This window comes from Carassius auratus, chromosome 25, assembly GCF_003368295.1.
Source record: "Carassius auratus strain Wakin chromosome 25, ASM336829v1, whole genome shotgun sequence".
Lineage (NCBI taxonomy): Eukaryota > Metazoa > Chordata > Actinopteri > Cypriniformes > Cyprinidae > Carassius > Carassius auratus.
Genome location: NC_039267.1, coordinates 649,926 through 934,111, shown reverse-complemented (window position 1 = coordinate 934,111; position 284,186 = coordinate 649,926). Strand labels below are relative to the sequence as shown.

Sequence of the window (284,186 nt, the reverse complement as noted above, 5' to 3'; positions counted from 1 at the left end):
GTCTGATTGTATATTAGTTTAATAAAATCACTCAGAATGTTCATATAGTGCTTTTGTTTAAAATTTTAATTTTAAATGTTTTCCAGTAAATGGCAGAAATCTACCACTTAAGTACGGCAAATTTTTATATGACCATGTATGAAAGCAAGAAATGTATATATACTTTAAAGTTAACTACATATTTATTTTGTATAAGCATTTCATATAAACATGTAATACTTTTTTTTTCCAAAAATGTAACATTTAAACAAATTCCACATCAACAGTATAGTAAAAACATTAAAGGAAGTGACGATACAATTCATGATTGTCTAGAAGATATTGGTGTTTTTAATTTCACCTCTTAAAGCACTTTCTTTTATCAATGCAAATATCAGTATTCAACATTTTGGGATTAAAACATCAAAACATTATGCATTTGTAATTGCAGGTTAAATGCATTTATATCTTGCATTAAACAGTATGTGTAAACATCTTTCGGGGTCTCTAGAGAGCGACGTGTAGAGGATTAAAACTTGAGCCAGAGGTTCTTCACCGCTATGAGGAGACCTTTGACGTTAACGTTCTTCCATCTGGTCTCATCATCCACCCTGATGCTCCACACCTTGGTGCAGATGGCAAAGTGGTGGACCCAAATGAAGAACATCTCTGTGGCCTGGTAGAGGTTAAGTGCCCTGATGTGAAAGAAATCGGAAAGGCATCCCACGTTGAGTTTATTGGGGACCATGCAAAACTGAGAAAGAAACACACAATTGGCATTCCACGGTCAGCTGATGTTTACTGTCTTAGTTAACCTGGTGTGATCTTGTGACAAGTACAAGAGGTTACTTCCATGTGGAGAGGGTATGGAGAGATGATGAGCTGATCACAGAGATCACAGCTAAAGTTGTTGAATTCTACTTTGGCATATACATATACATTAATTTTTTGCTAGAAAGAAAATGAAAAATTTACCAACAAATGATGTTCCTGTTCTATAGTGAATGTAGTTCTATAGTGTTCTATTACAAGAAAAAACAGTTACCCCAATAAGTCATGCTTCAATTAATTATATTTTATTGTTATTTATGTTATATTGTTACAATATACCTACCCCAAACTGGAAAGATATGTCAGGAGGGGTTGGTGATTTCTGACGTGCTCAGAATCTGAAACGATATTGCAGATCATAATTAAAAGTTAAAGAGTTAGATTTTTATAAAAAATTTCTGACTTAAATTTCCCCCCTAAAATCTAAGCATTAATTTCAGCACAAAAAAAAAAGCACACTGAGAAGTATGTGAAAGATTATATGTATAATGTTGGTTAAAACCCTGGCTGAGAAGGTAACAAAAGCTTAAACTTACTGGAAGATAGCAAAATGTGCTTATCACAAAGCAGACAAGTTACTAGCAGGTGAAGAGAAGCATGGTGTCACTAGCAGGTGAGGAGGAGCATGATGTCACTAGCAAGTGAGTAGATGATGCTGATGTCACTAGTAGGTGTGTAGACGATGCTGATGTCACTCAAATCCATTGTTGTGGATTTTATTGATAACTTTAAATGTCTTTTTTAATTCTGTGTGACTTAAGCCAGAAAGAGAGCAGTATAAAAGGGAGATGGCAAAAATATAAAAACACCGCTTCACTAACCTGCTCGACTGTTAGCATAACTGCTACCATGTGCTACATTAAATGTATAATGTTACATCTAACAATACAAATAAAACATATATTATATATATTATACTATATTTGATTAATGTCTATAGTTGCCGATAAGCTTTTCAATGTTTGTGAACTTGCTCCGAATCCCAGATCTCAAGTTATTTTCCAGTGAAAGCGCGTTCATCGGCAACTATAGACATTAATCAAATATAGTATAATATATATAATATATGTTTTATTTGTATTGTTAGATGTAACATTATACATTTAATGTAGCACATGGTAGCAGTTATGCTAACAGTCGAGCAACTATAGAGTTATTGTTTTAATTAACACATTACACTCACCTGGGACTGGACAGCTGTTGTAATCGTGCTACGGCACCATCTTGACATTTATTGCTCTGCACCACAAACATCCCCCGTTTTGACGCGTGATTTAACGTCTCTGCAACTTTTCCACGCAAACCTGGAAGGCACAGCCCACAGTGCGAGATCGACCGTACTCCGGTTGGACACGGCCCCTCATCCTCCGTGAAGTGCTTAGCACACACTAAGTACCTTTCCTCACAGTAATTGTCGCCTCCTCCTCTCGCCATATAGCCATTTTTTTTCGTCGTTGGGAAAACTATATGAAATTATAAATATGTTTTTTTTTTTATTATTAGAACACAAGGCACACTTTACACATATGAATTATTTTGGTCTCCGCCATTTTTCGGCAAGCGAATGAACGCGCTTTCACTGGAAAATAACTTGAGATCTGGGATTCGGAGCAAGTTCACAAAACATTTGATTCAGATCGGGACTCCGAAGCGCGTTTCGCGAATCATCGGGGCTTCAGAGTTTGCAAAACATTTGATTCAGATCGGGACTCCGAATCGCGTTTCGCGAATCATTTGATCGGGGCTTCGGAGTTTGCAAAGCATTGATTCAGATCGGGAGTCCGAATCGAGAATCATTTGATCGGGGCTTCGGAGCGAGTTCGCTAAACATTTGATTCAGATCGGGAGTCCGAATCGAGAATCATTTGATCGGGGCTTCGGAGCGAGTTCGCTAAACATTTGATTCAGATCGGGACTCCGAAGCGCGTTTCACGAATCATTTGATCGGGGCTTCGGAGTTTGCAAAGCATTGATTCAGATCGGGAGTCCGAATCGAGAATCATTTGATCGGGGCTTCGGAGCGAGTTCGCTAAACATTTGATTCAGGTCGGGACTCCGAAGCGCGTTTCGCGAATCATTTGATCGGGGCTTCGGAGTTTGCAAAACATTTGATTCAGATCGGGAGTCCGAATCGCGAATCATTTGATCGGGGCTTCGAGCGAGTTCGCAAAACATTTGATTCAGATCGGGACTTCGAAGCGCGTTTCGCTAATCATTTGAGATCAGGCCTTTCGAGCGGATTTGCAAAACATTTGTTTCTATCATGTACTTGTCTAGAATCAACTTCTAATAAAGAGAAAAGAGGTTTAGAGACAGATTTTGTTAATAGCCTGTTAGTAATCCCACAGTCCATAGAATCAGTAACTGTATAATTTAGTAAGGGTAAATTTAAACCAATTTTTGTAGCAATGGTCATCTTAACCGCTGTGCAGTGTTCAGGGTATTTCAGGACCCCAAATTAAATTCTAATTCTAATAGTGCATCATACAAGTGTTTATTTGAGTTGAATATTTCGATATTCATGTAAGGAAACGAAGCCATAATTTGATAAGTTTACATTTACATTTACATATCCAAAGCGACTTACAAATGAGGATAAAAAACAACAAAAAGAGCAACAAAAAGTTTATAAGCGAGAATAAACAAGATGCATGCAAAATGAAGGCAGATATTGTCTGATATGTTAAGAAATAATATAAAATAAAAATTTAAAAATATTTTTGCCAAAATATTTGACTCAAAAAGTCCAGATGATTCAAGCTGTTCGTGACTGTGAGTGTAACAGCAGCAGCAGAGATTGAAAACATTTAAAACTCTGATTCCTCGATTTAAAAAAATAAATAAAAATGTAGCAAAACACTACATTCAGATGATATGTAGAACTCTCTGTGATTATCAGTGTCAGACTGTGTGTGTTGTTTTGTCCGGGGCTCGTGGGAGAGGCGTACTACTCTGGCTGTGACATCATCATCCTGGGGAGGGACTTTGAGAGGATTCAGATCATCCCAGGAGCCATACACGGGAACATCCAGGTGGACACACACACACACACACACACACACACACACACACACACACACACACACGGTTCTGGCGTCCAAACAACATCAAGGTCTTTATAAACTGTTACAGCACTTACTCAAGAGTGACACATAGCATACACTGTTAGCAATTGATGTAATTTTTACAATAAATTTTACAACAACGCACTGTATTCATGTTTTTGTTGTAAATGCAAGTGCATTATGGGAAATTAACGGACAGTCCTGTAAAATTATTGTAACTACACTGTAGAAGCATTTTTTTACAGCAACCGCATAGCATTGTGGGATCGCTGCTGTTTGAATTTTGAAATTACGCGGCCAACGGACGGTACTTTTTGGAAGAAAGAACATGTCTCAGGTATGTAACATAAAATTTGTTTTATAAGTCTTTATATATTAATACTGGTGATCTGAGTGAGTGCTGATTGTTTCATTTGGTATAATTCAGTGGAATAGGGTGAAGTTAGTTAAAATCGCGTCTTCATACTCGATCCAGATTTACATCGCAAGAACTTTACCCAGAAACTATGGACTTTGAGCTGGAACTCGGTGTGCTTCCACCGCAGCTACCATGATCTAAATAAAGTTCTGGGTAAAAAAAATGCCCCTCAGAAAGTCCCTGCTCGCGAGGTACTTGTTCAAAGGTAACGTTACTGAACTTTCGGGAGTGGCAATGCAGCATTGTAATTTCAACCACCATTTCTTTTGATAATTTTTAAAATATTACTGACATCGTGTCATGAAAGGTATAACGTTAGTGTTTTAACTATTTCAGGCGAGAATGTAGTTGTTTAAAACTCAAATATGCGGTTTATTTATAAAGACTGCGTCTATTAAAAAATGTGTTTCGCTGATGTCGGAGACGGTCAACTCCACGCGATCAGCGGGAGCTCAGGGATCATTAATCCGTCGGGAGCACTCTCAACTCGGGTAGACATCTGACATTTGCCGCTGGCTGTGATGTCTCTTTAGTGGTAAAGCATAAAATATAATTCGTTTTGGGTGAACCGAACAGGTAATCTTTGGTCTTTATTCAGTTAATCTTTTAATATGTTAAAATGAAAATAGGAGACAATAGGCTACTGTTTGGTATAATATTTTGTTTTATATAATGAAGGCCTAACGCTACACATTTCCCTGAACTTTATTTCTGCGTCTATTAATATGTTTAACGAATGAAAATGAGAACGAAAGGAGGCAGTGGTGTTTGATATCATATTTCGTCTTATTGAAATGAGGGGGGGTCGGTGGAAACGCGTCATAACTGTACCACGGTCATGAACGGTCAAGGCAGAAGGAAAAGACTGCGCGGGAACAGATGTAGACACTCCGCAGAATCAGCTGCACACTTGCTGCTAGATGGAACATACGTTTGCTTGCTTTAAGCCCTGTTAATAATTGTCATATGGTTATATGTCAAAGAAGAAAGGAAAGGCTGTAATTCAACATAATCCTATTGCATCCTTAAAATGCCTAGTCTAAATTAGGAAAAACCATACCATAACTTATTCTCCCACCTGATAAAATTGGTACTTTTGCCCATCCTGCCAATACTGCCACTCATGCGTGTGTAGTGAAGGGTTCTAGTGCTCTTTTAGTTATCATATTGTGTATGCATTTCAGGAGAGGCACTAAGTGCAGACAAATGGATGATGTCTTTGGAAGGGACAACTGTGATGGGGCCCCACAACAACCTTCTGAATGGAGTGCAGCGACCTTCGCTGTCTACGTGTCTAACTAACAGTATTCTAAAGAGGCCTCAAACACTAAAGGTATGTTTAAAACTGTTTGCACACTTATAAAGAAAATAGACTCTACGATATACTCTATGCATTGATGTCAAAAGACAGGTTTCCATCCAATTCCTTTGCACCTTTTAAGCGCATTCGTAGAAATTTGGCAAAGAAACCCTATAACTGGAGAGCATTTCCATCAGCTCTGTTATGTAAATTAGAAATGGACAGGAGAGTAGTCATGAAACGCTGTGGGATCAAAACTTAAGGGGCAACTTAAAACAGCCGATAGAGTTGCAACAAATGTGCATTTATGTTGCATTTATTAGCAAGTCAATCCACATAAAAAGTTTTATTCACATTAGAATATTTTGTGAATTTGAACCGTTTCCATTCAGGATTTTTTTGTTTGTTTTCAAAATGTTAAAATGTGCATTAAAAAGCTGGATGGAGACAAAGCTATTGCTATTAAGTGTCTAACATAGAGTTGGTATTGCCCTGCAAGACATTTATGTAAACACAGAGAAGTCTGACAGACAGCAGTTTAACATTACAATTTTCATTAAGTCAATTTTGGGGGTTAAAGTCATTAGATGTGATTTTACTTTTTCCTTTCTCTTTGGAGTGTTACAAGCTCTTGGTGAATGAAGAAGATCTGTATAGGGTGGCCATATGCGCCGTTCATACGGGACACGTCCCCGCCAGGATTTTAATATTGCCTAAAACATCCAGGTCGATCGAGAGCTAAAGAGAGCAGAACAGACAGCTCCTTAAGCTTTTGAAATTGCTCTCATGTGTTTGTTCGTTCGTTTAAATTGAAGCGTCACTCTTAAACGCTGTTTCTTTAAAAAGGGAAACTACTTTGTTTGGCCTTCCAAAAGAGAACACGACTAGAAATCATGTTTATATCACATTTATAATGGGTTTGACATTATAATGAAATAAACATTATAATTAAATGTTTGTCTCGTTGCTTCGGCCGGACAGGGCACAGTATGTTAAGTGGCATAACATTTCAGTCACATGATAGATAGATTGGATAGCTGGTCAATCAGAGCACACTTTGCTTTTCAGAACGATGAACTTTGTAAAAATCAACACGTTTCAGAAGGCGAGGAGAGGAGTACCTGTAGAGGAGAAACAATAATGTGTTTTTTTTAACCTTAAACCGCTTAAACATTTCATTACACCAAATACACAAAATAATGTTCTTTTTAGCAACGTCATATGACCCATTTTGCAGACACTTTTGTCCAAAGCGACATTCAATTTACAGTGCATACAGTGACATTATATATTTAAGAAAAACAATGTAAAAGCCAATGTAATTCTAAATGTTATGTTGTTAAATGTGTTGATGTTAAATAAATACATCAACGTCATTTTTTTTCTACAAGCAAGTTTACTTTTTATGTTTTTTTTTTTACACAGTATTTATCATTACCTGATATGAAAACTTGTTTTTACTCTCTCTGTTTTCAGAGCTTTTTGTGGAATCAATTCCAAGATGTCAGCAAAGCAGAGAAGAGACGGAGGATCAACGCACCTGTCTGCACCCTATTAAGAAGACTCCTGGGTTTTGAGTTGATGGGCTAGTATTGATGCCCACCCAAACCCCACAGCTTCCCCAGTTCAAGACTGGTTGGGACCTTTTGTTATTTATTACCATGTTCCCCCTGATGATAGACTGTCTGGAAGTGAGCTAGATTCTTCAGTGAAACTGTAATTTTGTTTGTATGAAAAAAAAAGATAAAATACATTTGTAATATGTGATGTTGCATAGTGTGTTAATAATAAAAATAATAAAAAGTTGCCATTGTTTTGGTTTTAATTTTGGAAGATGAAAAATTGCAGTATTTTATTATATTTAGAAATTACAATATTGTAATTGTCTCCTGTAAAATTACAGGAAATTCCTGGCAACTGAGTTGCAGTAAATATACAGTAAATTTAAATAAATTACAGCATTTTACTGTAATAATGCTACTTTAATCACAGTAGCACTGCTGTAAAAATACAGGACTCTATTGTATTAAAAAAACAATATATTACCTGTATATTACTTGCTGTAAATTCACGGCAATTAGTTGCCAGGAATTTCCTGTAAAATTACAATAAATTTTTAACAGTGTAGCTTTTAGCCTCATCATTGCAGTTTGAGGTTTAGGAATGAGTTTTTTTATGTTTATGTCAGTTTTAATAATTTTAGCATTTCAACTTTTTTGTAAAAATTTACTACTTTAATTTTAGTACTGTTTTCATTTAATTTATAGTGCTTTTTACTTTACAAATAATTGGAAAACAACTTTACAGAAAATTAAGTTTCTACAATATTTAGTCTTAGCTTACACGATTTATCTATATCATTTTACTTTAGCTTTATTTCAATTACAGAAAACAGTTTTTAGTAGTTTCAGTCTTAGTTAACAACAATGACACATAGTTGGTTGCTTTGGGAATTAGTAGTTAGGAATAAAAGTTTAACTGTGTGTGGTTATTTTACAGATTTATTTTTAAAAATAAAATGTCAAAATTATATATTTTTTTGTACGAGTTTCTGTCTTCTGCTGGATGCTAAAAAGATGATGCTTTAAACACCAAACAGTTGATGGTACCCATTCACTTCCATAGTTTTTCTTCCTGTAGCATAGAAGTCATTGGGTGCCATCAACTGTTCGCTCTCAAAAAAACATCTTCTTTAGTGTTCAGCAGAAAAAAAACAACACTTTTTTAGGCTGAGGAAGAGAATACGATCGCAGGATTTGATTGTTTGATTCCTCTCACACAGACAATACAGTTATATGAGTGTAAATCTAAACTGTGTTTGAATATGAAGCAGTTTGTGTGTGAAGACATTTGTGAATAAACCAATAAGCTGTCACTCGATTTCAGAGCCGCTAACTAGAATAAGATCACAGCTACTTTTATTTTCAGTATAAATATGGAGTTGAAAACACAAGGCTTGATGAAATTATGCTGTGATAAATATAGAGCATATTTATGATCATCGAGGCTCCTGCAGACATATGTTTTAGGAAGATTGTCCAGGGTTTATTTTTTACTCTTTTCTTTTACCTGTCACCGTTTGCCTCAGACACAAACATGAGAGATTTTAATTTAATGAAGGTCATGGTGTTCTTCTTTACCACAGAGAATTATGCTCTTCCTCTTGTTTTCCAGCTCAAATATCTGAACATCCTTAAATCAAGAAGCATTTACTGAAATATAAATGAGTTCAAACCTCTCAAATCTGAATATATACACCAATGAATCTAATTTTATATCGAGTATGAAGAGATCTGTAATATACTTGACTGTATTTAATGAGAAAATAAATTACTTAATGAAACATCCATTATTTCTTTGCTGGGTTAAAAAAAATTTTTTATGAATGATTATGTCATCTTTTATTATAAACATGAGTGCAGTATTAGCATTTGTATCAACATTATTAGAAATGTCTGAATGAATCAGAATCAAACGATTAAGTGATTAATGCAGAGGTTTTCTTCCTTAGTATTTCTGTCTTGTTTTCTGGTATAAATTAATGCTTTCATAAGATTAATTGCTTTAGAATATGAGCTGGGTCATTCTGTCGATTCATTCAGGGCTGCTCTGGGTTTAGTACAAACACAACACTAGTCTAGGGAGGTATAGTCTTGTCTCTGAGAACAGCTTTCCTCAGCTTTCCTCAAGGTTGTCCTTGTCTTGTTTGCAAATGACTAAAAGGGAAGAAAAAAGAATACATAGAATAAGTTCACAGTTTTATGAAAAGCAATGAAATCCTTATAATCAAGTGATGATGAACTTAATCGGTAACACTTTTGAATAACGGTCCATTAGTTAATATTAATAAACTACTTTAGTTAAAATGATCTAAGCAAGAACAATCCCTCAGCATTTATTAATCTTAGTTGATGTTCAATTCAACATTTACTAATGCATTATTTAAATCAAAAGTTGTGCTAACAATGAAAACCTGTATTTTAATTAACTAACTTGAACAAAGATTAATAAAAACAGTAATAAATGTATTGTTCATTGTTTGTTCATGTTCGTTAATGAATCAACTAACATTAACTAAAGTGTACTTCATCTTTGTAAATAAGTAACGTTAGTGAAATTAAAGAGAGAAGATTTAGCTCTATCAGTAATCTACTGCGGGCTCACTCTGTATATTGTGCTCATAACACCATTTAGTTTATTGTATAAACGGCAATATAAGTTAAAAACGTAATAAGAATTCATTTAAACTTTGAATTCTTATGAAGTCTCAGCTTTCACTGCTAACTACGTTAGCGATATCGCTAGCTATTTATTAATAGTCTGACACTGGCTGTCAACATAATGTTAAAAATGACCAGAAAACATCTGAAGAACAGCTGAGTCTTACATGTGAAAGATAACACCCAGAGATCTGTTTTTATTATCGTGTGACGGTTTGTAGATGTCCAATCTGTCGATGAGTCTGGTATGTTTTCTTCTTTCCTGATGTGAGAGTTATGAGGGTTGCCCGCTCCAATATGGCGGCGACGTTGGTGTGCGGTCGAGCGGCCAATGAGGCGTCTAGGTATTTATATGTCTATGATGTTAACTATAAAACAACACAAAGAACTTCAAAAATAAAGGTAAAACACCTGAAAAATAAATTACATTAAATTAACACAGTACACACTGTGCCATATTCTTATGACTCTTTAATACAGTATACATGATTAGACTAGTTTAAGCACTACTGCTGATGATATTATAGATCAGTGTTACTAAGCAATTTATCACTCTAGTCACAGGTACAATGTTACATCTTGTGGCTATACTTCATAAATAATGTGTACTTTACTCTTTATTCCAGCGTTAAGCCTTGAACTTTTTTTTTTACGTCAACAAAACGAAGAAAGGCTTCAAAGGTTTAGGGTAGCGAGTTTTAAATTTTATTTATAATATGATACAAGAATAATGTGCAAGAATTGGAAATGGATGGGAACGTGGACCTGTACAATATTAACAAAATGTATCTGTAATGTAATCCAATGGCAAACACACAAAGCACAACACTCAGTTGTTCAGTTTGGCCATGATTGTGTCAAAGGATACATCTTATCAAGATATATATATATGTTTTTACACAACATTTCAGCTTGTATACATTTATTGGTTTGTAAGGTTTTATATATATTTATATATATATATATATATATGAATATAAAGTGCAAAAACAAGAACACTTAACAGTGAAGGCATGGCCCTGAAGTGCTGTATGTGACAACATGCGTGTCCTTGTACTAGTGTGCTTGTGTGTGGGACTCTATCTATGTACAATATGGCAATATGGATAGACTATCATATACACACACACATGTACGCAGACACACACTGAATATGGCCTAGGCTGGACTGACGTCATATGAAATTCAACCCCTCCAGCACATCGATGAATAAGAGTTCAAGGAATATCAGTTGAACATCATTCGTCTATTTGCAATACATTTGAGTCTGTGCAATAAGTTGAGTTATACAAATACAATTAATGTATAGATGAACAGATGAAAAAACGAGCTAACTTCTAAATTTCCCCTTTACATTTAAAAATAGACATTATTTGTATAATATCACTCCTTCGGCCTTAGTAAAATAGCACCACAGGGTTGCACCTTTCAAGCCTAGAAATACAAAATTACCTGATAGAAGAACTGAGCGTTGTCTTGCTTTGGAAGAGTAAGGCATTTTCGTTGTTTTTGAAAGGATAAGTAAAATACATAAGCACTGTTAGTTGACTAGATTACATTTTATATTGCATATAATTATATGATTCACCTTTCGTTCATATATTTTTAAAATGTAATTTCTCTTTCACAATTCTTCTCGTGAAAATGTTTCGTTGTAATGATGAATAGTTTTTCTTCTAAAGCAAGTGCATGTAGCATCACAGTTGCAGTTTGTCATTCTTTCGAGAGAATGTGTGTCGGTGTCCGTCGTCTGTTGTCCAGTTCATGTTTTTCTTTGACAATCCTTAGCCTAGTTTTGCTGAGAGCCCTAGCGAAATGGAAAGGAATTATTTTTAATAATCATTTTCAAACTTAAATAAAATTCTAAATTGTGAGATAAAAAAGTTACAATTAATTATATGGGGAAAAAAGAACTAAACTCAGAATTCCAAGAAAAAAAAAGAAAAAATTGTGAAATTTATAGTCAAAATTCTAAGAAAAACGTCAAAATTGTGAGATCTAAACTCAATGTTCAAAGAAAAGAAACGTAAAAATTGCATGATCTAAACTCAACAGTCAGAGAGAAAAAATCAAAATTGCGCAATCTAAACTCAACATTCAGAGAAAAAACTTCAATTGCGAGATCTAAAATCAACATTCAGAAAAACAAAACGTCAAAATAGCAAGATCTAAACTCAACATTCAGTAAAACAAAACATCAAAATTGCATGATCTATGCTCAACAGTCAGGGAAAAAACTTCAAAATAGCGAGATCTAAACTCAACATTCAGTAAAACAAAATATCAAAAATGGGCGATCTAAACTCAACGTTCAGGGAAAAAACTTCAAAATAGCGAGATCTAAACTCAACATTCAGAAAAACAAAATGTCAAAATTGCGCGATCTTAACTCAACGTTCTGAGGAAAAACATCAATTGGGTGATCTAAACTCAACATTCAGAAAAACAAAACATCAAAATAGCGAGAGCTAAACTCAACATTCAGTAAAACAAAACATCAAAATTGCATGATCTATGCTCAACAGTCAGGGAAAAAACTTCAAAATAGCGAGATCTAAACTCAACATTCAGAAAAACAAAATGTCAAAATTGCGCGATCTAAACTCAACATTCTGAGGAAAAACATCAATTGCGTGATCTAAACTCAACATTAAGAGAAAAAACTTCAATTGCACGATCTAAACTCAACATTCAGAAAAACGTCAAAATAGCGAGAGCTAAACTCAACATTCAGTAAAACAAAACATCAAAATTGCATGAGCTATGCTCAACAGTCAGGGAAAAAACTTCAAAATAGCGAGATCTAAACTCAACATTCAGAAAAACAAAATGTCAAAATTGCGCGATCTAAACTCAACGTTCTGAGGAAAAACATCAATTGGGTGATCTAAACTCAAAATTCAGAGGAAAAACTTCAATTGCGAGATCTAAACTCAACATTCAGAAAAACAAAACGTCAAGATAGCGAGAGCTAAACTCAACATTCAGAAAAACAAAATGTCAAAATTGCGCGATCTAAACTCAACATTCTGAGGAAAAACATCAATTGCGTGATCTAAACTCAACATTCAGAGGAAAAACATCAATTGCGTGATCTAAACTCAACATTCAGAGGAAAAACATCAATTGCGAGATCTAAACTCAACATTCAGAGGAAAAACATCAATTGCGAGATCTAAACTCAACATTCAGAAAAACAAAACGTCAAGCTAGCGAGAGCTAAACTCAACATTCAGTAAAACAAAACGTCAAAATTGCACGATCTAAACTCAACATTCTGAGGAAAAACATCAATTGCGAGATCTAAACTCAACATTCAGAAAAAAAAAGTCAAAATTGCGCCATCTAAACTCAACATTCTGAGGAAAAACATCAATTGCGAGATCTAAACTCAACATTCAGAAAAACAAAATGTCAAAAATAGATTCACAAAATAACAATAATCATGTTAATAAAAAAATGCTAACCGAGTTTGTTCTCTTGCGTTTCCAGCAGTCAGGATTGAGACGTTTCTGCTCCTCGGCCAGAGCTTTGGCCTCCATGGTGTACATCCTCCTTTCCTCATTCTTCATCTTCTTCCATTTATCGCCCAGAATCACGCTGATGGCTCTGAGTAAATTAGACATTGAAACCTCTCTTAAGACCGAAACAACCAGACAAATTTCAGTTCCGATGTTTAAAGTACATATTACCCTACTGTGAGGCAGCTGAAATGGTTTCTAAAGGTAAACACCATGTTCATGTTACAGTAGATTTGTTTTGGCCAAATGTTTTTTCCTGGCCCATTTAAAAAAATAGGACTATTTCCCCCCCACTCTGTTTTAGTTAGAATGCTGCCTATGTATGAAATTGACAAAGAGTAATTTTGGTTGATTTTATGTACTTTTGTCAATTATCATTTTTACATATTTCAATTCTAATACTTGAACTTAGACTTTTATTTAAATAAGCTACTTGGGCAACATTTCTAATATTTTTCCATGTAATATTTTATTGTACTCGATTTTAGCTTTATTTCAATTAACAAAAAAAAAATGGTTTTGTAACGTAGCTAATGCAAACATTCATCTGTCTGCTCGCAGGACATCCACACACCTGTTGTCTTTGCCGGGGTACATCTGTGTATATTCCACCCTGTACTTCTTGGCAAAAAGCATGAAGGCGTTCATTGGCCGCTTGCACTTTGTGGGTGTGGCTCCAGAGCTTCCTGAGGCATGGCTGCGCTGTGATTTGCTGCTGGGGGAGTGATGGGAGGAGCTGAGGGCCTCCAGTTTGTCGCAGTCTGGACTCACTGCGCCCCCGCTGGACTGGGATGCCCGACGCTGGCGTGCCATACTGCTCAGAACATACACGGCGGAAGAGTCGAGAGGGGTGAAGTCATAACTGTGTGGAGTGAGAAAACAGTCAGCATCTTAAACACAGTAAGTTGAAGCCAATTCAGTCTGATGATCTCTGATGATATTGCTCTATATTTTTATTATTATTATTAATTTAGACAAATAATATGTCCTATAATAGTATACTAAAGGATCATCTATAAAAACTAAACCAAAACTAAAATTAAATAAGAGATTCTAAGTCGCTAACAAATAGCAAATTAGACAATGACAAAAACACAAAAAATTAATTTTGCTTAAAAAAACAATTAACCATGCACTTTCTCATTACCATTATCTCAACATTAATAATAAAAAAGATAAATTATGTGAAGTATTTTTCACATTATAATCTTGTTTGTTCTGTTGTGTTTAATTAGTTCTGATTTCCTTTTTTTTTTCTTTTTTTTTTTAGAAATTTTAATATTTTATGTAATAAGAATTAGAGAAAATAATAATAATAACAAAAAATAAATCAGATAAATTCCATTAATTTGAACATGAAAATACTGCTATAATCGAGAGGGGAGAAAATCCTTAACTATTTGAAAAATACAGGCTTTGATTTATTTTTTTATTTATTTTTATTGTTAAATGTGACCTAGGCATGTTTTTAAAAGATTCACCAAATACTTATTTGTTTTCACCTCCCAGTGTTAATTTTACTATTATTTACATTTTAGTGTGATATTAATTTTCTGAATGTATTTTTTGTTATAAATTAGCTTCCATTTTAATTTGAGTAATTTTATGTACTATTGTGAACTTTATTAGTTATTTTGTAACTTTTTATATATATTTCTATTTAGCTTTAATTTGTCTTTCAATTTTAGTTTTAGCAATTTAAGTACTTCAACTTATTATTTAATATATTTTATATATATTTCAGCTAATTAAAAAGAAAGTGGTTTGTGTTTTTATAATTTTATTGTATTCTATTTCAGCATAACTAAAACTTTTATTAATAGTGTTATTTATGGTTAACAATACCAACACTGGTACCTCTTAAAAGTGTCAAAAACGACTGAGTCGTCACAGTTGATGGCGTCACGGTGTCCTGGTGGCAGACACAAATCTCCAACCTCCATGTCATAGCAGGGAATGCCATGCTGTACAACAGTAAGGCTTGGATAGAAAGAAGACCACCCTAACATGTGCACAGATTAGATTACAATTCCCAAATCACATTTATATTTTAATGATACTGCATAAAAACAGACTCCTGCATTTACCTTTATTTTTCACAAAAAACGGATGGCCCAAACTGCACTCAGCAGTCAGAAGCCCTGCTTCAGAGGAACCAGGGTCAAAGGTTAATTTCAGGACAGACTGGCCGAAAGACACACTCTCCTCAAAGACCACCAGCTTTAGCCCATCAGAGCCGTAACTCTGCGAGACAAACAAACTAAAATTACTTTGGCAATAAGATTTTTCAATGCATTTTTAAAAGTTACAACTTGATGAATTCATTCATGGAACAGTTTGATCAAAAATGTACATTTGCTGAAAATTTACTTATCCTCAGGACATCCAAGTTGTAGATGAGTTTGTTTCTTCATCAGATTTGGAGAAACTCAGCATCACATCACTTGCTTACTAATTGATCCTCTGCAGTGAATGGGTGCCCTCAGAATAAGAATCCAAAAAATCATCTCATCTAAATCAGGTGGATTATTTTTGGATTATTGTGATGTTTTTATCAGATGTTTGGACTCGCATTCTGACGGCACCCATTCACTGCAGAGGATCCACTTGTGAGCAACTGATATAATGCTTCATTTCTCCAAATCTGATGAAGAAACAAATGTATCTACATCTTGGATGACCTGAGGATGAGTACGTTTTCAGTAAATTACAATTTAAGTGAACTATTCCTTTAAAAGGTGAAAGAATAACATCTGGTGTGTACATCATTACCTTCAGTGGGTTGGACTGTGTTCCTCCCTCATCATCTGAATCTTCATCCGACTCCATCACGTCCTCTGCATCCTGCCACTCCACATTCAGACCTTTGTGGAAGCGTAGACGTGTTCCTGGAGAAAAAAAAGACAGAGACAAGTGTTTGAAAAGAGATCTCCAAATAAAGCTTCAGTACAGTTATGTAAGAAACAAACATGTTCCAGGCCAAGGGTGTGAGCTTTTACTCCTGCTGCTCTGCATTTGTAACAGCAGAAGGTGCTGTTCACCACATTTCCTAAACTTACTGATCAACAAAACAGCCATCACAATTATCAGATGTTATTTTGTTCCCAGGTTCTTGGGAACAATTTATTTGTGTGTGTCTTTACCTTTCAGGAAGCAATGCCAGGCAGTGGAGGGCCAGGAATGGGACCATCCCAGGTCATCATCATCGGACAGAGATGACATGCAGAAAATGCCTGACTCCGACTCACTGCTGGCCTGGAAAATGCACATAAAACAGCCTCAAAATTATGGACTATATGCTATTTATTATATATGCTAAATGTTTTCTAAATTATAAAAGCACTATTTTTACATAAAAACTAATAAAAATTTAAAAGCACACAAAATTTCTAAACATATAAATTCAAAAATGAAAACTGAAAATATAAAAATAATAGCTATTTAAAAATATCAATGAAAATTATAGTATATAAATAATTCTAAAATAAATCCTAAATATAAATAAATACTAAAATAGTATATAAATAATTATATTTATATTTTAAATTTACACTGATGAACCATAAATGACAACATATCTGACACACACACACACACACACATATATTAATATATTTATATCTCATCATTTACTCAAGCCTGAATGACTTACTTTCTTTTGTGGAACATAAAAGAAGGATTTTGAAGAAAAAAGAAAAATGTTTGATGTTTCACAAGTTATCTTCTTTTATGTTCCATTCATGTTAGGCTGTTGTAGCCTGTTGAATCAAATAAAATATTTGTTTCTAAAGCTACTATTTGTAAATGTCTACTAAATACTTTATTTAACCAAAAAATAGCTTTAAATAATCTTTTGTGGGTATTATCAAAGCCACATGTAACCAAACGTAATTTGCAAATAATTTGATAAATCGACACATCATGTAATTAAATTAGATTTATATGTGTGTGTGTGTGTTTCCTGGGTGACAAACTTTCTCAGTTCACTCACCATTGGCAAGTGTGGCAATAAGTTTATTCTGGATCTTGATAACAGCAGCACATAACATTCTCAAAAACCCCTGAGCCATTCAAAAAATCCCATTATAAGTGTTTGCATTTGTAAAGGCCTTATGCGGTACCCTGGTGCGGCGGCGTTCTCTCATGAGGCTGCGGGCGGGACTGGGGGCGCTGCTGGAAGACAGAGGGGGTCTAGCGTAGGAATGTAAACTGCTACTGTTGGAGAAGATGTGGACAGGAGAAGACCTGCAATGAAAATGCATCATCAGTACAGTCCAAGCTGTGCCATTTACATTCATGTGCAGCTGTATAAATGCCAGGATTTCCTGACCGGTTGTGTGGGGCGTTCTGGAGCAGGGGGCTTTGAGGGCTGGTGGCAATGTTGGCCAGCTCGGTGAGCCAGTTTGTGTGTGAAACATTGGCCTCAGGCCTGGAGCTCCGCCCCTCGATGGGCCCCTCCTCATGATGCGACACACCCGGGGTCACCTGGAACACACCCGGGGTCGACTGGTCATCTTGCACCTCCTGCAGCTCAGGCAGGTCATCTGCAGACACAGAAACTGTCATTGCAAACAGTATTTGGAATCGTAAATGTGTTTTTTACCCTTTCAGAAGAAAGCATGAGTGGCAAATTTAATTACCGTACTCCATGTGACTCATGTTAGAAGGGCAGCCAGGTGAGGAGGGCAGGCGTTCATTGCATTTAAGCAAATCGAAGCCCTCGTCCATACCTGAGCTCTGTGTCTGGACTTCCTGGACACTCTGAGGGACAGACTGAGTTTTCACTTCCCACACCATATTATAATATATCAGCTGGGCAGGCTGTGAAAGCAAGAGATGTGTTGCAGTGAAAGCAAAACGGGTAGGTAATTTCCAAACCAGCTTACTCGCACAGGTTTTACTTTGTAGGCATTTGTATTGAATGAATGAATGAATGCGGGACAACAGAAGTAAACACTGGAACAACAACTGTTGTGTTGGGTAGCCTATTGTGCAATGTTCTTGGCCACTGTTCGATCGCGTTAACATTCGTTTCACAATTAAACGAGTCGTCAAGGATTGAATCCTTAACAAAGCAAATCTCGTCGTGTTAAATAACGCGTTTTGTTTGTGGCCCGTTTCTGTGAAGCGTGGTCACGTGACCCGCATTGCACGCAAGGCTTGTTTATAAACTTTCTGGGACTTGGCGCATGCGCAGCGCAGCTCATTCATTCATAACTGCGTAACAACGGGGGATCAATAACAGCGATAGATTGCGCTAGAATATTCTCCCTAACTTTAGAGAAACGCAGATGGAAGTCCCCTCGTTCGATCCCACCGAGGATACATCCGTGTTTATGATCGGAAAGCTTTATTTGTATCCATTTTTGCTCGCTCGACGGTTTCGATTTTTCCACACGGGAAGACAATCAGATTTTTCTGCACTCGCGAACAGACAAAAACAAAAAAGACGAAATCGCATAGATGTTTTGGTTTAAAACTGCTGTTCTAACACTAATATTGTCGTTGTTAAAGCTGAACACGAGAACAATAACTACAATACGACTGTCGCAACAATACGAATATCTTTGTTTGCAACAAAAAAATAAAAATCGGTAAAAACTCATTAACAACTGCGGTATTTAACCAAACCACATCGTATACAGACCCCACAGCTATTAGACGTTTGATCAATGTAGAATAATGTTTACAAATGAACACAAATGTCAACAGTGGGAGCTGTAAACAAAAGAATGTCAACAAGTTGAGACATGGTACATCATGTCCTTCCTTTTACCTCACTGTAATGAATGGACACCATGTTTTCTTCTGGGTTTTGAGGAAAAACACGACTGTCTGTGTTTAATTATTGTCGCTACGGTGATGTAGAGAATCACAAAACCACAAACAAAACAACAAACGTCACAGAGAAAAAAACCCTTCGAGTAAAAAGTTGTCATTTGCGATCGAAACAATGAATGACAGTCTTTTGGCTCGCCGCAGCCTCAACCGTCACCGTCTTAGACAGCCACGCAAAATAAAGTTCATTGACATTACTGTTTCGTTTCGTGGTAATATTTCAACAACTTTTTTCACTTACCAAACCTGTCGCCATTACCGAGTATCTATGGCATTCTCCGCGAAGGCAGGACTGATTACTTTTAGACCTGGCTTCCCATTGGTGGAGACGCACGTCAGTTTAGTGAGCTCGAAGCGCGATTGGCTAATCGCTTGCACCCTGGGTTAGACATGGATGGTTTGTTATTGTGTTTGTGATTGGCCAGTACTGTATGTCCGTTACATCAGCCGTGAATCTCATTGGTTGAGACGGATTTTTTTTTTTTTTTTTGTCGAAAGACCCTCCCGCTTTGTTAAACGGAGGGTTTAAGGTATGTATTGTATTAAGGCGTTATAAACAAACATAAAACAACATTGGTCCTTGCATGATTTGGGTAATATTATAATATAACTGCTCATTAAACGTGATATAGCTGATGGTTAACCGCAAGTACAGGTTATGCACCCAAAAAATTCTATATATATATAATATATCACATCTGAGCAAGTTTCACTTTTGAAGGCATTTCTATTTTTAATGTTACTCATTGAGGTAACATGCATCATAACATATAATACACGCATATTATGAATGAAAACGAATCATTTGTAGCATAGGACTTATAATCACAACATGATTTTTTTAAATACAAAATTGTTCTTTATTTGAATGGAAAGTCAAATATAACTGACGGTATAGTACTGGGCTCTCTTGCACCAAGAGAGTGTAGACCTTTGATCCATTTTCAGGACATAAAAAGCATTAGCGACTTCTCAATTAGGCGGCAGAAATTCACACAGAAATGGTACAGAAATGAGCACTGATTGGCAATTAAAAGTCTTTCCCTCCCCGGGTGAACAGGGTAGAAATGATGTAAAGTTACACTGACACACAGATATGGTTTAGGGATTCACTACAGGTTAGTTTACCAACAGACAAACCTGTGGGGATCTACATGGGAAGAGGTGATGATGGCTAAGCTGTTCATTTTAGAGGTAGACAGTAATGAATTCAGTAATGTTTTAGGAAGAAATGGATAATACTAGTAATGCACATGACTTGCTGTGAAGCAAAAGATCCAATCAACAAGGACAAACTTCTCATACATCAAGAGATAGAGAAAAAACGGTGTCCAAATACTGCAGAAATGAAGAATAAAGCAAGTGTTTTGAAGAACATTATCAAAATGCCAAAAGCTTCCAGAAACAAAGTAAACGTAACTCAAAAATATACACAGGAAAAGAGAGGAATCATTCAGACTTTTTCAGAGAGCGCAAATGTCATTGAGCATCTAGAAATGAAGGTGAATGTACAATTTGTGCATGTTGAATACATCTCAATTCATTGTGAAATGATATAGTTATTTTAAAAAAAGAACAATTAATAAAAATGTGCTACACCATTTTAAAACTGAAGATACACAATGCCTATATTAACTATTCTTATGTGACTGTGAGGAGTTTCTTTAAAAGATTGTGCAAAAACAAGGAATTAAAAACATGTAGTGTTGTTCAACCTCAAGTTCACCCAGAAATGATAATTTGATGAAAATGTATACGCTCCCTCAGGGCATCAAAGATGTAGATGAGTTTGTTTCTTCATCAGACTTGGAGAAACTTAACAGTTCATTACTTGCTCAACAATGGATGTGAATGGGTGCCGTCAGAGTGAGAGTCCAAAAAGCTGATCAAAACCTCACAGTAATCCACCTGATTTAGATCAAATCATTTTTGGACTCTCATTCTGACGGCATCCATTCACTGCAGAGGATCCGTTGTTGAGAAAGTGATGTAATACTACATTTCTCCAAATCTGATGAAGAAACAAACTCATCTGCATCTTGGATGGCCTGGGGGTGAGTACATTTTAATTTCTGGTTGAGCTGTTCCATTAAATTAGGTATTTTTATTACACTGGCAACAAAGTGCAATAATATTCAGACTGCATTTTCATTTTTTATACGTTATTGAGTCTGTCTCCTTTCATATCGTATTCCCAAGCAATTTGAAAGTTTACTAACTCATGGAAATGTAATGAAAGTTGAGTATAAAAGTCAACGTGAAACAAATGTTATTTTATAGCCATTGCAATTTTTAATACAAACTTTTATTCATTATTAATGTGCTCTAAGTAAATATGCTCAATTTAGTTTTCATGTTGACTTCCAACTCATGGCATTTAGTCCATAATTCATTATAAGTTACTGTTCACATTTCATGTTTAGTCAAAAATAATGGCTCGCAGTAAAAATTATTTGCTTAATACTGAAAACACTGACAAATGCTCAACGGCAGATTTGAAAATTCAGAAGTATAGCTTTAAAAGAATATGTTAACATATTACAGTGCTGTATATGGCATAACAACACACTCTTTGTGTGGAAAAGATGCAGCATGTGAAAGAAACACAAACCAAGTTAAAAAAAAATTAGAAAGATTCAGATAAACACACTGGTACCAAATCCCAAAACCAAATAACCATGAGGAATCTCCCATAAACCTTGAGTACCCTGGAGGAAAGTGCTCGCATTTGGCTTTTCACATCTAAAAAAAAACCCCAAGATCATAGACACACACCGGAGTTTCACATCTGTGAATGCAAAACAATAACTTCAAGCTTATGACCTATGTTAACACGATTTCTCCACCATGATGACGGGCCTCTACTTACCATCTTCTCATCGTTCACATTGCATTATAAGTTTGCGATGTTTATTGATTAACTGATTTCATGCATTCGGCTCCTCTATTGCGATGTGACTCCCGAAGAGCGTGATCAGCTGCTCCTCGTAATTGGCTATGTTTCGTTTCATGATGTCCATGCAGGGGCCTAATAATCTCTCAAAGGCCTGCACGTCCATTACTGTGAAACACAAGGTGAATGATCACATGACCCGCCGTGCAGCTGAGATGCATTGCTATTTAATGTATAATGCATTACCTAAGCATTTGACGTTGTCCATGGCGTATGCAGAAGCCGCCCGTGGCTTGTTAGTGACGAGTGCCAGCTCTCCGAAATACTGACCTCTTGAGCATGTGGCGATCTCCACCTCCTCGTCTTCAGTGTCGTTTTTCGACTAAAAAAAACATTGTCATGTAAATGCACGTGAATCTTTTTTAAGCTGAAGGATTTATGGGTTTATTAAGATGCATAATGAACCGAATTGTGCCGATTCTTCTGATGTTTGACTCACTTTGCTCCTCTTCATAGTGATCCTAACGTGTCCGGACTCTACGATGTAGAAACAATCTGCCAAATCACCCTGTGAACACAAGGTAGCAGTTTTTAGAAAGTGGTCTTTTCTGCTCATTTATGTGATCAAAAATACAGTAAAAACAGTGTAATTGTGAAATATTATTCTAATTTAAAATGACTGTTTTCTATTTGAATATATTTAAAAATGAAATTTATTTCTGTGATGCAAAGCTGTATTTTCAGCATTATTCCTACAGTCTTCAGTGTCAAATGATCCTTCAGAAATCAATCTAATATATTGATTTGCTGCTCAGGAAACATTTTATTATAAGTAGAAATAAAATACAACACAGAAAACAGCATTTATGTGAAATAGACAAATAAATCAAGTAAATTTAAGTATTTATTTCTAAAGAATGAACCCTTGCTTAATAAAATAATGAATTTCTTATAAAAAAATCGAACTATATATTATATAATATAATATTATATTAGATTATATTTTAGTGCTGTCAAATGATTAATTGTGATTAATCACATCCAAAATAAAAGTTTTTGTTTGCATAATATTTATTATGTGTATATAAATACACACACATATATAGTAAACATTATGAAAATATTTACATGTCTATTTTTATATTCGCATAATTTATTAAAAAAATATATTTAATAAATACATTTAAAAAAATCTGAAATATATACATGCATGTGTGTGTATTTATATACACATAATAAATAAACACAGTACACATACATATATTATGTACACAAAAACATTTATTTCGGATGCGATTAATCGCAATTAATCGTTTGTCAGCACTACTTATATTATTATAACATTATTATTCATATTATAACAGGTACCCAAATTACTAAAATTGGATGAACAATTAATTTCAACTAGTTTTACATTATTTTGTAATAAAAAAAAAAAACAACTGTTTTCATTTCTGTAATCACAAATTGTACTCAATCTGATTATTTATAACTGTGCTCAACATGAATACAGAAATAAAACCATAAAAGAAATGTCTAGGCCTTTACATTAGCAGGTTTTTCATGACTGTAGGAACCCATAATAATTACTTTAAAAACATTTCTTAGTGTCTGACCTGAGCAATGATCTGTTCCCCACTGTTGTACACTTTGGTCGACAAGACATCAACAACCTTCATTCTCTCTGAAACCTGAAAACAAGACACATTTATTTCTAAGATCAACAGGAGAACGGCACATGCATTAAATCACTTTCCACCAAACGGTCAAATGCAGTTAGCACACAGCATGTTGGTAGAAGTTGCAGGGATGTGTTCAAACCTCCAGTGACGTGAGCAGAGGAAGAGTCCCGATGAAAGCCTCGTACATTTTTCTCTTCTTTGCATTGTTTTTTAAGATGATCCTTCTGAATGTCAACCGATCCTTGAGACATTTAAGCAAAAAAATAAAAATAATAATAATAAAATAAATTAATAATAATTAAATAAAAATATTTTACACTCAAGGATTGAATCTGGATAATCCTGTAATTTCAGTATTTTCTATGAAAAGCAGAGGGCGCTCTAACACAAACAATACATAAGAAGCACTTGGAGAAAGAAACTAGATATATTTAGCATTTAATTTTACTGTAAACTTGCCGAAACCAGTTGTGTATAAAATGATGTAATGCAACTGCATTGAATTCATGCAACTGCAAAATCATTAAAAGAAAATAATTATTTATACATTTTTTCAGATGAAGAAAGAGTCGTACAACTTTGGACTGTTTTGGGTGAGTTAATGATTGTGATATTTTAGATTTATTTCCGTTATTATGAGTATAGTTTGTTAATATTTTGTATTACATTTAGTTTTTATTATTTATGTTTTCATTTGAATTTTTGTTAAAATAGTTTTTGTGTTTTTGTCTTTTATTAGTTTCAAATTTTACTTTTAATTATGTTAGTAATTAGACTTTAAACGTTAATGAGAAATGTCACCTTGGCAAGTAGGTGAAATAAAATGCATTTAAGGCTTATATTTTTTTTTCTTTTTTAATTAATTATTATCATTATTAATATTTATTTTTTACATACAAAAAATGTTTTGTTTTTCAGTTTAATGTTTTTTTTTTCACAGAAATATTTTTTACATTTTTAAGATAATTGCGACATTTATCGCACATTATAATGAGATAAAGTTATATTTTTTATATTCAGTTTTCTTCAGAACTACAAGCTATAAGTGTAGAATTGCGAGATATATGTGAATTCAGAATTGTGAGAAAGTTATTTACATCATTAGATTCTAACTTTATCTCAATTCTGACTTTTCAGGATCATGAGATATAAAGTCACAACTACCTTTTTGAAAAAAAAATAATCCGAGGAGGAAACTGGCTTCCGAAGGTAATAATCATGGTAAATAAAGAGAGAACTGACTCACGAGGCACCACAGAGCTCCAGGTGAGGTAGCGATGATGGTGGCGGCCCTCGGCGTGTTGTACATGAGGGCCAGCTCTCCAAAACTCCCACGGTTGTCATAAGAGCCCACGGTCCGCGTGGTGCCGTCCACTTTCAACATGATGTCAAACGTTCCTCTGCGCAAGAAACACAGTGAGATCTCGACGTCTGAGAGGTTTAAACTCCAGCATTGAGATCCAAAGATGATCATTTATACCTCTCAATGACGTAGAAGTTGTCTCCATCGTCGTCTTGATCGATGATGTGCTCTCCGGTCACCACTACCTTCTCAAATATGGCATCCAAGACTTGTGACATCTGCTCCTGTTGGTTTGGAGGACAAAAAAATGAGCCTTTCTTGTCTTAAAGGGACAGTTCAGCTAATTAGATTTTTTTCTTCTGTCAAATATAAAAGGAGATACAGTATTTAACAGATTTCAGGTGAATAAATGCACACATTTGGGTTTGTTCCAAGTGTTATTATAGTTAACTAAAACTAAAACCATAAAAGGAAGTATTACTTAAATAGAATACTAGAAATAAAAAATGATAAATTAAATAATTCATTAATTTTATATTTCAATGAATTAAAAAATGACAAACAGAAACAACAAAAAACGTTTAACAAATTAAAATGAAAAGAAAATATAAATAAAAATAATAAAAAAATAGTTTTAATTTAAACTATTAATTAAAAACTCTTATAGTATCTCAAATTATAGATAATTATAACTAACTAAATTATAACCAAAACTTATTATTTATTTTTTTGAGTTGGAATAAAATAAAATATAAATATTATTTAAAAAAATCTAAATTTAAATACTGCCTTTTAAATAAAAACTAAACTAAAACTTATATAACACTGACATAAAAATAAATAAACGTAAACTATAATATTAAATAGAAAAGGAAGAAAAAAATGAATAAAAATGACGAAAGGACATAATAAAACTACTTAAAATTAAAACTAGAACTGAAAAAACTAAAATGAAAATAGAACCTGAAAATATAAAAATAAAAGCTAATTCAAAAATATTATTGAAAACTTAAAAAAATAATATTCTCACTGGTTTGGAAGAACACGAAAAATATATAAATATAAAATCTCGAACAATACTGAAGTTCAAATGCAAATTGTAACTTTTGTTTAATATAATTTTTCCAAAATGTTTTGCATTTTTTTTTTTTTTTTTTTTTTTGTAGCTTGAAAAAAAAATCTTATTGGTTGTCTGAAAACAAATGAGCTAAAACTTGCATTTTATTCTCTCACAAACGGTTGATAATCGTACCTGGTCCAGGTTTTTGAACAGTAGGATGTCTTTGCAGGCTTCCTGTAGTCTCTGTCTCTGCTCGTCTGTTTTGGGGTGAGTGACCTGAAGGCACAGCAAAGCATGATGGGATACTGTGCAGCAGATGCCACAGAAATGCATAAAAGAGGAGGATCTCTCTCTCTCTCTCTCTCTCTCTCTCTCTCTCTCTCTCTCAATAGCAGGTTTCAAGAGGCCACTCACCCTGGGTTCTCTCTCCTCTTCATCCTCATCAGGGTTGTACGCCTCCGCACAAACTGTCCAGAGACCAATGAATTCAGTAAATCGGAAGCAGGATTAGAGTCGGAAACAAATAAAACCAACCTGTCTAGACAAAGCATTACTGCGCAATTAAAATACAGCCTTTGTGTGTAAAATACAGCCTGTTCATATAAAAACACACCATTTTATCAGCGTCTGAATCTTAATGTCTACTTTCAAACACTGTTTCAATGGACGGTTAGAAACGCATCAAATTCTCATCCTCGTGTTATTTCAGACACTAATGATTTTTGATTTTTTAGTTAAACATAAAAGGAGATGTTTAGCAAATTGTCCAAGATACTCTATTACAAACCTGAAAATATAGTGTCACTCTAAGAGCTATGGAAGAAGGTTTTTCAGTGAATAAGAGCTTAAATTTGGTCAAATCAAATCAAATCTAATCTAAAATTAGCTCACTAAAATAAGTAAAAAATTATAAATCAAAATAAAATAACCTAAACATTATTATAAAAAAGACAAAAGCAAAATATTAAGACTAAAATTGAAAAGAATAAACTGAACCTAATAATTAAGATTAAAACTGCACATACAATACAAAAAATTGAAGCTGAAATAAAAATAAATTAAACATTAATATTTCGAATGAAATAATAAAATGAAATAAAAAATGTATACTAAAATTGAAATAATAATTAAAGCTGCATTTATTTATTTAAAAAAATATGCTAGTAACAAAAGCACAAAACATAATTATGAATAAAGAAAACTAAAACCGACATAAATAAATTACACCTAAATTGTAATATTAACCAGAAAACAACTGACAAAAATGACAAAGCACTTCAAATTCCTTAATTGAACCTAAATAGTCGTATATAAAAAAAAATAATAAAATTACAAAAGCACGTAAAAAAAAAAAAAAAAAAAAAAAAAGGAAAATATGAATTGAAAGCTAAGCTAATTATAGATACACATCATGAGTTGTAAATGCTACTTTTATCTTACTTCACAGTGTTATTTCATTGTGATGAAATGAAGAAGCTCAGATGTTCTGCTGAACATCTCCTTTTCTGTTCTACAGGAGAAAGAGCATCATACGGGTTTCAAAACAACATGCTCTCCTCTCCCACACGCCTCCACTATTCCTGCTATTAATACCAGCGCAGAGAAGAGAAGACAAGACCAGGACCTCCACCGTCTAGATCCAGCCTGAGGTTTAGGGCCTAGCGTCTAGACTGATCTACTCTCAGCTCCAGACTGTTTACAACACTTGCTCCTAAATTTCAAGTGTTTAGCTCATCTGATCTGCTACAAAAATCACAGAAATTGTGTTTTGTCTACATTTCTCTATCCAATACTACATTCACTATCATTAAAAAAAATAGATTTTTAAAAAATGTTTTAAAAGAAAACTTATGTTCACCAGGGTTCATTTATTTGACCAAATATACAGTAAAAAAGTAATATTGGGATATATATATATATATTATTTTTTAATATCTTTATTATATGAATATATATATTAAAATGTATTTTATTTCTGTGATTTAAATCTGTATTTTCAGCATCATTTACTTCAAAAAAAATTCAAATTTTTGTGGAAATCATTATGCATTTTTTCCAGGATTCTTTAAAGAAATGAAAGTTCAGATGAACAGCATTTATTTGAAATCTAAATATTTTTTAACATTGCTTCTTCGCTATCACTTTTTATCAATTTAATGCATACTTTCCAAATGAAAGTATTATTTTCTTTTTTAAAAAATACCTTGCTGACCCTGAACTTTTAGTGCAAGTCTACATTTCATGTCATTCTTGATCACATCTGGTCTGATCTCAGTCTCAGAGTTCAAACCTGACATGAAATAAACCAGATGGGGAACAACGTTTAACACTGAGTTTATACGAGCCTTTTTCCATTACAATAAAGTGCCTGACAGATATATGTTAAAAACGATTTATCTACAGTATCGCATCAATTTAAAGATCGAATACATTTCTGTTCCTGGCACTGTAAACTCATTTCTTTTTAACTGACCACCAGACTTCTAGTTTTCTCCATTACAATCAGACTTTATTTCCTATTATTTCAGTGCGGTCTGTCAGCACAGCACATTAAAATCCCTCCATCCGTCCTCACTTGTGGGTCATAGCCATCCACCAGAGACAGAACTTCACAGCTTCTAAAACACTTTATTTCTGCAAACAACGCTGATCTTCCATTAGCCAGTTAAACCATCAGCTCTCTCGTTCACTCAGTGACAGCGGTAAACGAGTAAGTGATATGTTAACAAAACAAAAAGGCAATATACGACCACAAATGCAAGGTCATTAACCAGAACTAGATGTTCTGTGGGAAGATGGCAATTTTAAGTAACTGCCCTTAACCAAAAATGAAAGATTTGCTGAGAATGCACTCATCCTTAGGCCTTTCACGATTAGGATGATTTTGTTTCTTCATCAGATTTGGAGAAATGTAGCATTACATCACTTGCACACCAATGGATGTGAATGGGTGCCGTCAGAATGAGAGTCTAAACAACTAATAAAAACATCACAATAATCCACAAGTAATCAGTAATACAGTCCATCAGTTAACATCCTGAGAAGACAAAAGCTGTGTTTGTAAGAAACACATCCTTTATTAAGACATTTTAACTTTAAACCATCACTTTTGGTCAAAATACAAGTCCATAATCCATAGTAACGCTTCCTCCAGTGAAACTTACCCAACATATTTGTGTAAAACAGTTTTGGCCTGTTTCTGCTTGTAAACGGTGCTTGATCTGTGCATATTTCGCTCCTGATTCAGACTAAACAACTTTTTCACTGGAGAAAGGAATATTATGGATTATGGACTTGTATTTTGACCAAAAGTGGTTTTAAGTTTTAAAATCTTAATTAAGGATCTGTTTCTTACTAACACACAGATTTTCTCTTCTCAAGAAATTAACTGATGGACTGGATTGGTGTGGATTATTGTGGTGTTTTTATCAGCTGTTTGGACTCTCATTCTGACGGCACCCATTCACATCCATTGGTGAGCAAGTGATGCAATGCTACATTTCTCCAAATCTGATGAAGAAACAAACTCATCCTAATCTTGGATGACCTCAGGGTGAGAACATTTTCAGCAATTTTATGTTTTGGTTGTACTTTTCTTTTTGTTCTCTTTGGCCACAAAATCAGGTTCAGCAATAAATGACTAAAGTATATAAGAAACAATATAAATCTTCATAGAAGGCTCTTATGCAGATGTGATTTCTGTGATGAATGTACTGGATTGAATTACTAAATTTTGTTCAGTTTTTCTTCCTAGGAACCCGATAATGAATTCAGATGCACCTAAAATAGGAGTTGGTAATCATATTACTGAAACTGACTCCTTTACTACTCGTGAGCTGCATTGGCAGAAAATGACAAACTCACCAGAAGCTCTCCGGACAAATCTGTTGATAACCGGAGCTGAAAGGAAAGGAAGAAAAATTACTCAGTGCACTACAATAAAATGGAATATTAATGCCTATAAAATATTCAATTCAAGATGCCACAGTTAATGGCCTAGATGGATAGTTTCCTTCCAGGAATCATGTTTCTTCCTTACCAAATCAAAACGTTTGCATCATAATTGATACTCCCTCTGAACGCCACACATCTTCATGGAAACCCAACGCATTTGCATGCAAAAAGAATAATACAGCAAAAGGCCTAGTGCCAATATTTTGTCCTAATGCACACACGGCCTAGTTTCATTTTTATGAATAAAGACCAGATCTTCCATAAGAAATGCAATTCAATTAGAACATTTAGAGGATAAAAACGGGAAGTGCAATAACAAAAATATAATTTAACGCCAGTTAAGCTTGGTCTTTTGTTCCAAGCCCCCTCTGCAGTGAGCTGACCACTCATTTTCTGACGGAAAAAATAGATGTGTGATCATGCATTAGCAGTGAACAAAATATCAGCATTATTGTGCATCCATTATGAGGGATGTCTGTATAAAGGGTCATCTAGCTGATGTGATGGACGCATCGCAATGAATGAAGAAAGAACGCACGCGCGCACGCACGAATGCATTAGCCTACCTACGAATTCTTCATCGTCGTCCTCGTCCTCTCCGTTTTCGGAGTCGATCTGCATGGCCTCCTCGATGAAGTTGACGGCTTTCCCCGCTCGCGCGGCTGAATTGTGCTCATTGCCGAACGCGCCGCCGCGCGTCTCGTTCTCCTTGAGACGCGTGAAGTACTGCAGCGCGAACTCCAGCAGATCTGCCGGCTGGTTCCTCAGGACCTCCACGGTAAAGCTCTGCAGAAGCTCCGTCAAGCCCTCGGGGATTTCTATACTCATTTCCTGACGGTGAAATGTGCGCAAAATTCGGCCCGATCTTGCGCGCAACGTTACAGCAGTCGGTCCCGTTTCGCCGCGTCAGCTGAGAAGAGTGATCCGCAGAGGCAAAGCGACGGATTTCTCACTATTCCACCATCTGCGTCTGTTTCCTCTCGTGTCCGAGCGCGTCCTCTAATTCGCAGGCGTAAAAATGGCAGGGAATTCAAGAGCTGGCATCTTTTTTTGTAAGGAAAGCCGCGCATGTGATGCGGGAAACCATGGGAACCGGCAACCTGGGGTTTGCGCAGGAGGAACGCGCACGCGACGCGATGAGCTAGAACGCAACGCGAGCTCTTAAATAACCACTGCGATTGCACAATAGCATTGTGACGTTTTCGGACACGTTCTATAGTATTAGTCCTATTTCAAATCGCTACACTGAAGTGTAGTCCTATGTAAATATCGCAAAGGACTATATGACTATGGAAATCATTCAGGACAATGGAAGGGAAGACCGGGGCTAGTTGTCACACCTTTTTTCTCATTTAAATATACTTCTCAAGATTTATTTAAAGTCACCTTAAGTAGCCCACAACAAATTGACTACTAAAATAAATAAATATTAATAAATTCAACACATCCTAAATAATGTACAGATGTAGAAGTGTAGAAAAAGTTTTAATTGTTTAAATGAAGATATGTTATTTACAACTGTGCAGTTTACAGTGTATACATTTTTAATTTTTTGTATATGTCAGTTATGACAGAGAATAAATTATGAAATTGCAAAATAGAAAAAAGGAAAAAAAAAAACAGTCAAACCCTCATTTTGTCCAATTGAATCTTTAATAATATAATTGAATATAAAATAAGTTTTTTATCAATATTATATGAACTAAAATTACAATAAACAGTATGTATGTGTATATAAACATTATATAAAATTATAATACAATATGAAATTACCCCAGCCTGACTGTTCAATTAAATTGCAGTTAAATTCAGACTCTGACAAGCTTTCCTTTGTGACAACTAGCCCCGGTCTCCTCTAAAATATACTGTTACCATCTCTATACATAAAACTGCATCATGTAATACAGATTCAATGCAGAAGATGGTATGAGGCAAAGTGTTGTATATTCATTTGTGCCTCTTCAGAGTGACGCTTTCAAAAATAATTAAGTTAATGGATAAACAGACACCTCAGGCAGAATTAGACTAAGTGGGCTGCTGGTTAATCCCGTTTTGACGACAAATATGAGCTGATTATGTTGAGATTATTAAGCATGGATACATTTTAAAATTGGAAAGTATCAGAGTTTGACCTTCTGGGAGCAATTTGATCGTTGTTATATAAAGGTGCAAGGCCTGCTCCCTAATAGGATCATTTTCAAAGACGATCATTTCACATTGAAATGATTTTATTCATAAAATAGGAGACGCTATTATATTTAGGGAACTGTTTACATAAATGTCTTAACTCCTTCTTTCCTGGAGATTTTAAGTAAATTAAGTAAATAAACAGATCATCCAATATTATATGAATCTTCTTTTTTTAATTATTGATCAGTTATTATTGAGGATGTATTCTATTAAATTTGTAAACAATAATGCCAATAATCTTTCACTGATCATGGCTTTTGGAAGCCATGTTATACTGCAAAGAAAACAGGCAACATAAAAGATCAAAGGGAAATATACAGAAGTAAAGATGCTTCAATTAGCAAAAATATAAGATCACAGTCCTTCAGAAATGTGTTGTTCTTATTATTATTTATGAGTTCGTATAATCTCAGCAAGAAAGAATTTAACGAAAAGTATTCTTGTGAATGTCTGTCTGAAATAAACTAAACTTAAACTAAACTAATAATAAAAAAAGAGCTGAAAGCTACTTGGATAAATATTATGCAGTTTTGTTAGAAATCATATTTACGTCTTTGATGTGTTTTTTTATTATTAAATATTATTATTATTAGTTATTTATTTGTTTTTTGTCTTAATTTATTTTTTTCACTATATGTTAACCTGTTGTTATTCTGAATACATCGATCATGATAAAAAGAATAAAGCAATAAACGCGTGCTTTCTACGTGTTTTATGACGCGGACACCTCGTAGCTAGGAAACAGGCTTCCGTTATCAGCGTACACGGTTACAGCGGCGCAACCAATCGTTTTCCACGATTGGCATGATTGACGTGTTGAGTGGGCGGGTTCAGGAGGAAAGAGGCGGAGCTAGACGGAGGAAGCCGCTCGGAACAATCAAGCAAAACAAAAGCGATTCAACGGAATATTGTGCGATTAAACTGATTAAATGGTGAGTTAGTTAAACGGACGATACACTTATATCTAATTTAGCAGTTTAAACTCATTTAAAGTGTTGAAATGTGCAGCTGTATTTTAAAAACAGGCTGTAGGTGAGTTAACACAATATACGTTCAGTTCTCTTGAAACCTGTTTACAAACTCTGCTTCAAAATTAGCATAGTTTAGTTGCTATATCATTAAAAAAAAACTTTTTAAAATATGTCCAGTAACTTAGGTTAAACCATACATGTCTGCAGTCCAAATCGATACATCTACCCTGCTTTTGGACATGGCACCTTGTTATTATTGTCTATTCTATTTATTATTGGTGTTTTTATTACCTTAATTATATGTATTTCTGCACTATGTTTGTTCTTTCTTTGCTGGTAGCTCCTAACACCAAGACGAATTCCTTGTGTGTGTAAACATTTAGCAATAATTCTGATTAATAGTGTGTTTAAGTACCAATGTAATTGCAATGGTACACATATAGAAGTACTATAGTATTGCAGTCATTGTACCATGGTAACACAAAAGTACTTTCTCATGGGGATCTGGTTTTATTTAACATGTTTTTGTGTCCTTAGGTTTGCTGATGATGTCGACATTTCCATCTTCTTCCTCCAAGAGCTTGACCTCCACCCCGCTCAAGTCCAGACCCAGCGTCCCGAGCAGTGTCCTGCAGCGCAGCAGGAGCCTTGAGTCCACCGGAGACTCGACGTCCTCGCTGCTGTCACCCATCTATCATGACAGCTTTGAGCTTTCAGAGGACGAACCGGAGTCAGATCAGCCACGGCCTGTTCACAACATCACCACCACGTTAAGTGAAGACGTCGCACCAGGCTCTCCATACAGGTGAGCGGTGCTGAGTAACAGAAATAGAGACTCACACTATGATCAAACCAGCACACCAGTCAAATCTAACTTATTTGCAGGGATGAGGTGGACACGACAGGCCTGGAAGACAGAGCGTCAAATGTGCAGTTCAAACTGAGTGCTTGGGAGCAGTGGATTGTGGATAAAGCCAAAGAAGAACGTATCAGAAAGCAACAAAAAGCCATGGAGGTAAATGGCACCACTGCATTAGTAATTACAGTATAAGGATATTTTATGTTAATATCATTATTTCCAGCACTTTTTTAGATTCATTTATATATATATATATATATATATATATATATGTATGTATGTATGTATATATATATATATATATATATATATATATATATATATATATATATATATATATATATATATATATACATAAGATTAATATTTCAAAAAAATTCTGTTATTTTATTTGTATTTTTATCTTGAATTTTTGTTTATCAAAGAATCCAGAAAAAATATAATCATGACAAAAATATAAAGCTGCACAACTGTTTTCAGCATTGATAATAATTAGAAATGTTTCTTCAGCATATTAGAGTGATTTCTGAAGAATCATGTGACACTGAAGACTGGAGGAATGGTGCTGAAAATACAGCTTTGATCAAAGGAATAAATTACATTTTAAAATATATAAAAAATAAATACAAGTTATATCAAATTGTTATAATGTTTCACAATTATTCAATTATTTTTACTCTATTTTTTGATCAAATAAATGTCAGCATAATAGACTTTTTTCAAAAACATAATGTATTTTAAACAGTGTTGTCTATGTATTTCATAAAAAATAAATATTATGTTTTTACTAATTTTTAAGTTATAAAAGTAAATAATTTCTTTTTTATTTTGCTTTAATTTTTCAGTTTGTGGAAACGTATTTAAATCAATAGTTTTTGTCATATTTATCACAGTATATGGTAAAACCTTGGTAAAATATAAGGTCTGTATTTCAGGAGCTCACGCTGATGGAAAAACAGAAAGAGGTGGAAAAAGAACAACAGAAGAAGAAAGTTGTCAACGACTGCAAAATTCAAGAGTGGCTGGAAATAAAACGAGAACAGGTAATGATCTCTGTAAAACTCCCAGAATAAAGACTCATTGTCAAATTATTATTATTATATATTATTATTAGTACTATTTTTAGAACGGGGTCTGATCTCCTGAAGCCCCTTCTCATGATTTTACTATGGCTTTGTACTTAGGAAAAGAAAGAGAGGATGTCCAAAGAGTTTCAGAAGAGCAAAGAACAGCTTCAAGAGGAGAAAAAACGTGCTGAGATTGAAAGGAAAGCTCAGGAGAAATATAAGGAGTGGCTGCGGAAGAAGAAGCAACAAGAAACGGAGAGAAAGCTAAAAGAGAAGGTGAGTCTGTCTGGCGAAAATGTTAGATTTTTTTCAAAACTTTGTTCTCATTAGGTGTGTAAATGATCATAGCATTTACAATTTTAGCTGAACTGTTTCTTTAAAAGGAAGAGGCAGCCAGAAGAGAAGCAGAAGAGAGGGAGCGCAAAGAAAAAGCAGAGGAAAGCTTTAAAGAGTGGCTTGAAAGTTTAAAAACAAAAGGAAAACTGAGCCGACAGTCATCAGCATCCTCAGCCGGTGAGTGAGCAACAAATTCCCATACCGTTTAATAACTTAAGGTTTATTCTAGAAACGGTAAAATAATCATAAGAATAAGCAGGTGCATCCAGACTTTTAACTAGTAGCAGATTTGTGCATCACAAACACTGAACAATGTGTGAAGGGCGACCATAGGCCCCGGCCCCGGCCACTGGTAAATTATGAGAATTGTAAAAAAAAAATATATATATTTTGTGGCGGAAGCAAGCTTAACTTTCTTGCTATTGTGAGTTTATATCTCACAACTCTGTGTTTATATCTTGCAATTCAATGCAAGAGTCTATGTAACACAATTCGGACTTTTTTCCTTGCAGTTTGGACTTTCCCCAGAATTGTGAGGAAAAAAACTCAGAATTGTGAGATAGAAAAAGATGCATTTACCTTTACATTTCTTTCTTCTGTGGTGGAAACTAACTTGACTTTTTTTTTTAACTAACTTGACTTTGCTGTTGTGAGTTTATCTCACAATTCTGAGTTTACGTCTCACATTTATTTTCTCTCAGAGCAGAGAGAAAAGAATCTTTAGAATTGTGAGATAAAAAAAAAGTTTTATTTAAATTCTGTGGCGGACATAAACTTCCATAATATCAAACACAAATATCCACACTGTAAATTCTGGCAAGTATGCAACATTGAGATTCAAAGCCAAACTTAATTTGATCACTTTCAGGCAATTATAACAATGTGAACTATCCAGCTCCGAGTTTCGTCAACCCTATTCCATGGAAACCCATTCATGTTCCTCAGCAAGAGCAAACACCGAGGAAAAGCTCTACCCGTAAAAGAACCCCAGGACCACCAAAGAGCCAGTCGACCCCCTGTCTCACATACAGACCTAAAGACATGATCAGCTTCGCGTGTAAGAGACGGTGACACTGACCTCTGCTGGTCTGAGACTGCTATAACCTCGTCTAAAGACTTGAAGCCTCTTTGTCAAGCAGGTATTTCAGATTCAGAAGACTGATATCATTCGACATAAGAGAAGATACACCAGGAGGCTGGTTTGTGTGTCTGCAGGCCTGATTTCATCTGTGAGATGGATTTATCAGTAGATGGCAGATTCCTCATCTGTCGGTTATGATTTTGACTTTGAATGTTTGCTAACTAGGGAATATAGATTATTTTTTTTGTGTCCAAATAAAAGATCTTTGGAAATGCAATAATTGCCTAGCATTATTTGAGTTAAATGGTTCCATTCAAACATTTCAACATATCCATCTGTTTAAAGAGATCTTTGTTAGCTTTTAGTTAGATTTGTAAAATATTTTTGACAGTCTTTTCTGCTCACCAAGGATGAATTGTTTTAATCAAAAATACAAAACAAACAGTAATATTTTGAAATAATATTATAATGTAAAATAATAATTTATTTTATTTCAGTTTATTTTAATATAATTAATTCATGTGATGAAAAGATCAATTATGAGCTTCATAACTTCAGTCTTTGGTGTCACCTGTTCCTTCAGAACTCCTTTTAATATTCTGATTTGCTGTTCAAGAAATGTTAAAATGATAAAATGATTGAGGTATTACACCATGGGAAGTGCATCAGATTTGACCAATCCTGGAAGCACCAATTACACCACATCTGTCAGCTGACCAATCACGACAATGATGCAGGGAATTCAGCCTTCCCTTCTGTATGTATACCTGCTGCTAATGAATATGTGCAAACAAAAACTACCACCCTAAGGTTTTTTGTTTATAATATATATATATATATATATATATATATATATATATGTATATATATATGTGTATATATGTATATATATGTGTATATATGTATACATATGTGTATATATGTATATATATATATATATGAGACCAAAAGTTTGGACACACCTTCTCATTCAAAGAGTTTTCTTTATCTTCATGACTATGATTCGGGTTCGCGAATCATTTGAGTCAGTTTGGGAGTTGAAAGCGGGTTTGCGAATCATTTGAGTCATTTCGGGGATCGCGAATCATTTGAATCAGTTCGGGAGTTCGGAGCAGGTTCGCGAATTATTTGAGTCAATTCGGGAGTTCAAAGAGGGTTCGCGAATCATTTGAGTCATTTCGGGGATAGCGAATCATTCGATCAGTTCGGGAGTTCGGAGCGGGTTTCGCGAATCATTTGAGTCAGTTCGGGAGTTCAAAGCGGGTTCGCGAATCATTTGAGTCAGTTCGGAGCGGAATCGCGAATCATTTGAGTCAGTTCGGGAGTTCGGAGCGGGTTCGCGAATCATTTGAATCATTTCGGAGATCGAATCATTTGTATCAGTTCGGGAGTTCAAAGCGGGTTCGCGAATCATTTGAGTCAGTTCGGGAGTTCGGAGCGGGAAAACATAAAAATGTAATAAATTTCACGCATTATACAGTGGATAACAATTAACAACAAACAATTTAGTTTACTTGGGTCCACACATTATGTTCACCTGTTGGAGCTTCACTTTTTAAGCTTTTTCAATTTTATTTCAACTGTAATTAGCATAAAATTCTTAAATATGGTATTCTTTATTCATGCAATAGTCAAGTGTTTGTGTGCCTAAATATTATCTGCATGCACAATAATAATAATAATTAAAAAAAAACACAATATACTATAATGCAAGGGTTTTCGATCTGGGGTTCAGGACCAAAGCAAATGGGTCCACAAAATAATTTACACCATATTTTCCAGACTAAAATCATATTTTTGAATCTTCTGAGATGTGCTGAATTATTCCAAAGTAACTTATATAATGCATGTAAAGTCAAAAAGCCTAAGCACAACGTAAACATAAAAGTGGGCACTTAAAAGTTTCTATATATATATTTCTCACTCTCTCAAGTCTGTCTGTACACAGTAGCATTGTCTGTACCTCTGTGTTTTCTACATTTCAGGATGAGGTTCACAGAAACTGAGATGGCACTGAGATTTTTTTGGTTTCTTTATTTGACAAAAGATATATTGCTTGTAACTAATGGCACTATACTTAGTTTTTTTCTTACAAAATCTTACATTATTGTTAATGACTGACAGAATGTATTTGTAATTGCCAGTAACGTTACTAATACTCACCACTAGGTGTCAGTAGTGTTAACGTTACCAGTAGAGTGTGCAGATTATGAATCAGAAGTTAAACTTCGGAGCGGGATCCCGAATCATTTGAATCAGTTCGACAGTTTGGAGCGAGATCGCGAATCATTTGATTTAAAAAATGGGGATAATTTAAAAAAACTAAATGAATAAATAAAACAATCATGTGTTCATTATACTCCAACCCACAATAATTTTAAGCCTTAAAATCTTGTAATTCTGAGGGTGTCCTTGAAAAATCTTCTCTGCTAGGGGTCCCTGGCACCAAAATGTTGTAAATGTCCAGGCATCCATATACAGCAGTCTGGTGTGGAAGGAGGAACTGTCGTCTTCACCAACTGCCCTGAAACACAAATATATTCACAATGCTCATTTTTACCTCTGTGGTGAAGATATGATCAGAAAATTCTGCCTCTCTTCGGAGCGGGTTAGCGAATCATTTGAGTCAGTTCGGGAGTTCAAAGCGGGTTCGCGAATCATTTGAATCAGTCCGAGAGTTTCGGAGCGGGATCACGAATCATTTGAATCAGTTCGAGAGTTTGGAGCGGGATCGCGAATCATTTGAGTCAGTTTGGAGATCGTGAATCATTTGAATCAGTTCGGGAGTTCGGAGCGGGTTCGCGAATCATAACACTCAATTTTACCTCTCATGAGCCACTATGTCTATGGGCTCGATGAAAGATCTACCCACTTTTTTGTGAGAGGCGGTCTCTGCGCAGCAGGAGAGGCCAGGGCTGGTCGCACATGTGTCACATTATCTCTATCAGCCACAGTTTCCCTGGTCAGTTCAGGGTGATCAGTATAACTGCATTCCCATACTCTTTTTAATGTAGGTAAGATTAGACTCAGCAGAGGAAATACATAAAGCTGTGCATTTGGCCACGGGTGCACTAGCACATCCACAGCCATAGGCGCACCTTCTCTCGCCAGCGAGAAGAATAATGGGCAATGCATGTCTTCCTGCGAGGCGAAGAGATCTACAGCCGAACCGCTCCCACAGCTGGCTCACTACCTGAGGGTGGAGAGTCTATTTTCCGTAAAGGGGATTCCCCCTGGACAGGAGACCCACCCCAACATTCATTATGCCCGGGACATGCTTTGCCTGTAGTGACTGGAAATGTTTTGTGCCCCACACAATCAATTTTCCTTCCAGATTGTGAAGCTGAGGGGAGTGTGTGCCCCCTTGTTAATTCATGTATGCCATCGCCATTGTGTTTCTGATCTGATCAAAACGTGGCGGTTTCTTAGGAACTATATAAAATGTTTTTATACCAGAAACACTGGCAGCAGTTCCAGGAAGTTAATACCTGCATTCTGTAGCGGGACAGGCAATTTCCCTTCACTATTCTGCTCTCACACACTGCGCCCCCTCCTGTGAACAAGCATCCGTCCTCTGCCACACATGCTGGAACGGCTGGAATCAGCTGCTTGGCAGGGGAAGTGCACGATGGCAGTCTCTTTCCATTATATAAATCTCTCTCTGGGCCCTGGACCTCCTGCTGTGAAGGCCAGTCGAAGAGAGTTTGGCAGCTGCCCTCCTGCACACTTCAGTGAGGTCCAGGTCTCCACCTTATGGAAAGTGTGATGAATTTGTTCAGGATTTTTTGATGAATTGAAAGATCAAAAGAGAAGTCAAAATCTTTGTAACAGTATAAATGTCTCTACTGTCAATGTTAATAAATTGAATGCATCCTTGATAAATTAAAGGATTTATTTATCTACATCAATTTTAAATAATATATACATAGCATTTTTATTAACTCAATTGTTTTAAGTATCTTTATAGAATATTTATGTTAAAATATATATATATATATTATATATAAATATAATATATATATAAATATATATATACTATTTAAAATCTATTAAGTTTTTACGACAAAAATATAACTAAATATTTAACATTTGTGGAAATAATAAAAAATAATTATTTCAAATGCACAATTTGCTAAAATGTTGGTTTTTAGTTACAAAAAATACCCAAAACCCATTTGCATGCATATAGCAACATTTTTAATTTTTTTAATGGTCAAATATTCACATTTCCTTTAAAAAGAAAAATAAATTGTCCAGTTACACATTTACATTTTGATGTAATTGAGCATAATTTTCAGATCAACCAGTGTTTGTACTCAAGGTAAACTGTCATGGTGTAGTTTAACAAAATACTTTTTCTGAGTCAACCAGGAGGAGTCATTAACTGGTTTATCTGCATTTCCCCGAGTCAACCTGTGACCAGACACAAAGACCTCTGACCTCTGAACCAGGCCTAGAGCCAAGCACACAGATGTGTGTATTGTCCGGCGAGCAGCAGTGCCTCGTGTTCGCTTCAGCTAATGATGTGTGTGTGGGTGTGCATTCACCGTTTACACACATTACTGTAGATTCCAGCCCTCCACGTTCACATAAACACACTTTACTGGAGCAGACACACTGTAAGTGCCACTGCCTGTTCTTTCTGTGGTTTATAAGACTGAGTGACAGATGGATCTGGAGTTTGTCTCATTTGTTACGAATGTGACCCGTGATTGTGTGCAATAGAGCAAGACGGTGTACGTGAGTTATGTGTTTATATCCTGTTCTGCTGAGCAAAGGTCACCTTTCAAGACAGCAGCGCTGCTTTGTGTTTGATTTGTAGTCTAGTGCTTTCTTAGAAGCATATGTTCATATCTTTTCTTTTTTACTTGAGAATCATGCTTAGATGGCTAAAAGGCTTTCTCATACGTAAAACGTTAAATATGCACATTTTCTTTTCCAATAGATTGCAATATCTACAAACAAACTGCAACGGGCAGTGGTGCAGGTGGGCAGGCGACTGGACGTCTCACCTCCAGACGCAGGTAGACAGGGGTGTGTCTGTTTGCATTTGACTCAGTGTTTCACAGAAAACAAGGGACATGGCAGAAAAAATGAGTCAATGTTGAGTTAATGCTGTGTGACGAGGTCAACGCGCTTTGTTTGGGCAGTATAGTGACTTCTTAATATGCGATTTTCGTGCTAGCTTCCAGAAAAGGCCTGTCTTCAGAGAACTGATTGCTGATATGGTGGAAATAGCACTGGAGCTGTGACTTTGGTGCCCTGAATGAATCATTTCAGGGTCTGTGGGTCACGATCTGTGAGTATTTAATGCAGAAATGCAGTCCACAGGGCAGGAGGAAGAAGACCGCTGTAACTTTCTGTTCAAGATCATCCTGATTGGTGACAGTAATGTGGGAAAGACCTGCGTGATCCACAGCTTCAAGTCTGGGCTCTTCAGTGACAGCCAGCACAACACTATTGGAGTGGACTTCACCGTTCGCACGATAGACATCGATGGCAAGAGGGTGAAGGTGAGCTTGAAGTCAGCAAAGATCTCTTCTTATAAAGGCTGTTTAGGATTGAATGCATATACATCATTCCTCCAGTCTTCAGTGTCGCATGATCCTTCAGAAATCACTCGAATATACTGATTTAACTATATGAGTCTCTACTGTCTATTTTTAGTAATTTACCACATTTTTCCTGAATAAAATTATCCATTAATAAAAAAAAATTAAACATTTGAACGGTAGTGTATATTGTAACACAAGATGTCCATTTTAAACAAATGCTGTTTTTTTTTTATGTGTATATATATATATATATATATATATATATATATATATATATATATATATATATATATAAAAGAATCCTGAAAAAAGTAAGGACTGGAGTAATTATGCTAAAAATTCAGATTTGATCACAGGAATAATTTTTATTTTAAAGTATATTCAAATAGAAGCTGTTATTTTAAATTGCAATAATATTTAACTAAATAAGTTATTTTCATTATTTTATATTAAATAAATACAGTTCAGACATTTATTATTATGAAATAATAGGAAATTAACTTAAATGAATACATAAAATTACATAATGTATGACCGGTAATTATATGTATGTATTAATTTCATGTATTAAAAAGTTTATTTCATTTTTATAGGCATTTCATTTAAATTTTTCTACAATAAATATTTGTAAAAAAATTATAAATAGTTCAAATGAATTTAAATGAATATATATAATGCATTATTATTATATTTAAATATGGTAAATATATCAAATATATCAATACAATTATATATATTGTGTGAGTGTGCATAATTCAATCAATACACAAAATACAAAAATAACCCAGATATTTTTCTATCAAAATAGAATAATACAAATATATTGTGTGTAATTTAAATCAATACATAAAATGCATTTTATCTATTGATAATAATAGTATTAATATGTATATATTGATTTTAAACATTTTTCTGTGAAAATAGAATCATGCATACAGAAGAATTAAAGAAATAAAATAAGAATTAGACTTAATGTAGAGCTATATATATGCATTCTTCATGTTTAATTTCAGACGTTGACTGCAGATCTTTTGGCTGTTTCTTGGTAAATGTGAGCACAGTTTGAGACCGTGATCTCTTCAGTAGACGTGAGATTACTGGAGTGTTTTTCTAAAGAGCCTCCACTGAGTCTCACTGCTGTCTAGAAGAGACACCTGAGATTTTCAAGAGATGTATTTGTGATGGTGTCTGTGGATCTGTGTGATGTTCTTGAGATCAGATGCAAGTCTGGGACACGGCAGGACAGGAGCGTTTCCGCACCATCACACAGAGTTACTACCGAAGCGCTCACGGCGCCATGATCGTGTACGATCTGACCCGACGGCCCACCTTCGAGTCTCTGCCGCACTGGATCCAGGGTGTGGAGCAGTATGGAGCCGCCAACGTGGTCTTCGTTCTGATAGGTCAGAGCTGCGAGTCACTAACCTTTTTGTCAGCCAGCTGAACCCCTTTGACATAAAATATTTACTTGAGCTCCCCCTAAGGTTTTAAAAGACAATTCAATCATTTAAGACATTCACATGGGCACTTAATGGTCACATGATATGCAGGTAAAATTATTATGCTAAAAATAAATACATATGTATATTATATAAATAAATACTTTTTATAAAAATATATTTTTAATACATATATTTTTGCATAATAATAATAATAATATATATATATAAATACAATAAAACGTTTATTGCATTAATCACATCCAAAATAAGTTTTTTGTTTACATAATATATGTGCGTGTACTGTGTATATATAAATACATTTTTATATAAATATCATTTTTCTTACTGTGTATTTATATATACATAATAAATAAACACTTTACACATACATATATTATGTGAACAAAAACTTTTTGGGATTTGATTTAATCATTTGACAGCACTAATACATACATATACACATACACATACATTATTTTACAGCAGAATTTTAAAATAAAACCATTTTAGTATTTTACAGCAGAAATATATATATATATATATATTGTATGTGCATGTGACCTTTTTTATGATTTAATTTATTAAATTGACAATGATTCATTTGTTAGTTTTTTTTACTTAGTTCTTGTCCCATTTCTCTTTGCAGTCTCTTTTTTTAAAATCTCTATCATTGGCTATTTGAATCAAATCTTTGAAAACTATTCAGGATATATGCTTGAGGCATTTAGCAGCAAACAAACTCGATATTCATAATATATTTTCTGTGCTGCAGGTAATAAGTGTGACCTGGAGGCTCAGCGGCAGGTGCTGTTTGAGGACGCATGCACGCTAGCGGAGCAGACAGGTGCACTGGCGGCGCTCGAGACCTCGGCCAAACAGCATCACAACATCGAGGAAGCGTTCGAACTGATGGCACGGGAACTCATAGAGCGACATGGAGGAATAGTCCATCAGGACAGCCAATCAGATTCACCGACTGTTTTCCTGCACTCAGACTCTCATCCAGTAGATGAAGGAGAACATCTGGAGAAGAGGTCATGTGACTGCTGACTGGCAAGCGACAGATTTCAAAATTTTGGAATCTTCCATTTTGGAAGGCTTCCGATGTAATTCACTTCAAGTTATTTTAAGTTATGCTGGTTGAAGTGCTATTTGGTTATCATATTATTTTAATTTATAATCATAAACATACTGTTTTGTTGCTCAAACAGCTTTACCGTTTACCACACTTTGTTATTCCTGTAGTTATTTATCCATAGCGGCTAATAAATAGGAAATTCTGCATATTGCACACTATAATTACTATAAAGCTGTCATATATTTCAGTTTATCTCAATCTTACAAATGTCCGTTACAATTAAGAAATCTTTAATATACACTGTGTCTACACTTTGTTTATATGATGAGAGGATTCCTTGAGAGCAACTACGACCTTAGCAACTTCAAAACTCCGGTGTTTTAAGCGTTGAGAGGATTCCATCGCCTGATTGGCCACTGCGTTCCAGAAATCAACATTTATCTCTGTGATTGGCTAAACTGCTCAATGCTGAAAAAACAAAGTGCCATTAGAAACCTTTGACGCTTTGCTGAGTGCGCGCACAAATATGGTGCGCTTAAAGCTGCGGTAGGTAACTTTTGACGCTCTAGCGGTTAATAAACAGAACTGCTTGCGTCTTGCGGAAGAACATCGTAGCCGGAACTACTTCTCTCTGTTTATGTCTATGAAGAATCACAAAGGTACTGGGTTACTCCGCCGCGGTATCCCCGAAGCAATCTAAAATAGTCCGAATATAAACACCTATTATAGGTGCACCCTAGTGATTCAGGACAAGCTAAAAACACGGTTTGGAAAATGGATTCATGGTGTACTCGCTTATTATATACATTTTTCTACATTTTGAACACAAACAAAGTTACGGACCACAGCTCTGATTGGTTGTTTCTTAACAGGAGCGGATGGAGTTTCTGCAAATGGCAATAGGGCCACTGGGAGGAGCTAGAGGAGCTTGATTTTTACACAGATTATCTGTCTCATATTCTACTATCAGGACATAATGACAGGTTTAACAAATATGTAAAAAATATATTTTTACAAAAGTTACCTACTGCAGCTTTAATATTGTGCATATGGTGTAAAAACAAATTAGACATCTCTGAAAATGTAGATCCATTTAATTAATTATTATAATGAACATGTATACAAGTACAATATTACAGATGACCTCTTGTGGGACATTTATTCTGCAGTCGGTTGTGTACAGTACAATTAAATGCATAAAACGTTACAAACAGTACGTCATAAATCCCTTCTTTGTTTTTTCGTAACACTTAATATATTTAAAGTACTAGATATGAATTGAGGATTTTGTGCGTTCAAATATTAAACAAATCAAGAATAATCACGCGGCTTGTTGTTGCTCACTGACAGCGTTGTCAGTTCACGCACGATTGCGTTTTGATTGTAAAAGTTGGAACTCATTTTAACTTGAATTACACCTGAAAATACAGTACGACATGATGCCCAAAACACCCGACTTGTGTACATAAGACAATTACAAAACAGCACTAACAAAACGCAAGTATACGAACTGTGTGAACGATGCTTAAGAGGTACTGTGTTAAACAGCAAACCAAAGTGTTCACATTTACAAAAACTGAGGCGTATGTGAACTTTAATGGCAAATATATCAGACAACAGACACACTTCCACCTATTGGAGGTAGTATGGCATCATGGATGAATGTGTTTCCTTGCTGCAAACGTTTAACCTTGTGTTTGTAAAAATATCTTTTTCAATGCTCTGTCCGAGCTCATTACAATTTACCCATAAGCCACTTGAGATCCCAAATGGTGCACTTGATTTCGGCTTGTATAGAATGTAAACGTCTTCCTGCGAAACTCATTCAAACGTGAAGTGCTACATTTCACAATAGTTTTTGAAGAAGAAGAAGAAGGGTCACTGCTTAGAAAAGATTGAGCATGAAGACATGCTTTGGGACAAGGTGTGACACTATTAACCCACGGGGCAAAGCACATCAACACAACAAACACGAACCAGTTCAACAGCAGACTGCAGTAACAGTAAAGTGGATGAAAAACACTGTATCTGTATGTATTTTAATAAAACTCTATTATGATAAAAAATTGACAATGTAACTGCATAAAAATATAATTAATTAAAGCCTGTTTTGCTTTAGTGTAAAAAACTTTTTTTTTTTTTTTTTTTACAATTGATGTTACTTGTGCAACTTAACATTGCATCTTTATTTCTTAAACTTTTTCTTAAGGTGTTCTGCAAATTTTTGTAGGGGAGATCTAGTCATTTTGTGTGAATATACCTGATAAGGATTTTCACATGAGGTCTAAAAAGCTCCTCGTACCGATTTTACAACCAGGTCACATAGATTTGCTGCACTGACCAACAGAAAGCTGTTTGGTTTATTATATTTCCAACAGCACAAGAAAAAAAAAAAAATATTTTTTTTTTAAATATATTTATGTAAAGATTTTTTACCAATATATTTTTGGCCATTTTGTCTATTTTTTTTTTTAAATATATTCTAAATGTAAAAATTCAATTAAAAATTTTTTTTTGACCTCTATATATTTCAGTCTAAGAAAATGCATTCACATATGCTGCATTTAAAACAAAACTTGATTTGTTATTTATAACACCTGCAAACATATAACACATTAGCAAGGGACAATTTAAAATGCTCCAAAAAATACAATATTGCAATATATAAAAATATTAAACATTATTAAATCATTATAAACCTACCATTTGATCTCTTATAGGATATCCACAATTATATTTAACTTAAATGTAGGCTACTGTAAGATTGGAAATTTATTTTCTTGCCCCTGAAATACATTTATAAATATATTTGGGTATATATTTATTTTAAGAATCTATTTAATTGAAAGTTTGCAACATATATTTAGCATGTATTTTAGCCACAGAAACATATATATATTATATTTTCCCAGTGTGATATCACCTTAAGAAAAAGTGTAAGAAATAAGAAATGTTGTATTGTATGATATAAAGTCAGGTGAATTGGAAGATATGAAGCTGCCTTTGTTTTACTCCAAGCAGAAATGGGCCTCAGTCAATTGTATGCTTGTGCAGTTACGTATAAGTCTATTTTTAGCTGCGCTTTATAGATTGCTACACTTTTGACAAATTTCGCAAATATATACACACCTTTACAATTACGTTACATATATTTTACTCTGGAAACAGGTTTTCTAATGCAAAACATGATTTAAAATAGAGGGCAAGTGACAAAGAAATATGAGTATTTAACTTAACAAAATTCAATGCAGTTAATTAACATTTATGATATTTAAAATTAAAATCATTTCAGATGAACAGGAAAAATAAAATGGCTCGAAAATCGCCAAAAAGAGGACATGGACAGGAATTATAATGAGGATTGATTTCGTTTCGACAACTGCAAAACAATTAATTGCGGTTAATCGTTAAAAAAAATATTTTTTTGTCACGTACATACTATGTGTGTATTAATTTTTTTGCAGCCCTATTCGTGACTCATGGCAGGTAGATGTGGAGTAATTAACGATGGTTTAATGCAGTGACCAACCCTCCTGCTGGAAGACCAACTCCACCCCGTCCCGAACGTCATGAACGATGAAGGAGGGCTGCGTCAGACTGGGGTCGAAGCGGAAGTCCCGGTGACCGTGGAAGATCCGCTGCTCTGTGACCGTCTGCTCGGGGTCCGAGGGCAGGTCCTGGTGATCGCGGTTGTAGACACCCGTGCAGACCAGGATGGAGCTGCAGCCTTCGGGCAGACAGTGATCGAACGAGCCTCCCACCATCACCCGTCCTGAACCTTTGGCATCGTCGGACGCTTCACTCTGCAGGTCTCCGGTCACCTGACTGCTCGAGCCGCCCTGCGCCTGCGCACGGGTTCGATGCATCGCTTTGAGGTAGCGGTTGTACAGGTTTGCACCATAAATATCAGCCATCGGGTTGTCACTACGAGAAAGATACACATGCATCAGACATTTTTACCGGTTTAAAAGTTTCAATAATTAGATTTTTAATGTTTCTAAAAAAAAAAAAAGAAGTATTTTCTGTTCACCAAGGCTGCATTTATTTAATGAAAAATACAGTAAAACAGTAATATTGCATAAACTGTGATGTTTTTGTTTGAATATATTGCTAAATGTAATTTATTCTTGTGATGCAAAGCTGAATTTTCAGCATCATTTTTCCAGTCTTCAATGTCACATGATCCTTAATCCTCTAATATACTGATTTGCTGCTCAAGAAATGTTTTTTTATTATTTATATTGAGCACAGTTTTTGCCGCTTAGTGTTCCTGTGGAAATGTCACACACTACCATTCAAAAGTTTGGGGTTAGCAGGAGTTTTTATTTTATTTTAATTTTTTTTGAAAGAAAATAATATTTCCTTTCAGCAAGGATGTGTTAAATTAATTAAAAGTGACAGTAAAGTCTTTTTTTTTAATTATGTCACAAAAGATTTCTATTTAAAAAGAATTCTGTTCTTTTTTAACTTTCTATTCAACAAAAATTCTAAAAAAAAAATCATCATCTTAGACTGATTTCTGAATGATCATGTGACACTGAAGACTGGAGTAATGATCCTGAAAATTCATTTATTTTAAATTGTTATAATATTTCACAATATTATAATTTTCACCAAAGAAATGCAGCCTTGGTGAGCAGAAAATACTCTAAATATTCTAAACTTCTGACCAGTGGTATATGCTATGGATTGAACTCAAGGTCAATTAAATTTGACCATTCAGTCTTCAAAACATCAAATCATTTACTCACCCAATGGCGTAAAGTCTCTCGACCGGTCGGGTCCAGCCCAGTTTCTCGGCCTGTTTTCTGATGAGCAGTTCAGCGTAGTTGTACGTCACAACACTGGGCTTCCCGATCAGAGCCTCGTACTTCAGCTCACAGCCTGTTATCTTCTTATAGATGCTCTCCAGACACACGAGGAACATGCCGTGTCCAAATCTAATGACAAACAAACATCATTCCTTTCTAGATTTAACCACCATTTAGCCATTGAATTGAAAAAAATATCTTCCTGACACTGACCGAGGGTTTTTGGCTTCGGCCATCCACAGTAGATCCATGTTACAGGCCAGAACGGGGATATGTGGGTAATGCAATGATGTCACAGGGTTTCCTGGCCTCCCATTGGTAAAGAGCACATCAGTGATCAGTTGTAAGTTGGTCTCCCACCTGATAGGCTCGCCAAACAGGATGACAGCTGTAAAGTGACGGTAATCACAGATAAGAATGGACACAGATTTCCAGAACAAAGAGTGAAAGCAGTTGAGTGAAAATGACCATCTATTGGGGGCAAATCCATAGATGGGCGAACCTGGGGAAGTACATTATATGGTCAGTCCTAAATGGTTAAGATTAGGAATCTGTTCAAATAGTGGGCTAATACTGACACATATTCAAATATCATTTTCTCTACTCACCATGTCTTTAGGTCTGCGATTGTGATCCACTACATCCAGGAGAGGATTCGCTTCCCTTAACATGTCAATGGTCACAACGTTCTTGAAACCTACACTGGAGGTTATTAAAAACAAAAACAAACAGAAACTATACATATTATATTATAAAATATATGTCAAAAAAGTGTGTGTGTGTGTGTGTTATAATAAATTATTAACATTTATAACATTTATAATATATATATATATATATATATATATATATATATATATATAAAATATTTATTTGTAATAATGTTTATTACAATAATTATATTTATAGCTATATATATATATGATACTATTAATTATAATTATAGTAATTATATAGAATTTAAATATAAAAATAATTATAGTAATAATTATTACAATATTTAAATAATAATAAATAACTATAATTAAAATATACATTTATTTTTTTAGAATTATAATTATTTATAACTATTATGTAATTATATTCCTCAAAATTAAGGTAAAGAAGCATACTTGTGTGCAACTTCCACGATGGGTCCCTGTCCGGACACCAGCACACACAGGTCATGGAACTGAGTGAAAACCCGCAGAGGACTGTGGGACAGCACCACCTGGTCTGGTGACACCTGTGTGGAGAAATGTAAACAAATCACATGTTATGTGTGGGAGGATGTGACTAATTGTGGTTTCACCTGTCGTCAGGTGTCTCACCTCAACCTCCAGAAGGTGAGACAGCTGCTCGGCCTTGGTCTCTCGCAGAGAGTTTCCCGCATTTGTCACAAACACCACAGGAACCCTGTACTTTCCATCGCCGTCCACCAGGTTCCTAAAACACTGTTTGGCTGCAGGGATGGGTGTCCGTCCACGTACCAGCACCCCGTCAATGTCAAACAGAAGCCCAAACAAGCTGCACTCCTGTTCACACACATCCTCATCCATATCAACTGCAAGTTTTAATTATTTTGTTAGCACTTATTGTGACCCTGGAGCACAAAACCAATCTTAAGTCGCTTGGGGAGGATTTATAGAATCATCATAGCTATCAATACACTGTATGGGACAAAAATTATAGATTTTTCTTTCATTCCAAAAATCATTAGGATATTAAGTAAAGATCATGTTCCATGAAGATATTCTGTAATCTGTAACCTTGGTTTTCCTAGAGGTTAAATGTCTTGATCAAGATCACAATGGTGATAGTTTGAGCAGGGATTTGAACCTATGACCTTCAAGTTACAGACCAATTTCAGGCCCAAACAAAACCATGATGCCACAACATCTTTAATGACAAGGAGCTTTATTCCTGCTTTAAAACTGATTTCAATATCCTGCAAAAGGAAAGCGAAACCTTAAGAAAGTCCACTCACATTCGCTGTACTATTTAGGGGGAAACATCCCACAAATCCAGGTGAAAATTCATGTAGATCAATTGCAAAAGTTTCATTCTCTTGCCAAATTTCAAAGGCTGTGTGTCAACACCATAGACTGCTTACCTGGCCATCGTTTCTGACTGTCAGATGCTTTTAGACACTTTTTGTGCATTATTGCCATATTTGAGAATCAGATTTTGTTGCTTTTCTTTTCATTAAAATGTAATTAAAAGTATATATGTGTAAAATTGTATATGCAATTTTATTTATATTATTAAAATATTACATATAATATATATATATATTAGATATGTCTATTTATATAGTACTGTATACTGTATTTTTTATATAAAAATGTCTATAAATATCCATATATATTCATATAACATTTAAGTATAGAATATTTGTTATTATATTATATAAATATCCATAGAAATGATTTTAATATCATATAATATAATTACACACAACTGTGTACATACACATGATTATAATATAATATGTGCTTTTTTGGACAGAAAATTCTTTCTAGATGGCTCAAAACAACACAAGCCTAAGGGCACATGACATTTCTCGTCTTGCTGTGGTTTGAGGTATTTGTTGGCTCATTATTATTATTGAGGATTAAATTATGAACGATAATAATAATAATGAGCGTGTACTCACTGTGCTATAGCGGCGTCGCGTCTGCGCAGAAACAGCTGCATTAGTGACTTTCCTGCTCAGTTTCACGCCTCTCCACCCGATTCTAAACATATTCAAGCGGGGAAAAATCTCTGCCATGTTTTTCTTCGAAATAAACGAGGAAGCAAGACAGTGCTAAAACTTTGACCTGTGCACGACTCCTCCTGCGTGGCAAAGCATTAGCTCACATGCTATCAGCAGCTGTCAAACATGTTTTTCTAGATTTGAAGGGTACATAGGGGATCCGTGTCCACGTGCAGTGTGTGCGTGTGTGTCCGCAGGAAACAGTGGGTAGAACTCACGTCAGGCTGCGTCGCTGTTGCGCAGACTCTGCGTCGCAGGGTACGCAGTCAGAACGCGCTCGATTAAACACCGACACTTCCGGTTTGTAACTGGCGTGTTTTAAAAGCGAGCGTCGAACACACACACGCCTGCAGAAGGTAACTATTCGTGATAAACACGAGGATATTATTATAAAAATGATTTAATTGGGTGAGCGTGTGTTAAGTATTGAAAATGCTGGCAGATGTAGCTGGTTAGTTAAATTATTAACTACCGTTATTTATGCTATTCTGGTTTTATTCGGCAACATTATCATTGCACATCCGACAGGGTGATGAACACATAAAGTGACTGAAGTTATAATCTAAGCAGTTGCAGTGATAATCAGATAAGCAATAAACGCGTTGTTCGTTCAAATTTCCCACCGCGAAGCGTCACTGTTTCCATGACAACTGACTGAACACACCCGTATGTAAACAAAAGAGCTTCACTTTAGGCTGTTTTTATGAATATTAATATATTGCTGGTTGTCTTTAAAGTACTCTAATTTTAGATTAAAGTTTGATCGGCTACAGATTATTATATTAGAAAAAAATCACCTTAAAAATCGATATGTGAAACAATGTAATTTAAAATAATTAATTTGTATTATTATTGTACTTTTTTCACGTTTTTTTTTTGAGTGCATCACATTAAAGTCTTTTTATATATATATTAATTTAGGCCATACTCTGTGAGGATGGATTCTCCTACAAAACAACGTAAAAGGTAAATATATGTATATGATAAGATTAGGGATTATAACAAGGTTGGGGGTTCGATTCCCCGGGAACACATGATAAGTAAAAATTGATAGCCTGAATGTACTGTAAGTCACTTTGGATAAAAGCGTCTGCTAAATGCATAAATTAAATTATTAAACTTAATGATAATAACATGTTCTAATATATAAATTCTTATAACATTATCTGAAATCCCAAATGCCCCTCTTTCTCTGTTTGGGTCAGTGGTGAGTCTCCGCTGCCCTCGGTCTCTGAGCGTCTGGCGTATCTGCGGCCGTCCCGTGAGCTGCTGGAGTTCTACAGGCAGAAGGTGGCACAGTTTGATGGAGAGCATGAGGACCTGCTGCAGATGCTGGAGAAGTACAGGAGCACCGCGGAGGAGCAGGTGATCTCCTGTCTCCTGGATGATGCTCCTGCTCTGGTGTATCCTCTGTCCCTGGTTGTGTTATTGTTATGTGTGTGTGTTTGTGCAGCACAAGTTGCAGTGGGAGGTGCGTCAGCGAGAGGAGGAGATCGCAGAGCTCCAGAACGCTCTCAGTGATATGCAGGTGTATCTGTTCCAGGAGCGAGAGCAGGCTCTGCGACTGTACGCCGAGAACGACCGCCTCAAAATCAGGTCCGATGTCTCCTCATCACAGAGAGCTGAGCACAGACATGATATCTGACACTGAAGTGATTATTTTATCATCACAGGGAGCTGGAGGACCGGAAAAAGATCCAACATCTTCTAGCGCTGGTGGGTCCAGATCCAGGCGAGATCACGTATTTCCATCACGAGCCGCCGCACAAGGTTCAAAACAACACACATCAACCTTATTATAGCCATTTGTGAAGTATTATGCTTGATTTTTTTTTGTTTGTTTTGGTTGTAGGTCACAGTCCCTCAGAAGAAGGTCCAGCTGAGGTCACATGAGGAATCAAAGGTGCTGAAACCGAGGCCTGTATCTGTGAAAGGTCCGCCTTCAGCTTTATTATATTTTGTATATGGTTACTAATGACTAATTTGTAGTGGTTTTATGGTGCATTGATGCATTCATCATCGTTTGAGATGAGCATGTGGCGTTTCAAACTACAGGAAGCAAGAAATCGTCCAGAGAAGGAGAAGATGCCACAAGTTCAGAGCAGTACAAGAGAGACAACCAGACGTTACTGCTGCAGGTGTGTGTGTGTCTTATGCTCAACAAGGTTGCATTCATTCATTTACTGCTTGTTTCTATCTGTTTTCTTTTTATATATTATGTAATTAACAAAAGCAAAAAGGCGTCTAACATTAGCTTGCTCTGTTCTTTTTTTATTCTATCTGCTAAATGACTAAATGTAAATAAATAGATGAACATCATGTGGTGGTGGTATACATATAGCTTTATTTTATTTTTTCGTGCATTTAATAAGCACTAGCTTATCTTTTTTGTTTAGTTTTTTGATAGCTTGCTATGTGTTGAGCGGCTGCTGTTGTATGAGTCAGGTGGAGGCGCTGCAGGCGCAGCTGGAGGAGCAGACGCGGCTGGCTAAAGAGCAGGTGGAGGCGCTGCAGGAGGACAGACGCATTCACCGGGAGGAGAGACAGGTACAGCATCAGCGCGACCAGGACACAATCACAGCCCTCACCGACAAGTAAGTCTATCCTTCCTCCTGTCTCGACAAACCCCGAGCAGCAGGCCTGAGCTGGACTCTGTCTCGTGTGCAGACTGCAGCGCACGCAGAACCTGCTGTATGAGAGCACCAGGGACTTCCTGCAGCTGAAGTTTGAGGGTCGAGCTCACGAGAAGAGCTGGATGCTGGAGAAGGACCGTCTGCTGCGAGAGCTGGACTCCTGTCAGGAGCGGCTGCGAGAGGAGCACAGTTTCCCCGAGCAGCCTCCGCCTCTGTCTGCAGACGCCCCGCTCCTCTCACAGCCCCAACACGAGAGCAGCCACACACACCGGGACGAGATCCGGGTCAGACAGCTCCCATCTCCTGCTTCATTTAACTAACTTAGGTTTCTGGAATGGCACAAATGCTTAGAAAAAGTTGAAGGGAGAACTTTACAAAATTTTTATGCCAAAGACACCCAAATATGATGAGGTTATTATTAAATAATGAAGTCAGCTAGATATTTAAAACTCATTAATAATACTTAGTGAGAAAAGTAATGTGATGTTTTCAAAGGAAATAACTATTTTCCATTTACAGTACATTGTTAACGTTCTAAACATTGTTTTATATATATAGTGTATATATATAAATTCTTTAAGAATATAAAAATATTTATATATATATATATATATATTTTTTTATATATATTCTTAAAGAATTAAAAAATAAATCTAAATTGTATGTTATTTTTAATTATAATTTCTCTGCTATTAAAGTTTTTTTGTTAAGATTTCAAATTTTTTACTTTCATTTCAAAGTTTTAGTCATTTTGTTTTATTTTTATAAATGTTTTTTCACCTATTAATAAACTTTAAGGAAATGTTTTTATGCTTAACAGGAAAAAAAACATTATAAATATCTATTTTTTATTGTTTCATATATAATATTTATACATTTTATGTGTGATGTTTATATATTTATATCATCTATTATATTAATATAATCTAACGGTATGCATATTAATTGTACAAGTAAATTACATAATTTTAAAATGTGTAATATTTTTGTGCAGGATAAGCATGCTTTAGTTGAAAACTCTTTTATGGGCAGGAATCACATTATCCTTCATCTTTTGAAACAAGATTTAATCCAGGTCTTTTTTTTTCTTTTTCTTTTTTTTGTCCCAGCAGGCTTTGCGTGAGGAACTGAAACAGGCTCATAAACTGGCTGACATGTACCGAGAGCAGTGTGTGAACCTGGAGACGGACCTGTCCCAGATCAGAGAGGAGGGCGACGTGGGCCGAGAGATCTTCAAAGTACACAAACAAACTCGCCACCCTCATGAATGCTTGTACTGTTAACTTCTGTGGCTCACAAAATAGAGCAGCCTAAACATCATGCTAAAGCTCTCCTCTGTTTATAAAAAAAAAAAAAAAAGTACTTTTTTCGAAGCACATGAGGGTGAGATGCTTTTGACATGAAAATCTTTTATTGAAATGTGGAGGTTTCTTAAGTGTCAAACTAAGCTTTGTTGTTTTTAGGAGCGCTCTGATAAGATGGCCAATCGTCTGCAGCTGATGACTAAACGTTATGAAGCTCTGGAGAAGAGACGTGCCATGGAGGTGGAGGGGTTCAAGACCGACATCAAACTCCTCCGGCAGAAAGTCAAAGACGTGGAGAAATATCTCTTTAAAGTCAGTCATTTCTCTCATATATCACTGCTATTTTAGAATAAATGTCTCCGACCTTAGCTTGAGGTTTTCAGATACACACAATCAGCTAAACTGTCTGATATCAGTATATATATATATATATGAGACATTGGCAACTATTTGTTAGCCATTGATATTAGCATTAATTGATTAGCATTAACTGTTAATTAATTAACAGATTTTAATGGCTGTCTTTCACTAGCTGACACTCAACGTGGGCCCTGATCAAGACCTGGCGATTCTCCATGAGGTTCGGCAGACCAACAGCCGCACGGTAAAGGTCCAGAGTGAGCTGAAGAACCTGAGGGCCAAAATCTACAAACTGGAAAACGAGCTGAGATTCTGCTGAAGACCCGTGAGGAGGTTAGAGAAGATGAACGATAACCGCTCCACCTCACAACTGTGATCTTTAGTCCAGTATCCATCCTCTGAGACACATCACTGACCGAAGGATTCAGAAGAAAGCTGGACATCATAGAGCTCAGTGTTTATTTGTGCTGTTGCATTTTGTATATTAGATAAATAAAGGCTGCTTTTTGTATTCATTATGAAACTGGTCTGAGACCATCACAAACACAACAGTAGGGCCCATGTTCATTTTATAGCTTTTAAACATCTGAATCCTCTCGAGACAAAAACAATACTGAAAGAGACTGATTTCAGTTGAGAAAAACTAAAACATACAGATGAATCTGATAAAAATGATTAAAAACACGCAACTGTCATATTTCACCACAACAAAACACACACACAATATATATATAAAACGTGTTTGCATAGTAGCGTCTGTTCAACTGAATTTAATTTGTATTTTAATTAATAAAAAATGCCAGCAACGAGAATTTGGTTATAAAAACAGTTGTTTTATTGACATTTAGCAAATTAAGAGTAAGCATTTTTTGTACAATTTATAATAAAGCAAATTTTGTTATTTATATATTTGTTTCTATATATATTTTTATAAACAAGTATGCGTGTGTGTGTGTATATATATATATATATATATATATATATATATATATATATATATATATATATATATATATATATATATATATATATATATATATATATATATATATATCTATATATATATATATATATATATATATATCTATATAATAGATATATATATATATATATATATATATATATAGATATATACACACACACACACTTTAATTACAGTAATGTGAATTTGGGGGGCGAAATGTGCTCAACAGTTAAGAACATATCATGCAAAAAATGTTAAATATAATTTAAGCAACATCTTAAATATGACGTGGTGAGATCCAATCATACACACAAAAATACTGATCCTGAGCACAGCGAAGCGGTGACACTGTCACATACTCTTATCTAGTTTTGTCTCATTCAAGTATCGCATTAATTTAAAAAAAAATTACATCTCCAAATGAATGTTATTTGAAATTAAAATAAGTTGTGTATATATTGCACGATAACAGAATGTAACATTGTCATTACTTGGAAATAATATTAACGGTGCAAATGTCACACTTTTTTAATATGCCTCAACCACAAAAACAGTCAAAATATATATACATAATCAACTAAAATCCCACCTATGATAGAAACAAAAGACAACACTGAAAGCTTCAGTTCACGTGTACCTTCAAACCTCAGTGACGCTCGTATGGCTTAGACAACAACAGAAGGACATAAACACACAGTTCCCTTGCTCCTGAGGCACAAAAGAGCATTGTCACACTCGATTAAAGATCACAAACTGATTGTAGTGTTGAAACTTTGGCCCTTTTGGTGGTCTGGACTAATAACACAAGCCAGACAGGCAGCATCACTTCAGTCTCTACAGAGTTTTTTTCACTCATTTTGACAAAAAAAATAAAATTAAAATAAAATGGCGACGTTGGTTCCTGACCAGCAGGAATCAGTCAGGTGCGCAGGATTTTATAAGTAAGAATATATTATTCTTCGTTAAATGAGCCCTAACTCTAAAGAACATGTTCAGATAGACTTAGAATAGTTCATCCAAAATGAAAATTTAATTTTCAAATTAAAATATACTCCATTTAAATCATGAAAGATTTATTTAGCATTCCATCACTTGCTCACTAATGGATCCTCTGTAGTGAATGGGTGCCGTCAGAACGAGAGTCCCAACAGCTGATAAAAACATATAATCCAGAAGACGTTAACTGATGGACTGGAGTGGTGTGGGTTACTGTGATGTTTTTATCAGCTGTTTGGACTCTCATTCTCATGGCACCCATTCACTGTAGAGGATCCATTGGTGAGCAAGTAATGTAATGCTACATTTCTCCAAATATGTTCCCATGAAGAAATAAACTCATTTTTAGTTGGCCAGCAATTTTTTTTATTTTTGGGTGAACTATTTCTTCAGTGTCCATAATAAGGCACCATAACTGCTTTAGCTTTAGTAAACACTCTAGTTTTCTCAATCTGTAGGTTTTTTGTGTGGCTGAGTGTGTCTGTGGGTCAGTGATGAGGTGCTGGAGTTGATTGTGTTTACAGTGTTTGGACTGACCGTGGGTCAGATCATGTAGTTCTTCTTCAGCACCTCCAGGTACTGCTGAGTTGCTCTGCTCACGGGGTCCGGCGACTCCAGACTCACGTTCACTTCCTGAGAGCCAGAGGCCGATCCTACAGGAGACATACGGGCAGTTCCTCCTTCCAGCTCTCCTGTCCCTGAGAGAATGACATGAGAAAGTCACTTTTGAGGCCATTCACATTAATACAGAATTAATTTTCGCTTCGACTTGAGTGGAGATCCAAGCAGTCTTAATGTAATTCTAACTTAAAGGGATAGTTCACCTAAATATCTAAATTATGTCATTAATTACTCCGGGATATTGGTTTGTTTGAACTCAGAGGGAGTGTCAGCCACATTAAAAAAGTGAACAGCTTAAATCATTTGTGGATTAATACTTATTGGAGACGCGAACCGTTTAAAACGATTCAGTTCAATTTGGTGAACTGAATGATTCGTTCATGAACCGGAAATCCAGCTGCTTTGATTTGAACTCTCTCTCACACAGACACGGAAGAGAAGACAATGCTGAATAAAATAATAGTTTTTGCTATTTTTGGACCAAAATGTATTTTCGATGCTTCAAAAAATTCTAACGGACCCTCTGATGTCACATGGACTACTTTGATGATGTTTTTCTTACCTTTCTGGACATGGACAGTAGACCGTACACACAGCTTCAATGGAGGGACTGAGAGCTCTCGGACTGAATCTAAAATATCTTAAACTGTGTTCCGAAGATAAAAGGAGGCTTTACATGTTTGTGAGTTATTAATGACATAATTCTCATTTTTGGGCGAACTAACCCTTTAAGGGTGCTGCTGAAGGGAGTGGAGCTCATCTGAGGTGGGTGGGGCAAAGAGGCAGGTGGGGTTGCTACAGGGGGTTGTGGGAGGGAGGTGCTGCTGGAGGGGATTGGTCTAGAAAGATGGTGGGCGGATTGCACACTTATCCTCACTGTCCAGTTCAGACTCTGATCCGCTCCAGGATTTGTCTGCATTCTGATCTGCTTTGACTACAGACAGCATATCACAATGCTCAATGGACCCTTTTAAATTTTGTAAATTGTTGATTTAAAATGTTAATGTAACAGGCTTATTCAAACATTTTAAACACTTCAGTCTTTCCCCATACAAGTGGACAATAGCAGTTTTTTTTTGCTTATTATCCTTTTCAAGATGGCCACCTAATGGGACTTTGTTGCCTTAAAAGGACTTTGATACAGGGTAGGGATTTCAAATTAAAACAACACAACCACAAATCTTACAGACATCTCAAAAACATTTAAATGTAAAACTTACCTCCTACATTTTCTGTTTTTGAGGTGCTTATGAGTTTCTTCAAGTTTACCTTCTGTTTCTGTAAAAAAAAAAAAGCGTTATATGACCGTACCTAGTATTACAATATTTGTAATCAATTACACATGTGCAATTCAGAACTGCTTAAAAATACCTTTTGGCTCAAATCTAACTCGTAGTCATCATCTGATGAAGGCCAGGAATCAGCGTCACCACTTTTTGATGCCCTGCAAATGAACAATTTCATGCTAGATAAAATGATAATTTGTAGCTGCTATCACCCATTTCTTTTTTGATCATATCAATGCCATCTCACCTGCTAATGGAGTCTGTGTGAGTATTTTCTTCTGTGTCTGAGGAGAGTAATATAAAGGATTATCTGCGCTTAAGACAAGCATGAAAAAAAAAAAATCCATTGCGAATACAAACATTTTCTTGCCACATAGTTAAAGCTGCAGTTCATAACTTTTTGTGTTCAAAATTTACATAGAAATAAACACTGAGAAGTAGCTCCGGCAACAATGTTGTCTGCAAGACACACGCAGTTCTGTTTATAAACTGGTAGAACACAAAAAGCTATTTAATTCTCGGTGTGATTCTGTCTTTAATCTAGCATGTAAGCATACGACACACAAAAAAGAACAGCTCCTATGACAAGACACACCATGATTTACCAATTTAAGCTACACCAAATGATGTCACACTAATCTTAATATTGTGTCTTAAAGGAATAGGTCACCCAAAAATAAAAATTTGCTTAAAGTTTACTCCCCCTCAGGCCATCCATGATGTAGATGAGTTTGTTTCCTCATCAGAACAGATTTAGAGAAATTAATGTGGTGTTTTTATCAGCTGTTTGAACTCTCATTCTGACGGCACCCATGCACTGCAGAGGATTCATTGCTGAGCAAGTGATGTAATCTTAAATTTCTCCAGATCTGTTCTGATAAAGAACAAACTCGTCTAGGCCTACATCTTGGATGGCCTGAGAATGAGTAAATTTTCAGCAAATTCTTATTTTTGAGAATAATGTGTCTGATCTAAAGAACATTGGTTGGCACACATTGGCAATACCTTTCCCTGCTCCTGCGAAGCTGCTTCCTGATAAGTGTGGAATAACAGTGGGGGAACAGAACCGTATCAAAACACTGCAGCAATACTTGACTCACAAATACAAATAACACTGAAATCCTTCAAATTAAGTTAAACACAATTAGACTACCGAGAACAGACGTCTGTTTCTTTTTGCTGCCAGTGAAATAGGAGGATGACTGTAGGGATCTTCTCTTCGTCCCATGCTCGATGATCAGATGTGAACATCTGGAACAGAAAAATTCTTTATTTGAGCTCCTACAATCAAACGCTTTCTGTTTTCACCGCACACAAAACATCTGAAGTTCCTTTCCATTAATGAAACATTGCCAATGTGAACATGTCGCTATAATCAGCATTTCAATTGTTCCTAACTTTCAATGCTTTAAAACAGGTAGCAACACAAATTGCCAACATTAATTGTGAAACCAAAATACTCAGTAAGGACTATTTAAAATCAAATGGTGAGTTTGAAATATAAGCAGGCAAAAGAAGAAAATCCTTATGCTTGGTGTCCATTCATGACCGCATAATCATCAGAAGACCATCCCTTATCATCTTTCACTGTGATGTCAGCATCGTACTGCAGAAGCAAACGCACCATACTGATCTGTCCCTTGCACGCAGCGATCATCAACGCAGACCTAACAATCACAGACAGAATGTGAATTCATGTTGTTATCATTAACAAAAAAGATACTAGAAGACATTTATGTTACCTGAAATACATTTATTCTTAAAATATTAATATAATGTTTTTACTTCAGTTAGTTGCGAAGACAAAATTTTTCACTTTCATTTTGTACTTAAATTGAACTGAAACTTAAACTTTACAAAAGCCAACATAATAATGTTCTATAAAAATAAAGCAAACAAAAACAATATAATAACAATATAATAACTAACAAAAAATTACTAAAAATGAACCTGAAATAAAAATATATATATATAAAAAAAAAAACATACGACACTACGACAAAGACAACAAAATAAACTAATAAAATAACTAACATGCACAATAAATTATTTAAAAGAACTAAATTAAATCTAATTTAAAATGTTAATGATAAAATAATACTTATGTTAATCATGTCTTAATTTATTTAATATAATTATTAAATAATATAATTATTGTTTATTTATCAATTTGTTTATAAGTCCTATAATTCCTGTTTATTTATTAAGTTTGTTCAGTTTAAATAAAATAAATAGAGCACAGTTTCAAAACATTTCTACATTATATCTTCCTAAATGCACACTAGAACAATTCCTAACAATACCAAGATGACTACAGCACTTTCACTTTTGGATGAACTAATCCATTAAATTAAATTAAATTAAATTAAAATTAAATTTAACTAATCCATTAAAGAGCGTCATTCTAACCGTAGCTCCTGGTTCTTGACATTAACATCCGCTCCCTCTTTCAGTAAAAGCTCAGTCATGTTTGCATGGTTTTCCATTACAGCCAGCATCAGTGGAGTGTTGCCATCCTATCAATCAAACCACAACAAAACAAGATTGGACTGCATTAACTATCTTACATTTCAATGTGCAAGAAGATCGCTTTTGTATCTATAAGTGCATCTGGCTCAACCAATGGTATGAGTAAGCTTTTTAGTGTATATTATGCAGTACGCACTAAGTAGAAAGTTAGTACCGTAGTAGTGTTTAATAATGTGAAAATCTGAAGTGGGCCAGAATAGTTTCACCTTGTTCGGTGTGTTGATGTTGGCGGAGTGTTCCAGGAGCTGCAGCACCACAGAAAGGGAGGGGATTCGGGTGGCCAGGTGCAGTGCTGTGTTTCCACTGATGTCCACCAGGCTGGGGTCAGCCTCATGTTCCAAGAGCAAAGAGACGGAGCGGTCTTGTTCACACTGAACCGCCTACCAGACATGAATAACAAAAAAAAAAGACATACCAGTCAGCAACTATTTCTATGTATATGATTTTACAAGAACAAAATGAATGTACCTTCATTAAGGCGGAGCAGTTCTGATTGTCGCATAAGTTCAGCTTCACTTTGTTCTCCACTAAGAAGTGAAGTGCTACCATTAAATGATTCTTCATGCATCATAATGTGAACGAGAAATCAAAATAGACCCTATTCACTCTTTTAATAAACATTTTTAATATCATAAAGGTTATTCCAAAGAAACATGCTGTTAACCAATAACCAAACACCTATTTAGACATAGATTTAGCAAACTGGTGTTAGGTCAAGCTGCATTCAAGTATAAAAACAACCTTTTTTTTTTAACAATCCCATCAATTCTCTAATTTTCATGTTGAACATGGAAACAGTTACTTTATAGATGTAATAATTCCGACTTGTTGAACATTTTGATTTTTATAAAGAAAACATATTTTAATGAAAAATAACTTTTACTTAAAATGGCTAAAGAAATTGACTATTTTTTTGTACTTAATGAACGTTAAGTTACATTTCATGAAAAATACCAATATGTCTAACAAATATAAAAAAGTATTTGCTTAAAAAATAATATGGGTCATTCTTTTGTAGTTGGGAAATGAAAATGTTAGGAAGGTAAAAAAAAGAAAAGAAAAGTAATACAACTACTGGCCAAATCACTATTGCTGAGCCCTGAAGTAGATGTCTGCCTTACACACACTTTCTATAAGATTAAAATCTAACAGAGTTCAAGTGGCAAGTTCAATCTTCCATGTGAAAATCTCTGTCAGTCGTAAGATTTCGTATTTTCATTTTGCTTTGTCCACTACAAAAACAAAACAGTTTCAGTTCATCAACCATTACCTGTTTTCCTTATCCAACTGGTTTAAATCATTCTTTTTGGCCAGCTGTCTGAGTTTGACCACATCTCCGTTGAGTGCAGCCTTATGGACTTTCCCGAGGTCTTTCTCCTTCACATCGTAGCTGGCCGACAGCACGCTCCCCGTCTCGGAGGGGCTTGGGGAGCCCTTCTTCTTCTTGAGGTTGAATATCTTCTTCATGGTCTGTGACGGCACATCTCCATCAGCAGACTGTCATTTACCTGAGCTTCAGGTTCTGATCACCTTGCGTGTCTCGTCCATCCTTTAAAAATAAATCCTGCAAAGAGGATTAGAGTTATTTGATAATGACAGAGGCACAGGTCAAACTGTCCAGTGAACGTTTAGTTTGTGAAACTTCTGTTTGATCATGATTTATTCAAACAGAGTCACAGACTGAACAAAGTGTACTATAAACCCCATATAAAAAGATACTGTGGGCAAAAACCATGCTATGGTTGCAGTATTAGATGGTAATATCATGGTATTTTATTCATATAGCATGTTGTTTACAAGGTGCGCCAAGATACTGTTAAAAACACCATGGTATTTTTTTAAAACCATGGTAAATCATTGGTTTCATGTTGAATAAGCTATAAAATATAGAACAATATATTGTATTATAATGAAATGCGTCAAACAAAGCACATATAAACAGTTTGATTAAAGAAAAATGTGATATATTTATATTGTTTACAAAGAAAATCTTATAATCTCAGAGTGATCAGATTAACAATTAACAATTATAGTCAACGTGGCGAGTTTATAAACTCACCTACATTGTCGTTTCAGTATGGGTCGTCTATTTTTGGATATCAAACGAAAAATAAAACACGAAAGGATTATAAATGATGCTCGTTATCGAGTAAGACACATAGAGAAGCCGTGTTTACAACGCTAGCAAGCTAGCTGCATCTGTTACCATGGTAACAGTGTGAAGCTCCAATTTAATCCTAACAATTATTTTTTTGTACTACATACAAAACGGTTGAGAAATTTCAACAACTATTCTATATACATTTTAAATGTGTCGTCATTTAGTTTTATGTTTAATAAAATTAACGACACCGATATCAAAGCGCGGAACTCATTACGTTTTGCTCTGTTTTCACACGGAATGTCAAACACGCCGACGTCACGATGGAGGCGGGGACTTCACCGCTCTCTTCCTGCATTGGACGGTTTGAATCAATGACAGGCATGCGTATCATCCAATGAGAGCACAGCTAGAATTCCTCTTGATTGTGATTGGATAAGTTTGCATTGACAGACAGCAGTACTGTCTAATTGCATGCACTGATTATAAGGTCCCGCCCAGAATCGGCGGTTCGTAGTCATTATTTGTCAGAGGAGAATTTTAAACCGTTTGAGCGGGTGGCAGGAAAACAAGAGTGAGTGGAGCCGAAGTATTTTGTCATGTTAAATTAGCATCTAATGTTTAGTAACATAATAGAAGCCAGGATTATAACTTTGGATCATCAAATCTTTGTTTTTGCAGCGCTATCGTGCATCCAGGCTAAAGAGGTAACTTAACGTTGGATGCCGTTATTGTGCTGCTGGTTAGATTAACGGTAGCTAGGTTGGTTAAGGATTCGTAAAAAGGTCAGAAATAAACTCACATTTTAGTTATTTCTATGTCATTTTGTGTAAATGTAATATACTTACGCCAAAAAGGTAACAACTGAAACTTAATATATAACGTTATTAGTTTATCTTATTCAAGCATTTGCGGCTGTGACTGGACTGCGATCGGAATAAGGATTTCATTTATAAAAGCAGAATTAGATTAAATGTTTTTATTCGTGACTGTAAAAATGTTAGTCATAACGTTAAAGGTTTAGTAACGTTACGCAGTAATCTATCGTTTCCTGGATCATAAATCAGTAAAATAGTTTTCCATTGTCTGGAGAAAAGCCGTTTAAATTCTCGATTTCTTTATAAGATAATCGATGTCAAATAAAGCGGTTTCAATGCTAGATCTGGAAGCAAATGAGATGCATGTAATTATAAACGAGTGTGGGCCTTTTCCTCTTTGTTGTCAAGTTTGCCACAACAAAGCAAATGCATGACAACTTGGGAATAATGCCCAGTGGTCATAGCGTAAAGTTATTTTGTGACCATTTGCATGCAAATCGATTTTAGCCCCTGAAATGCCACTGTTTACAGATTCTTTTTATTCGTCAGAGCTTTCCTTGTGTGTTTCCAGGGACGCCACCATGAGTTCCTTGCCGGAGACCACGCGCTCCCTCATGGAGGTTTTTAATGGAAAACTGCAAAGTTTTACTAATGAAATCGACAGTGTCCACATGGTGTGGCTGGAGGAGATCCAGCAGGAAGCGTATCGCATGTTTTCGAGGTGAGAGACTGTAAATGTGAGGTGGAGTATGTTACACTTCATACTGTTGATCTATTGTTACTAGTGGCTTGTCACTTTTTGTGTAAAAGCCTTTGTCCATGAGAAATGTTTCATTAGACTGTGCTGGGTTTAACACTGTGAGATAACTTCTTTTTTTATTATTATTATTATTATTCAGTTCAATCTTTTGAAGAGAGTTTTAACAAAGTTAATTCAAATTCAGCTTGAGTTTTCAGCAAAAATTAATTGTAAATGCCTGAATTCTGCAATTTTTCTTGTCATGAATATAACCACAGAAGCTGGCATTGCTTTGAAATCAAAGAAGCAAACTATTCAGGTTATTAGACCTGCTCATAAAGAACACGTTTTGTTGTGCTGCAGTGACTTCAGCACCGAGCCAGAACTCATGCCAAAGACTCCGTCACAGAAAAAGACAAACCGCAGGAAGAGAGTGTCGATGGAGCTCAACGAGTCTCGCAGCAAAAGACGGTAAAGGATTTACAGTCTTTGTTAATTTCCTTGGTACAGAAACATTTTACAGGTCTACGGCAACATCTGTTTATATTCATATTTCATTAGAGTTATTTGTTTTGTTTTTGGATTTCTACAATTTAGATGGTTTAATAAAGTAATCCTGCGGTCCTGTAGGGCTACAATATTTATTTTTTTAAGTAATTTTAAATAAGTTTCTGGATAAATTGTAATTTTATACCACTGTAGGTTTCCTGTGTCTGTTTGACTATAGAATAAAAAACTTTGTGCGTGTGTACAGTACAGACCAAAAGATTGGAGACACCTTCTCATTCAAAGAGTTTTCTTTATTTTCATGACTATGAAAATTGTAGATTCACACTGAAGGCATCAAAACTATGAATCAACACATGTGGAATTATATATGGAATTATATACATATCAAAAAAGTGTGAAACAACTGAATATGTCATATTGTAGGTTCTTCAAAGTAGCCATCTTTTGCTTTGATTACTGCTTTGCACACTCTTGGCATTCTCTTGATGAGCTTCAAGAGGTAGTCACCTGAAATGGTCTTCAAACAGTCTTGAAGGAGTTCCCCGAGAGATGCTTAGCACTTGTTGGCCCTTTTGCCTTCTGTCTGCGGTCCAGCTCACCCCTAAACCATCTGGATTGGGTTCAGGTCCGGTGACTGTGGAGGCCAGGTCATCTGGCGCAGCACCCCATCACTCTCCTTCTTGCTCAAATAGCCCTTGATGCCTTCAGTGTGACTCTACAATTTTCATAGTCATGAAAATAAAGAAAACTCTTTGTATGAGAAGGTGTGTCCAAACTTTTGGTCTGTACTGTTTATGCAGAACTATGTTCTCGTAGCTCAACAGTGAAACATGGTGCCAACAATGTGAAGGTCATGGGTTTGGTTCCCCGAAATGCAAACTCAAATTAGCAGTTTTTTTCCCTCGTACAATGTAGTATGATGTCATTGTCTCTGTAGTTTCTCCAAGGGGAAACGCAGCAACCTGCGTCGCTCCTCAGTCCAGATGACCCTGACCACCCTCTCAGAACTCGTCACGCCACACGTGCCGACCGACAGCTCTGAGAGCCTGATGGAGGAACCTTCTCGCCGCACACGTCGCAACAAAACCACTGCCCCGGCTGAAACCGAACCTGTCAAGCGAAGCACTCGTAACAAAGGTGGCGCCAAAGCTAAGGAGGTGGAAGAAGTGTCAGAGAGCGTTCCAGATGTGAATGAAGCCATTGAGGTGCAGGATTCTGGCTCCGATCAGATCCTGGTGTCTGAAGCCGTGGTGAAGATTCCCTCCTCGGAGCGTCTGAGTGCAGATTTGCTGCTGAATGCTGGTGTGTCTCCGGGCCGATCCGCTAATAAAATCCCCATCGCTGCATTTGGGTTGCAGACGACACCTCAGGGATCATCTCGGACGTCAGCTCGGCGCTCGCTGGTGGTACGCCGTTCTCTGGTGGGCCTCAGGCAGAGCATGACCCAGGAAGCTGTTCGCAGGGCATCTCGGCGCTCTTTCCTGAAGAAGAAAGCCAGACTGGGAACCTCGACTTGCAGCAGCTCTGTCAGCGGTGAGACACTTACATTTACAGTCACCGCTACAAAACTAAACTCATATAATTTAGAGTCGCCAACTACAGTTGCAATGGTTCGAGGTCGGTTTGAATGCCTTTAATAGGATTTAACACTTTATAATTTGTGCTGTTTAATGTGATTGTTTCTTTGTTAGCTTAGTCGTTTATATCTCCATTGCTCTTTCCAGAAGATATCTGTATGGATGTTGAGACTGAGGAAATGGAGAACAAAGAAGAACAGTGAGTGCTTTTACTTTCTGTTTCAGTTGTTGAATTGTTTCTTCTGGGATTCAAAACCATAACCTTTCAGTTAACAGTCAAAGATCTTTTAAACACTGTTTCACTGTCCTGTTTTAGGGTTGATGCACCCCAAATTGTCACTGAACCAGCTACTGAAACTAAACCTGAACCAGCTACTGAAACTAAACCTGAAGCAGAAATAGTCCAAACTGAGGTGAGAAGAACTTTCTGCTGTGGTTTTTATTTACCTTTGATAAAAAAAAAGACACAAGAGCCAGATATAAGGCCTATTCACAGCAAGGGCAATAACCAGAAGGATAAAGATTGATACATTTTTCTAAATTTAAGAAAATCGCACCAGAGCTGTTGCGATGACTTTACGGAGGAACAATATAATAGATCACTTTTCGAATAAGTTTTTGCCGCTGATGAATTACACAAACCTTGACAGCAATCCGATGGACAGGATGAACATTAGATCAGATCTCTGTGTATCAGTGGCCGATTTCAGAGTGCTTGTGTATACAAAAATCTCACTGGATTATTACGATTAATGGAAAATGAGTTTTGTAAAATGATACTTCCTACTAACACATTAAAGCAAATGTTGAAATAACTGGTGAAAATAGTAATAGCCTTGAACTCTTGCAAAGTGCTCTTAATTCATAGTTCTGTGTGAACAGGCCATAAGCAAACACAGTATGATGTTAGAAACTATTTTATTGCAATTTGTAAATAACTGATGGCTGGGTGCTTTCGTAGGAACTTGATCCCGAGAAGACTGAAGTAATGGAATCTAAGGTAAAAGACACACTTCCAGAAGAGATTGCTGAATCTAGCACCACTGAGAACTGTCGCTTCACACGATCCATGGCCCGCCCTTCAGAAACTGGTACATGTCTAACAGATCTGCTGATATAAAAAATGGAGCGTGTAATTGGGTTGACATATAAGATTTGATATTCATTTACTTATTTTCCTGTAACAACAGATGGAGCAGAATCCAAAGAAGGTGACCGGTGAGCTCACTGCTAATTTGTTTTCCTCATTATAGTTGGTGGATTTATGCCGAGTGTTTTCTAATAGTCTTTGTGCTTTTCCATCAGGCCTACGCGTTCAGGATCAAAGCGTCACGCAGCTCAGGAAAGCACCACACCCAAGAAGAAACAATCCCCTCCGAAGAAGTGCCTCACGGTATGTATATCTGACCCACCGTATTGCTGATCATCCACCAAAACTAATCCATTAAGAAGCCACAACCATCTTTTGAGTCTTGTAGAGAGGAAAAGCGTATTTGTGGTTATCTGTGGGGTTTTTTGCATTCTGTAAAAAGGATTTTTAATGATTTCTTGACAATGATTAGCGAGTCTTGGATTGGACCAGACAATCCATTATGTGTCCATTTGTTGTGTCCCTGTAGAGTACTGCTCCACACATGAGATCATTCTTGCAAACGGTGCAGAAGAACCAGATGCTTATGATGACGCCTGGGTCTCTGGGCCGCAGCACCATCATAAAATCCTTCATCAAACAATCTGCCACCAAAACTGACACCAAGGTGAGCAGGGATATTTCTGTATTTCAGAGTAGTCTAATATGTTTGGTTGCATTGACTATAAATATTTGCTAATGTGCTTCTCCAAGTAGAAGTTATTTAGTTGGTAATTGTACTTCCTGTCTCTCCCCCTCAGTTGGGCTCTGGCTCTGTGGTGAGTATAAACAGTGAATCAAGACTGAGGTCATTTCCATTTCAGTCACAACTATTTCTGTTTGACTATTCCCATGTTATGAGTGGCCATTTGGTTGTACTGTTCAAAAGTTTGGGGTTGGTAAGATGCTTTTATTCAGCAATTTTCCTTTAAATTTATCAAAAATGAAAGTGAAGACATTTATAAATAATTCAAACATTTTTTTTTTTAATGAATGCTGTTCTTTTGAACTTTATTAATCTTAAGAGTCCTGAAAAAATGGGAAAATATATATAAAAATAAGAAACGTAAAACGTTTATTAGCAAAATGAGTAAGAAAGCTTGGAGGCACGGCATACACCTAGATGTCAAATAAAGTTACACAAAGTTTAAATAAAATAAAAATCAGCAGTCACTGTGGAACCAATTCAATAAGAAACAAATGTTTTAAAAAACTTCCAATATCACCTTAGATAGACGGCAAAAGTCAACAGGCTTTTAAAAATCCAAAATATTGTCAAACAGATGCTTTTTCATTTCGTAACTAAATCATCCACCATGGTCTTGTCTGTCTCACCTCACCTTTCTTGTCAGTGAGCTCGACTCAATCTCCTCACTGGATAAATGAAATCTGATCTGTGATGCAACTGTTGTTTAGCTTAATTGTAGTGTCTGTTCTTTTACTGAAATTATTTTTATTACTGTAAAAAATCTTGCCTTGCCTAACTGGTGTTGCAGCTTAAATGTCAGCACAGTCTATCGCGGGAAGCCTATCTTATGGTATTGCAGTTTTTACTTTTTGATCAAATAAATGCAGCCTTTGACTTTGTGTGAATATAAGTGGGGAAAAAAAATATATATACTGATCCCAAGCATTTGAACAAGAGTGAAACTCATACTTAAATTCATTTGATAGGCACTTTGTCACTAAACTGAAATGACACCGTACCATTCAGAATTTGTCAGATTAACCTCGTCATTCAGGTGGTGTGTGTCTTTGTGGTTGGGGAAGTTCACATTCACCCATTTTTGTGTTTGAGCCCTAAGCAAGAAATCTGTCTGTTTTTAATCCATGTTTCTCATGTAAAGCAAAAATCCATGTCCTTATGTTGTTTAGCTCTAGCTTCCATCATCCTTGTTTGAATTTTTTTTTTTTTTTTTTAAACAAATACTCTAAAATTACCACTTTTCCTCCAGGAGCGAGAACGGCAGAAATGGGACGCCTTGAACAAGAAAATAGAACAAGAGAATGAACGAAAGAAAAAGATTGAGGAGGAGAGACGAAAGAAACAGGAAGAAATGAAAAGGTGGGAGAAGGTGCTTTTTCTGTGTGTGTTTGCCGTTGATCGATTTTGTACTTTAGAATGAATTATAATTATTAATCTAGATTAAGTGTGAATGCAAATCAGGACACAAAAGTGAATTCTGTCTGCTTTAGGAAGCGGGACGAACGTTTGAAGCGGGTTGTTGAGGCTCGAGTGAAAGGTGAAAAGGAGAAGGAGCAGGAAAAGAAAAAGAAGATTGAGGAAAAGATGGCACAGCTGGAGAAGAAAACTGATATGGTACTTAAGCAACCCTCCGAGTAAATCACTCACATATACAGCTAAATCATCACTCTTGGAGACCAAATGATGTCTGATATTAGCAAAGGCTGTGTGTGATTTGGAGGCTAAGTATAAGTTTTTGCATATTTTTCCTGACTTAGCGCTTAAGAGTTTCACTCTCCGTCAAGCATTCCTTGCTTTTTTTTTTTTTCAGTTCAACTGAATGTTTGCGCAGTGCACCTGTATTAGACGTACTGTAAACTCTAGCGTAAAGGTGCACGACTCGCCATTGCTTGTGTGAGAGCAGAAAGCGAGAGAGTCTTGCATGCATTCAGAAGTGGCATGATACTGGTGAATGGTATTCTTTGCTGTATGTCCGTGTCAAAATAGCAGCGTTCCTTTTGGAATTCTTCAGCTTTTAAGAACTGCCGGGTTCTCTGGTAGTAGGCGGAACTAATGCAATGCCAACGAGTCTAATTAGCTGGTGCTCACCTATTATCATCTGTTTTGATTTCAGCAAATCAATTCTATGGAATGCAGACAACGTGATTAGTATTCATCTAAATCTATTGTGTCTGTTTCTCTCTCTCTCTCTCTCTCTCTCAGCTGCGTGTTGAGCGGTTGGCTGAGGAGAAAGCCAAGAAGAAGGTGGCCACTAAAAGACAGGAAGAGCTGGATCTCCGCAAGAAACAGGAGGAGGCAGCCAGACAAAAGAAACTTCAGCAAGTTGTAAGTCAACCTCGGCCATCAAAGTGGAGAGTCAATGTTGAAAGACATTCAAGTGTAGGTGATGGATGACCTCAAATAATGGAAGTGTACTTTACAAACAAATTGTGTATTTATTGTTCTGCAACAACTTTCCTTTTCGATCCAATAGCAAATAATATCAAGCTTAATATGGTAGAGAAGATATTATGAGAAGATATATATATATATATTTACATTTCTTATGCTCATCAATGCTGCATTTATTTTATCTACTGTATAGTGTACAGTTATATTCTGAATCTATTTTCTGTTTGTATATATTTTTCGTTTGATGGACAGCTGATTTTTCAGTGTCATTATTCCAGTCTTTAATGTCACATAATCCGTTAGAAATCATCATATGATGTTGATTTGATGCTCAAGAAACCTTTATTACCGTATTATAAAAGTTGAAAACAGTTGTGCTGTGTCACATTAATTTAAGTTTCTGTGTTTTTCAGTCTTTGAATAGAAAGTTGAAAAGAAAATTTTTTGAAATGGAAATGTTACTATGATTATATAAATGTTTTACGGTCACATTGGATAAATTTTGTGCATGCATATATGTATGTGTATATGTGTGTATAATATATAGATATATATATATATAACACCGTAATTCCTCAAATGAAAACAGGTAGTCAAATAAACACCGGGCCTTGTAGTGGCTGGGGGCATGGTCAACACGGACAAATAAAGGCCGGGGGGAAATTTGTGCAGCAGAGCCAGATAACGAACGTACACACCCACTGCCGGAGTGTTTCTCGTTCTCAAGTCAAGAACCGGTTGCATCGGTTTTCGGATCACCAGTACACTGAACCGAGAACCGTTTCTGTCTGATTATTTTTTTTTTATTATTATTTGTACTGATCCCAAACTTAACCAAAAGCTAATTGTAGTTAACCATTTATATACTTGTCTTTTTCTTCAGGAGGAAGAGGAGCGGCGGCACCAGGAGATGCTGGCCAAACGCAAGGCTGAAGAGGAGCGAGAGAAGGCCCGCAAACTGGCAGAGGCCACACGTGCTCTGGAGCTGAAGAGGGAACAAGAGCGGGAGAAAGAGAGGGAGCGCGAACGAGAGCGGGAAAGAGAGCGCGAGCGGGAAAGAGAAAGACAGGCGGCAGCTGAAAAGTTGGTGGTCATTTTTCGTGCACTTGTTTGAAATGAAAGCATGGCACTCAGAGTTACTAAATACACGTTTGTGTCTTTGTAGAGAAAGACTAGAGAGAGAGAAGGCTATTGCTCTTCAGAAGGAACTGGAGAGAGCAGCCAGAGAGAAAGAGAGGATGGAGATGGAGGAGAAGAGGAAAATGGTAAGGATTTTGTTTGTTGTTCTAATGACTTTTGTTATTTTTGTCATTTTAAAATTTGCAACAAGATGTGTAGATGGTTAGTTTTTCTATTTCTATCATGTGGAACGCCACTGGTCCCACCCCCCTGCTTAGGACACTTGTTAACATTCCCATAATCTTATCAAATTAGTTTGTTCCATTAACAGGAAGAGCAGCGGAAGGCTGAAGAGGAGAGGGAAGCCCAACAGAAACGTGCAGCTGCAGCCTCTGCCCCGGCGCCCCCTACAGTTACAGCACAGGTAACTACCAACACCTAAAGTCAATTGCCCTTGTTTTTTTAGGATTCATCATATCCTCAGATCCACCTTTTTCCTCAACGCGGAACTTAGCCTATGGGTGAGGCTTCTGGATCATTAACCGCTATACGTAAATGACAAAAATAACACCTGTATCTGTTTGCACCAAAAACCAGTGTGTTCATAATTAAGATAATACACTAAAATAATATGACAAGACACCAATTTTCAATATCAAGCAGCAAAACAAACTGTTTTGTACAGTTAAAAATAGCTGGACGTGGATGAGACCGGGGGCTAGACCCATAGAAAGGTGGATAGTATTTAGTCATTTTGAGTTGGCTTTTACATGTATTTACATGATTGTACAATTGTATAAATTTTTTTTACTTTTTTCCATTTAATTTAGTAACTTATTTGAATGTATTAATTTTACCACTTTAACTAACTTCATTCAGTTAGTGGCTAATTCACAATTTAATTTTACTTAAGTTATTCGTGTAATTTATGTTTTGTTTAGATTTTTACCTAACAATATCCAAATAAAACTCAATTTAATTTGTGTGTAAACTGGGGAAATTATTCCAACCAGCAAGAATTCTGGCTCCCACTTATTGGTTCTGTGCCCATGTGGAACACAGAACAGTCACTTTAAGAAGTTACTCCTTACTGCCTCGTGGGGTAAGGATGATCATGAGAAAGGTGAGGGATCAGACCAGAACTACACTGGAGGAGCTTGTTAATGATCTTAAGGCAGTTGAGACCATAGTCACCAAGCAAAACATTGGTAACACACTACACTACAATGGACTGGAATCCTGCAGCTTACGCAAGGTCCCCCTGCTCAAAAAGTCACATGTACAAGCCTGTTTAAAGTTTGCAAAGAACATACAAATGATTTATGGAAAGTTTGGGAGAAAGTGCTGCAGTCAGATGAGACCAAAATTGAGCTCTTTGGCATTAACTTGACTCGCTGTGTTTAGAGGGAGAGAAATACTGATAGTAACCCCAAGAACACCAAGTCCAGCATGGAGGTGGACACATTATGTTTTGAAGCTTTCTGCTAAGTGTACAAGACGACTTCACCGCATTGAGGTGCAAATGGACATGTACTGTCAAATCTTGGAGAACCACCACCACATCTCAGCCAGAACACAGAAGATGGGTCATGGATGGGTCTGTCAGCATGACTGTGACCCAAAACATACCACCAGGGCAACAAAGGAGTGGCTCAAGAAGAAGCACATTAAGGGCATGGAGTGGCCTAGCCAGTCTCCAGACCTCAATCCTATAGAAAATCTGTGGCAGGAGCTGAACCTTTGAGTAGCCAACAACAGCCAAAAAACCTTAAGGATTTAGAGAGGATTCGTAAAGAGCAGTGGATCAAAAATGCCTCCAGAGATGTAGACAAACCTGCTTTACCAACTACAAGAAACAATTTGCCTCTGTGCTTGCCAACAAGGGTTTCTGCAAGTATTAAGACTTGTTTTCAGATACTATATTTTACTCACTGAAATGCAAATCAATCTCTAACCTTTTTGTACTATGGTTTTGGTTGATATTCTCTCGCTGTACATTTAAAATAAACCTATCATACAAATTACATACACATAAGTGGGCAAACTTATAAATCAGCAGGGGATCAAATAAATATTTTCCCCACTGTATGTATGTATGTGTTTGTTTTTGTATAAACAAACACATACACACACCATCAATAAGCATGTCAAATATGCTTGTGTAGATTTTTTTTTTGTGTGTGTGTGTATATTATAATTTTTCATTTTTTATTATTATTATTCATACATGCCTGCATTTTATTTATAATTTACATTTTGGTACTTTACAAATCCATTTGAAATTATTATAATTTTTTTATTAACAGGTCTCTGCCACAAAAACACAAGCAGCTAACATGCTCAACACAACTATAACTAAAAGTTCAGCTTTAAAACAGACCGTAGATATTGAGGTAAATACCTGTGCTTTTTTATTTTATTTTTTTGTACTAAATTCCAAGCATTTAATATATGCATCTAGTAAATATTTACTAAAACTCTTATTCCATCCACAGAACTCTGTTCTGAGTACTCCAGTTGGGAAAGGAGCTGCTCACAATAAGACCGTAGATCTCGGACCTGGACTCAACGTGACTGTGGACATTGAGGTGAGGTCACGGCAACTATTGTGTCTTTTTCCACCGCTGAAGGAGGGAATGTGTCAGAGAACATTTCTAAGCACAGAAAAGTTCCCAGAGAAGCAAAGCGATGAAGAGAAGCCCTTGTAATACAAGCAGAGTTCTTCTAACTTGAAGGAAAAAAACAACTTGATGTCTGGAACAGGGGATTTCTCACCCCATCTCTTGTTTTATACTTTGCAGCAATCGCCACAATCATACCAGATCACCCCAAAGGGCCAGAAAGTGAATGTTTTAGTGAATCCTGAAGATTATGGCATGGACCAGAACAGCGATGACTCAACAGATGATGAATCTGCACCCAGAAAACCCATCCCGTCCTGGGCTGAGGGTATGTTTATATGTAGTTACATTTTACGTTATGTTCCATCTGGACCGTCAGAACTCTGTTCATATGTTTATTTGAAAGTATTTACTGTATTCCCCTAATGTGACGTGTTTTTTTTGCAGGTATGCAATTGCAGCAAGCCGTCATGAAGCAATATTACAATCCACTAGATCTCCATTCATATTTTGGAGAACCTGAACCTCCCAAACTGGAGGCGATCTTCAGGCGGACTAAACCTCGCTTCTTTAAACGCACTAGCTCTGCTGTCTGGCATTCTCCACCACGTTTGGGAAATCTGAGCAATTGATAAGCAGATGTATTATTATTTTTTTCCTACTTTTTTTTCCGTCATTTTTATGTTTTCTTTTTTACTTTGAGCTCACTTTAATAAAGCTTTTAAAAGTCTGTATGTAGGTTAGACTGAGAAGGAAAAGAGCAGAATGTGTTATTTAGATTTCACAAAAGATGATGCCCATTCTCAGTTTCCTGCTGCTGAGGGCTCATGTTTATTTTCCTGCTTTTAAAAAAAAAAAAAGAATGGGACTGCCTTGTCACAAATGTATTTAAATATAGTGTTAAATGTTATAAATTTGGAAGTGTACACGGGAGCTGCTACAAATGGGATGGAAAGATAGAAAATCTGGGGATGTTGTCCGTCTACAAAATTCACTTCACAGAGTGTCAGATTTACTCTGGACTGTTAATAAAAGGTATCATTTCGAAGTGTGTGTTTGTGCGTGTGATTTGAAAAGTCAGAAAACATGTTTGACAAAAAAAAAAAAACTTGAGGAAAAATTATGAATTGAAATGCTATCATTTTCTAATGTCTTTGTTCATTTGTGTCTTTCAGAGAGAGATCATACCAATTCCTTACATAATACCTAATTGGAATAGCATTGTGGAGAATATACCTTGGGAGAAAGTATGGACCTTGCCTCATAGATATCTGCTTACCAACAAAGTAAAATAAATAAAATTTAAGTTAATTCACAAATGTTACCCAACTAAAATTAGACATTGACGTGAGTTGCTGTTTTTGTCATTCTTCTGAAGAAGTCTTCATTCATTTATTTTGGCAATGCTCCTACACTGAATAATTTTGGTCAGACTTTTTGGCATTCATTCAGTGCTATTTTGTAAGTGACTTCTCTTTTTGTTTTCATTTGGATTGTTTGACCATTCAAAACAGAATACTGGAACATATTACATAATTAATTTATGTTTCCTGTTAGCTAAATTTCACATTTATAAACAAAAGTTTACTGGCTATAAACCTCTTTTTTCTTTATTCAAATTGGACTTAGACAAATATGTGGAAACTATACCACATCCAGACTTAAGAGAGGGTTCGCGAATCATTTGAGTCATCTGAATCATTTGCGGGATCGGACTTCAGAGCGGGTTCGCGAATCATTTGAGTCATCTGAATCATTTGCGTCATTTGAGTCAAATGGCGACTTCAGAGCGGGTTCGCGAATCATTTGAGTCAGAACGCGACTTCAGAGCGGGTTCGCGAATCATTTGCGTCATCTGAATCATTTGCGAGTCAGATCGCGACTTCAGAGCGGGTTCGCGAATCATTTGAGTCAGAACGCGACTTCAGAGCGGGTTCGCGAATCATTTGAGTCAGAACGCGACTTCAGAGGGGGTTCGCGAATCATTTGAGTCAGAACGCGACTTCAGAGGGGGTTCGCGAATCATTTGAGTCAGATCGCTACTTCAGAGCGGGTTCGCGAATCATTTGAGTCATATCGCGACTTCATAGCGGGTTAGCGAATCATTTGAGTAATATCGCGACTTCATAGCGGGTTCGCGAATCATTTGAGTCAGATCGCGACTTCATAGCGGGTTCGTGAATAATTTGAGTCAGAGCGGGTTCGCGAATCATCTGAGTCATCTGAATCATTTGCGTCATTTGCGGGATCGGGACTTCAGAGCGGGTTCGCGAATCATTTGAGTCAGATCGGGACTTCAGAGCGGGTTCGCGAATCATTTGGGTCATCTGAATCATTTGCGTCATTTGAGTCAAATGGCGACTTCAGAGCGGGTTCGCGAATCATTTGAGTCAGATCGCGACTTCAGAACGGGTTCGCGAATCATAACGCGATCTAACAGGCACAAGCGAGTCTTTTAAAAACAGCAACAAACTTAAAATACAAATACACAAAATAAAAGTCATTTTATGCAAATCCACAGCTTTTTTAATCTACAGATCAAGCATTATAATGTGAGTATATAATATTGGAGAGAGTTTCACCATGCATCCTGCTGTATGGACGAGGTGCGCTCTATTTGAATACTAAATGGAGAATGATTGACAGCCGCAGAGGAGGGAAAACAAGGTTTCTGTAAATATATTAAAATATATAAATATATATTATATTAAATATATTAAATTTCTAAGCCAATTAAAAGCTAGAAATTAGAGAAAAAATTAAGTTGCCTACACTACCAGTCAAAAGTTATTGAACGGTAAGTTTTTTTAAAATGTTTTTTAAAGAAGTCTCTTCCTGCATTTATTTGATCCAGTACAAATACATCTACTGATGCTAATGGACACATCTTCAGTGATGTTCCTGGACTCTTTGAGTGTTTCGGGTCTTTCAACATCATACACCCTCATCCAGGCGACCCAGCAGTGGTTGATCAGACCACAGCCTGTGTCCAGTTGGCAAATCTAGCTACCCTTCCTCCATGGGTCTCCTCTCTTTAGCCCTATCCATCTTGAGGCTTTCTCTGCTGCTTCACTGGTGTTGCGGATGTCTCTTCTCCTCCTCACCCCATCTATACCTAACAAGCTGAAGGCTCTGGCCAGGGATCAGGCTATAAAGCCCCTGCATCCTACCTCTATTGGGAGACACCTAGCTCTCCATCCGGCTTGTCTGTGCTCACTGACCAGTCCCTCGTACTTGGCGAGCTTCCTCTCAAAGGCCTCTTCCAAGCGATCTTCCCAGGGGACTGTAAGCTCCAACAGAACTACTTGTTTAGTGGACTCCGACAAGAGTACGATGTCGGGTCTTAAGGTGGTGATCACAACATGGTTGGGGAACTTGAGTTGCTCCAAGTCCACCAACAGTTGCCAGTCCCTTGCAGTGGCCAAGATACCAGCAGATGTTTTTGCGGCAGGTTTTGGCAGCTCTCCAGCTCTGACAAAAGCAATGGCTTGCTTGGAGGGTCGGGAGCGCTTGGCCCACTCGACTCCTGTAGCAATGGCTTCCACAATGGCCTTCAGTACCTGGTCATGCCTCCACCTGTACTTTCCATCTCCCAGTGCCTTTGAGCAGCAACTCAAAATGTGCTCTAGGGTTCCACGCTTAGAGCACAGTGAACCTGCTGGAGACTCCACTTTGCCCCATATGTGAAGGTTTGATGGACTGGGAAACACATCATATACCATAAATAAAAAATAAAAAAAATAAAAAAATAACATTGTGAAATATTTTTACTAGCATATTTAAAATAACTGTTTTCTATTTGAATACATTTCAAAATATGATTTATTGAAATTGCAAAACTGAATTTTTAGCAACATTATTCCAGTCAAATTATTCTTCAGAAATAATTCTGATATGCTGCTCACAAACAAACAAAAAACACTTATTATGATAATGTTGAAAAGAGCTGTGTAGTATTTTTTTTTCAGGTTTCTTTGATGTATAGAAAGTTCAGAAGAACAGCATTAAACTGAAATAGAAATATTTTTGTAAAATGGTGTCTTTATCATCACTTTTGGTCATTTAAAAAATCCGTGCTAAATAAGAGTATTAATTTCTATAGCCTAATTTATTTTCCAAAAAAATTAAATTAAAATTATACTGACTCTAAGCTTTTGAATGATATATTGTATAATGTTGCAAAAGGAAATACTCATCTGTTTTAAATATTGCTAATCAGCAGATCATCATATTAGAATGATTTATGAAGGTCATGTGACACTGAAGACTCGAGTAATGATGTTTTATGTTATATTGTAATGTCTCACACACACACACACACACACACACATATATAATATAATATAATATAATATAATATAATATAATATAGTGAGTGTGTGTGCGTGAGAAAATGACTACGCCCCTGGCTTAACGGATAATTATATTAGGATCTGCCCAGAATCCCAACGACAGTTCTGGTAAATTGTGTCAAAGGAAGGTCCAATACGCATGTGCAGGTTATCCCGGTTACAATCCTCGTGAGCGCGCACGCCTTTGGAGTGTTCAGTCGTCACTGACGGCGTCGTGCAGCCAAGGGACAACAATCACCAGGAGAACGCTGAAATCACGAAGGTACGCTAGCGATTAAAAAACGCGTATTATTAGAGTAAACAGAGCTGTTTGAGTGATGATTGATCACTGGTTTATTGTAGCTACTCGTTTTGCTCGTTTTTAACAGGTGCAGTTGACGGTCACACGCCCAGTATAACTTAGTCCCGCTATTTAAAGCATTTGTGAATTTACGCGCGACTAGCGGCCTGGTATTGATTAGCTCGACACACATTTACATATTACATACATTACTCCTTCATGTTTTGAATATTGTAGTTATATGTTGTATAAAAGGAAAATAAAATAAAAATGTTAATGGCGCGCGCGCGCGCGAGAGAGAGAGAGAGAGAGAGAGAGAGAGAGAGAGAGAATTTAGTTTGATGTTGTCCAATTTATTGAATAATATTGCTTAGGTTTAATTTTGTAAAGCGCATCTTGATAGCAATGAACACGTGTCGGAAATGGGCTCTGAACAATGACAGACAGTAACGTTAAACACACTGTCAGCACGTTACTAAGATACTCATTTTAACGTGATAAATGGTCTGTCTGAACTTATTAAACTAAATAATTATTGTGAAATAATACAGGAAGACGCCACACCTTTTGTTAGCATAAATCTGAGCACTGTAGGTGTGGCCGTGGCTAGTTATCACGTTTTACTCCAGTAAAATGTTTAAATAATCATTTAAATCGTTATTGCCATGGGATACAAATCAAAGCGGTTCAAAATTAATTGACACCATAGTAGGGAATGTTGTCACAAATGAAGGAGAAAATTGTCTCAATGGGCAAAAATATTAAAAGTAACAAACCTCCAACCATAGTCTAGACAAACAGTCTAATTAATAAATTATATAATATTTTTTTTCTTATAAACAAGTGACAACTTGCCCCACCCTAACACTTAGGGAAAATGCTCTGTACTGAGATTGCACTTAAGTTAAAAGCTTTAATTACCATTTTACTCTTTCATTATGTTTGAATGTGTGTCAGTGCAGTATAAATGTGTTCATTTGCTACCCTAACCATTATAAAGACATGACAGTGCTGGAATTTTAGTTTGGAAAGTGGGACCAATTGAAAACTGAAATCATGCTAAAGAAAACAAGATTTATGTAATTGGAAGCTCGACTCAAAACCTTTTAGTTACTGAGATATAGTCGCTGTGACAAATGCCCCCTGTCTCTTTTATATGTATTTATATGCACTGGCACACTTTTAAAGAATATTACATTTTTCTAAATCCAATTAGTATAGCTATTTAACATATGCCATGTTAATCAGGAAAAGTTAATGTAGCTCAATGTGGAGAGTATAATTTTGTGCTTTGAGTAATTCCTTCATTTGTCTTCAAGAGGTTAACAGTGAAACATTTTGTTGATTTGGACTGCCCAGCTTTAATTTACCTACTGCACATTCTAAAGCTTTAAATAGTGTCTTGCATGCATATATTTACACAATTTAGAGAATGTGTTTATACGTTCTACAAGAAGTTGATAACTGGAGTCATATGAGTCATATGTCCTCATTAAAAGTATGATGAAGTTTGAAATGGCTAGCTGTCACAGATACATTAATTTGAGATGCCTTTTAAGGTCCGATTAGACAAAACATATTTTTTTTGCAGTGAGAAGCACCTTTTTTAAATTGTTTGCTATGGCAGTGAGTCTGCCATATGGCTGCAATGATGGAGGAGAAACTTGTGGTGGCTGTCGCGGGCTATCCGGAGCTGGCTTCTATTAATATGACAGTTTAGTTAACAACACACTAGAGATGTAGAGAGCACGCTATAAGCTAATCCTTGATTAGACTGACAGGACAGCTGATTTAGTGGTTTCCTAGAAACATAATCCACAGAGCACTGCTCTTTTGCAAGTAAAAAAAAATCAACTACAAAAAGGGGCAAGTTTTCCAAACTTGAAAAACACGTGCTGATTGGGGCCTAAGAGCAAAAATATTTTGATCAGAAAATACGTTTCTGTTTCTGCTGGTCACAGCCTCTCTCCTGACTTTCTGTCTGTGGTAATGTGTGTAAATGAAATGTGAATCCAATGCTGGGTTCACACTGCATGATTTTCAAAGTAATTGGATTACTGCTCTTTTCACACCGCATGACTGTCTGGGGTATCATATAGAATAGTTGCTGTTGTATGCACACTACATGATGGATCAGTGACAGGTCGTCACGCAGTACACAACTTTTTATTAGGAAGACTACAAATTTTGTTTCACTACCAAACACAAACCAGAATGGAGACAGGAAATAAGGTAAGATCACACAGGAGACTAGTACTATCTCACAAGAATGGGTTTATTTCTGTCAAAGGTAACACTTTAGAATAATGGTCCATTTGTTAATGTTAGTTAATGCATTAACATGAACAAACAATGAACAATACATGCATTACTGTATTTATTAATCTTTGTTAACGTTAGTTCATGAAAATATAGTTATTCATTGTTAGTTCATGCTTATTCACAGTGCATTAACTAATGTTAATAAGCACAGCTTTTGATTTGAATAATGCATTAGTAAATGTTGAAATTAACATCATCTAAGATTAATAAATGGTGTAGAAGGATTGTTCTTGCTTAGATTGCCTAAAATAGTTTACTAACGATAATTATGGATCATTATTCTAAAGTTTTACCCTGTCAAAAACTGTGAAGGAGAGAGTGGTTGCTTGTGATGTTCTTTTGGTGGTTTATCATGACTTCTCCCCCTGAACTTTCCCTTGCCCTGTATCATCTTCTCTCATTTGTTGTAGGTCATTACCAATGTCATTTCCAATTAAAACCTTTTTCATTTTGCCAGACTGTGTGTTGCCGACAGGTCCAGATATTTAGCATGCCAAATATCTGCGACACATTGGCGCTTCTGTTAGATTGTGTCATTGATAATACACAATATGCGATTGTCACTCATGTGCAACAAGCACCAATTTGCCTCCATTTCAAGCATTTGTCTGTGATTTCTGAAAACTGTCAGTGAGTGAAATTCAGGGCTAAAATAGTGGAGTGTATGCCTGGCATAAGTGAAACACTATTTCGAAAATTATTGCTTTTCATTGAACCTTTCTCTCTATTTTTCAACAGAAATGGGTCGCCTAACAGTGCTATTAATCTGTTTGGCTCTTGTGGTATCAGTTGTGGCCAGACGAGGGGGTGGAAGTAAAGGTGGATTCAGTTGGGGGAAAAGTGGGGGAAGCTCATACAAAGGTGGAAGCAGCAGTAGTAATAAAGGTACGTCATCACGTGGGACACACTCGTCCCCTGGAAACTATCCTCGCCAACCTCAAGTACCAAACCAGAATCCACCCCCCTACCCTGGTACTGGAGGTGGGTATCCAGGGCAGGGCAGATATCCACCAGCAGGCTCTAACCCAGGTCAAGGATACCCTAACCAAGGCAGCTACCCAGGGCGTGGTGGTTACCCGCCCCAAGGTGGTTATCCAGCCCAAGGTGGTTATCCACAAGGTAACTACCCGGGGCGTAGTGGTTACCCAGGACAAGGAGGTTACCCAGCACAAGGTGGTTACCCAGGAGCAGGTTCATACCCCAACAGGAACCCTGGACAAGCCGGAGGATATGGAAATCCTTACCCAGCTGGAGGCTCTTATCCAGGTTATCCAGTCCGGGGAGGTTCCAGCCCTAATCAGTTTGGTGGAGGTGTTGCAGGAGCAGGTGCAGGTGGATATCCTGCAGCGGCACAATATCCTTACTGGAATCCCAACAACAAAATCATGAGCCCAGGCTACGGTGGCAACTACGGTAGTTATGGGTATGGCGGCAGATCACCTTTTGCCCAGTCAGTGCATAACATGGGTATGGCCCCTTCATATAAATCACAGGGGTTTGGCAAGCAGGCGATTATGGCTGCTGGGGCTGGAGCTGTGGCTGGTATGGCTCTGGGATATGGCCTCGGAAGTTTCCCTCGCCCCCGTTTCCAATTCCACAGCCCACAGGAGGAATACTATTACAATCACTACATGTACAGACGTTACGGCCAACCTCCCCCTGACGGTAACGTGAACTCTAACTCTCGAGGTGGAAAACCAGGCAATGCAGGGTCGACCTCTGCAGGACAAGGAAACATTAACCCTCATGACATCTTCCAGAATCCTCCACCACAGTCCTATGATAGCTTCATGGACAAGTGTGTGAAGAGGACAGACTTGCTCCGAGGGAAACCGGAAGGAGGATCGAGGAGATCCACTGACTTTAAGGCTCAAGAAGCAGAAGTAGCCAATGATCCTACTGGTGCTCAAGAAAATGCCACAAGCAACAACAGCACTGCAGAAAGAAACACATCCAGAAGCTCTTTATTTGTAACCTCAAAGCCACCCGAAACACCCAGTCAGCCTCTAATGCATACCCAGGAAAAAAAAGCAGAAGCTGACGGTGATGATGATGACACTGTTAGCATTATGGAGATTGGCTATCCTATGCTAATTGAGCAAATGAAAGCACGACGTTGTGTCGAGCTGTACATGGTCTATGCGGAACAGCATGCAGAAAAACAGGTGCAGGTTCGCAGTAACCTAGATGACAAAACTGGCACTGGTGGCAGTGACTTACCTGGACCATTTGGCCATGGAGTCATGCTACTCTTTACTAGCATTCTGTCGCTCATCTTCATTTCCCTTCTACACTGAAATTCTGGAAAGGGTTACACATGAAGCCATTGAGTCAGAAAGAAAAATGGATTGTTCGCACCCATCAAATGTTATCTGAGGAATTTGTCTTGGATGCTTACAGACTCTGGACAAGGTACTCTCGAAAGACTAATTGAAGATTCAACAAAGAATTTCTCAGAATGACTCCTGTAAACTTACCCTACTAAATTGCAACATGAGCCACCTAACAATTTGTCATGTGCCCACATTTCATAGCAATTTCCAAAGTAGCAAAAAACATTTGCATACATCTACTTGCATACAACTACTACAATATTCACCTTCTATCACTGCCACCTTCTTGCATGTGTTTTGAAGAATAAAAGTTCATGTTCAATGACAGCATAATGCATGAACCCTTTAATATCTCCAATTTAAACAGAATTGAGCATGCCATTCGCATTTAACTTATTGTTTTCCACTGGCAACAGCAATAACAGCAAACCATGATTATTTTGTTTTTAACATGGAATGGTGACTTCCAGCTCTGTTCACATGATAGCACTCCTACTTGTGGAAAATTTAGTTTTGTAGTGTTTTCTCTGATTGTTTGGAATGATAACTTGGGTATTAACTTTCTACTGCTGTATTTATTTATTTTAAATTTATTATCATAGGCAATTTTAATGTTTTTTTTTTTTTTAGTTTTTTTTTCCTCCAAGAATCCACTACTGTTAGTTTTGTTATTTTTACTTCTTAGGGGCTGTTCACAGTGAACTAGGGATGAGCGTTTTCCGCAAATATCACATTCGAATATTTGAGCTCACAAAAGACGAATATTCGAAAATTTGTTTATTTAAATTAAGTTTAATGAGAGCGACATTATTTTTCAGCAAGATTTATAGTTATACACTATAAACTTGAACTTTACACTACATCGTGTTTTGTAGCTGAAAACCTTTAACAATGTGTGCAAACAAACAAAAAAGTACAGATTAAAAGCAAAACAGAAAAAGGTAACAAAGAAAAAACGTAAAAGCAGCCTGCAGCAATTAGACTATTGTACAGAAGCCTACATTTAACTTTGAAACTTTTAAACTGTCAGCAAATCTTATTATTATTATTTTTTTTTTTTTATTGTTTTACATGTTATTGTTAAGGAACACAGGCATATCAACATGATTGGGGGAAAGTTGGCTCCTTAGTCTGTTAAAAATAAGGCCAGCTGCAGAGAAAACATGCTCTGACGGCACAGACATTGCCGGGACACACTAATAACGTTGTGCTAAGCGACTAAGTTTTGTGAAGCGCTTCATGTTTTCGTTTCACCACTGAATGGGATCCTCATCTGGTGGAATACATGGCTCCAGCAAGAACTGTTCCCACTCATCTCGGCTGTACTCTTTGTAATCATCACAGATGAACTGGCTCTGCCTTTTCCGACGAGTTGCGCGCATCCTCTTCATCGTTGGTGGTGACGGCTGCATCCGTGCTACTCGCATCAAGGAAAATGCTCTGGTAATGTTCAAAAGAGATGCTGCAACAATGTTCTTGAATTTGGTCACTTTCTGTGATTCTCCACTGCTTTTTAACTCTATATGTACAATAACAGCCCTCTTGTCAGTTTTATTCATATTAGATGTACAGGTACTATGGCACTCATGCAGTTGAACTCAAAGGGATTAGATAAACATTTTTATAAAGCTGGATCTTTAACAGTTACTCTTGATGTGCTTTCTCTGAATATTACTGCTGAACATTAAAGTAGATTATCAACATAGCATGGCACTTTGCTAAATCATTTATCTAGGAGGCCTGTGGCTACCACTGGATGATCAGTAGGAGGCAAAACTTAACGCCTTTATTATTGCTCAGCTGCATATCTATTGTTATGCCTTTGAGATGTTGTGAATGTAGAAAATGTGTATAATCTTACCATCACTGTGATTAAAAGGATTAAATGCACCTTAGTTCTGTGTCTGCCTTTTTCCCATTTTAAAATTTCAGAAAAATCTTAAGGATGAAATATTTTTTAACCTTGTTCTTGAAACCTCTAAATTTGGCCTAGTGATTGCTCCAGTTCATGTTAATAGATAATTTACTCCTTTTTTTCAGATGTCACGTAATGTCCAATGTAAAATTTGGTCCCTGAAGCAAAAGCAGTTTTTCCTATTATGGTGCCAGGTAAGCTGAATGTATACCTGTGTTCAGTGTGTTGTGATCATTTCCCTTGGTGGAGTCATTTTGTTGTTTTTGTCTTTTGATAACCGTTCAAGTGTACTTGATATCCTCATGTTGACACATGCAAGATAGTAGCTGACTCATAAGTGACCTAATTATACCCTAAGTGGAAAACAGTGGGCCTGTTGTGGTTATAAGACTATGAGGAGTGACAAAATACAGATACTGGTCTAATTGTGTTAAAACATGCAAAGGTGAAAACTGTCAGAACCATTTATTATAACCAGTGTTTTGAAATCCAAATTAACCCTTGGGAAGAAGACTTCAGCACAACAGTGGATCACTAGAGATGAAAATCCCTTGTTTGGTGCTCATTACTGTGGTTAATCAGGCATATACACACAAAAACAAAGATCACAATATGTTTCTGTTAATGATGCAATTTGAGACATGACACGAGACACATGCCACAAACAGGACACTGGTAGTGATAGAAGACTAAAGATCAGCAAAAGATTGTACAGTGAAAACACATTTTTCCAACTTAATTGAAAACGATAATGTCAAATAAAAGGTTTAATTGACCAGTGTTGGTTCTAATTGGTCAAGGTTGTAAAAATCCAAGACAAAGTCTTGTTGGAGTCTTGAAATCATGGTATTGTGAACTTACAAAACGGCATAAATGGATGACAATGTATAGAGTTTTACCACCAGTCCTGCACTCCTATAATCTTGATGAACCCACATACACCGTAAATGTAACTATCATATCATATGTGGCCCATATGGGGTTCCTAGAGCAATGGTTGCCAACATCTGGAGGGCTACTTTTCTGCAGACTTCAGCTCCAACCGTGTTCCAGCACACCCTTAGTATAATGTTAAGCACTGTGATAACCAACTGTTCTAGAATGCAGCAGCCAGAGTGGTCTTAAACGAGCCGAAGAAAGCTCCTGTCACACCTCTTTTCATCAGCTTGCACTGCCTGCCAATAGTTCCTGATAGCATCAGAATCAAGGTACTGACGCTTGCCTACAACACAACCAGCTGGCGCTGCACCAAAATGGCCTACCTACACTTATAGTTCAGACCTAAGCACCCTCCAGACGTTTTCCTTCTGGAAGTGAATGTGGTGCCATCCCAAAAGGCACAAAATCACTCTCTCTGACCTTTTCCTGGACAGTTCCCAGCCAGTGGAACGATATGCCTATCTTAATCCGAGTAGCTGAGTCTTCGGCCATTTTCAAAAAGCATCTAAAGACACATCTTTTTCACCATCACCTGACTAATTAATAATAGCACTTACCTATTCTGTTCTAATTTATCTATCTCTCTCTCTCTCTCTCTCTCTCTCTATATATATATATATATATATATAGATAGATAGATAGATAGATAGATATATCATATATATATATATATATATATATATATATATATGAAAGAGACCTCTTGCTATGTGTACTGACTAAGTGAGACTTGTCACAGCACTTGTATATTGTTGTTGCTCTCTTGTTGGTCTGATTGCTTCTACTTTGGATAAAAGCATCTGCTAATAGACTAAATGTAAATAACCTGGCTTTGGTGTGTTTAGGGATGTAGCTAAACTATTAAATATTATTTATAAAACATTGGAAGAAAAGTACCCAGATGCATTTTTATTGACACGTGGCTATCACATGAGACTGTAAAGACAAGAAACTAACAAAACAAAATTACAAATGTAGTATACTGAATTTCATTAATATTCACATTAATACTATATAGAACATAACTTTCTAACAATCGTAAAGTAAATTTATATTGAAAAGACTTACATACCCATGCAATTTCATAAGCCCTACACAGTTATTATTAGTCACATAGCATTTAGCTTCAGGCGACCAGCTCAAAAAAAAAAAAAAAAACAAAGGAGCTCACAAAAGACAAAGGAGCAGAACTGAGCAGAGATGGTTCATATATTAGTCTACTTCAAAGTCACAGGAAAGTAGTAAAACTCGCTGGAATTTTTGCTGCTACAATGTTACGGCTAGTGTTGCTTTGTAGCTATTGCATGAATGTGCATATCATATCACACTATTTTTTTGTATAAATATTTGTTTAAATTTTAAAGGAGTAGTACACCCAAAAATGACTATTTGTGCAAGATTTACATTTGAGACATAAAAGATGTAGGCTAGATAAATACGAGTCTTTTCCTACACAGTAATACAACAATTTTTTTTTTTTTTAACAACCGTTGGGCTACACACATTGGGTTAATTGTGCTGGGTTATCTTAAAATTTGTTTGGTATTTTTTTTCGTCGTTTAATTATAAGATTATAACCCAAATATGGTTCCCGCTTCACTCCGGTTCAAATTTTAACGGTTCAGTCAGCGACTCGGCGGACGTCGGCGGCAGCCTGCATGATTATTGCAGGTAAATCGCTGTAAGAAAAAAGTAACTGTTAATATAATTGTATTATGTATATAACTGTTATAATATTAATAATGTGTACCGAGACGTTAATTAAATCCTAAAACTATTTAAAAAATGATGTTTTGATTCCCCTTAGTATTTTCTTCTTCCCCAGAATAACTTATCAGATCGATTGTAAATGAATACGTTATTCCCATTTGCCCACTTGCATTAATAAATTAAAACATTAGCTGAAACATTATCAAAACAGTTTACAGAAGTAATACTTAAGTTAACGTTAATGAAAAAAACGTCTGGTTAAATGTGAAACGTCGCCGAAATCACTGAAATTGAAATAAGCGAAAAAGTCGTACCAGCGCCCGAAATTTACATACAAATACAACAGACGTTTAATGAGTTGAGTGTAAACAAGCCATTCGACTTATTAGAAGTGTACCAGAATTATTTGAGTGTTACTTTTAAAGTAAAAAAAAAACAAAAAAACATTACATACAGTTGTTTAGCCATGCATGTTGTATTAAATCCGTTACAGAAATAATAGAATAGCCTGAATATATATATATATATATATATATATATATATATATATATATATATATATATATATATTTCTTAGAAAGTTATTACAATTTTGCATTAAATGTTAAACATTAAATATGTTAAAAGGACTCTGGTTATACTAAACACGTTAATATGTGTGTATTAGATAAATGGATTCCTTTGTAAAGGACAGATTACAACAGTGGAACCCCTGCAATCTAATAGAAACATTTCAAGGTAAGTAATTATTTAATTTAGTAATGTATAAGAGATTTTTTAAAGACTGTATCCTGGTTTCTCTCAAGACTTTCTCCCTCTACCACCAAAAAGGAGTTCTCTGCCACAGTTCCCTGTGACTTGCTCATCAAAGGTCCTAAGCATTAAAGGGTTCGTTCACCCCAAAATACATTTTCTGTCAATATGTACTCACCCTCATGTTGTCCCAAACCCTTAAAATAGTCAACATGACTACAGTGGTTCAAACTTTATGTTATGAAGCGACGATAATATTTTTGTGTGTGCAAAAATAACCACTTTATTCAACAAATTCTTGTCTCCCGTCATACTGCTATGCTATTTTCATTGCAGAACTCCAGTGTTTACACAGAACTCAGTCTCAGTATTGGCCGATGCATGCGTGTGATGCTGACAGAGGAGCCGGTGTTCAGATGTAAGTACATGGAAGCTCTGAACTGCATTCACGACTACATCAACTGTGTATGTCAACGGTTCAAACAGTTAAATAAAGTTGTTATTTTTGCTTTGTTTTTACACACAAAAACTATTATCTTCTATACATAATAATAAGGTTGAACCGCTGTAATCATGATTACTTTCTTATTGGTCATTAATAGCTTTTTGGACCTTGAAAGGTGCAATGACATTGCTCCCTATGTGTGGTTCAGAAACCTTTTGGATTTAATCAAAAATATCTTTATTTGTATTCCAAAGATGAATGAAGATCTTGCAGGTTTGAGATGACCCTCTGGTCCCACTTTGTCAAAAAAAAAAAAAAAAAAAAATTATAACTATGTGGCCTCAAGACCCTAACTAGTGGCCTAAAGATAGTGAAGCAGCATAGGAGCATTTATTGGCTTATCAGTCATTCACTATTTCTCTATATTTTTAAATTAAAGAATGAAATTAGTATATAAAATATCAAATCTTCAAGAAATCAGATTTTGTCAGAACTGTAAACAAAAATTTTGTTGTAAAAAAGAAAAGTCACAAAGTGCTTTGAAAAAACAAACATCTTTAATTTGCTACTAAATCACTCATAATCAATGAAGTGGGTTAGTTCCATATACTAGATGAATAATGATACATTTAATAAGAAACAAACCTCTATAAACAATAAACAAAAGGAAACTAAACAAGAAATGAACATTTAATATTATTAGTAACTTACTTAAGCACTTATTAATGCCAAACAATAGTAATTTTATGATTAAATGATCAATATTTTAATGCCCCCACACACCACCCCCAGTGCTACCAAAATCTGCTCCTGGCACCACCATCTGCTCTCAAGTGTTAGTCTGGAGCCCTGCTTTGGCATATACTTTGTAACTTTTAAAATAGTTTACATGCACAAACAGCTATAATATTACTACCTAAAGGAAAAGTTAAAAACAAAAAAGAATAATAAAGGCACATTAAGTTTCCTTCAGTGATTCTGCTTGTTATTCATATGTGTCATGACTGATGGTCATTCATCACTTTTATTGTTAACCTGTTTTAATTCACTACAACACTGCTGTTTATTCTGTGATCCATTTGTAAACATATACTGAATCCCTGGAATGTTTGTCTTATATGCCAGCTAAAGTTTATTTATTCTTTTTTTTTTTACTAGGGCTGCTCGATTAAGGCAAAAATCATAATCACATTTATTTTTGTAAATACTGTAATCACGGTTATTTAACAAGATTATGAGGAGGTCATATGACCAAAACTTTATATGAATGATTTATTTAAAGATAGTGATACATATCAAATATGTATTTCCTGTAAATAAGGTTGCTATGACATCTACATTATAGAGACCAGCAATACTAGTATAACAACATAGTCTTCACTGTAAGAATTTAACTTTTTTTGTTTCTTAAAGCTACAAAAAATTCTTCACTCAAGAGCAATGTGTGATTTTGAATTTGTCATTTGTTGTTTGATTAATAAGCACTCTGCGACATTTTGACAAATTTTTGCATGCATTTGACCGTGTTCTGTTCTGTTTCTGAGCACAAATATCTTCCTTTCTTTCATGCTTTTTACTGATTTGCATGTGAAATTGGCCTTTAATGGAGGAACGAAAGCACAGCGCTGCAAAGGGGGGCGGAATGGGGCCCAATAAACGTTTTAACTTGATTATTGTATTTTCATAATCGTTGGAGGCCAAAGTCGAAATCGAAATCTTTTATTTCTTTTATTAATTGCACAGCCCTAGTTGGTACTAATATGGTACACTACCTCAACAATGAGTCAAGTCAGGAACCACATGTCTTGTGCTTGGAGATAAAGAAGATTTTCATAATTTTCAGTGGAGAGGCAATTGAAAGGGAGACCTTACTTCAAGCAGTGGATGTATGCTTCAAAATATTCTACATCTATGACAAAAACTACCCAAAGCCCTCTGCTCCCATTTGGGAGTTCTTGCACCATGCAGTCTATAATATTCCTGGAGGAGTTCCTTCTACACATTGCTGCCTCCTAAAAAACTTTGTATTCAATGTTACTGATCATCAGTATAGTAGCCAAAATACACATTAATGGGTTAGTTGGCCCAAAAATGAAAATCCTGTTATTGATTACCCTCATGTCGTCCCAAAACTGTAAGACAATTTCTTATTCAATCGGACAGCTCTCTGACCCTCCCATAAACAGCAAGGGTCCTCCCACGATCAACGTCCCGAAACGTATAGCAAGGAGATTTGGTGCCTTGCTCAAGACCACCTCAGTCGTGGTATTGCAGGCCCAAGACTCAAACCCACCACATTAGGATAAAGAGTCAAACTCTCTAACCACTAGGCCACAATTTCCCTGACTTTTTACAAAGCTACTAAAATACTTTTTGTGTGCATAAGAAAAAAAAAACACTTTATTCAGTAGTTCGTCTCCTCCGCCTCACCCTAGTGCTATTTTGGAGAGTATCCACTAAAGATGTGCCATGTGGATACATTTTCTACATTGCTTTTGCTTTGCTTTGGTTTGATCTCCTTGCTAAGTTTCTGGAGGTTGATTGTGTAAGAATTTTTAGTGTAGGTTTTTAATTGGTACAGCATGTGCATATTTGTTTTGAATTTGTTGCTGTATGTGCACATTTCATTTGTTATGAATATATGTACTAGTGCATATTTGTGTTTTGAATTTAACATGCAGTATAATTTATGTATATTGTAAGTGTATTTTTTTATTATTTAATGTGTATTTTGAATGTGTACTTGTGTTCTACATGTTCACTTGTGTATTTTGAATTCAATATAGGCAAATAATTGTGCATATTTATATTAAATAATAGGCTCAACAATATTGAGTACATTTGTCTTTTAAAACTTAAAACCTGTTTTTTAAAACAGATTTATTGTTTTTCTACTTAAAAATTGTATTTAAAACAGTGTATTTTGTTCATTAAAATGATGTCATGAATAAAAGTAAATAGTTAACACAACACTTTTAGTGAGTAATAGTGCTTGATCCAGTGATAAAAATAATCTGAATCAGGAGAGAAATATGCAGATCAAGAGCACCATTTACAAGTGAAAACATTCCAAAGCAGTTCTGAACAATTGGATTTTGATGTGAGGAAACATTATTATAAAATATGGACTGGTATTTTAGCCAGAAGAGACTAAGTTAAAACACATATATGTTTGGTTTGTTTCTTAAAACATGGTCCTTTTTCCATCACAAGATATTAATCAGTGATGTGTTGGCAGACCATCAAAATAAAGTGTTACCATGTTTTTATCAGCTGTCTGGACTCTCATTCTGACGGCACCCATTCATTGTTGAGGATCCATTGGTGATCAAGTGATGCAATGCTACATTCTCCAAATCTGTTCTGATGGCGAAACTCACCTACATGGTCTGAGGGTGAGTATATTTTCAACAAACTTTCATTTTTGGGTGAACTATTCCTTTAAGATTTTAGAAACCTATTAGTGAGCAATTGATCATATAAACAAAAAGTTATTATCCTCTAATTCTTATGCTCTATTTCAAGTTTTCATTTAAAATCTGTTTAGCATGTTGTTTTGATCCTGATAATTTCATTTTATTTAATATCTGTCCCGTGAGAGAACTAGTGAGACCACCTTCACCTTCGCGCACATTTATCAAATTCATAAAAGCGTGCACCCATGTACACTCTCGTGCACTCGAGTACGTCAGCTATGGCTCTGTTTTATTCTTTTAACTGTATTTACTGATACTCTCATCACTCATGAATATTTCTGAGAGCAGAGCGGGTCTCGGCACAGTGCTGCCTCTAACTAGTTTAGAGAATGTTCTTTTGTTTCTCTTCAATGTAATTCTCGCCACAGTTATTATTTTTATCAACGTCTCCGTGTTTGTGTCCATCGTGATGAACAGATCACTGCGCAGGGAGAACCGCTTCATGTACATGCTCAGCACGTGTCTCAGTGACATCTGCACTGGCGTCTCGTATTATTATGCTGGAGTTATGGATGTACGCGATAATTTTGATTCCCCGACTCGCACTTTCTTAATCGTTCCCACTTTTCTGGGTCTGTCCTATATGGCGATTCTGGCCGCGCAAGCGGACCGCTACCACGCGGTCTCCGCGCCTTTCAAATACTCGCAGCGCATGACGCGCAACAAAACTCTGCTGGTGATTCTGGCCTACTGGGTTTATGCTTTTCTCATAGTGGCAGTTAATAATTTGGTTACTTTAGGGGTTGCTAAAACAGTTACGAGCTTTGGCACTTTTGTGGCGAACATTTTCACCATCATTATCATGATTGGGTTGAACTTCAGACTCTTCTTCATCGCCAAATTTCAGCTAGAACGCGAACCGCCGAGCGAGGAACGCGACAACAAGCGCGCGTCCATTTATCTCATCATAATAGTAGCCGTGTGTTTTCTGATCGCCTGGTTACCGATTTTTCTTCATATTATTGTGTGTAATTTCGCTGGGTCTACTTGCTATACGTTCAGAAATGAGGGTTCAGACCCCCTACGCATTTTACCAAGAGTGAATGCAGTTCTGACGCCTTTATTGTATATCAGAGGCTGTTCAGCACTAAGGAGCACACTACTCAATAAAGTCTGGAGACCCACGTGCTGCAGGAGGAAAGGGTAATCTCTCTAACACTCTAGGCCTCTTGCACACATGGAGTTATATGAATGATTTTCTTATGAAAGAGTTATGAAAGATGGTTATTTTTAAATTAAACTAAGACAAAAAAGACTGGACATAATTTTAATTTACTAAATTAATAAAATTATTTTATATTGTAGTCGTAAATGTATTGGTGTATGGTATTTATATTACTATACTTTAAATTGTTAACATTATATTAGATATTATTTATTAATATTGTTTATTATATTAATAAATATGTTACCCCTTTTTCTGCCTGTCCATATGCTGACAAAGAAAAAACAGCTACTCGAGTCAGTTATTGGTTGCCGACTATTATTTTTTGATGACACGTGACATTGTAGCAAAAAATATATAAAGAAGTGTAACAAAACAGAATCTGAAAATAAATGTATTAAAAACAGAGTTTCTCTCTGCTCATGATGATGAAGTTGGGATGTGACAACATCTGAAATAACACAACTGAGTTTAGAGTTATAGTTTCTTCAAATTGTTTAAGTGAAAGCATTTTGTTTAAAGGCCAAAAATGACAGTATGGGAACCATTCACTATGTTAAAATTATTATTACATTTTTTTTGGACTGGAGATGTTTATGCATAAACCCAAATAACAATGAAAATGTTCAAACAATATGGATCATTAAAAGAGGATAGAAGAATCATTTTAAGAAAGAAATCTGTATGTTGAAAGTGTTGGATGGTTAAGCTCCAGAAAATGAGGTGACTTTAATGGTTACATATTTGAAAACATGAATAAACATCCTCTAACACAAAAACTATTTCGCCAAAAAAAAAAAAAAAATATATAAAGAAGTACACCTTTACACTCCTTTCTGGAAGAGTCATGACTGGTTAGGCAAACAAACAGCTGTCACTGAAGGACACTGGATATCTGCAAAGCTTTTTCCACTTTTTTCTTTCTCAGTGTGAACCCCCTGTCCATGGAGAAGAATGGAGTTGTCGTTTTCAAGATGTGATTTCACAAGCTAGGGCAGTAAAAGAAAATCATTCAAAAGATCAAGTGCCATTCTTGATTTTTTCTGGATTCTTTAACAACAATACAGTCACATTTATATCACAAGATATTACAGATATTTGAGTGATATTAAAGATATGGCTATATCACAGATTGGCCTGGCAGGGATGTACAGGCCTCCCGGTTTGGGGAAAACTTCAAATTGTCAATATTTTTAGAGAGAGATTTGTATGCCTCTTCCCCATTAGACTTTAATATGCAATATTCTACTTGAAATGGAAATAAAAAATACATTTACATGCATCTTTGAAAGATTTAATTGTTTATTTATAAATTCCACGTGGCATCATGATACTGCATCTTATTATTTTGACTTTGGTGTTATCTTTAAAGAAAAAATACCCAAAATACAATTCAGAAATGCTGTGAAGGTCTTTTTTCAGTGTTCGAATTGTTGCAGGTTTAAATTATCATAAAGGAAAGGTAGACTAGTAACTATATTAATTTAAATAAATATACGGATGGCTAAGTGAAGTGTTTTTGTCATTTGATGAGATCTTTGTTATGATTCCATGTAAATATCAACCACGTCTAAAAAAATCAAATACTAATAAAATGCTACTTCTGCTCTTCTGTGCAAAAGACTGACAGGAACAGCTTTCTGAGGTGATGGATAAAATCAAGACAAATTATATCAAAAAATTTTGAAAATAGCATATTAGTGATAAAACACTAGTGAATGTTAGTGAAAAAACAGTGAAGGTTAATTTAAAAGAAAACTATAAAGAGAGACAGCAGACCCAGTGTTTCTGCTCTTCAGATCCCGTTTCCGAATCAGGACATGTAAGTGGCATAAATTTAGAAACTATAATCAAATTAAAGGTGCTGTCGGGAACTTTTGTAAAAAAATATTTTTTACATATTTATTAAACCTGTCATTATGTCCTGACAGTAGAATATGAGACAGATAATCTGTGAAAAAAATCAAGCTCCTCTGGCTCCTCCCAGTGTCCTATTGCCATTTGCATAAACTCCATCGCTCCCGGTAAAAAATAACCAATCAGAGCTGCGGTCCGTAACTTTGTTTGTGTTCAAAATGTAGAAAAATGTATATAATAAGTGAAGACACCATGAATCCATTTTCCAAACTGTGTTTTTGGCTTGTCCTTAATCACTAGGGTGCACCTATAATAGGTGTTTATATTCAGACTATTTTAGATTGCTTCGGGGGTACCGCGGCGGAGTAACCCAGTACCTTTGTGATTCTTCATAGACATAAACAGAGAGAAGTAGTTCAGGCTACGATGTTCTTCCGCAAGACGCAAGCAGTTCTGTTTATTAACCGCTAGAGCAGTGGTTCCCAAAGTAGGGGTCGCGACCCCACGGTGGGTCGCGGGACCCCGGCGCAGGGGTCGCGAGATGATTTCGATATAGGCTTTATATATTTTTGTTTCAATTAATTTAACTCTTTCGCATCGCACGTACGATCACACCGGTGTGGTCAGTCTAGGCTAGTCCCTGGAGTGTAACTGTTACGACCACACCGGTCAGTGCATGACGTGAAATTCAAATGTGCTCTCGCGAGTTGGCTGGCGCTGAGCCAGAGACAAGTGCGCTCAGAGCTGTCATCACAACTTTTCAGTGTTTTCAACCACATAATGTTTATTTTAGGTTTCAGACATATAAGTACTAGAAAAAACAATACATTTAGAGTTTGTAAAATACACACTGATGTCAAAGGAAGAGGCAATAATAATCTTTTTCATTATAATTAGACACATTTTATTCATATCAGATACACATTGTGTAAGTAACTTTAAAGTTTACTCCATTATTCTCCCAGTTCACCAGCCACTTACTTTTATGTATTTCGGGAGAAGTGGATGAATTCACGTGTTCTAAATCCAACAGATCTGATTCTCTGAACTGCGTCTGCGGCACAAACTAAGATGGCGGCGCCCATCGCGCATACAGCTCAACTAACGCTATCGTTATAAAGGTGTTTAAACAACACAACACTTCCACTTGCATATATTTGACAATCGGAATATCAGCTATTTCATGCCATACATAACAAATTTGTTAATATTTTGAATAAAAAAGGAAAAATGACAAAAGCAGATCATTCATTCAGCTCTGTTGTTGCTGCGGTATGTCACGTGACAAGCTATGACGCGTCACCATGGAAAGCATAAAGCGACACATCTAGCGGATTAGCATGAGTGTGTGTGTGTGTGTGTGTGTGTGTGTGTGTGTGTGTGTGTGTGTGTGTGTGTGTGTGTGTGTGCGCGCACGCGTGTGAGCAGCTCAGACTTACTCGACTGGTTCCTGATGGCAGAATAATGAACGAGTTCAACCCAACATAGCTGCACAGTTACTTTCCGAGAGAGAACAGGTGGATATCGAGCAGCTCATGCAGACTTGTAACACTGATTTTGCACGCAGAACAATAAAATATAACTTCGTGTGCTTTGAGACTGGGCATAAAATCGATTTGCTGTACATTTCACGCGACGAGAGGTGTTTTTTTGGGGGGGGGGGGGGTCGCGGGGCAGCAGCGCATTTATCATGGGGTCGCGGGCTAAAAAGTTTGGGAACCCCTGCGCTAGAGCGTCAAAAGTTCCCTACAGCAGCTTTAAATCTTATATAGATGGTTTTTTTTTTTTTTTTTTACGCATTTTCAATAGCATTTTTTTTAAAGCTGATGTGTTAAAAGTATGTGGTAGGGCCTAATATTCTACATTTTAGAGGATCATTATGCATTTTTTTTTAGCATTAAATTGACCTTCAGTGTATTTAGTGGGCACTTTCATAGGATGAGCGTGTGTAAGGCTGGGCAAGGCTTAGAGTTCCCTTGGCCATGGGTCTGGAATGAATTCTTTCTCTCATCATTTAGAAGACAACGCTTCCCCACCAAAGATGAATTTTTACAGCTTTTTGTGTTTTCAGTGTTATACACTCTGGGGCGCTATTACACATCTCAGGGGTGTGATTCTTCCGGAATAATCCAGAAATCTGACTTTTCTGACCTGAAAATCATGCAAAAAAAATAAAAATGCAATGGGTTGGGTATTGGTAAACATAATGATCGCTCACCGCTGTCAATGTTTTTTGTGCCTCTGATTCATGTCATGTCACGCCACAAGTAGTTAGGGTGACCACCCATCCCGTGTAGCGCGTGCGTGCACAGCGTTTGAAGCCCAATTCATGCGTCCCACAAATTGAGACTGTGTCACGCATAATCAATGCTTGCTCAAAAAAAGTTGGTCACTATATCTGGAGTCACCAACCCGTCGATCGCGGTCGACAAGTCTTGGAAACATTTTAAGTCGATCGCGAAGATTTTTCAAAATCTGAGAAAAAAAAGGTGCGAGCCTCCATGCGAGTAGGGAGGTGCGAGCCTCCGCTCACTGCGCGCGCACCTCCCGAATCAGATGAGACATTTATACTTGACACAACTGTTTTAGACTGAAAACAAACCAGACCATACAACTGATTTAGGCGCGGGTGCCGGTGTGATAAGATGTACTAATATCCATCTGCTCGGGCATGATTGTTTTAGGCCTGTAATTGATTGATTATTGAGGTAATAGGGATTGCACGGTTCGCTGAAAAAAACCAAACCGTTCGGTTCACCACACACGGTTCGGCACGTGCTTCAACTTAACAAACATTCAACTTCAACAAAAACATGAGAAGAAAAAAAACCCTGGACAAATCATTCACTCTTGTTCAACGCGAATGCTGTATATGAGCAGTAATTTATTCCGTCATCGCCTGGGTGCTGATATCTGTGTTTAAACTAAACTCATTTAAGCTTTGTCAGAGGCAGCGAGTTCCCGCGCGCAGTGAGAAGATTTGTGCATGCGCTCATCTGAAGCGCGCAAACCTGCGCCTCGGCACGCGCGCAAATATAAGATCTATATTGAGCAACTACAATTCATTTTAATCCTATAATTATATATTATAATTTATTTAAAGTTAATAATGAAAAATAATCAAAATGAAATAGCTAAAGTAAATTGTAAGTGGAAGTGCATTTGTCAATTCTGTCATGAGCATATAATAATAATAATAATAAGTTTTATTTATATAGCGCCTTTCCAGAGCTCAAGGACACGTTACAATAAACAAACAACAATAAAGGCAATTGACAAAGAGAGCAGACAGAACAACAATAGGCAAATGAGAGTGCAAGTACAGTAAGTGAGAATTGTGTAGATGGGGCAGCAACCAGCAGAGAGAGAGGAAAAAAAAAATAAAGTAAATAAAGTAAAAAAAAAAAAACACACTAAGACCTATAACATTCAGAAAATAGGTGTGTTTTGAGCATGGATTTGAATTCAGAGATAGTGTTAACAAAACGGAGTGATGGGGGGAGAGAGTTCCACATTTTGGGTGCAGCAATGCAGCATATGAGCAATTACACATGTTTAGGGGAATACGGTATTATTAATATATAATTTAAGGTGGTATGTGCTAGAAATGGGTAAACCACTATCAGTGAGTCTGCCCATGGGGTGGGGGCACCACCGCACAAGGCAGTGTCCCACATTGTCCCTCAGATACCCCTTGTCCCCCCTTGGGCTTATTAGCAGGTGGTCACCCTACAAGTAGTCCAATCATTTGTTCATGATTGAAGTTCAAAGTGTACACGCACCCTTATGAATGCGCAAACACCCAACCGTGCCCAACCATCTGTTCACGTGAACAGCTTCAGTTGACTGAAGACAGTGAACACGGATGATTCATGTAAGCAAATCAATAGGTAACTTGCGTAACCCCGGTTCTCTGATAGCATTAAGTGAGGTGTGTCACTATGGAATACGCCCCTTCCGCGTATTCCCTTATGCCAGCCCCAATTGGCTGGCAGACATGACGTTGTGTCAGGGAGTGGCTCCCTCCTCTCGGTATAAAAGGAGCGACGCAACGACATTACGACATTCAAAACAAGCACACCTCTTCCTCGCTTCACACAGCAAGGAGGGTGATCTGGTGAAACACCTCACTTAATGCTATCAGAGAACCAGGGTTACGCAAGTAACCTATTGTTCTCTTTCAAGCATATGTTTCGCTGTCTCACTATGGGATATCCTAACTCCCGTATTGCCAGATAGCCTGTCTCAAAGTCTCCTGCCAACCAAAGAACTATTGCTGGGCTGGTTAACACTTAAGATCCAATGCTCAAAATGGCATGTGCAAACGTTTGAGCAGAAATATCCAGTTTATAGAACTATAGAACTTATAGAACAGTTTATAGATAGCTACTAGTATCATTCTCAGGCCCTCCTCCATCACTCTGTGAAGTGCTGGAGAAATCATCGCAATCGGTGGGAACGCGTACAGGAGAACGCGAGGCCAGAGGCGTGCTCTGATCCTTCAGAGAGAAGAACAGAGGGCATTGAGTATTGTCCTGCGACGCGAACAGATCCACTGTCACTCTTCCAAATATGCTCCAAATTTGACCAATCACTTCTGTGTTCAGCTTCCACTCTCCGTAAAGGGAATTTCCCCTGGTCAGCAGATCTGCACCCTGGTTCATGATGCCTTGTACGTGTGTCGCTCTCGCGGATAAAAGACTGCCAATGCTCCACAAAATCAGTTTGCATGCCAACATGTGTAAAGGGAGTGATCTAAAACCTTCCTGTCTGTTTATGTATGCCACAACTGTAGTGTTGTCAGAAAAGGAAGAAAATGCTTCAACGTTAGAAAGACGGCCAGCATTTCCAAGTAGTTTATGTGACAGTGGCTCAGATGGGGACCCCATCTCCCGTTCACTGCCTTGCCCTTGTGAATGCCCCCCCAGCCGGACAATGATGCGTTCGTCATTATGACCTTCCTGGTCTGGACAACTCCCATCGGCACCCCTTGTACCAGAAAGCATGGTTGCCGCCAGTGACGCAGTGCCAAGACTGCCGCTGACATCACTCTCACTCTCCTCCGGGAATGCTGTAGCGGGTTTAGTCTCAGACGAGCTACCCAGCGTTGAAAATCTCTCATAAATAGTCTGCCAAAAGGAATGACTATTAGAGCTGAGGCCGTCAGACCTAGTAGTCTGAGGCATGTGCGAAAAGAAACATTGTTCCCTTTCTGAAATTCGGCCAGCCATTTCATAAAATGTATTACTCTCTCTTCTGACAGTCGCGCTCTGAATGTCACTGAGTCCAGTAACAACCCCAGATACGTTATTGACGGCCTGGGAACTAAAACACTCTTTCTGGTGTTTAATTTTAATCCCAGTTTTTGTAATGTTCTAGGAGCATGGCTGTGTGATCTCTCGCTTTGTGCTCTGATTGAGCTGTCACCAGCCAGTCGTCTATGTAAGTAGCGAGACGTTTAGAATGAGTGTGCATTCTGAACTTGTACTTCCTTAGGTATTTGTTCAGTGCACAAAGATCCAATATGGGGCAGAGAGCTCGATTACCTTTTTTTGGGACTAGAAAATATCTTGAGTAAAACCCACTGTGACTTTCATCGGGTGGAACCACTCTTTATTGCCTTTCTGTTCAACAGGGAGGTAATTTCGTCCTGAAGAACATGTTATCAATGCTCCCCGCACCTGAGAATAAATTATTCCTTTTAACTTCGGGGGAGAAGTGACAAACTGCTGTCTGTAACCATACTGAACTGTTCTCAGCACCCAACGGGACTGTGTGCACTCTCGCCAATAGTTTAATTGCAGCGTTCCGGCGCCATTGTGTGGCCGAGTCGAAAACGGGTTTGTGGTCTGAACTGCGCATGCGTGAACACTTAGCACTTGGACAGAGTTTACGTGGTTCACCACCTTCAGCAGAGCAATGACTCCACAAGGTGGTGTTACATTGTGTTCTGATAAAGTGTTTTGCAACATTTTTGGGGGCATTATGTTTTACAACATTTGTGGGGTAAACCGTGAAAACTTTATTGAACTCTGGGCATGTAAAGTGCTTGTGACTAGTGGGTGGGTGTACACCATGGATCCTCAAATCTTGTCCTGGAGGGCCAATGCACTGCAGAGTTTAGCTCCAGCGCTGAACAAACTCAACCAACCTATGATTTTCTAATGATCCTGAAGGCATTGATTAGCATGCCCAGCTGTGTTTGATTAGGGTTAGAGCAAAACTCTGCAGGAAAGTGGATCTCGTGGGCCAGATTTGAGGATCCCTGGTGTACACCATTGCACCGTCTATCGTTCTCTTCACTGCTCTGCATCCCCTGGACCAGCTTGGGTCTGGTTTCCCCACAGAATATCTGTAAACATCTGAAACTGTTTTCTGCTGAACGCTGAACAATTGAGGGTCTGGGACTAGCGAACGGGGGCTGTGAGCCCACATCCCTCAGGAGACCCCCTCAAACGGCCTTCTTCTTCCTCATCACCTGGGTAAGGCCAAGGGCCGTCTGAGCAGTTGCGGGCAGATAATTCTTCCCCACTGCCTGAATAGCACATCTCTGAAGACGAAGCGAGATATCTGTGACAACACAGTTTTCTTCCCACTGTGTCTGACTTGTCGTGTCAGACACTTCGTCTTGTAGCTCTGCCTGGTATGCCGTGAGCAGAGAGATCCCATTCAAGGCCCAGACTGAGAGAGTGACTGCTTTGTAAGTGCGCTCCATCATGCTTGAATGGAAGCTGTCAGAAGCGGCCCGCTTTTAATGGCAATGTTTGATTCTCAGCTGCAGTATGCTTTGGATGCAGATGCGCTGCGACTAAAAGCTCCATGGGGGGCATGCAAAGAAGGTCCTCCTTCTCCATACCCTCCACGTCGAGCACAGACCCCCTTGGACGGGCATTTTACTAGTAAAAGGGTTGTCCTTCCAGGTGACAGAAACCTATAATGTTGAGTTTCTCCACAGCATGTTTGCACACATCCTGCAGATCCACACTAAGAAGTGGAGAGGATGGTGCCCCGCCCGCCTCCTCTGTGGATCCCGCCGTAACAAAAGGTTGTGCTAGTTGCGCAGGGAGGAGAAAAGAGGAATCCTCGAAATCCTCCTCCTCTTCACAGAGAAGGAAATCCGATTGCCCCTCTTCCTCAAATTCAAACGACGCCATGTCATGTCTGCCAGCCAATTGGGGCTGGCGTAATGGAATTGGGCTTCTTAGGAATTCGCGGAAGGGGCGTATCTCATAATGGGACACCGAATCGTAGGCTTGAAAGAGAACCAATATATTATCTTTCATTTTTATATGCAGGTCTTGTAGAATTTAACCAATCTATTAATCATTTTTGTCATGATTCCATAATATTAATGTTAAACAATTCTGTAACGCCATTTTAGTTATTGCTTACTTCTAGCTAGAAAGCTTAGCAGCTTCTACAAGGCTCGAAATTGGCAACATTTTTGTCGCATATGCTCCTGAAATTTAATCGGTGCGACCTAAAAATATATTTGGGAGTAACGTTATATGTGCGGAGCATATGAGCATATCTGTCTACTAATGACACGTCCGATATATCTTAGCTCTGAAGAGTGATCTCTACGTGCTCTCTAGGTTACAAACGCTCGCTGCTACTCCACGCGCTTTCCCCCAAAAATTTACTTGACATGAACGCGTTCTACGTGCTACTTAAAGAGCCACACAGATGGGAAATCAAAAATGACCTGTATTACAGTGTATGATGTAGCTGTCCATCTGTGTAAACAATGTGCAAAGTAATTAAACCAAAAAGTACACGATTTATAAAGTTATTGGCTTCTAAAGTAAGGAGTCGACTCTGAATCGGTGAAACGAGTCGTTATAGATTTCAAATCTATTGCCCATCTCTATGTACATCACTAGAACACTGCATAATAATCTCAGCCTACTGTCTTGGGAGAAACAAAACTCTGACCTGCCCCACCCCCCACACAGACGCTCTGGTTGGTGTGATAGCATCATGTCAAGGAGACAGTGTGTTTTTAATTGTAAAGGCAAGTTTGTTTTATTTTCATTTCCAAAGAATGAAGATCAGAAGAACCAATGGCTAAAATTCATTTTTACCACAATACCAGAGCAGTACAACAAATCCCTTTTGTATGTGTGCTGTCTGCAGCCTTTGTCTGCGCTGATCTTCATTAGCAAACACGTCATTAAAATGAAGTGTAACTCCGTAAATACTCAACGAAGAGACATGAGAGAGATATCTATAGAAAGCTTGACATGTCTACTTTAAAATTAAACAAGTGCTGCCGAAAATATCACATATATTCTGTGATAAAGTAATCCATATGAAAACAACACAATGTCTGTTTTTTACATCTCCCTTCATTATATCTAATGTGACCACGTCCCCGCGCTGAACGCGCTATTCAGATTCAAACTGAAGCGCGCGGCTTGAATACACCCACACAAAAGAAAAAGCAGCGAGACTGTTCAAGTTTTTTATTGTCCTGTTTGCTTCGCGATGAGAGGAATAAGACATAATTCACCCCAAAAAGATGCTAACGCATTATTTACTGTTAAGTTGTGTGCGGAGTTGACCAATCAGAACACAGTATGCTACTGAAAGGTGGGGTTTAAGGAAACTGAATCTTTTGAACAGCTTCGCGCGAACCGTTTGGGAATCTCTGAGAATTGAGGTAATTTTAAAATAATATTTTGACAAAATGACAATGTTTTTCAACCTTGGATGGATTTAAACCTGTTGTACAGGACTTATAAACAGTGATAGGAAGCTTAGAATTTTCATCTTACTGGCTCTTTAAGAGTCGCTATCCATTCGCGAAATTCGTGAAATATAACCTATGGAATCGTATTCTGAACGTTCAACCTAATAATCGTCATCTGTTGTGGATTAGCAATCATAGAAGTCTATAATAAAGCACATACCTACAGGCGGAGGCACTGACAAAATGGCTGAACAAATACACAAGAAAAGATACCTTTCAAAAATATAGAGGGAAATAAAGATGTTATTTTTAATAGATGTAGGACACCATAGAAATTAGGAAAAACAAAACATCTGAGAGGATGAGAAATGCCGCTAGTTTTCGTGCACGTCAACAGCAAGTCATTGACAGATTTTTTGTAATTCATCCCTATGAATTTTGCCTAGTCTTTGAAGCATATTTCCCACATTACTCCTTTTAGTATTAGTATTCTAATTTGTTTAGTTTGTGAATTGGTGGATTTTTGTTTAATGTGAGCCAAAATCATCACAATTAAAAGAACCAAAGACTTAAACTACTTCAGTCTGTGTGCACTGAATTTATTTAATACACGAGTTTCACAATTTGAGTTGAATTACTGAAATAAATGAACTTATATTCTAATTTACTGAGATGCACCCGTATGTAAAAAGATGTATATGATAAATAATGTGATCATCAGCAATAGAAAACATATAAATGAAAACTGCATAAATGTAATTGAGTAAAATGATGATCCAGGAAGTTGTATATGTCTGTTCAAGCTTTGGTATTGATGAAAGCGATTTACTGAATTTATGCTTTGATGTGATTAACCAGGCAGAGCAAAAGTGCTTATAGTCAATGATCATAACACTGCCCCATCTGTTAAATTTAGTTATGATCATGGTAATTGTCTCAGATAAACTAGTGACCCAGAACAGTGACACAGATAAAGTGACGAAAACACATGAATTTGAAAGGTGTAATACTTTTGAGTAGATTGATGGATGTGCTTCATGCCAACACACAAACACGCACATTAGGACTTAGGACTTGCAGACAGTAGACTTAATGTGTACAAACAAGTGTGATTTTGAATCATTTCACTTATTATAATATTTCATGTGTTCTTAATCTTTTATTTAAACCTGGTAAACAGGTTTGTTAATTTTTTATGTTGTGCCATTTCTATCTTAAAATTTCTGTGACTTTTTATTTCACATGTTTATATTTCTAAACAAAAAATGGGAAAATAAAAAAATATATATCTAAAATAACATGTTAAATATTTGTCACACTTTAATTTACACAAGTCAACAAAAACAACACATAAAAAAGGACATTGTAAATTCATATTTAAAAAAATCACTTATCAGTCTTATAGCTTGTTTACAGACAAACACAATGTCATCTTGGCACGTTATATAATTCATCAAAAAAATATTCAGTTAAAACACAAGCAATAATACATTTGCCCAAATAAAATGTTATATTGTTTCAAGACGTCAAGTGGGGGAAAAGGACAGGGACATGAAACTGCTCATAGAGATTTAACTTGTGCTTTGTAAATTCACAAATGTTTAGTGAATATCTTAAAAAGTCATGTTTTTTTCACACAACTTCTATATGTATAGTCTTCTCCATATTCTGTGGGTTCACTCTGAGAAAAGAAGAAAAAACATTTGCAATGTGTCAAAAAAAAACATAAAATGTTAAATCAGGAAGAGCAAAATTATGGGAGGAAATATGGCTGAGTGAGATTAGTCAGGAAAGAAGTGGGTGATTAATTGATGCACAAGACTCGTTGGTAGGCTACTAGCAGCTCCCCATTATATCATCAGTCAGAATAATATGCTAAAAGACATCATCGATTTTAAAGTTACCTTAATAAAATTAGCAGACATATACTCACATGGAGGTATGAGGAGCTAAAGCAGACAGCAATACAAAAATATGAATCACAGTCTAATAAGGCAATAGTGTGTTGGTATTAGGATTTTTCAATAAAGATATTGTACTAATTTTGAAATTTAGGCACTTGTGTTTTAAAATGTGTTTTAATATATTTGTATGAAATAGGTTTGCTAAATATATGGTGTTTAGATTATATTAAGATAAATAACATTCTGTGCTAACAAATTGCAATGAGGTGGTTGTTTTGTAACAAGGGGGACACAGTTATGTCCATAACGGTAGACCTGCTGGTGAAGAAGTGGCAGAAAAAAGGGAGAGACAAAGAGATTGGGAAAAATTAAGAAAAGGGAAGTGAAGCTGCAGTTCAAGAGACAACCTTCAATTGTTTTCTATGGCCCCAGACTAAGGATTAGATCTTTTTACGTGATGGCCATACAAATAATAGGTTTATCTGTGGTATTCCAATTTATTGGTGTTTAGGATGGCCTGGATGAGTGTGAGATTTCACGGCCTGAAATTGCGTCCCAGTTCAGCCCTGCCTCACCTCGTGGCAAGAGGCCTTTCTATGGACAGTTTGCATGTCTGTGTGAGCGACCCCACAATCCAAAAACATGCAGAATAGGTGAACTGGAGGTTTTAGTGTGTGTGTGTGTGTGAGTGATCTGTGGCCCTAGACACTGAAAGCAGGTTAGAAAATCTAACAAAGACCTGAGATGACCAAACACCTGAGAAGAGGTGATGACAACCCTCAGACAACATACAAAACTAACACATTTTGCTATAAATCATTACTGTTAATAGTGTTCACCATCTATTTGATTACAAGACATTAACTGACTGCTTGATTTTTACCACACAATTCTTCCATATGGACGTCAACATGAGATCAAGACCACTGATATTACTAAATATATAACGTAAAAACTAACATTTTCTGTAAAGCTGCCTTGCAACTATTTGCATCATGAAAAGTGCTGTACAAATAAACTTTAAAAAAAAATGATAGATGGAAAACCACATCCTTTGACCCAGGACATTTCATGACTTTCCCAGTCAATTATCATTACTGGATAAGGATTTCATGTATTAATATAAATAGACATAGCTGTTTAGAAATACTTTAAAAAGATAACTTGTTTACCGTCAGGCTTATAAATTCCTGTTATTTTCAGTTTTCTGTGTGAAAGTACATATGTGAGTGTGTGATGGATTTACCCTTTACTCTTGCAGCATGGTATTCTCCAGACTTTAATCATTATGATGCTCCTGAGCGGAGTACAGCCTCTGATGTAAAGTAAAGGTGTGGTGACTGCATTGAGACGCGCCAAAATGCGCAGGGGGTCTGTGCCCTCATTTTTGAACACATAGCACGAATACCCTGCAAAATTGCACACAATAACATGAAGAAAAAGGGGCAACCACGCGATCAGAAAACACACGGCCACTAATACGATGAGATAAATGGAAGCGCGCTTGTTGTCGCGTTCTTCGCTCGGCGGTTCGCGTCCTAACTGAAATTTGGCAATGAAGAACAGTCTGAAGTTCAACCCAATCATGATAATGATACTGAAAATGTTCCCCACAAAAGCAGCAAGGAACGTCACTCTTTTAGCAACCCCTATAGGCACCAGATTATTGACAGCAGATATCAGAAAACCATAAACCCAGTAGGCCAGAATCAGCAACAGGGTTCTGTTGCGCGTAATGCGCTGCGAGTATTTGAAGGGCGCGGAGACCGCGTGGAAGCGGTCCGCTTGCGCGGCCAGAATCGCTATATAGGACAGACCCAGAAAACTGTAAGAGAGAAAGAAAGTGCGAGTCGGGGAGTCATAATAATCACGTACATCCATAACTCCAGCATAATAATACGTGACGCCCGTGCACATGTCACTGAGACACGTGCTGAGTATGTACATGAAGCGGTTCTCGTTCCGCAGTGATCGGCTAATCACGATGGCGATAAACACGGACATATTGATAAAAATAATGGCGGTGGCGTGAATTATATTGAAGAGAAACAAAAGCACGTTCTCGAAACTAGTTAGAGGCAGCACTGTGCCGAGACCCGCTATACTCTCAGAAATATTCATGAGTGATGAGAGTATCAATGCATGCACATGAAAGAGAGCGCAACCACTTGATGATAATATGAATGAAAGCTGATGGTGAGAGCGCGCGAGTGAACGCAGACACGCGTGCGGGGCGTTTTTAAGATGAGGAGGACTGTCTGAGATTCACGTGGCAGGTTCCCTAAACTGGTTTAATTTTTTATTATTATTATTATTATTAAATGTGCGCGTATCGAGTTTATCAAACAATAGAAGTACAATTTGGATTATTTTTATTTATTTAATTAAAGCAGTTTTGTGTCTAAACCTAAGCCTAAGTGACATATATACATATATATACACAGCAAAATTGCCAGAGTTAATTCAACTCTATGAGAGTTAATTTTAACTCTTTACTGGTGTATATAATCCACACTGGCCTGAGTTAAATAAACACTCAAAAGTGTTAATAAAGTAACACTGACTCAAGAGTTAAACATATATATACACACACAACTATAGGTAAAAATAAAAACACTTAAATCATATGATCTAGGCCTACATAGAAAAAACAAAAGCTGAAAAATATGTTTGAAAACTTGTGCAGAGGTGCCTTTAAGCTAAGACTATAGAATAAGAATACTCTTAAAAGGACTTTGATAGGCCTACTTTTGACTAACACTGCGTCTACACTGGACGTGACAAAGTGACAGTTTAAATTATAGTAGTTTACATCTGTGAGAGTGTCATAAATAGGCTAGAATGAGGCAACACTTTACTGTCTTTGTGATTTGTCATGTCACATTGCACCGCATTCATAGCAGACTGAGTATAATGGGTTCTTTTGTCATGTCGTGCTGGTTGTGTCTAGTGTAACACACAAAGCAGCACATTAGACATTCATGTAAGTTTGAAGGAATACAGACATATAGCAAATAATAAGTGCAACTTATAAACATCGCAAAAATGTTAAGACTTCATGCATATACAATTTTATTTGTCAGTTATTAATGATGTGAGAAAGCAGTTTATAATCTGAGGTAAATGCAGAGTGTTGGTCAACAGGTTTGTGAGGTTTTGGATGAACAGGAACTTAACATTTTAAATGATTATCAAACTTTAATTTACACAGGGCAGTAAAAACACTAGCGGATAAAAGGGAACTTGTCTTTAAATAGCCTACATATAGATACAAAAAAATAACTCTTCAGTTTTAGCTTGTATTCAGTACGAATTTCAGAATCAAAATGTGATCTTGGCACTTTATTTAATTAATCTGCTTTCAACAAGTTACTTCCTAAGAAGGTAAAATTAAGACGCATAAGCAGTAGTACATTTGCTCTATTAAATGCTATTTCAAGATACAACAGATATATCAAGTGGAAAAAAAGGGACAGGGACATGAAACTGCTCATAGAGTCAGCTTTAAATTGTGATTTACATTCACAGATGTTTACTGAATATTTTAATATACACTGGCCAAAATAAATAAATAAATAAGTTGTTGCATGCTGTAATATTTTGTTGCAGTATTTTGTTATCATGGCACTGTTTCAAAAAATATTATGCAATGTCACAAAATATTTTTCCTTTAAAAGTTGCATTAATTTTTGACAAAGATCTTGAATTGACAATGGGACAATCAAACCACTCCGTAAAGTTGACTCCAGTACATCCAAAGACTTTCAGTGGATCTCTGGACTCTGTGGTGGCCAATTTATGTGTGAAAAGGATTTCTTATGTTACCTGAACCATATTTTACAGTTTGTACCTACTGAATCCTGACATCATCATCATCCTAAAATTTGGCCATGAAATACATCTTTCAACATGGTTGTTTAGGAAATAAAAAGGTGCAAATTATTGTTGTCAACCACATGCTAGAAACATTAATCACTGCAATAATGATCCAGTCATGATCTCATAAGCATTTACTTATTTAAATTCAAATGGAACTTTTTTCCCCTCGTTTTTCTTTTGGCCAGTGTATTCTTAAAGGCTCTATAAAGTTCTATCATTTAAAGATTCTCACATCCTGAAGATCCCACTACATCTTTTCTACAGTCTGCTCCATATTCTGTGGCTTCACCCTGAGAAAAGATAAACAGCTTTTGATATAATATGTCAAACATGTGAGTACAACAGAGAAAATATGAAAGGTTAAATCAGGAAGAGAAAAAATATGGGAGGAAATGCATTTATAACTGAGTTTAACCAGGAAAACAGGGAATAAGCTGGGTCTCAGTGAAAGGCTTTTCTGTGTGTTTACATGTTCACTGTATGTCTGCATTGGTTCCCCCGTAAATCCAGACATGCAGCATAGGTGAATTGGACATTGTACAATTACATGTCTGTGTGTGATCTGTTTGGGGCTCCAGCCCCTCGTGACCCTTAAGAGGATGAAGCAGGTTAGAAAAAGAAGGGTGGAAGGATAAAAAAGAAAAGGCTTTTGGGCCTTTTACAAACAAAGGCCTGCTATTGTTTTTCTCATGTTGGTAGATCTGGATTTTGTAAGAGAAAGCTTGCAATCTTCAGAACAATAAAACATCACTCAAAATGTTGAGATTTTCCGGTAGAAAGATTTAACAAAGATTACATTTTAATCCCTGTTACTTTCCAATGTTCCATTAGAAAGTGCATGTGTGATGGATTTACCCTTTCCTCTTGCAGCATGGTATTCTCCAGACATGAATCATAACGGTGCTCCTGAGTGGAGTACAGCCTCTGATAACTCCAGCATAATAATACGAGACGCCAGTGCAGATGTCACTGAGACACGTGCTGAGCATGTACATGAAGCGGTTCTCGCTGCGCAGTGATCTGTTCATCACGATGGAAACAAACACGGAGACGTTAATAAAAATAATGGCTGTGGCGAGAATTATATTGAAGAGAAACACGAGCACGTTCTCGAAACTAGTTAGAGGCAGAACTGTGCCGATCCCACTGCTCTCAGAAATATTCATGAGTACTGAGTATCAGTAAAAGCACATAGAAGAGAGCACAACCATCGCTGATGATGAGAGCGCGGTAGTGAACGCAGACACGCGTGTGTGGCTTTTTTTTAAAACGAGAAGGAGGACTGTTCAAGTGGCAGGTTCCTGGAAACGTTAGCTTTTTTTCCTCTCCCTTCTCTAACTCAGTGTTTCCATAATATCATGCATAAACCAAGAGTTTATCAAACAGTACAAAGGTCAATTGAGTGATGAGCAGAAAATAAGAAATATTTAATTTTTTTTCGATAAATCTCAAAATATATAAAATAAAATGGAAAACACACGAGAACACGTTTTACATCTTTAAAATGTTTAAATTAAAGCCATTTTGAGGTGGAACAAGCTTATAGGTGATATATAATTTTTAGTGATGAACCAATTGAAATTTTCTTGGACCATTCCGATTTTCAATGTGACCTGCCGTCCGATATACCGATTTTTGTCGATTTTCTTTCAAAGAAGTATAATTGACAGCAGCCTACAAACAAAAATCTATACTTTATTAAATATATTAAATATTAAACACAATTCTGGACTAAATTACAGATGTTATCCGACACTGCAGGTCACATGACCATGACAAAATTGAATCAAACTGATTTTCATTCACACTACTAACATTTTTTCTTCTACTGCGTTAAGGTTAGTGTTGCCGTAATGATCCAGTCACTGAACTTTCGTTAAAGGGTTACTTCATCGAAAAATCATAATTGTGTTATTTTAATAACTCACCCTCATATCGTTCCAAACCCTCCATTAAAACTGTGTGTACGGTATACTGTCAGTGTCCAGAAAGGTAAGAAAAACATCATCAAAGTAGTCCATGTGACATCAAATGGTCAGTTAGAATTTTTTGAAGCATCGAAAAACATTTTGGTCCAAAAATAGCAAAAACTACGACTTTATTCAGCAATGTCTTCTCTTACGTGTCTGTTGTGAAAGAGTTCAAAACAAAGCAGTTTGTGATATCCGGTTCGCGAACGAATCATTCGATGTAACCGGATCTTTTTGAACCAGTTCACCAAATCGAACTGAATCCTTTTAAATGGTTCGCGTCTCCAATACGCATTAATCCACAAATGACTTAAAGCTGCAGTAGGTAACTTTTGTAAAAATATATTTTTTATATATTTGTTAAACCTGTCATTATGTCCTGGCAGTAGAATATGAGACAGATAATCTGTGAAAAAATCAAGCTCCTCTGGCTCCTCCCAGTGGTCCTATTGCCATTTGCAGAAATTCATCCGCTCCCGGTAAGAAACAACCAATCAGAGCTGCGGTCTGTAACTTTGTTTGTGTTCAAAATGTAGAAAAATGTATATAATAAGCGAGTACACCATGAATCCATTTTCCAGACCGTGTTTTTAGCTTGTCCTAAATCACTAGGGTGCACCTATAATAAGTGTTTATATTGGGACTATTTTAGATTGCTTCGGGGGTACCGTGGCGGAGTAACCCAGTACCTTTGTGATTCTTCATAGACATAAACAGAGAGAAGTAGTTCCAGCTACGATGTTCTTCCGCAAGCAGTTCTGTTTATTGACCGCTAGAGCGTCAAAACTTACCTACCACAGCTTTAAGCTGTTAACTTTTTTAATGTCACTGACACTCCCTCTAAATTAAAACAAACCATTATTTCAGAGTAATTCATTTACTCAAACAGCACACTAACTGAACTGCTGAGAAGAGATAACTGAAGATGAACACAGAGCCGAGCCAGATAACATACAAAAGATTGACTCTTCTCGAGTCAAGAACCGTTTCTGTCAGATGCGTCTGAGTCGAGAACCGAGGAGCTGATGATACTGCACATGTGTGGGGGCTGTTTAAAACGATTACGTTCAATTTGGTGAATTGGTTCAAAAAGATCCGGTTACATCGAATGATTCATTCACAAACCGGATATCACAAACTGCTTTGTTTTGAACTCTCTCACAACAGACACGAAAGAGAAGCCAATGATGATTAAAGTCGTAGTTTTTGCTACATTTGGACCAAAATGTATTTTCAATGCTTCAAAAAATTAACTAACTGTGACCCTCTGATGTCACATGGACTACTTTTGATGATGTTTTTCTTACCTTTCTGGACATGGACAGTATACCGTACACACAGTTTCAATGGAGGGACTGAGAGCTCACAGACTATATCTAAAATATCTTAAACAGTGTTCCAAAGATAAACGGAGGTCTCACGGGTTTGGAACGACATGATGGTGAGTTATTTATAACATAATTATGATTTTTCGATGAACTAACCCTTTAATTCACCACCAGAGGTTTTCATCCACAACACACACTCTCACACTACACAGTACATCCTGGACTACATTTGCCATGCTCCATTTCACCAATCACATTCACCTGAGAACAATTTCACACAGCTGCCACCAATTACCCACACACACAGCACAATCATCAGACACACTGTATAAGCATTGGACATCCTTTCACACACTTCCGAGTATTGTTCTGCACATATCCCTCCCCTAGTGATAGCTGCGATTTTTTTCTCTAGGCCCCAGTCTCTGCCATGGTTCCCGGACCCATCTGCTCTGCCCTGGTGGGATCCTGTCCCATCTGAACCACTCTGGTGGGCTCCAGTTTCACCTGCTCCGCCCCGGTGGGCTCCAGTTCCATCTGCTCCACCCTGGTTTGCCTCTGTCCTATCTTCTTAGCTGTGGTGGTCCTCTGCTCTGCCCTGGTGGGCTCCAATTCCACCGGGTCCACCCTGGTGGGCTCCTGTTCTGCATGCTCTGGCCTGGTGGACTCCTGCTATTCTGGCTCTGTCTTGGTCCCCATCCACTCCATTTTCCCCTGGACTTGGCCCTCCATCCCTCCTCATGTTCCGCCTCCACTCCACCACCCTCCTAGATTGTAAAGAGCGTCTGGAAGCCACTCCTTGGGGAGGGGGCTATGTCAGGGTCCAGTCAATGAACTTCCGTTAATTCACCACCAGAGGTCATCATCCACAACACAGACTCTCACACTACACAGTACACCCTGTACTACATTCCCCATGCTCCATTGCACCAATCGCATTCACCTGAAAAAAGTCACACACCACTGCCACCAATTACACACACACAGCACATTCATCAGTCAAGTCAAGTCAAGTCTGCTTTATTGTCAATACTTCCACATGTACAGTACATACATACAGAGAATTGAAATTGCGTTACTCAGACCCCTGGTGCATACAGATAACATTTACAGTAGAGCCTAAAAATCTAGATCAGATATAAAATGTAGATACAACTATACAATAAGGGAATGTAAAAAAGACATATAATAAAATTAAAAATAAAGTTAAATAAAGCAGCGCAAGGCACATGGCAGATAGAGTGCAAATCAATGAAGTGAACAACAGTGCAGATAAAAGATTTTTAGTGCAAACAAACAAACAAAACAAAACCTTATCTAATATGATTAAAGTGACAAAGGGCTCGAGCAGTTATTGTATTTAACTGACGGATGAGGTAGTGGAATGACATCAGTTCCATGCTGAAAGAGGTAGTGAGAAGACCAATGCTGCACAAAGTGACTGGTGCATGTCATCGTATATTAGTGGTGGTGGTGGTGGGGGGGGGACCTGGGGATGTGGGATCTGGGGGGGGGGGGGGGGTAGGTTCATAGTTCAGTGGTGCCTGGAGAAAGTTCAGCTTCCTGACAGCCTGGTGGATGAAGCTGTCCTTCAGTCTGCTGGTCCTGGCCTGAAGAAGCTGTGTGATGGGTGTGTGGGATCACCTGCGGTGCAGAGGGCTTTGCGAGTGAGACGGGTTCCGTAAATGTGCTGGAGGGAGGGGACACAGATGATCTTCTCAGCTGCTCTCACTATGCGTTGCAGAGTCTTTCGGCAGGACACGTTGCAGGCGCTATACCACATAGTGATGCAGCTCGACAGGATGCTCTTTTTTGGTGCCTCTGTAGTAGGTGTACATAATGGGGGTCGGGGCTCTTGCTCTCCTCAGTTTCTGGAGGAAGTAGAGACAGTGTTGTGATTTTTTTGGCCAGTGCTGCTGTGTTTTTAGTCCAGGAGATATCCTCTGTGATGTGCACACCCAGGAATTGGTGCTGTTCACTCTCTCCACAGTCGCACCATTGATGGTCAGAGGAACGTGCTGAGTGTGCGCTCTCCTGAAGTAAACAACAATGTTCTTCATCTTCTCCATGAGAGATTGTTGTCCCTGCACCACCCGGCCAGGCGGCTCACCTCGCTCCTGTAGTTTGTCTCATATTTGTTGCTAATGAGACCCACCACAGTCGTGTCATCCACAAACTTAATGAAGAGGTTGGAGTTGTGTGACGGTGTGCAGTCATGGGTCAGTAGTGTGAAGAGGAGGGGGCTCAGACAAGCTTTATAAGCATTGGACTTCCTTTCAAACACTTCCAAGTATTGTTCTGTACATATCCCTCCCCTTGCGATAGCTGCGATACCAAGCCATTCCGTGTTTGTTTTCTTAGTCTTGTTTAAGTTTCTTGTTTTCATAGTCTTGTCTCTGTTTCTAGTTTTCATTAGTTTTCATAGTCCTTTCACACACTGCTGAGTCTGAATGGCCAGGCCACATGTATCCGACCCGCACGTCATTGATGCGCTACAAACGTCATAATTCTGCATTGAAGTAAATGGGAACGAGAAGATAAACAACAACCATGGCAGACGATGCTGCTGAGACCAGTCAATGGAAGGGAAGCGAGGTCACAGATTTAATTCATATTTGGGGTGACCGCTCTATTCACGCTGAACTCGAGGGCTCTTATCGGAACACGGGGGTTTACGAAAACGTTTCCAGCGAAATGGCCGAGCGTGGTTACAGACGATCCTGGCTCCAATGCCAGCGAAAAATAAAAAGCCTCCGAGCCAAATACAAACATCCATGTTTAACGTTAGCTACTTCCGCAAATGACGAGTGACGTCGTTCACCGTTGAGTACTCTTCTGCGCATGCGGGTCACTTCTGGGTCATTTCACGTTCACACCTGGAGATCACAAAAGGTCTCATTTAATTGGAAATATGAACGGCCTTGCAAAAAAAAAAATCTTTTTTTTTTTTTCAAAAAATTTGAATTGAGCATTAAGCCCTGCAGTCTGAACGTAGCCATAGTCTTGTTTCAGCTTAAGTTTTCATAGTTTAGTCTTTTTCCTGCTTTGCCCTGTTACTTGTGTTTTGACCCTTTGTTCTTGATTCTGGATTTCCCCTCTTGCTTAGCCCTCTGGATATTGTTCGCTGATCAGAGACCCTTGGTAGCCTTTGGATTATTCTTGTGTCTTGCCCATACCATACCTGTTTGCTCCTGTTTCCCCCATGTATAGACCATGTCAAGGAATAAAAGCTTGCATAGGGATGGGCATTCGATTAAATTTTCTTAGTCGATCATCGGGAGAATTAACGATCGACTATCGATTAATCATAAATTTTTTTATAATATAATTAATTATTTAATTTTTAGAATTAAAAAATGCAATGAATACAAAAATACATCGTGTTTTTCCTCGGTGAGACCTTTATTACAAGATCAACTTGTGGCAGACAGTTAAACTACGTTCAAGCAAACCGAACATATATGCGCGTGCATATGCAGTGTTCTAAAGCAGCGGAACCTGCAGCTGCTAGCAGGCGTTCTTAAACAGAGACCTCATTTGTTCCAAAACAATAATAATGATAAAAGAATCATGTTAAACAATAACATAAAAAAAACATTATAATACTTAGATCTGACAGATTTGTACTTAAACACCCCATCGCAATGTTTGCAGTTAACTAGTTCGCTTTTTAAATCAAAATGGTCCCACGCCACACTTAGCCGTGACATCTTCATGATTACTCTTTGAAATCAAAACGGAAGATCACAGATAACCGAGTAGGGTGTCAAATATTGCACCCTGGTGGTAAAATATTTAATTGCTGCCACACAGTGAAATTCATGTAATTGCTTCAAGACTCGCACTACGCAACGCAACCTGCATTAGATAAAAAAAATGCTTTAGATTAATCGATAACAAATTAACATGATCGAGGAAAATCTTAACGATCAATTATCGATCGTCGATTAATCATGCCCATCCCTATGGATCAGCACGTCTCACATCTCTGTTTCTCTGTTACAGTTGCTGTCTAACTATTGTAAAAAAGTTTTTTAATTATTACAGTTTTTAATTTAGTAGAAATATTTGTGTTTAAATTTAAAGGTGTAGTACACCCAAAAATTACCATCTGGGGAACATTTACAGTTGACACATAAAAGATGTAGGCTAGATAAATATCCTAATATTCCTTTTATCCAGTGATAAAATTAGTCTTGTCTGAATCAGGAGAGAAATATGCAGATCAAGAGCACCATTTACAAGTGTAAACATTAAACAATTGGATTTTGATGTGAGGAAACATTATAAATTATGGACTGGTATTTTAGCCAGAAGAGACTATTTAAATAGAAGCACCTTAATGATGGATTTGTTTCTTAAAAACATGCTCCTTTTGCATCACAAGATATTAATCAGTGATGTGTTGGCGGACCATCAAAATAAAGTGTTACCATAATGTTTTGATCAGCTGTCTAGACTCCCATTTTGACGGCACCCATTTATTGCTGAGTATCCATTGGTGATCAAGTGATGCAATGCTACATTTTCCAAATCTGTTCTGATGGCGAAACTCACCTACATGGTCTTGAGGGTGAGTACATTTTCAGCAAACTTTGGGTGAACTATTCCTTTAAGATTTGAGAAAACCATCAGTGAGAAATTTACCATATAAACAAAAAGTTCTTATCGTCTTATGCTCTAATGATCTTGAATCTATGAAGAATCTATGATTCTTGTGCTTTATTTAAAGTTATTATTGAATCTGTTTAGAATGTTTTTTTGATGTTTTTCTTTTGATCCTGATTCTTTCATATTATTTAATATCTGTCCCATGAGAGAACTAGTGAGACCTCCTTCATCTTCGCGCGCATTTTAAAAGCGTGCACCAATGTACGCTCTCCTGCATTCGAGTACATGTCAGCTATGGCTCTGTTTTATTCTTGTAACTGTATTTACTGATACTCTCATCACTCATGAATATTTCTGAGAGCAGAGCGGGTCTCGGCACAGTGATGCCTCTAACTAGTTTAGAGAATGTGCTTTTGTTTCTCTTCAATGTAATTCTCGCCACAGTTATTATTTTTATCAACGTCTCCGTGTTTGTTTCCATCGTGATGAACAGATCACTGCGCAGCGAGAACCGCTTCATGTACATACTCAGCACGTGTCTCAGTGACATCTGCACTGGCGTCTCGTATTATTATGCTGGAGTTATGGATGTACGCGATTTTTATGAATCCCCGACTCGCACTTTCTACATCGTTCCCACTTTTCTGGGTCTGTCCTATATGGCGATTCTGGCCGCGCAAGCGGACCGCTACCACGCGGTCTCCGCGCCTTTCAAATACTCGCAGCGCATGACGCGCAACAAAACCCTGCTGGTGATTCTGGCCTACTGGGTTTATGCTTTTCTCATAGTGGCAGTTAATAATTTGGTTACTTTGGGGGTTGCTAAAAGAGTTACGAGCTTTGGCACTTTTGTAGCGAACATTTTCACCATCATTATCATGATTGGGTTGAACTTCAGACTCTTCTTCATCGCCAAATTTCAGCTAGAACGCGAACCGCCGAGCGAGGAACTCGACAACAAGCGCGCGTCCATTTATCTCATCATAATAGTAGCCGTGTGTTTTCTGATCGCCTGGTTACCGATTTTTCTTCATATTATTGTGTGTAATTTCGCTGGGTCTACTTGCTATACGTTCAGAAATGAGGGTTCAGACCCCCTGCGCATTTTACCAAGAGTGAATGCAGTTTTGACGCCTTTATTGTATATCAGAGGCTGTTCAGCACTAAGGAGCACACTACTCAATAAAGTCTGGAGACCCACGTGCTGCAGGAGGAAAGGGTAATCTCTCCAACACTCTCCCTGTCTCTCTTGCACACATGGATAAAATATTGATCTTAATATGTAATTAATATCTAACTCTGATGCATTATTTGTTCTACCCAGTTATGAAAGATTGTTATTTTTCAATTCAAAATAAGACTAAAATTATGTCCAGTCTTTTTGATTTAACTACGTTACAAAAATGATTTTATATATCTAGCCTACTCAGATTATTGTAAATGTATATTGTAGTCGTAAATGTATTACTGTATGGTAGGCTATTTATATTATTATAATGTAAATTGTTAACATTATTTTATATATTATTTATTAATATTGTTTTACCACTTTTTCTGCCTACCCATATGCTGGAAAAAAAGAAACAACTACTTGAGTCAGTTATTGGTAGCCTACTATTATTTTTTTTTGACACATGATATTGTAGAGAAATGATAAAAAAGTAATACTTTAATAAATGACAGTTGACATTAGACATTAATATATAAAGAAGTGAAACAAAACAGAATCTAAAAATAAATGTAATAAAGACAGAGTTTCTCTCTGCTCATGATGATGAAGTTGGGATGTGACAACATCTGAAATAACACAACTGAGTTTAGAGTTATAATTTCTTCAAATTGTTAAATCATTTTTGTTTAAAAGCCAAAAAGTATTTGAGCCATTCACTATGTGTAAAAAATATTTTATATTTTTTGGACTGGGAATGTTTATGCATTAACTCAAATAATAATGAAAAAATTCAAACAATATGGATCATTAATTCAGTAGAGAAGAGTATAGAAGTATCATAAGTTGTGTAAGAAGAGAAAAATACATGATTTGGAGTAAACTGGTAAACTGAGTAAATTGGGAGTATATATATTATGTATCTCAGTCCAGGTGGTGGTTTGAACAAGATGTCTTAAGTGGGTAAAATAGCTTTAAAAGATTTTTAAAGAATGTTTCAGATATTTTAATTAGTCTAAAAAGCAGTCAGAATATTTATTCACAATATTTATTCATATAATATTTAAAAAGAGGGTTAAAGGAGTACACCTTTACACTCCTTTCTGGAAGAGTCATGACTGGTTAGGCAAACAAACAGCTGTCACTGAAGGACACTGGATATCTGCAAAGCTCTTTCCACTTTTTTCTTTCTCAGTGTGAACCCCCTGTCCATGGAGAAGAATGGAGTTGTCGTTTTCAAGATGTGATTTCACAAGCTAGGGCAGTAAAAGAAAATCACTCAAAAGATCAAGTGCCATTCTTGATGTTTTCTGGATTCTTTCACAACAATACAGTCACATTTATATCACAAGATATTACAGATATTTGTGTGATATTAAAGATAGGCTGTATCACAGATAGGCCTGGGACATGGGTGGCAGGCCTCCCAGTTTTGGGAAAACTTCAAATTGTCAATATTCTTTGAGAGAACTATGTTTAAGCCTCTTTCCCATTAGACATTAAAATGAAATATTCTACATAAAATGGAAATAAATAATACATTTACATGCATCTTTGAAAGATTTAATTGTTTATTTATAAATTCCACATGGCATCGTGATACTACATCTTATTATTTTGACTTTGGTGTCATCTTTAAAGAAAGAAATACCCAAAATACAATTCAGAAATGTTGTGAAGGTCTTTTTCAGTGTAAAAATTGTTGCATGTTTAATTATCAAAAAAGAAAGGTATAATAACCATTATAATTTAAATAAATATACGAATGGCTTAGTCAGTTGTTTTTGTCATTTGATTATATCTTTGTTATGATTCCGTGTAATTATCAACCACTTGTAAAAATATCCACCTGTTTTCCCCTATTCCAGTGTGCTTGATTTCCCTTGGGAGCCTCATTAAAAGCTTTATTGCACTTACAGCGGAGTCCTGTGTGGCCATAAAGCTGTTAGGATTGTCAGTTGGTGATTAATCATGTCCAAACATGCCACAAAAAGTCTGGATCCTGTCAGAAGCATTATTTACACCTGTTTGTTTTGGGCTAATAAATAAACACCTGGGAAGGTGACTCTTTTTTTCCTTATGATTAGTGTGGTTAACCAGGCAGAGTAAATGTGCACACAGTCAATGATCATAACACTGCCCCGTCTGTTAATTTGAGTTATGACTGTCTCTTAGGAACCCTGTTGGGCATTTATTTCTGCTCCGATTATTAGTGTGATGTTGATCATGGTTATTGTCTCAGATAAACTAGTGACCCAGAACAGTGATATAGGTAAAGTGACGAAAACACATGAATTTGAAAGGTGTAATACTTTTGAGTAGGTTGACGGATGTGCTTCTTTCCAACACACAAACACACACATTAGGACTTAAGCTTGTGGACAGTTGACTTAAAATGTGTACAAACAAATGTGATTTTGAATCATTTCACTAATTGTAATATTTAGTGTGTGTCTTTAATCTTTTATTTATCAAAAAGTTAGTTTCTTAAAAAATTTCAAATGTGGGAAAAGGACAGGGACATGAAACTGCTCATAGACATTTAGCTTCTGCATTGTAAATTCACAAATGTTTAGTGAATATCTAAGTCTCTTTAATAAGTCTTGTGTTTGTCACATCACTTCTATATGTATAGTCTTCTCCATATTCTTTGGGTTCACTCTGAGAAAAGAAGAAAAAACATTTGCAATATTATTTAAAAAATATTAGTGCAAAAAATTATGGGAGGAAATATGGCTATGAGATCAGGAAAATCAGGAAAGAAGTGGGTGTCTCAGTGTCTCAGTATGTAGCGATTTTGCCTCCGAAGTGATTTCGAGCAGATTAATCGATGTGTGGGACTCGATGGTAGGCTACCAGCAGCTCCCCATTATATCATCAGTCAGAATAATATGCTAAAGGACATCATCGGTTGTAAAGTTACCTTAAAGGGTTAGTTCACCCAAAAATGAAAATTAGCCTATAAATGACTCACCTTGATTAATTTATAATAATTGAATCGTATATGAGTTTCTTCTTTCATATGAATCCAGTTAGGACTTATTTAAATAATTGGTTTTGAACTTTCAAGCTGTTTAATGCAACTCAGCGGGTATTGTATTCCATCGGTCCATGAGAAGTTTAATAGAAAGCACATCCATTAAAAAAAAAGCATCTCACATGCCTCCGGGGGGTGAACAAAGGCCTTTTGTCATGAATCAATGTTTTTTTTGTAGGAAAAATATTCATATTCAAAAAGTAACAATCACTTTAATCTAGCTGCTCAGTTGTAAATGAAGCAGTTTCGGGGGGAATGATGTATGAGGTCAGCATTGCACATGCGCCAGTGAGACTAGTGAAAACCAATGTTTGTAAACAGGAGCAAAGGAAGCAAAGTTTACTTACTTTAGCAAAGGAAAACCACTCTCCTCTTGGTTTATATCGAAATCCTGCTGCTTTTCCACGTGCGTCACTTCTGAGCGGTGTATGCGCAAAAGGAATAGCTCGCTCTCAAACACTGCTTATACCACCACGAAAACAGCCCACGGAGTGAGGACTCCAACTCCTCGGAAGGGGAGAGAACTCGAGCGCTCGACAGGAAGCACCATGCTCACAATAACCCTCAATGCTGAGAGGAGCAATGCTTCAAAGTGTGTTCACATGTACTCCATCTACAGTGCATATACAGTATGTGTATGAGGTGCAGAAGCAGCAGTGAGAGTGCATTATTGCAACGCGAATGCACATAAAAAAATGCGCGAGCGCGAATCTCTCTGCTCGCATGTGGATTTCCTTCGTCACAAAATCAGCATTAAACCTGTCTCCTCTCACTCAAACTGCATCCTGTGCACTCAAAACTCTCTCTGTGCTCAGGTGCTAGATATTAATTATTTTACTGCGTGCAGTGTGAACGCTCTGATCAGCAATAAGGGCTCTGAAAAATGCCGCATCACAGACAGTGTGTGAACCTGGAGTTACGTAGGCATATGCCCAGTCTGTTCTGTTCTCGCCCTAGGCGTGTTGCATTCTGATTGGTTCAGATAACATACTGCGGGAGGTCGGGGCCGCGGAAAATTGTGCTATAAAGCTATTTAGAAAGCATGCATGCTCAAATCGTGATTTTATTTTAATTTATTTTTTATTTTTTATTTAACCTTTATTTAACCAGGTAAAATCAGTTGAGAACAAGTTTTCATTTACAACTGCGACCTGGCCAAGATATTTCAGAAACAGTGTGACAACACAGAGTTACACATAGAAGTAAATAAAATATCCAGTCAACAAACCAATCCCTATACAACATACAAACGTAATACAAAGAACAATATAATGATGTAGCCTACACATATACACTAATTAAACCTTAAGAACTTAAAGCGGAAAATAAAATATAAAAATTCTATAGTGCACCATAACAGGGCTGCTAACAAGAGCAGGAATCAGTAAATAATTTTGAAATCTGATGCTTAAAGTTACCAAGGGAGATCGGTACTTCTATTTTTAAAGATTTTTGCAATTCATTCCAGTCATTGGCAGCAGAGAACTGGAAAGAAAGGCGGCCAAAAGAGGACTTGACTTTGGGAATTACCAAAGAAATATACCTACTAGCACGCGTATTACGAATTGAAGTTACTATCGTAACCAGAGAGTTGAGATATGGAGGGGAAACGCCTAATAAAGACTTATAGATGACCAGGAGCCAGTGAATTCGGCGACGAGTATGTAGTGAAGGGCCAGCCAATAAGGGAATAAAGATTGAAATGATGAGTAGTGTATGGTGCTTTGGTGACAAAAAGGATAGCACTGTGATAAATTACATCCAGTTTACTTAGTAGAGTTTTAGAGGCTATTTTGTATACAACATCACCAAAATCAAGGATCGGAAAGATGGTAAGCTTTACAAGGGCATATTTGGCGGCATAAGTAAAAGAGGCTTTGTTGCGATATATGAGAAACCGATTCTAGATTTAATTTTCGATTGTAAATAATTAATATGAATCTGAAAATTAAGTTTACTGTCTAACCAGACACCTAAATATTTATAGGAGTCCACTTTTTCTAATTCGGTCCCATCAAGAGTAGTAAGGATAATCGGATGAACAGCTGTGGGCAGTGTACGATTAAAAAGTATGCATTTAGTCTTATTAGCATTTAAAAGCAGTTGAAAGTCAAGAAAGGCATGTTGTATGGCATTAAAACTAGTTTGAAGGTAATAAACACAGAGTCTAAAGAGGGTCCCGATGTATATAAAATGGTATCGTTCTGCATATAAATGGATTAATGAATCACCATCAGCACTAGCAACCTCATTGATATATATAGAAAAAAGGGTTGGCCCCAGAATTGAACCCTGAGGCACCCCCATTGAGACTGCCACAGGACTGGACAACATGTCCTTTGATCTTACACACTGAACTCTGTCTAAAAAATAATCTGAGAACCAAGCAATGCATTCTCTTGAGAAACCAAGGTTATTTAGTCTGTCAATACGAACACAATGACTGACCGAGTCAAAACATTGACAGAAAGGCGCATGACATGCATGCACAATTTTTCCCCCAATCCACTTCAGTGCAAACTCCACCCCACAGCTGATTCTGAAGTTTTTATAGGTTGTGTCAGTTAAAGTGTTTCTTAAAATATGCAACAAAAAATGCTAACCCCTGAACCTACATCTTACCTTAACCAGTGAAATTGGCTGAATGGCACGATTGGTGCTGCTGAAAAGCATAGTAGAGAAAGTTGCAGTTCAGGACATAAACAGTTAACATGATTATGCGATATGAGACTCACTGGACAATGGCACCTATTTAGTTATACCCAGCATCACTACCTCCTAGCCTGCAAATTTCATAGAATTTCATGTGAATTTCAACGGATGGCCCCCTTTGCTTGGAAAAAAGCGATAAAGTAGAATCTTTCCCCTCCGTTGGGACGGCTCCTGAGTGATTGGGATCTGCTCTTATGGAGAGCATTTATTCATATAGCATCTTTTATTTTAGATGAACTAGAAACACTGTTTAATTTATAAAGTTTTATTTTGAAATGTAAGTCAGTAACAATTGGCTGAAGCCACAGCCAATGGTAAAAGTTTTTGCGAAGAGAGACCCCACCCCATTTTGAAAGTTCTGCCCACTTTTAGAGTTCACACCCCATTTTGGAGATCTCCGGTATGCAGTTATACCCACTTAATAGAATTGACTCAGGGGGGCAGGATTTCATATTTTATTGAAGCATACCTGGGCACCACCATTGGCTAGCAGACCCCCATCTGCTGTTAGCATTCCATTGATTCCCATTCATTTTGGCGACACTTTGACAGCAAATAACTTTTCATATGAGGCGTTTAAAGACTCCATTTGTCCATTAATCATTTTTAAGGAAACACGAAAATGTATAAAAGGCCCCATTACCTTGTATCTTACTTTGTGGCCCCGTAGAAGCAGTTTTTGTAAAAATAGGCTAACGATTGCATCATAACCTGTGACTCTATGTCGCACAGTAGAGAAATTACCATATGGACAGGAGGAGAAGCTCGCAGACAATCTTTTACTGTCTATGAGGCTATCGGGGGGACATGGAGGCATAAAGTCAAGGGAGAAGCCCATAGAGAGTCCATAAAAGCAACGGGACAAAGTTATTAAACAACGTCTGCAAGATTCAGTGGTTGAATCAGATTTCTCTTGGCACAGCTATTAGAAGACTTACAATTGTCAGACAGGTTGCTCACATGGCATCTACGTCATCAAGCTCAGTTTGAGTCTGCGCAGCATGCTCGACCCCCACGAAGTGCGTGCTTCTAATTGACTTCACTTGTCTCCGTTGAATCCAATGGGGTCGCTGTGTCCATTTCTTTTAACGTCTATGGATTGATTCCCTTTTGCAGCCAGCCTCTAGTCGACGAATTACAGTTTAAGTCACTTCCTTGTTGGTCTACATTCGAAGCGCGCAGCGCAACAAAACAAACAGCCAAAAGAAAACTACAGCTACGCTCTATTTATGACATAGGACAACTGTTGCATCCAATGTAGACGTGGTGTTGTAGAAAATTTACAGCAGAAAATTTTACAGCAGTAATTTAGCAGGGAAATATTCACTTTATTTCGTTATAATAGATTTAGAGATATATATAGGGCAGACAACAACACAGCCCTTACTAAATTAACCATTTAGGCCTTAAGAAGAAAACTTAAAAACCTCAGTTCAGGGTTAGGAATATTTTTGAATATGTTGGCCTATGAGATTTGGTTTTAATAGGCCTATTATTAAATACACTGCCATTTGTATTCATTCCACAGCGGCAGGCTACTTTTGTATTTCAATGTAAATGCTCTATGGACGTCTTTGAATGCTACGCTCTCGTCTCAGGTCTTTATGAGCTTCAAGTGAATGATAAATCATTCTAAAACACAGTGCTCAAGTTCAGCTTTTGAAAACACATTTCTAGACTTGGTCCTTTTTTAATTCCATTGAGCAGTGTCTCACACTGACCTGTATTTTAAACAGCCAAAGCACTGTGAGACCCAGTATTCTAATAGTTGTAGTATAGCGGGCAGTTTTGTGTTCCGACAAAGAAGTAAATGGGCCACAAAATGTTTTTTTTTTGTCAGGATTCTTTGTGCTACTTTATCGCCACCTTTCATAGCATCAGCACACACTCATTAGTGCTGCTCTGATATGGTCATCTCAAATTAACCATGGTTTTGCCACACTAATCAAGAAAAAAATATAAAGTTATAGTTTTGTTAAATCTCGAAATAAGTTTAAAATAAATATATATTACATGCAATCAAATTACAATGAGGTGGTTGTTTTGCAACAAGGTGTAGACCGTGTGTTCCGCTCATGACGGATTGATATGCCTAAGAAAATTGGTGGAAAAAAAGTCAACACACACAAGTGACAGACAGGGAGATATCAGGGAAAAAATGAGATTGAAAAGGAAAATGAAAGTGCAGTTCAAAAGATAATTTTTAATTTTTTTGCATGGCCCTGGAATTTTTTTAGGGGTGTATTTTGTTCCCAGTCCAGGAGTGGTCAAAATGGACCAGCTCGGAATCGACTGACCATCTTGCGGTGGAGGGTTACAGGTCTGGGCCAGTCATGAGGTAAAATCAGACATTATATAAAACTGTCTGAAAAATATGCATGAAAACTTCTTTGAAAATAAACCTGTGTGGCCACTCAGATGTACTTAAGGTTCAACTAAAGTATTTGGGTTTATATTTTTTATTCACAAAGCAGCACACTATGAAGTGTAAGGTCGAAGGAATACAGACAGACAGTAAATAACATGTGCAACATTGGATTAATTTTCAGATTTCAGAAAGCAGTTTTATAATTTGAGGCAAATGCAGGGTGGTGTTTTAAAAGTTGTTGGACGAACAGAAACATTATGGAAATTGGGAAAGCTGTTATATATTAAATGATAAAAATAAAAAGTGATATGATTATCATTAAACTAATGAAAACAACAGTGGATAAAAAAATACGTTGTTTTTGGACAATCTATAGCCTACAGAAAAAAAGTCACACATCAGTCATAGGGCTACATACAGAGATGTCATATACACAATGTCATCTTGGCACTTAATAATTTCAACAAGTTACTTCTTATAAGAAGGTAGAATTAAGTAATACATTTGCCTTATTAAATGCTATTTCAAGATACAAACATGTCAAGACAAGTCGGAAAAGGACAGACATGAAACTGCACATAGAGTTAATTAATATTTAAATATACACTGCCTGGTCAAAAAAAAATGCTGCCTTATATTTTGCTGCAGTGCCTTTAGCTTTGACCACCATGTGCATTTATTTTGGCATTTTTTTTCTAAATCTTATGCAACATCACAAAATGTATTCCAATTAGAGTTAAATTAATATTTGGCAAAGATCTTGTATAATGGGAGAGTCAATATGCACAGCCACTCCGTAAAGTCGACTCCAGCACATCCCAAAACTTTCAGTGGATCTCAGGACTCTGTGGTGGCCAATTAATTTGTGAAAATGATTCCTCATGTTCCCTGAACCATTCTTTTACAGTTTGGGCCTACTGAATCCTGGCATCATCATCCTAAAATATGGCCATGAAATACATCTTCCAACATGCTTGTTTTATAAATAAAAAGGTGCACATTGCATCAATTAGGGTTAAAATAATTGTTGTCAACCATTTAACATGCTAGAAAAACATAGCTGCAATAATGATACAATTATTCACTCATTTTCTTATTTAAATCCAAATGATAACATTTTTCTTTTGGCCAGTGTATTCTTAAAGTCTCTATAAAGTCCTATCATTTAAAGATTCTCACATCCTGAAGATCCTGCTACATCTTTTCTACAGTCTGCTCCATATTCTGTGGCTTCACCCTGAGAAAAGATAAACAGCTTTTGATATAATATGTCAAACATGTGAGTGCAACAGAGAAATACGAAAGGATAAATCAGGAAATGAAAAAATATGCAAAGAAATGCAACTGAGTTTAACCAGGAAAATAGGGGAAAAAACTGGGTCTCAGTGAAAGTCCTTTCTGTGTGTTTACATGTTCACTGTGTGTCTGCATTGGTTCCCCCACAATACAAAGACATGCAGCATAGGTGAATTGATACTGTAAAACAGGGCCGTGCACAGGGGGGTGGCCCGGTGGCCAGAGCCACTGCCCCTCTGCCCTCATCGACTGAGGTGCCCCTTTTCCCCACCGCTCCGCTCAAAGCATTCCGGTGATTCCGCGAATCCGCTCCAGGTTTTCCCGCTCGCTCCGCAGCATCACTCACAGTATGTGTCTGCGGCGCTTGTGAACACGACAGTTCACGAAAGCTGTCGCATTAACAGGTAGGCTATGCAACACAGTGGTTGAATCTGCGAAATTAGTCGATCAGATCAGATCTAATACAAATAACTACATTTTCTGTTGTTGGCACACTTTGTAGACAAGACAACCATAAAAAAAAAAAAAAAAAAAAAAAAAAAAAAAACAATGCCTTCACAAAAAAGAAGACAGAGACAGAGAGAGAATGAGTGCCCGTGCAATTTTGGAAACATTTAAGGATTTTGATGCTCATGTTGTGTTTCCAACACTTTTCAAGCTGCTGAAAATCTGTGGAACACTACCTGTCTCAACAGCCACTGTTGAACGCTCATTCTCGAAGTTGAAGCTGGTGAAAACAAAACTTCGTAATGCGTGTGGACAGGAACGACTCTCTGATCTTCTGCTTCTGGCCATTGAAAAAGACATCCCAATCATAAAAGATGAGGTTATTAAGATCTTTCAGGACATGGTACCAAATAGATTGGTTTTGCTGTAAAAGGAAAAGGTAAATAGTTTATTATCACCAATGTGTAATTATGAATCATAAAAAAATGTAGTTATCAAGATCTTTCAGGACATAGTACCAAATAAAAAAGTGTTGCTGTAAATGGAACAAGTAAATATAAAAAAGGATCAGTAATGTGTAATTGTGATGTTCTATCAAAACTTCTACAATAAAGTCTGAAATGTATTTGAGCGTGTACTGTCTTCTTTTTGAATTGTACATTTTGTAATAACTGGATAATTTGTGTTAACAAGCAACCACCCCCTTAGTGCCCCTTTTTTTGGTTTAGGCCACTGCCCCTCAAAATGTCTGTGCACGGCCCTGTTAAAATATATATATTTGGCCTACTATATACGCACTTTCATGTGATCGAGTTAGAATACACATATTTTTCAAATTTCTAAATCAAATGCATTTTGTGGGGGCACAACTGTAGGCTATGTGTGACATATTTTTTAGGTATTAAAAAACTCACAAAGAGGCACATTAAAAGGATTTTTTAAAAATGGTTAACGGTAAGTTCCCCTATGGTGAAAAACTCCAGAGTGAGAACTACATTAGGCCTGGTGAGCGATTAAAATTTTTAAACTAATTAATTACATGATGTGGTGATTAATTAATCTAATTGGACATCAAATTTTGAGAAATTACTCTGAAAAGAGTCATTTTAAGCCATTGTTGTGCAAAGCATCAACCACAGATTACAAAAAGTAGGCTCAGCAAGAACTTTTTTTTTTTTTTTTACAAATTTGATTACATATAGCCTACTCTTTTGGAGAATGTGAGTAAATGATGAAAGAATTGTAATTTTTGGTTGGGGGAACTATAATAATATATTTTCTTCATTTTATTATTATTGCCATGAAAATATGAAATTATTTATTTAATGAAATTATACTCTAAATAATAAACTAAAAGTGCCAGTAGGTGGTTGTAAATGTCTTAATGATTAAGTCATCGAGTCATTTATTCATTAATTTGATTCGTTTAAATGGCTGATTCATTCAGGAGTGAAGTAAATGAATCTTTATGAATGGTTCATGAATCATTAAGCTTGTTCGACTTGAAGGGGATCATCACCATCTGACCGATTGGTTTGTGACGTCAAAGAACCGCAAGAGCTTAGAGAGCAAACGACTCCTTGTGCTTTTGAATCGCTCTCGCGGTAGGCTACTTTGATGTCATACAACGATCGGTCTGTGCAGCGCCACTTCAAATATAACGCGACTATGGCCAATGGTTCAACACGTCAAATGGTTCACCAAATTCATTCATCATGGATTAAGATATGAAATGCCGATGTGGGATGCTAGGGGATGAACAGTTCTGGGCTGAGTTTCCCAAAAGCTTCGTAAGCCTAAAAGAAGTTCATAAGAAAGATCGTACGACTGATCTTACGGTCTTTTCCCCAAAAGCATCGTAACTTAAGCACCTGAAAATCATCGTAGATACTGGTGCTCTGCAGTAATGCAGTAATGCCCTAGTGCATCGTAAAACAGATTTATGCAGTCACCTGCAGGACAATCAACAGATTACACCTTTAACTTGATTCAAGTGCAAAAGGATTATAAGGATTAAATTGTGCTTTACTGTACATTTTATGAGTAGTTTTCTTTATTTTTTTATTAATTTATAAATGAAATAATTCAAAAGAGCATAAAAAATAGAAATGCACCCTCAAATTAAATGACTGAATAACGACAACAACAACAAAAAATCCAATAAAATAACATAATATATAAATATATAAAGTATATAATATATTAGCCTATTATGTAAAGTATTATATTGTATAATATAATAAGAAGATATCCAAGTTGTCTGTCTGAAACGCAGCATTAGGTTAACATCAATGAACGATCGTGTAGGCTACTAAAATAAAGAGCCATTATATAAGGCGACATTTCAGCACTTGACAAACGGACAGCGACTCCTAAGTAGCCCTTAAAGCACAACTACGTGCGATTGCTTTACATGCATTGTTGGGAAACGGACGATCGTAAAATTACTCGTAGAAAACGTTCTTAAGCGCTAAGATCAATCGTTATCGGTTTAGTTAGTTATCACATTGCAAAAAATAGATGTAGCCTACAGTGTAGGCCCTAAAGTTTCTGACAACAAGCAAATACAAGTCTCTAGTGCAGACAATTCCCATTTGACTTTAGGCTATGTGAACAATTTGTCAATATCGAATTTCATTCTTATGGGACTGTGCCGCATCTATACTTAAACACTTAACTAGCATCAGTGTCCTCGATCTACTAAAGGCGCCTAACAATGCTCACCTTTAACCTAACCGTTCCACTCTCTGTTGACTTTTCGCGTCCTGAAGATTATTTGATATTTATTTTTCATATTCTGTTCGCTACAGGTTCGGCTCTGCTGGCAGGGTCGGTGGTCATTGGCATCATGAGCACCAGAGCCCTGCGCTCCCAAAACCGCTTCATCTTCATGTTAAACACCAGCATCAGTGACACTTTAACCGGCTGCTCTGTCTTCTACCTCGGCCTGTTTGACGTCCAAGAGGGCTATCCGTCCCGGAACGGCACATTTTACATTTTACCATCATTGCTAGGAGTGAACGTGTTGACGTTTGTGTTTGCACAGTTTGATAGATACCTGGCTGTGTGTCACCCCTTCTTCTACAAGCTGTACATTACGCGCGGGGTTGTGATTGGCGTCTGCGCGCTCTGCTGGATTTACACATATTCAATTCTAACCGTTCAAAGCGTCGTGCCAGTTGAGTTCGCCGCTCAGATGAACGCTTTTGGGGTCATAGTGCTGCAGGTGATCGTGGCCGTCAAAGTTTTAATGACCATCAAACTGTACATGATCACGAGGTATCAGCTCAGCCGAGAAGCGCCCAGCTGCGACAAGGACAGCAAGAATGAATCGCTGCGTATTATCGTTTTTGTGGTCATTTGTTTCCTAATCCTTTGGGCTCCGTCTTTTGTGAACATCTCAGTGAAGTATGTGACTAAGAACGGGCTGAGGTTCAAAAATGAAGCCACGAATCTTTTCGCAATCATGGCCCGATTTAACGCGCTCAGCACGCCTGCGCTTTACATCCGGGGCAGTCCAGCGTTACGCGCGGCGGTCTGGAACTCCGTGTGGAGTAAAGTATTCAGAAGAAGAGAAAAAAGGTTTCTTTGGGTCTTACCGTGCGCAAGGGACAATGTGATGGGGAAAATATGAGGGGAGGAATTTATTTATTTATTTTTCTCAAAGAAGCGTTGAGTTTGCCTTCAATGCAACAGAAAAGCACTGAAACATCAATTTTCCTCCCATCTTATTTTTTTTTTACCATCAACTTGTCCCTTAGGTGTTCTGTAGTATAACTGTATGAATATAAATTATTCAAATGACAACTGTTAATATCGTAATTTCAACTGCAATGTATTTGTCAGTGTTATATTTGTCAATCTAAAATGCTTGATACATTTTCTTAAAAGTTAACAAAGATCACATGTAACAAAAAGTAGACCAGAAGTCAATGTAGACTAAGAGGTTACAAAAATCTACTAATAAACTGACCCCATTTTTTACAATTTAACCCCACCCCAAATCCTAAATATGTTTAGGTTTTTTTTTTTTCCAGTGTAGTTTTTGTGTGAATCAACCACAATTTAAAGCACATAACACATTAACCACTCTGATAAAGATTTATTATGTAATTCTAACCTATTAATAAGTTTTGTACTCACCTCACAATGTGTTTGTGTCTCTCTTTAAAAACAGGGTTGAGTCTGGTCATGTGAAACTCAGGAAGGGAGGAGAGCTCATCCTCAGCATCACGCAGGGCATCAGAGAAACATGAACATCGAAGACTCTGCTGAACTGATCCGAGCCATCACAACAGAGCAGCTAACAAACAATGACCTTGACAGGCTTGTTGATTTATGCCAAATTATTATTATTATTTTTTTTTTTACATTTTCTTATGTTATATGACAAGATCCAGGATTTTTGAAGAATGTCTCAATCAAGTCTATAGTTCTATTTTTTAATGAAGTGACCTATATGGTTGTTCATCGACTTTATATCACACTCATACATACACTTTAAAAAAATAAAAGTTCTTTATTGGCAGCAATGGTTCCACAAAGAACCTTCAACATTCATGGAACCTTTTCATTGCAGGTTCTTTAGATTATATTTTTTTTCTGAAAGGTTCTTTGGTGAACCAAAACTGGTTCTTCTAAGGCATCACTGTGAAAAAAACCATCTTTTGGAACCTTTATTTTTAAATAATTATTGCAAGTGAATAGTGACCAGCATCAAGCCTTTAAAATTATGCAAAAGTGTCACACAATGATCCCATGTCGTATACTCAAAGTGTTCTGAGGGTGAACAAAAAGTTTTGGTGGAAAATGAACCAAAAATATTGGTTTCTGCATGGCTATGCGTTCATGAGAGTTCATCAGTTCACACCAACTTGACTAAAAAAGGTGCGAGAAATAAAGATGAATAAAAAAGGGACAGGAAAAACGATGCCAGACTGGCAGAACTTCTACGGAGTGAACTGCTGAGCTAACAACAGTCTCACGAATGCGCAGCTGTACAGAAAAGGATCACACATGATCTATCATTTATCAGTTCATTTTTTCAAATTCAGAAAAAAAGAAATTAGCAGAATAATTGACCTCTGTGAATATTTACAAATTTAAGATCATCTTTCCTTCATGGCTTTATAAATATATGGTATATATCAAATATATGTCATTACATTCAATTACAACATTCCAATTGAATATTTTTAAACTGTACTAGCAACTATGCAAAATACAAAATTTACAACTTAAGGTCAAAGTGTGTATATTTAACATAGGCTATTTTTTTCCATCTCAGCAAATTGTTGAATGCATTTATCAACTGAATAAAAAAATAATATGAAAGTTACAACTAGAACACAAACTGGAAGTTTTTTTTTTTTTTTTACCCCAGACAAACAGAATCATAAGACATGTACATCCTAAACTTTATTGGACTGTTTTAATAAAACTTTTTTAAAAAATATTCTCAGATATAAAGATGACTAAATACTGTAACTGAAGATGTTAACAGCATCAGATGTGTTTATTCAAAAAAAAAAAAATTGGAGGATTAAAAAATAAAACACAAAATGAATATCACATCCAAATACATGGAAAATGAAATGGGAAGGAACTCAAACTTGAGGAAATTCTGATAACATAGCAGCAAGTTAAAGCCCATTTTCAAACTCAAAATGTCAAAATGGTTTGTAAGGAATCAATGCGAGCTGAGAAAGGCTGCGGACTCTTCCATGAAATCTGGTTGAGCATTAAGCTTTACAACACTGAGATCCTAAAACAGCCAACATGAACTCAAAACCTCCATGTAGAGTAAAATCGAACAAAGTTTTCAAACTGCAGGTTCCTCTCATCACCTTCGGCCCACAAGTTACATCCAAGGATGGGCTGATGGCCTGAGTTGTGTTTTTAAACCGAAAATTGCCTTGAAGTTGGTAATTGAAGTTGGCTCTTGCTGCATTGTTACAGTACAGGGATGAAGTTGTGGCTGACCAGCAAACATCTCCAGTCAGCCGTCAGAGCGCATAGAATGCATGAAACACGTGTAGAGAGTGAAAATGTAGGTAAAACAGAGGAGTTTCACTCTCCCTTTGTGACCAGATCTTCAATGTAGGCATCCAGCTCATCGTCACTGCTGATCTCAATATCCTGTGGAACACATAAACATGAAAAAAATCATCAAAATCATCCATCAAATACATTATTTTTCTGTTGATAACTCTAAAGTCATTTAAACTCATAAAATCTCTTTGACAATGGCCCGCAAAATCAAAACAAATAGCAAAAGTGATTTATACAGGAAGTGAGTGTGTGTGTGTGTGTGTGTTTCAGACCTCCTGAACTTTCTGCAGAAGAGCGACGATGTTGGTTCTGAGTTTGCGGAGTTTCTCCTCAGATTCCCGGAGTTTGGCTTCTGCCCCACTGCTCTTCTCCTCCACGGCTCGTGCACGTGACTCCGCCCGAGTTTGGTAGGAATTGCACAGACTCTGCAGTCCGGCCTCATACTGCTGGAAATACTCTTTCTGCAATTCACAATGAATAATTAATGCAATCCAATTAATATGTGCAAGCACTCAAACAATTTAGAATTGATATATCTTTGAAGGCTTCTGCGTAGCAGCAACGATGCTCTGTACTCACGATTGGAAAGGCCACAAGGTCCTCAGCACTCATAGTGTTCACAGAATCTTTAGGGATTCGGAAATCCGGAGGGAAAAAATACCGTAGCAATGTCCTGTGCCAAACGAACCATGAACGACGGGTTGAAATACACACAAAATGCACCTAGTATTAATGGAAGAAACCACAAACACACCTCATCATGGTCACAAGGCCTTCTGTGGTCTCTCTGCTCGGCCCGCTCTGAGTTGTGTCAGGCTCAGCAGCAGTGGGCGGAGTTACAGACCGTGCTGGACCCTGATTGGTGTCTGGACTTCGGGACTCTGGAGAGGCGGGACGCATAAGACGGACATCATCGCTGCCCTTAAACACCCTGAAAACAATCAAAAACACAAATCAAACATTTGCTGTATACAAATCATTTAGAAGTTGCAATGAAACAGAATAGATCAATTTATTTAATGTTTATTTGTAAGTGCTTGTGCATGTACCAGCGGTCTCTAGGAGTGTTCATGGGAACATAGTCGAACTTGACCTTCCAGCGTATGCTCTCCTTTCCCGTCTCTACTGCGGTTACACGACCTGTGAACCACTCGCCGTTCACCTTCGCCTCCACCTGAATTCCTTTATCTACAACACCGTTATAAGATCTATAAATCATACCCCACAATTGGATACATCCTTTTATAATGCGCAACAATATGCATGTTTTACCTTTCTGTGCATTTTTTATCACATCTTTCTTCAGATCTTCATTAGTGCTATTTGTGATAACCTGACGGAGAAAGTGAAATCAATTAAAACTGCATAAGAGAAATAGTTCACCAAAAAATAAATTGAGCTGAATCTGTACTTAAACTCAAGCCATCCAAGATTAGGGCTGGATGACATGGCCAAAATTTATATCACAATATATTTCTTAATTTCAGGTTGATAAGATATAATTCCGATGTGAATACAGTGATTTAAAAAGAAAAGCCTCAGAAAAGCCTCAAGCATGCTCAAAACAGATGTCTCTACCTATAAACTTCTGAAAAATGAAATGGCCAAGTCTATGAAACCTCCTCCTACAAAACTATAATATTTTAGAAATAAAAATGGAATAAATACAATTTATTTCACCTTTCATTTTTATTTAGCCTTCATACTAACAAGAAATGTAAAATCAGTCAAATAAACAAGGCTCTCAGATTCGCACATGTTGCTGGAGACTTATTGAAAATGCAGATTTATTCTCTGCCAGCAGGAGGCGCTTCTAGTACGGCAGAAACAATGGTTTCCCCCGCAAATGGCTGAACACAAAGCAGCGCTGCGCTCTTGAAAGCTACTTCATCAGATAAAATGAAAATGCCATCAAAACTTTTCAGAAGACAGATTTCTATAGAGATACATGCATATGAAACAGCCGTGTTTTGATTTTGAAGGTGGAGTGTTCATGTTTATTCAATGAAGTCTATCGCCACAAATAGGAAACACTGGTTACGTGTATTGAAATATTGGAAATGTGTTTAAATCTCATATCACTGTTATTGAAAAAAGAAAATATCACAATATATACTGATTTTAAATTATTGTCCAGCCCTATCCAAGATATAGATGTGTTTTATTCTAATGGGAACAGATTTGGAGAAATATAGCATTACTTTCATACAGCTGCTCAACAATGGATCCTCTGCAGTGAATGGGTGCCGTCAGAATGAGAGTCCAAACAGTTGATAAACACATCACAATAATCCATATTTAATAAGAACCATTTTTTGCTTTAACCGGTGCTTGATCTGTGCAGCCGTTTCTCCTGATTCAGACGAAGTGACTTTTTCACTTGAGAAAGCAATATTATAGATTATGAAGTCGTATTTTAGTTAACAAACTGTTAATGATGGATTTGTTTCTAAGAAACAAAAAGCTTTTTGTTTCACAAGATGTTAACTCATAGACGGGTGTGGATTACGGGGATGTTTTTATTAGCTATTTGGACTCTCATTCTGATGGCACCCATTCACTGGTAAACAAGTCATGTAAATGCTACATTTCTCCAAATCAGTTCTGATGGATGGCCTGGGGGCAATTACAAATTCAGCACATTTTTGGGTGAACTATTGTTTTAAGTGAGTTCACCACCGTTTCCCTCTGGTAACGTTGTGTGAATGTTACCTCAGCGTTGGTCTGTTTAATAGCTGCTTCGGCTGCTGGTGGTTTTTTTTCCACGACAGCTTTCCCTCGAGCCTGAACAGACGCTGCCATCTTTGATTTTTTGGGTTGAGGTTCATCCTCTTCTGATGCACTGTCTTCTTCGTCATCCTCCTCCTCCTCCTCTTCTTCTTCCTCCTCCTCCTCTTCACTTTCTTCTTCATCTGCATCCTCCTTTTCCTGGACTCTACTTTTCTTTTGGTTTCCTTTTTTGTTAGTTGGAGTTTGTTTGCCAGCAGTCTTGGCAGATGATGGCTAGCAAGGAAAAAACATGTATCAGTTTTTGGGGATTTTTTTTTTTTATGCACTGAAACACGAAAGTTTCTACCCTCCTGTAAAGTTCAGCTCCAAACTTGACCAGACACAACTGCACCAACTTATTAGAATCTGAAGGAGCGCTTGATTAATTATAGACAGGTGTGTTTGCTCAGCGCTGGAACTGAACTCTGCAGCTAGGAAGATCTCCAGGACCAGTTCGGGCACCCCTGGTTTATAAGAGTATATAAAAGTATATAAGATTACTTACTGTAGTGGCGCGGCTCTGTGTGACACTTCTGCGAGCCGGTGTCTTTGTGGGTGGTGGGGGGGCTACAGGTTTGGCGGCGGGTTTTGTTGCCTTTGTTGCAGGAGCTGGTGATGACTTTGCTTTGGATGGAGGGGGAGGAGCTGGTGGGGTCCGGGTGGGTCGTGAAGGAGGCGTCGCTTTAGGGGGAGGAGTTTTTGCTATCTGTGGTTGACTGACAGCTTTTCTGACCACAGCGGGGAGAGGTGGGGAGCGTGGGCGGGGCACTGCTCGCTGAGATGAGCGGGTCGGCTATTAGGGAGGATAAATAGGTAAAAGAAAATATACATTTATTTTGATATAATAGAATAAAACAATGCATAGCATTAAACCTGTCAAAAAGATGTCTAAGTCACATTAAAACGCTACATAAATAATCAGGGTGAGTAAATTACAAAAGATTTATTCAACTCTCCTTGTGAAAAAAATAATTCAGATTTTTTTTCATATTTTGTGTCTTGATGGTATGGTAAAATGTAACTTAAATATATTTTTGTGAGAATTGTCCACACACATCCGGACACAGATACTGTACCTGAGGCGTGCGTTCTTCTGCAGGTTTTGTACTGACATCTAGAGGCAGCCGTTTTATATCTGCTGCTGATTTTACTGTCGTGGTTTTCTGTACGAGGAAAAATAAAGCTTTAATTTACACAAAATGAACACAAAAAGGCTCAGAAGCGAGCTGAGATCATGGACAGACCTGCATGGCCTCCAGTTTTTCTTGCTGCTGACGGATTTTCTCTGATAGATCTTTCTGTTTGTCATCTGATGACTTGACATCCTTTTTCAAAACGCCAATGGGCAAATTCTGCTTCTGCTCAGGAGCATCACACCTAACAGAACAGAACAAACGGAAGATTGAGGAAGAAATAAAAAATAGTCTTGAACCATTAGAATGCTTCTGGGATCTAATTTCCCGACCTGTCCTGGTTTCCGTCCGGGTTCATGAGACACACCCAGCTGTCTGGGTACCGTTTGTCCACAGCATCCATCTGAAACGGCAGCGTCCGCCACTTCAAACACTTATCTACAGAAAGAAAGATTGAAAACGCTAAGAAATTATATTTATCTTCTGAATGAATGTGAGTGGTGTTTGCCTACAGCAATGATGCAAGGGTGGGCTGCCTGTTCTGTGTGTTTCTATGTGGTTACTAGAATGTTCTGGTTGTTTCTTAGGGCATCTAGTGTTCTGGTTATCTTTTAGGGTATTGCTATGCATTGCTAAGATGTTCAGTTTTTTTTCCCATATGTGTTTGCTAGTGTGATTTTAGGTGGTTTCTTGCTGGCCCAAGTCAAAAGATTCCACCTACATGACTTTAGTCACTAATTCAATTCAAGTCTACAATATTTTCAAATTTTGGCATTAACCAGGTAGGAATTTTAACATCAGATCACTTTGCATATAATAATTAGCGAAAATACACCAGCCCATAACAACTGCCAATATTTGAAGCAAGATTCATGTCTGTAGCACAAAAGTTCATTACATTAGATTAGAAGTTAGGATCAAATCAGTAATCTTGATTTTGGCCAAATACATTTTTGCCACATTTATGCAAATAAATATTTGGCATGTTAAAGGAACTTTTTGAAGGGCTGAATGGATGTTTATGTTCATACCACACTGGATGGTGATCGGGATCTCCATGGCCCTCCGTCTGCGAAACCGGAGTTCATTTGAGGGGACGGAGTTCCAGTTAGCCGACAAATAACCAAATTCATCCCAGAATTTCACTATGCCCTTCTGAGCTGTTGAGGGAAACATTTCATTCCATGTTACATTTATGAATTAATCATTCATAATTCAATGAATATTCCATAAACGTGTGTACATATTACACAAAAAGACTGACCTATACCGATGTCTTTCCAGTACTGGGCGAGATATTCTCCCATGGCTCTCAGTAAGTGTCTGTATTCTTTAGCGTCTGCAAAGTCCTGTTTGTTGTGCGTTGGTTCGAGCACTAGATAGGGAACATCCACTACTCCTACAACACCCCCACAGGCCCTGACACACCCACAGACAGTAGTTATCCATGAAGCCATTGTTACACATCAGCTTACGTAATGAGGTGTGTGCGTTTTTCACTCACATTCCTCCCTCCAGCTGTGGTCCTGTCTTCTCGTACATCTTTATTAGACGGCTGCAGTTATACACAAACATTCCGTCCTGATCTCGTCTCTCAATGTTCACACCGAATATAAAGTTCAGCTCCTTGGGCTCTTTCAAAGCTCTGAAATAGAAAGGATAACAGATCTCAAGGTATTCTTTAAGAGGTCATAGCGTGTTTGTAGGTGCATTACATGTTGTAGGCGTGTATTACTTTTGTTTGGATGCGTGGATGGCTTGTTTTCTAGTAGCTTCGGCACGTAACGCCACAGCCGAATCTTGTGCCTTTCTCAGAGCGGCCTGAAACCAGCAACAGGAAATAAAACGCATATATTATAAACCTGTAGATCCAACAAGCACTTATAAATTGACATTTAATAAATTATTTGATAAATAAAACTAAAGAAGAAAATGTGAGTGCCATATTTTTCGGATTATAAGTCGCATCTGAGTATGAGTCGCATCAGTCCAAAAATACGTCATGATGAGGAAAAGAACATAAGTCACATTGAAGTAGAAGTCGCATTTATTTAGAACCAAAAGAAAACATTACCGTCTACAGCCACGAGAGGGCGCTCTATGTTTTCAGTGTAGACTACAGGAGCACTGAGCAGCATAGAGCGCCTTCTTGCTGCTGTAGACGGTAATGTTTCCTCTTTGTTCATTTCTCTTGGTTCATGTCAAATTAATTTTGATAAGTCGCACACGACTATAAGTCGCAGGACCAGCCAAACTATGAAAAAAAGTGTGACTTATAGTCCAGAAAATACGGTAGTGCTGTTCCGCGCAAAACTCAACATCGTTATGCAAAGATGTTGTGGGCGGTGCTATATATACACTGCATACCCTTCTGTGTGTAATTTAAATATACATTTCTTCTTATTAAATGTTACAAAAGGGATTTAGTCAAGAGCAGTGAGAGATTTTCTATTTGGTTGTTTTGATTAACATCAGACAGCAGGAATATTAGACTGCTGTCACTTTAAGAGCTGCGTGGATCCAATATACTGTTACAAAATGTGTTTCCTTTCTCAGCTTTTTGCTTTCACTTAAGACCTGAATTACTGTTTAAGAGGATACTTGCAAAAACTGGCATTTTGACACAAGTGTGTGTATTTGACTGTTTAAGGCCTATAAAGCAGCAGAAATAACTCTATGAGCACCGTTTTCATGTGCGCTTGCTTCTGTGACAGAGCTCAGAAACAGACAGTACGTGCACACAGTGAAATTAGTTCTCTTTCACTTGCTTCTCAAACACTTGTTTTTAAATTGCAGTGCTTAAAAACTATTATTATATGTTTTCATGACCATAGCACAGCAAATTCACATGAAAATGTAACCACATTCAAGATGACAGTCGAAAATCTCTACCGGTTAAAGTCACAGTCACACTGCACTTTTCACACTGACTTCCATTCATATGCATGCGATGCGTCAGACCTAAAATACAAGCCGTGCAAGTTTTTGCATTTCGCTTTGTTCCAAAGTACAAACTTTGTGAACTCTGGCTTCCAAATTAGCATCACGTGATACCGTGTGACTCGCAGCAGATTGATATGTCACAGCATGACCTCATATCTGTATTAAAAGAACTTAATTTTAAAGCTGCAGCTGTAATAATGTTTGTGGTTGGAGCTTTTCATATCTTTCCATTTAGGGTGTGTTTGCAGCAGCGTTGAGCAATATAGCGAATCACAGACATATCTGTTGATTTCATGAACACAATCCACTCACCCCACCCCAAAATGCCGGTGCACTGTTAACTGATGCTGCGTTCTACACATTCACAAATTCTCTCATTAAAACAAAGAAAGAGTAGACATGATGTAAATAGGAGATTAATTGTGCAGTGTAAAGCTTCTTTGATTATTTATAATTAACTTTGTAAAATCACGATGATCTACCATAAGATGTTTTATTTTTATATTTATTAATTATTTTTACGTTTATTATTTATTATTATTAAAAAAATATATAATCTTATACTTAACTAAAACAACGGAAAATAGGGGAGAATCTCATTACGACAAATGTTTCCCTCAAATACACCTTGGACAATTAGTGGTACCCCTTGAGATTACAAGTAAAATCTCTGAACTATATTCCAATTCATATTTACAATTTTAAGCATACCAGGGTGAATTACAGACATTAAATTATCTAGCCATGGCTTATATATGTGCCCTTTGAAAGATATTATCAGGAAGAACAATGTTTCTTTTGTTTCAGAGTTTCGGGGTCAGATCCTTGATCTTCTGGGTCTGAAGTGTGTGTGTTTGCGTGGTTGTGAGGTCTTACTCTGGCTTCTTTGGATAAATCATCCCCAAGCTTTAACTCCAGGGCACGAGCTTTGCTCTCGGCCTCTCGTGCCTTCTCCTCAGCTAGAGAGGAAGTCAAACATATGCATAAGAGAAAAAAGAGAAGGGACATAAGTGATTTGATTTTACAGCACACAGTCTAATTCACTGAGAATCCAGTCAAAATCATTTCTCTTTTTTCCTTTGTTACAATCTTTATCAAGGGAAGAGCAAAAAGATTCCTTTATAAATATACCAACAACGTGTGAACGCAAGCTGCTATATCCTGTCAATACTTGTGGTTCAGTATTTAAAGAGCAGAAATGGTCATTTAGAGGAAATGCTATAAGAAGCCACAAAGCCTGAAGTCAACTTCCCTTAACGCTCAATTCTAGTCAACTCTTGAGATATTTCTGTGTACTGAGGTAAATCTCACCAAGTTTTGAGAGGTGGTCTGCCTTCTTGACCTCCTGCTCTGCACGGGTTTTAAAGCGCGTTGATGTGTATTTGTACATCCTAGAAGTTAAAAGAAAAGAATATGTAACATATATTGAGTCAGAACGTTTGCCACCACCTCTGAGGGTGTTTTCACACTTGATTTAGTTCACAAGAACGACTAGTAAAAATAACTTATTGACTAGCATTTTTTCACAACATTAAGTGTCAAAATCATTTTGAGGTTAAAAACCCCCAGAGACTGTGATATTTTTCGTGTTTACCTAGGGTTATACAAGCAGCAGGACAATCTCTTGGTTCTGACTTTGTGACCCTGAATGAAGATCCTCATTCTGGGATCGATGTACAGGACAGCAGCGTATGCACGGAATGATCTCCTCTCTGGCTTCCTGTTTGCAACACAAACATACGTGTTAGTATCACCCAAAACATCCAACAGTTCATTCACATGATAAAAACACTTGCCGCATGCCAGCTCAAGAGAAACATCAGTCGGTTTATGATAACTCTTCTCTTGGAAGGCCAACTTCCTTTATGGTTTAACTCCAATCTGATCCACCACTTTTGTCTAGAAGTTTCAAGTAATCCTGAAGGCGCTGACTAGCTGATTTAAAAGAATAGTTCACCCCAAAATTAATTTGCTTAAAATGTACTCACCTTCAGTACATCAAAGATGTAGATGAGTTTGTTTCTTCATCAGATTTGGTGAAATGTAGCATTGCATTACTTTCTCATCAAATGGATCCTCTGCAGTGAATGGGTGCCGTCAGAATGAGAGTCCAAACAGCAGATAAAAACATCACAATAATCTACCCGACTATATACAGTCTAGTAATTAACATCTTGTGGAAATGAAAAGCTTGTTTTTAAACTTTAAACAGTTGTTTCTGGTTAAACACAAGTCCATAATATTAGTTTCTCAAATAAAAAAGGCCATCTAGTCTGAATCAGATGAGAAATGGACAACCAGCAGCGTTTACAAGATAGCAGTAACAGTCCAAAACTGATCTAAACAAATATGTCAGTGGGCTTTGATGTCAGAGGACAACAGGGGATGTACTATTTTTATTGTACACTACTATTTTGGCCAGAATAGGCTATTTAAAGTTAAAACAACTTAATAATGGATTTGTTTCTTACAAATATGCAACGTTTCACTTCACAAGACATTAACTGATGGACTGGAGCGGTGTGGATTACTGTGATGTTTTTATCACGGCACCCATTCACAGCAGAGGATCCATTGATGAGCAACTGATGTAATGGTACATTTTTCTTAATCTGAAGAAAGAAACAAACTCATCTACATCATGAATGTAGCCTGAGAACGCAGCACATTTTAATTTGGTGTGAATTACGGCTTTAAGCGTGTTAAACGTGTGGTTTGTGATAATATCTACAGAAAGGTAAAGAACTGGGCCCATATGGTAGCACTTTATTTTACAGTCCTGTTCCTCATGTACATACTATGTACTTATTATAGTAATTACAATAACTATGTAATAACTAGGTGCTAACCCTGAACCTACCCCTAAACCTAACCCTACCCCACTGTAGTTACCTTGTGTTACAAGAACTTTCTTAGATAAATACACTGTAAGTACACTATAAGTACATGTTAGTACACGTACTGTAAAATAAAACGCAACCGCCCATATTTATCAAGCTTCAAGTGCCATTTTAGTCTTAAGTGTTGAGAATTCATGAAATTTATGCTTACTGTCATACTTAAAAAAGCAAGTTTTCAAATTTCTTAAAGCTAAGAATCACTCTTACTCCCCCAGTTATTTGAGACAGCTCGAGAGGTCTCTCAAGTAGTTAGGAGTGTTGTGATTGTGCTGAGTCGTCGAATCTTTCAAACAAATGGTTACATTTCCTCAGTAATTCAAACCGAAAACAAGGAAAGAACATTTACAGTGCATCTAGAAATTATTCACAGCGCTTCACTTGTTCCACATTTATGTCACAATCTTATTCGGAAATGGATTAAATTAATTATTTTCCTAAAAACCCTACAAACAATACCCCATAATGACAACATGAAAGAAGTTTGTTTGAAATCTACTATCAACACTAGTTTTATTGCTCAAAGAAATGCAGGCAAAGCAACTCTTACTCAAGTCTCTCTAAAACAGACACAATGCCCAAAACTGTCCTTGTATATTGTATTTTCTATTGTATACGGTTTTATGCATGCTTATGATAGAACCACTCGTTCATGTAAGCTTATCTATATGTACTCTTACCATGTTATATCTATGAATTTGTCTTCTGATGATCTAAACGAGAGTGTATATTATATGTTGGTACAAAGGCCATATATTAGTGTTCTAAGAATCATTAGTAATTTTTTATCAACACCAAATCAAATTACACAAGCAAAATATCATGCTCTAAGACAAAGTCGTAAACTTTCCCTCCAAAAATAAAAGTCAGCATTGGTTCTGTGACCTCCCGGAGGTGTGAGCTCAATAGTAGATGAATTGTCACATCAGTGACCCGCCTCAGTCAGCCTGCGGTTCGGTTAGATTCTGAGAAGATGATGATGTGAGCTAGAACACTTCTGCAAGCCTTAAGTCTGCACCAGTCTTCAGCCTCGTCTTTACATTCATTAATTATCCTTGGATCTAAGTCTCTCTTAGCTCTTCATCATCTTCATCTGGGAGAAAACTCTCGCGTCCACCACAGAGTCAGAATAACTTCTTTTTGGAGTTAATCACTTTCAAACCCGGAAGGTGATCACGACTCCTAAGCCACCGAACCTCCAAACCATCAAGACTTTCATCCGAGACTACATCCTGATGCTCGTTCCGGGCCAAAGCAATGCAAGTATCGTAGATTTAACTAAACGAAACAGAGGTTTAGTATAAACTATAGACCCCGTTATAAACGGTGCTGATGGTTTTACTCAGGTGGTTAACTGACTCTTTCCATAACTGCATTCTCTGGTTTCTCTAATGGCTTCATTCATCCCCTTTAGATCCCCTTTTGTATGCACATGTGATTGTTTGTTTGTTTTACTAGTTTGTGTTAAGAGTTTAGTTAATACAATTCTTGTGCACAAATTACATGAGTTTCTGATTCTGCCTTGTAAATTAAATGTCCCTTTACGTTTTGATCCTTACCACATGCTTTAATGCATTATTAAGCTACTGTGAGAGGTTTTTTTTTTCTGTGGCCATGAAAATATCCTTTCTTAGAGTCGAGATGAAATTACTCTAAATGTTCACTGGACAAAAAGATTAGTTGATGGCAATTTAATTCTGCTACAGTTACTACTAACAGCTCAAATAAATGTAATTGTAATTAATCATTATTAATTGTAATTATTTATACATTTCCCTTTTGCGCTAGCTTACTACATCACAGAAGCGGCTCTACTGATGAGATGTGCATGAAAATCGCATTCGATTTTTTGCACAGCCCTAGTACATGCATGTAAGGTCCCACAGTTAACAGTGCATGCAAGAGCACAAACCTAGCCATAAAGTCTTAGGAATTGTCTGTAGACCTCCGAAACAGGATTGTATCGAGGCACAGATCTGGGGAAGGGTACAGAAACATTTCTGCTCTATTGAAGGTTCACAGAAGCATGTGGTCTTATGTAGTGTTACCCTTAATGGAAGAGGTCCTAGAGCTGGCCCCCTGGCCAAACTGAGCAATAGATGGAGAAGGGCTTTGATTAGTGTTGTGACCAAGAAGCTGACAGTCACTCTAGTTGAGCTTCATGATTATACATGTAGATGGGAGAAACCTACAAAAGGACAAACATCACTCCAACACTCCTCCGCTCTGGGTTTATGGCAGCGTGGCCAAACTCAATCCTCAAACTCAATCCCAAACAAGATTCTCTTTTCTTTTCCTCAATTGCAAGCATAATGTACGAAAGAAACCAGCTCTGCTCATCGACTGCAGAGTAGCATCCCGAAAACAAAGTGTGCTAACAACCTCATGCTGTGGGGCTGTTTTTCAGCGACGGGGACTGAGGGTCTCGTCATGGTAGAAGAAAAGCTCAATGCACCAAAATATAGAGATAACCTTAACAAAAACTGAGTCCAGAAGATTCAGAAGCTTAGACTGGGCAGAAGGTTCACCTTCCAACAGGACAATGACAACAAGCACACAGAAAGAGTAGCTTATAGACAACTCTGTGAATATCCTTGAGTTGCCCAGCCACAGCATGGGATTGAACCCAATCAAATATTTCTGGAGAAATTGTGCATCTTGCTTGAGATTAGAAGAGATGAGGAGAAGGGCAGATCATTGCCATATGATGATGGTCAAAGATTGTCCCGTCACACCCAAAAACAAATTAAATAAAGCTTCAAGAAGTAAAAACAACAAAAAAACAACAAAAAAAACTTATTTCATGTAATGTTGTCATTATGGGGTCTTGTTTATAGAATGAGGAAAATAATGAATTTAATCCATTTTGGATAAGGCTGAAACATAAAATGTGGATGCGAATACTTTCCAGATGCACTGTACATTACTAAAGAACATCATTACCGACTTCAATCTAGCGTGAGTATTATGCTCTTTAAAAACACCTTTTATAATAAGTGAAGCTTTCTACACTGTATAACGAATAAATATCTTACCACTTACTTACACTGCTCATGTCTGAAGTGCGTTACGACTCTTGACACATCCACCGGAGCTGATCGTGGCCACTCTGGTCAATGCTTGTGTTTATACCAGCCGATCCACGGCACGTTTTTCTGAAGCATCCCATTAGAGGCTCTCTGCACTAAATTACTGAAGATAGGCGCCTAGTCTATTTTTTTACGAACAATACTAATATTAATCGTCTTGCTATCGTCAGCAACAGGGGATATCTCTGATATCATCTATCTTCACAACCCTAAAGCCTAAAGGCAGGTCAGTTTACAGCACACTGGTTTAAATTTGTAATTAAGACATGGTGGAAAACTCTTCAGAATTTCACCATTCAATGTGAATTCATCTGAGAATATTCTTAAATAAGGAAATCTATTAATTGATTGGTCCATGCATATTTCGTCATCAGAAATCCCATTTGTGGCACAGCAAAGTATCGTGGATCAACTCTAAGACTTACACTAAAGATTTAGTCCTACACTTCGCTTAAATTACAACTGAGATGCTTGATGACTAACTTTTAAGTGCAACTTTGAGCCAATAATCTTTTAACACTTCTTAGCAGTGTTCTTGGGAGTAATTCCTTAAGGCTTGGTAAATACAGGCCCAGATGATTTGCGGATTAACTCACACTCCCTCTACAGGCGTCCCAGCCATCAGAATGTCCTGATGGTCCGTCTCCACATCCAACTCCGGCTCTCGGTTATCCATCAACTTCAAGTTATAAACTACAACCAGCGTACCTACAAACACACAGTACTCCGATTTAACAGCCTCATTCAAGACACAATCTAATGGATTTCATTTTTGACAAACTGCTGCAAAAACCAACCACTGGGTCCTTCGATCTTCTTGAACTGGCGGAATAGCTGTTCTTCATTCTTAAAAGGTGAATACTTAAAGATGAGTTCAGTCTCAGTAGCGTACTTCTCTGTGTCTTGAGTCAGAGGCTGCTGGGTCTTTGCGTCCCAACAGGGTAATGGGACAATCACCTACAAGAACATGCCAAAAACTCTCAAGAGCTCTGCTTTCCGTTCAGAATGAGTGGTTGTATATGATGGCCTGAAATCAACATCTTACCTCGTCCAGACCCTCCTCTTCATGAAACGTTCGCGACAAAAACAAACACGTTAATTTGTCATCTTTTTTAGTGAAAAGAATGAAGTCCTTCCCAATACGCATGGATCCCCTAAAAAAGACCAGGATGTTTATGTATAAAAAAAGGCTAATTATCAAGATACAGGCAGCTTATCGGTTTGTGAAAAAAAGTGTCATAATACTTACGACTTTAATCCGTTTCCATACTGGCCAATGTGTGTGGACTCTGGGAATCGTTTGCTTGATTTGCCAAACTGGATGACGTGAGTGGCTTCGCCTATTCAAAACATTTCTACTGTCATCACTATGTCATGTATGAGATGTTGTTGAGTAGAAATGCATGCATTTTGTGGTGTGATGAATATTTTATTTGCTTTACTCACTGGGGTCCATTCCAGTGCCATCATCAAGAAAACACAGCATAAACCCGCCTCTCAGATCTGGTCTCTTCTCTGATTGGCCATAACAAATTAATTTTAACATATATTAGGGGTCAATTTATTATGTTACAATACATATTTTTGCTAGTATTAAAATGTATGACTGTAACATAAAACCTGTATAGATGTCTATCCGTGTGGCATTTGCGTCTCTGTAGACAAGAAATGGAGTGAATGTTCACTTTAATGATGCATTATGATTTAGTATGTCTGTAATACTTAATAATTACTGATGGAAAAAAACAGTGTTAGTACCTTGAGTTGTCCACAAGCTCGGCCAACGCTCCAAAAAGAAACTCGTGGGTTGTCCTGTCGGCCACAAAATAATTTGTCTTAGTCTGATCTTTTTCATAGCCCTGAGTTACTTTGGTAGTTTATGGTTGATAAGCGCAGAAGTATGTAACAAAGTTGAGTTTTTACACAAAAACAATTCAGCTTTAATACAACATTGTACAACATTTAATGTACAACCAAAACAACATCCACATTCAAAACTGCTCTTTGGGGTTCAATTCACAAACACATTTACACTGTCTGCCCTCCCACTGATAGTAAACGCATCACTTTGCTGGAAAAAAAATGAGCTCTGCATCGTCAAATGTCAATCGTGCCACGGCATTTCATCAAAAAAGAATGACTTCTTGTCATGTTATCGCTTCAAACTGCTCTGTAGAAAGAAGAAGCAGGATCTGTTCACCAACCATCAATGGATATGGACAGAAATGTCTGCTTTTGAAAATCAAAAGCTCCAATCTGATTGGCTGACTGCTATGCAAGTTTTAGCAGTTGGAGTGTACCAAGTTCAATCAAAAAAAGGTCAATCTTTAAAATGTATAACAGTCAACACTAATCTAGCCTATGTGGTAAATGCTATGCAATTATATAAGATGAAATTGTCAGATTAAAAATTTACATTTTTACACTAGCCTATGCTCGAGAACATATAATATTCTGTGATCCCATAGCCACATAATTCAGGACGTTTCTGTTACAGGAATGGTTGTACTAAACTCCATTATGAAAAAAACATGAGATAGCTTTATTTAATTTCCCAATAAGTTTTTATACTATGGCAAATTTGCAAAAATATCATCAAAAAATGTACTAAAATGAGTACTTACGAGTTTGTGTGCAGATATTCAAATGTGAGCTGAGCTCGGTTTAATGAGCTGTAATTTGTGTAGGCCATCGTCTCAAAATAAAACTTAATTAAAACAAAAGAGAAAGCCCGCTGACTGTATTCAAGTCTCGTCTCTACATTCTTCTCATATGATGAGAATCGTGTGACTGTTCAATACCTAGAAAACAAGAAACAAACATGTCAGTACAATCCATCCATAGATCTAATGCAAAACTGTAGTATACCACCTGTTAATATACAGCTTAAAGTGATTCATACTTTTTATTAAATAGTAAGTGACAGCAGTACGTAATACGCAACAATACAATCGTTTCAAGCAGAAGTATGCTACGGTAAGACTACGATGTTCACATGTGGCGTCAAGCGACATTTTTTGGAAATTTATTTGGTTTGCATTTTGTATTTAATTCTGTGTAAAAAAAAAAATCTTTACTTCGTAATTATTTCCAATGCATTCAAGTGCAATGCATTGTGGGGATCCATAAAGTGTGCATTTCTATACTTGGCATTTTGGCAAATGTATTTGAATACTGTGCCTAGTATACATATTTAATATGACAGAAACTGTAAAGTAGTATGTTATATTAGAATAGCCTCAAATTGAGCAGAGGAAAAACTCAGTATTCCAAACCTTGTGAAAATACAACATTCTCCATTCTGTGTGCTTTTAACGTTACATCTCTTGTCATGTTAAACATTTAATCACTGTAAATTGTGTGGCTTTTAATATCCTTTCCTATTGTAAGCATGCATGCTGCATTTGTTGAACATTTACAGACATCAGCCTTTAAAAATTATAATGCATGTTTTCTTTTTCTGGGCGAAAATAATGAACTATACAGGTGAGCTCATAAATGGGCTGTCTCTAAGGGACATTACACTGTCCGTTCTTGAAGTGACTTAAAAACACACACCAGGCCAGCCCATGCTGCAAGGCCCTTAAGAGCCATACAACAGCAGAGACTGATGATCTGCTAACACTTTCATTCACTAAACGCTCAAACTAGTATCTAGACTGTCGAATGTAACTCCTGACTCATGCAATAAAGCATGCACATGAGCACTAGTCAAATAACTGCGGCCTGTCCATAAACAACCGTCTACATTTACAAAACCAGCAGCCTTTGTACAGTAACACAAGCAATAATGTGATTTCAATAATGCAAACCATTTAACAATTCCGCGACCTCCGTTTGAGTTTATCCAAAGGTTTCTGCCTGCTGCATGAGGAAAACTACCAAACAAGAATGTTTATTCCTTTTTCGTTCATAGAAAGTAGACGCAAGGCCTCGAATCGCTCCAGCAGCTTTTTCCCTCGAACAACACGCACCAGCAACGAGACAGGATGCCCCGCCCTCCTCGCCGCGCTCAGCCAATCGCGTTGCCCGATTTGTCGTTACGCGCGTCTGATTGGTTGAATTCGCCGTCGTTTAACATAAAGCAGGAAGTAAGTGAGCTGGTCCTTGAAGGAATGTGGCGTGGAAAAACGCGGGGAGACAATCATGCTAAAGCACAAACGACTAATCGATGAGCTGGCTTTTATATAATCATATAAAAGGTAATAATGATACGACAACCTTTATGTAATAGGAAATAATTAGGTGGAGTTTTGATAGATATGTCGATTTACAGGTAACGTTTCATATAGTTGTGTGGTTTAAGCTGTACAGTCTGTAAGCGATTCTGATAAAAGTGACTGTTAACGATGGAAGTTGTATGTAATGGACGAAGGGGACAAAATGTCTGCCGTCTCTTCTGAACCTAAAAGCTGTTGGATAACTTCAAACAGATGCCATTCACTGATTTCGAAGTGTTGTAATTTTTTCATACTACAACTGAAATCGGTGAGAAATCACACCTGTTTGAGTGTAATTATACTCTGAAGGCGTAAAGAAAAAATGTGTTGGGTTGCGGCCCGCACTTTTTAGCCAATAAGAAAACAATGGCTGCTTTTTACATGTTCTGATTGGCTGATGTTTCTCTGGGGGAGGGGTTTGAAGAATGTGTTGTTGATGGAATATTGGGGGGGGGGGGGGGGTATTACTATTCAGTAATATAACTCTATTAAAATTATTTCGTAGAATAAAATGGGTTAACTATAACATTTCAAATGTCATTTTAAACATTTAATAGACTTAATAAAAAATAATTAATCTTTTATTATCTTAGAATTTAACGTAAACCTACAAGACCAATGCCATACATTTCATTCTTAGGTAAATTGTTAGCCTGAAAGGATTCAAGATTATATTTATTCTGTCTTTCTTTGAATTTGCTTTGTTTACTTCAAGATCTATCCACTGATTCCTGGCTGATGATTGGCTGTTGTAATAAAGTGTTTTTTTTTTTTTTTTTTTTGTGAATTCTTGTCAAAAGGTAAGTGTGTTTTTATGGAGTTTTTGTATGTGAATTAAAAGACCAAAAAAAGTGAACACACCAGCACTGAATAATGTCCAGACACATTGCTCTCATTCTCACACTGGAATATTTTAATGCATTTTGTTTTCAGAAAAAGTAACAAACGATGTACAATAAATGTATTTAAATCAGATAATTCATATTCAAGATATTAATTAATGTGACATTAAGATAAGGCTTTCAATCATGTAACTTACCCTTGTAGTATAGTTATATTATAACCACCAATCTCAGGATTTGTTATGATTGTGCACAGTGATGCAACCAAACGTGAAATAGTCATTTAGATCTATTCTGAGTAAATTGCATGCAGCCTGCATAACTGGTTGCAATTTTTTAGATGCACAAGACAAACATGTTAGGATGGAAAATTACTGTTGAATACCCGAAAGCTAATTTCTTTCATTAGCAGATGTCTTCAAGCGTCCTGATGTTATGTAGTGCCAGGTCACTCTCAAATGTGGCGGTTCTGCAGATTTTTCTCATTGGCTCAGCAGCGATTCCTATGAATTATTTCAATTGTTTAAATGGGTTTAAAATAAAACTGTATAGTAAAACCCAAAACATGCCAATTCACACAAACTTGCATGCATTTCCAAAGAAAAAATGCAAATCAAATGGAGTGTTATATACTAAATATTAAACAGCTCTTTAGTAAATCAGAGTACATTGGTAAGCTCTACAGCTTAAATCCATAGTGCTACCTTTTGAAGGTCATTTCCCTGGTAAGAACGTGGCGAATGTGAAGAAAAAGTTCCACAGAGACTCATGAGGACACAGATAACCAGCAGCGCAACACTAACCAGCAACAAGTGATACCTGCACAAGGCTTTTTCATCCTAGTCGAGCAATACAGAAGAGAGAGAGGTTAGCCACATGTTGCTCATCCGATGATGGTTCACAGTTGACACTATTATTGAACTTAATTGATCTAAATAGTGACACTGTAGAGAAACTGAATTTGTTACTTGGTTATTAAATACATTTTACAACATTAACACTGTTATTTTCCCTTTTTTTTTTTATGTGAGGCTGCTTTGAAACCAGCTTTACATTGTTCAAAATACAGGTTCCAGAGGGTTATGACATAGAAGAACCATTTTTTGGGTTCTCTTTAGAACCTTTTGATGAACAGTTCTTAAAAAACAAAACAAATGTTCTTAGTGTGAAGAACATTTTAATGAATTAAAATCCTTTTGAGGAATTAAAAGATTCTACATTCTTAATTAAAGGTTCTTTACTGGTATCTGTGGTTCTATGAAGAACCTCGAACACCCAGGGGACTTTTCTATTCCACAAATGGTTTAAAATGTTCATCACACTTTGAAAAAGAATAAAAATAAATATGTTCTTTCCAAAACTGTTGACGTTTATTTGGAATATTTATTTTTTAAGATTGGCTCCTCATGGAACCGTTAATTCCAACAAAAGTTGTATTTTTAAGAGTGTAGTGTATAAATCGCTATATAAATAAATGTGTCTTGAGCTCCACAGAAAGATATTTAGAATCTGAACCCAATTATTCATGGTTTTAAACATCCCTGATCTTTATGGGTTCAATAATGAACTATGAGTCTATGTGAATAAATGCACTGCATGTTTCTACCTTCGTGAGCAGGACTGTCAGGTGTGGATCTGGTGTGAACTCCAGACTGAAGCAGTGTGGAGAATTGTGCTTGTGTGCTTCTACAGCAACAGCCCGGACAGGAGAAGCGCGCTTGTCTTCGTTCTCTGTGACTGGGCATTCTGGAGGTGACCTGAAATATCAAGTGAGTTAGCTTGCAGGATGTTAAAGGCACTCAAAAATGGGTTGTGTATGTACAGTATAAGCTTCTCACGGCGTCTGAGGGAAAACATGGGTCAGGGCTGTGAAGTGAAGACAGGTCAGGGGTCGACTGCTCTGCGTCCCAGCAGGAGTTTGACTGTCGGTGATATCAGTGTGCAGGAGCAGAGATATATTGACGGATGCTTTCGCTGCAGCCCCTGTGACAGATTATGTTGGCGTTAGTTAGCAATATCAGGACACTGGTCAAAAGTACTTCATTCCTGCTGTTCAATACATTTTCATTTCTCCTCTACATCACATATAATATATTACACAGTCACATTTAAAGAAAAAAAAATACTTTATCATAAATAAAGTGAATAAATGTGAACTGCAATACCATGATTATAATTAGTTATAATCAGGTTATAATTAATAAGGTGCCTGAGCTTGACCAGAACATATTTCTGAAAATTTGATATATGTGATATATTGATGTTTGTGTGTGTGTGTGTGTGTGTGTGTGTGAAGAGTTCGGATGAAAAAGCCTCAATGTGCTGTCTGATATTTTCTTCTAAAATTATTTTTTTTTTTGTATCAAAATTTAACATTCAAGGCAATGAATAGGTTTTTTTTTAAGTGAAATAACTGAACATAAACATAGGAGCCTGAGAAAAATGCTCATTTTACAATAAATTTTCAGATGTCTCTTCCTGCATCTATATATATATATATATATATATATATATATATATATATATATATATATATATATTACATAAGAATCTTGCCTTAGTAAATATCTGAAACAAGTTTCCATTGAAGCAAATTCACTAAGTAGTATGAAAAATAAAAATATATGATTATATAAAAAAAAAAATGAAAGTGAAATGGGAATGAAAGTAGAAGCACTAAAATTAATAACTGGTAATAAATAAAATCTAAAACGACAATTAAAATGAATTAAACCAAAAAAGTAATATTTATATAGTTATAAAAGTATACTTATAATTTTTATTTTACTGAAAACTGAAAATATAAAAATAACAGCTGAGTAAAATAATAATAATAAACTGTGATCATAATCCTAAAATAAGAGTCTCGTGCACAAACCTTTCATGCCCAGCTGGCTGCCCAACACAGTGGCACTAATGGCAGTATTATCTGGGACGTCCCCGGTAAACACCAGCGGCACCAGTAAGGAAACATGAGCGCTGTTGGAGGAAATATTTGTCCTATCTGAATGCTCCACCATCCGCGGAGAGTCTTCCTCCAGCGGTGCGTCTGTGTCATTCAGATGTGTGCAGAACTTAAATCCAGCGATAGACCCCAGAACCCGGTTCCAGTCCTGGAAAACAAGCATTATGAGTGAGTCTATAAATAACTGCAAAATCCAAGAACTACAGCAGTGATCATCATACTCACTACACTTATGTCAGGGTCCTTGATGTCGTGATTCTGAGTGTACAGTCCAGTGCAGACGAAAGTTATGGAGAGGATCAGCAGACTGAGGAAGAACACAACCACAGGAGGGTGTCGAGATACCTGATCTCTCAGGTTAGACACGGGCCTCCACTGACCCATAATGCACCAGGAGTAAAGACACCACCTGAGAGATAAGTAATGGGTAATTTAGAATGGAATACTACCTTAATACTTATAAGACTAGCTCTTCCAGAAATGGGAATGTTCGGCAAACCTTATATAACAAAGTGAGGTATAATTCAATTTGATAGTGCCTAGGATTGTGTTAAAAAAGTAGGATAAGCTACAATATGTACAGGAATAGCGCTGAATGTTTGTTTGGTTAATATCTTGGTGATAAATGTTTATGATTCTTTAGGATAATTGCTGTAAATGTAGGGTAAAATCGAGTGCTTTACGGTCCCATTTTGTTTGTATAAATTTTAACATATGTAGTGTGTTGATTCCATCCAGTTCTGTATGGTTTCTTCATGTACGCTGCAAAATATGCTGCATACTGTATACAGTAACTTAATAGTATGTCAGAATATCATTGAGACGCTTTCTAAACTCCATAAAGTATGAACAGTTCAGTCTAATTCATGCATTGATCGTACTATAAAGTGTACCCCATTACTCACCTTTAATTACGTTCATTTAATTAGCTTGTAAAGACGTGTCACTGTTCAGGATGAAGTGTAGTTTGTCATGTAAACATTGCGACGCAAGCAACTTCCTCACAGACAGCTGTATTTCCAAAATAAAAGTCCAGTGGCGAAGACTTTTTTTTAGTCCAGTGGCGAAGGCGCACACGTCACAATCTAAAATGTTAGATTTTTATCAAATCAAATAAACTCTGTGTTTTGCGCAACATATCTTAAGCAGTGTAATTTTAAAACAACTGAAAAAGTATTAAACGCTGTATGTGTTTGTTATACATTTGTATGAGATTGAAAAAAATGAAAATGATGACAGAATGAAAAAAAATAGCCAAGCATTAAAAAAACTAATTGTATGAAATTAAAATTGGCTGTTTAAATTAAATTACATGTAAAATGTGTATAAAATATAATTTTTTATAAAGTATTGATATATTCGCTCGAACCTTCATGTCGTCTTGAGAGATATTTTATTGTGTAAAGCGGAAGCGGAAGTGCTGTCTGTTGTTTCTTCCTGCACTCTGCTGTGCTCACGCCTGCTGTTTGAATACGACTTTCTAATGATTAAATTCATATTCATATTACTAAATTGCATATAAGCTGTTAAAAGGTGAGATTTTATGCTTTCATGTTTATCGGTGCGTCTTATTTAAACCCAGCATGATGCATATCGTGTGTTTAAATCAAGCTCCCGTTACTTTAACGAGAAGCTAACCTGGTAGCACAGTTTAACGTTACCAAACTAATTTTGAATTATGAAACGTACGGTCTATTTGATATTTAAAACACATTGGACTTCTTACTCAAGGAAAATTTGTTATTTTAGCATTATTTATATGTTTGCATGCTATTAATATTTTGAATTACCTTTTAATTTCTATATTTTCATTTAATAAAAAAAAGTTTTAGTTTCGACATTTTTGATGTTTTTTTATATTTAGCTTTAAATTATATTATTTTATTATTATTTAAATATATATTATTTATAGGCAATCTAGTAAAAAAAAGCTTATTTATATATACATTTATATTACTTAACTGTGTGTTAAGTAATGAGTAAGTAAATTCGTAAGTTTCCTTTCTTGTTCACAAAATATCATGATAGTAATCTATGTTTTGACGTTTCTATAATTTTTTTTAAACATTTCTTTTTAGCTTTAAATTATTTATTTAAAAAAACGTGTGTGTAAATAATTAGTATCTTGGAAATTAACTCTTCATTTTCAATTCTTGTTTATAAAAGGTTATGATGTGAGTAATATGTAACAGCTTTTTTTTTCAGAGGAGAGAAAAGTTGGGGGAGATTAGAGACTGTTAAAAATACAATGAAATAAATCCATATAGACAAAAGTGCAATATAATTTTAAATCAGGTCGTCTGATTTGATTTATGATCATTCTGAGATCTTTGATATTTCAGTCATGTCCTCCGACGCTGTGAAGAAGAGAAAGCCGAAGTTCATCCGAAATGAAGCAGGAACTCCAGAGACCAAGCGTAGAGCGGAAGGAGATCAGGTGAGCAGCTCTGATCCGAAACACACCGAGGAGATAAACCGCTTGTGTGTGATGTGACTGTAACAGACCCGTCCATTAACCCTCAGTCATTCTTCTCTTCTGATAATTGATGTCCGTGTGCAGCTGAGGTCAGTCAGGTCACAGGTCGAGTTCAGGAAGGTCAGGTTGAGGCAGGTGGAGGTACCATCCAGCATCATCCACTCATTCAGGCTTCAGATGTCTGTCTTTCATGAGTTGTGTTCAGATGAGTTTCAGTGAGCAGATATGTGGATGTGAGACTCATGTGGCGTGTGTACTGTAGGTCACGCATCCAGCCGGACCTCGTCTTATTGGACAGAGGAAGCTGATTACGGCAAAGAATCAGGTTCCTGTGAGATCTCTCTCTCTCTTTCTCTCTGACAGCTGAAGGGTCAAGAATGAACACTTATCAAGCAAGCAATATGAATAAAAATCACAATATACTTACAAATTGCAAGGGATAGTGTAGAAACTTAAAAAGGATAATACTCAGAAAAGTATTTCTGGACTCTGTGTGTTAACACATTTTAGCCATCCAGCCACCATATAAATGTAATAAATAATTGTAACTATTGATTTATGTATTGCATAATTGTCATAATATGTATATAGTTTAGCATTATTACAACAAAAATACTTATCTTAAATATGCAATACTGATTTATGTAACATAAGATATAGTAATTAACAATAATAATATAATTAGTAATAAACAATTTTAGCTTGTAATATTGCTTTGTATCAGTAAAATATAAAATTCAAAATGGTGAAAAGTCAACATAATTATAACAAATAACAATTAATATTATTATTATTAATATCAATTGCAAAAATCATAATTATTTCAAGTGTTTTAAAATATAGAATATTCATTCATTTATATAAAATATACAAATAATAATAATTGTTATAAAATAATAGCTGTGATTGCCAAATCACAATCAATTATTCCAGTGAGCTGTGTAATTTAACGTAAATTAAAATAATTTTGGATCCCATTAAATCATAAATAAATACAATTATGGATTTCCTGTTCAGCTGTCCGCACCTTTTCTGTTGCACTTTTGGGTGAGGAGGGTCACATCTCACGGTTTTGTAATCTCATTCTGTTAGAAAGTATTGTTCTTGGGTTGCTAGCTCACAGCTGTTAGGCAGGGTTGTGTGTGTGTGTTGTCTGGTCACTCATTGTGTGTGTGTGTGTTCGTCAGGATGTCCGTGTGTATAATGAGGAGGTGGAGCTGGAGGACAGGGACCCGCAGCAGGACTACATGCTGTATAAAGACACGTGTGCCGATCTGGCCAAACTGATGGCAGAAATACAGGAGCTGAAATCCGGTGGCGCCAAAGTCGGAGTGAGTTTCACTTTTACCATGTGTCAAAAACCGGAAGTGAATGAATGAATGAATGAAGCTGACGTTTGCGTTATGCATCCTAGAGTGTAGAGATCGAGGAGAGACACCGACAGTGCAGCATTCATTTCATCACTCTGAAGAAACTCAACCGCCTGGCGCACATGCGGCTGAAGAAGGGCAGAGATCAGACACATGAGGTAAACACACACGTCTGAATGGAACACTAGTGTACTTCACACTCAAGTATGCACACTTGTTAAAATACTACATAAAGCAATAGTATGCTACAATCTTTCTTGCTTTTTTTTTTGTCATGCTTGGCTTTAAAAATATTTCATCTTCTAGAATTTTAGAAATTCTAGTTATTTTAGTTTATTAGGAAATCATGTTATAATGCATATTTAGTTTTTGTCATTTGACACTTGTAATTTTTATTTGTTTTTTTAATGTAATTTAAAAAAAGTTTTTTAGTATAACAATTAGATTTTTATTTCAGTTAACAATTAAATTAAAACAACTAGAAAAATTTTAGTCTTCCTAGTTAACAATAACAACACTTGACAATTCTGCATATGCAAATTTGTATTCCGTGCCTTGGATACATGCAATGCCTAGTGCTTTATTTGAATTTGTGTCCAGATTTCTTTTTAACATACAAATAATAATAATAATCCTCTGTCCGCAGGCGAAGCAGCGAGTGGATGTTCTTCATTTGCAGCTGCAGAATCTGTTGTATGAGGTCATGCACCTGCAGAAAGAGATCAGCAAATGTCTCGAGTTCAAGTGAGTTTTACAGTGCATTTCCAAGCCTTGCAATGTCATGAAACAAACATTTTTAGTGTATAAATATTTTTCTAATCATGCTCAGCACTAAAAATATGTATTATTTGGGAAGTATGCAATTATTTATTAACTTATGTATTTAACCATTTATTGGAATAAAAATAGACACAATAAAAAGGTATTTATCCACCCATTAATTAATTAATTGATTAATAAAAAAACAACTAACTTTGAGATATTTAATCTGCTAGAATACCATTGCATTATTCTTGATCTTTGTTTCAGGTCTCAGCATGAGGAGATCGAGTTGGTCAGTGAAGAGGAGTTTTTTCAGGAGGCTCCGGCTGAGATTTCACGACCTCATGTCACTCGTGATGACCAGCACCAGCTCACGCTCGCCCGCCTGGACTGGGAACTGGAGCAGAGGAAGAGGTAACACCCCATCCTCCATAAAGCTCTAATACCTCTAACTCCTGACCAGTTGATAAGATGTTGTTGTCCCATGATGCAGGCTGGCGGAGCAGTACAAGATGTCTCTGGCTAGAAAGGAGAAGATCCAGAAAGCTATTGAGCAGAAGAGAGAATATCTCAGCAGCCTTCAACCTGGACTGCATAACATCATGCAGGTGAAACCCTAGTTTGGCGTATATACAATAAAAGTAAAAAGTTTGGAATGTTTAGGATTTTTAAATGTTTTTGAAAGTTCCAATTCTCACCAGGGCTGCGTTCATTTGAATAAAAAACATTTAAATATTATTGCTGTTGAAAATACCTGGATTTTTCCCTCTCTTCCTCCTAGGCGTCTATCCCAGTGCAGGAGTATCTGTCGATGCCGTTCGAGCAAATGCAGAAGCAGGCAGAGGTCGCCCGTCACCTGCCGCCCGCTCTGTACGTGCTGATGGTCCAGGCAGCTGCTTACGGACAGGCTTGTGGTAAGACTTTCAGCTGCGCCCCTATAAGACCTCGCGTTTCTGATGAATCCTGGTTTATGAGATCATGCAATTATGCGTTTCAGACAAAACCCTGTCTGTGAACATCACCGGAGATGTGGATGAGGCCAAAGCTCTCTCCAGACGGCCGGAGGACTCGCAAGGTACCTCTGTTTTCTGCTTTAAGAGATAAAGGTGTGTGTGTGATCAATGGGGTCTTATACTTCGTGTTTTTGTCTCAGATGATGAAAGTGATTCAGATGCTGAAGAAGAGCAACAGAACACGGTCTGACTCTTGTATCTTCTCCTCCAGTTCATTATCTTGTAGTCTGTGTGCTGATACACTCATTTTCCATCTCTTTCTGTGCAGAAGCGCCGGCGAGCGACTGTCGGCGTTCAGTTGGAGGACAAGCGTAAAGAGATGCTGAGACGCCACCCTCTCTCGCTCTGCGTGGACCTTAAGTGTAAAGGTGTGTGGAATTTATTTAATTTTTTTAGTTAACGTCAAACGATTAATCGCATCCAAAATAAAGGTTTTTGTTTGCATAAATGTGTACTCTGTATAAATACACTCACATACAGTATATATTTTTGACAATATTTACGTTTACATTTTTTTATGAATATAATTTATACTATAAATATATTTAAGATACAAACATAACATATTTCTTAAATATATACATGCATGTTTGTGTATTTATATATACATAATAATTACACACAGTACACACACACACGTTTTGTAAACAAAAACTTTTATTTTGGATGCGATTAATCGTGGTTGAGCACTAATTTGAATATATTTTAAAACGTAATTTATTCCTGTGATGCGCAGCTGAATTTTCAGCATCATTCCATGATCTTCAGAAATCAGTCTAATATGCTGGTTTGCTGCTTTAATTAGCTTAAGTTTTACTGTAGTTATTAATTTTTAACCGCACTAATTGTATGATCTCTCTCCAGACGGCAGCATCCTGCATCTGTTTTTCTGTTATCTCATGAATCTCAACATTCTGACTGTGAAGACCAAAGTTTCCACCGCTGTGGATCTGTCTGGAGCAGTCAGTGCTGGGTCAGTACAGCAGCCCCAAAGTCAAACCTACTTCGACTTACACAGTGATCCCGCGCGGTTGTTTGTTGTCTAACACCATTTACATGTCTGACACAGAGAGCTGCTGAACTCGGAGAGTCTGCTGAACTGTCTTTATGCATCTGATCACGGCAAAGAGACACCCAACCCTGTCAACCGCTACCAGTTTGATAAAGTCGGGTAAGGCCAACGTCTCTAATTTATTAGTATTAATATCACTAGAGATTGAGTAATACGGACATAAAAGAAGAAACTAACTAAATGATATTAGGCGACCAATTTAGTGCTTATATAATTTTAATAATTTGCATTATATATAATGTATATACTAGGGCTGTCAAAAAAATGTGAATTTTAAATATTGGTCGAACTTAGAATAAAAAAAAAATCCATATTCGAAATCCAAAAAGTAATCGGAATTTTAGGGGTGCGTTAAGGAGGCTGCCTTATAAGTGGCGTACCAGATGCAATGATTATGTAAAATTTTAAATAATTGTAAATAATAACTATTAAACTATTAAAAAAAAAAAAAATTCTTTAAAAATGTGTTGGTATTGTGATTGTTTTAAATTATACTACTATGAATGTGTGAAGAAAAAAAGTTTTTTAAAATAAATTTAAAATAAAATGTACATTTCTGTGCAGAATCACTACATTTGCAGATTATGTGTCAGATCTGGGACATCCGTATGTTTGGGTGCAGAAGCTGGGTGGCCTGCAGTTCTCGTCTGATGGTGCACAGGTGTGTGTTGCTTTAGATATTATATTTAGCTTAAAAAGGTCTTACATTGAAGCAGAACATCTTAATTCAAGTTGTGGCATTAAATGTTGTATGCACTGCAAAAATCATATAACTTCAGAATCAGAAAGTAATGGAGATCTGTTGAAAGATGAATAGTGTTACTCCTTGTATAGATCCCTAGATATTTAAATATAAAAGTCGTCTGAAATGAGCTTTATTATTGACATCAGTGGAAAGCGGGCAGTATTGTAGCATCATGAGATGTGTTTGTTTCAGTCAGAGCTGAGCGGCAGCGCTCTGAGCGCCAGTCACATGGAGAGGACCATGAAGCTGCTGCGAGGAAGACTGCAGGCCCGACTGGCCCTACACAAACAGTTCAGCTCGCTGGGTATGAGACAGTCAGATGTTCACCGTGTGCAGTTACTGAGGTTTCTGTGTATTTGTTTGTCACGCGGGTCTAGAGGAATTCTGGGTGTTTGCCTGGTGGTTGTTTACTGGCCAATGTCAACAAATTCAACAATCCATATTTAAAGCAAAATATCCTAAGGATAAATTCAGAAGATGTGTATTTCGTCAATAAATGTGCATTATTATATATGTACACTACCGTATTTTTCGGACTATAAGTCGCACCTGAGTATAAGTCGCACCAGTCCCAGAATAAGTCATGACGAAGAAAAAAACATATAAGTTGTACTGGAGTATAAGTCGCATTTATTTAGAACCAAGACCCAAGAGAAAACATTACCGTCTACAGCCACCAGAGGGCGCTCTGTCTTCAGTGTAGACTACAGGAGCACTGAGCAGCATAGAGCGCCCTCTCGTGGCTGTAGACGGTAATGTTTTCTGTTGGTTCATTTCTCTTGGTTCATGTCAAATTAATTTTGATAAATAAGTCACACCTGACTTTAAGTCGCAGGACCAGCCAAACTATGGAAAAATGTGTGACTTATAGTCCAGAAAATACGGTACATAAAAATATATAATAATAATGCGAAAGGTTTCTAGAGCAGCAAATTTCTGAAGGGATCCTGTGACGCTGAAGACTGGAGGAAAATACAGCTTTGATCACAGAAATAAATTACATTTGAAAATATATTAAAATAGAAAGAGGTTCTATAATGTCACATTATTACAGTTTTTATCTTCTGTCAAATAAATGCAGCGTTTATAAATATAATAATTGAACAATGATGCTGTTGAAAGCTGCTGTCTTTTTTTTGTTAACGATGCAGCGGGTTTGTTCTGTTCCAGAGCACAGCATCATTCCCGTCTCCAGCGAGTGCCAGCATCTGTTTCCTGCTAAAGTGGTTTCCGGTCTCACACGCTGGACCATGATGAGCTACCAGGAATTCACCGTACGTTTCTTCCAGTCTGGAAATAATCTTTCAAATCAGGGGATGTTTAGCATCTCACATTGACATCGTGCAAATTTGGTTTCTTGAGTGAAAATCAGTGGCTCAGAGTCTGGTTCTTGTTGAACAGGAGCTGGGCTTCGTGCAGCATGTGTTGAAGGCCGGTCTGGTGTGTGAGACGGATCTGTTCTTCATGGCGGTTGTGGAGAGAGGAACAGGTGGGAATTGTGCTCTTGTGTCAGACTCTTCACTGTCCACATCTTCACGTTGAAATATTAGCTTATTGTGGCCTAAAATCACGCACTTCGAGAGGAAGAGACTATCCGACCGAAATGTAAAGTGGCCATCCACAGTGTTTGTGATGTTTAGGGTGGCGAGTGAATCTGAAATACATATCTCATTTACTCGAAGTCTTGAACATATTTCAGAGCAATGTTTTTATTGTTAACAAACTTTTCTAAAACTACAACTAAATCTGTTAAAACTAGGGATGTAATGATTCACTCAACTCACGAATAGATGCATGATTTTGATTTCACGATTCGATTTTCTCATGATTTTGAGATTTAATATATTTATTGTATTAAATTAACACCGTTAACTAAATGAAAATAAAATAAATGTAAATAAAATATTTCTGAGTTGAAGCACTAGAGCTACAGCTGAAATAAAAATATAAGATGAATAAAACGTAAAAAATAAATAAATAAAAATGACAAAAGCACATCAAATTATTAAAACTTAAAGTAAAACGAAATAATGTTTATTCAGATTAGTGCTGTCAAATGATTAATTGCATCCAAAAGAAGTTTTTGTTTACTGTGGTTCTCTCTCAGCTCGTCTGTCAGCTGCTGTGGTGGTGAACCCACGTTACCCAGAGGTCATGCCCCTCTTCTCTCTCTCTCTGCACTGGAAAGGAGAGCGCAGCGGGCGCACTGAGGATAACCTGCGGGTAAGAGCCTCACCCGCAGCATCGTGTGCAGAGCTGCTCAGGAATTCAGTGTGAAATCGTTTTGTAAACGATGTGTTTGTCTTGTGATCAGGCGATGGAGAGCGAGGTGAACGTGTTCCGGGCCGAGCTGCAGGGTCCACGTCCGGGTCTCCAGCTCCTGACCAATCAGATCCAGCGCTTGTGCGTGTGTCTGGATGTGTATCTGGAGACGGAGAGTCAAGTGTGTGACGGCTCTGAGGGACCAAAGGAGTTTCCCAGAGAGAAGATGTGCTTGCGTACTGCCAGGTAACACACTAGACCTGCTGCAAATACACAGAGGAACGAGTCAAGATGATTGTTTGCTGGAAGTTAACAATGTATCCCATTTTATTTATTTAATGTGGTGTATTTTTGAGTGAAACTGAACCGTAAATAACATCTTTATTTAAACAAAATATAGCCATTTTATATGATATGCACTGGTACATTTTGCACATTAAGCAATGCTTGTTTCTAGAAATAAGCTTTACATTTGGATATCATGATAACTTTGAGTTGTATTTAACCAAGATTATTAATATCTTCAAAAAACATCTTCCATCTTTATTTGACTCTCTTTACTCTAGCACTCTTATTCTAATTCTATTTTTATCTGTTGGTTGACTTGACCCTCCAATACTTACAATCTGTATTAATTTTATATAATCTCAGTTAGCCTAACTGAAAAACTTGCATATTATTGCTATTTCTGTTGATTTTGATTGCTTCCAATGTCATCTAAGTCACTTTGGATAAAAGCATCTGCTTTTAATGACTAAATGTAAATTAATATTATAAATAATTTCCTTGTTTTCTGGTGGATACAAACATACGGTGTTCATGTGAAATCTCTATTCTTTCTCTTAGGGGTCCCAGTCGTCTGAAGCCCTTCAAGTACAATCATCCGCAGGGCTTCTTCAGTCACCGCTGAATCTGGATCGCAGGACAAGCGAGGCTGTTTTAGTGTTATTAGCAGGGACTGAAAGCCCTCTCATTCTCTTTCATCTGACTTTTATCTCTTTTTTTTCTCCTATGTTTCTCTGTTTTCTCATAGATATAATGTGAATTAGAAAATAAACACTGATTTTGATTAGTAAATCTGCCTGTTTTCTTTGCTGTTTGATGATTCCAGTTTTTTGTGGTATTACCTGTATGTATTATTTTATATATTTGTTTAGTGTTTTACCATTTTTAATTTATTCATATTTTCGATTATTTTATTATATAATTATAAAAAATTCATATGCATATAAACATACTTTATTCATATACAATTTATTATATAAAATTTTTAATAGGTTTGCATTTATATATTTTATACATGCATTAGTACTTTTCTTAGAAACGATACGAAATAATTTTTTCAGCTTTATCGGAAAGAATTAGTTAGAGACTCTTATTTTGAAAACGGCAGCAGTTCTGGGTCACGTGACAGTAAATGCACACAACAGTCTGTCGAACCTGAGTGTCCACATCATCTCTGCGGAAGATCATGAACATTTATATCGCAGAGTAAGCACATTAGACACCTATCGGGTGAGATAAAATCGACACCTTTTAATTTATAAAAACTACAGCTCTCGTGAATTTAATGCTGCATTTGAGACTCGCATTATTAAAGATCCAGACGATTCAGAAAAAACGTAACGTTACCATTGTTTTCATTGATACTGCAGTGTTTTCATTGATACATCATTGATACATTGATTTCTGATTGTAATCCGTGTTTGTTGCTCCTCAGAATGAGAGCAGATTTGACCCTTCTGCTCGTCTGTTTGCTGCTGCCTGCAGTCAGAGGCACTTTATCAAAGACCGATGGCAAAAAAGCCAGTAAGATCCAGGAGGCGGAGGTGAGACTGCCCTGATCCGTGTGAGTGGTGTCTGTCGGACATGCTGACACTGAGTGTGTGTGTGTGTGTGTTTGTGTAGACGACAGCGGCGGATCGTCCGGTGCAGGAGCGCGGTCTGGCGGTGACGGAGCCTCAGTGGCGGGACATAGTGCGAGAAGAGAAGAGGTTCTGTCCCCAGTGTGTGTCCACACGACACTTTCGAGGAGCTGTGCTCGGATACATCACACCTGTGAGCCACACAGCATCTGTCTGTCTGTCTCTCTATCCATCCGTCTGTCTGTCAAACTATCTATCGTTCTATCTGTCTGTTGTTCTATTGGTCTGTTGTTTTATCATTATATCTGTCTGTTTTTCTATTGTTCTCTGTTGTTCTATCTATCTATCTATCTATCTATCTATCTATCTATCTATCTATCTATCTATCTATCTATCTATCTATCTATCTATCGGTCTGTTGTTCTATCATTCTCTGTTGTTCTGTCTGTCGTTCTATCATTCTATCTGTTGTTCTATTGCTCTATTTGTCTGTTGTTCTATCATTCTATGGGTGTGTCATTCTGTCTGTTGTTCTATCATTCTATGGGTCTGTCATTCTGTACATCTGTTGTTCTGTCATTCTATCTGTCTGTCGTTTTCTGTTCTATCTCTGTCGTTCTGTATGTCGTTCTATCTCTCTGTCAGTCTGTCTGTCGTTCTATCGTTCTGTCTGTCTGTCATTCTATCCATCTGTTGTTCTGTCTGTTGTTCTATCATTCTATCTGTCGTTCTATCGGTCTCATTCTGTCTGTCGTTCTATCGGTCTGTCTGTCTGACGTTCTGTCTGTCGTTCAGTCGATCTGTCTGTTGTTCTATCGGTCTGTCATTCTATCGGTCTGTCTGTTGTTCTATCGGTCTGTCGTTCTGTCTGTCTGTTGATCTATTGTTCTATCTGTCTGACGTTCTATCGTTCGGTCTATCTGTCTGTCTGACGTTCTATCGGTCTGACTGTCGTTCTTTCGGTCTGTTGTTCTATCTGTCTGTCTGACGTTCTATCGGTCTGTCTGTCGGTCTGTCTGACATTCTATCGTTCGGTCTGTCTGTCTGTCTGACGTTCTATCGGTCTGTCTGACATTCTATCGTTTGGTCTGACATTCTATCGGTCTGTCTGACATTCTATCGGGCTGTCTGACATTCTATCGGTCTGTCTGACATTCTATCGTTCGGTCTGTCTGTCTGTCTGTCTGACGTTCTATCGGTCTGTCTGACATTCTATCGTTCGGTCTGACATTCTATCGTTCGGTCTGACATTCTATCGGTCTGTCTGACGTTCTATCGGTCGGTCGGTCTGTCTGTCTGTCTTACATTCTATCGGTCTGTCTGACGTTCTATCGGTCTGTCTGACTGTCGTTCTTTCGGTCTGTTGTTCAATCTGTCTGTCTGACGTTCTATCGGTCCGTCTGACGTTCTATCGGTATGTCTTTCAGTCTATATGTCGTTCTACTGGTCTGTCTGTCTGTTGTTCTATCGGTCTGTCGTTCTGTCTGTCTGTTGATCTATTGTTCTATCTGTCTGTCATTCTATGATTCTGTCTGTTGTTCTATCATATCTATTAAATGTATCTCTTCATCTTCATCTTTGTGTCTGATCTCTCAGTGGAACGCTCATGGATATGACATGGCTAAGGTGTTTGGTCCGAAGCTGACGTCGGTGTCTCCGGTGTGGCTTCAGCTCAGACGCAGGGGTCCAGAGAGCTTCCACATCACCGGTCTTCATGACCATGACCCCGGTCTGATCACTTCCCTTCCTTCGTAAGACAGTGATGCTTTATGAAGAAAAAAGGCTAATGACTTTCTTTAAGCACTAACGATGCTCGTCTTTTCACAGGTTGGGTCAAAGCCGTGAGGAAGGCCAATAAAAAAAACAAAATACGTGAGTATGGATTTCATGTGATTGTGGAAGACATGAAGTTAATCTGGCTGAAAGCTTCAGGTTCTCAATGTGGTTTCTCTCTCAGTTCCTCGGCTGTTGTTTGACGGATGGTCCTATCAGGACTACATGAGCGTTCTGGACAGTGAGGATGAGATAGAGGAGCTGGGTCGAGAGGTGCTGGAAGTGGGAAAGGTGCTTTATTTACATGCTGTGTTCACGTCATGTTGAGATAATCATTTTTACAGTCTGTTTCCTGACTATGATCCATATTCTACTTCTTGGGACTTCAGTCAAAAGCCTGACTATAGGCCATGTACTGTATTCAATCAGTGTGATTTCACTTCTGTGAAACCAGAATATACATGTATCCTGGCTAATCTGATCTGATTAACTTTTCCTCATGGCGAGAATCCTTGACTGACTGTGATGTTTCTCGTTAGGCTGAAGGGTTTGATGGTTACACACTGGAGTTATGGAGTCAGCTTGGAGGAAATAAGAGAAAGTGAGTAAGAATGTGTGTGTTGGTATTGTTTACTAGTCTAAAACTTTAATAAAAAATATTTTAATAATTGAAATAAAGAAAAAAGAAAATATGAATACAAAACCTACAAATATTGGTTGGAAATTAGAAATGTTGTCCCGTCAACTATTAAACGGAGTAAAACTGAAATAAAAATAAAGTTGAATTAATGCAAATAATGAAATAAAGATATAAATATTGTGAAATGAATTGTGTAGGTGTGTATGTACGTTTGTGTTTGTTTTTTATTTAAGAATGTATTTGTTTATGAAAACCTTGACATTTTCTAAAACAGATCAAACCTAATTTTTATGGCATCTTCATTGATTCTAAAATAGATTATATTCTGATGATGAATATGATAAATATTCTGATATGGACTCTGTGTTGTGTGTGTGTGTGTTACAGAGAGCTGGTGCACCTGGTCACACACCTGTGTGAGACTCTGAAGGCTGGGAAGTTAACCTGTGTGCTGGTCATCCCTCCTCCAGTCGCTCCGGGGTAAATTACTATATTTTTTTTTTTTCCCATCTCAGTATTTCTGATGCACTGATTTAGTTAACATGAGCATAATTGCTGTGTCGTGTTCAGCTCTGGTCAGCCTGGCATGTTTGGACGGGAGGATTTTGAGAAACTGGCTCCAGTGGTGGATGCGTTCAGTCTGATGACGTATGATTACTCTGGACCGGGCAGGTCAGACACACACACACACACACACACACACACAATGATTCCAGTAGAGATGTTTTGCTTTTCATTGATTTCTGTTTCAAAATCATGCAGAAACATTTTATCATGTTAAGCTTAAAATTATAAGGAAATCTAAAATTTGACCTACATGTAATTTAATGACTGATATTACGTAACTATACAGCTACTGTTATAGTTTTTGAACTATTATTTGCCCCCTTTTTTTTTTTTTTTACAGTTTTTAAAAGTTTTAGTTTAAATCATTTTAAATGTGTGTATATATAGTTTTTATTAACTTTTCAGTTTTAGTTATTTTAGTACAAGTTAAAATAAGAAATGTTGCCTTGGCATCTACATTAAACATTTTATTTATTTATTTTAATCCAGTTAACCCCACCACCAAGTAATTTTGTATATTTAATTAACTATAATATCTCTGACTTGTACGGAAACTTTAACACATGACAAAAAGTAAAAAAAAAAAAATAGTAAAAATGCTACCTGAAATCAGCTTGTAATAAAATAAAATAAAAAATGTAGTTGCAGCTTTTCAATCACACAATTCTGATTTTTTTCCCCCCTCAGAACTGAAATTTTATATCAAACTTAAAAAAAAAAACTGAGCTACAAAACAAAATTGCAATTATGTTTTTATTTTTTATCCCATGGTGGAAATAAACTTCCATAATTTCCAATATAAGACAATTAGAAAAAGAAAAAAAAAACTGATCAAATTGGCTAATATTGATACGATGCGTCCTATTTAAAGTGTCCTTTGACAGATGTTTTATTGATCTTTAATTATACGTAACTGGTGATGCATTTTTGCATGTTTAACTCGCCATCGCCACTCAGAATTCAACATTGGATAATGGAAAACCCCTAACAGTTTTTTTCCTGAAGTCGTCTTCTGGCTGTGATGCTGTTGTGTTTCAGGCCGGGTCCGAGCGCTCCTCTGCCCTGGGTCAGAGAGTGTGTGCTGCAGCTCGCGCCTTACAGCCAGTGGAGAGACAAGATCCTGCTGGGAATCAACCTGTACGGACTGGACTTCAGCAGCCACGGCGGAGCAGAGCCGCTTCTGGGCGGGAGGTACACACCTCATTCAATACAACACTCACTTAGAAAAATTATTTATGTTTATTATTTATTTTAAAGTATAAAAAATATATTTGATGTTTTTAAATCAAATCTAAAATATTTTGTAATATAACAATATTTATATAAAAATATTTTATTAAATACACAATTTTAAAAAGTGGTTACCATGCCAACTTAAGTCAAATTTAAAATCTTATTCATATCACTGAATTCAGTGATAAACTGCAAATTTAAACTGAAAAATGAGTGTGTACTATTGTCATTTTGCATTATTGGCACACTAGTTTTCCTAATAATTTCCGCACACATAGTCTGTATTGTTAAAAACACTATATACATGAAGGTGACTTGACATGATTAAACTTCTATGTTTAATAACAGTTCAACTAAATCTGATAAATCTAAATTGCTTATATATTATTTTTATATTTCAATAAAATGTACTTACATAGTATATAGATAATAATAATAATAATAATATAGTAGGAGTATAGTCTCATTTTGTGAAGATGTTTACTACATTATATCCTGCATACTCATATTCTGACCAGAAAAAAAAAGAGAATTTAACATCCATAATGTAATATAGTTTTGAATGTAACTATCAAAATATCTCAAAAGATACTGCTCTTGGAAAATCCATTTTAGCTGTTTTTTAATGTAACTTTGAATTGCCTTAGTTTTCCTTAAGATTTATTTATGTATATATATATAATTTTTTTTGTTTTGTTAGTTTTTATATATTTAATTTAATTGTTAAATATGTACGTCTGAAGTTGACCATGAGGGTGTTGAAGTGTCAATGACTTCCAGAAGCACATTTAATCTTTCTTTTCATTCAGATATGTTGAACTGCTGAAGGAAGTGAAACCCAAACTGCAGTGGGACGAAAATACTGGAGAACATTTCTTCAATTATAAAAGGTTAAACACACACAGACCATCTTACTGTACACAAAGTTTGTAATGTTATGAACAAAATTAGCTTGCATTAAAAAACTTTGGTGTTTCAGTAATAGTATGTCTGGTGTTTCAGGAGTAATGGAGTGAAGCATGTTGTTTACTTCCCCACTTTAAAGGTAACATTCTGATGGTCAATATAAAATATTACAGGGGCTTCTGGGTATTATCCAGTTATGGGACTTGATCTTTCTCCTCTAGTTTCTCCAGCTTCGCATCGCCTTGGCAGATGAACTGGGAACAGGAATTTCCATGTGGGAATTGGGACAAGGACTGGACTATTTCTACGATCTTTTGTGAACCGACCTCCGTTTGTCTGATTTGCTTCCAAATAATAAAGTGCAATTTAATAAAGCACTTCAGATATTTATGACAATACTGTCGTCGTCGAGCATGCCAATAAATTTATTTTTAATTATGTCTGTTATCATGTGCATTCTTGGCAGTGAATCAGCATTTTACTGTCCTTTATTTTATTCAGGAATACAATTTAAGGTACATATTTGGTTTTTCATACTGTATTAAGTCCATAATACTGCACATTACAGATTTAGTTTCTTTTGCATTGCAAATCACAACCTTGATAATACATCACAGAATTTTTTTTGACATTAGATAATGAAGCAAAACAAAACATCTCAGAAAAGGGCTTCGTAAGCTTAAGTTGATCGTAGCTCCATTGGTTTCAACAGGTCTACGATGTGGTTAAAAGCTTGCTTTTAGGAAACACAGCCCAGATCAGTTCCTCTTATCATGATCTTCATATTCACAGGATATATAAAAAAAAAAAAGAAAGAAAAAAAAATAGTTCCTGTTAAAGTGCCCCATCTTCTACTTTACAGGAGCTTTGAACTCGGTGACACTCTTAATTACCAAAGATAATCATAATCATGTCTGCATTAACAAATGGAAGTCTGATGAATTTTAAAAGCTGAAATGTGGTCTTTTTTAGTTATTTTAGTGGATTTAATATTCTAGGGGGAATTCTGGTGTTATAGTTAAAAATGAAGCATTTTATTGGAGTGCATAACTTTGAAATTAATTTAGTTATATATATATATATGCATGTGCTCCTTTCTAGGCATTCAAAATAAAATTGAGTGATAAATGCAAACATTGGGAGTGTCATCTTGGCATGATTTTCATACTTGTGAATGTGCTTTAAACAGCCATTTCTAAAACACTTCCGGTTCACATTTCGTTGGTGTGGTCCTTTGTTCGTTCCCTTCTGAAAAGGTGAACTGTTTATCTGATGTTGCACAGCAGAATCAGGTTATTGACGGCCGCTGACGTGGACTGAACGTTTTGGCCCGTTACAAGATGGCGGTCCAGAACCACGTGAACAGCGTCCTCAATGCTCGCTGTGAGAAATTAAATTTATTTAGTTAAAAACTATGCTTCAAATTAATACAATGAGCATGTGGTAAAAGGGATGGAGGTCATCTAAAAATAAACTGATGCGTTACTTATGAGATATAAATATTATGCCAATTCAACAAAGGAATATCGTTTGACGTGGTTTAGAGTGGCGTCACGTGAGAGATGAGATCACCGTTGCCGCCTCAAAGCACAAGTAGTAAACCGATCATCTCTTCTGCTATACAACTTTATTGCACGAAATATATGGAATGATATTCTGGACATTATTCAAAAGGAATTGCAAATTGTTTTTGCAATTGCGTTTTCAATTTTTGGAGGCATAAAATGTGACAATCCAAACGCAAATGGCGCATTACCGTTTGCATTTTCACTTTTGCCAAATTTCAAATTGAAAAGCAATGTCCATTTGGAAATGCAATTCTCTTGTTATACGAGCTATGAGATTGTCATATTTAAAAAGCAATATTAATTACCACATTTGCTTTTTTACTCTCTCTGCACAGTGCATGTAAACTGCCAAAACTCAAATGGAATCGCAATTCTTTTTGCATTTGAATTTCCAGACATCGACAGGGCTGGGGCCATTTTATTGGGTGCGTTTCCATTGGGATGTGACGTCACTCACAGTAGACCGTAATAAAACAATTATTGATAGACATTTTTTGTCCTACATTGTCAAACATTGTCCTTTGAATGTTTTGAAAAATGGAAGTAATCTGTGAAATTGTGGAGGACAGATTGACAGTCGCGCAGCAAGTTGACAACAGTTCATATGGTACAGATTTCCTTTTACTCAGAAGCCATTTGGTTTTGGACAGGTTAAATGAGTTTGTGGCCTTGACGAACAGCATCTTCAGTAATGATGTCTTCGCCAGTCTAAGTGAAGTCGCCGGTGTTCTGAAACTTTCGGTTTCTGAGATATTTGGTGTCACTGGGCGGATCATACATGATTGTTCATGGGTTTCCTGTTTCACGTTAAAGCGACTCTGAAAATATTAGCGCGTTGTCATCGGATCAAAAAAATAAAAAGAGCCAATTTATATAATATTTAGTTTTATTGTATTGGCTGAATATATACACATTTCTGAAGCTATTATTATGATTAAATGAAAAAACTAAAAGACGACAGTGGTATTTGATATCCTTTTTCGTTTTATTGTACAGTGAGGAAAATTGCATTTGTAAAGGCGAGCCGACTGATGTTATGAAGTACGCTGCTGTTTGCAGAATTACCTGATTTGCGTCGTCACGGACATCACACTCCCGAGTCGAATGCACGAAGTCTGAACTACCGTGGATGCAAGTCCAAAATCAGAGTTCTTTGAATTGAGAAACACGGGCAGACCTACATCACCAGACTATTTGCCTAATCTTCCCGGTACTTTAGACCGCGATGGAAACACAAAAAGCAACAAGTCTGGGGGGAAAAAGTTTGGTGAAAACTAGAGGTGTAACGATATGCAAAAATCACGGTTCGGTAAGTACCTTGGTTTTAAAGTCACAGTTCGGTTCATTTTCGGTACAGTAAGGGAAAGAAATGCAAATATTAAACTGCAGGTTGTTTATTACTATATACTTTAAAAAAAAACTTTTTAATAAAATATATATATATATAATAAAAAAAGAATAAGAAATAAAATACTGCTGCAAAGATCTCCACTAAATAAAGTACTTTCAGTCTCAAACCAATATCATATAATAAAATATAATGAAAAATATAATTAAATAACTATGATTACAGTGCAGCATTACCAATCCCAGTTTGTAGGCCTGCTTCACCAGAACCGTGCCTGACGCGCTGCTGCTGCTGTAGGTGACACAGAGGGAGACCTCCGACAGACCAGGCTCTTGTCTTCACGACAACAATATCTATACTTAATGTTGAGCATAAATATAAAGCCTACTGATAAAGGACACCATCAACAGTATTGACGGCAATATAGACTATGTTTGACAGGTGCAATATTTGAAAATCGATAATTATTCATTTGTTTTTTTAAATTACATTTATATCTGAATTTGTCAACCTATAGACTTTCAAACATCAAAGTGTCACGAATTAATGTATTTGTGTACAAAATGACATCTAAACATTTTCCTATTCTATTTTGCCTGTAAACGCTTCAACGCTTGCATGTCGCATGAAAAATAGGCGTCGGTTCTATTTCTAGCATGCACGCATTTTCTAGGGGCCGTTGTTAACTGAAAAGATGCACCAATAAACGCTGAAAATTAAGTGGATTTGCGCATCTTCTCGATTAACAACGGCTCTGTGTAGTAACAGCTGCTCTATGTGTACCGAAACGGTCCAGTACGAATACACGTACCATTACACCCCTAGTGGAAACGCGGCATTAGATTAGCAAAGACATCATTACTGATGATGCTGTTAGTCAAGGCCACAAACTCATTTAACCTGTCCAAAACCAAATGGCTCCTGAGTAAAAGGAAATCTGTACCGTATGAACTGTCGTCTAGTGTCAAATGTCCAGAGGTGGGTAGAGTACCCAAAAACTTTACTCAAGTAAAAGTAATTCTAGAAATATTTACTCAAGTAAAAGTAAAAGTACTAGTCTTGAATAGTTACTTGAGTAAGAGTAAAAGAGTATCAGATAAAAAATCTACTCAAGTAGTTAGTTACTAGTTACTTTGGGTCATATATACGGAGCCTTTTTTTATATAGATATATAGACAAAAAATGTATGTAATGTATGTGTGTGTGTATAAATGTATATATTTAATCAGCCTTTAATCCAATTTATGTAATTTATTATAAAACCCTGTCTGTTTATTTAAGTAACAAATATAGGTGTCATGCCATAACATATTTTTAATACGACTGACTTTATTTTAAATGTGAATTTAACATTGAAAGTTAATGTGATATAAATATTGCTACTAATCTTTCATTGTTCAGAAAGAGAGCAAATAACATTTACATTATTAAACAATTTTCACTGACAGTCTAGATTTCATTCACTCTCAGAAACTACCATTAAAATCACTGAAACTGTTAACACTGTGAAATCAATATCTTAATTATAGATTCGTACACACATCTGCACTTTGTTGTTTCTGACGAGAGAATTCGGCAGAAAGAGGTATTCAGTAAGTGAGCGAGTGAAGGAAGCACCGGCATTTCAGCGATGACTCATCGGAACACCTCTGATTGGCCATTGCATTCAAAAGCTCAACAGAACCGTGTGTGATTGGTTAATGCGCAGCGCTGTAAAAACGCGTCTGTCTCTGGCTCAGCGCCAGCAAGTGATCACAGATCTGAATTTAGCAGCTGATGATATGACTTGCTGAACGTACTCGCACTGGTGTGATTGTATTAAAGTTAGTAAAATCTTAATCGGCTATTCTTTGTCTTTTGGAAGCTGCATTCAACCTGTTATAAGCCACACACGTACAACAAACTAATGTCACAGTGGTATCGTGTACTGTAATCGAATGTAGCCCAAGTTATTACCCGTTAAACAGTAGACAGCACACGCGTTCATCTAATAAGGATCTCCATCGCAAGCAAAGAATAGCCTTTGCAGATTAGCTTTCAATTCAGTGCAGTTCCATAGCCCCGTTTTCAACGCTGCTAATATTCTTAAACGTTACAACTCTGAGTGAACCGCTTCAGACGCTCAGCGCGAGCAGCATGGAACTGAACGACTCAATCAAACTGATTCATGAACCAATTCACTCGTTTGCCAATTGGTTTGATCAAGCCTTTGAACAGAGTTGACTCAAAAGAATGAATCATTCGCGAATGGGCATCGCTCATTGTCCAGAGAAAAGTAGACGGCGCGTTTGGAATAAACTGAAGCATTTATTGCATTAAGATAAAGTAACGAGAGGGGCGTCGCCCACAGTAACGAAGTAAAAGTACAGATTTTTCCCAAAAAATGTACTCAAGTAAGAGTATAAAGTACCCATCTTTAAATATACTCCGAAAAGTATTCGTTACCCCCGAAAAATTACTCAAGTAAATGTAACGAAGTAAATGTAACTCGTTACTACCCACCTCTGCAAATGTCCTCCACAATTCAACAGATTACTTCCATTTTTCAAAACATTCTGCAAAATCGTGTATTAATAATTGTTTATAACAGTCGACTGTGACTGATGTCACATCCCAATGGAAACACACCCAATAAAATGGCCCCGCCCCTGTCACTTGATTGAGAGGTTTCCGTGTAGACGTCGAAATTAAATATGACAGGTTTCCGTGTAGACGTCGAAATTAAATATGACAGGCTCATAGCTCCTAAGACATGAGAATTGCATTTGCAAATGGACTTCGCTTTTCAATTTGAAATTTGGCACTCACTGTGCGTTCGTGAAAGCAAAAATGCAAACAGTAATGCGCCATTTGCATTTGGATTATGTCACATTTTATGCGTCCACAAATTGAAAACGCCATTGCAAATACAATTTGCAATTCCTTTTGAATAATGTCCGGAATATCATTCCATAGAAATACACGTAAATGAACAACAGAAGGTATGTTTAAAAATTAAGTTCAACTTACTGAATGTGTCATATCTCTTGTAATCGCCCAATCAGTATTTCAATCAAGGAAAGATTGATAAATATATTGTAAGCAATGTCACGTACTATAACCTTACCTCAGAAAAGCCGTTAAATGTCTACAGCTCGATAGTTAGCTTGACTAATTAAGCTCTAGAGAGGGAAAAAAAAGTCCTAAATATATGCACTATATTATATATTCATTATACTTAAACTTTTCCGTAAATATTTGTATGTTTGAATAAATCTCCTGCTTTGTTTTAACATATATATTTAAACAAATTAAAGAATTAGAGTATATGTATAATACATAATTAAAAAGGTATAAATTGTTAAACTGCCTTATGCAAATGCTTGTACACAAATCACTTGTTAATTTTAACCTTTAATATTACAGTAATGAGTATAACTGACAGCACATGCTAAAGTAAACTTTCAGAATGTATTGTATCCTATTTGTGCACACTTACTTTTAACATACCATCTCTTTATTTAAAAAAAAATTATTTAGTTAGCACTTTTAGTACACTCTAGTGTACTGTAAGTTGGGTTCAAGTGTACAACATTGGGGAAAATATTTATTTGATCTCATACTGATTTTGTTCTTACAAAAGAAAAAGAAATGAGGGTCTGTAATTTATTCTGTAAAAATCTTTCTGTACCGAGTACTAAGACATTATTGCTTGGGGATCAAATACTTATTTCACTCACTGAAATGCAAATTAATTTATAAACTATACATATATAAAATGCGTTTTTTCTGGACTTTTTGGTTGATATTCGGTCTCTATACATTCAAATAAACCAACCATAAAAATTACAGACCCTTCATTTCTTTTTAAGTGGCCATTAAACGGTCATGTACTTTATCTGATATATATCTAAATAAATTAATATCAAATCAAAAACTTCAACACTTAAATTGCAAGCTTGTGTATTGAAATTAAATTATGAGAGATATGCCCTAATTACAGCCAAAATGTGAGCTGTTCCTTAAACAAAGCAGACATATAGAAATATATATTGGATGACTTATGATGAAAGTAAGTCAAACAATTTGGGAACGGCTTTAATAAACCTCACCTGTATAAGATCCACCATTGTCTTTGATGAAATCCTCCACAATCAGAGGCAGGTTGGCAAATTCAGGAGAACGTACCAGCTCAAACACAGAGGGCTGTCAAAAACATCACTTTAGAATAGCGTTTTCATCATAAATCCATGGTTTGTTGATTCATATTACATTATCACTCACCCCAGTCATGCTGTAGCCACTAAATATCCATTTCTGTTCCTCTGTAGCGCAGCAGAGAGCAGCTACTCCCTGTCCCACAGCACACACAGGCTCTACAATCACACAGACCCGAATCAAACAAACCCATCTCAGTTTACAGAGACAGAGCGACACGCTTCTTAATCTGAAAACCAAGCAATCCAAATGCTCTCCATTGATTTTCTGTTGCAGAAAGCTGCCTCCTTATCATTTGACTTGTAACAAAAAACAGAACAAAGCCTAAAAGTTGCTGTGTGACAAGGTGTACAACAAACAAGCTACCAAAAACCAAAAAAATGAGTGTTTAAAGGGTTTAAAATTTAAAAGCAGGCGTATCTTTCAGTGTAATGAGACAGTGCTCTACTTTTGTGTCCTTAATGATTATTTTTGGGTTGGCAGCTTATAAAAACGCAGTTCTGGGTTTTTTAGCATGTTTGCTGTACACCTCATCAGTCAAGCAACTTTCAGGCATGGTTCTTAATTTTGTTTTAAATCCGAAACAACAAGAAGGCAGCTTCCCACAATACAAAGCCAATGGAGAGGGTTGGATTATTTTCCTCTGGGTGGGTGAGGCCTAAATGCTGTCTGGTTAAACCCTGAGCTTTCTAAGAAGCAGAGACCCTCACTTTGATGAGACATGAAGTGGGACAGGATTCGTGCGAGGGATCCGCTGTGAGCGAGATCATTCAGGGCCCCCGGACAGTCAGGGATCAGCAGCGCCTGATAGCGGGCACCTGAAACATCACACATGTGCTTATGTTAGCAATGGCACTTAATGCACACAGACTCAAGAAAGCAGAGAGATGTCAGACCATCGATAGACTCCAGCTTGGCCGGGTTTGCGTAGGGTTTGACGCTGAACTCTTGCACCCATCGGGCTGTGCTGTCATCCACACCGGTAAAGTCGATCGACTTTCCCTGTGAGACAAAAAAAAAGGGGAGACATCCAGCACATTGCGTGTCATACATGGATGAATAAACACTGATTGTAGATTCTGCAGTGTGTGTTTCCTCACGCCAGGTGTCGCTGTCTGCAGGTTAAACACTGAACTGCACAAATTAAAACACTGATGGAACGACCTCGCTGAAACTCCTGCAGGAAAACACAACACACTTTAATGAGTTACATTCACAGTAAACAGAAAACACCAACAATGTTCAAAGAGGAATTTAAAAACAGATCAAAGTGCACTGTTATTACCATCTGATCATCCATTTGGATCCTTGAACTTTTTTTTTTATCATTATATAAAAGCACTTTGAAAAAATAAAATCCAAAAAAGTAATAATGAGATCTTTCACGAGAAAAACAAAACAAATACAAAACCTGCATTGAAAATGTATTAACACTAAATTAATTTCAATATATTATAATCATTGAACTTAATTTATATAAAATGTATACATAGCCTATATTTAAATTTTTATAAAAAGAATGTTACATAATTAGCTTAATTAGGCACAGTAGATATCCATTTTCAAGACCACAAAAATTACATTAAATATAATTTCAAAATTTATAGAGTTCTTATTTTATACAATATATTTTCAAAAAAAATAAATATACAATTAGAAAATGTTAGTATTATATCCATATGTGTGTGTGTGTATGTGTAATATATAGCAATGTTGTTTTGTAAAATCTTAAGTGCGATTTTTGGTGAATTATATTAAATAAAACATTATAATTATTAACAAATAGGTAGAGTCACAAATATCATCATAACTATTTATTACACTCATAATATATGTAACCTATACAACAATTTAAAATCTGAAACATACAAACATGTATTGTACCGATTCACTGGTAATACAATTTGGCCGTTAATTATATTTTGACCATTAACTCAAATAGAAACGGTCCATTTCAGAAATCCATTACCCTTCCCGTAAATAATAATGTTCATTTGACGCGATGTTGTGAGTCTTACCTGCAGATGCAGCACTGGCCACAATCAGACATGTAGGTTTAGATGTCATTTTAGATGCTTTAGATCGACAAATTTACTAGGTTTCGATGCTTATAGAGACTGAGCATCAACAAACGATAATGGCAATACTAACGTCAACAATAATCCACTAAATACACGAACTGAAAGCCAGTCTGAAACAGAACAGAGAGCATTTGATCAGCTGCTTGTTTTCATGGTCCGTCGGTTAAAAGGTTCCGGGTAAAACAGTCGCTGTTTAAGTAGTTCCTATATGCATATGGAGACGTGATATGCACATTTTATATCATAATTATCTGAATAAGGACCCCCTTTTTTTCTTCTTCTTTTTTTAAAATTTTTTAAGGAAAATATACAGACACCGTGAATGTTATTTCCACCTGATGAAAATAAATTAATGTTAATGTTTATTATTAGAACAAATGTTTCACACAAAGCATGTAAAAATTTATGTCTGTCATTTTAATATTAAAGCAGTAATAAAGATTACAACCCATTTTATTAAAATTATCTAATGTTTAATAATAAATGGCCGATACATTTTGTATTTATCTGAAGGCATTTGTGAGAGTAAAATTGACAGAAATCAAATGAAACAATTCCACCGATTTATTTTTCTGGGGAAAAAAAAAATCTAATTTTAGAACACACTGCTTCTAAAAACCTTTGCTTAAAACAAAGCCATTTAAGTTCCATTTCCAGAACGACTGTCCTGCAGCCAAGACATATTGAGCTGTCATCCTGCATATGGTGACACATTCATGAAACCAAACAACATAAAACCAAGCAGACAGTAATGCAGACAGCAGGAACACTTATTTGGTGTTGGTGTGAATAAGTATCTTCTTTCTCAATATATTTCTTCTTTCAAACTTTGATACAAGCAGCAGGTAAAAATCATCCCTATAATCTGGAATATACAGAGAAAGCCAAAGGTTAAAACCTAAGAGATGGCAAAAAAAAAGCAAATATAAGTGAATATATTTGCTGGAATTATATCAGAGTTGCTCACCTGAATGAATGCAATCCCGAGACCCACTGAGCCCAAAATAATCAGATGTTGAAGTATAAACTCCTCTAGTTTGGATACGCAGCCTCCCTGAAAAAAAGAAAATCAAAGAAAAAAAAAAAATCTTAACAATGTCTCAAAATATGTTTTAGATTTTTACACATACCCAAAGTATTCATTAAAAGATCACATTTCTCATCAAATTCCTCAAGAGCCAAATTATCTCAGATATTTGCTATAAAACAAATCTGAGACAGATCTGTTAATAAAATAACTGCATAAGCTATAAAAGTGCAATACAATTGTGCGTATCTGAACATACCTCCACTTTGTAGATGTTGGATGGGTGGTCTCTGACTCCACAGCGCTGTGTGGGGGTCTTACAGCAGCTGTCGGGCACCAGCCGTTTGTCGGCAATGTCTGTATGTATCCAGACCCCTTCCCTCCAGTCCGCCGAGCTGTTACTGCCACAACACTTCAGCTGCACCGTAAAACAGATGGAGCGCGGGAGCGAGAAAAGAGTTCATTCTCGTGTCTGATGGGGTGACGCATAATCTCACATGCTCACAGACTGGGAAAGTGTGTTCAAAAGCCTTCTTTGTTATGATATTGAAAGACTCTAAACCTCAAAGCTGTTGAAAAACTGAAACATGCATGGATGATTATAGGTTAAAACTAGATTGTGGGCTTGACAAAGTCTTGTCTTAAATGTTAGAAGTCACTTGAAAGTGTTAAAGGTTTCTAAAGGTGTTCTATACAGTTGTCTGGTTGTTAGATACATAGATAGATAGATAGATAGATAGATAGATAGATAGATAGATAGATAGATAGATAGATAGATAGATAGATAGATAGATAGATAGATAGATAGATAGATGACTGTCTTACGTCTTGCTGGAGCTTGTCGATGGCTCTAGTGATGTGCTCTTGTCCATGCTGCTGGTAGTTTTGCACCATCTTCTCTTTCAGATCGGCTCTCAGCTCAGCGTTTAGCTGAAATCACAGATAAATCCATTAAAATAGAGATCTATAACTATAAATCATTCTCTATATTTAGTAAATATCTGTTTTCATTCACAGATACAGTACAAAGTAAAACCTCATTTATAAAAGGAACCATTCAAAATGATAATTCCGTCATTAATTATTCACCCTCATGTCGTTCCAAACATGATGTTATTTTTTTTCCTGAAACATGGAAGAATGTTCATGCCACCTTCAGTGTGCCACGGAAAAATAAAATCATACTGGTTTGGAATGACGAGAGAATGAGTAAATAATGACAGTGTTTTTATTTTGGAATGAACTGTTGCTACTGAGGAAAAAATCATTCTATAAATGTGCAACTTTAGTTAGATTATTTGCCTATGTAACTGTTTACCTGGTAGCAGAGAGGAAAACACTGGAGGAAAAGGAGGAAGAAGACAAAGGGTTTTATAAAGATGGAAAAACAGGAAAGTGAATGGAAAGCATGCAGGCATAACACTCCACATGCGCATGTTAGTTTAACATCAATATGAGGAGATTACAGTTAAATTAGGACATAATCTGATGTCTTGTTACATTTCTATCATATTTATGGAAATATTGCAACCATGTTTATCGAGTTGTTATTCACATGCATTCATAAAGATGGTGAAGAAAACAGAAAAAAGAGGGTGCAGAAACATTTAACAGGATAAGAAAGAACTCCTCCAAGTTAAACATATAGAAATGTAGCGTTTATTCCTCATCCTGAATGAGAGTTTACCTCCTGATAATAGACGTAAGCCAGAATTCCAGCTGTGATCTCCAGAAGGAAGATTAACAACAACAGCACAAAGAACTATAGAGACAAAAAAGGAAAAACAATTCATCAATGCATATATTTTGACACCAGGTTTGGGGGTCAGTAAATATTGGCGATTTCATTTTTGTATGACTGTTCTTCATAGGGATAGTTCATCCAAAAATGAAAATGCTGTTTTAGTTTACTAACTCACATGTCATTCGTAAGACTTTTATTCATCTTCAGAACACAAATGAAGATATTTTTAATGAAATCTGTAAGAGTTCTATCCCTCCACTGACAGTCTATGCAACCAATACTTTGACGCTTCAGATTGCTCATAAAGATAATCCATCTGAATAAGTGGTTTCATATTTCATTACAAATATTTTAATTTGTGTTCATAAGATGAATGAAAGACGTTGAGGGTTTGAAACAACATGAAAGTGAACCACTGACAGAATTTTTATTTGTATTTTTGGGGTGAACTACTCAAGTGAAAAATGAATATACCTAAATGTGTTTGAAATACATGTATTTCATGCTAAATATACTGTAAAATACTTTCACACATACATTGTCGCTTTAAGAAACTTCTCTCTCTGATGTTCATCAGCTGTTGGAAATGTGAACAAATGGCATCTGAGGAATTTTATGCAGCAGATAAAGGTTAAAAGCATTCTTCTTTTTCTCTCAGCCTGTATTTGTTCTTTATTTTCCCTCTGTTTTCTGTGCCCACCACTCTCCTTTCATTCCTCTATTCTGGATTCACTCCCTACTCATTTCTCTATACTCCCTCCCTCCCTCCCTCTCTCTCTCTCTCTCTCTCTCTCCCTGCTGACTGTCATTCCTCAGTTATGACTCAGTTTCTAAGTCTGACCTCTTAAAGATACACACGTCTTTATTTAAATCAGATATGTTGACAGCTTTGAGACAACTAAGAGACACACATATGAGCACCATCAAACTGATTTAGAAAGCACAAAAAGTCATGTTAGTGTGACTGCATGTTCCCAGAATAATCTCTGGCTTCTGTGTGCAATAATCCACACGGCTACTGTAATCCAGTGTTTACACTGTCCACTTTGTCCAGTACTCATAATATTTCACTCAGAGGTTTTTGTGTTGATCTTTTCACAGGCTGCTCTGAGATGATTCATCAGAAACATTTGCAGGGACAAAACCATTTGGTTCCTTCCTTTGTTAAAATAGCCATTGTGTTGGTGGTGCTTCCAAGTTAAGCAACACCATTTAGGGTGAGTTAACCAACCAAACAAATTATAAATATGAAACCTTAACACGTAATTCATCCTGCTCTGTGATAAATGATAAGTGCCTTTTTTTTTTGCCTGGGGTTGGAATGTTTTGACTCAGGACAGTAAGCAACCACCCTAGCTACCACATAGATAAAGTTTTAAGACACAGAACATCCTTGCAACCACAAAATAATGCTTTGGACACACTCAAAAACACATAGCATAGCTGGATGCTGAAATTGTGATGAAACAATGGGTTTGATAGGGGCACAAGCAGTTCTGTCTAAGCAAGTTAAGTTGAAGGGGATGGTCCTTCATCCAGCAAGAAATGTCTGTTAGAAAAGCTGAGATGCGAGTAGCTACCATCGGATCATCAGGATGCAATGAGAGGTAGAGTTAAGTGTCATCAGCATAGCAGTGGAATGAAAAGCCATGTTTCTGAATGACAGAACCTAGTGATGCCATGTAGACTGAGAAGAGAAGTGGTCCAAGAACTGAGCCCTGAGGTACCCCAGTAGTTAGATGTTGTGACTTGGATACCTCACCTCTCCAAGATCTGAGAGATATGATGCAAATGACTGAAGTATGGTTCCTGAGATGCTCTCTGTCAAGTAGAGTTGACAGGAAGATCTGGTGGTTAACCGTGTCAAAGACAGATCCAGCAAGATATGTACTGAAGATCTGGATTCCGCTCTTGCCAGTCTTAGGGCTTCAACAACTGAGAGCAAGGCAGTCTTTGTTGAATGTCCACATCTAAAACCAGACTGGTTGCTGTCGAGGAGGTTGTTTTGTGTGAGAAAGGCAGAGACTTGGTTGAACACAGCTCTTTCAAGTGTTTTTGCAATGAAAGGAAGAAGGGAAACTGGTCTGTAGTTCTCTAAAATAAATGAGTTAAGGGTGGGTTTCTTTAATAGTGGGGTTATACTACATGGTTAACATGTTAAAAAACTTAAACTTAAACTTAAAACTTAAACACCTTAACAACTGCACAGATACATGTCTGCAACCACCCACAACACCAGTAACCACATGGCAACACTTAAAAAAAACTCTAAACACCCTTTTAAAAACACTCAGAACACCTTGGCAACCACAATGCAATACTTTAAACATTTAAACATGTCAAACACCTTTGAATTGTGGTTGTGACTGCTGTGCTGTCACTTTTAAAGTTACCCATAATACTCTCTCACCACTATAAGAAGACCTCTTTGTTCCCTGATGGTGGCGCAGCAGCCCAGTATCCCGGTGAACACCACCACGGCCCCAGCACCAATCAGGATGAAGGCTGCAGCCGAGTACATGCTGGAGGACAGAAGGCTGATGTAGTCACTTTTATCCACGAGAGTCCATATTCCCACTGCCATCACAGCGCCACCTGCCAGCTGGGAGGAAGAGGTACAGTCATTAAACTGGCTCTTACTGAAGCTGACTTTACTAAACTTACTGATCTTGTTAGATTTGATGCCTTACAGTGAATTTATTCATCCTTAGAAAGTAAAACAGTGAATCTTTCTTTTCAAATACATTCAAACAATAATAACTTAATCCATACTATGATTAACTAAAACATTATTATTATACATATTATTATACATAATTATACACACATATATGCATACAAACACATAAATATATAAATAAAAGCTTATTATTAACAGATTTAAGTAAATATAATCAATAAAATAATATATTTAATATATTATTTAATATAATAATATATAATTAATTAATTAATTATGAACAGTGCTGTTAAAAGATTAATCGCAACCAAAATAAAAGTTTTTGTTTACATTATATGTGTGTTATTTATTCTACATATAAATATAAACACACACACACATAGAGTATGTTTTCAAAAACATTTATACATTTATAGTTTTTTATTATATATAAATATATTTAATATATAAACAAAATATTTTTCTTAAATATATAAATATTTGTATTTATAAATGCATAATAAATATACAAAGTACATTGTGATTAATTGTGATTAATCATTTGACATCACTAATTATTATATATATATAAATAATAAAAAGTCAGTTATCTAATTTCTTTTTTTTTTTTTCTTGGAAGACCACATAAAACTAGCCAAAACTGGTTTATTGGTCATTCAGCTAGTTAAGCTATTTTTACCAATTAATTGAACATGAAACCACTTTAGGCTACTTTTAGCTATTTTCTCAACAGTACAAACTCACCCAAAAGAAAAGATTGAAGATGAACAGAAGGTATTTGAGGCATACTGTCCCACAGGTATTGGTTTTTTCCTCAGCATCTGCCATCCTGAAATGGTAATAGATTTTACAAACACTTTCAAGATGGCATCCACTTGACAGGTCTGAGAAAAACCATGAATCCAGCTTAACATCCCCGAGAGACTGGTCTTTATCTACTACAGGCCGTTTGGACAGAACTAACCCTAGCTGTAAACCCTACCCTTTATTGCTGTGATCAAAGCTAATGAATTTAAACCTATTTCAAAATAAAAACTTAAGTTCAGTTGCTGCCTTAAATGAAGTATAATCAACATTTATGCTTAAATTACATTAAACTAAGTTGAATTTCATGTAACTAATAAAAATGGTTGAATTTTGCTTGTTAATGCAGGAACATATTGTTGTCATGTTTACATTGAAGAAACATTTCTCATTAAAGCAGCAGTACTCCTTCATATATTAAACCATCCTACATGTTTTCATTATTCTTTGATGAATAGAATGTTCAAAATAAAAGCATTTCCATGAAACAGAAATCATTTAGAACATTATAAATACTGTCACTTTATATTATATATTAATCTAGAGTACAATACACTCTCTCTCTCTCTCTCTCTCTCTCTCACTCTCTCAAAAAAAGAAAAGAAAAATACCTAAACTTTTTAACAGTAGTGTAAATATTACAAATATTTTTCTATACAACAAATATTTCTTTATTTTGTTTCATTTTGGAGTGAAATAATAGAATAAGTTGTACTTAACTGAGAGTTTGAAGTTAGTGAATTCTTACTCTGAGTAAATAAACGTGTGCAATTCGTTTCAGGGGTGGGTGTGGATGCAGGCCCCTGTCCAGGAAACTTTCACTCTCTCTCTCTCTCTCTCCTTTACTACAGCGACAGGATGAGTGAGTCACAGAGAGAGAGAAACTCTTACTACTGTAACCTCACCCAGCTGCCTCTATGAGCAGATATAACTCCAGCCGCCTGACTAACACCAACACGTCTCCAGTGCGGGAAACAGACGCCACCAAGACACTAAGCCTTGTGTTTTTACACCTGCCTGTTTTGGGACATGCTGCTGACAGCAAATAAATAGCAAATAACCACACCCACATACACCCACACACAGATTTAATTGATTTCTGCCCTAAAATATGAGACAGCAATGTTTCAAGAGTTTAAGACACAGAATAGGACACACGCTTATTCAATAACTGTTTTATTTCCAGTTTATTTTTAAGATCAACTGTTTTTCAAAAGCACCGTTAGATACCAGTGTTTCCTTTCATAGCTAAGAGATTTGATTTCAAAAACAATATCACAGCTATTAAACTATTTTTTTATTATTTTAAATCTGGATTTAACCTCAGAATGATTTCAAAGAATAAAAAGAGGGAATAAAGTCTGATTTGGGGGTAGCTGTGCTTTAAAATTAAATTATTATAATCTGAATTCAAGTGATGAAGGTTTGGGAAAGTCTGTCAGTAATCAGTGTTGAGTTCTGCTGTGAGGTTAACCCTGCCTGCTTTATATGTTTCTAAATGATGAATAGTTGAAAACATTTGTTAGAAATTAAGGAAAGTTACCCTACTTATTAAATTTTTAATAGGGTAATCTGTAATTTATGACATTTCCAAAGTAACCTTCCCAACACAGCCGATAACCTTTTTTAATTGATTTTTAAAAAACGTTTATTTACTAAAGGGCATCATTAGTGTATTAAGTTTTAACAAATATTATAAGTGCGTTTATGGCGCTTCTAATGATAGTCTTCAAAAAGACAATAACAAAAAATATAAAATATCAGTAGGCTCCTTTGGTTAAAAACTGCGGTTGAGGACAAAAGTGTAATGTATCATAAACTCATAAATCCCACCACAATACAAACGTTGGCCACTTATGACCTGTAAATAAACGATTTCAAAAGAATAATAAAAGTTCGTGTTTTAAATATACCACTCACCTTAAGGACGTGATTGAAATAATATCCCGTTGTAGGTCGTATTTTAAAAAAATTATAAAATGATGTTTGTGAGTACGCTTTTACTCCAGGGGTCCGTGCCCTTCTGTCCGCGTTTGTCGTGGGCACTGCTCTCGTGAACGCGCGTCATTCTATAAAGCGCGCAGCGCGTTCACGCTATGTAATAACACAAAGCGCCGAGAGATGGCGCTGTAGAACAAAACATTTATTGCTCCAGTCCCAAAAACCAAATAACATAGTGTTTATATACAATAGTTACATAGAAAACATTTAATGTAAACATAACATGTAGTTTTGTGTTCCCAAAAATGGCAATATATGTCCAAGTCCACAAATTAATACTAATAATTATTATGAAAATACTCATGCAGGCATTTCTTTTTAACATTAGACTGATGATACATGTATTTGATTATAAATAAGATTTAAAAGTGTACCACACATATAGTTTTGTGTAACAGATCACCAGTTGGATTGTGTAGTAATGCTAAAATGATCGTAGCACTGTTCCCGGTAGTGTTTTATTCATTTTTACCTTGCTGAAAAATGGTTTATTAATTTTAGCTGATGTTCAGAGGTGGACAACCCACTCCGATTCCTTTAACTTATCAATATTCATAAGTTGTTTCTCAAATTCTTTGTGCGTCAAGTGACGTAATTAATATTCATGAGTCATGTCCTGGTTAAATTCTGAAGTTCTGAATTCTGAATCTGAATTATTTGCAGCAGCGCCCTCTGTTGGAAGAGACGTCCAGACGCAGCACAGACTCGCACTGCTTGTCCTCCTGTGAGGCAAGTAACCTGAGACAAATAAAACAGAATAAAATAGGCTTCTTAAATTTTTTCTATATGAATTGCTACTTCAGTAATATAATTTTAATCTCTTATATTATATCTTATTAGTTACTGCATTGGAAAAATACATTTCACTTGTGATCGCTGATTATTAAATATCTTTAATCCAGATTTACACCTGGTCAGATGGGTCATGGCCTCCTCCACCTGCTGTCCACTTTTAGCACTGCATTCATAGAACACAGCTTGGTACTGCTGTCAAGACACACAACATCACAACTCTTTATTCAAACACTGACACATGCAAATGACTGAAATCAGTCGGAAAGGATGAGCTGGGTCATTCATCACCTCCGCCAGTCTGCGGCCTTGTGCTCTTGTCACCTCCCTCCTGTCTGCGCTCACCAGGTCTGTCTTATTGCCTAGCAACATCAGACACGCCCCCTCAGCCATATTTTCCTGCCAGTCAAACACACATACACAGAATGATACTCAGTCTAATCCCATAAACCAATCACAGGGTCACACACAGTCAACATAAACAGATTAAGGCACATGCTAAATACACTCTCTTACTAATTTCACAGTAAACCTTCAATCAGAGCCACACACTGATGTGAATGCAAAGCAGTGTAAGCAGACCTTTTGCATTCAAATGTTGCTATTCTATGAAACCAGACCAAGCAGCTTATATCTGCACCTGTGATTTACCTTAGTATTTATTTTGTTGTTGTGGCCTATTTGTGAATGCTCACTATTGAGGAAAATAGAATATTGACTGAGAAAATAAAAAATATTTAAATACAAGATTTGCAATTTGTGATGTTAGCCAAAATAAAAATCTTGTTAAGATGTTAAGCAATAATATATATATATATATATATATATATATATATATATATATATATATATATATATATATATATATATATATATCACATAACTTTTGTGTGTGTGTGTGTATGTGTATATATATGTACACACACACACAAACACATACACACACACAAAAGTTATGTGATGTTAAAAAGATATACAGTATATAGAATATTTAGTTTAAGATAAATAAAAACATATTTATATAAAAATTATAATATAATATAATATAATATATATATATATATATATATATATATATATATATATATATATATATATTTAAGAAAAAAAGCAGGAACCAATATTTAGAAAGGTGTTTGAATAACACAAAGGCAATTCAAGTTGGTTTTTATAGCCTAATGTTAAAGGTTAATGCTTGTCCCAAATGTTAGTTTACAACTTTAACCAGTTTACAAAGATGCTCAAGCAGGTTGAAACTAAATCAACAATGATCAGCCATTTAAACCATTATCTTCATGACCATAAACATTCAGCGTAGACTAGCTAGAAACCATAAATAACTGACAGCCTACTGATTCAGATTGGGTTCTTTTCCTTTCACCTTGAAATACTGAAGACATTTCCTCTTGCAGAAGGTGAAATTAATATTTAATCAAATTAGTCTGACCTGCACCCGATCCAGCCAATGGCAGACGGCTGTGAAAGACGCCTCATGCGTGAGGTCATACATGGCGATGATTCCGTCAGCCCTTCGGAAGTACTGCTGCGTGACGCTGTGGAACCTGATGGAGACAACAGGAGGTCTTTGAAGATTTAAAGCAGGTTTTTAACCTGGAAACATCCGTTCAAAATCAATTATTCATTTATTTAAATTTAAATTGAGATTTCAGGACTCCCCCAATTCATTTAGATAGGAATTCCAGAGGCATTGCAAATATGGCCGCCAAGTGAAAAGACTTTCCTTGAAAGGGACTTTAGTACATGATCCACTGTTATTATGATGGTGAATTCCTCTCTTTTACTTCTAGGGACTCCAAAGCCACGGAAATACACAAAACTACATACAGTCGCTTTTAATGATCTTGCATTGTGGATCATGAAAATCAGTCTGTTGGTTCTATGAAACCGTTTTGGGGACATCTGACCTCTCCTGCCCTGCGGTGTCCCACAGCTGCAGAGCGACTGGTGTTGAATCGAGCATCACGCTCCTGACCTGAAAATCCATTCCTGTCAATCAGTCATCAGGTGACATGTCAGCACACAAAAGGAATTAGGTTAAGCCAGGGCATAAGATGTCTAGCGTCTCTCACCCACAGTTGAGGCCAAGTTATTGGGGAAGTGGCCGCTGCAGTAGTGATGGATGAACGAGCTCTTTCCCACAGCGGAGTTCCCCAAAAACACCACCTTAAACACACGCTCAGGGTCATGCAATGTGCTCTGGAGCAGAAAGAAGAAAGAATGGTTTTCCTGGAAAGCCACATCAAGCAGGTAAATATTTGATTTGCTGTTAAAATTAATGAGCTCAACATTGTTTGTTGTGTTTGGAAGTGACAGAAAGTGTCATCTACTGTAATTTGCATCCAAGACACAGCCATACAAAGAGTAATAAGCGGTTATGACATGGTATTTTACAGTAAAAACACAAGTACCGTGGTTTTCTCTGACTGGCAGGTAGTTTTGTCTTCTCTCTCTTCAGCTATAGAGAGTCTTTTCGGACTTGAATCTGTTAGCGAGCTGTCTGAATCCTCAGACTCGTCATTTGGGTTATCCATCAACTGCCTTTGGAAAGGATACAATTATTTTAATGCAAAAAAAGTATATTAATTACAAAATATTTCAAAACTAAAACTATGACTAAAAAAATTTAAATAAAAATGCATAAGAACAATGTAGACACACATAGACACTTTAAAATAATAATCATAAATGTAAATAAATATAATTAAAAAGTAAAATCATTATATATCAATGATACTAAATTAACATTGAAAAAATAGTGTCAGCTGTTTTAATTAGCAGGAATGGAAAATTGGAAACATATAAAGAGTTCATTTGTAAAAACTCAAATATAAAATATTAATCAGACTGCAGTTAGGTTGTTTTACTTAAATGATAATAACTAAGAAAATACAGCTAACCAACACAATAACAAACATGATAACACACACACACACAAATAAGAAAATTAATAAAATAAAATAAGATTTAAGAAAATTAATAAAAACTGAGTTATCTGTTTTTGCAAATAAACTCTTCATATACTTTAGTTTGCGACATTGGGAAAGACAAATGGCCTGGAGAATAATCCCAGTATTCACTAAAGGTTGTGACTCTGAATTGTAATTAGTGTATAATTGCAACTTCATTTATGGCAAGAGCTATACCATGTATTCAAAATGCACATGTAGCATGTATAAGGTTTATTTAGATACCCACCTTTTTGCAGATTTCCTTGGTGGAAAATAGTTCCCCAGTATGGATTCCTTCCTTTGCAAAGGGTTCTTCATTTGAGCTGTCTGAGGAACAGTTGATGAGATATGAAAGACATTTTAGCTTCATCTTTACGGCAGACTGTTTTAAATGATAACTGAGAAAATGTAATGCCTAGTTTATTTTGTAAAAAATGCATTTTGATCTCCCAGAGCAGTATATGATGCAAAACCGATGTGTTCAGGTGATGCACTTGATTAAGTGTTTGCAATGCTCATATATATATCTAAAACAGTTTTTATGTAAAATGTGTGACATGGGTTGACAGTTGTTTTGAAACAACAGCACTTTTGTGTGTGTATGCAAGTAAATCACCCAAAATGATGACATGAATCAAGATGAATAAACACTTTTATTGTTTCCTGTCTGACAACATATCCATTTGTTCAACTTTAAATCTTAACATAATCTACATTTTGTTCATTTTGAGTCAATCAGAGACCAAACACATAAACTGTCATTGGACAGAACTGCTCATTTCAAAAGAAACTACCAAACAAAACTGTACTAAATTACAAGTACAAATATGAAATAATAAGAGCCTTAATGAGGTAAAGTGCCATATACTTCAAGGCACTGAAATGTAATAGGTAAATTAAGTGTTATGTTATTTTTCTTTTTGTTTTCTTTCTTTGTAAAAAAAAAATTAAAAAATAAAAATGAGGGGAATTAAGCTATTAAGGCTGTTCTTAAACAAAACAACCATTATCTTGGAATCACACTTGTTTGTAACAGACCGAAACAAGGAACAATCTTTCTTCTAAAGTGACTCATTTCATTGGTGCACATTGGCTACATTCCATATTCACAGTTTGAAATGTTCCACACAAGGTCTTCATTGGGTTTCCTTCAAGTCATTCGTTTTTGTTCCTCTCGGAGGCTGACGAATGGAACAAGGCTCTCTCTCCCAAGAATAGACTAACCAGAGCTGCACCTGAAGAGCGCATGGCCGGCATCTTTTACAACATAGTGAATTCCCAAGGGAACATGGGCTCTCAGAAACCAAAGGAATACATCCTGATGAATGAAGCTTTTCCCATTTAGCTGCACATTCTGCAGGTATGCAGTGTGGGTTATGTTACATCATGGGCAAAAGGCAGGGTTAATACGGGTGAACAGAGCGCACCCACGGCGAGAAGGCGTGAACACAGCGGCATGGTGGGTAAGAAGTGGGAGACATGAAGGGGTATTTTTGACTAACCATCTTCTGTGTCTGATGGGCATCTTTATCATCCCGAAGACGCTTGTTCATGTCTCTACACAAGAGAAAGTGAGAGAATTCCAGTTAGATTTTAAGATAAAGCTTCCAAAGGACTTTTGGAAACAGCTTTGGAATATGGAAATCAAATCTGGTGAACTAATGACTGATCAAACATCTTAAACCTCCAGCTGTTTTGATTTGGTCAATGATTGCAGCTTTATATTTCAGATAAGAGCAATACACACACGCTTAGACTTGAACGCTCATCATCATACAGTACCACATACTAAATGTGTAACCATTTCAGTTGGGTCGCTCTTACCGGAGAAGATCCAGCTGTCTCATGAGGCTTTCCCGTTCCTTCTGCATGTTTCGGGACACCTTCAGGACGTCTCTGTAGTGAGAAACAGTTAGACATGAAATGGAAATGGTTCTTTTAAGACTATTCGCTGAAAGGTGCTTTGAGGAACCAAAATGCATTATCTATTGAATTCCTGCAAACCCCACTTTTGGAATGTACTGGTAAAAGTAATGCAAAGTAAAACTGGAAGCCCACCTCTCTTTGCCCTTCTGCTGTTGTTTAATGGTGTTCTGTAGTTGTTGTAGTTGGCTCAGAGCGTGCTGGAGCTCCTCTCGGCTCTTGTCCAGTTGGTCCTGCAGCTGCTGGTTGATGTTCTGCAGTCGGCGGTTCTCCCCACGAGTGTCAGTCTGATCGGTGCTTAGACTGTTGATCCTGTTCTCCAACTACACACACACACACACACACACACACACAGGTGGGGTGAGACAGAGCCTGCGGCTGGTTTAATAAATCAGACGTGTTGACGAGCGAATGTGAGTCTGTACCTCTCTCTGTTTGGTGAGCGTGAACTCAAGTTCTTGTTCTCTCATCTTCAGTTCCTGTAGTAGCTGCTCTTTCTTGTCTCCTTGCTTCACACTGTCCTTCATCACAGAGCAGACCAACAACACACCATCATCATCAAAATATCACATCACCCAAATCACATTATCATCATCCTCAATATCATCACAATTATAATCACCATGAGCGATGTCATCATCATAATCTATATAATCAGAATCACAATGAATTATATAATTACTAACAGCATATTCACCATGATCACCCCACTGATATCATCATCACAAGGAACAAAACTATTAATAATTACAGCAATATCATCACTATCATAATCATATTATCATCACCATCTTCAATATCATTGTCGCTATTACTATCACATCAATCACCATGAACTATATGATTACCATCATCATAATCACCATCATCAAAAATGATGTTATCAATCACCTAAAACAATCATTTTATCCCGACGTAATATCACAAATACCATTATCACAATCACCATATTGTAATAATTTCATATAATCATGAACAATATTATCACCATCATCAATGTTATGATCACTATTATAATCACCATCATCACCGATACTATCATAATCACCATGAATTATATAATTACGAACAGCATATCCACCATTATCGACATTGACATCATCACAAGGAACAAAAATATTAATAATTACAGCAATATCATCACCATCATAATCACTGGAATCATATTATCCTCACCACCATCAATATCATTGTCACTATTACAATCACATCAATCACCATGAACTACATGATTACTGTCATCATAAACACTGTCGTCACCATTGCTATCATAATCACTAGGAACAGTCACATTATCAAATCTTAATCACCATAATCACCGTCAAAATTACCATGAACATTATCCCCATAACAGCATCATCACTATCACCATCACTATAATATTTATCATCACCATCATTAATATCACTGTCAACATAACTATCACAATAATCACCATGAACTACATGATTACCATCATCATAATCACCAGGAACAATATTATCCTCACCATCATCAATATCATAGTCACCATTACGATCACATCAATCACCATGAACTACATGATTACCATCATCATAATCACTATCGTCACCATTGGTATCATAATCACCAGGAACGATCATATTATCATAATCAACATTATTATAATAATTACACAGAATCATGAACAATAGTGTCACCATAATTTATATCATCATTATAATCACCATGAACTATAGAATTACCAATAGCATTTTCACCAGCAATAATATTATCCCATCACAGCAATATCATTATCACCATCACTATCACAATCATCAGGAACACAATTATCATCGCCATCTTCAATATCATTATGACCATTACTATCACAATCACCATGATGATCACTGTCATCGTTATCAACATCACATTACTATCACAATCACCATGAAATATGATTACCATCATCATAATCATCATCACCACTGGTATCATAATCATAAGGAACAAAATGATCATCACCAATATCAACATCATCATCACTATTACTATCACAATGATTACCATCATCACAATCACCATGAACAATATTATCATCATCATCTTTCATTACAATAATCACCATCATTATAATAACCACCATGAACAATATCATAATTTCCTCTAAGACTGCACTCTAATAAAAATAATATCATTTCCCCCTTTAAAGGTTTGTCAAACTTAAATCTGTTTCATATTTATAGTGTGTGTGTGCACATTTACCAGAGCTTGTCGTTTCTCTCTCTCTTCTTTTAACTGACTCTCCATGTCTTCATACATGGACCGAACCACTCTGTCATGATCTTCCTCTCTCCTGTAGGACACATAAACACTCAGCAGTCAGCACCTTTCATTTATCTCAAGACATGTTTATTTTACAACAGGAAGGCTGACCTGCGCAGTGCCTGCTCTAAATTGTCTCTCTCTTTGAGTGCATCCTGAAGATGAGACACAGTGTAGGAAAGAACCTCTTCCAAAACACCCAGCAGCTCCGGTTTGTCCCTCTGGAGCTCACACCACAGAGTACACAGCTCCCACTGACTAACACACAGACACATCTTTAAATCAAAAGCTCATATAAACTTTGTTTCAGGGTTTGGCAGATGGAGCCCATAATCGTTAACCTAAATGCGTTCAATAACAGTATTCTGGCTTTGTCAAGCCAATATTGATTTCAAACAGATAAGCACAGCTTTCTCGCTGTCTTATCTGTTACACAGTGGTGACCATAGCTGTGTATATGTACAGTACTCACTCTTTGAAGAGTTTATCAGCTCCCAGCTCCATGAGGATGTGTGTGAATCGGATCTGCATCGGCTCTATTCTCTCCTCTCTGACCATCTCTCCACCTCCGCTCTCCGTTCTCTCCTCCGGCCCAGAACCAACAAGCTCTCCTAATTTAGACAGAGAGGTTTTCATTGAGGCATATATCATAATGCATACTACACATAGTATTCCATAGCCTACTGCATACTACTATTAAAATATTATGTGAAATGGTACAAAATATGTAAGAAAACATTTCAACACATGAAATCGCTATGTTGTACAGGTATGTTTAATGCAGCAAGTGGCGTTCAGTTATAAGTATATTAAAATCATGTTCAGTAATTGAAACATTGCTGAAATAAAATATACCATAAATGTAATAAATGTAAATTTAAATAAGAGTTAGACTACAAATGCAGTTAGAAATAGGAATTGTTTAGGTACTGTAATATATAAACTGAAGTTGAACAGCAATTACTGAGATTGAAATTATACAATTATAAAAAAAAAAGACAAAAGCATAATAAACTATGAAAACGTTAATTAAAATATAAACTTAAAAAATATACTTAGTTACAATTAAACTATTAATAATTTATCTTGAAATAAATACTATAATAGCATATATATATATTAAAATAACACTGGTTATTATTTATTTTTATCATGCACGCACGCATGCATGCATGATATTTTTATCATGCACATTTTTATACTTTATACACACTTTTTTATTTTATTCACACCTTTATTTTATTATCTATATAAACATTTGGTTGCATTTTATTTTACAGTACGTGTACTTACATGTACTTATAGTGTACTTACAGTGTATTTATCTAAGAAAGGTCTGGTAATACAAGGTAATTACATCGGTTAGGTTTAGGTTTAGTACCTAGTTATTACATAGTTATTGTAACTACTATAATAAGTATATAGTATGTACATGAGGAACAGGACTGTAAAATAAAGTGCTACCAAACATTTTTATATAACAAACTTCATACACTTATTTTATCATCTTAATTCCCATATACACACTTACCGAGGCCCGTGTGGAACTCAAGGGGTGTGAGGTAACCATTTCTGTCTCTGTCTAAACTCTCAAACACTGATTCCAGCTGCTCGGGAGACAGAGGAAGCTCTTGCTGGAGCCGCTGGTGGATGTAAACATGATAAGACACATTAAACACATCGCTAGTATTAAGAGAAATCATGTGACATACGCCAGCACCCGTCCAGGCTCACCTGCATGTCTCTCTTCGTGATGAATCCTTTCCCCTCTTTATCACACAGCTCAAAGAGCTCTTTAGCTTTGCTCATTCTGTCTGAGTCAGGAGAGGTCGCATCGTTTGACGAGTGTAACCTCGCTGTGCGATTCGGTAAGGGGCTCCTCAGACTGGAGCGAGGCGACATCTGACCACTGCCTGTCCCCTCCAGCACCACCCCGTCCTTCAACCAGCCAGACATAACTGCAGAAACACAGCAGATATACAGGAATAAAAATGACCAGCTGGTAAGGAATGTCGCTGATGTGGTCCAACCAGGTTAAGAAATGATATGAAAACAATCTTATCTCCTAGTTCTTGCTCTAATTGGCCACAAGTGTGGCAAGTAGCACAAAGCAAGACTTTTTGTTGGTCGCCTAGTTTCTATTTTTGTTGTCATGCCCTCATTGGTCCGAAATCCTGCTTCAAATGCCTGCGTTTTAACCTTTGAACATGTTCTAAATGTTGCTTAACCTTTTTGCATTCATTAATATTATTGCACTGTGATTTAGTTAAATGCTGACTCTTTTTTTAAATGCTTACTATTTAATCGGTCAAAGTCAGCTTCATTAATGGAAAATGCTGAGGGCATCTCAAATATCCTGCTTCTTACATATCCTGCTTCTTACATATCCAATAAATAATGGTTAACCAGGATGTTAAACAGTCCTTCAAACAGGTGCCATGTTTTCTGACACGAGACGCTCAATATAACCTGGCTGTAATTGCCCCGCACTAATGCCATATCGCAATGTAGCAAATATTATGTAGCAGCTGTGATCACATGAATGGTTTCGTGATTTGTCATGGAAGCTAAAGGAAACAGAACTACTCCTTCAGTAAATGTCCAGCCTGTTTGAGTGACCAGGTCCACGTCTGCACTAGCACAGAGAAGCTCGACTCATATGGGCCAATGATGCTGATATAAAGGGAGCCAACGATTGATATAATGCGTTTACAGATTCTATCTATTTTACAATTAACATATATATACGGTTTATATACTGTATATGCATTTATATGTATATAGCTGCAAAAAGAACATTATAAAGTAATGTATGTTAAGGATACATTACAGTATTATTATTTTTTTGTTTACATTTACATGTTAAAAGTTTTTGAACAGTAAGAGTTTTAATGTTTTTTTTTTTTAAGAAGTCTCTTTTGCTCACCAAGCTTGCATTTATTTGTTCCAAAACATAGCAAAAGCATTAAAATTTTGAAATATTTTTACTATTTATAATAACAGCTCATATATATATTTTAAAATGTAATTACTGCCTGTGATTTCAAAGCTGAATTTATTAGCGACATTACTCTTCAGTGTCACACGATCCTTCAGAAATCATTCTGATATGCTGATTTGCTGCTCAAAAAACATTTATTGTTAGTATTATGTTGAAACAGCGGAGTAGATTTTTTTTCAGGCTTCTTTGATAAATATAAAGCTAAAAAAAATAGCATTTTCCTGAAACAGAAATCTTTGTAACACTATGAATGTCTTTATAATTGTTTCAGATTTGTAGTTTAAAATAACAACACTATACTGTATGTAGAATAATGACATCAAGGCTAATGTGCATTAAAAAGTTACCTGCCTCAAAAATGTTTTGGTCAATCCTTAATCGATTCACAAATATGAGGTCCTATAACATATGATTTGATCAAATGCAAAAGTCCACAGTAATGTGCCAAACTTTTTCGTTATCAGCAGGCTGGTGGGAAACATAGCAGATTCAAAGGACGTGGGAATTTCGCAAGGATAGATGGACGTGTCATTTCGATTTGAAGACACTCCCTCTCATGCCATGAGCAAATACGTCCACCAGCAACTAATGGTCATCCGTCAAATTATAATAACATCTATCTGTGAAGAAATCAGAGAACTATCCAAACAAGCCAGAGCACACATACACGTCACAATTTCATTTCTCTTCAGCGTCTTTGGCTTTCTGGAGAGCTCCAGGATATGAACGGCAAAACAGGATGAAGTCATGTGACACGACTGTGTGTGTGTGTGTAGAGATGGAGTGTGTGCAAAAACAAAGTAAAATGCAAATAAAGAGTTTAGCTCGGTTTACACAGCATTCAGAGCTCTTACTCATAATCACGAGTGTGTGTCAGGCGTATGGATGAGGGCAGGATGCAGGGAAATACCTACATGCTAAATAACCACAGGTCATAAGAAACACGAAAGATTTGCCTAATGAATTAATGGTTTGGGTTGTGGTTGGAACAATAGCACTGATCTGAATCAATGATATCTGGAAAGCAATATGCTCAGATCATATAAAATGCCAGAGAATATAAAACAATTACTAGGGCCCCAAACTTATTGCGATTACTTGAAGGAACTCTTTGGTTGAATCTCATTACAATATACATATAGACATAAAGACAAATATGTTTGTACCTTAAAATATCAAGTACGTTTCAGAATCATTCTGATGGTGCACTGTCTTCTGTAAAAGCTGAATGGTTTCTGTTTTTTCCCACGTTTCTCCGCAAATGTCTATTTAAGGTTATTTGCATTGACATTCTGTGACCTAAATCATAATTTCTAAAGAAAAAGGAAAAGTGTAAGGGTCCGCGTTTTGACACAAAACGTTCGTGTTGATTTTGTGATTCGAGTTATGTGCAAATACCAAAATATATGGGCATGGCATGTTTACACCTGCAATAAAGCCATAGAGGAATTGCAACACGAGAAGTCAAATAAACTTCCCAAGCTCTGCTACAATTACACACGAAAATCACCTGAGAGATAAAGTCTGATAGCCATATGTCAACTTCAGATAAGAAAGCATACAGTTTACATGTTTTTTCACCCCTTTGTGTTAGAGGACATCATTCATAACTAAATAAAGTATTTTATTTACACGCACTTTCATTAAAAAAAAAAAAAAAAAAAAAAAAAAAACACCTGTCAGGTTAAGTTAAATCCTGAATTTGTTACGATGAAACTGCAAACCCATAAACACTCAGATATGCTCAAGAACATATGTACTTCATCTACTTCTCATAATACATTTCTATTTAATACTTCAGAATGGATTTGGACGCAAAATAGACATTAACATTATATACTGTATAAATTATGTGGTGTGATCATTGGTGCTGGTAGGTTTTACCATAGTACATTTAATACTTATGTATAGACCACCATCATATACCACAGTTTCCACAAACATGGTAAAACCATGGTACTCAAGGAGATGAAGGGCATATATAATACAATTTTGACTAAGTATTGTTCTAGAAGAGTTTTAGCAGACATTGTCTGTCACTTCAGCCCTCATGCATAATTTAAAACACATGTCAGCACTTTCTAATTTGTTAAGACAAACCGAGAGAACATAAACTGGCGTTAAATTGAATAACCCACATAATCAATTAAAATGTCATTCAAACTAATAAATGATATGAAGAAACAGAAGATAGCAGACCTGTGATGCGATGTCTCTCAGGTGTGTGTCGCGTCAGCTGTGAACGCCAGGTGTGTTTTAATGCTAGTGTTCATCCAGCAGAGGGCAGTAGAGGGTCAAGAGCCTCAAATACCGTAGGTCTTAGAATACATCCACGTGGGCTTCAGTCCTTACGGTAACCGGATGTTCGCGCCGTTGCCATGGGAGACGCGGCAGCGCTCGCGCACTACTGTGGCTCGCGATCAGCTCAGAAAGTCCGTTACGATCACGCGGAATCAGGATGATTTTACTATTCATACGGAGGATTTCACGATTCACACGGAATTAAAGAGAGGCGAAGTCTGGGTCTGGACTTGCACTGATTCAAAGGTGTGTGTACACTTTTAAAGATGTGTGCGTTTGGTTAGCTGTTAGCCTTTTGCGCCGGTTAAATCTCTTGTTTATGACTTTGGTTTGACGTAGTTTTGCTTTTATTAGTGTTGAACGCATTTTATATGTTGTAGAATTTAATTGCGGTCAATTTAAACTGTTGATATGATTAATATTGAAATATTCATCTTGATAGATAATCACGAGAGATTTCACACGAAATCACACGAATCCAGAGAAGCGACCGCTAATCTCGTGCCTTCTGTCATCACACACAATGTGATTCATTCACTGCACACTGTCGGTGTTTCACGGTGACCGTCGGAAGTGTTGAGGGAAGCTGGTTAAGATCTTTGTTTAGGCTGTATGTTTGTAGTTTTGAATCAGACGGAGATTAGAGATTCCCAGAGCGTCTCATCTCCTCCTGCACTCGGTGAAATTAACCCCTAATCCCCTCAGAGACCTGCTGCTCCTCCCGGGAAACACCTTGAATAACACGCGCTGAAGACCAGTGTGACTCCACAGGTGATAGATAGATAGATAGATAGAAGGAGGTAGATAGATAGACAGATAGAAGTAAGTAGATAGATAGATAGACAGACAGACATATAGATAGATAGAAGTAGATAGATAGATAGAAGTAGATAGATAGAAGTAGATAGATAGATAGATAGAAGTAGATAGATAGACAGACAGAAAGATAGACAGACAGATAGCAACAGACACAGAAAGACACAGACAGACAGACAGAGAAAGACAGACAGACAGACAGACACAGACAGGCATAGAGACAGACATACAGACAGATAAGACACAGACAGATACAGACAGACAGACAAAGAGACAGACAGAAAGACACCGAAAGACAGACACAGATAGACAGACAGACACAGAAAGACAGACACAGACAGACAGACAAAGAGACAGACAGACACAGAAAGACAGACAGACAGGCATAGAGACAGACAGACAGACAGACAGACAGACACAGAAAGACAGACACAGACAGAAAGACAGACACAGACAGACAGACAGGCATAGAGACAGACAGACAGATAGACACAGACAGACAGACAGACAGACAAAGAGACAGACAGACACAGAAAGACAGAGAGACAGACAAAGAGACAGACAGACACAGAAAGACAGACAGACAGGCATAGAGACAGACAGACACAGAAAGACAGAGAGACAGACAAAGAGACAGACAGACACAGACAGACAGACAGACAAAGAGACAGACAGACACAGAAATACAGAGAGACAGACAAAGAGACAGACAGACAGACAGACAAAGAGACAGACAGACACAGAAAGACAGAGAGACAGACAAAGAGACAGACAGACACAGACAGACAGACAGACAAAGAGACAGACAGACACAGAAAGACAGACAGACAGGCATAGAGACAGACAGACAGACAGACAGACAGACACAGAAAGACAGACACAGACAGAAAGACAGACACAGACAGACAGACAGGCATAGAGACAGACAGACAGATAGACACAGACAGACAGACAGACAAAGAGACAGACAGACACAGAAAGACAGAGAGACAGACACAGTCACAGACAGACATACAGACACAAAGACAGACACAGACAGACAGACAGAAAGATAGAGACAGACAGACAGACAGACATTTGATACATAGATAGCTTGCTAAATATAAGTTTTTTTTCCTGATGTGATTTTATCTTCTCCACCATCCATTCAGGACGAACATCTCAGCACGCTCCGATGAGGATTTCAGTTCTTCAGGAACATTAATATTCCCTTGAGCATCTGAATGTTTACTCCTCACCGTATGCAGCATGGCTGAATCCAGGATTAAACGGCCAGTGGAACAGCTCCAGGAATTATCCTCGCTGTGCTTTGGTTTTTCATGGAGTAGCAGGAAGTGAGATGGAATTTCCTCCATATAATCACGACGAGATGATCTCCTCCTCAGACGTCTGCTGAAGAGTTTCATATGGCCGAGGGCTGTGGTGTTGTTTTCTAGTATTTTTCTGATCGCTGCTGATATGCTCCAGACCAATAACTACTCGCTGGTGCTGCTGATCCAGCTGGCACTGCTGACCTTTGACCTGTTCGTCAACTCCTTCAGTGAGCTGCTGCGGGCCGCACCGGTCATACAGCTTGTGCTCTTCATGTGAGTGCATTACAGATTTCCCCACATTATTGATAGCACCAGTCTGTGATATGCTCAATATTAAATGTAGAAAATATTAAGAAAATAAGCAATATTTTCAAAATACTAGAACCAAATGTGCAAAAGTTTAGCAATGACGATGTCATGTGTTTGATTCCCAGATGTACTGCTAAAATGAAAAACTTGAATCAGTGCAAATGCATGAATGTTTTCTAACATTATTTCGCTTATCTGTCCTGTTTCGGCAGAATCCAGGACATCGGCATCCTGTTTAATGTGATCATCATTCTTCTGATGATGTTCAACACATACGTGTTCCAGGTGGGACTGGTGTCTCTGTTACTGGAGCGATTCCGAGCGCTGCTGATACTGTCTGCTCTCTACCTGACTCTCAGCATCTGCTTTCACTGCTGGGTCATGGTGTGTACACACGCACACACACACACACACACACACACACACACACACACACACACAAGCTTTGATTATTACTAGATACTACATGGAATCTGTGAGCGCAGTAATCATTAGAGTTAGAGTCATAAGAGAAATGTAGAGTTTTAGTAATTCCTCGCCATGTTTAAATCCATTCTGCTGCACTTTTGCAAATTCTAATTGTATAATATTTAAAAATAAAATTAATGACAAATTTTATTTTATTTTTAAACCCATTCTGGTTGTTATTTTTCTCAACAAAAAATTATTATAGTATAATATATAATAAAAATAAATCTCAATATACTCCCATTTTTATTAATTCTGTTCATTTCATGTGTTTAAGTTTTTAGAAAATTGTTATTGTCTTATTGTATATCAATAAAAATTTTTAATAAAATGGTACAAAATTAATAACTTTTGTCATTTGTGAAGTTTAGTAAATTCCCCATCATGCTTAAATCTGAATAACATTTTACAGAAAATTATTATTGTATATGATAAAATATAAAAAGAAATTTGATTCTGTACGTTTTTCAAAAATGCTTTCATATCCCTTTATTCTGTTAATTTCCACTGTTTAAATCCATTTTGCTGAAAATTATTTTCGTATACTATATAAATTAAAAATGATTTAGTGTCCAAAATTGACTTTGCAGAAATTATTTAATGTATGATACATAAAATAAACATTAAATTAAAAAAGATTTACATTGTGTTCCGAATTCCATCCATATTTGTATTTCTAGAATTCTAATTCTCCTTCGTTCTGTTCATTTCCCGTCAGAACCTGAGGTGGATGGAGTCCAATCGTTTCGTGTGGACGGACGGGCTGCAGGTTCTCTTTGTGTTCCAGAGACTGGGTAAGCCGGCCGTAAGACGTCAGCCAAACCCCCAATAGGATTTCAGGCGAGGGTCACTGTCAATCTCGTCAAGAGCCTCTCAATCCCTTACTACATGTTAGGAGATACAGGCCTAACCTTTCTCTCTCATGACACTAAAGCTGTTGTAGAGGTGTGATCAAACCAGAGGCTGAGTTTTCTTCCAGACAGACTGTCAATCAATGGCTCTTCACTATTTAGCAGATTTGCTGTTTCTGTAGAAGTTAACCAGTGTGTGTCGATTGTTTTGTGTCTCCCCAGCTGCTGTGTTGTATTACTACTTCTACAAACGCACAACCGAGTATCTGGGAGACCCCCGACTTTACGAAGACTCCCCGTGGCTCCGTGACGCATTTGCTAGAGCGCGACAGTGAAACGAAACGTCTGGAAACGAATCCAAAATGGAGCACGGGGGACGTTAACGTTGTGCAATGCAACACACAACCGAAGCATTTCAAGAAACAGAACGGATGGACTCTTTCTGAGCCCCGCCACCTTAAAACAGACTTCTGGATTGTAGGAAAGAGCCAAGATGGCGACTGGAGAGATCTCATTTTGTGTTTTTAATGACTGAGAAGCCCAACGAGATATAACATCATGAAACCTGACGTCTCAATATCTCTAAACACATTTTAGTTCAATAGTACATGATCTTACAGCCGCTAAAATGATCATAAATTACTTCTTACATGTTGGTTGTGTAGAAATCTCATTGTGTAAAGTAAAATGTCTTTTTATATGGTTTTGGATCATTGATTTTGCAGCGTTTGATTGTACAGTTGAACTAAGAGAGACTTCGTTCACTTCGGTTTGCCTTTGAAACGACGAGTGGAAATTGGTCTCAAGGAATCGTGTGAATTTTTATATATTGTGCCCCTTTTTCTTAACATTTTCTTTGTAATATTTTCCTACACATCCTCCAAGTGACGCACGTTTGGTGTATTTTCAGTAAATTGTCGACGGAGCATTAACAAAGTGCCTCACTGTTCACCCAACACTTCACTAAGTGAGTAACAGCAGAGCGTCAGTGCACTTGTTATGCCGAAATCCAGATCCTCTTTTTCTGTTATTCATGTTGTCCCAGTAAACATTTTCCATTGTCCTGAATCGTGTCCCTAATGCTTTATTTCTATTTATCATAAACATAAACATTCTTTAAGGAATAATTCAACCACAAATAGTCCTCAATCCATAATATCGCTTAAGTAAAAATGTCTTCTTGTCCGAAACAAGAAAGTATGACAACAGTCCTAAACATTTTGGTGTTATTATGGACTCAGATTTGGTCCAGAAGCAATGGTGTAAAGTTAAAATGCCTTAAAAATGATTTGTTTCTTACAAACATGCATGCTTCATAAAATGATAACTGATGGGACAGAAGTGGTGGGGATTATTGTGATGTTTATCAGCTGTTTGACTCTCATTTTGACGGCACCCATTTACTGCAGAGGATCTATTGGTGAGCAACTGATGTAATGCTACATTTCTCCAAATCCGATTAACTATTTTTTGGGTGAACAGTTTCTTTCAGTTTTCAGTGCACGTCTGTAGTCTCTTTATCTCTGAGACAGGCGAGGATCTCCACGCTGACAGACTGATCTATTCTGATCAGTCAGATTAGGCTTGGATTGGGGTTTTACGCACCACAAACAGCCCGCAGGACACAAATAGCATGCTGTGTTTTCAAATACCCAGCCAACTCGCTCCTCTCATCGTGTGAGGATGAATGTAGGAACGTACTGACGTATGAACATTTTAAAATACTCTCATCCTCAGGTCATCCAAGATTAGGATGAGTTTGTTTCTTCATCAGGTTTGGAGGAATGTAGCATAACATCAGTTGCTCAGTGATGGATGCTCTACAGTGAATGGGTGCCATCAGAATGAGAGTCCAAACAGCTGATAAAAACACCACAATAATCCACACATCTCCAGTCCAATGGTTAACGTCTTGTGAAGAGAAACGCTGTGTTTGTAAGAAACAAATGAATTAATATTTAATCAGATGAAGCATTTGTTGGTGAATCTCTGCTTGACATGTTGCTGTGGGAAAAATAATGACTGACTGATTGTAAAATATTTTTCTATGAATTGTAATAAAAGTATTTTAATATTTTATTGTTTAGGATTAAATGCATGGAATAATTTTAATGTGAATGAAATAGATACTTTTATATGGAGTTACTTACAAAGGAAGTTAAGCACATGACAATGTCTAAATATGGAGGTTTTAAGGAAAATAATCCTCAAGAATGAAACAATCTCTAACAGTGGACACATCAAATAAAACCAAGAATCGGTTTTGGATTTTTTACCAAAAACAGTTTTTATTTGTGAAGTATTAACCCACAGTCCTGCCCATCACGCCAGTGCAAACTCCCTCCAAAATCCCAGTGCTCCTGAAGTCTCAGAATAAATGTTCGGATCCCCTTGGAATGTTTTCCTGTAGCCTACATGTCATTTCCACAACCTGATGAACACAAATACAACAGAAAATCATGATCCTTGGGTCATGCCGAATCTGTGGATATAGATTTTTGCCAATATCTGAACCACATGTCTGACATTATGAAATATGTCATAAAATGCAATATATGACATATATATTTCATTTGACATGTCTAGAGTTATAACAATGTTTGTAAAAGTGCTTATAACTGTTGGAAAAAACAGTTCAAATTGGGTTATTTATTGTATCCTTTCATTCCCTGGGTTATACCAATTCTGACGATATGTCATATGTCATAAAATGGTAATTTTGACTTTTTCTTTACTAATATTGAAATAAACTAAAAACCAAAAAAAAACTTTTGTTGCTTGAAAAAAACTTTAACTGAAATAAAATACTAAGAAAAAATCCTAATTTTTATAATGTTTAACTTTATTTACTAAAACAAAAAATTTAAACGGATTCAAAATGTTAACCAAAACGCTAATATTTTAAAGTTTGTTTATTTTTGCTTTTTTGAGTTTGTTTTCCTTAAAATTCTGTTTTCATCTCACACTTTTTTTTTCTTTTCTTAGTAGACTTTCTGACATGGAATAAAAAATAAAAAGGTAATTGCAGCACTTATATCTGACCGTTCTTCTCAGAATTGCGAGTTTATATCTCTCAATTCCCGAACTGTAAGATAGAAACTAGGCTCAGAATCGAGAGAAAAAAATAAATAAATAAATAAATTGCCTTTTTTATCTCATAAAAGTTAGTGTTATAACCCAGCTGAAGAGCATAAAGACACTCACTTTCAGACATAAATGCCGACCCACAGTAAGAGGAACAGAACGCCGAAGCCCATGAAGAGCGACGCCACCAGAGAAATGAGCAGCTCTTTGTACAGATCTCGCGTGTACTTCGTGGACGTTACTTCATATCTGAGAGAGAGTCAAGGATGCAAATATACCAACATCTCTTCAGGCTAAAATTTACAAGCACCTTTCTGATGATGAAATGCAAATCTGTGAATAGTGAAGGATACACAAAGAACCAGGCGGTGAAGAACATGCCGATGGCCAGCAGCACTACAGTGAGGTGAGGAAACACGGCCGGGTTCACCAGACTGGTGTATCTTGTCATGGCTTCCAACTCCTGCACAGAGAATCAGTCATTCACACATCAGTGCACATGACTTCTGACATCTGAAGATGTTCAACATCATGCTGAAACCCAGAATAAACTAGAACAACATCACAAGCAGCACATAAAGAGCCTGGAAAGAACAGGAGTATAAAAGTATAATATCCACATATGATGAACTGACATTAGTTTTCTAGTGCAGATTAACAATTCTGAACAGAAACGTGGATTAAACTTGCACAAAACAGCTGATAGATATATAAAATACACAAATGTGACCCTGGAGCACAAAAGCAGTCTTAAGTCTCTGGGGTATATTTGTAGCAATAGCCAACAATACACTGTATAAGTCAAAAGTATAGATTTTTTTTATTTTAAAAAATCAAAATCATCATCAGGATATTAATATAAATCCTCATTTACTGATTTTGTGCTCCAGGGTCGCAAATGTAAAACCTAAATGTTAACACTTCTCGTTTTATAATTCACATGAAGCTTATACACATACATATTTATGACTAAATATGCACATAATACTTTGAATAACGTCATTATCTGTGTCTGCAAAAAAAAAGCTTCATCAGATCACAGACTCCTGACTGTAGCTAACAGCTAAAGCTACTTACAGACATAATTTAACAAGACGAGCGATTAAAGGAAATACAAGACGCGTTATTTATAGTTTCAATTCATTTTTGCACTCGCTAGCATTTAAGAAATATAGTAATTTGCTGTAAAATCATACCATCGTGTGACAGGTAAAGGCAGAATCTGTCAGACCGGAAGAAGAGCAAGAACAGCCACGTAAGTACAGTGACCGGAAGAGGAGTTTTATTTTGCACAATACAAAATAAAAGTCACAAAACGCCATAGATAGATAGATAGATATTTTTTTCATGATGACTGTCACACAAGGAAGAATTTAAATGTAGTATCCAGAAAAATATTTATTTAATTTATGCATCATATTTGCGTGCATTTTTATTATCACATCAGTACACATACATGAAAATTATGCAGATGAACTAAAAATAACGATTATGTAATACAAAATACAAAATACAACATAGGCTTTCAGAAAGCCCAGACAAAGCACTGGAAATTAGAAAATGTAACATACACAAAAGTGAGTCAACAGTTTTTCATATTTTAATTCTTACTGGGCTTTAAGCCATAAAAATAAACATAAGACAGACAAGTAAGAAAAACTTGTTTTTTTTTTTTTTTTTGTCCTTTGGTGGTGTAAACAGTTTTTATTTTTATATCACAGTTATTGATAAACAGGGGAAGTTTCACCCCACTGAAAACAAGTTATTTAAATTTTTTTTATGTTTTTAATCAATTATGATTAACAGGTAACTAAAAAATCATAAATGTAGTAAAATCATATTATAAAAAACTACTTAATGACAAGTAAAAAGAACAGAAATAAAATATATAGTTGTACATAGTGAAAGATATGAGTTCTAACAATAAAAACCAAACACAAGAGCATTAAAATGACATTTTATATATCACAGAGTATTTAAACCGTTTTAGATGGCACAGAGACATTAGAAAAAAGATATTTACAGTGCATAGTTTGGAAGTGCTTCCACAAGAGGCTGGTTTATTCATGACTGAATATGTGATATTCCCAATGATTTGTGAAAAAAACCATATATTAGATTTCAAAAGATCATCCCAAATGTTTTATACTCAGAATCAGTATCATGCATTAGTGTGGCATTATGGAAACTCATTTTAGTGCACATTTTCAGTCAACACTTTGTTGGTTCTCTTCATGATTTGACCATGACTATCATAATCACACATCACCCAGCCTTACAAAGACTACATTATGGCTTTCCTTCACTCTTTAAAATAAAGGTGCTTCACGATGTCATAGAAGAACATTTTTGTCTGAATGTTTCCATAAAGAACCTTTAACATCTGAAGAACTGTTTCTGTTTCACAAAAGGTTCTATGAGGCAAAACAAGGTTCTTTAGATTATAAAATGGAAATTTATAAAATCTATATCATCGCTGTGAAGAACCTTTTCAAGCACATTTATTTTTAAGAGTTTTATTACTTTAAAATATTCAAACAACATCTAGAACATCAAAATGTTATGTGTACAAAGATAAGAAACAGAGACAAATTGACTCTATGGTGTGGAAATTTACATAGTGCTAGATTACACGAAAGACATAATACATCTGCCCATTTTTCTTCTCTGAAAACTAAATAAAAAAGAGGGAGGGGGAATTTTAAAGATAAAGAAATTAGAATGAATCTACTGAGTTTTGGACATTGACAAATTCTCTGATCAAAATAATGTTTAAACTGTACATGAATATTCTGCATATATATACTGCTCAAAAGATTTATTTGAACACAAACAATTGTTGGTTACTGCTAATATAAAGTATAGTATGCATGTAGCAGCATACTCAAATTAGAAAAATGCATTAAAAAATGAAATATACCATGTTAAAAATGGAAAGGGAAAGAAATAAGAGACAAAAGTACCACAGTAAAACTCAATATGAAGTGTTTCCTGACAGGTGTTTAAACTGGCAATTATGATCCAGTGTTTTTGACAGTGTTGAACTTGTGATTGCTGTTGGTTCCAGTTTTAAGAAGAAATCCAGTGACTATCTTGAAAAAATCCAGTAGTTGCTTTTATTTATACATCCTCGTTTCTTCCTTTCTTGAGATGAGCTGATATTTTTACTTGAGTAACTATTCATACTTTCATACTATACTTACTACACTGCTTACTTGATTCCTGTATCTTAACTGTTTCTCTCCAGTGGACGCGACAGCAGAAATGGGAAGTTTAACAAAACATGAGGTAAACAACCTGATTTGCATATCATTAATAATGAACTGTTCAGTTAAAGCTATTTCCAGTGTATAAATAGTAAGGTCGAGAAAAAATTAAATAAAATACAGACAGTCTATTATAAAGACAGCCGTTTAAAACTAGCTAAGCAAGAAGCAGATTTGGAGAAATTTATAGCATTAACCATCAGAATGAGAGTCCAAACAGCTGCTAAAAACATCACAATAATCCACAAGTTATAAGCCAAAAGCTGCATGTTTGTAAGAAACAAATCCATCAGTATATTTTAACTTTAAACCGTTAGCTCTGACCAAAATATGAGTGCATAATTCATAATGATGCTTCTTCCAGTGAAAAAAAACCATCCTCTCACATCAAAATCCATCAAAATATTTGTTTAGAGCTGCTTTGGACTGTTTTTGCTTGTAAATGGTTTTTGATCTGTGCATATTTTGCTCCTGATTCAGACAAGACAACATTTTTACAGAGAAAGCGATATTATGGATTCATATTTTAGCTGGAAGCAATGTTTTAAAGTAAAAAATGCCTTCATGATGGATTTGTTTCTGACAAACACACAGCTTTTCACATCACAAGATGTTAACTGATGGACTTGAGTAGTGTGGATTGTTTTTATCTGCTGTTTCTGACGGCACCCATTCACTGCAGAGGATCTATTGCTGAGCAAGTGATGTAATGCTACATTTCTCCAAATCTGATGAAGAAACAAACTCATTTACATCTTGAATGGCCTGAGAGTACATGTATTTTCAGCAAACTTTCATTTTTGGGTGCAATATTGTTTTAAAATTAATTAAACTGTTGACATGTTAACAAATCCAGTTTAACGACATTTAAACGAAATGCAAATAATGTGCACTGATTTCTGTGGAATAATCTGCACTGATGAATCATGCACAAAAACCTGTTTTAAGAATGTAAATAAGGTCCTTATAGGACCTCATTGGTACCTGTTCATATTGTATCTTGGCAAATCAAAAGGCATTTTAATAAAGTAAATGTATGCGTGTGTATGTGTGCACGAGCGTATATAAGCAGGAATATATAATCAAGGTTAAGACAAAGTGATTTTTTTTGAAAAATGCAAATTTTCCTTTTGCTTTGAACAAATACGCGCAGAACAAACACAGTTAGGACATCTTTAACAGCTCGCCCAGATAAAACTGTCCTTGAATCTAAGGCGACGATACGAGTGGACACAGGAGAAGTCGCAGCTGAATAGCATGAATCTTGACACTGCTTAGCATGTGGTTTGAATGAGGAAACTGTACTCAGGGCACCGAGAAGACACTACATCGTCTTCACTGCTACATCCCGTTTGACTCTGAAACACAAAGGTTAAATGGTTAACTTACATATCACACTGAAACAGAGTCTTAACCATGCACAATAAAAATACATGACTGATCTTTTTCAGAAATGGGAAGTCTGATTCATTTTTGTGAACTGATTCTTTTGCACAGTTCATGTGAATCAAGCAGTGTCTGGTTAGGACACACTGAAAGAGCAAGAGATGAACCCTCATGTGTGAAGTTCACTCACTGAATGTGACACTCGGAAATGGTAGGTGACCTCTTGAAAAGGCATAACAGGAAGTGACCACAGGTGGCTGGTCCCCTGTCAGAAAAGAGGTTTGCATGTGACAACCGAAGCATATTTATATGGTGACATTCTCAGTTACTGCAGGTGCAACACCATAAAAACTGGGGCCAATAATCTCACCGCTGTATAAGTGCTCCGCTCATGTGAGAAAGAAGCTTCTGGATGATTTGTACAGAGTCGCCCCCTGGTGGCTCCACACCGCCACACCCACACCTCCTCTGAGGAGCTTAAAGGACAACAAGAGATCTGGATGAGTCAGAAGTGTATCAGGGGTGATTCTAGGGTCAGAGGATATTCGGGATTATCCCAGACATCTGTGGATGTGTCTGAGGACAGCCACTGAAGAAATACTGAAATATGACACACTGCAAAACACTTCAAACAAATAATTCATCCATTCCTTTTTTTTACTCACCCTACCTCATCTTAGATGTAGATGAGTTGGTTTCCTTATCAGAACAAGTTTGGAGAAATTAAATATCACTTGCTCACCAATGGATCCTCTGCAGTTAATGGGTGCCGTGGAAGTTGAAGTGAGGAAGAAATGAAGCATTATTATATTGGCTAGTAACTTCTACATCACAAGACGTTAACTGATGGACTGGAGTGGTGAGGTTTACTTGTGGATTATTGTGATGCTTTTATCAGCTGTTTGGACTCTCATTTTGATGGCACCCATTCACTGTAGATGATCCATTGGTAAGCAAGTGATATAATGCTACATTTCTCCAATTCTTTCCTGATGAAAAGTGACCTGAAGGGTGAGTTCATTTTCAGCTTTTTATGTAATGAGTGATCTATTCCTTTTAAAAACATAAAACCATCACACCAGTGGGGAGTAATTTCTTACAAAGCAAATCTCTCAATATTACTGGAGTAAGAGTGTGTTTATACTCACATCATGTGCAGAGTAATGTAAGACATAGATGAGTTTCTATCTCGGTTTAGAAACATAGTAAAGCTGCAAACAAATAAAAGACATCAGCTCAGAAGCCTGAACTCTTCAATGCTGAATGATAACAGGCCATTATGTGAGATATTATATACAGTATATATATCTGAGGATATTATATCTGAACACACACACCTGCAGGTCTCGGATGAGGAACAATCGAGAGTTCGGATCTCCTGATCCATCTCGAGGATGTGAAGTTTGCTCAGACACGTTGGTAGATTTCCATCTGTGTATAAAACAAAATATGTATATACTAATTATTGCTAATTATACTGTTTTCAAAGGCAGAATTTACAAATGTTGTTAAACATAAAAATTTAATATAATTAAAAATATGAAAAACAAATATTTTCAAAATGTAAACAATTAAACATATACATTTTTAAGAGCAACATTTTTTTAAAAGCTTCTTTGATTAAAAATATCACACTATTCAAACATTGCAAAGTAAAATACATATATTGTCAAAACTACTGTCAAATGCAGAAAATTGTAATTATAAATATAGATTATAAAAATAAACTATAAAAAGCAATGAAATATAATTGAAAATTATTTAATTAAAAAAATTCAAATACATTTTAATTTAACGTTTAGTTTTATTTGTAGCTGGTAAATTTAGGTATGAAGTTAGATTAAGGGATCTAAAATATGCTCAAGCAGAATAAGACATTAATATGTGCTTTATAAGTAATAATAAATAGCCAATATGCTAGTAATATGCATGTTAATAAGCAACAAGTTAACAGTGAAAATTAGTCCGTTAATTTATGTGTTATCATAAATTTACATTATATATATATATATATATATATATATATATATATATATATATATATATATATATATATATATATATATATATATATGTGTGTGTGTGTGTGTGTGTGTGTGTGTGTGTGTGTATGTACCCTGTGTGATGATACTGCGCTGTCTCCGGGACGGTGGCTGTTGTCCACCAGGAAATCGTTTGGTTGCTCCGCTCAGATCCGGAGGCTGAGGTGGCCGCTTGCCTTTACTGAGGAACAGAGGAGCTGACGTGTGACTCAGACGGTTCTTGTTCCGGCTGTCTTTGTCCAGCGGCCGAGACTTTGCCTTCTTGTTAATAGTGGTCTGGGTGGGAAAACTAGTGCTCGAGTCTGAGAGAGAGAGATACAATGAGAGAGAAGTGACTCTGTATGTGAAAAGAAGGTTTGAATGAGTCCTTTTTCTATTTAATCCAACAAAAGGAGCAGCATAGAAGAGTTTTGAGACTATATTATTGATTTGGCAATTCACTGATTCATTAATTCGTTCATTCCTCAAAATGATTCATTAATTCAACCATTGAAACACTGGTCTTTTTGACCAGACAAAAAAAAAACATAGAGTAAGGCACGTAATAAGAAAGTAGATACATTTTAATTTCTTGTATAATGTGTCACTGGTATCACTATTTAAGACCTGTATGTATAATGCATCATAAAGAGATTCATCATGTACATTATAATTTTTCATAAATAATTGTAACTAAAGTAAAAAAGGATTAGTTTCTGCAGATTTTTTTGTTACATTAGAAGTTGTTTGTTTGTTATTTGTTTAATGGATTGTACTTTCCAAATTAATAGATAACTATTTTAATCTATGATAATTATTCATGAGATCATACAGTGCATTACCAGGCATAATTAATGCATTAAACATAGGCCTTCATCTATAATGCAGTACATAGAAAAGTGTTCACAAGTCATTTGTTGTAACTGCTCTGATGGCTGTCAAAATTTGTTGTCAAAGATTGTTGTCATACCTGGAGTGGATTGGTTGTTTCCTGGCAACAGACTGAAAGTGGCTGATTGGTTGGTTGTGGCAGGTGTTGGAGGGCAGCAGGGCGGGTGATTGGACAATGATGGGGAGGTGGAGTCTGTAAACAGATAATGAACTTCTATGAAAGTAATAATCCACATATGTGTATTGCAAAAAAACACAACAGATGTATTGTGAGCATGATTGTGTTTTCTGAAACCTGGGGAGAGAGTGGATGCGGTCACTCTGACAGGGGAGAAAGAAGCCTGACGAGCCAAACCCAAAACAGAACGAGACCTGCTGAGACAGAGAGAGAGGTCCCATGAGGCCTCTTTAATATTTCATCTGTTCCTCGCAGAATGAGATTAAACTGAGAATAAATGGCTCAAACTTTTAGATTTGCTAAGATACCAGTTCGAAACAAAAGTTTTCTGTATCTATTTCAAAGAATCCTGAAACAATTATCATGGTTTCAACAAAATACTGTTGTTAGCATAGATAATAATAATACATGTGCCTTCAACAGCAAATCAGCATATTAGGATGATTTCTGAAGGAACACATGACACTGAAGACTGGAGTAATGATGATGAAAATTCAGATTTTTTATTGAATATCCAGAATAACTTACATTTTAAAATATATATTCAAGCATTCAACTGTTATTTTGAATTGTAATAATAATTTACAATATTACAGATTTTTCTGTAGTTTGATCAAACAATTGCAGCCTTGGTGAACATAAGAGACTTCTCAAAAACCTCTGAGTAATACAATTTTCCTAAGAGTTTTTTTTTGGGAAACGTAGGACTGAAAAACCTTTGGTCATAAATGGGAAGATGAAGTGAAAGAGAAACAGAGAAAAGAGAAGAGGACAGCATACCGCAGAGAGAAGGATGGACAGAATGTGACGGTTGCAGTGAGGAAGGGTGTCCAAGAGACGAAGAGAAGGCAGCGGGACGCAGAGCTACAAACCACATTGAGAAAAATGAGCAGCAGGAGATGAAAGAGTACAGAAATAAAGAGAAAGACCTCTGTGCATGATATAGAGAGGTGTCCGTACACATACATACCCCTCAACATCACTGTTGCTTCCATGGTGTTGAAGATTGAGCACATAGAGGATGGACATGGAGATGACACTACAGAACGAGATGATAATGAGCATGAAACAGACAATCAAAATATTAATTCTAATGTCTGGGGGTGAATGATTCCCTCTCTCACCTGAAGGCCATAATGATGACCAGTGCCAGGATGGTGCCCTGCATGAATCTGTGACTCAGGCAGCCCTGCTCCGGGACGGACCGCTGCAAAAACAACAACAATCATCTCATCCCATCTAATTTTGTTTCATCCCAGTCCAAATGATTCTATTCCATTACATTCTATCTCATCATATACCACTGATTCTGTGTAATCCCATTCTTTAAGTTCATATCATTTTTATGAATCTATCCTATTTCTATTCCATTCCATATGATTTCATCCCTTTCTATAGACGGTTTCATCGGGCGCACGCGCCTGGCCCTAAGTTAACTTCCGGTATGTGTTGTGTATATCGGTCTGACTGCGGTGCCTTCTACAAATGCTGTTTGTAAACTGAAGTTGAGGTCAGGTGGTTGTGATGCTGGATGTGTTTCCCAAACATTTATTTAATTTGTGGAGACTCGTCATGATTTTAAAACAAAGTTTTTCCAAAAGGCTTCATTGAATGAACATGAGCAAGTACTGCATGTTTAATAATAATAATTCCTTACATTTATATGTTTAAATATCAAAACGAGGCACAGGTGTTTCTGTATTTCTGAAGGAAGCATGTTATATGCCTGATAAAGCAGCTTTTGTGAGTGTAGCTCTGCTTCGTTTACAGCTGTTACTGGGGAAACCTCTATTTCTCACGCTTTAAAGCATCTCCTGCTGGCAAAGAATGAATTTGCATTTTCATTAAGTCCGCCTGATTTACGCAGCAAACATATTTTGTTTATCAAAAAAAAGATCTACTCTAGAGGTACTTGGATGTTATTGATTCTATTTGGAAGTCTACCGGAAGTTAAGTTAGGGCAACAAAAGCGTGCATGCGCAGTAACGTTTGTTTATGTTGTTGCCGTTGAAACCGTCTATAAGATTCCATTCCACATGAGTCTATCCCATCCAATATGATTCTGTCCCATCCAAAATTATTCTATTCCATTCCAAATGAGTCTATCCCTTCCAATATGATCCTATCCCATCCAAAATGACTCTATTCCATTCCACATAATTCTATCCCATCCAAAATGATTCTATTCCATTCCACATGATCCTATGCCATCCAAAATTATTCTATTCCATTCCATATGAGTCTATCCCAATCAATTTGATTCTACTTCACTCCATATGATTATATTGCTTATATATAATCCAGTATGATTCTACTCTATTCCATATGACTTACATCCTATCCTATGACTCTATTCTATTCCATATCATCTTTGTCCCATCCTACTGTATATTATTCTACTCCACTGCATGTGATTCTATCCCAAACCAATCTGATTATACTCCATTTCAATTGATTATCTTTTATCCAATATGATTCTATTCCATATAATTCTGTCCCATCACATTCCATATGTTTCTATCAAGTTTCATTTCAATCCCATATCATCCAATGATTCATATCCATTTCAAAAGATTTATCATGTCCCAAATGATTCTAATGCATTCCATGTGATTCATTCATATCCAATATGATTCTATTGCATCACATTAGTGGAATTTCATTACACAATTTCATTACACTTACCTATAAGTGTATGCAGGAAGCCTGTTTTAAATCTTACCTTACTTCCTGGCCTAGCAGTTTTTTTCTTGAGTGGGCCACTTCCTGTTCTGCTAAAGTAGCTTCCTGATTGACTAGAAAAAAGATCATGTTTCTTCAGACTTTCTAACTTTGAATTTACTCAAACAGATGCATGTGTGAATGCACAGCTTCATAAGCACACACCTGACTGTGCCTCCGCTGACAGAGCTCTTCATGCTGTCTAGCCGGCGCAGTTTGGCGAGTTTCCGGTTCCAGCGTTCAAGCTCATCAATGCGAGTCTCCAGATTATCAGTGAGTTTGCAGAGTTCCTTCACCGCACCCACGTTCTCCATAAAGATCCGCTCCTGCAGAATCAAACACACAGATGAGAGAGAGGCAGAGAGATTGTGTGGGCATCTGTAAGAATTAGTGCTGTCAATCGATTAAAAAAAATTAACTAATTAATCGCACAATTTTTTAAAATTAATCGCGATTAATCGCGATTAATCGCAATTAAAAGACTGAAACTTTTTGGATATGTAAATGTAAAATGTAAATAATTAATGTAAACTCAAGACAAAGAAACTATTTAAATTCAAAATATGATTGTTTATTGGAATTTTTGTTTAACTTGTAACACAGATTTTCTCATGTAAACAACATACCTGCAATAAACCATCAATTTCCTCCAAATTAACTGTTGGCTTGAAAGCCATATTTATTACAGAAATAAAAACACAGGCATGTAAGTACCATTTGAATTTCAAAACAATCAATGCCAATAAAAAACAAAAATGATTTCCATGTTGAATTCTAAGTGGACTGCAAAAAAATTCCAAAGTATAGTCATTGCCAGTGCTTTAAGTGGGCCAGTACCCACCAGTACTCAGTACAGCCACTTCCAAATATAGCTCTTGAGCGTACCGCCACCTCTCCGTGCGCCCAGAACGTGCTTGTAGCGTACCGGTACGCTCATTTGGACATCTGTTTTAATAGAGGTTTTAATCTTTTACCTGCGCTGCCGCTTTTCAGAGCGCCCTTCACAATGCAAGCTTCCTAATTCATCCCACCCAGAGCAGAAACTACATTACCCATTCACCCTTAAGTTATACAAGTGAATAGCGCATGTGTCGCTTTTCCCGCTGTTAAGTGTCAACAACTCAACGTGGCCGGAGAAGGTGTGTGAAACTCGTTGTAAGTTATACTAAAGCAAAATCTTGAGTATTTATTTTCTGATAAACATTAAAAACTGTCCGCGGAGGTTGAGTCGTCCTGCAGCCCCCGCTGGCTGCTCATTGGCTGCAGCATCTTTTTTCTAAGTTCTAAAAAAATACCGTAGACGGCAAGGCACAAATTTAGATATTCATTTATCTAATTAATCTATAGCCTATGCACAAAGACAATATGATCTTTTTGTCCCCTTTTTGTTTTAAAGCTTGATGAAGAGAGCGCAAGTTGCTGCAGCTGAGGAGGACAGTGATGCACTCGTACAGGAGTGATTGACAGTTCGCGGCACTGTGTACAAAAAATACTCCGCTACACAATTATTTCGTTATTTTTGTTTAAGCTTATTAACGTTAGCGTTACAGAAAGGTCTGATTTACGCACCGTTACAGTCATTGTTTTTTTTTTTTTTTTTAAACAATGACATTTGAGTTCATGATTGTAATGTTGCTGTTTCTTGTGGCAGACTAAATGAAGAGTAATGTTTCTTGTGGCAGACTGAAGAGTAATCCGGCAGAGTTTTATACTGAAACGTTCCGTCTAAAAGTCCTTCCTTAGTCTTATCCATATTTCTTTGCACGTTGAACACATATAGGCCTCAACTGGAAATAAAAAAAACTGCAACCGCGTATATTGCGTTATTTTTTTTTAACGCGTTAAATATTTCAAATTAATCGAATGCGTTAACGCGCTAATTTTGACAGCACTAGTAAGAATATGTTTGTGTGCTCATACTTTATTGACCATCAGCAGATTAGGGATGGTCTCTCCGTTAGCACACACCACGTCTCCTCCCTCCTTCACAGCTTCCGGCAGAATCTGCTGGACCTCCTGAGCGATCACCCCTGAAATCACACACAGCTTGTTATTCTAAATACATAAATAGTACATAAATAGTAGTAAATAACACTGATTTAGCATGCATTTGAATAACATTATTTTACTTTTTTTGCATTGTAATATTATTTTCATGACTGTTAAACATATTTTTTTACCAACACAAATTCTCATTACTGTAGAGACAAAATTATATGATTTCCATAGCTCTACAAATCTGCTCCAGTTTCTTAATGCAAAATATTTGTATCCTTTAATTTTGGTGAGAAATATGACTTCAGCTTGATATTTATACAAGGATTGATCTGTGGAGACAGTACCGGTCTCAGAAGTGGCATCAATGCCCACTGTGGCTGCAAACTCAGGCTTATACTGATAATGCACCAGCCTCATTTGGGAAATCCGCCTCAGGTTATCAGTGGTGTCTACCTGAAGAAAGAGAGAAAGTATGTTATATACTGTTTTCAAATACAAACAGTTAAATGATTCTATTAACATGGAAATAGTTCAGGAATATAAAACAATGTTTGCATGGTTGGTAAAAGTTCTTAACCGGCAAAAAGGTTAAGTAAAAAACCTTTTGCGGGTGTAAGGAGAGATTTGCACACGCATAAAAATGTACCTCCTTCACATTCTCCTTGGCTCTAATATCAGAAGGATGCACAAGGGAACCCATAACCTTCACATTGCCGTGTACAACCAGAGCCTCATCTGGCCGGTCTGTATTGATGCCGATCCGGCCGTGATGGTACACAGAGTCGGGCATCTGGCCTCTCTGCCACAACACTTCACTGTCACTCTCAAATTGACCCGGGTTAGACGCCTGAGAGACAGAGAATGACAGAAAGAAAGAACTAAGTAATAGTATAATAATTTAAGTAATTGGCTGGGAAGGGAAGGTGTTACTGCAAATTCAGATTCACACATAAAATTTCAAATAAATATTTTGCTAAGTTGCAAAAATTTAGTTTTATGGTTTCTTCAGAATATTTCTCAATAAGAATAAAAATGTCATTACAAGATCGAATCCTTTTGGAAGATGTCAAAAGTAAATTCAAACACATTCAGCAGCATAATCATTAGACTGTAAGAGTAACAGTGATTGGTCAGAGGTAGATAATTGACACAGAAACAGGTTGTGATTGGAGGAGGTCGGTCAGACACGACCAGACTGACAGCGGTTACCCTGACGATGATCCTCTCGGAGACCTGAGCTGCCACCGTGAAGCACTGACTGTGACACTGAGCCTGAAGAGCTACTGCCAGCATGAAGTACCTACACAAACATAAGTGTTTTAAAAGGACAATCCTAAGAGTTTTAGGGAAATATTATGTTATTTTGATATTATGTAATATCTGTGGACAGAATTGGCAGTATTTGGAGAAATGTAACATTATATCACATGCTCACCAGTGGATCATCTACAGTGAATGGGTGCCGTCAGAATAAGAGTCCAAACAGCTGATAAAACATCACAATAATCCACACAACTCCAGTCCATCAGTTAACATTTTGTTAAGCAAAAAGCTGCATGTTTGTAAGAAACAAATCCATCATTAAGACTTTTGACTTCTGGCCGAAATAAGGGTCAATCATCTATAATACCACTTTCTCCAGTGAAAAAGTCCTTATTTTTTTTCCCATTTACATCAAAATACTCCAACATACAGTAATTTTATGGACTGTTTTTGTTTGTAAACGGTGATTGCATATTTATCTCCTGATTAAGATGAGACAACTTTTTCACTGGAAACAGCATTAGTATGGATAGAGGACTCTTTCCTCTTTACAAGATGTTAACTGATGGAGATGAGTGGTGTGGATTATTGTGATGTGTTTATCTGCTGTTTGGACTCTCATTCTGACGGCACCCATTCACTGCAGAGGATCCATTGGTGAGCAACTGATGAAATGCTACATTTCTCTAAATTTGATGAAGAAACAAACTAATCTATGTCTTGGATGGCCTGAGGGTGACACAGATGTTGTCAAAAGAAGATAGAAGTGGTAAATAAACCTGGTCAGGTTTACTTTGTCATGGTTATATATTGTACCTCTGGTCGGGGTTCGGTTTGCCTTTCTTTCTCATGTTATTGGCTGTGGTTTCGCTGAAATGGAGACGACCCACCGTTACTTTGGTCACCTGCTCTGGTGGCAATGTCACTCTGTAAAGCATAAAGTTAACATTTATGTCAACAGATCAATTCAAACTCACACTCTTAACACATAATATTAGCAAATATGATGTGAAACTTACAATACTGGTTTAAAGGGTCTTTTACTCCGGTCAGACTGAGACTGTTCCACATTAATGGACTGATTCATAGCTTCCAACTGGAAGAGACACAGATAAAACATGCTAGAACAGGCAAGGGTTTATAGGGAGTAGTAGTATGATGTGTGTTCTTGTGGTCTGGCTCACCTTGACCCCATTGAGTTTCAGGTAAAAGCATTCAATGGGCTGTAGCCCCTCGCTGGTCTTGACATATTTGGGATCTCCTGGCATCCCGATGTACACGGTGACCTGGAAATGGTTCTTCTTCTGACACACGAATGCATCATCAGCCAAGGAGAAGTTAAAACCCTTATCTGCGTCCACCCTATATGTAGGCATCGGACTGGAGAGGCAGAAAGAAAGAAACAAAATCTATTTCTGGTAATATATTTTATTTTATAATGTTATATTAAATTATGTCATATTTAAAATATACTGTATGTTAATTATTAGAACTAATAAAGATTAATTATCTGGTCTATTTTTATAAATAATTGTTAAATAAATGTATTTGATTAAATTCAATCAATGTTATTTAAAAGTTTAGTGGGGTTTAGTGATGAATATTGATGTAATTGATTTTCTATACTATTAAAAATGGTAATCGTCTATAATCGTATATAACTGTAACTACATCTGTTTTTATAATAATTAAAATGTTACTTTTTATAAATAATTTTTATAAAAGATGTATACATTTTAATATAAATAATTATTCCTATATATCATAATTATTTTTCCTAATATAAATTATAATTATTTTATAAATAATTATTAATGTAATTAATTTAATCAATATCACAATCAGGACTTTTTTGTGGTACATTTCTCATTCCTCTGTTGTAAGCCAGAACTCTGCTCTTGCTCTTACTCCTACACACTGCTCATCTCATAGGAATGCTCTGGCCTCTGCCATCTGTCTCTCTCTCTTCTGTCTCTTTTAGTACAGCCTGATACATCCTTATACCCCATTAAATCCCAAACACACACTCTCGCCCTCGATGCATTTCTCATTGCTGTCATAAATCTAAATGTGTAAGACCAGAGCAGCACCCACAGCTCTTTTCCACCGGAGTCGTATAATGTAGTCCATTTGTTCTGTTGGTGCGGCTGCCACTTTATGCACTGGTAGTTTGGATCCAGGTATGAGTTTTCTGCATCCTGCATCAAACCTGTTAAATCACAAATACATATAGCCATGTAGTGCTGAAAATGCAGTTGTGTTTAGGAACTTGTGTGTGTGTGTTGTGTGTGTACCTGGCTCTTGTTTGATGATGCCTGTGAGGATCTGAGAGTTGAGAGTGCTGTTGGGAGAGCCGGAATGTTTTCTCTTCTTTGCTGGATGAACGGGAATCCCACTGGAAAAACAGAGAGCATTCATTTGTTGATGTGGAAAATGTTTGATCTTTGACACTGCTGGTCCATCTCTAACTCTACTGCAGAGGTTCTCAACCAAGAGGCCCAGGACACTTCCAAAGAGGCTGCCTGATAACTTAATTATTTATTATTAATACTTTAAATTTAAATGATAAAAAAAACACATGAATTCAAGATTGAAATAGTGTTTTTTTCACATTTAATAAAGTTAACAAACCACTAGGTTTTTTTGAGATTGTAATAGTTGCTGAATCTGATTAAATAAAATAAAATAAAATAAATGAGAAATTAAAATAATAAAAAATTGAATTGTAAAATAAAATAAAACAGGGGCCAAATAAGGGTCATCAGCAAACTTACAAGCGGGGCAACAAGATTACTTAAAAATATTTGAATTAAATGACTTAATTATTATTAATATATTGAAATAATCTAACTCTTATCTAAATTAAAATGCTAAAATAACAAATAAATCAAGATGTAAGTTTAAATAATACATAAAAATGTTCCTCTGATTCTCTCTCTCTTACTCAGGTCCTTGTGGATGTTGCAGGAGTTGATGTAGCATCTGACTCTGTTGCATGTCTCCGCCACTGCCTGGACCAATTGGATACTGCGAAATCATGGTCTCTGGCTTAAGGTACATGTCCCGGTGCATGCTGGGATAGTGAGGGTGTGTGGGATGAGGCGGAGGACTGGTCATGTGACACATGTTCTCGGGCGTCATTGTCCTGAGCATGTGCGGATCTAAGGTGGAAAATAAATAAGCAGAAATTAAGTTACATTTAACATTTTATTCAATTTTGATTTCTATCTGATTTCATGTATGCGTCATGAGGTATTCTTCACAACATTTTATGTGTATGTTCTTAATTGGTTATTTAGAATTTTTAACTTGCATTCGTGATTATTTCTGAAATTCGATTCACATCAAACCGTTCAGGTGGACTGAACTTACCGTTGGCTCGCTGGGGTGAATATGGCTCTGAACTGGAGTCAGGAGGGGACTCGGGTAAAGTTCTGCAACAACAATAACATTAAATACATTTCAGACACATTAAACAAACTATGCACATGACAATATGGGTGACTGTCAGGGGTTTGTGATTGCTATGCAATTGCAAGGTACTCTGAGTGAGTTTTAATGTGTTGCTGGGTGTATTTGATCACTTGATCACTTAGTAAAAGTACAGCTCTCCTAAACAAGAATCATGTTTTAATTAGAAACCCATCAGAAAGCTCACTAACAGCATACCTGCTGCCTCCTTTTGGTCAACATTATAAAACAGCATAAGTGATTGCAAAACTCCTCATAGGTTATCAGGCCTGACTCGTTGTGTCTCAGTGTTATTCCCGGCTCACTCCTCCGTCTGTCTTACTCAGCCTTTATCTGAGCTGCGGAGGTTTATCTGAGGTCATATGGAATGAAGAGGTGGGGCATATCAAAGGGGTGTGGCTTACTATTTGACATTCTATAATTATGAAATTGTGATGAAACTGCGTTATTGTGTATATTGAATGTATCAACACAAGCTCATAGTGATTTGAAACTATTTTAAATTATCACAAATTCGTAGACTTTTGTTAAATCTGCTTAGGAACACTGACAAGGCTGGACATACTTAAAAAATATATATATGATACATTTAAGCACCGTACAAATCACATTCTACAAATTCAAGAAATTACCACCTTGAAAATAGTTAGTTACGTTGCGCATTACTTCCATGAACAGTCCTGCGAGATGTCACTCAGATGTGACATACTGATTCTGAAACTGCAACGAAGCTGCATTATTTTGTTCACGGTAATTTTTTATAGATTTTATGTTATTGTGAATTGGTGGCTAATTTGTATAAATATGTATGAAGAAACTGACACTTCGAAAAAAGGAGTTTTTTCATGATCTGTTTGAAAATATTCCACTCAAATTTAACAAACTGTACTATGATTCTTATTTTGATGAAAATGTGCTATTGTGCCCATGACAATTTATAACTATTTTATGCTATCGTGAATTGGTGTCTAATATATATGAATTAGTTTGTTTTTGCAGCCTTTTTCTCAGTCTTCAGCAAATTTCCAATCCGTCTGCAGGATGAATGAAAATTATATAAATAAATAAATCATTATTAATCTTTTTAACAATCTAACGCTAATCTAAATTGAAATGTTAAAATGACAATAATAATAATAATAATAATAATAAATAGTTGTAGTTTTTATTTGCATTAATTAATTGGAATAACAATCATAAAAATCTGTTGTAAAATAATATATATAAAATTATTCTATGAATTTGTACGTTTTCATACAATCTGCTTATGATCCATTGACAGTTAGGTTTAGGGGGTGGTGCCTTTTTTTCTGTTAACATTGTATCTTTCCATAAAAATAACATTGTCTGAATTCAGAAAAAAAAATAGAAAAAAATCCATCTGTTGACATATTTCACCATATTTGGTCCTTTATGCGTTTTCTCTTACCCTGGTGCGTACTGTCCGCACTGGTCTGGTTTGATGTGTGGCTGTTGGTGTTGGGGTGTTTGGCTCTGCTGTTGCCCCAGGCAGGAGTAGTTGTGTCTGAGGTGGCCCAGCAGTGGTGGAGGCGGGTAGGGGTTCTGGCAGGGCTGGGACAGAGACGGGACGGTGCCCTGGCGCAGCGGGATGGGGGGGCTCACGCCACACCCTACCCCTCCTGAGGAGGATGCCCCGGCCTGAGGCGAGGGATAATGGGGTCCCGGTGTGCTATGGACCTCTGTGAAACAACTAGAGGAGAAAAAACAAATCACCATCTGATAGCTGACTTGATTTATTATCATCAACATCACCAGAAGAAATTTGGATTAGTGAGTGGTACAAGCTGTTTCCAGATTCTCACATGTCAGTGCTGTCGTCCTCTTTGCTGATGTATTCCTCCAGGATACTTGTGTCAAAGTTTGTTGGCTCCAAAGAGCTGTTAATATCATGACCTGCAATGGAAGTAGAGGGAGAGAGACACAGAAAGGTAGAAGAAGAGAGTGAGAAAGGAGGATGAGTATCGTGTTCCCACGCACCGTTTCTACAGTGATAAAATAACAGTTTCACAACACTTGCAACACTTCTGATCATTTGTTTGCTTGTTTAACAGCAAGACTGATGACAAACGGGTACTAGGCATCACAGATGAGGTCCATGGAAACATAAATGTCTTAGAGGTTATAGACACTCCAAAACTCCAAAAAAGAAGGTCACTTGCGAAGAATGTTTTCTTTTATTGCGCATGATTCTCTATCCTCCCATCCATACCTCTCTCTGCATCTGCCCCCTTCTTCACCTCTTTACCAAATCTTTCCAAATCTCCACCACATGACCAATGACTGTAATCACTCCACTGCAACCAGGCCGACTGACCCTGCACACTCAAGCCAAATAAAGCACCTTTTATTGCGTAATCTCTTGCATAGTCTTTCTCTTTATGCATTGTATAATAAATGTAAAAAAGGGTATGTGCATGCTTTTTGGGAAAAAATTTAAATAAAACAAATATATAAAATATATAATACACGTAATTTTCAGAACATGATTTGTTGTCTATCATGTTGTGCAGTAGATTCAACACTAAATACAAGCACTTGTCAAAAATTATATCTTGTAAAATCTATAGCTATTATTGCACATTATAAACCCATATAAAAGTTAACATAACATTTTTTTTATATTTTTATTAATAATTTAGTATTTGTTTTTGTTTTTATTTAATGTATTTTAAAATTATTTTTGTAAAAAAAAAAAAGAAATAAAATATTAATAAAAAACAAAATGTAAATGTAAATGTAAATAACATGCTGTATATTCTGTAAAATATGCAATATCTGGGTGTGTGTTTACAGTGTGTGTGTTCACTGCTGTGTGTGTGTGCACTTTGGATGGGTTAAATACAGACAACGAATTCTGAGTATGGGATGATTGATGAATGAAAAGAATATTAAAAAACTGAATACCGAAAAATCATACCCAGAATATATATATATTGCTAACATATTACAATATATATATATATATATATATATATATATATATATATATATATATATATATATATATATATATATATATATATATATATATATTACTAACACACACACACACTTTTCCTTTCATAACCACATTACAACCAAAAATCCTGATACTGAAATTACAAAGTAGTCTTATTTCTCTTTTGCAAATTGCTTTGCAAAATGCATAAATAAATACACAAAAAAGATACAGCTATGCAAATTACACAAAGCAAGCAAGGCAAGAAAGCAAAGGATGAAGAGAATGAGGGGATTCAGCCCAAGGTCAGGTGGAGGTGTGGTCAATAATGTAGAGACCCCCACTAAACCCCTCTCTCTCTCTTTGATAGATTAGGCCACTAACGAAGACGGAATGTGAAGAATTCCAGTGTTAGTGTTGGGAAAACTCTCTGGTCCATCAGCCTCCCTCAGCTGGAGAGGGTTCACATCTCACCCCAGTGGATATCCCGACCTAGACGGCACCATTTACAGAAAGCCAACACAATCCTGACTCACAAAATATCCCAAAACAACTTGTCATTGTGACCAATGAACAGGTTTGATCCACCTGTGAAATGTCATGGTTCAATTCTGTGTATGTGAGTTTACGCAGACTGATCTATTTATAAATCTGTCAGTGTATGTTTACACCAGGTATAATCCAAGAATCAAAGCAAACACTTTCCTTAAGCCATTTGAGTGATAGCAACTGTGCTTAACCTTCTAAGTATAAAAATCCAAATATGTATTTTTTCTATTAAAAATGAGTGATGAAACTTCTGCTCTGCATGGAAAAACCAGCGCTGAAGTAATGTTTGGAGGTGCAGCGGTTGGGGTCTCTGCTCGGATAGTTTTATGAGTGTGCCAACAGGGCAGAGAGAAACCGAGAGGGATGATTTTACTAAATAAGATCCAGATGTTTCCATCCTCCTGCATTAAATCTGCCAGGCCACTGCTGATAACGGCTGCAAGATTGACTGACGGGAACAAGAGTGGGGGAGCAGAGGAGGAGAGAGGGTGAGAGAGCCTTGTTGTTGGACAAAAAAATAGAGGTGGTGATTTTAACAAACTAATGAGAAATCATTCTTTGTACCGTTTGTAAAATGTTTTTTTTCCAATAATGATCATGTTCAGAGTACTTGTGAATGTGTGCTCATGCTCTGTGAAGAGCCTTAAAGATGTATTGTCACCTGTTATACAGAGAAATAATTCACACTGAGTTAATTCTGCAAACTCACAACCCTTTTTCCTTATTCACTACTGCTGAGTTTGTGTTGAAACGAGCTGATATTTGTTCAGTGTTGAGAGATTAATTTCATGTGCTTGTTTCAATCTTTAAAGCACTACTAAATAAACTCAAAATGGCACAGTTCAACTCATCTCAACTCTTTTTAAACAATTCAAAGCTTATTTAAACATTAATGATTTTAATCTAAATTAGATTGTATAATGTTGCAAAAACAGAATGGTCTGACTTCAGTTTTGTGAAACTATACATAAAAAATATTTGCATGAAACAGAAACAGCAGACGAGCTGAACGACACACAGATTCACTCTCTGCCAGCAGGTGGCTTTAAAACATTTCCTTGGTTTCCGCTGTAAACAAAGTAGTGCTGCACTTATGAACTTTAATATGCATTATACAGAGGCAAGATGAAAAGCAAGACAGCAAGTTCCAACAAAACATACATTCATATAAACTCCTACCCCTAACTAAAATGTGATTTTGTTTAGCATCTCCACTGATATGAATCATCACATATTTAAATCAATTTATTTTAACCGGCTCACATTAATCGGTATATCCATAATGTTAATCATTAAGCTCTAATTCGCACCAGAGTTAAGTATAATAGAGCGAAGTCCATTACATTATCAAATGGTAAACACTACCCAGAATTCCCTACGATACAGCAATCATCTGAGTATTCAAACAGTTACAGAGGAAAACATTTGCACAATTATTGACCTGATACGAGAACTGTGAAATCAGACAAAACTTTGATAGATATTGTCATCCGGCTCAAGAGAACCGAAAAATGAAAATAAGTTTCTATTTTGTGTTTCAGCCAGTGTTATTTAAATACCATTAACATATTTTTTACAGTTTTCAAATATATTTTGAATTAGTTTATATTCTTATACACAGTATTGCCTGTTTGCATTCCAAAGTTTTTGTCATTTAGTTTTGTGTTTTTTGTCATTTTATTTTTATTATTATTTTTAAATATATTTATTCGTATTTTAGTTGTAGTTTATTTATTTTAATACTTATTTATTTTATTTTAATATTTTATTTAGGTTAAAACTTTTTATAGATTTATTTTGAGTAAACTATAATAACCCTATGTATATATATTTTTTTATCAAAAATATTGTATGTATTGTATTGTTTGTCACTTAATATTGTTTTTTTGTAACAACATCCTGCCCAGGGGCCTGCAGATGCAAATTAGTTTTACAGCTAACTCTGGCACAACACTGTTGTTGTGCGTTGTCCCTGTACAAATAAACAAACAAATAAATAAATAAAATAAAAAACTCTTTAAACGTGACATCATTTTGTAGGCCAAAAGTCAACATGATGATAAGGTGGTTGCTATCAAGTTTCTAAGGTGTTCTGAGGGTTTTTGCTGTGATGTGGCTAGGGTGGCATCTTACTACCTTAACAGTTCCCACCCCCAAGTCTCTATGATATTAAAAGGTTTGTGAAATATCTTCCATTGTATTCAAGAGTCAAAAAATGTTAAGAATCATTTTATTTAGAATTTTGATTAATTGTAATTTTAAGAATCATTCATGCCTTTAGTACAAATACTGCTGGATAGGCTACATATTAAAGCTTAATAATTAAACTTAAAATTGTTTTTGACCATATAAATACACAACACACATATGAAAATGTCTTCACACAGAAATACCCACATTTGTACATTACCACGAATGCACACACATACATTAATGAGGTCTTGGAATGTGAAAGGTAAACAGCAACAATCAGTAAAAAAAAGCACTAAAAATTATTCTCTAGAATCAAGAGAGACAGTACCTGCTCGAAGCCACAGCATTTTGTTTTAGGATGGACACAACTTAAAAAACTGAAGATGAGTGTATATGACCCGGTACGTCTCTCATATCCCTCCAAACAACATACACCTTTCCATCTCGGACCTCAGTTGGCAGGTCCATGGTTAAGTGAGTGTGTGTGTGTGTGTGTGTTGTAATGCAGGATTAGGTCTCAGTCATGAGACAGAGCTGTACCAGGCCACCACACACAGTTCTAGTCAGCCACCAGCACTGAACGCCCCGGCCGACCTGAGCAGCTTACCTACCCTCCACGAGCACAAGAGAGGGAACAACAGAGTGCTAAAGAGCACTTCATGCCTGTCAGCAGAAAAAGGAAACATGTAAAAGTCAGGTAACAATGAGGGATTCAAGGAATGACACATTTTCAGAGGGGTCCCACACGCTTCACCACTGCCAAGATCTCGGCCCAATTTTAACCCCAGCACCCCAGATTAATCTCCACTAACATGTCGAGTCACTAGACTAAAAAGTTAAACTGGGAAAAAAAAACTTTACTTAGTTGAAGCTGCAATTATTGATAAATTGCAATTAGCTAGTGAAACTAAACTGAAATTAATATAAAGCTAAACAGAAAAAAAAAAAACATATATATATATATATATATATATATATATATATATATATATATATATATATATATATATATATATATATATATATTTCTGTTTAGCTTTATATAAAAAAATTTTATATATATTTTTTAATCAAAAATATTTATGAATGCTTGGTAACACTTTAGTATAGGGTCCAGTTCTCACTAATAACTAGTTGCTTACAAGCATGCCTTTTATTAACATATTAGCTGTTTATTAGTGCTTATAAAGTATGTATAATGCATGGCATCTATAATCCTACCAAATACCCTAAACTTAACAACTACCTTATAAACTATTAATAAGCAGTATATAAGGAGTTAACTGAGGCAAAAATCATAGTTAATGGTTAGTTAATAGTGAGAATTGGACCTTAAAATAAAGTGTGACCGAATGCTTTTTTAAAAAGTACAAAAATGTAAAAAATATACAAACTCAAAATATATATTAATTATAGTAGGTATATGATACTTAAAATAACAGAGCACAAAAATCACTTTACAATAAACGGAAGCATGTGGGAAATGGATCAAAGTCAGCTGAAATGTGGAAAGTGTGTAATTTTTGGTTTGTTGTAATGGAGCTGGCATGTGAATGTTCCAGGCCTGGCTGCTCAAACACAATGCATTCCAGTGACAGCAATACACTGTTACATGAGAGAGACCACGCGCAACGGCCAAACTATTCCCTCCATCAAACACCAGCCTCAGGAACCATCTGTACCTGCACACAAGAGTGATCCATGAATTACTGACATCAGGCTAAATGTGACCTAACCTGCTCAAATCCTCTCACAAAAAGTGCAGTGGCATGTTTAAACTCTTCGCAAATCCCCTGCGAAACATGACTTCTTATGATAGGGAGGCCCTATGATAAGCCCATTTACTGTAAATATAAAAACTGGGTTACACTTTATTCTAAGGTGTCCTTGTTTCAGTGTAATCATATATCTAAGTACTGAGTAATACTAATTAACCAAAACATCAACTCCTATGCTAATATTTTGATGAATCAGCTCCTTACAACACAGTTGCTTTGTGCTTAATGTGTGCAAAAACCCACACATGTGCATGTTGCATGTGTGTGTTTGTATGACCTGTGCCCTGCCCTTATCTCACCCCACCCACAGCATGTATGAGTGTGTGTGTTGTGTGCGTCCATCTGTGTGCGCGTCTGTCTGTTATCTCTCTTCCTCGCCCTGTCTGCACACTGTCACACTAATGGAGTCGGAATGAGGCAGTGATAGCGAAAAAGAGACACGAGAGAGAAAGAAACATTACTCGCACCTCATTCTGATTTTTTAATAGTGTTGTAGGTATGCCAAGAATGATGCTGTGCATTAGAGACCCTCTGTAAGCAGCTTACGGCTACTTTCAGTCAGGCTAAAAACGCTTTCTGAGCACTCTTATGTCACAGGGGGTTTCTGTGGTAGTTACCTTTAGGTAAATATCTGAAAACTATCCAATCCACACCTCTCTTAACCTAAAGGAACAGGAGTCAGTAAACGTTTCCCAGAATTCCTTTAAACACCCTCAATCGCCGACCCTTCCTTGTGAATAAAGAAAACACAGAAGCCGTTTATCAGGGCTGTTTGTTTACTCTGACAAATTATTGCTATTCATTGATTATACTGTAGCTTTTGATCAATATTCTGAAGTGTTTTTTATTTTTATATTTTCTTTCCATTTAGATGGAGTTTTAGTTTTAGTTTGCAGTGTTTTGCCATTTTTTTGTCTATTTAGTTCTTATTATTAATATTTTTACTTCAGGTTATGTTAAAAGAAAATTAGGAAAAGTTTATTTTTATTGAAAAAAAGCCTAAATTGTTACTTCACGACATCAACATTTAAATTATGTACCTAAAATCTGCGTCTCTGGTGTTTCTCCTAAGAAAAAGTCCCCAGTAATGTCTCCTCTGGGGCACATAGAGATCTAAACACAGATCTAAACTGTTTTCAGATTTGCCAAAACACCAAAGTCTCAGTCAAAACTCAGAAATCTCAATAAACTCATACATCTCTCATCAAATCCTTATATTGTTTATTTCTTCCTAGGACAGAGGAAACACCCCAGACAAAGTTGATATTTGAATGAAAGAAGCTTTGATAGAGTGACCTCTGAGCAATAAAATTTTCCTTTAGGACAGCTGAGGGTCAAATGAGTCCTACAGACAAACTGTTCAATCTGCCTCTTCTTTTGTGCTTTGTGTTGCTGTACTCCACAATGGGTGTTCATTTAAGATACCCTCAGCACAACACACAAACTAATACAAACAAACAGAGCACAAACACAGAGCATTCATTGGGAATCGCGGATGTGGAGCACAATTATAAAACACAACAAGCCATTAATTAAATCACAAAAATACATACAGAGGGTCAAAAAGTAGAAAATGACAACAGAATCTGAATGAATCACAATCAGTATTTACTAAGTGTTTTCAAAACCACAAACAAGTCATACACAGAGACCTGAATTTTCTCTGAGATTTCTAGCACGTCAGATCATCTCTAGTTCAGAGGCAGCAGGGTTTTGGTCGGGACCAGAGGTGTGCTGTCTGCTTCACTCCCCGACTGAAGAATGTAAACATGTGAAATTCTCGTTAAAGAGCATTGCTTGATGGCCATGAACTCCAGATTCCAATGAAGTCAACAGTGTTAACAGTGAAACGCTGTCATATATACAAACCGTTACACCTGCTCTGAGAAAACACACTCACGCCTAATGAAGTGCCACAAATTATGGTTGGAAAACCCCACCAAAATAAACAGTTCATCTTAGATCCTGACATTAAGCAACTACGGCTTATATCTGCCATGAATGACAGAGAAATGAGTTTGACCACTCTGAGAGGACAGTAAAGTTAAAACAGAGGGGTGAGCCAAATCTTTCTGAAGAAAAGAAAGATGACGATAAGAAAGAGTGGAGAAAAAGTGATTCTTTTCAGTGACCAAGTGATTCTTATAATGTCATTACTGCAATCTATATTTTTGTTCTCATTCTTCTCAACAGTGATTTTAATGTAATTTCTTAAGTTGTCAAATTGTCATTACTGCAATGTAACCACGTATTTTTTGTAATTCTCATAGTTCCTAATAGTGATACATCTAGATATTTTTGTAATTCTCATTATTCTCAATAGTACGGAGCCTGGGAAGTCACCTGTAGGAGGAAAAAGAATCTGTGCCGATGTTTTTTTAAATCTGTCCCCTCAGTTTATGAACCATACTCACAAATTAAACTGTTCCCTCGGTTTCACAAATCGTGCCCACGGATTAATAAACCGAACCCACAAATTTCCAATCCTTTCACTCAAATTTTGTAAAACGTACCTTTGGTTTTTGAATCCGTACCCTCAAACTCATAATCTGTGTTTACGCACGGTTTCGCAATCCATTCCCTCAGCTTTGTACACTTACGGATTTGTTTTTACAAACCCGAGCAAATGGATTGCAAAAGCATGCTTGCAGATAATTGAAGGTACAGTTTACAAAATCTGAGCGCACGGATTGGAAATTCATGGGTATGGTTAATTAATCCGTGGGGACGGTTTGTTAAACCGAGGGAACAGTTTAAGAATGTGTGAGATTGGTTTATAAACGGAGGGGACGGATTGCAAAACCGTTGGCACGGATTGTTGTTTTCCTTCTACAGGTTACTTCTCTGGCTCCGGACTATAGTGATTCTTATTCCTGTAATTTAAAAAAAGATCAGATTGTCCGCAATGCATCACTATTTTTGGTAATTGTCATTATTCACATTGTACTGTAATAAAAAAAATATACAAAAACAAACGGCAATTTAAAAATACTGTCTCTTTTAAAAGGTAAACACTACCATGATGTAGGCTATTTTAAAATTAAAATATAGTGCATTTTAACATTATATTAAATAAATAGATTTTTCCTTTGCATTATAATAATGAAAACTGTTGTTAACATGTATTAAATTGTCATTAAACAGCACAAAAATCTTCAAAATTTCTTTCTTTGATTTTCACCAACACAGACAAATCAGCGGATATCACATCTGATTCATTGTTTTCAATATATTCATATTTTTCTTGCCCAACACTCCCAGCAATCTAGCCTATTCATTAATCCATCTCTCTCTTTAATTCTCCTGTTTTCAATGTCTGTCTTAAACATTACAAACACACCATTTATCACATTCCTCTGTCCTTCCCAGTGTTTCTCCTCAAACCCCTCCTCCTCTCTCCTCTGGATTCCATCCTTCGCTCCCTGCCTCCGTACATCATCTCTTTCTCTGCGATTCTCTCCACCTTTCTGCCCTTCCCCAACATTCCTTCACTGCCTTCTGCCCGTCTGACCCCATTGGTGGCTTTTTGTGTCTCTCCCCCCAAACAAATCCAGCATGACACGTTTAATCCTGCTCACACAGGAATAATGTTGAAAAACACAAGTCCTTAAAAAGCTTCACAAGTGGACACGTGGTGGTAAAATACCTACCAACACATTGGAAAACAACTGACGTTAGCAAGAACCTTATCTGGAAAATGTATTGAAACTGAGCTTTAGCTGTAGGAAAATTGGGAAATAAGTGCAGTACATTCAAAAACAACCATTATCACTAACTAGAGGGTTTTCTCTGTATTGTTTCAGGTAAATAGAAAAAAATGCTATGATGTTTTGATGTAATATATAATATAAGTAAGCATACACAGTATAATAAAATTTAAATTTCATCACAAGTAAAAAGCAACAAAAAGTACCAGCATGTTTTTGGACGTATACCAAAACAATACTAAGTTCTATCAACGTATGTTAATACCACGTTTTTGGACATAAATCATGTTTTTATATATCTATATATATATATATATCTATATATATCTATATATATATATATCTATATATATATATATATATAGATATATATATATATATATAGATATATATAGATATTTCTACTTGATGTGACAATCGCTTACTTCTACAGATGTAACCTAGTCAGGTTGATTTAAATATATGTGACCCTGGAACACAAAACCAGTCATAAGTAGCACAGGTATATTTGTAGCAATAGCCAACAATACATTTGGTCAAAATTATCGATTTTTCTTTTACACCAAAAATCAGTAGGATATTAAGTAAAGACCGTGTTCAATGAAGATATTTTGTAACTTTCCTACTGTAAATATATCAAAACTTAATTGTTGATCAGTATTATGCATTGCTAAGAACTTCATTTCGACAACTTTAAAGTCGATTTTCTTTGTTGTTGTTGTTTTTTTTGTTTGTTTGTCTGTTTTGCTCCCAGATGCAAATTTGACAGATTGCAGATGTCCAAATATTGTCCTATCCTAACAAACCATATGAGAAGCTTGTTTATTCAGCATTCAGATGGTCTCAAAATCCAGGGTCGTATATTAAAATCAGCCTCTTAAACTAAGTATGGCAACTATTACTAGTTCCATGGTATTACCATACATCACTGAATCGAAATCTTTTTAAACTATAGTTGAACTGTCACATCGACAGGTGATCGATAAACTGTCTTACCTTCGAAGAATCTTTGTAAGGCCTCCGTTTCATCAATCACGGTTTCCATTCTAGCGGCTCCCGCGTATAAACTCCATGAACATGAACGGACGGAGCGGCGGGAGTCGCGTGCGCTTCAGACTCTCATCATCCCAACTTGACGAACAATGATCTTTATATAGCCTACTAACAAGCCACTGAGTTCCCCGGAATAGTATCAATATCTCATCTGGATTATTATTTAGTATAATTTAAAACCGCTCACTTGTTTCAGTTTCTCGCGGAAAATACAAATTCGTTTTCTGAGGAGATGTTACCTTTGGATGTCAGGTGGAGGCATATTCCAGTTTCCCCCGAAGATTTCGTTTATCTATTACCGCGATACATAATTACAGACGTGTTTCATGAGAAATAATCATTTGAAGTTAGAGAACATAATTTATTATATTATAAAAATTATCCTGTGAGCAGGTTCTGCGCTCGAGACTCTTTCTGTGAAACGCGCTCAACGTCCTCTCTGCGCGCTCTCGCTCCACTCGCGCAGTGCGCGCGCGCTCGACGAGTGAGCGCGAGAGGAAAGACAAATGTAGGCTACCCCCAAAAATTAGATTTAACAAGGATTTACAATCCGGTTTAGACGTAGAAATATATGACTGTGTTATGAAAGGCCAACTACGTGAAGCATGTCTTCTCAAATGTATGATTTCCCGTTAAATTACAACTCCGACATTGATGCAAAAGAGCATTTGACTCAAAAACGCAGAAAAGAGACAAAGAAACTTAAACAGACACATGAACCAGTGTTGGGTCAAATATATAAGGCTACTAAAGGGATTCATTACTGAAATCAAGTGTATTTTCCTTTAAAACCGTAAGGGATTATTCTTACGTTTTATACGTTTTCTGCAATTGAATTAGCTCTGAATAGGCTATAGATGTTAAAACAATTAAACATAAAGCAATAGTGGATTTTACATCCATATCCAATATCTAACTTATGTTTTTAATGTTACTTTGTAAATACTTAAATCAATAATTTGTGTAATTTTATTTTCGCCTAAAGAATTAAAATAGCAGTTTATGTCTGTCATTGTGGAGGCTGATATGGGATTTAGAAACTAGCTTATAATTAGTAATACCTTAATAATACCTAATTAGTACAGTAATCTAATTAAACTGTTAAAAATGTAATCATTAATTACTTCTCTAGAGTAAATTACTCATTGTTGCCCATAAACATATCACAAGACATGAAGGCTAACTGGCAGTTTTTGTTGTTGTTTTGTTGTTGTTGTTTTGCAACATTTGCAAGGACAAATGATAGCTGTAAATTGTTAAACTGATTCTAGATACTTTTAATTTTATAAATACCATGGCACACTTTGAAAAAATATTTTTTGAAGTTGTAAATAAAAAAATAAAAAAATAAATGTTGCACTATAATAAGCTACATATAAAATATTCCAGCCTTCATACTTTAAAATTTCATGTTTGATTCAGTGTTTTTTTGCAATTATTTGTGAAATTTATTAGATATTCTGAATGAAAATTGTTTTACCACCATTTATTAGTTAATTTATCATATACATGTAAGAATACAATGGTATTTGAATTTTGAAATTGAGCATGATACCATCATATACTACAGCTTTTTCAAATTTTATTTTACTTATTTTTGTTACTTTTTATGAAGTGCACAAAACTTTGCTTACAAAAACTACACATAAAGATTTTGTAAGGTATAATGATAATATGGCACATTTGTATCTTTTCATGCAGTTTTTCATGATTCAGTCTTAAAAATATTGCGGCATCAAATCAGTCTTGGTTTAGGGATTGTGAATGAATGAGGTGTAACGCCATCATTTATCACTGCATGAGCTGAGTGATCTGTTTCTCTCGTCTCTTTATCTGCGACCTCTTTACAAACAATGACCCTGTGTCCATCCAACCCCCTCCCAATCAAATGCAGTTTTGTTGTTTTTAGTCACAGCTGGAGCATCTTTCTCTCTCTCTCACTTTCTCTGGCTCTCTTTTTTCCTCTGTTTAACCTGAACAACACGCCTGTTCTTCCCACGACACACTGCATGGATTGTTTGGGAGGATGCAGGCGAGAAAAAGAGAGCTTGAGGCTGCAGAGACAAAGAAACATCTGGCTGTGTTAATGCACTTCGTCTAAATGTGGGCATAGCTGTGTGGCCTCACACATGTGACCCTGTCCACAATTAATGTGTGTGTGTTTGTTACAGCATGTCTTACTTTGGCTGTATATGGCTATTGTTGACTTAAATCATTGAGACCATGTCATTCAGTAAAATCTATAACCAAATGATGACAGACACTGTGCTTTTAGGCCGTGCGTTGAACTTTTTTACTACTAAAATAAGTGGTTAAAAAAATAAAACCCCAATCCATTACCCTCCAAGTCATTTTCAGATTATATTTCACACAAAAACCTTAAAAAAGGGCTCGAATTTCCTCTCTCTCTTTCAGCAGGTGTTTCTTTTCACTGCATGTTGACTGATGGCTTATCATACATTCCAGTAAATTAAGAAGTGTGTTTGTTTTAGATAAATGTGCATGTTTGTGTGTTTCATTACTGGTTGCAGATATTTTAAAAACGTAATATTTCCAAATGAACAATATGAAGAAAACTGATTTTTTTTGTGTGTGCATGTATCAAACAATGCAAATCTGCAAATTAATTTATATACATGTATATATTTTTTTATTTAATTGAGAAACCCTATCTATAGGACCATGTGTACTGATTAACCTTTGAAATTAATAGTAAAATTTTCAAACAAAGTTTCTGTCATATTTACAGACATATTTAAAGTCTGTCTTTATATATACACACAAGACGCCGAAGTGTGTACGCAAAGGTCAATCTAGTTTTTTTTTTTTTTTTTTTTACTTATTTTAAGAGAAACATCTCAGACACCATTGGTACTGAAGTGAAACATAACTATTAAGTCTTAATCATGGTTTCTCATGAGATGTATGCACACACACACACACACACACACACACACACACACACACACACACACACACACACACACACATATATATATATATATATATATATATATATATATATATATATATAATTATTATTATTTTTGTTTGTTTTTGATGTAGACACTTCGAAGTGCACTTTTGATGTTTCTTTAATAAAAAAATATATTTTATTAACTGAACATTCTGAAACAAATTTTTAATCTTTTGTTGAAAGGCAGGGAGCTCTTGGACTGAGCTACATTGAAAGGAGCTTGGAGACCATGGCGCCTAAAACAGGACCATCTTTGCCAGCTGTAACAGGAGTAACTGGACCAAGAAGCAATGCCAGATGAAGGGAGCTTGGAGACCAAAGTGGCTGGGCTGTGAGCTCTTGAACTGAGATGCTTTGATTTCTGGCTGTGGAAGAAGTAACCTCTGAAAGACACCTCTGGGCCTGTATAGGGATGACTGGGAGACTGGAGCCCAGGGTGGCTGTGGACTGAGACTGCCTTTGGGGCTGTCTTTGGCTTGGGCTTTTTCAGAAACTTCTAAGGAGGCAATGACATATAGGCTGGGGTGTCTATGACAGGTGCGGAGCAGCCATAGAGGGAACCTCTTTGGTATCTTTGGCTTTCTGGATGGCAGAGAACAGGAGAGACAACGGAGACTCTTGCATTTGGACAGCGGAGGCAGGAAGCTCAGGAATGGATTGGTCATGAAGGGAAAAACAAAAAGGTGCAACTAAAAGAAGTATGTACACATCCCTCCGGAAGCAGTACCGCCAGACGCAAATACTGCTTCCTGAAGCCAAGGTGCAAGACGCTACGCAAGGCTTTCTCGCCCCGCAAGACGCAAAGGCGAGAGGAGGGATGGAAGTGTCTCCTGCTGCAGCCCGCAAGACGCAAAGCTGCACAAGAGACACCAGCTGGAGTGGTCTTATGAGATGACCTGAAACAAAACAGAAAAAAATTACGTTTGACGTTTTGATTCTTTCTCATGACTCATGAGGATATTAATTCTTTAGAGCTGATCCTAGGTTCACTACCTTAAACCAGCTGTGGGACATGATTCGCCCCAGACCTATTCTCCGGCTTGGCTTCTCATGGAGGAGAGCCCTGAGGAGGTCACCGCATTCTGTGCAGGAAGACATGAAGGACATTTGATAACACAAACCTTTCCATCTTAAATTAATTTACATTTGCTCTATTTGATCATGTTATTTATTCTAAGCTGTAAGATGTTAATTATACATTTTTTAGTGATGAAGATCTCACCTTTTGACAGGCCAGGTTTGGGCCAGCGCTTGCACTGCAGGAGGAACAGGTCAAGGTCACTAGGGAAGCGTCCACACAACATTGCAAACATCACAATCCCTAGTGACCAGACCGTTGCCGGCCCACCGTAGTACTTGCCCCTGTTGTGGTACTCTGGAGGGGAGTACACTGCTGTGCCTGGAGGAGAGAGGAGATTGTATGATGTGTAAGTTTGCTTTAATGCAGCATGATTGTTCTGTATCTATCAGGAGAAATGAATTATATGATACATACCAGAATATGACCTGTATGGTGTCCTCCTCAGAATGTCCCCGCATCCGAAGTCAATCAGCTTGACTTCGGATGTCTCCCTGTTTATCAAGAGATTGTCAAGTTTGACGTCACGGTGGAACACTCCACGGAGGTGGCACACGTTTGCTGCGTGAGCCGTCTGCCACATGATCTGCCGTGTTGTTTCTTCCTCGAGTCTTCCACCGTGACGCCTGATGAACCCCACGAGACTCTCACAGGGAGAGGGACATTCGAGGACCATGACGAAGTGGTCAGGGTGGTCCGTCCAGTCCAGCAGCCGGATGATTTCTGGTACGCTGGGACCTTTGTTGGCCAGGATGGTGAGGGCGATCTCTTTCGGAAGAGGTTTCGGATGATCAGGCTAAAAGACAGACAGTTCTTATGATGGTTAGATGGAGGTGGTTTCCCAAATAGGGATTTGTGTTAATATTAATATGAGACATTTTATATTGTTTATAATGCAATGTACTTACAATGAATATACTTTCTGTGTGCTGGGTCTTCATGACATATTTCAAAGCCACCTGATGAACAAAAAATAACTTTAAGAGTAAAGAACAAACACTTTCTAGCTTGATAATGTGTTATTTATATCAGCTTACTTTAAGATCATCATTTAAACGTCTGCCTTCGTACACCACCCCACAACCACCTTTCCCCAGCTGATCACCAATGGTGTAGCGACTGAAGATGTAGTCTGTTAAAAGATAAAACAACACAAACTTTGAAACACTGAGAGAAGCGTCTGGTGATGTGTCAAGCTGTATTAAAGCTTGTATTAATCTATATCAGTGATTCAATCTAAAACCTATTCAAATACATTCATGCAATTAGTTATTTCAATGACTGAATAATAATATTTATACTTTTAACACACATTAGTACATTCAAACATATGACAGTTTCACTAGTTCTTCCTGCCCATGCCACCTTCCTCTTCTGTCCCTCATCCTGCTGCTGCTCCTGCTCGCTCTGACCTGAGCTGCTCTCTGGGGTTTTTTTGGCCGCTCTGAAGAAAGAGCGCAGCCTCCGCCACCACTTCTTGCTCTTCCTTTTCTCCCTCACTCTCTCTGCCTCCTTCCTCCCTTTCTCCTCCTCCTTCCTATCCTTTGCCTCCTCCTCCTCCTCTCCTCCCTCTCCTCCTCCTCCTCCTCCTTTCTCTCCTCCTCGTTCCTCTACTCCTCCTCCTTCCTCTCCTTCCTCTCCTCCTCCTCCTCCTCCTCTTTCATCTCCTCCTCCTCCTTCCTCTCCTCCTCCTCCTCCTCTTTCATCTCCTCCTCCTTCCTCTCCTCCTCCTCCTCCTCCTCCAGCACCAACAGGGCTCTCATCGCGGGGATGAGGATGTTGAAGCTCCGTGTTGGTGCTGGGTTTTGGGGGTGTACTAGGATGTTGATCGTACACCTCCCCAAACTTCATCGGACTCACTTTTGTCACTCGCTGTCCCATCGCTGCAAACTCACTTACCACTACAACAAACCCACAAAGAATGTAAGAATGTCTCGCGCTTTATATACTCCGCGAGTTCTATTCGAACGCGCTCTGTGACGTCATAAGGCTTTGAGCGCCTCAGAACTTTCTAATGATTCCCGTTCATTTTATATATAAAACATGATAGAAATAAACAAACATTAAATTATTAATTTCTGTATTTAAATATATACATGCATATGCAGTATACATATATGTAGGGCTATATGACATAAAATATGCATTATAAATGCTATATGTATGTACAAAAAAAAAAAATAGAAACAAATTCATTTTGAGACCAGGCTCCATGCTGCATACCTAAAAAACGAATTCACATCAATTTCGAGTTCAAGTGAGCTTAACTGTGATTCCGCTATATGTGGGGACGAGGGAACAAAATGTGTGCCTCACAGGACCACATGCTAAACAGAAATATTTTTCTATAAAAAAGAAATATCTATATAATCTAATAACAATGATATATTCTACCAATACATATAGGCTGCTCTTTTTCCAAAGTTGGACATCATTATTTATAATTTTACATTTTTAAATGACATGTTCTATTATTTTGCATTATACAGATATTATATTGAAAAATATGTTAGGTCTTGTTAAAAATTACTTGGTATAAAAATGTATGAATAGCATATGACTATTAGTTTGCTAACTTCTTGTTATCTAATGCAGCGACATTCCTACAGTACACTGGCTTAAACTCGTATTAGGAGTACTTGCACAAAAACTCTGGTACACATTTATTGTACTTTTCTCCAGTAGAGGGCGACTAATCAACGTGTAAAATGTTCAGATTTAATATCAGTTTGTTGGATTCTGAAGAAAGAAGAAAACCATCTCTTTCTGTCTATATTGTTTTTAATAAATGTTATTGTAGTTTTTTGTTTTGTTTTGTTATTTCAGTAGATGAAATTAAACAAAATTCAAATGAGAATGTTGCTTTGGTTATTAAACCTATTTTTTATTTTTTATTTGACTTCCCATATTTATAACATCCCTGGTCGCAGACTTGCTGTCATCCTAACATTTGGTTCATTTCTAAGATTTTTTTTCCCCCCAGACCAAGTTTGTTTGACAGTTAGTACTGTCTCTGAAAATGGAGCTATTCTCTCTTTATATGTAAAAAAAATTATTATGTACTATGTTGAAAGCAATTTACTGGAAACATGGAAATAAACAATAATTACTAAAACTGGTGTCATTTATTCTGACACCAAGCATAATTGCAAATAAATATTATTTTTTACTTCTTGGTTTGCTTATAGTTGACTGCATATTACCCAGGGATAAGAGAAAGGATTTTAATTTTGAAATTGCTGATAATTTGTGACCTGAATAACGAGAAAGTTGCTATAACAACCTCATGACGTGAACTATTTATTTGTGTGTTTGTGACGTTGCAGTGGACTACTGTCCTTTTTCATAATCATGCACAATCATAAATTCCTCTATAACAACTTAGATTAGTTTTAATGATTAACCTAAGAACTGAGATCCGTCTGTGAATGCTGTTTTATTAGTTTGCATGCTATTATATAATGCAAAGAAACAAAGAAACACACTGGAACAGATCTTTACAAATGAGTCTGACAAAATCTGTCTTCAAGGGCCATATTTCACCACCCCAAAGCAAAAAATATTTTATTTGAAGAAAATATGGCCTGTGTTTGGAGCATTAAGTCCAACCTTTTGCATTGATCTCTGATCAATTAAAGTGAATATTAAGTGGTTCACTCAGTGATACATTCATCCCAAAATATTTCTAACAATAAAAACATTTTTATTGTTTGTTTTGAATGTACCATTATATCATATTAAGCACTATACAAATAATAGATTGTATACAAAAATATTTGAATTTACTATTAATAAAAGTGTTTTTGTACACAGTATGAAATGCAGTTCTCAACCTATTTAGCTTCCATCATCTGATGGATTTCTGAGCAGCATTGAAACATTTAGATTTACCTTTTTCCCCTTATAATGTGCACCGATGAATCATTCACAATAAAAATGAGAACATATATTTAGAAAGCAAACAGGGTCAGTTTTGATTTCAGGTTGACCTTTCATGCTAGAAAGTGAAAACTATATTCATTTTGTTTACCATATTTACAGACCTATCAACAGAAGGGAATAGGGCTGTGTATCGTAATCTGTGTATCATATTCTGTTGGTTATGTTATGTTCCTATGTGCAGTGGCTCAGGAGGCGAGTCTGTATAAATGTCAACCAGCTGATTGATTTCATAAAACTGGTATCAAAAAAAGTATCTTTCACTAATCCACAAGCTTCAACTAGAGTTAATGGTCATAAATCAGTAGCGTTCAAATTAGAGCGGGGGTGTAGACAGGGATGTGCACTGTCCCCATTATTATTTGCAATAAGCATAGAGCCTCTTGCCCCGCTCATAAGAGAAAGCGCTGTTTGTGATAGGTGGAGAGAAGCATAAAATCTCATTATACGCAGATGATGTCCTACTCTACTTATCAAACCCTCAATTGACAATACCTCAACTTAAAAAACTAATCACCAAGTTTGGATACTATTCAGGGTATAGAGTAAATTTAGACAAAACTGAAGCCCTGAATATCGGAGACCAAATTTCTGAGAGGGTTATAAAATTGAGTGGCTTTAAATGGCCCAAAGAGGGCATCTTTATAACCCCCTTATTGCAAAACTTATATGTAGCAAACTTCCCTAAATTACTTAAATGCATCTATGAAGATCTGCAACGATGGTCAGCAGTTCCCCTATCTCTCCTAGGTCGGGTGCAATGCGTACGAATGAATATACTACCTAGACTTCTTTACCCCTTTCAAATGTTACCAGTAGAAATTCCTAATAATGTATTTGCCAAATTAGAGAAACAGATTTCTACATTTATTTGGGCAGGGCAGAGGCCAAGAATTAAGTACAAAACCTTACAGCTTATGAAAACCGATGGAGGAATGTGCCTCCCAAATTTTAAATATTATTATTGGGAAGCACAGCTAAAACCAACTGAGACATGGTTAATGGATAACACCGACACACGCTGGCTGAATACAGAAAAGTCTCTGTCAATACCCCTTGACCTCACTTCCTTTTGTAAGGGCTAATGCTGACAAAATGGTCTCAGGTAAATGGAAAAAAAATTACTTTACAAATATGGAATAAGGTACAATCATCATTGAAATTTACTCATTCCATCTCCCCTTTATCTAGTATAAGTACAATAAAAACATTTTTACCATTTGAGTTAGACTTAGGTTTTAAAAAATGGATAAATTATGGACTCAACTTTATACATCAGTTCATTCGTAAAGGCCATTTTAAGTCATTCGAACAATTGCAAAGAGAATTTAACCTACCGAAAGTAGACTTTTATAGATATCTACAAATTAGAGATTTCATTACAAAACACAAAGACTGGGAGGGGATTGCTAACCCAAACAAAATAGAGAAAATATTGATGAATATACGAATGGGGAACACCGATAAGAGGGTTATATCTAAACTATATCAGAGTATGCTGACGGGTCACTCAAGTAGCTCTTCGCTTTATAAAGAACGATGGGAGGTTGAAACACAACAGGCGATCACTCAAGAGGATTGGTCAGATATATGTCTAGAGGCTCATAGGGTGACTAATTCAAACACATGGAAAGAGTTTAAATGGAAAATTGTGGTGAACAACAAGGCGACCATACTCACATCTTTTGGTCTTGCCCAAAGCTGAAACCATTTTGGGAAGAGGTTTATAGAGCTCTTAAAGATATATTTAACATTGATATCCCTTTTGACCCAGTGGTGGCTATTTTAGGGGCAATACCAACCTGAGGGTATGAAGGAAAGGAGATTGAACTACTTACTTCAGATACTATTTGCAGCAGCTCTGAAATGTATCACGTCCAAATGGCTCAAGCTGGAACCGCCCACACATGAACAGTGGCTCCAAAGAGTCAGAGAGATTTATGGGATGGAACAAATAACTTATTCCCTTAGATAAGATGGAGCCCAATCTCAAGAAGATTGCATAACAAGGATTACCGAACCACACACGAGAGGGCAAATACATATAATATGTAGTGTTGTCATTTTTATGCTTGACTTAAAAAAAGAAAAAATGTGAAGACTTCTTTCCTTTTTATTTTTTTTATTTTTTTTATAAATCTTATGATTATGTTTATGTATATGTGTACATTTAGGTATCATTTACTGTTGTAGTTGTACCCCTGCTGTCTATTGTTGATGTATCTATGTTATTACATGCTGCTTCTATTAAAAAAGAGTTTGAAAAAAAAAGTATCGTTTAGGAACCGATATCGAAGTCAAGTTATCGGTATTGACAATTTTTAAACGATACTCAGCCTTAGTAAGAAATATGACAAAGGAAAGCATTTAAAAACCGTAGAACATATAAATTAACTAACTAATAATTAATCTTTTAAAGTTTCTACTGTACTAAAGTGTCTAACATTTGAGCTCAACTCAAGTCCTTGTGTTTTGCAGTTGTTGCACGGGAGAAACAGTCTACAAATCTGACGAAACTCCTTCCTCATCACCAGAATCCACGTCAGGCCTGTTTTCACCCTCGCTGTCATCATCCTCCTCATGGTCTCCATCCGCTTCACCAGTGTTGGGAATGATGACCACTTCCTCTTTGGTGTTGGGGTCAATATCTTGCTTAAACCAAACCGCTTTGTATCCCTCCTCACTGCGCCGCTCTTTGGTCAGGATTGGTTTGACTTCCTTCTCACTGTCGATGGTTTCTGCCAGACTGCTGGAGTCAGCTTGAGGGCTGCTGGGGCTCAGGAGGACAGCGCTGGGGGTCATCATCTTCTGTCTCTGCTGCGGCTTTAGTCCAGACTCCAGTTTGTTCTCCAGGTCTGCAGCTAACTTACCGTTCACACTCCCAGAATCATCATCCAGCTGGAAGCCCTCATTGCTGTACTGAACACCCTCTTTAGGACCCCCTGAGCCTCCACCAAGCTGTAGAAATAAAGAACTTCTCTCAGAAATATTCTCTAGATTTAGAAACAATTAATGGAGAAGATCACCTTAAGTAATGGTTTTATGAACACTGAATGACCAGTTACTTGAGAATTTGATTCAGTATCAATCTACTGTACATTCTTTATTTTTTGAACAATTTAATAAAAATTCATAAATTAAAAAATACTCTCAAAGGTGATCTAGATATATATAACGTATTAACATTAACGGAATAGTTCACCAGATTTAAAGTAATGTTATAACAGTTACGTTAATGTTATAACAGAATCTGATTCAATTCATTTATTTGAGAATGCTTCTACGAATTATACATTTCAGTCTAAAAATTAATGCAAGAGTGGTTTTATGAACGTGACAATTTGGTTTGATTCAATGCGGCAAATTTCATAAAGCTTTTCTGAACCATTCAATTCAATAAGACAATTAACATAAAAATCATTTTTAAGTATTGAAGGTGACAATTTATGTATTTTATTTACGGAGTGTTCAGCTAAATCTGAAATTTTACACAGGAATGGTTTAATAAACATTGAATGTGACCAATTACATGAGATCAGTATGAACATTAATAGTTTTATGAATGATTTAATTCAGTGTCAAAAACTATGGTGCAAACTAATAAAAACTATTCAATCCAACCGAAAAAATGTCAAAATAGTTTCATAAAGACTAGAAAGTGACCAAAATTTGATTCCTTATGAATTAACTTGAGAATTCCTTTATGAACTATACAATTCGATCCAAAAATTTTATAGTATACATAAATAGTTATATAGTCTTACAAACAATTTAATTCAGTATGAAAAAAAACCTTGTTAGTTCAATCCAAAGATTAATGCAAGAATACTTTTATAAACATTGGAATGTAACAATTAACGTGAGAATACCTTTATAAACGATTTAATTCAATCCAAAAATTTACGTTAAAGCGGTTTTACGAACATTGGAATGTGACAATTTGAAGTTAACGAGAATAGTAACAAAGTTACTAAATTAACTTTATTACTAAATTGACAATAGTAACAAAGTTACTATTCTGACAATACATGTTAAAATTGCTTTAATGAACTATTAAATTCAGTATGGAAGTTAAATAAAACAATGGTTTTTCCAACAATTCAACGTAACCATTTATATAGAAAGGGTTTCAAATCAGTAGGACAATTTACTAGTCATAAAATAATTTTCAACTAGCATTTATTTGTTTGATGCTAAAAGAGAACAGTTTTCTGCATGGAAACTCACTTTGCTCTGGAAGACGCTAGCCTCAGAAAGCTTTTTCCAGTCTGCGTTATGGCCCTTGATGCGGTGCACCATCAATCCAATGCAAACTAAGCAGAGAACGATAACCACAGCCAAAGAGGCCCCTACAGCCGCCATATCGCCCGAACTGAACTCCCCCATTTTCACCTGCTGTCCCCCTGGAGCACACACGAGGAAGGAAAAACTTAAAAATACTTAAAGGTAACTTTCAGTGAGTTTACTAGAATTATCTTTACTAGAATTATTACTAGAATAATTTCACAATTGCATTCATTTTGAATCCCATGCTTTTGAATTTTGTGTTTTTACAAACAGTGCACACCCATATCGAGTGATGCAGGAATGATGTATTAACTTTTATTGTAGTCCAAAACCAGGAAACAAGTTAGCATTGTAGCACTTCTGGTCAACATCGTCCCAAAGCCAATGGGTTTTCTGAATGGATTTTGGGTGAAATGCCTGAAATATGGTCCGTGGTTCACAAAAGCTCAAGATATTTTCATGTTTCATTCTACGACATGAAGTACTTCAGTAATACCTGTAAAACCTGGCTTGAAAAAGTAATTTCCAGAGGTATAATTTAAGATTTCAGGGAAAATGTATTTTAGGTAAAGACTGAAAGTCTTCAGAAGCTTAATAGCAGTGACGTTGAAGTCATGCAACCATGGTGTAGTTCGATTACAACCCACATTAGCTTCCTGGTGATTGAGTTTAGGCTTCAGAATTGTGTTCATTAGTGTGAACGAACCATGAAAGAATCAAAACCTTTGTTGGTCACGGATCTTATTTCCTGCAATATTCCAAATGCTATTCATGATGCTAACGTTATCACTTCAGCCCTCTATAGCCAGTTTCCAAAAGTGTCAGTAGCATAAAGCATGCAACCTTGAGCAAATTCCATGTGATTGATGATACATGAATATTTTAGTGTGCTATGATGGTACGTCATTTCAAAAATGCCCTATGACACACAGCACACCAGAAGATTTAGCATGCTAGTTAGCTTAGCATATGTATACCTGTGCTGGGGCGCGTAGTCAAGGTGATATCTGGTTGCGAGGTGACAGTGGTGATTTCTGTAAGCTTTGTGTTAGCAGTGCTCTCTGTTGTTATAATGGATGAAGTCGTGATAGTTGTGGCAGGAGTGGTAGTGGGAACCCCTGAAGAAAAACGGTGTCACCAGTCAAGAGCTTTATTGTTGACTGATTCAAGTGAATCATTTGAAATTCAGTTTATGAGCCAAAACAATCATATTGTGCTATTTCTGCAAGTTTCCCTTCAGTGGATTGGAATGAAAAAGGATTGATGTGATTGTGAAGATCACCAAAAGATCAAACTGTGCAATGAAAGCCATGAAAGTACCCTGATTAGCCCACTCTTCTGATCATTCCTGATTTGACTGTATCATGTCATATTTAGGTGGTGTCATGAGAGAGTGCAGTATTGGTCTGGTCTTACCTGGAGTGACCTCGACACTAAGAGAAGCGGTGCTTGATTCATCATTGGTTGTGTCAACCACCCTCATCTGAGTCACAATAGATAATATGGTCATAAATGTTTCAAAATCACACACCAACAATTAGAGTCTAAAGTCTAAAGTGCATGAAATGTTGAATAAAATATTAAGTTCTTACTTCTAAATTTACAGTGCCTGGGGAAACGGCCTTCAACATGAGTATGAAACCCTCTGCAGTGATTGAGAAGTCAGTGCCATCAACAATCTCAAATCTGAGGTTAGGATTATAGCCCTACAAAGAAAGAAATCCAGGACTTAACACCAGAAATGTTACAATAGTAGGCATCATTCAGCAAACCTTTATGTTAATCATTAATAACATTCTTATGTAAGGTCTAAAAATTTATTTAATAAAATAGTGCTTTTACAAATGATTTAATTCAATGTGATTATATAAAAAAATATTTTAGAATATATTTATTTCAATCCAGTAATTTATGTATAAAGGGTTTTACAAACATCAAATCTAATTTAACCAAAATTATTAAATTCAGTGTGATTCATGTAAGAATGAATTACAAGTTGGTAAATCATTTTACTGAATATTTTTATGAATATTAGAATGGTTTTCAGAACATTAAATTTATTGCAAGGGTCACTGAAAATAGTTTTTAAGACAATTCAATTTAATACTTAATTTTTAACAAACAATTCAGTTCATAGTAAAAAAAAATAAAAAATGGTTTTATGAACATTTAATTCAGTGCATCAAATTTACCCAAGATTTTTAAAGGAATTATTCAATGAAATGTGAGAGTTTCACAAACAATTCAATCCAATGCAACAATTTACGTAAACATTTTTTTTTTACAAACTATTTAATTCAATCCAATAATTTACTTGAGAATGGTTTTATGAATATCGAATAGAATGTGATGATTTATGAAAGAATGTTTTTGAACATCAATTTTAAGGCAACAGTTTCTGCAAGAATGTTTTTAGGATGAATTAAAGTCCATAAAACCAATGCAAATGTTTATGTAAAGGTTGATTTACACTAATTTTCTCTAATGCTGCTCTATGTGTTTTGTATGTAATTTACAAATTAACTCTGCATCTTGAATTAAACACATGCACAGACTAAAATGCTGTTTGTCTTTAAGTTCTTACATTAGAAAAGTCATCATCTGTAGCCTGTACTCTGAGGGCTCTGTTGGATGTTTTACTCTCCAGCACCAGGCTGTCCACACCTGCATCCTCTGAGATAAAGCCTTCATAACTGGACTTCACAAACTTTGGTGGGAAATCGCTAGAATCCACCACCTTCAGGATGACTGTAGTGGTGGCAAACTGATCAGCGTTTTCCCTCTGATATGCCTAAGGAGACAGAGGGGAAATTTGGTTGGGGAAGAAACTACACTCCAAAATAATGGCAACATTAGTGGGTTTTGCAGCAATTCAGTAGAAGAACCAGTTCAGGTTCCCTCGAAGAACCTCTCGGTGAACAGTTTCTAAAAGAACCATTTTTTCTTAGAGTGAAGAACATTTTATTAATCCAAAGTATCATTTATGGAATGGAAAGATCCCATGGATGTTAAAGGTTCTTCAAAGAATGCCAAAAAAGAAACTTTATTTTTAAGAGCATAGATAATATATACACTCGCTTCAAAATGTAGCTTTTATTTGCACGTACCATTCCAAACAGAATGGCTTTCTTTTAAAAAAATGCAAATTTTTTCTCTCACCATGACTGAAAGAACAATTGTTCCTGTCTCTACTGGTTCCCGCATTGTGATGCTCCCGGTGTCAGTGTCGATTTGAAATATACCTCCATCATTTCCTGAACATGCAAAAATGTACCAATTAAAATCTGTCAACTCTTCCAGAAGTTCTTTTGTCCAACCCATAAGGAAAATAAAACAGACAGTTCAATATCTCACCTCCAAGAAACGTATAATGAATGGGATCATTCCTGCCTTTGTCTCCATCAATGGCCATAAGTGGACCTGGCTCCAAGGTCAAAGGACCTGGCTGTGGTGTACACCAACATTCATATTCTTATTTAACACTCTGATCTCAAAATCTATCAGCCACCTTTGGCTAACTCACACTGCCCCAACAAATTGATCCAATGAGATGTTTCCTGAAATTTCTACATCCATTAACCAACGTTATTGGGGCTCTTTGAAATAATCATAAATGTATAACATTTAAAATGGTTTAAGTCAACATCAGACCTCTATCTACAAGCGCTTTGGCTTGAAAACTCACCACTAGTTCTTTTGCGTTGACTTTCCCGTTATAACCAGACATCAAGCAGATTATGCTTGTGCCAACCTCAGTTTCTGTACAGGGCTGGAACCATGGTGGACGATTGTCAATGTCTATGATATTAACTACAATGGTGGTAGAGGCAGTGTGGGAGACTTCAGCTTCTGATCCAATCAGTGTGTCCTGAAAAGTCATCAAATTACATTTGTTTGTACAAAAAGAAGCATATTTGAAGACTTAACCTGGGTCAAATAAACTTACAGTACCTGCACATATAGTATCATTGTGACTTCTTTAACTTTGTCATAATCCAGATGCTTTTTCACCAGAATGTTGGGATTGAAATTGGCTTCCAGGTTAAATTCTCCCTGAGAGAGAACAAAGGCCAACATTGGGAATGGGATTCCATTTGGAATGGCTATAATAATTTGGAACCAACATTCAAGGGGAATTCTCTTTAATAATTCTGAAAATATTTTTAAATACAATGTATTTAAACTCTATGCACATTCTTTGGGATTTTTGTTGTCTCAGAAGGTGTATTGGGGACACAGCTGTACCTCAGGAGAATCCAGTTGGTAGTAAAGTCTATCATTTTTATCAGGATCCATTGCTGTGATTAGGCCAACACTGGTATCCACTTTTGATAGCTACAAAAATCAGTAAAAGTTTTCAGATCTCAAAACATTGGCCATGATAAAATAGATAAATTAACAGAATTAAAGTGTACAGATAATGAAATGTTAAAAGATTAAGAAAAAAGTACCTCATTAACGTTTAGTGTGTACTGACTCTTTTCAAACACTGGTGGATTATCATTTATATCCTCAAGGGCTATTTTCAGATTCAGTGTGTTCTAAAAATACAAAATATGACATGCATGACCTCAATAAACAACATAAAAACATATATATATATATATATATATATATATATATATATATATATATATAAAATAAGAAAAAGAATAGACATTGAATACATCATTTACAATGCAAGAAAGGTTTTTCAGGTTCACTTAAATAAAACACCACTTGAATAGTTTACTTACAGGGGGAGAATCAGCTTTTGTACACTCAATATTCACCTCATGAGGTTTGTTCGGGTCAAATGTCTAAGAAAATAACAACACATAAAAGGTCTTTTAATTTGTACAGAAAGCATTTGAAATTGATATGAATTAAATGTTTGCTTTTATGTTTAAGTTTAAATTTCATTAAATTTAAGTGGTAATTGAGAAAACAACCAAAACCAGTTTAGATCAAGACTAATGTTGAGTAAAGAAACATCTCTTTACAAAAATGAAGCACTTAATTTAACTGCAACACATGCATGTAAGGTTCAAAATGGATTTGACATTAAACCAGTAAGTACAGTATGTACTTTGTGCTTTACATCCCAGGAAACAGGCTTTGAAATGATCAGTTTAGAGTATATAGGTTGAACACAAAACTAGACACTTTATAAGATATACAACATTGACCTCATAGTCCAGCACAGTTTCAGCAATGATATCATATCCACTGATGCTGAAGAAACCCTCTGGATCTTGACTAGTGATTATGGCCATCACCCCATCCTCAGCATTGAGTGTTGTAACTATGTCTCCAATATTGTTGTTTTCCGGTATAAGAATTAATGGCACATTATTTGGCAATGAGCAAAGGTCTGTGTCATTCAAAAAAAAAAAGAAAGAAATCTGAATAAGCCAACATTTTCATGAATGGTCCTGAATGAAGTGAAATGAAAGTAAAAAAAAAAAAAAACCATTAACAATTTTTCATGATGACTAGAGAAAAAGCTGCTAAAGAAACAAAACAAAATCACTTGGTAGGATTTCTTCAAACAAGCCTATAATTCAAGCATTTCAAAACATTAAATTGGTTGGAAAAACATTTTAATAAAATAGGATTAAGTAGAAATTTCTGGAGTGTGTAATGTACTTCAAATTCATGTAAAATAATAGTTTTGTGGAAAGCTGAAATACAGGTGCATATCAAAAAATTGAATATCATAGAGAAGTTATTTATTTTTGTCATTTAATTCAAAAAAGTAAACTTTCTTATATTCTAGATTCATTGCACACAAACTGAAATATTTCAAGAGTTTTGTTGTAATTCTGATGGTTATGATTTACAGCTTAGTAAAACAACAAATTCAGTATCTCAAAAAATTTGAATATTTTCTCAAAGATCAATCAATCCAAAAAAAAAAATTACAAAACACAAATGTTCAACATCTCCAAAGCAGGTTTAATTATGCACTCAGTACTTGGTTGGGGCTCCTTTTGCACAAATGACTGCTTCAGTGCGGTGTGGCATGGAGGCGAGCAGCCTGTGGCACTGCTGAGGTGTTATTGAAGCCCTGGTTGCTTTGATAGCAGACTTCAGCTCCTCTGTATTGTTTGTCAGATGTTACTTATTTTCCTCTTCACAAAACCCCATAGATTCTCTGTGATGTTCACGTCAGTTGAGTTGGCTGGCCAATCAAGCACAGTAATATCATGTTCAGCAAACCACTTGGAAATGGTTTTGGCACTGTGGGCAGGTGCTAAAGTTCTGCTGGAAAAGGAAATCAGCATCTCCATATAGTTTGTCAGCAGATGGAAGAATAAAGTGCTGGTAGATGGCTGAATTTACTTTGGACTTGATAAAACACAATGCAACACCAGCAGACATCACGGCACCCTGAACCAACACTGACTTCGGAAACTTCACACTGGACTTGAAGCAGCTTGGATTCTGTTCCTCTCCAGTCTTCCTCCAGACTCCAGACCTTGATTTCCAAATGAAATGCAGAATTTAATTTCATCTGAAAAGAGGACTGTGGATCACTGAGCAACAGTCCCTTTCTTTTTCTCCTTACCCCAGGTGAAATGCTTCTGACGTTTTTTCTGGTTCAGGAGTGGCTTGGTTCTAGGAATGTGACAGTGGTAGCTCTTTTCCTGAAGAAGTCTGAGTCTTGATGTGCTGAATCCAGCTTCAGTTCACTCCTTGTGAAGCTCTCCAAAGTTCTTGATTCAGCTTCTTGATGATTGTCTTCTGGACAACTGTCACGTCAGTCAGCTATAGACCCATAACTGTGGTTGCATGTTCTAAACAAGCCCACGAGGTTAGGTTTATTTATACCCAAAATTTATCAAACTAATCAAGCTCAAAATAGAATATTAAAATTTTTTGAGATACTGAATTTTTTATTTCCCTAAGCTGAAAGTCATAACTATCAGAATTAAAACAAAAAAACGTGAAATATTCCAGTTTGTGTGCAATGAATCTAGAATATAAGAAAGTTCACTTTTTTAAATTAAAAAATAAATAAAAAATAAAGACCTTTTCCACAATATTCAATTTTTTTAGATGCACCTGTACTGCTTGAAATAAGAAGACCATCTCTACGGTAAAACATATGCACATCTTACTCTAAAATCTATGCTGTAAAAATTGTGGTGCTAAAAAAAAGATAATTAAACCTAAACATTGATCACTCATTATAAAAAAAAATCAATACATTTCCTGAGTCAACCTTGAAACTATTGCCTTGATGTACAGCTAACCATAACTACAATGCTAGCAAAATCACAACTTAAAATTGTAATACTTTCAGGAATAACAAAAGTGTCCTAATAACTGTTTTTGAAGTCTATATGCGATCATGTGAACAATACATTTGTCAGCTGTAAAATTACTGTGGAAATTTAATGTTCTGAACTGTTTCAGCCTACAACAGGAAACCTTATTACATAAGATTTTCCAATCTCAAATTTTCAGGACTTACTTTGTGCTTCACTGAACTTGAAAAGTACCAGGAGAAAGAAAACAGCTGCTGATCCTTTAGGCCACAAATCCATTTTTCTTGTTAGGTGATGAATCAATAAAGGAATATTGAAGACGAATCCCCTGTTCCTACTGAATCAAATTCCCATCAAGCAGTTGAGAGCGATAGCTAATGTGAGCTACAGACTTCAAGCTTAACCTTTGAGACAGACGCTTATCTCGGATTTATTGGCTATAAAGATGAGCACAGGTGGACTTTTGCCTCATAGACATGAACACAGCTGCTTTACATGTGCATGTACATCTCATAATCCATGATCTCAATGAAGAACTATGTTTACAAAACAATATTTTTAGTTGTTTGCAGATGGTTAGCATCATTGTTGTACCCAAAATGTTACATTCATTCAGGCCATCTTCAAATGTGAGGCAGACATTGTTAAGTACAACTGTTAAAAGTATTAAGAATTGCAATGGAAAATTAACAAATTGTGTTTTTCGGTGATTAATGTAAATGCTGACTATGTTTTACCTTACGTTTTGCAAAGCTGTTGTTTTATTCCTTATTCCTGAACAAAGAGTGCCATAAATGGGGAACTTTGTCAACAATATAAACCAATAATACGCACTATAAGCAAATTCAAGTGCTTCCATGACTTTATGACTGAAATAAACTAGCTAGAAAAAGCATAACAAAAGCATAAATTAATTCTTCAGTTTAGTTTTTTGTTTTTCACATAGTAACTTTAGCTAACGTTATATGAGGGGGCGTAGGTTTGACTTCTGGTAATGGTAATCTTCAAGCAACCAATTGAACAATCTTATCTGACTCTCATATACCGTAATACGTAAGTATCTTGTTATATTATTGTGCATAACTGATGAAAGATGCGATAAGAGACATTACTGCTAGATCTACGATCTACAGTTCTTCTTTAAAAACAGCAGCATTAGCATAATGAGCGTCACAGTAAACAACTCGTTACGCTGGACTTTCACACTGAGACACGTTTGAGGATATTAAACAAGTTGTGATATTAAACAAGTTTTTTTTTCATAGTTTGCTTACAATAAAAGTACTGTTGAGGTAATACTGGATAGTTTTACTGTATGTGGGTCATTCACCTAGTGGTAAGTTTTAGTAACGTTAGGCTACTGGCAAATACAAATACATTCTGTCACTACATTAACAATAATGTAAGATTTTACAATATTGCAGTATATCTTTTTTAAAAATAAAGAAACCAAAAAATAAAAATAAAAATAAATACACTTGCCATCTCAGTTTCTGTGAACCTCATCCTCCCGAACTGACTCAAATGATTCGCGAACCCGCTCCGAACTCCCGAACTGATTCAAATGATTTGAACTCCCGAAATAATTCAAATGATTCGCGATCCCCGAAAGGACTCAAATGATTCGCGGTCCCGCTCCGAACCGCTCCGAACTCCCGAACTGACTCAAATGATTCGCGAACCCGCTCCGAACTCTCGAACTGATTCAAATGATTCGCGAACCCGCTTTGAACTCCCGAACTGATTCAAATGATTCGCGATCCCCAAATTGACTCAAATGATTTGCGAAGTTTAACTTCTGATTCATAATCTGCACACTCTACTTGATAACGTTAACAATACTGGTATGTTTTAGTAACGTAACTGGCAAATACAAATACATTCTGTCACTACATTAACAATAATGTAAGATTTTCAAAACTTTATCTTGTGTGAACTGTTTGTTCTTGTATTAAAACAGCCTTTGTGGTTTATACTGGATGCTTACGCGATCCTGTGAAATTAGGCACTTTAAACTTTAAAATAATTTTTTTAATCATGTTTTGAAATTATTCACTAAAGACAAAAAGATATATCTTCACCACAAAGGTAAAAATGAGCATTGTGAAGCTATATTTATATTTATTATAATCATTTATATTTAATTTGTGTTTCAGGGCAGTTGGTGAAGACAGAGACAGACTCTGCTGTATATGGTTGCCTGTCCAGCACAGGACATTTACAACATTTTGGTGCCAGGGACCCCTAGCAGAGAAGATTTTTCAAGGACACCCTCAGAATTACAAGATTTTGAGGCTTAAAATTATTGTGGGTTAAAAATAATAATGGGTTAAATAATACATTTGTTTAATAATACAGCACAATATAGGGCTAAGTTGCACCAGGTCAGGAAAAAACACATAAGTTGCATCGGTGTATAAGAAACATTTTACTATTAATTTCAGAAATAATTTAAATACATATGTAAAAAATGTAAAGAAACTTAAAAACTATAAACACTGTAAATGTTTTATTTTCCCTCACTTTCAAATCATCTATTCAAAACAGAACAAAAATAAAAATATTTAGGCTTATGTAAAATAAACTAATTCTACTGCCATTAGTTACAAGCAGTATATCTTTTGTTAAATAAGGAAACCAAAAAAAAAAATGACTCAAATGATTCACGAACCCGCTTTGAACCCCCTTGAACTGATTTAAATGATTCGCGAACCCGCTCCGAACTCGCGAACTGATTCGAATGATTCGCGATCCCTCTCCGAACTCCCGAACTGACTCAAATGATTCGCGAACACGCTTTGAACTCCCGAACTGATTCAAATGATTTGCAATCCCCGAAAGGACTCAAATGATTCGCGATCCCACTCCGAACTCCCAAACTGACTCATTTGATTCGCGATCCCGCTCCGAACTCCCGAACTGACTCAAATGATTCTCCCGCTCCGAACTCCCAAAATGACTCAAATGATTCGCGAACCCGATCCAAACTCTCGAACTGATTCAAATGATTCGCGAACCCGCTTTGAACTCCCGAACTGATTCAAATGATTCGCGATCCCGCTCCGAACTCTCGAACTGATTCAAATGATTCGCGAACCCGCTTTGAAGTCCCGAACTGATTCAAATTTTTCGCGATCACCAAACTGACTCAAGTGATTCGCGAAGTTTAACTTCTGATTCATAATCTGCACACTCTACTGGTAATGTTAACAATATCCGGTGACTTTATGTCCCGATGTACAGAATATGAGGTTACTGTTATAAACAATAGAAATTTAAAGATTTCAAATGGAAACATTTTACAGCACTTTAAACTACATTTGTCCTATATCTACTTGGATAAATTTTTTGTTGTTGTTGTTTTATATTCAAAAACACCAACAACACTGTGATTAGGTTTTCCCCATTTTGGGTATATTTTAATAATGTTTTTAAATGAACAAAAGGACATAAGTATATAAATATAATAATACAATTGCTTATATAATAGAAAATGTTATGTGAACTACAGATTATAATATTAAGCAGAACTCAGAATGAATGAGTATTTTAAGATATATTCTCAAATTAAACAAGTTTACAGAACTTATAATACTATCTGGCCCTAACAGGGTGGCCATTTTTATTTCCATTCCAAAGTTTTTTTTTACATAAACGCTTACATTCATTTGCCTAAGCTTGAACAAAATCCCCCTTTGATGATTATTCAAAATGTTATTTTAAAAAGTTATATTTTCTGTCCAAAAGGCACCAAACACAGGAAAGACCCATGTTACTTTGAATACCATATCCATGTAGCGTTGATTAAGATCTTCTCAATAAATCTGTTCTTACGCTATTTTTAAACAATGTCTATAAAATGCATCTTAACACGCCTCTGCTGTTTATTGTGACAACAAACTTTGAACGGTCGTATATTAAGTGATATGATATTGTAAGCCACATTATAGTAGCATGAAAGCTTTTAGTACTATAAAGCTCTCATAAAGGCTTGTGAACTTATTGTCTAGTGTTAAATTTATAAACCAGCATGTGCCTTTGAGGAGCTAAAGGTGTGGTTTCAAAAACAAGCCAAGACACTATCCTCAAATCTGAAATGTTATTGATTGCAACTGTATCTGAAGTTTTATGAGACAAATTTGGAGGGGGAAAAAAATCATTATTTATTCAAATATATACAAACAGTTTGTCTCAAGGATTTTAAAACTGATAGATTGTGAAGTTGTTGTCTTCAGGTTTCTTGGACATGAAGCCAGTCTTCACTGGTACATGTTCGGACATGAATACTGTCTCATCATGGAAATCAATCTGTCGGTTTCTCCACCGACGCTGCTGCAAACACACAGAGCATGTAATGTCAGAATATATCACTTGAGAGCAGAAATATACATTATGTATTGAAAATATTGCTAAGTATAATTTTGTATACTGATATCATAACTGGGTTAGCTTACTGCCAAGGGAAAGAAAAAGATAGCTTTACCTTTTCTTGCTGCTTTGCATGCGTTTCAGGAAGCCACAGATGGATGTGATTTTAGCTTTGGATTTGAGGAGTTCAGCATATCTGTTTGTGAACTCAATGTCACCCAACTGCCTCGTGTGAAGCCCAGATCTCCTGGAGATATGGATCGGGATCGATGTCAAAGTGTTTATTCAATGACTCAAATATGACAAGTATATGCATGTTTTTTTTTTTTTTTTTTTTTTTTGGAAAGATCTCATTTAAAAAAAAGTTTATCAGTTTATCAGATACAAGTTAATAAGAAACTAGATGAGAAGAGCCAGAGTTCTCCACAAGGGGGCTGTCTGCACTTAAATAAGCATGGATTTGACAGATCACAAACGTGACTTGTTTATTAAAAATAAAAAAGTTTATGAAACCCACCAATCCCGGTCATCAAAAAGCATATCTGCATCATCCCTGGGAAATAACATCTTTCTAGGTGAAAAGATGTCTGTTGTTGAGATGCTGTCCTCTTCTCCGAGATACCTGTTGGGATGAAGGCCAAAACATAAATGAGCCGATACATCAACTGTGAAACTGTGGAAAAAAGTTGATTTGGTATGTTTGCCATCGGGAAAAAAACAACATAAGCTAAGAGAATTGATTCTCTTATCACCTCTAGACAGAACTGGAGAAAGTGGAAGGAAGAAATAAAAACGTACAGAAGAAAATCATGCAAGGACAAAGAAATAAAGATCTAATAAGATTTGACAGCCCTGACACTACTCCTTTTTCATTTTAGAAATCGCTCCCAAGATCAGACTGAGGTTGAAAATCCGATTAATTTTTGAGGTTGAACATGACCTGACCTGCCCAGAACCGGAAGGCTGGTGGCACACTGGATGAGAAATATTGCAAGGATGGACACTTGTGTCAGACTTCTGAGAAGAGACATTTCCACACCTTCAAAAGATGAAAATGAGAACTTTTTGTTTTGAAAGACAAACCATTTTTCCTAGCAATCAAAAGAATCTTCACTCACCCTTGGTTTGATGTTCTTGTAGCGCTCAAGCAGTCGTCTAAAGCTTCTTGTCTGGCTTTTATTCCAAGCCCTTTTGTACCCCCCAAGTCATTGATCATGAAATGTCAGCATGATGTAAGTCTTATCCTAAATGAGTTTTATTGGCCTGACTATTTGCCTTTTCATTAGTTATTTGCCAATGGTTCCTTACACTTGACGTGACATGACAACACATGTGCGCTCATGCTAATAAAGACAAACATGACTAACAGTGTTGACTTCCTTCATTGGTGGTTAACCGGTTGAGGGGACCAAGGAATTGGTTTACTCACATGTTTGAATTGTTGGGATTGCTAATAAATCAATGAGGAAGGAAGGATTGTGTGACAGAGAAAAGAGATTATACAAGCACACACATGTTTAGTGAATGAATGACAGTAGTAAAGATCATGATTATGGTTTCCAGTAAACAGCTGATCAGTAACTAAAAAATCAGTCAGACAGTATTTCCAACACAAAAACACCACATCACCATTGCTATTGTATAGTTAGGGATTTAACAATAACAACAATAACTAATAAATAACTAATAAACTTTGGCACATAACAATAACTAATAACCTCTAACAATAACTAATAAACTTTGGCACATAACACATAATCCAGTACTATGTGTGGTACAGTTAAGTGGTGCAATATTACTGGAAGCAATTGAATGTATAATTTAGCCTGACAGATGGTACAACCTTCTAGCAAACACATAGCAAAACAATACATCTATCAGAATAACCTAACAACCACATAACACACTAAAAACACTTAAACACCTTAGCAACCACACTGCAACACACACTTAAACACACTAGAAAACACATAGCAACACACTACATCATCAAAGTAGTCCATGTGACATCAGAGGGTCAGTTAGAATTTTTTGAAGCATCGAAAATACATTTTGGTCCAAAAATAACAAAAACTAAAAGGCTGAATAAAGTTGTCGTTTTTGTTAGTTTTGGACCAAAATGTATTTTCGATGCTTCAAAAAATTCTAACTGACCCTCTGATGTCACATGGACTACTTTGATGATGTTTTTCTTACCTTTTTGGACATGGAAAGTATACCGTACACACAGCTTCAATGGAGGGACTAAGAGCTCTCAGACTAAAATATTTTAAACTGTGTTCCGAAGATAAATTATTAAGTCATTAATGACATCATTTTCATTTTTGGGTGAACTAACCCTTTAAACACCCTAGCAACCACACAGTAACACACTACATCACACAGAAACCACATAACACATTAAAAAGTAGCAACACAGTAAAAACAACCATGTACTAGCATTGTAGCAGTGACACACTCACATTTTTCACACACAATTTTTTTCTATTTTTGAGTAAACTAAACACAATTTTCTACATGCAGTATCTTATAATGATCTGAAGTCTTATATTCAGTCAATTTAAGACACGCCATTAATAACGAATGGGATGCATTAAAAACCCAATCAGGTTATTTCTCTGCATTTGATGAAAAGCAACTCGTTTCACTAATGTGTTTGAACTTTGTATTGGGGTTTTCTGCATAGTACACATCGTCTGTCCTCCAGTAGTTATGCCTAAAGATGAGCACCACGACAGATGATTCAAATTATGAAGCTCTCATTTCTCTGTTATAGACCTGACTTTGACTTTAACTCACCAACAGCAGCGAATCAACGGCCATTTATTTACTCTAATTTGATGGTTTATAGGTTCAGTCCATTCTTTTATGTAGGAATAATGAGCCTTAAAGCTCTCTCAGAGGTTATTGAACACATTTGTTTATGTTAAGAATGAGATGGTGAACAGAGGAGACAGCTGGCATGACCCCTTTCACAAATCTTTAGATATATTTTATAATAATACACAATTAGGGGAGATAAAAAGCGCTTAGTGAAGCAGGGAGGGCTGTGGTAATTAACAATGACAATTGTCACGTATGTCAGAGAGCATCCAAATGACACGCGGATTGAAGACTGATCTGTTGTGAGCAGCGTGAGAGATGGAAACCGAGAGGGCAGCTTGAACGGATACATTTGGGGTATGTGTGATTGATATTCTGGCACTTCACAATGATTACTGAGTGTAGTTTTGAGCTAATGTCTTATGCACTTACATTTCAAGCAGCTGAGCTCAGTTCATTCAGATGAAAAGGAGACTATGCTGAAGACTCCCATCTTTATAAACATCCACTGTTTCTGAAGAATGAATCTGACCAGCTAGCACCTACAGTTATGACTTTCACAATGACTGTTTTCTAGATCAAAGAATCCCAAAGAATTCCCTTGATCCCATTGTTAATGTTCTAGACCTTCAGTACCAATAGAGGGAGTCAAGTGCCTTTGAAACACATGTACCATGCAGAGAAATAGACTTTCCCTTTTTAATAAATCCATAAAAATGGTCTAAAGTCTAAAGTTTCTTAAATGTAAATCATAGTTTATTTTTATTTTATTTTTGTTATTACAAATGCCCAGTATTACCATCACATATTTAATGATGGTGTAAATAAGAAGTAACAGTCCAGTTAAAAAAGTAAGGTTATAAAATATATATGGTGGAAACATTGTTTTTGAAATGTTTCTGTCGTCTGGTATTCTTGTCGTGATTCTGGCATCATTTAAAGGTTACTAAAAATTTTATAACAACATTCCCCTAATTTTATTGTTACCCAAAATCTAATATTATTTGAAATTATTTTGAAAACTCTAATAATATTTTCTCGTAACATTATGAGAACATTCAATAAGTACAAATAACATTAAAAGGACATTCCAAGAATGTTGTTCTAAGAAAGTTTTCCCGTAACATTATAAGAATGCATATTTAAAAAATGTTTGTGGAAATTGTGAGAATGTTTCCTGTTAACTAGGAAAGGAACACATCTCTGCCTGATCAGCAGTGACAGCTTTTAATGACTAGATTACTGGGGATGTTTTTTAAAGGGATTTAAAATAATAATAATAATTACAATAGCAATTTGAGATTTAAGAACAAAAAGGTCTGTATTTAATGTCACCTGGAAACAAAGAAAACGCTTTTTTTCTAAATTGCAAGAGAAGTTTGAAAAGGCCAACTCCTAGCAAACAAAAGGTCAACTTCTGCCTCACAATTTTAAGTTGAAAATCAATATTATTATAAATCATTTCCATGTGTTTGGATCTGAAAGCTGCTGTTGTACGTGTGTGTGTGAATCTGTAATCAAAGTCTACACCCTGACGGAGAGGTAAACAAACACGCTCACTGTGAAAGATGTTCATGCAACAGATCACACCACATGACCATTTACCCACAATGCCCTCCTGCTGTCATATAACTGCCCCAGCTGAGCCAAAACCAATCTTGGTAAGAGTAGGCATGGCAGCCGCACACAACAGCTGCAGCGGAGCCGTCAACCATCTGTGATCACAAACACACTCAAAAACACACAACAGAATGAATAGGTTAGTTACCGCTGCGTTATTCTCAGTGTTTTCATGCAATGGCTAACGCTAATCTTAGCGAACACACAGATAATGTGTTAGTCTACTGTGTCCGTTATGAACAGGTGGCTAATTCAGCATTCATAACTGTCACTTGAAGCTTAAGGGGTTTGAACCCATGACCGACCGGTTAGTAATGCAGATCAGTGGTTCTCAACTGGATTTGCTTCAAAACACAGGTTTGACATCGGACATAATGCTAACATTTGGTGCTAAATTGTTGCAAACTGGAAGGTTCTTCATTGGCATTGATGGTTCCATGAAGAATATTTAACATCCATGGAACCTTTCCATTCCACGAAAGTTTCTTAAGATTATTCAAATGTTCTTCACATTAAGAAAAGGAAATGATTCTTTTAAGAACTGTTCACTGAAAGGTTCTTTATGGAAATAGAAATGGTTCATTTTTGGAACCTTTATTTTTCAGAGTGTAGAATCTGCATAGGCCCAAACAAAATGCAGCTTTGTTCAATATAATTATATCAAAAAGGTGATTATAATCACTTTTAATACATAAAACACACCAGAAGTTACTTGACTAACACATAAAACTAACATTTAAAAAATTAATAATAGCAATATTAAACTGATGAATGCAACATGATAGTTCCATTTTAATATAAGTGTATTTTTGCATCTAAAAAAATTGTTTTAAGTCCAATTTATTACTCTACCACCTACTTGACATCATTAAAGACAACTGTTAACCAACATGGTGTGAATGGTGGATGTGTGACAAAATTCCCTTTCAGGAAAGAGTCATGATTAGCTAGTTTGTTTCTTCATCAATGTATCATGGTAGTGAGTTACGTCATTGTTTTTTGAAACGTACCCCAGAACAGATTTCTTGCATTAGTTGATGTACGTTTTCTCTTCAGGTTTCAGAGTTAATGTTATTGTCCCTACTCTTTAACCGAACCTTGCACATTACAGTAAACTGATGCTTAAGATTTAAGATACGAGTAAGATTTAATAATGTTTTATGGTGACGGTAAGTGTTTTTATTTGAATACTATTTAAGGTTCAATCTGACATTAATGAGAAAGGAATAGGATATAAATAATACATGCACAATTTACAATCGATAACAAATGGATTTTTAGCTCACTTTAATAACAACACAGCAATGTATGCTGCAACAGCATGCACAGATCAAAATAAAAACGTCAAACGAATTGATTGAAACAGAGCTGTTTACTTTCATTCTATCTAGTAAGTAAAATAAAATATCAAAGTGTTGATGTGGAACTGCAATTGTCTTTGATAAAGATACTTCCCTGACTAGATCCATACTTTAATCAGGACACAAACACAGGACTGATTTACTTCCACGAACTGCAACATTTTTGATCAATTTCTTTTTTCTGGAGATGAAGTGAGTGCAAAATGAGTTGTTGTTTTTAATGCTTAACCCAGTGTGAAAAAAGTAGGCTTAAAAACAGCATTTATTATTGTAGACACAACTAAAAATATAGCTTATTTGTAACAAAAGAATTAATGAAATGAAAATAATTTATTTATTATGCATATTACATCACAGACGCTGTCCCATAAATGACCTTTGTATCCAAAACTTCTATGCAAAAGTTGTAAGTTTTAGTTTAGTTTATCTTCTGTTTGATGCATTGCTGTCTAAGAAGTTCAGCTCAGTCTCCTCCAATACAGCTCTATGTAACTCAGAAATGAATAATCATAATAAATCACTTATAAAAGGTCACAGGGGCAGATATTGCTTTTTAACTGATGGTTAGCCAACAAATAAAACTGAAACAACAAATTCATTAATCTTCAATATTCCAATCAATACATATACATATGTCATATTATTACTAAATTTACAGAATCAATGAGTTTCACTCACATTTCGGCTGAACAAAACAGCAGGCCTTTTCTACATAAAAGGTCAACGCTTTTGCATTCGTCTCTTTACAACCTGGAAAGGTCAAAGCATTACTCAAAGATTTATCATAATGCAGATAAAAACCTACACAGATAATCCAAGGCAAAATAGATTATGACACAATGCAGGGTGCACACAGACCGGTCGCTCTCACTGGCTGTGTACCGGACGACTAGCACTGGCCATATGAGCTACAAAAGTCTTGGAAACAGCAAACTTGAATTAAAAAGTCAGATGAGAACACTTTACATCATTTAGCTGTTTGTGGGTCAGATTTGAAAGGTTAGACAACAACGTCTGGATCAAAGCAGCTTAGACCCTATCAAACATTTCCACCGCAGCTCTGCTCTCCACAGTGGAGTAAACACTAATCGTGATGACAGTGTTGATGATGATTATGATAATGATGTCATCAGTGACTACCAAGCTTCCTCAGTGGAATGGATTATAGAGGCATGCCAATCATAATAAAAACGACTAGAAAAAAAATATTATGTAAGGTCATTAACATGCATTATTAAATATTACTATAAAACATCATTCCTAACAGCATGTTTACTGTTATATGCAATTATAATATTTGAATTGCCTTTATTTTCGCTCGTCGTTGTATCCAAAATGCTGTTCATTTTAATGTACCATGAGCCACTTTATCTAATGGATGAATCTCAGAGACAAAGAGACACACCAGATAATCTGTGTAAACTTCTCCACAAGGCAGCCCGAATGAAAGCAGCACTAATTTGTTTTGACGAATGTTTAACTGGACATTTTACAAAAGACAACCCCATAAACCACTGTTCTGTGAGGGACACACACGGAGTGCTTAATGTATTTGTAAATGTAATGGTTCTAGCTTCCGGTTACAATCCAGCTATTTTTAGTTGTGCTCATTTTGCTGCTTGATATTGCAAACTTGTGTTTTAACCACATTATTTTAACTATAAACACACTATGTTGTAGCACAATGGATTGTACGGTTTATTTTCCGTTTATTTTCGCCACATCTAATGAAGCGGAAGTCTCACACATTCACAGAAAACAGCTTAGGCTACATTAAAAAATAAGGTGGATTTTTTTTTTTTTTTTTGTAAAACCATATTAACTTGATCTTATAAAAATATGTACATTTTAATTGTAAATCTTGGGGGGAAAGAATCGCTGAAAAATTAAAACAATCATGAAAAGGTCAAGAGCCGCTAAAGTGAGTCACGCATTTTCCCGCTCGCGAGCAAAAATGGCGTTTAAGTAATCAAGCACTTTGCGACAAACTGTCCTTATTTTATCCACTTTACTACAGTATTTATGACAGCTGGTGCTTAGCTATCTGTGCAATGAACGACAATGAAAATGCGTATAAATAGTACAAATGCAATCAGAAAATCGTGCCAATGATACTCACAAATGGATATATACATATACATATATACATTATATATATATATATAAATATTTTTTTTTTGTCAACCGTGCGAATCAACGATTAAATAAGAGATTTAATACAGCAGCATACGTTCAAATAACGCAGGATTTAAACCTCCATCCTTCAGCCAGTCGTGGAGAATGTCACACCCACCGCCAGCAGGACGAGATTAGCTCTCCCGTGGATTATTAGGGTGAAACTAAAGCGGACAGATACACCCGGTGAAACGATGACACGTCAGTGGCTTTATACAGCCACATTCACTAACTTTAACAAGTGATGTTATTATAAAGAAAGGCGTTTTCAATAACCCCAGGCTAATATAATGAAGCGTCCCAGATATTAACAGTAACGCGTCGCTGTAAGCCGCTTTAAGACTGCGCGCAGGTGGATGGAAATAGAAGCACTCGAGCTGAGCTGAGATGAGATGCGGACCTGAGAGAAAACTTTTGCATCAAACAGCGAAGAATGAACAGCGATGATTTTAGAGCCTACTCTGACCGTCTTTTCACCTTCAAAAGGCAGAAAATAACGGGACGCAGTTCCAAAGCGCTTCGGAGTTCAGCGGAACTTTCGGAGTTTTCAGAAACGCGTAAATAATGGCAAAGAAGAAACGGGTTTTATCGGTCAGTTTTCTCAAGGGTTTCCCAGATGACCGGTTATTGTAGAGGCAGACATGCCAGCCAACCTCACCGTCTCCAGCCACACCACCAACTACAACTTCCCAGCGCTCATCTTCGGGATAGTATTGATCATCATCATCATCTGCGGGAACGTGCTGGTGTGTCTGAGCGTGTACACGGAGAAAGCGCTCAAAACCACTACCAACTACTTCATAGTCAGCTTGGCTGTTGCTGATCTGTTGCTGGCTGTTCTGGTCTTACCACTGTTCGTGTATGCAGAGGTGAGTCAACGCACTTCATTTCCTAGATATTTCACTTCATATAGATTAATATGTAGGTTACAATGCCTAAGGTGGCCAGAAAACGAACAGGTTTGTACCTACATTAAAACCCCACTAAGCTGGTTTACCTGCTGATCATCTTAAATGACGAGGTAAAACCTTCTTATTGGTACCACTGTAAGTTTTGACCACTTTCATGCGGGTTTAGCTATTGTCTATTCTAAAGCTAGTGTATTTCAAGTCTGCTATTTGTAATAACGTGATTTCATTCAATATTGGCCTTAATAAAAAAAAATAAAAAAGTAAAAAAAAAAAAATGCATGCAATATTTATGTAATATTAAAATATTTAAAATATGTAAATATTTAATTTTGAGTGCATGTATATATATATATATTTAATTATTAACATATTTATTAATAGATTCATAAATATAAATTAATAAATTATATGTTAGCCATTTACTTAAATATCAATCAATCTATCTATCTATCTATCTATCAATTTTTTTGCGTTTGTTTATACACATACACTTATATACACATACAAAGCTATTTAAGTTATTAAAATATTAAATTTTTAGTGATTTTTTTTGTTTGTTGAGAATGTGAACCTAAAAACATGTTTAAAACTTTTTTCTTGTTTCAACATTATTTGACGTATAAACTAGGGTTAACAGGAATCCGTAATCTTTCATCTATTCACTTGATTTTAATTAAATTCTTAACCGTTCTAATGAACAGCTATATGACACTGTTCCATAACAGTGCAAAACAAACTTAGCATCAATACTCAATTGTTACCCTTCAGCAAAACACTTTGCAGACATGCATTCATTCGGTCCCCTCCTGCCGAGACGGACTGTCTCTGCCAGAGCTGGACGTCATAAACACACATCGCACAATACGCATTGTCTGCCACCCCGGGATGTGGGCGTGAGGTCCGAGACCAAAGAGGCCTCCAAAAACACTAGCGATCGAACATTCAATTCAGCCATGGATTCGGGGCCGCGCTGGTTACAGAGTCCCCTGGATACTGAGGGCCCCACACAGCAGGGACGAGTTCACCCGGACTGAACCAAGCGGCTCATGACAGTCTGGCTGGCTCTTCAAGCCAAAGACATGGAGAAAATATGCTCCAGTGAGTCAGCTGTAGCTTAATTACAATTTTACATGAGCCCCCTCACCACAATCTCATGGCTTCCACTTGTAGGGTGAAAGTGGCTCGTTGGCATGGGAGAGAGCCCATTACCAAAAAGCAATTAAGAATCTGTCCTCTTCTCCAGGCCAATAATTAAAATGCCATTAAATCCTCCTCTCTGCTGTTTTATCTCTTTTTTTTTGATCGCGGGATGCGTATCAGATACTAAATTACCATCAGCCCCGGAGCATGTGGTGTGTGTGTGTGTGTGTGTGTGTGTGTGTTTGGTTGTTGTGACAATGGCAAGCTGAAAATAAGGAAATTAAGGTTCCACAGTCGCTCCGCTGGGGCAGTAAGAACACAAGGTTAGGGGAAGGTGAAAGAGGTCAGAGAGCATTGTGAATGGAGGGATTGGAGAAATAGTGAGGGTAAAAAGAGGCATGGATGATAGAAACAATGAATGTGTGAAGAGTTAAAGACGGTGATGATTTTCTCTCCTTCTCAGTTCCAGGATGGGGTTTGGTCCCTCAATATGACCGTATGTGATGGACTGATGACCATGGATGTGATGCTATGCACCGCCTCTATATTTAACCTCTGCGCCATCAGCATAGACAGGTGGGTCTGACTGCAGGACGCACTGTTATCATCATAAACAACAACAACAACAAAAATAAATAAATAAAATGAAGAAACTAAAAAAAGAACACTTAACTAAAACAAAAGTAAATATTTTTTTTTTTTACATTTAATTTCAGTTAGCAATAAGCATAATTTCCTCTTATTTTTGTTTAACCCAGAAGTACTAAAATGCCTAAAACTAAAATAAATGTAAATGAGAACAGACATACTTAAATAATAATAATAATAATGAAAAAAAAATATATAAAAAATGTAATTAAAAAGAAATCAAAATATATAGTGTGTATATATATATATATATATATAAAAAAAAAATAAATTAAGCTTTTTTAAATATAACTGTAAAATAACGCCCATGTAATACATGTTTTGAAAGTTTTGTCATGGACTGCTTTCCACATTTTTTAATCAGTCATCAAAAGAAAAAAAATTAAGTAAAACTTAAATAATAATTATAGTAATAATAAAGGTCAGTTTTAACCTCTTCAAATGCTACACACTTTGTACAAATTCAGTTTGGACAAATTTTGCACAATTGAAAATGAATATCCATTTGCATGTAAATGTGATTCCCAACCAGTGTTATCACTATATTTTCCATTTTCCTTTTAGTTAAATTTTAGTAATTTAATTTAGCAAAAGGTATGTATTTACAGTCATTATTAAAGAAAAACTCACTGTGGTAATCCAGAAACCACTTTATGTTGGGGTTAGAGTTATAGAAATGCTGTGTGTAACAGGCCTTTAAAGTCTGATGCTCGAACTCATGGGAATCGAGCCGAGGACTGATGAATCAAATGCATGCACTACACTGATTTTGCACAGCTAGTTTTGTACTCTGCAAGCTGTAACGGTCACAGCAGGTTACCTTCCTAATTGTGGGTCTGTTTGAAGACACGATGAAATAGCATTTATAATAAAAGTGGCTTCCTGCTATGATTAGAAGAACAGAGAGAGACGGGTAGAGACAGAAACTGAGCAAATGTGTTCAGAATAACTAAATGGCATTAAGCTGCAGGCTTCACCTCGAAATTACAACTGATTCCTCATTGAGACCCTCCTCCGTTGTCCCGCCATCGCTGGCCTGGCGAGTGCCTCCTGCCATTCGGTGTGGCTCAGCAGAAGGTGTTTTGAGAGATTAATGAGATATACGCTAAGAGATATACAGCACTCTGTGGAGATACAGCAGCGTGAAACTTGTTATGCGAGGAAAAGCTGCAAACGCATCGCCTGGCAGAACTTGCCACACAATCAGCATGAAAAAGCAATGTGTGGAGAGCAGATTCGTGGACGGCGGCTGTGTGTAACAGCTTCATGCATCAGGAGTAGTTTGAAACATGAGTGGTGAGATGCTGGGATGCCTCAGGGTTCACGCTCCTGTTTGCAATTATTAAGGCACATGGCTGTTTCTGTCACTGATTATATTCAGCTTTGAGAACCAGTTATATTCAAAGAGAACTCAACTCAAATTTATATATAAAGCCCGTTTAGAACCACAAAATGCACCCAAGTGTCGTACATAGATACCATAAAACTCAGTCATTACAAACAGCAACAGCAAATCATCCAGTTATTAAATAAAATCATATGCATAAATCTCAAATATATAGGAGTATCGCACAAGTCACACTCTACATTTTCACCCTTTATAATTTATGGTAGAGAGATGAGCATTAAATTCACGTGCAACAGCTGTGGTGGACATTCCTGCAGTCAGCATGCCTATTGCACGCTCCCTCAAAACTTACGATATCTGTGGCATTGTGCTGTGTCATAAAACTGCACATTTTAGCGAGGCCTTTTATTGTGTCCAGTCTAAGACACATGTGCAATAATCATTCTGTCTAATCAGCATCTTGATGCACACCTGTGAGGTGGATGGATTATCTCGGTAAAGTAGAAGTGCTCACTAACACAGTTTTAGACAGATTTGCGAACAATATTTGAGAAAAATAGGCCTTTTGTGTCCATAGAAAAAGTCTAAGATCTTTGAGTTCAGCTCATGAAAAATGGGGCCAAAACAAAAGTGTTGCGTTTATTAAATCTTTATTAAAGGGGGGGTGAAATGCTATTTCATGCATACTGAGTTTTTTACACTGTTAAAGAGTTGGATTCAAAGTTTCAAAAATTAAGTTGTACGTTTGAAGGAGTATTTTTGTTCCCAAAATACTCCTTCCGGTTTGTCACAAGTTTCGGAAAGTTTTTTTTCGAGTATGGCTCTGTGTGACGTTAGATGGAGCGGAATTTCCTTATATGGGTCCTAAGGACACTTCTGCCGGAAGAGCGCGCGCTCCCGTATAGCAGAGCACTGAGAGCACAACAGACTTCACTGATCAGAGCGAGAGCGTCGGGAAAAGTCACAAAAGGAGTGTGTTTTTGGTTGCCAGGGCAAGACCCTGCACAGATTACCAAAAAAAAACAGCATTAAGGGACCAGTGGATGGAGTTTATTTTTACAGAGCATCAACGGAGTTGTGCAAGTGTTTTTGTTTGTTCCCTTCATTTCGAAGATGCTTGTTTTACAAACAAGGCCCAGTTTGACGCCGGATTTGCTTATCGTTTATTTCTTAAGGATGATGCAATCCCAACGAAAAAGGGTCACGATCGTGTATTGGAACCGCAGGCGGTGAGTAAAACTGCTTCAAATATCTCTGCCTCCTTGTTAGTGCGTCCCCTCCCATGCCGGAGACCCGGGTTCGAGCCCCGCTCGGAGCGAGTCGTTGCTGCTGCGGCTCTCGTTCAGTTTCAGCCTCGGGATCTGATTCTGGATCATAAATAAAGGCTGAATCTGACTGTAAGCCATGGTTTATTTTGGATGATGGTTTTTCCCTCACGATAATGTCACAGCTTCCACATGCTCTCAACGCAAAAGCCTACTCGCGCTCGTGATTCTTTAGCTCCGCCCACACGTCACGCCTCCAGTCGGTCGTGTTTTTCCGGGAAAAATCGGTACAGACTATCTTTCTCTTATGAATATAATAAAACTAAAGACTTTTTAGAGTTATGAAGGATGCAGTACTACTCTATAGGTACTCAAGATTAACAGGATATTGAGTGAAAACGAGCATTCCCCCCCCCCCCTTTAAATAAAAAAAAAAACTATTTCTCAATGTTTATTTTGGGGTAAAATATGACCTAGACATTTCACTGGTTATGTTAGTTTCACCCTTACATTAGCCTTCTGTAAACTGGAATCACATTATAAAACACATACAAGTTGAATATGTGTGCTATTATCTGATTAGCAGTTGAAGGTTCAGGCGAGGATCAGGTCAACACTTAACTGGGTCACAACTCAATCAGCGAATCAGAGATTCGAGCAGCGGCTTAGCTAACATATCATGATTAAAAAAAAAAGTGTCAAGAAAAATGTCAATGTTGATTTAAAAGCTTTGCATGAGCTGTCTTTGTAATACCTCATATGGTTCCCTCCAGGTTCATCGCAGTCTCCATTCCTCTTAACTACAACCGCAAACACGTGGACCAGCGACAGATTGTCCTGCTTTCAGCCACATGGATCCTGGCCTTGGCTGTGGCTTCCCCCGTGATGTTCGGGATCAACAACGTCCCCAACCGGGACCACAGCGAATGCAAGCTGGAGGACAACAACTACGTGGTGTACTCCTCCGTCTGTTCCTTTTTCGTGCCGTGCCCCATCATGCTCTTGCTGTACTGCGGGATGTTCCGGGGCCTGAGGAAGTGGGAGGAGGCGAGGAAGGCCAAACTGAGGAGCAGCATGCAGGCCAGCAGAAAGCTTCAGGAGGCCGCCGCGTCCCTCCAGCCGCTGTCTGGCCTGCCGCCTCCTCTGCCCCCCGTGATCGAGAAAGACTTGAGCGACATTACCTTAGAAGAGCTGGAGCACGATAACTTCCCCGAACCTGACAGCCCGGGTCCCGTGTCCATGCTCCCACACCCCGGCGGGAGCCAGAACCGGCGAAGGAAGAGAGCGAAAATAAACGGGAGGGAGAGGAAAGCTATGAAGGTGCTTCCTGTTGTAGTAGGTAAGCTGAAAGGCTGTATAAAATCATTTATTAAAGTACAAGTATTCTGTCATAGCTCAGGGCCATATGGCTTTATTACCAAAATGTGTTTTCACATTCAAATAATCTGACTTGACTACAGGAGCTTCAAGTGCAGAAGAAAGTACAGACACACATGGGAATAACACAGTAGAGATGGAATATAACACTAATATAAGAAAAACAGACTAAATTATGCTCTATATACAGATGTAGAAGTATAGAAAACAACTGTAATCGTGCAGATATGGTTTTAACCAATGTACAAGTTTCAGATTCTATGTATTAATATGTCAAGTTATGATGGACGATATAGTTATGAACTTTTAATCGCTCAGGCTGAATATAGCCTGAGAAAAAAAGGCCTCCAGCATCTGAAATATGCAATTTCACGTATAAATCTTCACCCAAATTCACCAGAATAAAACTCCAGAGGCACATTTACACCTCTGCCCTCTGTGATCTCTGTAAGAGGTGTTGTGTACTCAAAAACAAAACAAGAAAAACTAAGAGATGAAAAAAAAGTAGTCTCTCACTTCTAAACTGGGCTTAGAGGAGTGATTACAAATGCTCTTTCCACATGTGCTGAAACAAGGATCTCCTCTGGCCCTCATTGGCTAATCATTGCTCACTCATCCTCCAATCCGATTATGATGTAAGCCTCACTTTAGTCACGCAGGCAGACTGGGGACAGCCGTCACATTAAGACATGCACTTATCCTCTTCACGGGTTCCTGGGAGATGCACCACCGATGTACTCCTTACAGTACTGACAGTACTTGTCAATCCTTTCACCTCACGTCAACCTGAGTACAGACCATAGTGTGTTTGTGTGTGGGGGGGGGGGGGGGGGGGGGGGGGGGGGGTGGGCGGGGATTTCCACAATGCACATTGCTATTCATGTTCAAAGCTCAGTCTCAGATCAAATGTTTCATATAAAACATAATTGTTTGTAAAAGAAAAAGAAAAAAAAAATCATAATTGGGATAGTGTTGGGCTAGTACCTGGCAAACCTGTCTGTGTTGTTAATTATAGCTGTAGCCACAGAATTAGAATGATTTTTAAAACTTATTCTCATTAGTTATCATCCTAGGCATGAACATGACTTTTTTTCCTCATGTTTTTTTTTGGTCATTTGATTTGTATTTTAATAGTCTAATAAGCCCTAAAGCTTGTTTACATATGTTTATAACATGCAACATTGTTGTGTTTATTATAAGCACAATGCATTTTAAATGCTGGATTATGCATCTCCAGGTGTCTTCCTGTTCTGCTGGACACCATTCTTCGTAGTGCACACGATGAGGGCTCTCTGTGAAGACTGCTACATCCCCAGCAGCGTCAGCAGCATCGTGACCTGGTTAGGATACGTCAACAGTGCCCTCAACCCGATTATCTACACCGTCTTCAACACAGAGTTCAGGAAGTTCTTCCGGAAGTTCTTGCCGACTCTGCCCAACTGCTGCTAGCCTGAACATGCTCTCTGCTAACGGTTTATGAACAAAACAAGCCCAAAAGTATAAGTGAACCAGACAAATAATGCTTACATGTAAATATAGCATGAAACAAATGTATGGTTATAATAAGATGTTTGCTGCCATTACGTTTTTATTTTATGGTTTCATTTCAAATGTTTATAAGCAAACAAGATAAATTTGCATAAATCTTGCATGAATTAATCTTACATAAATTGTGGGATTTCATTAAATTAAAACAGATTATTTTGGGATCATTCTTATCATGTGTGTACACCAAAAGCGAAGTGAATATTCACACTGTGTTAATTAATCTAGATTACCTTTGCATTTTTTCGCGTCACTTGTGTGAATTAAAAAAAAAAAAAAAAAAAAAAAATTCACTCATGCTCTCTATTTTCAGTTACCATAAGCATGTCAACAAGCTCTTGTTCACTGATTGGCTTGCGTGGCAATACGTCATACGCTAATTTTCCTGCTCAAATAAAAAGATTCTAGTTGCGCGAAGGGCACGATTGCGCATATATTCACTACATTCGCGTACCCAATTTTTGTCATTTGTGACGCCCAGCAAGAATTTGCATCTATTAAGATCTTTTCATTGACTTTGAATGTAATCTAATTGCACATTTGAGCAAATTAGCTTTTGCTGAGCACACACCATTATAATGACATTGTTTACACAACAGAGTTAATTTCTTTGTAAAAAAAATTCTTGAAAATTGTTAATCATTTTACATAAATTGTGGCGTTCCTCATACATAATTTGCATGTAAATAGTTCAAAAAACTAGTGCTTACATACATTTTTACAATCATTAAATGCATGCATGTAATTGAAATGCACGTAAATTGTTCGTACAAATCATTCTTAAATGGACTGGACTACTACAATGTTTACATTCGAGAACAGTGAAGAAACATCAAGTAATGCAAAAATACATAGACAATGCTGAAATTTTCAGAAAGATCTTGTTTCTGAGGTGTTGTTATCGATTCTGAAAGTTTACGTAAAAATGCCTTTATGAACAATTTCAAATATTTAATTCGGTTTGAATATTTAAACGAGGCGCAGTTTATGCTTTGAAGCTTCTATGACAGGAGTGTCTGTGGAACGGTCTGCCATCTACAGTGACCTCGCTTTGCCATTACTGTTCTCATGTGATACACGAAGAAGCTCGTCCTGCGGCCCATAAGACTACAAGTCAAAGATGCTCATTTGACTCTCATCTGAGAAAATAAATGTTTTCCACAGAAAAGAACTACTTTGCGCTGATGTCCAAAAGACATAAAAAAGACCATGACCATGAGCATTACTAAAGAAGAATGTTGAAAAAACAAACAGAATAACATCAAGTTTATTAATGCTGACGTGGACAACTTTTGAGACAATAACTGAAGTGAATCGGCAAACTACATGAATGAATATCCAATGTGGAGATCAAAACTAAATCAATGCAATCAAAATCGGTGAATCTGCAACAGAAACTGATTCAGGACGTTTTTGTATAATTCTGAAGAACTTTACTGTCAACTTGTTTGAATGCTGGGGTAAATAAATGTAGGTTAGATTTTCGTTGGCAATTGTTTTCATGCCTTTCCTGTTATTTGTACTCTTCAGGTCAAACAGTGTAAATTAAAATCTGAGTAAACCCGGTTAAATAATGTCTTTATACACTGGAAGTCAGTGGTTTGAGTTCTGCGAATATGGTATTAGAATGTTAAAGCAATATTTAGCATTTGTTTTCTTTGGATTTGAATTATTGATTTCACTGCTGAGCCCACATTGTAAATAGTATGTTTGTTGCTTTTGATAAATTTAAGAAATATTTTTAAAATACATCTGAGAGTTGATCATAGATTAGGTCATGCTTAATGGGCCATCAATATATTCCCTATATATAACTTGAACATCAGAATATCTTAATTTGTGTCCGGACATGAGGTTTGGAACAACATGAGGATGAGTAATTGATATCATTTTATGATTTAATTTTCAGTTTTGGGTGAACTATCCCAATGATGTATTTGTGTTTTTT

The 284,186-nt window shown here is 36.6% G+C and overlaps 25 protein-coding genes and 4 long non-coding RNA genes across 44 annotated transcripts; 13 read left to right on the top strand and 16 right to left on the bottom strand.

Moving 5' to 3' along the window:
* Nucleotides 1-367: 367 nt before the first annotated feature.
* On the bottom strand, nt 368-2,141 carry LOC113043851 (uncharacterized). Of its 2 annotated transcripts, none has more exons than XR_003275803.1 (3): nt 1,994-2,141; nt 1,094-1,148; nt 368-733 (listed from the first exon to the last, which is right to left on the bottom strand). It is a non-coding gene; the product is annotated as an uncharacterized LOC113043851 (long non-coding RNA). The 2 variants fall into 2 exon arrangements; XR_003275804.1 differs by lacking the exon at nt 1,994-2,141 and adding an exon at nt 1,347-1,449.
* An 8,335-nt stretch (nt 2,142-10,476) lies between these two features.
* LOC113042922 (HMG box-containing protein 1-like) lies at nt 10,477-19,443 on the bottom strand. The gene is made up of 11 exons (XM_026201938.1): nt 19,414-19,443; nt 17,975-18,155; nt 17,665-17,878; nt 17,456-17,579; nt 16,478-16,589; nt 16,107-16,222; nt 15,422-15,578; nt 15,192-15,336; nt 13,909-14,196; nt 13,281-13,422; nt 10,477-11,620 (listed from the first exon to the last, which is right to left on the bottom strand). The coding sequence occupies exons 1-11, from the start codon at nt 19,426-19,428 to the stop codon at nt 11,603-11,605; spliced, it is 1,512 nt and encodes a 503-aa protein (XP_026057723.1). The 5' UTR covers nt 19,429-19,443; the 3' UTR covers nt 10,477-11,602.
* Nucleotides 19,444-21,606: 2,163 nt separating this feature from the next.
* On the bottom strand, nt 21,607-31,302 carry prkar2b (protein kinase cAMP-dependent type II regulatory subunit beta). Its single transcript, XM_026201937.1, has 11 exons — nt 30,631-31,302; nt 29,975-30,010; nt 26,525-26,577; nt 26,303-26,386; nt 25,228-25,334; nt 24,994-25,147; nt 23,887-23,988; nt 23,682-23,756; nt 22,565-22,633; nt 22,312-22,447; nt 21,607-22,233 (listed from the first exon to the last, which is right to left on the bottom strand). Exons 1-11 carry the CDS (start codon nt 30,890-30,892, stop codon nt 22,100-22,102), a joined length of 1,212 nt encoding a protein of 403 aa, XP_026057722.1. The 5' UTR covers nt 30,893-31,302; the 3' UTR covers nt 21,607-22,099.
* Nucleotides 31,303-33,045: 1,743 nt separating this feature from the next.
* Nucleotides 33,046-36,854, top strand: LOC113042920 (coiled-coil domain-containing protein 34). Of its 2 annotated transcripts, none has more exons than XM_026201935.1 (7): nt 33,046-33,186; nt 33,763-34,030; nt 34,111-34,240; nt 35,020-35,127; nt 35,269-35,427; nt 35,535-35,664; nt 36,356-36,850. In XM_026201935.1, the coding sequence occupies exons 2-7, from the start codon at nt 33,771-33,773 to the stop codon at nt 36,556-36,558; spliced, it is 990 nt and encodes a 329-aa protein (XP_026057720.1). In that variant the 5' UTR covers nt 33,046-33,186; nt 33,763-33,770; the 3' UTR covers nt 36,559-36,850. The 2 variants fall into 2 exon arrangements, with proteins under 2 accessions (XP_026057720.1, XP_026057721.1); XM_026201936.1 differs by lacking the exon at nt 33,046-33,186 and adding an exon at nt 33,204-33,286 and having other exon boundaries at nt 36,356-36,854.
* A 4,240-nt stretch (nt 36,855-41,094) lies between these two features.
* Nucleotides 41,095-45,280, top strand: LOC113042919 (ras-related protein Rab-19-like). 3 transcript variants are annotated; one of them, XM_026201932.1, is made up of 4 exons: nt 41,095-41,592; nt 41,893-42,081; nt 43,343-43,526; nt 44,338-45,280. In XM_026201932.1, the coding sequence occupies exons 1-4, from the start codon at nt 41,413-41,415 to the stop codon at nt 44,613-44,615; spliced, it is 831 nt and encodes a 276-aa protein (XP_026057717.1). In that variant the 5' UTR covers nt 41,095-41,412; the 3' UTR covers nt 44,616-45,280. The 3 variants fall into 3 exon arrangements, with proteins under 3 accessions (XP_026057717.1, XP_026057719.1, XP_026057718.1); XM_026201934.1 differs by having other exon boundaries at nt 41,102-41,592; nt 41,754-42,081; nt 44,338-45,277; XM_026201933.1 differs by having other exon boundaries at nt 41,102-42,081; nt 44,338-45,277.
* A 1,880-nt stretch (nt 45,281-47,160) lies between these two features.
* Nucleotides 47,161-52,391, bottom strand: LOC113042917 (haloacid dehalogenase-like hydrolase domain-containing 5). The gene is made up of 8 exons (XM_026201931.1): nt 52,090-52,391; nt 50,765-50,968; nt 50,567-50,679; nt 50,063-50,156; nt 49,923-49,956; nt 49,668-49,842; nt 49,395-49,583; nt 47,161-48,567 (listed from the first exon to the last, which is right to left on the bottom strand). The coding sequence occupies exons 1-8, from the start codon at nt 52,204-52,206 to the stop codon at nt 48,156-48,158; spliced, it is 1,338 nt and encodes a 445-aa protein (XP_026057716.1). The 5' UTR covers nt 52,207-52,391; the 3' UTR covers nt 47,161-48,155.
* On the top strand, nt 49,846-50,843 carry LOC113042918 (uncharacterized). The gene is made up of 4 exons (XR_003275634.1): nt 49,846-49,976; nt 50,074-50,162; nt 50,553-50,667; nt 50,756-50,843. It is a non-coding gene; the product is annotated as an uncharacterized LOC113042918 (long non-coding RNA).
* Nucleotides 52,392-52,451: 60 nt separating the features above from the next.
* On the top strand, nt 52,452-57,006 carry LOC113042916 (coiled-coil domain-containing protein 77-like). 2 transcript variants are annotated; one of them, XM_026201930.1, is made up of 12 exons: nt 52,452-52,547; nt 53,113-53,157; nt 53,397-53,556; nt 53,645-53,787; nt 53,865-53,961; nt 54,044-54,125; nt 54,247-54,329; nt 54,637-54,785; nt 54,859-55,108; nt 55,937-56,062; nt 56,288-56,440; nt 56,661-57,006. In XM_026201930.1, exons 2-12 carry the CDS (start codon nt 53,129-53,131, stop codon nt 56,805-56,807), a joined length of 1,419 nt encoding a protein of 472 aa, XP_026057715.1. In that variant the 5' UTR covers nt 52,452-52,547; nt 53,113-53,128; the 3' UTR covers nt 56,808-57,006. The 2 variants fall into 2 exon arrangements, with proteins under 2 accessions (XP_026057715.1, XP_026057714.1); XM_026201929.1 differs by lacking the exon at nt 52,452-52,547 and adding an exon at nt 52,608-52,857 and having other exon boundaries at nt 56,661-56,999.
* A 1,767-nt stretch (nt 57,007-58,773) lies between these two features.
* On the bottom strand, nt 58,774-63,467 carry LOC113042915 (ankyrin repeat domain-containing protein 7-like). Its single transcript, XM_026201928.1, has 10 exons — nt 63,353-63,467; nt 63,091-63,264; nt 62,765-62,871; nt 61,885-62,022; nt 61,509-61,606; nt 61,361-61,387; nt 60,603-60,639; nt 60,441-60,513; nt 60,290-60,347; nt 58,774-59,146 (listed from the first exon to the last, which is right to left on the bottom strand). Exons 1-10 carry the CDS (start codon nt 63,446-63,448, stop codon nt 58,992-58,994), a joined length of 963 nt encoding a protein of 320 aa, XP_026057713.1. The 5' UTR covers nt 63,449-63,467; the 3' UTR covers nt 58,774-58,991.
* Nucleotides 63,468-65,485: 2,018 nt separating this feature from the next.
* On the top strand, nt 65,486-77,643 carry LOC113042914 (inner centromere protein A-like). Of its 5 annotated transcripts, none has more exons than XM_026201925.1 (21): nt 65,486-65,559; nt 66,375-66,524; nt 66,906-67,013; nt 67,990-68,585; nt 68,780-68,828; nt 68,946-69,042; nt 69,591-69,720; nt 69,820-69,847; nt 69,935-70,022; nt 70,249-70,386; nt 70,520-70,537; nt 71,714-71,823; nt 71,955-72,078; nt 72,667-72,789; nt 73,739-73,938; nt 74,021-74,120; nt 74,306-74,398; nt 76,281-76,367; nt 76,470-76,562; nt 76,776-76,923; nt 77,043-77,643. In XM_026201925.1, exons 2-21 carry the CDS (start codon nt 66,385-66,387, stop codon nt 77,225-77,227), a joined length of 2,655 nt encoding a protein of 884 aa, XP_026057710.1. In that variant the 5' UTR covers nt 65,486-65,559; nt 66,375-66,384; the 3' UTR covers nt 77,228-77,643. The 5 variants fall into 5 exon arrangements, with proteins under 5 accessions (XP_026057710.1, XP_026057708.1, XP_026057709.1 ...); XM_026201923.1 differs by having other exon boundaries at nt 68,777-68,828; XM_026201924.1 differs by having other exon boundaries at nt 65,536-65,692; nt 68,777-68,828.
* A 3,432-nt stretch (nt 77,644-81,075) lies between these two features.
* LOC113042913 (translation initiation factor IF-2-like) lies at nt 81,076-87,777 on the top strand. The gene is made up of 2 exons (XM_026201922.1): nt 81,076-81,209; nt 84,288-87,777. The coding sequence occupies exon 2, from the start codon at nt 84,290-84,292 to the stop codon at nt 85,844-85,846; it is 1,557 nt and encodes a 518-aa protein (XP_026057707.1). The 5' UTR covers nt 81,076-81,209; nt 84,288-84,289; the 3' UTR covers nt 85,847-87,777.
* A 3,520-nt stretch (nt 87,778-91,297) lies between these two features.
* Nucleotides 91,298-94,957, top strand: LOC113043850 (uncharacterized). The gene is made up of 3 exons (XR_003275802.1): nt 91,298-91,334; nt 91,536-91,617; nt 94,918-94,957. It is a non-coding gene; the product is annotated as an uncharacterized LOC113043850 (long non-coding RNA).
* A 39,251-nt stretch (nt 94,958-134,208) lies between these two features.
* Nucleotides 134,209-135,810, top strand: LOC113042795 (G-protein coupled receptor 15-like). Its single transcript, XM_026201796.1, has 2 exons — nt 134,209-135,136; nt 135,732-135,810. Exons 1-2 carry the CDS (start codon nt 134,271-134,273, stop codon nt 135,808-135,810), a joined length of 945 nt encoding a protein of 314 aa, XP_026057581.1. The 5' UTR covers nt 134,209-134,270.
* A 1,149-nt stretch (nt 135,811-136,959) lies between these two features.
* On the bottom strand, nt 136,960-154,395 carry LOC113042909 (MORC family CW-type zinc finger protein 2A-like). 2 transcript variants are annotated; one of them, XM_026201917.1, is made up of 27 exons: nt 154,249-154,395; nt 153,061-153,237; nt 152,195-152,248; nt 152,057-152,091; nt 151,883-151,951; nt 151,686-151,776; nt 151,482-151,590; nt 151,234-151,393; nt 151,033-151,144; nt 146,045-146,170; nt 145,762-145,841; nt 145,327-145,409; nt 143,243-143,328; nt 143,012-143,152; nt 142,772-142,926; nt 142,539-142,667; nt 141,840-141,945; nt 141,619-141,751; nt 141,451-141,537; nt 140,880-141,167; nt 140,318-140,608; nt 138,878-138,938; nt 138,655-138,793; nt 138,360-138,536; nt 138,185-138,278; nt 137,878-138,066; nt 136,960-137,692 (listed from the first exon to the last, which is right to left on the bottom strand). In XM_026201917.1, exons 2-27 carry the CDS (start codon nt 153,126-153,128, stop codon nt 137,624-137,626), a joined length of 3,132 nt encoding a protein of 1,043 aa, XP_026057702.1. In that variant the 5' UTR covers nt 153,129-153,237; nt 154,249-154,395; the 3' UTR covers nt 136,960-137,623. The 2 variants fall into 2 exon arrangements, with proteins under 2 accessions (XP_026057702.1, XP_026057703.1); XM_026201918.1 differs by having other exon boundaries at nt 154,268-154,386.
* A 1,153-nt stretch (nt 154,396-155,548) lies between these two features.
* LOC113042911 (transmembrane protein 248) lies at nt 155,549-159,497 on the bottom strand. Its single transcript, XM_026201921.1, has 7 exons — nt 159,369-159,497; nt 158,689-158,872; nt 158,377-158,611; nt 157,337-157,481; nt 157,105-157,255; nt 156,203-156,337; nt 155,549-156,001 (listed from the first exon to the last, which is right to left on the bottom strand). Exons 2-7 carry the CDS (start codon nt 158,845-158,847, stop codon nt 155,981-155,983), a joined length of 846 nt encoding a protein of 281 aa, XP_026057706.1. The 5' UTR covers nt 158,848-158,872; nt 159,369-159,497; the 3' UTR covers nt 155,549-155,980.
* Nucleotides 156,247-156,858, top strand: LOC113042912 (uncharacterized). Its single transcript, XR_003275633.1, has 2 exons — nt 156,247-156,365; nt 156,530-156,858. It is a non-coding gene; the product is annotated as an uncharacterized LOC113042912 (long non-coding RNA).
* On the top strand, nt 158,765-169,233 carry LOC113042910 (THO complex subunit 5 homolog). Of its 2 annotated transcripts, none has more exons than XM_026201919.1 (20): nt 158,765-158,890; nt 160,806-160,900; nt 162,127-162,270; nt 162,354-162,467; nt 162,956-163,053; nt 163,339-163,485; nt 163,565-163,679; nt 163,853-163,985; nt 164,069-164,146; nt 164,225-164,268; nt 164,353-164,452; nt 164,949-165,057; nt 165,154-165,255; nt 165,721-165,817; nt 166,094-166,205; nt 167,072-167,175; nt 167,303-167,390; nt 168,009-168,124; nt 168,216-168,409; nt 169,010-169,233. In XM_026201919.1, exons 1-20 carry the CDS (start codon nt 158,887-158,889, stop codon nt 169,071-169,073), a joined length of 2,058 nt encoding a protein of 685 aa, XP_026057704.1. In that variant the 5' UTR covers nt 158,765-158,886; the 3' UTR covers nt 169,074-169,233. The 2 variants fall into 2 exon arrangements, with proteins under 2 accessions (XP_026057704.1, XP_026057705.1); XM_026201920.1 differs by lacking the exon at nt 158,765-158,890 and adding an exon at nt 159,861-159,996.
* A 270-nt stretch (nt 169,234-169,503) lies between these two features.
* Nucleotides 169,504-175,585, top strand: LOC113042906 (chitinase domain-containing protein 1-like). Of its 3 annotated transcripts, none has more exons than XM_026201911.1 (13): nt 169,504-169,654; nt 169,884-169,992; nt 170,072-170,221; nt 171,625-171,757; nt 171,856-171,900; nt 171,986-172,092; nt 172,341-172,402; nt 172,829-172,921; nt 173,012-173,113; nt 174,047-174,199; nt 175,051-175,131; nt 175,244-175,286; nt 175,369-175,585. In XM_026201911.1, exons 1-13 carry the CDS (start codon nt 169,635-169,637, stop codon nt 175,465-175,467), a joined length of 1,197 nt encoding a protein of 398 aa, XP_026057696.1. In that variant the 5' UTR covers nt 169,504-169,634; the 3' UTR covers nt 175,468-175,585. The 3 variants fall into 3 exon arrangements, with proteins under 3 accessions (XP_026057696.1, XP_026057697.1, XP_026057698.1); XM_026201912.1 differs by having other exon boundaries at nt 169,540-169,678; XM_026201913.1 differs by having other exon boundaries at nt 169,559-169,785.
* Nucleotides 175,586-175,617: 32 nt separating this feature from the next.
* Nucleotides 175,618-184,521, bottom strand: gatd1 (glutamine amidotransferase class 1 domain containing 1). The gene is made up of 7 exons (XM_026201916.1): nt 184,279-184,521; nt 183,361-183,437; nt 183,157-183,262; nt 182,971-183,078; nt 182,327-182,418; nt 182,155-182,248; nt 175,618-176,528 (listed from the first exon to the last, which is right to left on the bottom strand). The coding sequence occupies exons 1-7, from the start codon at nt 184,325-184,327 to the stop codon at nt 176,413-176,415; spliced, it is 642 nt and encodes a 213-aa protein (XP_026057701.1). The 5' UTR covers nt 184,328-184,521; the 3' UTR covers nt 175,618-176,412.
* A 361-nt stretch (nt 184,522-184,882) lies between these two features.
* LOC113042907 (CD151 antigen-like) lies at nt 184,883-192,651 on the bottom strand. Of its 2 annotated transcripts, XM_026201914.1 has the most exons (9): nt 192,517-192,651; nt 190,537-190,621; nt 189,523-189,714; nt 187,056-187,130; nt 186,687-186,707; nt 186,194-186,298; nt 185,628-185,786; nt 185,309-185,395; nt 184,883-185,206 (listed from the first exon to the last, which is right to left on the bottom strand). In XM_026201914.1, the coding sequence occupies exons 2-9, from the start codon at nt 190,618-190,620 to the stop codon at nt 185,147-185,149; spliced, it is 783 nt and encodes a 260-aa protein (XP_026057699.1). In that variant the 5' UTR covers nt 190,621; nt 192,517-192,651; the 3' UTR covers nt 184,883-185,146. The 2 variants fall into 2 exon arrangements, with proteins under 2 accessions (XP_026057699.1, XP_026057700.1); XM_026201915.1 differs by lacking the exon at nt 186,687-186,707.
* Nucleotides 192,652-193,157: 506 nt separating this feature from the next.
* On the bottom strand, nt 193,158-193,786 carry LOC113043849 (ras-related protein Rab-27B). The gene is made up of 3 exons (XM_026203436.1): nt 193,681-193,786; nt 193,508-193,584; nt 193,158-193,335 (listed from the first exon to the last, which is right to left on the bottom strand). The coding sequence occupies exons 1-3, from the start codon at nt 193,780-193,782 to the stop codon at nt 193,251-193,253; spliced, it is 264 nt and encodes an 87-aa protein (XP_026059221.1). The 5' UTR covers nt 193,783-193,786; the 3' UTR covers nt 193,158-193,250.
* Nucleotides 193,787-194,630: 844 nt separating this feature from the next.
* On the bottom strand, nt 194,631-197,615 carry LOC113042793 (ras and EF-hand domain-containing protein-like). The gene is made up of 7 exons (XM_026201795.1): nt 197,583-197,615; nt 196,606-196,685; nt 195,819-195,948; nt 195,480-195,606; nt 195,315-195,396; nt 194,837-194,951; nt 194,631-194,645 (listed from the first exon to the last, which is right to left on the bottom strand). Exons 1-7 carry the CDS (start codon nt 197,613-197,615, stop codon nt 194,631-194,633), a joined length of 582 nt encoding a protein of 193 aa, XP_026057580.1.
* cracr2b (calcium release activated channel regulator 2B) lies at nt 196,994-205,824 on the bottom strand. The gene is made up of 10 exons (XM_026201910.1): nt 205,747-205,824; nt 202,281-202,504; nt 202,078-202,189; nt 201,019-201,157; nt 200,658-200,804; nt 200,487-200,577; nt 198,707-198,802; nt 198,417-198,604; nt 198,183-198,254; nt 196,994-197,915 (listed from the first exon to the last, which is right to left on the bottom strand). The coding sequence occupies exons 2-10, from the start codon at nt 202,500-202,502 to the stop codon at nt 197,762-197,764; spliced, it is 1,221 nt and encodes a 406-aa protein (XP_026057695.1). The 5' UTR covers nt 202,503-202,504; nt 205,747-205,824; the 3' UTR covers nt 196,994-197,761.
* An 88-nt stretch (nt 205,825-205,912) lies between these two features.
* On the top strand, nt 205,913-211,681 carry tmem138 (transmembrane protein 138). The gene is made up of 5 exons (XM_026201908.1): nt 205,913-206,094; nt 207,816-208,250; nt 208,499-208,670; nt 209,473-209,548; nt 209,828-211,681. The coding sequence occupies exons 2-5, from the start codon at nt 208,123-208,125 to the stop codon at nt 209,938-209,940; spliced, it is 489 nt and encodes a 162-aa protein (XP_026057693.1). The 5' UTR covers nt 205,913-206,094; nt 207,816-208,122; the 3' UTR covers nt 209,941-211,681.
* A 185-nt stretch (nt 211,682-211,866) lies between these two features.
* Nucleotides 211,867-213,968, bottom strand: LOC113042903 (transmembrane protein 258-like). The gene is made up of 4 exons (XM_026201909.1): nt 213,886-213,968; nt 213,043-213,152; nt 212,810-212,938; nt 211,867-212,036 (listed from the first exon to the last, which is right to left on the bottom strand). The coding sequence occupies exons 1-3, from the start codon at nt 213,886-213,888 to the stop codon at nt 212,812-212,814; spliced, it is 240 nt and encodes a 79-aa protein (XP_026057694.1). The 5' UTR covers nt 213,889-213,968; the 3' UTR covers nt 211,867-212,036; nt 212,810-212,811.
* Nucleotides 213,969-216,715: 2,747 nt separating this feature from the next.
* LOC113042901 (myelin regulatory factor-like) lies at nt 216,716-242,593 on the bottom strand. The gene is made up of 27 exons (XM_026201907.1): nt 242,067-242,593; nt 231,708-231,798; nt 231,314-231,595; nt 229,786-229,847; nt 229,358-229,574; nt 228,708-228,808; nt 228,508-228,622; nt 227,598-227,793; nt 227,433-227,509; nt 227,230-227,340; nt 226,351-226,450; nt 225,797-225,997; nt 225,495-225,603; nt 225,073-225,182; nt 223,318-223,478; nt 223,154-223,226; nt 221,556-221,638; nt 221,402-221,470; nt 221,212-221,295; nt 220,549-220,628; nt 220,333-220,446; nt 219,458-219,685; nt 218,679-218,772; nt 218,490-218,552; nt 217,712-217,817; nt 217,532-217,606; nt 216,716-217,313 (listed from the first exon to the last, which is right to left on the bottom strand). Exons 1-27 carry the CDS (start codon nt 242,113-242,115, stop codon nt 217,230-217,232), a joined length of 3,135 nt encoding a protein of 1,044 aa, XP_026057692.1. The 5' UTR covers nt 242,116-242,593; the 3' UTR covers nt 216,716-217,229.
* Nucleotides 242,594-245,628: 3,035 nt separating this feature from the next.
* LOC113042792 (serine/threonine-protein kinase pim-1-like) lies at nt 245,629-248,059 on the bottom strand. The gene is made up of 8 exons (XM_026201794.1): nt 247,927-248,059; nt 247,216-247,358; nt 247,087-247,137; nt 246,596-246,974; nt 246,323-246,499; nt 246,101-246,182; nt 245,828-245,996; nt 245,629-245,745 (listed from the first exon to the last, which is right to left on the bottom strand). The coding sequence occupies exons 1-8, from the start codon at nt 248,057-248,059 to the stop codon at nt 245,629-245,631; spliced, it is 1,251 nt and encodes a 416-aa protein (XP_026057579.1).
* Nucleotides 248,060-252,212: 4,153 nt separating this feature from the next.
* Nucleotides 252,213-262,487, bottom strand: LOC113042900 (cadherin-related family member 5-like). Of its 2 annotated transcripts, XM_026201905.1 has the most exons (15): nt 261,864-262,486; nt 259,573-259,757; nt 259,141-259,203; nt 258,856-258,945; nt 258,650-258,739; nt 258,356-258,457; nt 258,090-258,272; nt 257,759-257,849; nt 257,564-257,658; nt 256,989-257,195; nt 255,997-256,110; nt 255,821-255,887; nt 255,382-255,522; nt 254,345-254,520; nt 252,213-253,075 (listed from the first exon to the last, which is right to left on the bottom strand). In XM_026201905.1, exons 1-15 carry the CDS (start codon nt 261,934-261,936, stop codon nt 252,617-252,619), a joined length of 2,136 nt encoding a protein of 711 aa, XP_026057690.1. In that variant the 5' UTR covers nt 261,937-262,486; the 3' UTR covers nt 252,213-252,616. The 2 variants fall into 2 exon arrangements, with proteins under 2 accessions (XP_026057690.1, XP_026057691.1); XM_026201906.1 differs by lacking the exon at nt 255,382-255,522 and having other exon boundaries at nt 261,864-262,487.
* Nucleotides 262,488-274,573: 12,086 nt separating this feature from the next.
* On the top strand, nt 274,574-282,428 carry LOC113042899 (D(4) dopamine receptor-like). Its single transcript, XM_026201904.1, has 4 exons — nt 274,574-274,873; nt 276,519-276,631; nt 280,090-280,655; nt 281,931-282,428. The coding sequence occupies exons 1-4, from the start codon at nt 274,646-274,648 to the stop codon at nt 282,140-282,142; spliced, it is 1,119 nt and encodes a 372-aa protein (XP_026057689.1). The 5' UTR covers nt 274,574-274,645; the 3' UTR covers nt 282,143-282,428.
* Nucleotides 282,429-284,186: the final 1,758 nt, after the last annotated feature.

Excerpts from the sequence above, each read along its gene's own strand:
- LOC113042922 (XM_026201938.1), bottom strand. Across the intron at positions 16,590-17,455 it reads GAGAACGCCGCCGCACCAGG|GCCAGCAGTGAGTCGGAGTC; the intron begins GTACCGCATAAG and ends TGCATTTTCCAG. Across the intron at positions 15,579-16,106 it reads CACAGTCCAACCCACTGAAG|AGTTACGGCTCTGATGGGCT; the intron begins GTAATGATGTAC and ends TTTGTCTCGCAG.
- prkar2b (XM_026201937.1), bottom strand. The coding sequence starts at position 30,892 with ATGAGTATAGAAATCCCCGAGGGCTTGACGGAGCTTCTGCAGAGCTTT. Across the intron at positions 26,578-29,974 it reads ATTTGTCCGGAGAGCTTCTG|TTTGTGCGGAGGCGTACAAC; the intron begins GTGAGTTTGTCA and ends GTCTCTGGACAG. Across the intron at positions 25,148-25,227 it reads AACTTCTACGTCATTGAGAG|AGGAACGTTTGACATCATGT; the intron begins GTATAAATGATC and ends TTTCTTGCGCAG.
- LOC113042920 (XM_026201936.1), top strand. The coding sequence starts at position 33,771 with ATGATGTCGACATTTCCATCTTCTTCCTCCAAGAGCTTGACCTCCACC. Across the intron at positions 35,428-35,534 it reads AGAGAAAGCTAAAAGAGAAG|GAAGAGGCAGCCAGAAGAGA; the intron begins GTGAGTCTGTCT and ends TTTCTTTAAAAG. Across the intron at positions 35,665-36,355 it reads GTCATCAGCATCCTCAGCCG|GCAATTATAACAATGTGAAC; the intron begins GTGAGTGAGCAA and ends GATCACTTTCAG.
- LOC113042919 (XM_026201932.1), top strand. The coding sequence starts at position 41,413 with ATGTTCATATCTTTTCTTTTTTACTTGAGAATCATGCTTAGATGGCTA. Across the intron at positions 41,593-41,892 it reads CGTCTCACCTCCAGACGCAG|TCCACAGGGCAGGAGGAAGA; the intron begins GTAGACAGGGGT and ends GCAGAAATGCAG. Across the intron at positions 42,082-43,342 it reads TCGATGGCAAGAGGGTGAAG|ATGCAAGTCTGGGACACGGC; the intron begins GTGAGCTTGAAG and ends TCTTGAGATCAG.
- LOC113042917 (XM_026201931.1), bottom strand. The coding sequence starts at position 52,206 with ATGGCAGAGATTTTTCCCCGCTTGAATATGTTTAGAATCGGGTGGAGA. Across the intron at positions 50,680-50,764 it reads CTCACCTTCTGGAGGTTGAG|GTGTCACCAGACCAGGTGGT; the intron begins GTGAGACACCTG and ends TTCTCCACACAG. Across the intron at positions 50,157-50,566 it reads ATCGTGGAAGTTGCACACAA|TGTAGGTTTCAAGAACGTTG; the intron begins GTATGCTTCTTT and ends AATAACCTCCAG.
- LOC113042916 (XM_026201930.1), top strand. The coding sequence starts at position 53,129 with ATGGATTCTCCTACAAAACAACGTAAAAG. Across the intron at positions 53,962-54,043 it reads ATCACGAGCCGCCGCACAAG|GTCACAGTCCCTCAGAAGAA; the intron begins GTTCAAAACAAC and ends TTTTGGTTGTAG. Across the intron at positions 54,126-54,246 it reads GAGGCCTGTATCTGTGAAAG|GAAGCAAGAAATCGTCCAGA; the intron begins GTCCGCCTTCAG and ends TTCAAACTACAG.
- LOC113042915 (XM_026201928.1), bottom strand. The coding sequence starts at position 63,448 with ATGAAGAATCATTTAATGGTAGCACTTCACTTCTTAGTGGAGAACAAA. Across the intron at positions 62,872-63,090 it reads ACATCAACACACCGAACAAG|GATGGCAACACTCCACTGAT; the intron begins GTGAAACTATTC and ends TTTGATTGATAG. Across the intron at positions 61,607-61,884 it reads GTCATGAATGGACACCAAGC|ATGTTCACATCTGATCATCG; the intron begins ATAAGGATTTTC and ends TTTCTGTTCCAG.
- LOC113042914 (XM_026201923.1), top strand. The coding sequence starts at position 66,385 with ATGAGTTCCTTGCCGGAGACCACGCGCTCCCTCATGGAGGTTTTTAAT. Across the intron at positions 69,721-69,819 it reads GGCCCGCCCTTCAGAAACTG|ATGGAGCAGAATCCAAAGAA; the intron begins GTACATGTCTAA and ends CTGTAACAACAG. Across the intron at positions 71,824-71,954 it reads AAACAGGAAGAAATGAAAAG|GAAGCGGGACGAACGTTTGA; the intron begins GTGGGAGAAGGT and ends TGTCTGCTTTAG.
- LOC113042913 (XM_026201922.1), top strand. The coding sequence starts at position 84,290 with ATGGGTCGCCTAACAGTGCTATTAATCTGTTTGGCTCTTGTGGTATCA.
- LOC113042795 (XM_026201796.1), top strand. The coding sequence starts at position 134,271 with ATGCTCACCTTTAACCTAACCGTTCCACTCTCTGTTGACTTTTCGCGT. Across the intron at positions 135,137-135,731 it reads TTCAGAAGAAGAGAAAAAAG|GGTTGAGTCTGGTCATGTGA; the intron begins GTTTCTTTGGGT and ends CTTTAAAAACAG.
- LOC113042909 (XM_026201917.1), bottom strand. The coding sequence starts at position 153,128 with ATGGCCTACACAAATTACAGCTCATTAAACCGAGCTCAGCTCACATTT. Across the intron at positions 152,092-152,194 it reads GAGCTTGTGGACAACTCAAG|AGACGCAAATGCCACACGGA; the intron begins GTACTAACACTG and ends TCTTGTCTACAG. Across the intron at positions 151,394-151,481 it reads AAGAGGAGGGTCTGGACGAG|GTGATTGTCCCATTACCCTG; the intron begins GTAAGATGTTGA and ends ATGTTCTTGTAG.
- LOC113042911 (XM_026201921.1), bottom strand. The coding sequence starts at position 158,847 with ATGGGTCAGTGGAGGCCCGTGTCTAACCTGAGAGATCAGGTATCTCGA. Across the intron at positions 158,612-158,688 it reads AGGACCCTGACATAAGTGTA|GACTGGAACCGGGTTCTGGG; the intron begins GTGAGTATGATG and ends CTTGTTTTCCAG. Across the intron at positions 156,002-156,202 it reads AGGGAAATGACCTTCAAAAG|GAATCGCTGCTGAGCCAATG; the intron begins GTAGCACTATGG and ends AATAATTCATAG.
- LOC113042910 (XM_026201919.1), top strand. Across the intron at positions 165,058-165,153 it reads TCTGGAGCAGTCAGTGCTGG|AGAGCTGCTGAACTCGGAGA; the intron begins GTCAGTACAGCA and ends TGTCTGACACAG. Across the intron at positions 165,818-166,093 it reads TCTCGTCTGATGGTGCACAG|TCAGAGCTGAGCGGCAGCGC; the intron begins GTGTGTGTTGCT and ends TGTTTGTTTCAG.
- LOC113042906 (XM_026201911.1), top strand. The coding sequence starts at position 169,635 with ATGAACATTTATATCGCAGA. Across the intron at positions 169,993-170,071 it reads GTAAGATCCAGGAGGCGGAG|ACGACAGCGGCGGATCGTCC; the intron begins GTGAGACTGCCC and ends GTGTTTGTGTAG. Across the intron at positions 173,114-174,046 it reads GATTACTCTGGACCGGGCAG|GCCGGGTCCGAGCGCTCCTC; the intron begins GTCAGACACACA and ends GTTGTGTTTCAG.
- gatd1 (XM_026201916.1), bottom strand. The coding sequence starts at position 184,327 with ATGACATCTAAACCTACATGTCTGATTGTGGCCAGTGCTGCATCTGCA. Across the intron at positions 183,263-183,360 it reads TGCAGACAGCGACACCTGGC|GGAAAGTCGATCGACTTTAC; the intron begins GTGAGGAAACAC and ends TTTGTCTCACAG. Across the intron at positions 183,079-183,156 it reads CAAGCTGGAGTCTATCGATG|GTGCCCGCTATCAGGCGCTG; the intron begins GTCTGACATCTC and ends GTGATGTTTCAG.
- LOC113042907 (XM_026201914.1), bottom strand. The coding sequence starts at position 190,620 with ATGGCAGATGCTGAGGAAAAAACCAATACCTGTGGGACAGTATGCCTC. Across the intron at positions 186,299-186,686 it reads GTTTTCCTCTCTGCTACCAG|CTAAACGCTGAGCTGAGAGC; the intron begins GTAAACAGTTAC and ends CTGTGATTTCAG. Across the intron at positions 185,787-186,193 it reads TCGACAAGCTCCAGCAAGAC|CTGAAGTGTTGTGGCAGTAA; the intron begins GTAAGACAGTCA and ends TTTACGGTGCAG.
- LOC113043849 (XM_026203436.1), bottom strand. The coding sequence starts at position 193,782 with ATGGCTGAGGGGGCGTGTCTGATGTTGCTAGGCAATAAGACAGACCTG. Across the intron at positions 193,585-193,680 it reads AAGGCCGCAGACTGGCGGAG|CAGTACCAAGCTGTGTTCTA; the intron begins GTGATGAATGAC and ends GTGTCTTGACAG. Across the intron at positions 193,336-193,507 it reads GCCATGACCCATCTGACCAG|GTTACTTGCCTCACAGGAGG; the intron begins GTGTAAATCTGG and ends TATTTGTCTCAG.
- LOC113042793 (XM_026201795.1), bottom strand. The coding sequence starts at position 197,615 with ATGCCGGCCATGCGCTCTTCAGGTGCAGCTCTG. Across the intron at positions 195,607-195,818 it reads GCCAGTCAGAGAAAACCACG|AGCACATTGCATGACCCTGA; the intron begins GTACTTGTGTTT and ends TTTCTGCTCCAG. Across the intron at positions 194,952-195,314 it reads GACACCGCAGGGCAGGAGAG|GTTCCACAGCGTCACGCAGC; the intron begins GTCAGATGTCCC and ends TGTCTCCATCAG.
- cracr2b (XM_026201910.1), bottom strand. The coding sequence starts at position 202,502 with ATGTCTGGCTGGTTGAAGGACGGGGTGGTGCTGGAGGGGACAGGCAGT. Across the intron at positions 198,605-198,706 it reads CGCTCACCAAACAGAGAGAG|TTGGAGAACAGGATCAACAG; the intron begins GTACAGACTCAC and ends GTGTGTGTGTAG. Across the intron at positions 197,916-198,182 it reads AGACAGCTGGATCTTCTCCG|AGACATGAACAAGCGTCTTC; the intron begins GTAAGAGCGACC and ends TCTCTTGTGTAG.
- tmem138 (XM_026201908.1), top strand. The coding sequence starts at position 208,123 with ATGCTCCAGACCAATAACTACTCGCTGGTGCTGCTGATCCAGCTGGCA. Across the intron at positions 208,671-209,472 it reads GCTTTCACTGCTGGGTCATG|AACCTGAGGTGGATGGAGTC; the intron begins GTGTGTACACAC and ends ATTTCCCGTCAG. Across the intron at positions 209,549-209,827 it reads CTTTGTGTTCCAGAGACTGG|CTGCTGTGTTGTATTACTAC; the intron begins GTAAGCCGGCCG and ends GTGTCTCCCCAG.
- LOC113042903 (XM_026201909.1), bottom strand. Across the intron at positions 212,939-213,042 it reads TTCACCGCCTGGTTCTTTGT|ATATGAAGTAACGTCCACGA; the intron begins GTATCCTTCACT and ends ACTCTCTCTCAG.
- LOC113042901 (XM_026201907.1), bottom strand. The coding sequence starts at position 242,115 with ATGGAAACCGTGATTGATGAAACGGAGGCCTTACAAAGATTCTTCGAA. Across the intron at positions 231,596-231,707 it reads GAGGACGACAGCACTGACAT|TTGTTTCACAGAGGTCCATA; the intron begins GTGAGAATCTGG and ends TTTCTCCTCTAG. Across the intron at positions 229,848-231,313 it reads TGCGGACAGTACGCACCAGG|AACTTTACCCGAGTCCCCTC; the intron begins GTAAGAGAAAAC and ends TTGTTGTTGCAG.
- LOC113042792 (XM_026201794.1), bottom strand. The coding sequence starts at position 248,059 with ATGGGACAGCGAGTGACAAAAGTGAGTCCGATGAAGTTTGGGGAGGTG. Across the intron at positions 246,500-246,595 it reads ACCATACAGGTCATATTCTG|GCACAGCAGTGTACTCCCCT; the intron begins GTATGTATCATA and ends TCTCTCCTCCAG. Across the intron at positions 246,183-246,322 it reads CAAACCTGGCCTGTCAAAAG|AATGCGGTGACCTCCTCAGG; the intron begins GTGAGATCTTCA and ends CTTCCTGCACAG.
- LOC113042900 (XM_026201905.1), bottom strand. The coding sequence starts at position 261,936 with ATGGATTTGTGGCCTAAAGGATCAGCAGCTGTTTTCTTTCTCCTGGTA. Across the intron at positions 259,758-261,863 it reads CAAGTTCAGTGAAGCACAAA|ACCTTTGCTCATTGCCAAAT; the intron begins GTAAGTCCTGAA and ends TGAATGACACAG. Across the intron at positions 254,521-255,381 it reads GACTACGCGCCCCAGCACAG|GGGGACAGCAGGTGAAAATG; the intron begins GTATACATATGC and ends TGTGTGCTCCAG.
- LOC113042899 (XM_026201904.1), top strand. The coding sequence starts at position 274,646 with ATGCCAGCCAACCTCACCGTCTCCAGCCACACCACCAACTACAACTTC. Across the intron at positions 276,632-280,089 it reads TGCGCCATCAGCATAGACAG|GTTCATCGCAGTCTCCATTC; the intron begins GTGGGTCTGACT and ends GGTTCCCTCCAG. Across the intron at positions 280,656-281,930 it reads GGTGCTTCCTGTTGTAGTAG|GTGTCTTCCTGTTCTGCTGG; the intron begins GTAAGCTGAAAG and ends ATGCATCTCCAG.